General features: G+C 41.2%; 5 protein-coding genes and 3 long non-coding RNA genes across 14 annotated transcripts; 3 read left to right on the top strand and 5 right to left on the bottom strand.

The window, feature by feature from the left end:
- Positions 1–932: 932 nt before the first annotated feature.
- glud1b (glutamate dehydrogenase 1b) lies at positions 933–82,085 on the bottom strand. Of its 6 annotated transcripts, none has more exons than XM_049564108.1 (13): positions 81,534–82,083; positions 76,195–76,275; positions 74,272–74,327; positions 73,408–73,471; positions 70,469–70,563; positions 65,470–65,649; positions 61,359–61,496; positions 59,742–59,879; positions 59,529–59,609; positions 57,457–57,580; positions 13,100–13,191; positions 12,829–12,891; positions 11,545–11,964 (listed from the first exon to the last, which is right to left on the bottom strand). In XM_049564108.1, exons 1-13 carry the CDS (start codon positions 81,928–81,930, stop codon positions 11,845–11,847), a joined length of 1,629 nt encoding a protein of 542 aa, XP_049420065.1. In that variant the 5' UTR covers positions 81,931–82,083; the 3' UTR covers positions 11,545–11,844. The 6 variants fall into 6 exon arrangements, 4 of the variants coding, with proteins under 4 accessions (XP_049420065.1, XP_049420066.1, XP_049420064.1 ...); XM_049564109.1 differs by lacking the exon at positions 57,457–57,580 and adding an exon at positions 41,738–41,861; XM_049564107.1 differs by lacking the exons at positions 12,829–12,891; positions 13,100–13,191 and adding exons at positions 47,803–47,865; positions 48,074–48,165 and having other exon boundaries at positions 81,534–82,082.
- LOC125881176 (uncharacterized) lies at positions 2,381–6,658 on the top strand. Its single transcript, XR_007448210.1, has 3 exons — positions 2,381–2,458; positions 6,266–6,341; positions 6,443–6,658. It is a non-coding gene; the product is annotated as an uncharacterized LOC125881176 (long non-coding RNA).
- LOC125881173 (uncharacterized) lies at positions 15,437–57,561 on the top strand. The gene is made up of 4 exons (XR_007448207.1): positions 15,437–15,544; positions 18,372–18,447; positions 18,551–18,594; positions 57,422–57,561. It is a non-coding gene; the product is annotated as an uncharacterized LOC125881173 (long non-coding RNA).
- On the top strand, positions 35,046–41,744 carry LOC125881172 (uncharacterized). Its single transcript, XR_007448206.1, has 4 exons — positions 35,046–35,159; positions 38,295–38,371; positions 40,212–40,287; positions 40,391–41,744. It is a non-coding gene; the product is annotated as an uncharacterized LOC125881172 (long non-coding RNA).
- A 14,853-nt stretch (positions 82,086–96,938) lies between the features above and the next one.
- epas1a (endothelial PAS domain protein 1a) lies at positions 96,939–113,627 on the bottom strand. Its single transcript, XM_049564157.1, has 10 exons — positions 113,526–113,627; positions 110,991–113,310; positions 107,674–107,840; positions 105,926–106,176; positions 105,754–105,838; positions 105,570–105,670; positions 104,236–104,399; positions 100,175–100,281; positions 99,934–100,102; positions 96,939–97,031 (listed from the first exon to the last, which is right to left on the bottom strand). Exons 2-10 carry the CDS (start codon positions 111,014–111,016, stop codon positions 96,968–96,970), a joined length of 1,134 nt encoding a protein of 377 aa, XP_049420114.1. The 5' UTR covers positions 111,017–113,310; positions 113,526–113,627; the 3' UTR covers positions 96,939–96,967.
- Positions 113,549–141,180, bottom strand: prkcea (protein kinase C, epsilon a). The gene is made up of 14 exons (XM_049564095.1): positions 141,122–141,180; positions 130,277–130,442; positions 130,135–130,169; positions 128,377–128,465; positions 127,950–128,079; positions 125,172–125,314; positions 124,830–124,932; positions 123,974–124,188; positions 122,607–122,780; positions 122,354–122,508; positions 121,975–122,113; positions 119,778–119,966; positions 118,127–118,273; positions 113,549–114,874 (listed from the first exon to the last, which is right to left on the bottom strand). The coding sequence occupies exons 2-14, from the start codon at positions 130,330–130,332 to the stop codon at positions 114,725–114,727; spliced, it is 1,725 nt and encodes a 574-aa protein (XP_049420052.1). The 5' UTR covers positions 130,333–130,442; positions 141,122–141,180; the 3' UTR covers positions 113,549–114,724.
- A 38,573-nt stretch (positions 141,181–179,753) lies between these two features.
- six3b (SIX homeobox 3b) lies at positions 179,754–181,826 on the bottom strand. The gene is made up of 3 exons (XM_049564176.1): positions 181,748–181,826; positions 180,963–181,657; positions 179,754–180,402 (listed from the first exon to the last, which is right to left on the bottom strand). The coding sequence occupies exons 2-3, from the start codon at positions 181,655–181,657 to the stop codon at positions 180,264–180,266; spliced, it is 834 nt and encodes a 277-aa protein (XP_049420133.1). The 5' UTR covers positions 181,748–181,826; the 3' UTR covers positions 179,754–180,263.
- Positions 181,827–202,896: 21,070 nt separating this feature from the next.
- On the bottom strand, positions 202,897–235,309 carry ppm1bb (protein phosphatase, Mg2+/Mn2+ dependent, 1Bb). 2 transcript variants are annotated; one of them, XM_049564133.1, is made up of 6 exons: positions 234,925–235,309; positions 219,575–220,417; positions 214,709–214,826; positions 214,010–214,121; positions 211,668–211,725; positions 202,897–203,899 (listed from the first exon to the last, which is right to left on the bottom strand). In XM_049564133.1, exons 2-6 carry the CDS (start codon positions 220,403–220,405, stop codon positions 203,870–203,872), a joined length of 1,149 nt encoding a protein of 382 aa, XP_049420090.1. In that variant the 5' UTR covers positions 220,406–220,417; positions 234,925–235,309; the 3' UTR covers positions 202,897–203,869. The 2 variants fall into 2 exon arrangements, with proteins under 2 accessions (XP_049420090.1, XP_049420089.1); XM_049564132.1 differs by lacking the exon at positions 202,897–203,899 and adding an exon at positions 203,906–208,394.
- Positions 235,310–243,793: the final 8,484 nt, after the last annotated feature.

Here is a 243,793-nt window from a genome sequence, read left to right as displayed (position 1 = left end):
CTCGATGGCGTTGACATAGCGGCTGTCGAAGGTCCAGACCCAGGTTGTACTTGCTTGCTGTGCGCATGATTTGCTAGAAAAGGCAGAGGAGAACATATTATACAATCATGGCTGACAGCAATTCAAACATCTCTGATAGAAAGCCTTGAAGGACAGAGCTGCTTCAGTACCATTAGCAACCAACTAGACCAGAGCAGGAGTTGCTGACTTGTGCTTGCTGACGTTTAACACTGTAAGGAGGAATTTATACTTAGGCGTTGAATCGACGCCGTACCTACGGCGTAAGCTCTGTGTCGACATAGAGCCTACGCTGTAGCCTGACGTGCACCTCCCCAGAAATGTAACTACACGTCGCGGCGACGCAGACCTCCTGTCTGTTTCTGTAAGCTGAAACCATTTCCCTCAGTGGAAACAAAGCTTTTATTTACTTTAATTTCACAGATAAGAAACAATAAATTGTGAAGACAATAAAGCCTCCACAAAAATAACATTTTAAGTCTTGTGTGTGATTTATCCTGGCTTCATATGAGTAGAGGAAAAGTCCGCTAGCTGCTAGGCTAATTTACACAATGTAAAATGCCATAGGCTTGTGCTAATGACGTTAGCATGTTGTATTTGTTTGGAGAACGTGTTTAGTATAAGACAGTTGTTTTGTCAGTGAACCTTGTGAGTTGTAATGGAGCTGAATTTTGTAACATCACCTTTGTTAAATGTTGCTGTTGTCCCTGGCTTCATATGAGAAGAGGAAAAGATCACTAGCTGCTAGGCTAATTTATACAATGTAAAATGCCCTGCAGCCCAAACAGTCATAATGTACTACTTGCACACTCATTTTAAGTGGAAGGTGAATGTTTCATCTCAGTTTATTATACTGGATAATATGTTGACTGCTCACTAAAACAGACTGGACTGTGTTATGGTCTGTGCGATCACTTACCCGGGCAGATCTCTCCATGGTGTAGGCCAACCCAGAGTGAACAATGTCCTTCTCAGAGGCACCCTGCGAAGGAAGGTGAATGTTAATGACAGCTAATTTGATAACATAAACTGAGTAGGTGGGCGATGCTGAGAGCTTTTGTCAGTGTCAGACTTTAGAGTGCGAGCCAAGTACGTAGCAGTGCAGACTCGATATAAATAAACTCCCTATAAAAGTAGAAAAAAAAATCATTCATTCAGTTTTGACCAGCACTAATCTGATGTTACTCACAGCAACTCTGGCCTGGAAGTCAGCGGTGGGTACGATGGGAATGGGCCCTCCCTGCTTCCCAAACTTCCTCTCTAAACTCTCCTGCACAGACACTAGAAGGGAAAAGAGAAGAAAAGAGGAAATTAAAGAGACATCAAAGACATCTGTTGTTTCTGGACCATGACAATTACCAATAATGCACGATGTCTCTGTCTGTCTGTCTAGCCGTTTCTCAATATGCGTTCTTGTGCGGACTTGTGTTCGTGTGGACTTGTGACACGTCATCAGTCACAGCCCAAGTACTGTTCCAATTCAAAGTTCACATCTAGCCAAGTTCAGTCCAAATGCCCGGATGTGTTCTTGCCACCCCCCATTTCACCGGGGATGCGTCGGAGCAGACTTGTGTGGACTTCAGACAGCCAGGTATCCCAGCACGCATTTCGCAACAATCATCAGAAATGCCAAGTGAGGGAAAGACGCACAATTGTAAGTTGTAATTACCGATATGTTACTGTTTTGTCACAGATCATAGTGTTAACATGCATAGTTTAAACTTCAGACCCGTGGTCGATGTTTTAATATAGAGCCCAGTTGAATGTGACTGAAGTCCTGCTAGATAACAGCGGTGTCAGTGCTCATAGATAATAAATGTGTGTATGAGCGCTCAGCCTGCCCCCACAGAGAGCAGCCTCTCTCTGGTAGTCCTTTTAAATTTGTCGCTGATATCTCTGTTGTGGTTAAATATGAAATGTAATTTTTTGGGGGAATGTCCAATGGGCAATATTCAGTCTCAGTATATAAGATATATTATTATATTATTAAATGTTGTAACATTGTTTATTTAATTGTTGTTCTTTGTTTGTATTCTTTTGCTTATTTATGTGTTTTTACCATTCAATAATGTTTTTAAGAATTTATTGTAATTTATTTATTGTATTTAAAGATGAATTGTATTTATTGTAGTATTTATTCAACTTATTTCTTCATTTAGCTCGGTCTTTAGCCTGCAGCTCTTACGCTTTGATGAGAACACTAAACCGTGACAGTTCATGCAGCTCATCCAGTTTTACAACTTGACATATTTTGTTTTACAGGATATGACCTATTATGGTAGAAATGATGATGCTGTTTCATGATTGGCTGTATGTGACCAAGACAGTGTATAAATGAAAAGGAGGTCTTATCTCTTGGACAGACACATCACATCATCTGACACCAACTAACGCTGAATTTACAAAGGGACATCACCCAAGCTGAACTGCCACAGACTTGGTAAGAATAAGTCTGTTATCATCTGTAAATTATTGCTGACAGAATTGATCATGTAGATTTGTTTCCTATGTCTTAAAGTTAAATCAAAAACAAACAAATGTGTTTTATTCATTTTTTAATCACACCGAAGCAGGAGGCACATTTCACTGGAGGGGATGCCAGGTGCTGGAGACAGCGTGGGTTTCAGGAAGCCAATCACTGGCATGTATTCTGGGAGTGTCCAGTGATCAGGCCTCTCTGGACAGAATTTCACAAAGCACTAAAAAAGATACTTAACTCTGATCTTCCTTCGCAATTCTCTACATTATTTTTAGGATGTATGGATTTTAAGGCAAAGTGTTCTGACAAATATATGTTTGGTGTTTTGCTGTCAGCTTGCAAGAAAGCCCTCACAAGGCGCTGGTTGCTTCATGAACCCTGCACATTAGAGGAGTGGACAGATATTGTTAATGATATTTATATTATGGAAAAGATTACTTATTGTCTTCATCTTCAGAAGAATGTGTTCATTAAATTCTGGGCAAAGTGGGTGATATACGTACGGCCCTTACGACTTGATTTTGTGGAGGTATCATACAAAAGACCCTGTGATGTTTTGTCTCTTTCATCCCTCCTAATGTGTCATTTAAAAATGCACTAGCAGCCTTGTCAGTGATGTATAACAGCCACGTAGATTTCACCTTGCAACGTATTATCTGCTTGTGCATGCATGGTCATGAACATACATGGACATGGCAGCATGTTGTTGGGTTGTTTTTTTTTTACCTTAAAAAGGTTAATATGCACATGTGGCAAACAGAAGAAAATAGTGTACGTTTACATAATCATATCTATAGGCCTAAGCCCCACATACATCCATAGACCCTCAATATTTGTTTTACAGTGCTGTTTTAAGGTCAATGTCATCAATCTGTTTGATCATCTGCTTAAAAAATCCAGTAATATGTCCTGTTGTGCCAAAAAGAAAGATTTCATGGTGGGTTGGGGGGATTCTCCCCCGAGAAAATTTTGAAAATTCATGCTGTTAAATCCTATTTTTTCTCCTTTTTTCTCTGACTTGGTCAATCCATGTGAAATTTGGCACAGTGGTAGAGGGTCATGGGAGGATGCAAATGAAGCAATATTACATCAATTGGCCAAAGGGGGGCGCTATAGCAACCAATTGAAATTGCAAACTTTGAATGGGCATATCTCATACCCCTTGTGTCGTAGAGACATGAAACTTTGCACATAGATGCCTCTCCTCATGAGGAACACATTTGCCTCAAGGAACCATAACTTCCAGTTATATACAGTACAGGCCAAAAGTTTGGACACACCTTCTCATTCAATGCGTTTTCTTTATTTTCATGACTATTTACATTGTAGATTCTCACTGAAGGCATCAAAACTATGAATGAACACATGTGGAGTTATGTACTTAACAAAAAAAGGTGAAATAACTGAAAACATGTTTTATATTCTAGTTTCTTCAAAATAGCCACCCTTTGCTCTGATTACTGCTTTGCACACTCTTGGCATGAGCTTCAAGAGGTAGTCACCTGAAATGGTTTCCACTTCACAGGTGTGCCTTATCAGGGTTAATTAGTGGAATTTCTTGCTTTATCAATGGGCTTGGGACCATCAGTTGTGTTGTGCAGAAGTCAGGTTAATACACAGCCGACAGCCCTATTGGACAACTGTTAAAATTCATATTATGGCAAGAACCAATCAGCTAACTAAAGAAAAACGAGTGGCCATCATTACTTTAAGAAATGAAGGTCAGTCAGTCCGGAAAATTGCAAAAACTTTAAATGTGTTCCCAAGTGGAGTCGCAAAAACCATCAAGCGCTACAACGAAACTGGCACACATGAGGACCGACCAGGAAAGGAAGACCAAGAGTCACCTCTGCTTCTGAGGATAAGTTCATCAGTCACCAGCCTCAGAAATCGCAAGTTAACAGCAGCTCAGATCAGAGAGCAGATGAATGCCACACAGAGTTCTAGCAGCAGACCCATCTCTAGAACAACTGTTAAGAGGAGACTGCGCGAATCAGGCCTTCATGGTCAAATAGCTGCTAGGAAACCACTGCTAAGGAGAGGCAGATGACCTGGCCTCCACAGTCACCGGACCTGAACCCAATCGAGATGGTTTGGGGTGAGCTGGACCGCAGAGTGAAGGCAAAGGGGCCAACAAGTGCTAAACACCTCTGGGAACTCCTTCAAGACTGTTGGAAAACCATTTCAGGTGACTACCTCTTGAAGCTCATGGAGAGAATGCCAAGAGTGTGCAAAGCAGTAATCAGAGCAAAGGGTGGCTATTTTGAAGAAACTAGAATATAAAACATGTTTTCAGTTATTTCACCTTTTTTTGTTAAGTACATAACTCCACATGTGTTCATTCATAGTTTTGATGCCTTCAGTGAGAATCTACAATGTAAATAGTCATGAAAATAAAGAAAACGCATTGAATGAGAAGGTGTGTCCAAACTTTTGGCCTGTACTGTAGATTTTCCGCCATTTTGAATTTTTTGAAAAACACTTAAAATTGATCTCTTCCTAGGAAGTTTGAGCGATCTGCATGAAACTGGGTGAACATAACCTAGGGACCAATATCTAAAGTTCCCTCTTGGCAAAAGTTGGAAAACTTACTAAAACTGAGCTTCTATAAGGCAATGAATATTGCGGAGGGCGTGGCTCATCACATAAAGGTGTATAACATCTCAAGGGTTTCACCCATCACTACGCAACTTTGTAGGCATATGACCACACATAATCTGAGGGGACCCCTCCATTATTGACCCCATCAAACAAAATGGGGGCACTAGAGAGCTAATTTCTTATCTAGGCCTAACCGCCATATTGATTTTTACTAAACTTGGTAGATATGTAGAACAGGACGCCTCAAGGTGACTGGAGAAATTCAACTCTAATTGGCAACTGGGTGGCACTATAACAACAGAAAAATGCTTAAAAATGGTTAAAATGCGACCGATCACTGTGGCTCCCCCTGTGGACCAATGTTTGTTGTTTTTTTCTAATTTATGTATGACTAAGTCATGGTATGGTATGCTGTACTCAATGGGTATGGACTAGTTTATCTTATTTACACAAGGGCATGTCATTTCTGTCTCTACATGGTGGCACGTTTACAGTTCTCTGCTCTCTGTATCACGCACGGCGGAGTTCGGCCCCGGTGTGCACACATACACACACACACACACACACACAAACACGTGCGTGCAAACAAACACACACAGGTGAGCACACTAGTGGGCATAAATTTTTTTTTAAAAAGGACTCGGGGACGGTGGAGTGAGATTTCTTAAAGGGGCGTGAGAGAGTGACATTGATGGTGAAAGCGTGACAGTCACGCCAGATGCGTGAGAGTTGGCAACCCTGTCAATGAGTCATATAAATGTTGTGATTTATGAATGAGCGAAGAGAAATGCAGTTCAAAACCAGTCCAGCCGCTCACAGTGACCTTTGACCACCCAAAATACAATCAGTTCATTGTTGAGTTCAAGTGAATGTTTGTGCCAAATTTGTGATGTCGCATTCACGAGAACGAGACGGATGCAAAGTCCCAGTGACCCTGAGTCCAGTGCTGATATTGTGGTGAAGTGGCACCAGTAAATGACTGTGTGGGAAATCCCAATTTATAAAAGCTTATGTCAGCAACCACAGCTTGTACTGAAACAACTAGAAAACCTTCCTTCAGCTAAAGATTTTCACACAGGTAGATTTGTTATACTATGGCTAGGTTAGACTTCATAACGCCTGTATCTGATTGTAAATCCTGATGTGAGCTTTGCCTTGTGGCTTCAGGAAGCAGCTGTAGAGCCGGAGTATCTGCCGTCCCGCTGAGAAATCCAGAGCATCACAACGCCCAGAGAAATACAAGGTATAACACCACAGAAGAGTGGGCACTGAATGTGTTGTGCCGTTTATCAGTAGCATGTCAATTTGTAAGATATAATGGTTCTTTTTTTTGTTTTAAAACAGATGGCTGCTAAGCGTGTCGCTCGTCCTTTTGAATACCCCGAAGACGAAGAGGACAGGGCAGCATTCAGAGACAAAACACTGCGTGGCAATAAAGACATTCTGTATTATCATACAGGTGCTGATGGTCATACATGCAGCCTCATGTATTTCAGCACACGTGTCAGAGAATGGTTGGATACACTGAAGCAACAATACCCTAAACTTCAGGAAACTCAACAGGATGGTAAAATCATCCTTCAGTCCAAGGAAGGTATCATAACTTTAGATCCGAGTGTAAAGGTTCTGGTACATGACAAAGAACTGAGGGACAGGTTTGAGCACGATTTTCCACAAATGGCACAAGCGGTCAGGCCAGGTATAGTTAGTACTGGTAATGGAGCTCGCCTTTTAGATTGTGCTAAGGCACTAAGGGATGAAAAACTGCGTGAAAATGAAGACACTCTTTTTTATTACAAAAGGAATGGTGAAAAATACAACCTCATTTTCTATAGCAAACGTGTACTACAATGGCTGGATAAAATGAAGAGAATGTATACTGAACTTCAGGAAAAAACGCAGGACAATATGATCATACTCAAGAATGGGACCCAGCCAGGTACCATAACCTTACGTCCTAATGTAAAAGTTGTGGTAGAAGGCCAGCTAATGAAGAGGTTTGAGAGAGATTTTCAACAAATGAAAGAAACGGTCCAATCAGCTAACTTAGCAGCAGCAATGGGAAGGTTAACCTTAAACAATTAGGAATAACTTCCTGATGAGCCAGAGGGTGAGGGCACACTTGACACACCACCCAACCCACCAACTGAGGAGAAAGAATGCCTGATGAATAAGGAGAGAAACTAGAATTACCGCCTCGCTGTTGTTTGCCTCCACGCACCAGTCAAGTTTCTCTTACAGTGAAAACATGAATGCTTTACAACCACTGTCCCCACAAAGGCATAAAAACACAGAATAAAACACTATAAATAGCTGATTCTTAAAGCTTTATCCTACTACTTTATTTTAGGAATATGTAATTGGGTTGTCAAATCTATTATATACTGTTTTCTGATTTGTATTTAGTTTGTAAGGCAGGGTTTCCCCTGGGTTGTGTGTGAGTTTTATTTTGCAGTTTTTCAGTTTATAGCAATATAGATGCCTTGACATGGCGACTTAATAGCGTATGGGGAGATTCTTATGAACATTGGTGCTCATGCATACAGGGGAAATTTGTTTTGGTGTTTATATATTGTTTCAGAATGTGTCACAGAAATGTCACGATAATGTATCTTCTGATTGTGTTGTATGACCTCAGCACACTCTGGTCTGTCTGCAGGTTATAGAGGAAACAAAGAGCAGCCTTGTACTCACTGAGCAGGTGGTAGTTTGAGTCCCTCTCATATTTGAAGGTCAGTCTTCCATAGCTGACATGGTTGAGATTCTTCAGCCACTCGAAATAAGACACTGTCACACCGCCAGCATTCAGGTACATGTCCTGCAGGATGAAACATCACAAACTCATCAGACCTCTGGCTGTTTGATCTCTACCCTCTGTGTGTGTGTAAGATTATCTTTGATTAAAAATGTCCTCTGTATTGTTTTTAAGATCTGATTTGGGAAGAATTCTTTTCTTTTTTCTGTAAATGAAATGTTTTGGGGGGGAAAAAATATTTGTGTGATTGAAATGTGTTTGAAGAAACATGTAAAAGTCAGCAGAAGACCTCAATAAAAATCTATTGCGTACACAATGAAGGCTTGATCGTTGTTTACATGACTCTCGCGTCTTGTTTTCAGAATAATTTACTCTGCTTGTTGTTTCACATTCATGGTTTAGTGTGTATTTTTTGTTTTAACATTAAATATTCGTGACCAGATACGCAACAATCCAATTTAAAAGTTAGGGCAAACACACTCTCAGATATTATTTATTAGGAGTTTGGGGTGTGGTTTGATCAGAGTAGATTGACAGTGCTGGACGCAAAAGCCAGCAGCTCCGATAACTGTCATCAGATTTACGGTGAAATGTTGCTCATTCCTGCCTGGGGCTCAGATGTGTGTGGCATCACATTTCCACCCACATCAAAGCAGCGACACAAGCTGAGACAAAAAGAGAAATGTAATTCTTTCATGCAAAATGCCTATAAAAAGACTAGTGGACTAGTCTGAAAAAGGAAAACACTCAGGAAACAGTAAAAATTTAGCACAATTTATTAAGTATTTGAAGCATTGTCCCAAAAATACTGTGTGCATTAAGAGCCCTTTGAAGCCTTTAATCACAATCCTCAACAACCATGTTGGATTTTAAATGCTGCTGAAGTACGAGACACTTTGCGCCGTATGAATGTGAATATGAGGGCAACTCAAAAGTTAACCACTACAATAACATCTAAAATAAATAAGCTGCCACTGAAATGTGGGGCACATTGCACCTTGATAGCAAGTCACTTTAAAGTTAATAAAACATCTAAATTATAAATGAATTCCAGCTGAAATGAGAGGCATTTTGCTCCGTGCAGTATGAATGTAAACCCTGCATGTCATCCAAAATCATGAAAAACCGTCACAGTATAGCATGTCGTCCAAAATCAGGAAAAAAATGTCACGGTATAGCATGTCATCCAAAATCGTGAAAAAAACGTCACAGTATAGCATGTCGTCCAAAATCATGAAAAAAACGTCACGATATAGCATGTCGTCCAAAATCATGAAAAAAAACATCACAGTATATCATGTCGTCCAAAATCATGGAAAAACATCACGGTATAGCATGTCGTCCAAAATCATGAAAAAAACATCACGGTATAGCATGTCGTCCAAAATCATGAAAAAACATCACAGTATAGCACGTCATCCAAAATCGTGAAAAAAGGTCACAATATAGCATGTTGTCCAAAATCGTGAAAAAACGTCACAGTATAGCATGTCGTCCAAAATCGTGAAAAAAACGTCACAGTATAGCATGTCATCCAAAATCGTGAAAAAAATGTCAGTATAGCATGTCGTCCAAAATCGTGAAAAAAACGTCACAGTATAGCATGTCATCCAAAATCGTGAAAAAAATGTCAGTATAGCATGTCGTCCAAAAATATGAAGAAACGTCATAGTATAGCATGTCGTCCAAAATCATGAATAAACGTCATAGTATAGCATGTCATCCAAAATCATGAAAAAAACATCACAGTATAGCATGTCGTCCAAAATCATGAAAAACGTCACGGTATAGCATGTCGTCCAAAATCATGAAAAACGTCACGGTATAGCATGTCGCCCAAAATCATGAAAAAAATGTCACGGTATAGCATGTCGTCCAATATCATGAAAAAACATCACAGTATAGCATGTCGTCCAAAATCATGAAACAAACGTCACAGTATAGCATGTCGTCCAAAATCATGAAAAAAACGTCACGGTATAGCATGTCATCCAAAAACATAAAAAAAATGTCACGGTATAGCATGTCATCCAAAATCATGAAAAACCATCACAGTATAGCATGTCTTCCAAAATCATGAAAAAAATGTCACAGTATAGCATGTCGTCCAAAATCATGAAAAAAATGTCACGGTATAGCATGTCGTCCAAAATCATGAAAAAAATGTCACGATATAGCATGTCGTCCAAAATCATGAAAAAACGTCATAGTATAGCATGTCGTCCAAAATCATGAAAAAAAACGTCATAGTATAGCATGTGTTCAAAATCATGAAACAAACGTCATAGTATAGCATGTCGTCCAAAATCATGAAAAAACGTCACAGTATAGCATGTCGTCCAAAATCATGAAAAAACGTCATGGTATAGTGTGCCACTCAAAATGTCATTAAAATGTCAGAGTATATGTTACGTGCCTGTGTGTTTGTGCCCGTCCATTGTTTCAGCGTGCAGCTGATCCACATCCTTCCTCCTCAGCGAGGAGTATGAATGAATGAGGGAGGAGCAGTGCCAGTGGGCCAGAGGGCTGTGACAGTTGTGTGTTTGCAAGACGTGGGTAACAAGGAAAAGTTTGGCTTAGTGCGGTGATATTTGGTTAGCTGTGATTCATCTTTTCTTTTTTGTGTGTTTCCTTGCTACAGATGATCCGGTTCCCTTCTCGAGCTCGTTTTTCGTTGGTGGTCCTTTCTCACAGTTTTGTTTTAAACAAACTTCCTTTAAACCGGCTATTTGTTTTGCTTGCCTTTTTCTTTTTAAAGTTCCCTCTGTTTCATTATGTTACTCCCCCCCATGCCCTAGACCCGCCAGCGAGGACGTGGCAGTTTAGTATGCCACTCAAAATGTCATAAAAACAACATAGTATAGTAGACCACTCAAAATGTCATAGTATAGTAGCCCATTAAAAAAAATCAAGACAAAATCTCATAAAAATGTGATAGTATATTTATGCCATGAAAAATGTGATGATGTTTTTATTAAAACAGTCATAGTGTAGTATGCCAAGTCCCTCTGTAACACACACCTTTAATCTCTGGTAGTATGCTACGAAAATAAACTGATGTGACACAATTTGTTTTTTCTGAACATTTTATTGGTTTTCAAAAAATGAATAAAATAAAAATAAAAAGTCATTTCCTCCAAAATAATTTCAATGTTGAGGAACTGGACGATTAAAACTGAGGAAAACTCAACCAGGGGACGGGCGGTCACAGTGACACCTCACGCCCTCCCTGCTCCCCTTCCTTGGCCAGCGGAGGAGTCGGGGAGAAGCGGCTTTTAATATATGAGATAAAGCGACGGGAAAGCAGGAAAAAAGGAGGGGATGAGAGAGGGGAGAACATCTATTTTCAACAGTAAAAACACCAACTATGAAAACAGAAATCCTTGTCGGGAACTCTAAGCGTTGGCAACTTACTAACCTTCTCTTAATAAGTGAGGACAAACTCAAGAGTAATAAAATTACTGTTCTCTCTTTATTCAAGTGAAGTTAAATCTCAATCCCTTTTCATTAAAGTAAATTGAAGTGGCCATCTCCCTTTTAGACCAGACCTCTTTCTGAAATAAGGCATCTGTTGTGCTGTCAGCTGAAACTGTGGCAGCAGGAGGGTCATACGTGCATTCAGCTATCACAAAATGGGCGGCCCGAACATGGCTGCCAGACAACAATAGTATGAAGGTTCATCAGAGGGCTGAGGGACAGGGTCTCTCCTTCTCTCTGGATGTTACTGCCTACCTGCTTTTTCTCAAGGGGCAACATTTATACAGAGATGCAGATACAGTATAATGGCAGCACAAAGATTACAGGATAAATACCAGGCAAGCCAATGTCTCACTGTGTGAGTGTGTGTGTGTGTGAGTGTGTCAAGAGCCACAGAGCAGTGGTAAACAGTGATATGTTCTGAAGGCTGCTGAGAAGGTGGAAGAACGCAGGACAGGGTGATCAGTAGCAGAAGGGTGGAGGGGAGGAGGAAGTGCAGGTCGTGATTGGCCATTTATGTGAAGGTCAGCCCCGCTTCGTTGTAGACTTTGAAGACCTTCTCGATGGCGTTGACATAAGCGGCTGTCCGAAGGTCCAGACCCAGGTTGTACTTGCTTGCTGTGCGCATGATTTGCTAGAAAAGGCAGAGGAGAACATATTATACAATCATGGCTGACAGCAATTCAAACATCTCTGATAGAAAGCCTTGAAGGACAGAGCTGCTTCAGTACCATTAGCAACCAACTAGACCAGAGCAGGAGTTGCTGACTTGTGCTTGCTGACGTTTAACACTGTAAGGAGGAATTTATACTTAGGCGTTGAATCGACGCCGTACCTACGGCGTAAGCTCTGTGTCGACATAGAGCCTACGCTGTAGCCTGACGTGCACCTCCCCAGAAATGTAACTACACGTCGCAGTGACGCAGACCTCCTGTCTGTTTCTGTAAGCTGAAACCATTTCTCTCAGTGGAAACAAAGCTTTTATTTACTTTAATTTCACAGATAAGAAACAATAAATTGTGAAGACAATAAAGCCTCCACAAAAATAACATTTTAAGTCTTGTGTGTGATTTATCCTGGCTTCATATGAGTAGAGGAAAAGTCCGCTAGCTGCTAGGCTAATTTACACAATGTAAAATGCCATAGGCTTGTGCTAATGACGTTAGCATGTTGTATTTGTTTGGAGAACGTGTTTAGTATAAGACAGTTGTTTTGTCAGTGAACCTTGTGAGTTGTAATGGAGCTGAATTTTGTAACGTTACCTTTGTTAAATGTTGCTGTTGTCCCTGGCTTCATATGAGAAGAGGAAAAGATCACTAGCTGCTAGGCTAATTTATACAATGTAAAATGCCCTGCAGCCCAAACAGTCATAATGTACTACTTGCACACTCATTTTAAGTGGAAGGTGAATGTTTCATCTCAGTTTATTATACTGGATAATATGTTGACTGCTCACTAAAACAGACTGGACTGTGTTATGGTCTGTGCGATCACTTACCCGGGCAGATCTCTCCATGGTGTAGGCCAACCCAGAGTGAACAACGTCCTTCTCAGAGGCACCCTGCGAAGGAAGGTGAATGTTAATGACAGCTAATTTGATAACATAAACTGAGTAGGTGGCCGATGCTGAGAGCTTTTGTCAGTGTCAGACTTTAGAGTGCGAGCCAAGTACGTAACAATGCAGACTCGATATAAATAAACTCCCAGTAAAAGTAGAAAAAAAAAATCATTCATTCAGTTTTGACCAGCACTAATCTGATGTTACTCACAGCCACTCTGGCCTGGAAGTCAGCGGTGGGTACGATGGGAATGGGCCCTCCCTGCTTCCCAAACTTCCTCTCTAAACTCTCCTGCACAGACACTAGAAGGGAAAAGAGAAGAAAGAGGAAATTAAAGAGACGTCAAAGACATCTGTTGTTTCTGGACCATGACAATTACCAATAATGCACGATGTGTCTGTCTGTCTGTCTAGCCGTTTCTCAGTATGCGTTCTTGTGCGGACTTGTGTTCGTGTGGACTTGTGACACGTCATCAGTCACAGCCCAAGTACTGTTCCAATTCAAAGTTCACATCTAGCCAAGTTCAGTCCAAATGCCCGGATGTGTTCTCGCCACACCCATTTCACCGGGGATGCGTCGGAGCAGACTTGTGTAGACTTCAGACAGCCAGGTATCCCAGCATGCATTTCGCAACAATCATCGGAAATAGCAAGTGAGGGAAAGGCGCACAATTTTAAGTTGTAATTACCGATATGTTACTGTTGTTTTGTCACGGAATGTAGTGTTTTCATGCGTAGTTTAAACTTCAGACCCGTGGTCGATGTTTTAATATAGAGCCCGCCTGAATGTCAGGTCCCGCTAGATAACAGCGGTGTCAGCGCTCATGTGTTTATGAACACTGACACCGCTGTCATCTAGCGGTGTCAGTGCTCATAGATAATAAACGTGTGATATGAGCGCTCAGGCTGCCCCACAGAGAGCAGCCTCTCTCTGGTAGTCCTTTTGAAATTCGTTGCTGATATCTCTGTAGTGGTTGAATATGAAATGTAATTCGTTTGGGGAATGTCCAATGGGCAACATTCAGTCTCAGTATATAAGATATATTCTTATATTATGTAATGTTGTAACATTGTTAATTTAATTGTTGTTCTTTGTTTGTATTCTTTTGCTTATTTATGTATTTTTACCATTCAATAATGATTTTAAGAATTTATTGTAATTTATTTATTGTATTTAAAGATGAATTGTATTTATAAATATGTATAATATAATATAATATAATATAATATAATATAATATAATATAATAAAGTATATCCGATTCTGATTTATTGTAGTATTTATTCAACAGCTGTACTTTGGGTATTTCCATTTTGTGCTACTTTATACTTAGAGGGAAATACTGTACATTCTACTCAAGCTACATTTATTTGATAGCTATAGTTACTTTTCAGATAGTTTGTTTTATATGTTGTAAGTTTCATATTTACAAGTTGCTGTGTGTTGTTATACATTAGACTAGTACAACAGTGAAAGGTGTTAAAATTAGTTCTACCATGACAACATTTAAATGCTGCTCACATGTAGCCTACGTGTAAATTGATCAAACAATACTCAACACATATTCATGTTTGATGGTTACAACACTTAAAATTGGGTCACTATGCACAATGAGTACTTTTAGCTTTTCATTTTAAGCAGGCCTACATTTTGCTGACAATACCCAGATACTTTTACTCAAGTCAGATTTGCGGCACTTTTACTTGTGACTGAGTTTTTGTTCTTTGTTGTGATATTACTACTTTTTCAGGGTACTTTGTTCACAACTGGACAAACATCAAACAATAGAGACATGTAAGCATCGCACGTCTCATCCTCCGCCTCATTCTCTGCTGTCTTTCTGGGACCTGCCTCCTCAGCTGGGCAGCCTCCTCCTCAGCCTGCAGGTACAGCAGTCCTGCTGCAATAACTGCACCACGATGCCTTCTCCGATCCATGCCCATTATTAATTTATTTCACACTTACAATAACCACCAACTCTCCACAAACTTTCCCCCTGCACCTGACTTTTGATCACACATAATCAGAAGCCAGGTGTGGGAATTGGATATAGATTAAATATGATCAAAAGCCAGCTGCGGGGAAAAGGATTTAAACGACAATTTAAGAAAATATTTTGGCTATTTATGTGTTTTTGTGTGTCAGTTATATATGTTGAAACGTTAAAAACATATACATATTAATTTCTTACAATAACAATTAAGAAAAAGGAGGGGGTGTTTGCGCTCTTGCTACAAGTCCAAACAAAAACTCACATCAGGTGCGTAGGCCAAAAAAATGTCAAGAAGACGTCAGGAAAAGCTTGCACACCTATCACATAAATGGAATGTCCACGTCCACAAAACGGTCTTCAATTCGACGACTCATTTCTTCATTTGGCTTGGTGCTTAGCCTGCAGCTCTTACACTTTGATGAGAACACTAAACCGTGACAGTTCATGCAGCTCATCCAGTTTTACAACTTGACATATTTTGTTTTACAGGATATGACCTATTATGGTAGAAATGATGATGCTGTTTCATGATTGGCTGTATGTGACCAAGACAGTGTATAAATGAAAAGGAGGTCTTATCTCTTGGACAGACACTTCACATCATCTGACACCAACGCTGAATTTACAAAGGGACATCACCCAAGCTGAACTGCCACAGACTCGGTAAGAATAAGTCTGTTATCATCTGTAAATTATTGCTGACAGAATTGATCATGTACAGCAGAAGGCACATTTCACTGGAGGGGATGCCAAGTAGGGCTGTGTATTGATAAGGTTTTAGTGATTCCAATTCCTTATCAATTCTCTTATCAATTCTCACTACGGAAAAATAAGTACTATGTGACTACAGATATAGTAAAAAAGGTTTTATTAATATAAAAATAATTTACAAGCTGGGTTGGACAGGGCTGGGCTGGGCTGGACTAGGCATCAGGACAGGGGCAGGGCTGGACGTAACTGAGCAAGGCAGAACATGGCTGGGCTCTGAGTACACAATATCAATCGGAATTCAGTAAGAATTCAAGTGAGAATAATGCAATCACTGAGATCAATTAAAACAGTCATGATGTATCAAGTAAGAACTATCAGAACATCATGAATTATCAAGTGAGAACAAACAGTTCAGTGAAAGGAAATGAGAAAATTAACCATTCTTTTTCAGAAAAATGAGCTGGTCTGCTTTGTCAGCAAGGAGGCTGGATCTTTCTGGGCTTAATGTGTCTCCAGCTGTGGAGAAGACCCTCTCACTTGGGGTAGAGGACGCCTGGACACAGAGATAGGTCGCAGCCAGACCTGACAGCACTGCTGTCAGGTCTGGCTGCGACCTATCTCTGTGCATTGCCAGGTGCTGGAGACAGCGTGGGTTTCAGGAAGCCAATCACTGGCATGTATTCTGGGAGTGTCCAGTGATCAGGCCTCTCTGGACAGAAAAGACAAAAGCACTAAAAAAGATACTTAACTCTGATCTTCCTTAGCAATTTTCGACATTATTTTTAGGGTGTATGGATTTTAAGGCAAAGTGTTCTGACAAATATATATATTGGTGTTTTGCTATCAGCTTGCAAGAAAGCCCTCACAAGGCGCTGGTTGCTTCCTGAACCCTGCACATAGAGGAGTGGACAGATATTGTAAATTATATTTATGTTATGGAAAAGATTACTTATTGTCTTCATCTTCAGAAGAATGTGTTCATTCAATTCTGGGCAAAGTGGGTGAAATAGGTAAGACCCTTACGACCTGATTTTGTGGAGGTATCATACAAAAGACCCTGTGATGTTTAATCAAGCAAACCTTCTTGACTACCACTCTATTTTTTTTGTCTCTTTAATCCCTCCTTTAAAAACTAATGTGTCATTTAAAAATGCACTAGCAGCCTTGTCAGTGATGTATAACAGCCACGTAGATTTCACCTTGTGACGTATTATCTGCTTGTGCGTGCGTGGTCATGAACATACGTGGACACGGCAGCACTTTGGGGGGTTTTTTTACCTTAAAAAGGTTAATATGCACATGTGGCAAACAGAAGAAAATAGTGTACGTTTACATAATCATATCTATAGGCCTAAGCCCCACATACATCCATAGACCCTCAATATTTGTTTTACGGCACTGTTTTAAGGTCACTGTCATCAATATGTTTGATCATCTGCTTAAAAAATCCAGTAATATGTCCTGTTGTGACAAAAAGAAAGATTTCATGGTGGGTTGGGGGGATTCTCCCCCGAGGAAAATTTGAAAATTCATGCTGTTAAATCCTATTTTCATGCCGTCCCCCTAGGAAGTTTGAGCGATCTGCATGAAACTGGGTGAACATAATCTAGGGAGCAATATCTAAAGTTCCCTCTTGGCAAAAGTTGGAAAACTTACTCAAACTGAGCTTCTATAAGGCAATGAATATTGCGGAGGGCGTGGCTCATCACATAAAGGTGTATAACATCTCAAGGGTTTCACCCATCACCACGCAACTTTGTAGGCATATGACCACACATAATCTGAGGGGACCCCTCCATTATTGACCCCATCAAACAAAATGGGGGCGCTAGAGAGATAATTTCTTATCTAGGCCTAACTGCCATATCAATGTTTACTAAACTTGGTAGATATGTAGAACAGGACGCCTCAAGGTGACTGGAGAAATTTAACTCTAATTGGCAACTGGGTGGCGCTATAACAACAGAAAAATGCTTAAAAATGGCAAAAATGTGACCGATCGCTGTGGCTATGGTATGCTGTACTCAATGGGTATGGACTAGTTTATCTTATTTACACAAGGGCATGTCATTTCTGTCTCTACATGGTGACACGTTTACAGTTCTCTGCTCTCTGTATCACACACGGTGGAGTTTGGCCCCGGTGCGTGTGCGCGCGCACACACACACACACACACACACAGACACATGCACGCAAACAAACACACACAGGTGAGCACACTAGAGGGCATGAAACATTTTTTTAAAAAGGACTCGGCGATGGTGGAGTGAGATTTCTTAAAGGGGCGTGAGAGAGTGACATTGATGGTGAAAGCGTGACAGTCACGCCAGATGCGTGAGAGTTGGCAACCCTGTCAATGAGTCATATAAATGTTGTGATTTATGATTAAGCGAAGAGAAATGCAGTTCAAAACCAGTCCAGGTGCTCACAGTGACCTTTGACCACCCAAAATACAATCAGTTCATTGTTGAGTTCAAGTGAATGTTTGTGCCAAATTTGTGATGTCGCATTCACGAGAACGAGACGGATGCAAAGTCCCAGTGACCCTGAGTCCAGTGCTGATATTGTGGTGAAGTGGCACCAATAAATGACTGTGTGGGAAATCCCAATTTATAAAAGCGTATATCAGCAACCACAGCTTGTACTGAAACAACTGGAAAACCTTCCTTCAGCTAAAGATTTTCACCCAGGTAGATTTGTTATACTATGGCTAGGTTAGACTTCATAACGCCTGTATCTGATTGTAAATCCTGATGTGAGCTTTGCCTTGTGGCTTCAGGAAGCAGCTGTAGAGCCGGAGTATCTGCCGTCCCGCTGAGTAATCCAGAGCATCACAACGCCCAGAGAAATACAAGGTATAACACCACAGAAGAGTGGACACTGAATGTGTTGTGCCATTTATCAGTAGCATGTCAATTTGTAAGAAATAACGGTTCTTTTGTTTGTTTTTTTAAACAGATGGCTGCTGGCTGCATCTCTCATCGTTTTGAATACCCTTCAAGGTGTGTGGACGAAAATAAAAGGGCAGCATTCAGAGTGAAAACACTGCGTGTCAATAAAGACACTCTGTTTTATCATGAAGGTGCTGATGGTCAAACATGCAGCCTCATGTATTTCAGCACACGTTTAATAGAATGGCTGGATACACTGAGGCAACAATACCCTGAACTTCAGGAAACTCAACAGGATGGTAAAATCATCCTTCAGTCCAAGGAAGTTAAAGGTACCATAACTTTAGATCCGAGTGTAAAGGTTTTGGTATATGGCAAAGTACTGATGGAGAGGTTTGAGCAAGATTTTCAAAGAATGAAACGAATGGCCCGGCCAGGTAAAGATAGGACTGGTAAAATGAAAAAAAATAATGAACTGCGTGACAATGAAGACACTCTCTTTTATGACACAAAGGCTACTGGTGCCAAATGCAACCTCATTTTCTTTAGCAAACATGTACCAGAATGGCTGGATGAAATGGAGAGAAAGTATCCTGAACTTCAGAAAACAACACAGGATGATCTTATCAAACTCAGGTCCAGAAAGTCCAAAAAAGGTACTATATGTTTATATCCTAATGTAACAGTTGTGGTAAAAGGCCAGCTAATGGAGAGGTTTGAGAGAAATTTTCTACAAATGAGACAAATGGCCCAATCAGCTGACTTATCAGCAGCAATGGGAGGGTTAACCTTAAACAATGAGGAATAACATCCTGATGAGCCAGAGGGTGAGGGCACACTTGACACACCATCTAACCCAGCCAACTGAAGAGAAAGAATGCCTGATGAATAAGGAGAGAAACTAGAATTACCGCCTCGCTGTTGTTTGCCTCCGCGCACCAGTCAAGTTTCTCTTACAGTGAAAACATGAATGCTTTACAACCACTGCCCCCACAAAGGCATAAAAACACAGAATAAAACACTATAAATAGCTGATTCTTAAAGCTTTATCCTACTACTTTATTTTAGGAATATGTAATTGGGTTGTCAAATCTATTATATACTGTTTTCTGATTTGTATTTAGTTTGTAAGGCAGGGTTTCCCCTGGGTTGTGTGTGAGTTTTATTTTGCAGTTTTTCAGTTTATAGCAATATAGATGCCTTGACATGGCGACTTAATAGCATATGGGGAGATTCTTATAAACATTGGTGCTCATGCATACAGGGGAAATTTGTTTTGGTGTTTATATATTGTTTCAGAATGTGTCACAGAAATGTCACGATAATGTATCTTCTGATTGTGTTGTATGACCTCAGCACACTCTGGTCTGTCTGCAGGTTATAGAGGAAAAACAAAGAGCAGCCTTGTACTCACTGAGCAGGTGGTAGTTTGAGTCCTCTCATATTTGAAGGTCAGTCTTCCATAGCTGACATGGTTGAGATTCTTCAGCCACTCGAAATAAGACACTGTCACACCGCCAGCATTCAGGTACATGTCCTGCAGGATGAAACATCACAAACTCATCAGACCTCTGGCTGTTTGATCTCTACCCTCTCTGTGTGTGTAAGGTTATCTTTGATTAAAAATGTCCTCTGTATTGTTTTTAAGATCTGATTTGGGAAGAATTCTTTTCTTTTTTCTGTAAATGAAATGTTTTGGGGGAAAAAAAATATTTGTGTGATTGAAATGTGTTTGAAGAAACATGTAAAAGTCAGCAGAAGACCTCAATAAAAATCTATTGCGTACACAATGAAGGCTTGATCGTTGTTTACATGACTCTCGCATCTTGTTTTCAGAATAATTTACTCTGCTTGTTGTTTCACATTCATGGTTTAGTGAGTATTTTTTGTTTTAACATTAAATATTCATGACCAGATACGCAACAATCCAATTTAAAAGTTAAGGCAAACACACTCTCAGGGATTATTTATTAGGAGTTTGGGGTGTGGTTTGATCAGAGTAGACTGACAGTGCTGGACGCAAAAACCAGCAGCTCCGATAACTGTCATCAGATTTAGGGTGAAATGTTACTCATTCCTGCCTGGGGCTCAGATGTGTGTGGCATCACATTTCCACCCACATCAAAGCAGCGACACAAGCTGAGACAAAAAGAGAAATGGGAATTCTTTCATGCAAAACGCCTGTAACTGATGTGCAAAAATGCCACCAGCAACTAGGCATGATCCTGGCGACTAGTTTCCCTGTCCACTAAATGAAAATTTTAATGAAGACTAGTTGACTAGTCTGAAAAAGGAAAACACTCAGGAAACAGTAAAAAATTAGCACAATTTATTGTTAAGTATTTGAAGCATTGTCCCAAAAATACTGTGTGCATTAAGAGCCCTTTGAAGCCTTTAATCACAATCCTCAACAACCATGTTGGATTTTAAATGCTGCTGAAGTACGAGACACTTTACGCTGTGCGGTATGAATGTGAACATGACGGCAACTCAAAAGTTAACCACTACAATAACATCTAAAATAAATAAACTGCCTCTGAAATGTGGGGCACATTGAACCTTGATAGCAAGTCACTTTAAAGTTAATAAAACATCTAAATTATAATTAAATTCCAGCTGAAATGAGAGGCATTTTGCTCCGTGCAGTATGAATGTAAACCCTGCACATGTCATCCATAGCATGTCATCCAAAATCATGAAAAAACGTCATAGTATAGCATGTCGTCCAAAATCATGAAAAAACGTCACAGTATAGCATGTCGTCCAAAATCATGAAAAAAATGTCACAATATAGCATGTCGTCCAAAATCATGAAAAAAATGTCACGATATAGCATGTTGTCCAAAATCATGAAAAAACGTCACAGTATAGCATGTCGTCCAAAATCATGAAGAAACGTCATAGTATAGCATGTCGTCCAAAATCATGAAACAAACGTCACAGTATAGCATGTCGTCCAAAATCATGAAAAAACGTCATAGTATAGCATGTCGTCCAAAATCATGAAAAAACGTCACAGTATAGCATGTCATCCAAAATCATGAAAAAACGTCACAGTATAGCATGTGTTCAAAATCATGAAAAAACGTCACAGTATAGCATGTCGTCCAAAATCATGAAAAAACGTCACAGTATAGCATGTCGTCCAAAATCATGAAAAAACGTCACAGTATAGCATGTCGTCCCAAATCATGAAAAAAACGTCACAGTATAGCATGTCGTCCAAAATCATGAAAAAAAGGTCATAGTATAGTATGTGTTCAAAATCATGAAAAAACGTCACAGTATAGCATGTCGTCCAAAATCATGAAACAAACGTCACAGTATAGCATGTCGTCCAAAATCATGAAACAAACGTCATAGTATAGCATGTCGTCCAAAATCATGAAACAAACGTCACAGTATAGCATGTCGTCCAAAATCATGAAACAAACGTCACAGTATAGCATGTGTTCAAAATCATGAAAAAACGTCACAGTATAGCATGTCGTCCAAAATCATGAAAAAAACGTCATAGTATAGTATGTCGTCCAAAATCATGAAAAAAAACGTCACAGTATAGCATGTGTTCAAAATCATGAAAAAACGTCACAGTATAGCATGTCGTCCAAAATCATGAAAAAAACGTCATAGTATGATATGTCGTCCAAAATCATGAAAAAAAAGTCACAGTATAGCATGTCGTCCAAAATCATGAAACAAACGTCACAGTATAGCATGTGTTCAAAATCATGAAAAAACGTCACAGTATAGCATGTCGTCCAAAATCATGAAAAAAACGTCATAGTATGGTATGTCGTCCAAAATCATGAAAAAAAAGGTCACAGTATAGCATGTCGTCCAAAATCATGAAACAAACGTCACAGTATAGCATGTGTTCAAAATCATGAAAAAACGTCACAGTATAGCATGTCGTCCAAAATCATGAAAAAAATGTCACGATATAGCATGTTGTCCAAAATCATGAAAAAACGTCACAGTATAGCATGTCGTCCAAAATCATGAAAAAAGCCATAGTATAGCATGTCGTCCAAAATCATGAAAAAAAGTCATAGTATAGCATGTCGTCAAAATTAATTAAAAAACTTCATAGTATAGCATGTCGTCAAAAATCATTAAAAAACGTCACAGTATAGCATGTCATCCAAAATCATGAAAAAACGTCACAGTATAGCATGTGTTCAAAATCATGAAAAAACGTCACAGTATAGCATGTCGTCCAAAATCATGAAAAAACGTCACAGTATAGCATGTCGTCCAAAATCATGAAAAAAAACGTCACAGTATAGCATGTGTTCAAAATCATGAAAAAACGTCACAGTATAGCATGTCGTCCAAAATCATGAAAAAAACGTCATAGTATGATATGTCGTCCAAAATCATGAAAAAAAAGTCACAGTATAGCATGTCGTCCAAAATCATGAAAAAAAAGTCACAGTATAGCATGTCGTCCAAAATCATGAAAAAAAGGTCACAGTATAGCATGTCGTCCAAAATCATGAAAAAACGTCACAGTATAGAATGTCGTCAAAAATCATGAAAAAAAGTCACAGTATAGCATGTCGTCCAAAATCATGAAACAAACGTCACAGTATAGCATGTGTTCAAAATCATGAAAAAACGTCACAGTATAGCATGTCGTCCAAAATCATGAAAAAAATGTCACGATATAGCATGTTGTCCAAAATCATGAAAAAACGTCACAGTATAGCATGTCGTCCAAAATCATGAAAAAACGTCACAGTATAGCATGTCATCCAAAATCGTGAAAAAACCGTCACAGTATAGCATGTCGTCCAAAATCATGAAAAAACGTCATAGTATAGCATGTCATCCAAAATCATGAAAAAACGTCACAGTATAGCATGTCGTCCAAAATCATGAAAAAACGTCACAGTATAGCATGTCGTCCCAAATCATGAAAAAAACGTCACAGTATAGCATGTCGTCCAAAATCATGAAAAAAAGGTCATAGTATAGTATGTGTTCAAAATCATGAAAAAACGTCACAGTATAGCATGTGTTCAAAATCATGAAAAACGTCACAGTATAGCATGTCGCCCAAAATCATGAAAAACGTCACAGTATAGCATGTCGTCCCAAATCATGAAAAAAGCGTCACAGTATAGCATGTCGTCAAAATCATGAAAAAAGGTCATAGTATAGTATGTGTTCAAAATCATGAAAAACGTCACAGTATAGCATGTCAAAATCATGAAACAAACGTCACAGTATAGCATGTCGTCCAAAATCATGAAACAAACGTCATAGTATAGCATGTCGTCCAAAATCATGAAACAAACGTCACAGTATAGCATGTGTTCAAAATCATGAAAAAACGTCACAGTATAGCATGTCGTCCAAAATCATGAAAAAAATGTCATAGTATGGTATGTCGTCCAAAATCATGAAAAAAACGTCATAGTATAGCATGTGTTCAAAATCATGAAACAAACGTCACAGTATAGCATGTCGTCCAAAATCATGAAAAAACGTCACAGTATGATATGTCCAAAATAATGAAAAAACGTCACATTATAGCATGTATTCCAAAATCATGAAAAAAAACGTCACAGTATAGCATGTGTTCAAAATCATGAAAAAACGTCACAGTATAGCATGTCGTCCAAAATCATGAAAAAAACGTCATAGTATGGTATGTCGTCCAAAATCATGAAAAAAAAGGTCACAGTATAGCATGTCGTCCAAAATCATGAAACAAACGTCACAGTATAGCATGTGTTCAAAATCATGAAAAAACGTCACAGTATAGCATGTCGTCCACAATCATGAAACAAACGTCACAGTATAGCATGTTGTCCAAAATCATGAAACAAACGTCACAGTATAGCATGTTGTCCAAAATCATGAAAAAAACATCATAGTATGGTATGTCGTCCAAAATCATGAAAAAAAACGTCACAGTATAGCATGTTGTCCAAAATCATGAAACAAACGTCACAGTATAGCATGTTGTCCAAAATCATGAAAAAACGTCACAGCATAGTATGTCGTCCAAAATCATGAAAAAAAACGTCACAGTATAGCATGTCGTCCAAAATCATAAAACAAACGTCACAGTATAGCATGTGTTCAAAATCATGAAAAAACGTCATAGTATAGCATGTGTTCAAAATCATGAAAAAAACGTCATAGTATAGTATGTCGTCCAAAATCATGAAAAAAAACGTCACAGTATAGCATGTGTTCAAAATCATGAAAAAAAGGTCATAGTATAGCATGTCGTCCAAAATCATGAAAAAAACGTCATAGTATAGCATGTGTTCAAAATCATGAAAAAACATCACAGTATAGTATGTCGTCCAAAATCATGAAAAAAAACGTCACAGTATAGCATGTCGTCCAAAATCATGAAACAAACGTCATAGTATAGCATGTGTTCAAAATCATGAAAAAACGTCACAGTATAGCATGTCGTCCAAAATCATGAAAAAAACGTCATAGTATGGTATGTCGTCCAAAATCATGAAAAAAAACGTCATAGTATGGTATGTCGTCCAAAATCATGAAAAAAACGTCATAGTATGGTATGTCGTCCAAAATCATGAAAAAAACGTCATAGTATAGCATGTCGTCCAAAATCATGAAACAAACGTCAAAGTAAAGCATGTGTACAAAATCATGAAAAAAACGTCATAGTATAGCATGTGTTCAAAATCATGAAAAAAACGTCATAGTATAGTATGTCGTCCAAAATCATGAAAAAAAGGTCACAGTATAGCATGTGTTCAAAATCATGAAAAAAAGGTCATAGTATAGCATGTCGTCCAAAATCATGAAAAAAACGTCATAGTATAGCATGTGTTCAAAATCATGAAAAAACGTCACAGTATAGTATGTCGTCCAAAATCATGAAAAAAAACGTCACAGTATAGCATGTCGTCCAAAATCATGAAAAAAACGTCATAGTATAGCATGTCGTCCAAAATCATGAAACAAACGTCACAGTATAGCATGTCGTCCAAAATCATGAAAAAAACGTCATAGTATGGTATGTTGTCCAAAATCATGAAAAAACGTCACAGTATAGCATGTCGTCCAAAATCATGAAACAAACGTCACAGTATAGCATGTGTTCAAAATCATGAAAAAACGTCACAGTATAGCATGTCGTCCAAAATCATGAAACAAACGTCACAGTATAGCATGTTGTCCAAAATCATGAAAAAAACGTCATAGTATGGTATGTCGTCCAAAATCATGAAAAAAACGTCATAGTATGGTATGTCATCCAAAATCATGAAAAAAACGTCATAGTATAGCATGTCGTCCAAAATCATGAAAAAAAACGTCACAGTATAGCATGTCGTCCAAAATCATGAAAAAACGTCACAGTATAGTATGTCGTCCAAAATCATGAAAAAACGTCACAGTATAGCATGTCGTCCAAAATCATGAAAAAAAGGTCACAGTATAGCATGTGTTCAAAATCATGAAAAAACGTCATAGTATAGCATGTGTTCAAAATCATGAAAAAAACGTCATAGTATAGTATGTCGTCCAAAATCATGAAAAAAAAGTCACAGTATAGCATGTGTTCAAAATCATGAAAAAAACGTCATAGTATAGCATGTCGTCCAAAATCATGAAAAAAACGTCATAGTATAGCATGTGTTCAAAATCATGAAACAAACGTCACAGTATAGCATGTCGTCCAAAATCATGAAAAAACGTCACAGTATAGCATGTCGTCCAAAATCATGAAAAAAAGGTCACAGTATAGCATGTCGTCCAAAATCATGAAAAACGTCACAGTATAGCATGTCGTCCGAAATCATGAAAAACGTCACAGTATAGCATGTCGTCCGAAATCATGAAAAAACGTCACAGTATAGCATGTCGTCCGAAATCATGAAAAAACGTCACAGTATAGCATGTCGTCCGAAATCATGAAAAAATGTCATAGTATAGCATGTTGTCCGAAATCATGAAAAACGTCACAGTATAGCATGTCGTCCGAAATCATGAAAAAAAGTCACAGTATAGCATGTCGTCCGAAATCATGAAAAAACGTCACAGTATAGCATGTCGTCCGAAATCATGAAAAAACGTCACAGTATAGCATGTCAAAATCATGAAAAAAGGTCATAGTATAGTATGTGTTCAAAATCATGAAAAACGTCACAGTATAGCATGTCGCCCAAAATCATGAAACAAAAAGCGTCACAGTATAGCATGTCGTCCAAAATCATGAAACAAAGCGTCATAGTATATCATGTCGTACAAAATCATGAAACAAACGTCACAGTATAGCATGTTGTCCAAAATCATGAAAAAACGTCACAGTATAGCATGTCGTCCAAAATCATGAAAAAACGTCATAGTATAGCATGTCGTCCAAAATCATGAAAAAAAACGTCACAGTATAGCATGTGTTCAAAATCATGAAAAAACGTCACAGTATAGCATGTCGTCCAAAATCATGAAAAAAACGTCATAGTATGGTATGTCGTCCAAAATCATGAAAAAAAAGGTCACAGTATAGCATGTCGTCCAAAATCATGAAACAAACGTCACAGTATAGCATGTGTTCAAAATCATGAAAAAACGTCACAGTATAGCATGTCGTCCAAAATCATGAAAAAAACGTCATAGTATGGTATGTCGTCCAAAATCATGAAAAAAAAGGTCACAGTATAGCATGTCGTCCAAAATCATGAAACAAACGTCACAGTATAGTATGTGTTCAAAATCATGAAAAAAGGTCACAGTATAGCATGTCGTCCAAAATCATGAAACAAACGTCACAGTATAGCATGTCGTCCAAAATCATGAAACAAACGTCACAGTATAGCATGTCGTCCAAAATCATGAAAAAAACGTCATAGTATGGTATGTCGTCCAAAATCATGAAAAAACGTCATAGTATAGCATGTCGTCCAAAATCATGAAAAAAAGTCATAGTATAGCATGTCGTCCAAAATCATGAAAAAAACGTCATAGTATTGTATGTCGTCCAAAATCATGAAAAAAAACGTCACAGTATAGCATGTCGTCCAAAATCATGAAACAAACGTCACAGTATAGCATGTGTTCAAAATCATGAAAAAACGTCATAGTATAGCATGTGTTCAAAATCATGAAAAAAACGTCATAGTATAGTATGTCGTCCAAAATCATGAAAAAAAAGTCACAGTATAGCATGTGTTCAAAATCATGAAAAAACGTCATAGTATAGCATGTCGTCCAAAATCATGAAAAAAACGTCATAGTATAGCATGTGTTCAAAATCATGAAAAAACGTCACAGTATAGTATGTCGTCCAAAATCATGAAAAAAAACGTCACAGTATAGCATGTCGTCCAAAATCATGAAACAAACGTCATAGTATAGCATGTGTTCAAAATCATGAAAAAACGTCACAGTATAGCATGTCGTCCAAAATCATGAAAAAACGTCATAGTATAGTATGTCGTCCAAAATCATGAAAAAACGTCATAGTATAGCATGTCGTCCAAAATCATGAAAAAACGTCATAGTATAGTATGTCGTCCAAAATCATGAAAAAAACGTCATAGTATAGCATGTCGTCCAAAATCATGAAAAAAAACGTCACAGTATAGCATGTGTTCAAAATCATGAAAAAACGTCATAGTATAGCATGTGTTCAAAATCATGAAAAAAACGTCATAGTATAGTATGTCGTCCAAAATCATGAAAAAAAGGTCACAGTATAGCATGTGTTCAAAATCATGAAAAAAGGTCATAGTATAGCATGTCGTCCAAAATCATGAAAAAAACGTCATAGTATAGCATGTGTTCAAAATCATGAAAAAAACGTCACAGTATAGTATGTGCTCAAAATCATAAAAAAAAGTCACAGTATAGCATGTCGCCCAACATCATGAAAAAGCGTCATAGTATCGCATGTGTTCAAAATCATGAAAAAACGTCATAGTATGTTGTCCAAAATCATGTAAAAACGTCATAGTATGGTATGTCGTCAAAAATCATGAAAAAAAGGTCATAGTATAGCATGTCGTCCAAAACCATGAAAAAAAAGTCACAGTATAGCATGTCGTCCAAAATCATGAAAAATAAGTCACAGTATAGCATGTCGTCCAAAATCATGAAAAAAAAGTCACAGTATAGCATGTCGTCCAAAATCATGAAAAAAAGTCATAGTATAGCATGTCGTCCAAAATCATGAAAAAACGTCATAGTATAGTATGTCGTCCAAAATCATGAAAAAACGTCATAGTATAGCATGTCGTCCAAAATCATGGAAAAACGTCAGAATTTAGCATGTTGTCCAAAATCATGAAAAAACGTCATAGTATCGCATGTCGTCCAAAATCATGAAAAAAAACGTCACAGTATAGCATGTCGTCCAAAATCATGAAACAAACGTCACAGTATAGCATGTGTTCAAAATCATGAAACAAACGTCATAGTATAGCATGTGTTCAAAATCATGAAACAAACGTCACAGTATAGCATGTCGTCCAAAATCATGAAAAAAAGGTCACAGTATAGCATGTCGTCCAAAATCATGAAAAAACGTCATAGTATAGCATGTCGTCCAAAATCATGAAAAAAAGTCATAGTATAGCATGTCGTCCAAAATCATGAAAAAAACGTCATAGTATAGTATGTCGTCCAAAATCATGAAAAAAAACGTCACAGTATAGCATGTCGTCCAAAATCATGAAACAAACGTCACAGTATAGCATGTGTTCAAAATCATGAAAAAACGTCATAGTATAGCATGTCGTCCAAAATCATGAAAAAAACGTCATAGTATAGCATGTGTTCAAAATCATGAAAAAAACGTCATAGTATAGCATGTGTTCAAAATCATGAAAAAACGTCACAGTATAGTATGTCGTCCAAAATCATGAAAAAAAACGTCACAGTATAGCATGTCGTCCAAAATCATGAAACAAACGTCACAGTATAGCATGTGTTCAAAATCATGAAAAAACGTCATAGTATAGCATGTCGTCCAAAATCATGAAAAAAACGTCACAGTATAGCATGTCGTCCAAAATCATGAAAAAACGTCACAGTATAGCATGTCGTCCAAAATCATGAAAAAAACGTCATAGTATAGTGTGCCACTCAAAATGTCATTAAAATGTCACAGTATATGTTACGTGCCTGTGTGTTTGTGCCCATCCATTGTTTCAGCGTGCAGCTGATCCACATCCTTCCTCCTCAGCGAGGAGTATGAATGAATGAGGGAGGAGCAGTGCCAGTGGGCCAGAGGGCTGTGACAGTTGTGTGTTTGCAAGACGTGGGTAACAACATCCCAATCATGTTTTGAATCAACTGTCATGTTTTGAATTAATTGTAGCTGAAATTGCAGTAAAACAATTTTTAAAAATGATTAAATGACATGCTGCAGGCCAGTGATTCCCAACCTGGGTGTAGTTCACTGTGTACTTCTGCAGTCACCACAAAGTACAAGGAAAAATTGTGAGGAAGATCACAAATTGTGGCTGGCAGTATATTGATAGTCACAATAACCAAAAAACTAGCAACAGCAACGATAAGCGGACTGTACAGTTTACCACCAACCTGAGTCATTAACTGAACACCAGCTGCTCTAATTCAGAGTTCTTGAAAACTAGTTTGCTCAAACTCTAGTTAACAGAAAAGTCAAAATTAATAACTAACACATGCAACTGATCAAACATACAGAAGAAAGAGAGCAAGCCTAAAAACTCCAGGATAAATATGTCTTGTATGAAACAATACTATAACAATATTCAACAATATATAATCAATGTGGCACCCAGATAGCTCGTTCCTGTCACTCTCTAAGCTGTAATGTAATAAAGGCAATACCACCCCCCCAAATAAAACTTAAATAATATATGATCAATAGTAATAATAGCATCCAGTTTCAAATCATTTTCAATTAACACATTTTCTACATGACAGGTGGTGTCACTGAAGGGTATCTGAACTTGAAATGCACCTGTCAGGGTTGTGGGGGTACAACGGACTAATAATGTTGGCTTATGGATCTGTAGTGCTGGGCCTTGCTGAAAACCTGCTGATATGTTTTGCTACTGACAGGGCTTTGTCTGTTTTTTTAACTCCTCTATGTTTGCCGATGGTCACTGCTTTCTCTTTGGTGTGTTCCCTCAGTGCTGCCCGAATGGAGATTGCCTCACAGCGCTTCAGTGCTCCTGCCACAATGTCCTTTCTGAAGCTGTAGTCTTTGCAGACCTTCACTGGTACCACCACATACTGCTGACAAGCCTTGGAGAACTGGTGCTTCATTTGCTCCTCTCCCTGTTTGGTCTTTGCCGTCTCTCTGATCACGTTGTGGTTGTGGTCCAGCGCAGCTACACGAAGCCGAGCCTCAAAGCCCTCCCTCAGGAATTTCTTCCTCTTTGTGGCATACTTTGTGTAGAGGGAGTGGAGAGACTCAAGTGTGCCAGTGTGAATGCCCTCTGTTACTTTCTCCAGCTTTTTCCAACAGCAGTTTGTCCAACACAACTTTCTGCAGGTGTTTAAATGCAGCAGAGCTGGGAAGGAGCCATGGGCGTTTGTTTTCCTCTTCAGGGCTGTAGGGAGGGTGCTCACATTTCCGTATCATCTCACCAGATGCCCACCGGTGAGTGTTGGTGATGTGGTGCAGCACAGATATCCATTTCTCCTTAAGCTTGGTCACACTTCCATCACATGAGCCAGCACAGTACCATAGGTGGTTGGTGTTCATCCTGCTCCACTCAAGCAAGTCCTCATTGTGGCACTTCAGCAGACTCTTTTTTACACTTTTAACAATGTGCCACAGATCGTACTCATGCTTGATGTTGCCATACTCTTCTCGCATTACCCTTTGGACAGACGGGTGGCAATCAGTTGCTAGCACAGAGATGGAGACGTGTTCATCCAGCTTTGCAAGGCATCTCTCCAGACCTTCAACCTCTAGCCAGTAACTGTTCTTTACTTCAGTGACATTCACAGTCTCCTGAGCAACCAGCAGCCCTGACTTTGTGTCAGTGACGGAGTAGGTGCCATATGACGCATTGTGACCTGGGCTGTCATACCTTGAATCACCTGACACCACCAGTGGTTCATCGCCTACTGCACTCATTACAGCCTCATTGTGTGAACACCAGGTTTGATTCACTTCAGGGATGACATAGGCCTTTTGAATCTTGAACCACTGTCTCTTGGAGAGGCTCTCTAAGCCAATTGTTTCACAGACCTCAATGAATGGAGTGCATTCATTCCCTGTGACAAATACTGCTGCAGGTACTGACACATTGCACTCCATTACACCCCTCACCAGGGGCTGGGAACGCCAGGTATAGCTGTGGCCATCAATGCACTCAGTCTTCACCTTCATCCCAAATCCACTTTTGGAAACAGTTGGCAGCTCAACAAGACATTTTCCACAATTCTCCCAATGACACACAGTGAACAGTTTCAGTAGCTCTTGCACAGATACTATGCTCTTCCTGTCGTCTGAGAGATTGAACTCCTCATCTTCGACATCAGTCAAGCTCATTTTCCTTTCTTCTTCTTCACTCAAGCAAAATTCATCATCAGGCTCATCTAAGCTCATGTTCTCAGCACTGTCCTCATGGACCGACCCCTCACTGCTCATGCACTCAAATGATACCTCACTATGCTGTGGTGAAGAAGCCCTTGGCACTGGGATGCTATCCAACACACCAAAGTCATCCACTGATGCACAGTAGGAATAGTCGTTGATGAGTACCATGTTCTTTTCTATGTCATCAGTGACTGTACCTATGCTCACACGTGTTCTTCCACTGCCCTCACTTTCATCTTCCACCAAGTCAGTCTGGGTACTGACATTCACCATGATTCTGCTGCCTCGACTTTCTTCCAGTTCCTGACATGCTTCCTCACTTCTAGTCAACTCCAACAACTGCCTGCATACTTCCCTGACCTTTGAAAACAGACAGATCTATGTAGTTAGTCAAAGGATAATCTGTGTTAAGTGTGTAAACAAAAGCTTCTGTTCCATTAAGTATTTATTAGAGAATGTTTCTATGGTTAATTTCCTTAGAGAAAAAAAAATAAAGAATTATGTATGTATATGTTTTAGTTTTATTTAATAATTTATCTTTGATCTGTGTTGCATAACCATAAAAAATGTGATTTCCTCCTATTTGCCATTGCTACGAAAATAACTAATACATATTTTTAGACTTATTTTATCTTTATCATATAAACAAAGTCTAGCCATTACAATATCAAGCTCACAACAAAGTATAAGTATAAATCACAAACTGAGCACAAAGCAATAAAAACAAAGAAAGAATGAAATAAAATGGTCAAAATTGTCTAAATATACAACCCTGATCCATTCATCCATGATTTTTATATATTTTATTGCTTTGAAATATGTTGTTAAATCTACTTTATTACACGGCTCTATTAAATGCTGTATTCTGATTGGTCAGTCGCGGCATTCAGCGGTCTGATATTACACAGTTGCTATGTAGCCCAGCATTGCTAGGGACGCGGTCCTGCAACACTGCAGCTGTCAAACAACTTCCGAGGGAAAAAACAAACAGAAGTGACTGATTTTAACATTTCTTTTAACTTATTTGGAGAGTAGCTACAAGGATTTTGAGGAATGGGATGCCGCTGAAGAATAAGAATACGGACTTTCTCTGCCAAAAACAAAAGAACACGGATTTGAATACACAGTCAGCAGTCAAGTTTTATGCCTCGGTTCAGTCCACTAAGCCTGGGTGGGTATACAAAACTTTCACCAAAAGTTGTCAAATCCGGTCGGTTTTAATGCACTTCGTGGAGGCAGACAACATTATTTATTTAACTGATAATTAGCCGTGTAATAAGCGGGATAATGTATAATGAGCGGGTGAATACTGGGAAAACAACTCCCGACAGGGGAATAGAACCCTGACGCGCAGCGGAGGCTCATCACCGGCTCATTAAGCCCTTTTCACACAGAGCGCGCAAAGCGCAGACCTCCGCCAACGAATCCATTCATTGAGTATGTGCTACCGCGGCTCAAGAGCGCACCGCTCTGCCGCCGGGCTGAGCGGCGCGCGAGAGGGCGCATGCCGCGGCGTCTGCACCGTGCCAGCCTGTGCTCGAATTGAACGTTTTTTAATTTCACCGCAACGCGCTATGACGACACCTCGGCGCGTCCAATACAGAGAAGAGCCTGAAGTAAACCCGGAAGAGGTCACCATGGAGCTGTAGCTCCTGAACGAGCCTGTACTCCCCCAAATCCTGTCTTGCGCGCCTTGCTCTCCGCTTGCTCTGCGCCCTACCCCGCGGTGGGCGCCGCGAAAAATGGTGGTTTGCTGAATAACTGTGTCATCCTTCCACACGTCCTGGCCACAGTCTATGGTCCTGGCGGACGCTACAATATTATAGGCTACATTTACAGTAACACTACCTCTCACTCTTCTGCCTGGCTCGCACGTTTTTGTGCCCTTTCCCTCCAGCAGAGAACAGACTCCGTAGTGTCCATATGTAGTGGTCTGTCCGTTTCCCCTACACTGTATATCAGCTAAAATCAAACACTGATGGCACGGAATCTGGCTTTAGCCGATATGTGGGCCGACGAACAAATCTTCCGGACTCATCGAAGCATCCCTCCTGCACATAATCTGATGGCAGAAAGTGGTCACTGCAAACTCTTAGTCCAGGTCCGACAGGTGGACTGTCGCGTTTCAAAGCAGACAGCCAGCGGCGCATCACTTGTGGTCTCCTCACAGGAAGGACGTGAAAATGGACCAGTTTACCACCTTCTTTAAGTTGATAAAACTCATTCGAACACCCAGGAGCAATACAAAATGATCCTCCTCGGGTTCTCCTTTCGCCGTCTCCTTTGCTTTCTCTACCAACATCCATTTTGCCAACCACTTCACTAACTCCTACCGGCGAACAGAGAACGACAGAGCCGAACCATTCGCGCTAACTAGCTTGTTTTAAGATGGCTGCGCCCTACCGGTGAAAAAGTGAAATACATCTAGTTTTTATAGCAAATCTGGGTGAATATCAAGTTTGATTGCTGTGTCATATCTTGCCTAAGGTAAAAATCTAACGAACCACAGTCATATTGTTCAGTGCTGACAGCTAATTTGATAACATATATAAGCTGAGTAGGTGGGTGATGCTGAGAGCTTTTGTCAGTGTCAGACTGTAGAGGGTACGATGGGAATGGGCCCTCCCTGCTTCCCAAACTTCCTCTCTAAACTCTCCTGCACAGACACTAGAAGGGAAAAGAAAAGAAAAGAGGAAATTAAAGAGACATCAAAGACATCTGTTGTTTCTGGACCATGACAAATACCAGTGTTTGTGTGTGTTTGTGTGTGTGTGTGTGTGTGTGTGTGTGTGTGTGTGTGTGTGTGTGTGTGTTTCATTCCGTCACATATCTCTCAAACCGTTCACTGGACTGATCTAATATTTACTATAATTCCTCAGGGCATGTGGGTGTGCCTTTTCTGAGTTTTAAGTCATTTGAACAAGAAATGCGAAACACACAAATAAAAGAAGTAAAAAATGCAAGTCATTGGCCACTGCCTGCAGTGGAGTAAGGAAGGAAAGACAACAGCTGGAAGTTATCATTGACAGTATGAACACACACCCACACACACAGAGTCACACAGTCAGACCAGGCATTGCAGGAAAGCCACGTCAGGTCAGCACATGAATCCACGGAAAAGGACTGATAAATTAATGTGGTAAGTTGTTTAATTTGATTATGTACATGTTTAAGTTAATATATTAAGGAATATTTGATTCAAATGTAGATAATAAGTTAAGGTTAAAAACTTTACAAGTCATCTATTTACAAGATAGGGCTAATTCATTGCTTTGCATACAGCACAATGATTGCCAGTAAAAAGTTTAGCCTGCAGCTCTTACGCTTTGATGAGAACACTAAACCGTGACAGCTCATTAGCTCATCCAGTTTTACAACTTGACATCTCTTGTTTTATATGACCTGTATTAGGGCTGGGCGATATCTCGAGATAGGCCTATCTGGAGAACTCAGACTGGCACACAGAATCACTCAGTCATTTCAAAGTGATCCATATTTTGTGTGTGTGTCACCACACACTGCGCTACAATAATATGAACTAGTCTGATGAACTGCGCTGCTCTGAAACAGATGACCGCGCCCATTGTACATTATACTGCCAGGTAATCCTCTGAAATAAATTCACCTCAAAACAAAAGAGCGATGCTTTGACCTGCAGGATATTCTAATATCTTTACTGTGGCCGTTCTCACCGCGATTCCCCCGAAAAAAATACACCGATTGAAACCAAAAGAGCAATTATCAAGTCGTTATCATGTGAACAGTGGGGGGAGGGGAGGTGGACACTAAGCACTCACAACTTTTATGTTTTATCTAAATCACGTTATGTCTGGAATGATGTCAGTTCATTAAAAAAGTGATCAGACCCATGTATCAGTTTGTTTTCAGTCTCCAGTTGTTTTAATTATGATTAATTATGATAGATTAATTTATTAAAATGCTTTACAGGCGATCTGTAGTTTATCTACATGGTTTAACCTCCATTTTACATGAATTCTCCTGTAAATCAGCATCATATCAGTTTGTCCTGTCCCCTCAACTACACAGGCTGAATAAACTGTGTTTGACTGTAAGGTTAATTTTTTATTTTTTTTTTTCAAACACAAGACAACAGCTTTCATTAAGGCTCAGTCAGATATAGTCTGAGGCCTGTGAAGACACCGTTACAATAGTCCAGCCTGCTGAAAATGAAAGCATGAACAAGTTTTTCTGTATCTTGTTTGGACAGAAATTCTTTTATTCTTCCTATGTTTTTAAGGTGGTAGTAGGCTGATTTAGTAATTGTCTTAATGTGCCTATTGAAATTTAGGTCTGAGTCCAGAACTACACCAAGATTTCTGGCTTGATTTGTAGGTTTTAGTGTCATGGCGTCAAGGTGAGCACTGACTATTGATCTTTGTTCTCTGGGGCCAAAACAACTATCTTAGTTTTTTCTGTGTTTAGTTGTAGAAAATTCTGGCACATCCACATATTGATTTCGTCAGTGCACTTATTTAGCAGATGTAGGGGACTGTAGTCATCTGGTGACACTGTTATGTAAAGTTGTGTGTCATCTGCATAAGTATGGTAGGAGATGTTATGATATTCCATAATCTGAGCAAGAGGGAGCATATAGATGTTGAACAGAAGAGGCCCAAGAATGGACCCTTGAGGAACTCCACGTAATTTTTGTTCGCACAGATTCATAATTGCCAAGTGACACAAAGAAATCCCTGTCTTATAAATAAGATTTAAACCAATTTAGCACAGTGCCAGAAAGTCCCACAAACTTTTCTAGCCTGTCGAGCAGTATTTTATGGTCAACTGTGTCAAATGCAGCACTGAGGTCCAGTAATACCAGAACCGAAATTTTTAATGCATCAATGCTCAGATGAATGCCATTTAAAACTTTTACAAGTGCAGTCTCAGTGCTGTGATGTGCTCAAAATCCAGACTGAAAGGCATCAAAGGAATTGTTTTGCTCCAAGAAGGTGTTAAGTTGCTGAAAAACAACCTTTTCAATGATCTTTCCTAAAAATGGTAGGTTTGATATGGGCCTGTAGTTATTTATTACTGAGGCATCCAGATTAGGCTTTTTTAAGAGAGGTTCAATGACTGCGGTCTTCAGGGCCGTTGGAAAAAGGCCTGACTGAAGTTGAGTATCTGTAGTATATCTGATGCTATGCGGTTAAAAACATCTTTAAAAAAGCTTGTAGGCAGAGTGTCAAGGCAGCAGGTAGTGGACCTAAGGTTTCTAACTATGTCTGTCAAAGTAGCATAATTTAATGGGTGAAAAAGTGTCAAATTAACTGGAGTAGTCTTATGAGGCACAGGTGAAATAGCCACTGTGTTGGAGTTACAGACTGTCTGTCTTACCTTTAAAATCATGTCTGTGAAAAAAGAAGCAAAGTCATTGCATGCCTTGGTGGATAGCAGTTCAGGAGGGACTGACGCTGATGGGTTTGTCAGTCTGTCAACAACAGTAAATAAAGTCTGTGCATTGTTGTTATTTTTGTTGATAATCTCAAAGAAAAAGCACTGCCGCGCCCTTTTGAGCTCCAAGTTATAGATGTGCAGACTTTCCTTATAGATGTCATAATGAACCTGGAGTTTGGTTTTTCGCCACCTGCGTTCTGCTTTTCTACATTTTCTTTTTTGAGCTTTTACCCGTGTGGCGTTCCTCCATGGTGGTTTTTTTCTTACCAGAGACAACTTTGACCTTCATGGGGGCAATATTGTCCATAATATTCATAGCAATACGAGGAGAGTGTAAGAATACGTGCTGCGACTCAGACCACAAAGCTGTTTACTGTTACTGTTAAAAGTGTAACACAGTGTATGTTTGAATTAATTACTGTGTGTATTTTTGTCATGCAGGAAAGGGATTTGTTTTATTTTATTGAAGGAGCATTTTTATTTCATATATGCAGACAGTTTTTTTGTTCAATTTTGATATCGTGCAGAGTGACCTCTGTTAATAAAGGTGCCTGTGTAACATTTGGCACGTGGCTTAAACTTGTAACTGACTGTTTTTTTTTAAGGGGTTGCCTCTGAAAAAAATGAAACTAACAGGGGCGCTATGCTATGATGCTTTGGGGAAATTCCAATTACGTCACAGAAAAAATATCGATATATATCGAGTATCGCCATTCAGCTAAAAAATATCGAGATATGACTTTTAGTCCATATCGCCCAGCCCTTACCTGTATGGTAGAAATGATGATACTGTTTCATGATTGGCTGTATGTGACCAAGACAGTGTATAAATGAAAAGGAGGTCTTATCTCTTGGACAGACACATCACATCATCTGACACCAACTAACGCTGAATTTACAAAGGGACATCACCCAAGCTGAACTGCCACAGACTCGGTAAGAATAAGTCTGTTATCATCTGTAAATTATTGCTGACAGAATTGATCATGTAGATTTGTTTCCTATGTCTTAAAGTTAAATCAAAAACAAACAAATGTGTTTTATTCATTTTTTTAATCACACCGAAGCAGAAGGCACATTTCACTGGAGGGGATGCCAGGTGCTGGAGACAGCGTGGGTTTCAGGAAGCCAATCACTGGCATGTATTCTGGGAGTGTCCAGTGATCAGGCCTCTCTGGACAGAAAAGACAAAAGCACTAAAAAAGATACTTAACTCTGATCTTCCTTTTCAATTCTCTACATTATTTTTTAGGGTGTATGGATTTTAAGGCAAAGTGTTCTGACAAATATATGTTTGGTGTTTTGCTATCAGCTTGCAAGAAAGCCCTCACAAGGCGCTGGTTGCTTCATGAACCCTGCACATTAGAGGAGTGGACAGATATTGTAAATGATATTTATGTTATGGAAAAGATTACCTTTTTCACTTCATCTTCAGAAGAATGTGTTCATTCAATTCTGGGCAAAGTGGGTGAAATAGGTAAGACCCTTACGACTTGATTTTGTGGAGGTATCATACAAAAGACCTTGTGATGTTTAGTCAAGCAAACCTCATTGACTGCTATTCTATTTTTTTTTTTTTTGTCTCTTTAATCCCTCCTTTAAAAACTAATGTGTCATTTAAAAATACACTAGCAGCCTTGTCAGGTCAATGTCATCAATCTGTTTGATCATCTGCTCAAAAAAATCCAGCAATATGTCCTGTTGTGACTAGGGGTGAGTTCGTGTACAAAAATCTCGTTTTATTATTATTATTATTATTATTATTATCATTATTATTATGCGTAAGAGTGCACACAATTCCGTGTCTTCTCACCGCAGATGCTGTGATTTGATGATCCGGTACTCACTGTAGCCCACTCTTACCAGACCCAATAATAATAATAAGTTACTGTGGACCTATATGCCATGCTTTTTAATACAATTACCAGAGGAGTTTGCTGAAAAACAGGTAGCCTAATGTCAGACTGAATTATTCACGTGCATCCCCGGTGAAAATTGCTGACATGCATGGGAAATACGGCTTCTACAGGCTCTCCATAGCTTACTGTCAGGACCAGAATTCAGGATGGCGGACCGTCAGAATGGCAATATTTCGGAGTGGTGGCCTGTAACCAGGCTACTGACCTGTTGCCAAACCCAGTCTCACACCATTTCTTGTCATATTCACTGTCTATCCCAGTTAGTCAACAATTAGTATCAGCCCCCTCTCCCCTAAAAAAACAAACAAAAAAAATGTTTTTCGTGTACTAATTTTTAATAACCGTTTATGATTTCAAACACATGTACACTCACCCCTGGTTGTGACAAAAGAAAGATTTCACAGGGAGTTTGGGGGGTTCTCCCCCGAGAAAATTTTGCTGCTAAATCCTATTTTCATGCAATCTGATACAGAAATAGATAACAGATAATAAACAAGTGCATTACATTAGCCTACCTCATCATGTTCTTGTGTAGTAGGACGCCTATTAGAACTACTCTCTTCTTCTTGCTTCGTTTTTTTCTTAAAGACTCATCTAACAAAAAGTTTTTTTCATCATAAGTGTGTTTTAGTTATTCAGGCAGGGCACATGGTTTCATATCGTCTGCAATTTGCTTACCTTGGTACAATTCTCACCAGCAATGTATCGACGACAGGCGACTTCCACGCTATTTACTTCAGTGTTTTTTTTGGGGGGGGTTTCACCCAGGTAGATTTGTTATACTATGGCTAGGTTAGACTTCATAACGCCTGTATCTGATTGTAAATCCTGATGTGAGCTTTGCCTTGTGGCTTCAGGAAGCAGCTGTAGAGCCGGAGTATCTGCCGTCCCGCTGAGAAATCCAGAGCATCACAACACCCAGAGAAATACAAGGTATAACACCACAGAAGAGTGGACACTGAATGTGTTGTGCCATTTATCAGTAGCATGTCAATTTGTAAGATATAATGGTTCTTTTTTTTTTGTTTTAAAACAGATGGCTGCTGGTCGTATCGCTCGTGCTTTTGAATACCCTGTGGGCGAAGAGAACAGGGCAGCATTCAGAGAGAAAACACTACGTGTCAATAAAGACATTCTGTATTATCATACAGGTGCTGATGGTCCAACATGTAGCCTCATGTATTTCAGCACACGTTTCAGAGAATGGTTGGATACACTGAGGCAACAATACCCTGAACTTCAGGAAACTCAACAGAATGGTAAAATCATCCTTCAGTCCAAGGAAGGTGGAGGTACCATAACTTTGTATCCGAGTGTAGAGGTTCTGGTACATGGCAAAGAACTGAGGGACAGGTTTGAGCATGATTTTCCACAAATGGTACAAGCAGTCAGGCCAGGTATAGGTCGTACTGGTGATGGAGCTCGCCCTTTTACATACCCTGAAGAACTGACAAAAGACAGTCAGAAGGAGAGGTACAGAAAGGGAATGCTGCATGACAATGAAGACACTCTCTTTTATGACAAAAGGAATGGTAAAAAATACAACCTCGTTTTCTTTAGCAAACGTGTACTAAAATGGCTGGAATTAATGAAGGAAAAGTATCCTACACTTCAGGAAAAAACACAAGATAATCTTATCAAACTCAAGGATGAGACCAAGCGAGGTACCATAAGCTTATATCCTGATGTAATAGCTGTGGTAGAAGGCCAGCTAATGGAGAGGTTTGAGAGAGATTTTCCACAACCAACTGACTTAGCAGCAGCAATGGGAGGGTTAACCTTAAACAATAAGAAAAAACATCCTGATGAGCCAGAGGGTGAGGGCACACTTGACACACCATCTAACCCAGCCAACTGAGGAGAAAGAATGCCTGATGAATAAGGAGAGAAACTAGAATTACTGCCACGCTGTTGTTTGCCTCCGCGCACCAGTCAAGTTTCTCTTACAGTGAAAACACGAATGCTCAAAGGCATAAAAACACAGAATAGAAAACTGTAAATAGCTGATTCTTAAAGCTTTATCCTACTACTTTATTTTAGGAATATGTAATTGGGTTGTCAAATCTATTATATACTGTTTTCTGATTTGTATTTAGTTTGTAAGGCAGGGTTTCCCCGGGTTGTGTGTGAGTTTTATTTTGCAGTTTTTCAGTTTATAGCAATATAGATGCCTTGACATGGCGACTTAATAGCGTATGGGAAGATTCTTATAAACATTGGTGCTCATGCATACAGGGGAAATTTGTTTTGGTGTTTATGTATTGTTTCAGAATGTGTCACAGAAATGTCACGATAATGTATCTTCTGATTGTGTTGTATGACCTCAGCACACTCTGGTCTGTCTGCAGGTTATAGAGGAAACAAAGAGCAGCCTTGTACTCACTGAGCAGGTGGTAGTTTGAGTCCCTCTCATATTTGAAGGTCAGTCTTCCATAGCTGACATGGTTGAGATTCTTCAGCCACTCGAAATAAGACACTGTCACACCGCCAGCATTCAGGTACATGTCCTGCAGGATGAAACATCACAAACTCATCAGACCTCTGGCTGTTTGATCTCTACCCTCTGTGTGTGTGTAAGATTATCTTTGATTAAAAATGTCCTCTGTATTGTTTTTAAGATCTGATTTGGGAAGAATTCTTTTCTTTTTTCTGTAAATGAAATGTTTTGGGGGGGAAAAAATATTTGTGTGATTGAAATGTGTTTGAAGAAACATGTAAAAGTCAGCAGAAGACCTCAATAAAAATCTATTATGCATTACACAATGAAGGCTTGATCGTTGTTTACATGACTCTCGCGTCTTGTTTTCAGAATAATTTACTCTGCTTGTTGTTTCACATTCATGGTTTAGTGAGTATTTTTTGTTTTAACATTAAATATTCGTGACCAGATACGCAACAATCCAATTTAAAAGTTAGGGCAAACACACTCTCAGATATTATTTATTAGGAGTTTGGGGTGTGGTTTGATCAGAGTAGATTGACAGTGCTGGACGCACAAGCCTGCAGCTCCGATAACTGTCATCAGATTTACGGTGAAATGTTGCTCATTCCTGCCTGGGGCTCAGATGTGTGTGGCATCACATTTCCACCCACATCAAAGCAGCGACACAAGCTGAGACAAAAAGAGAAATGTAATTCTTTCATGCAAAATGCCTATAAAAAGACTAGTGGACTAGTCTGAAAAAGGAAAACACTCAGGAAACAGTAAAAATTTAGCACAATTTATTAAGTATTTGAAGCATTGTCCCAAAAATACTGTGTGCATTAAGAGCCCTTTGAAGCCTTTAATCACAATCCTCAACAACCATGTTGGATTTTAAATGCTGCTGAAGCACGAGACACTTTGCGCCGTATGAATGTGAATATGAGGGCAACTCAAAAGTTAACCACTACAATAACATCTAAAATAAATAAGCTGCCACTGAAATGTGGGCATTGCACCTTGATAGCAAGTCACTTTAAAGTTAATAAAACATCTAAATTATAAATGAATTCCAGCTGAAATGAGAGGCATTTTGCTCCGTGCAGTATGAATGTAAACCCTGCATGTCATCCAAAATCATGAAAAACTGTCACAGTATAGCATGTCGTCCAAAATCAGGAAAAAAATGTCACGGTATAGCATGTCATCCAAAAATCGTGAAAAAAACGTCACAGTATAGCATGTCGTCCAAAATCATGAAAAAAAACATCACAGTATAGCATGTCGTCCAAAATCATGAAAAAAACGTCAGTATATCATGTCGTCCAAAATCATGGAAAAACATCACGGTATAGCATGTCGTCCAAAATCATGAAAAAAACATCACGGTATAGCATGTCGTCCAAAATCGTGAAAAAAACATCACGGTATAGCATGTCGTCCAAAATCGTAAAAAAAAATGTCACGGTATAGCATGTCGTCCAAAATCATGAAAAAAACATCACAGTATAGCACGTCATCCAAAATCGTGAAAAAACGTCACAATATAGCATGTTGTCCAAAATTGTGAAAAAACGTCACAGTATAGCATGTCGTCCAAAATCGTGAAAAAAACGTCACAGTATAGCATGTCATCCAAAATCGTGAAAAAAATGTCAGTATAGCATGTCGTCCAAAATCGTGAAAAAAACGTCACAGTATAGCATGTCATCCAAAATCGTGAAAAAAATGTCAGTATAGCATGTCGTCCAAAAATATGAAGAAACGTCATAGTATAGCATGTCGTCCAAAATCATGAATAAACGTCATAGTATAGCATGTCATCCAAAATCATGAAAAAAACGTCACAGTATAGCATGTCGTCCAAAATCATGAAAAACGTCACGGTATAGCATGTCGCCCAAAATCATGAAAAAAATGTCACGGTATAGCATGTCGTCCAAAATCATGAATAAACATCATAGTATAGTATGTCGTCCAAAATCATGAAAAACGTCACGGTATAGCATGTCGTCCAAAATCATGAAAAACGTCACGGTATAGCATGTCGCCCAAAAACATAAAAAAAATGTCACGGTATAGCATGTCATCCAAAAACATAAAAAAAATGTCACGGTATAGCATGTCATCCAAAATCATGAAAAAAACGTTGCGGTATAGCATGTCATCCAAAATCATGAAAAACCGTCACAGTATAGCATGTCTTCCAAAATCATTAAAAAAATGTCACGGTATAGCATGTCGTCCAAAATCGTGAAAAAAACGTCACAGTATAGCATGTCGTCCAAAATCATGAAAAAAATGTCACGGTATAGCATGTCGTCCAAAATCATGAAAAAAATGTCACGATATAGCATGTCGTCCAAAATCATGAAAAAACGTCATAGTATAGCATGTCGTCCAAAATCATGAAAAACCGTCACAGTATAGCATGTCATCCAAAATCGTGAAAAAACCGTCACAGTATAGCATGTCGTCCAAAATCATGAAAAAACCGTCACAGTATAGCATGTCATCCAAAATCATGAAAAAACGGTCATAGTATAGCATGTCATCCAAAATCATGAAAAAAATGTCACAGTATAGCATGTCATCCAAAATCATGAAAAACCGGCACAGTATAGCATGTGTTCAAAATCATGAAAAAAAAACGTCACAGTATAGCATGTTGTCCAAAATCATGAAAAAAAAGTCATAGTATAGCATGTCGTCCAAAATCATGAAAAAAAAGGTCACAGTATAGCATGTCGTCCAAAATCATGAAACAAACGTCACAGTATAGTATGTCGTCCAAAATCATGAAAAAACGTCATAGTATAGCATGTGTTCAAAATCATGAAACAAACGTCATAGTATAGCATGTCGTCCAAAATCATGAAAAAAAGGTCACAGTATAGCATGTCGTCCAAAATCATGAAAAAACGTCACAGTATAGCATGTCGTCCAAAATCATGAAAAAACGTCATGGTATAGTGTGCCACTCAAAATGTCATTAAAATGTCAGAGTATATGTTACGTGCCTGTGTGTTTGTGCCCGTCCATTGTTTCAGCGTGCAGCTGATCCACATCCTTCCTCCTCAGCGAGGAGTATGAATGAATGAGGGAGGAGCAGTGCCAGTGGGCCAGAGGGCTGTGACAGTTGTGTGTTTGCAAGACGTGGGTAACAAGGAAAAGTTTGGCTTAGTGCGGTGATATTTGGTTAGCTGTGATTCATCTTTTCTTTTTTGTGTGTTTCCTTGCTACAGATGATCCGGTTCCCTTCTCGAGCTCGTTTTTCGTTGGTGGTCCTTTCTCCCAGTTTTGTTTTAAACAAACTTCCTTTAAACCGGCTATTTGTTTTGCTTGCCTTTTTCTTTTTTAAAGTTCCCTCTGTTTCATTATGTTACTCCCCCCCATGCCCTAGACCCGCCAGCGAGGACGTGGCAGTTTAGTATGCCACTCAAAATGTCATAAAAACAACATAGTATAGTAGACCACTCAAAATGTCATAGTATAGTAGCCCATTAAAAAATCAAGACAAAATCTCATAAAAATGTGATAGTATATTTATGCCATGAAAATGTGATGATGTTTTTATTAAAACAGTCATAGTGTAGTATGCCAAGTCCTCTGTAACACACACCTTTAATCTCTGGTAGTATGCTACGAAAATAAACTGATGTGACACAATTTGTTTTTTTGAACATTTTATTGGTTTTCAAAAATGAATAAAATAAAAATAAAAAGTCATTTCCTCCAAAATAATTTCAATGTTGAGGAACTGGACGATTAAAACTGAGGAAAACTCAACCAGGGGACGGGCGGTCACAGTGACACCTCACGCCCTCCCTGCTCCCCTTCCTTGGCCAGCGGAGGAGTCGGGGAGAAGCGGCTTTAATATATGAGATAAAGCGACGGGAAAGCAGGAAAAAAGGAGGGGATGAGAGAGGGGTGAACATCTATTTTCAACAGTAAAAACACCAACTATGAAAACAGAAATCCTTGTCGGGAACTCTAAGCGTTGGCAACTTACTAACCTTCTCTTAATAAGTGAGGACAAACTCAAGAGTAATAAAATTACTGTTCTCTCTTTATTCACATGAAGTTAAATCTCAATCCCTTTTCATTAAAGTAAATTGAAGTGGCCATCTCCCTTTTAGAGCAGACCTCTTTCTGAAATAAGGCATCTGTTGTGCTGTCAGCTGAAACTGTGGCAGCAGGAGGGTCATACGTGCATTCAGCTATCACAAAATGGGCGGCCCGAACATGGCTGCCAGACAACAATAGTATGAAGGTTCATCAGAGGGCTGAGGGAGGGACAGGGTCTCTCCTTCTCTCTGGATGTTACTGCCTACCTGCTTTTTCTCAAGGGGCAACATTTATACAGAGATGCAGATACAGTATAATGGCAGCACAAAGATTACAGGATAAATACCAGGCAAGCCAATGTCTCACTGTGTGAGTGTGTGTGTGTGTGTGTCAAGAGCCACAGAGCAGCGGTAAACAGTGATATGTTCTGAAGGCTGCTGAGAAGGTGGAAGAACGCAGGACAGGGTGATCAGTAGCAGAAGGGTGGAGGGGAGGAGGAAGTGCAGGTCGTGATTGGCCATTTATGTGAAGGTCAGCCCCGCTTCGTTGTAGACTTTGAAGACCTTCTCGATGGCGTTGACATAAGCGGCTGTCCGAAGGTCCAGACCCAGGTTGTACTTGCTTGCTGTGCGCATGATTTGCTAGAAAAGGCAGAGGAGAACATATTATACAATCATGGCTGACAGCAATTCAAACATCTCTGATAGAAAGCCTTGAAGGACAGAGCTGCTTCAGTACCATTAGCAACCAACTAGACCAGAGCAGGAGTTGCTGACTTGTGCTTGCTGACGTTTAACACTGTAAGGAGGAATTTATACTTAGGCGTTGAATCGACGCCGTACCTACGGCGTAGGCTCTGTGTCGACGCAGAGCCTACGCTGTAGCCTGACGTCCACCTCCCCAGAAATGTAACTACACGTCGCAGTGACGCAGACCAAACAATAAATTGTTAAGACAATAAAGCCTCCACAAAAATAGCATTTTAAGTCTTGTGTGTGATTTATCCTGGCTTCATATGAGTAGAGGAAATCTCCATTTGTCACTAGGATAATTTATACAATGTAAAATGCCATAGGCTTGTGCTAATAACGTTAGCATGTTGTATTTGTTTGGAAAACGTGTTTAGTATAAGACAGTTGTTTTGTCGTTGAACCTTGTGAGTTGTAATGGAGCTGAATTTTGTAACGTTACCTTTTTTAAATGTTGCTGTTGTCCCTGGTTTCATATGAGAAGAGGAAAAGATCACTAGCTGCTAGGCTAATTCATACTATGTAAAATGCCATAGGCTTGTGCTAATGACGTTAGCATGTTGTATTTGTGGGGAAAATGTGTCCAGATAAAGACAAGTGTTTGTCTGTGAATGCTGCGAGTTATAGTGAAGCTGATTTGTGTACTTGTGTTTAAAACTGTCTCTATTAAGCCATGTTTAATGTGTGTTTAATGTGTGTTTAATGTGTGTTTTGAATCAACCAAACTTTACAGCACTTCACAGAAACCTCCATTGCCGACGAGTGTTTTGGAGGTGTAACTGCAGAGTGACACAGACACACCACCGCACAAGTGCTCACAACAGCGTAGACTACAGCGTAGGGTCTGCCACACAAGTGTAAATCCTGCTTCATTGTTCTTTTTATGTTCTAGAAGCCACCTTTACAACTACAATTTCAAACAGGACAAATTATGACTTAGGGGAAACTGAGAAAGGGTTTCTGTAATGTTCACCAATCTCTAAATTTCGACAGACCTTTTCAATGCTACATAGTGGTGTATTTGTCCCAAACAGTTCGGTATGCGACATACGTTCGGTACGCCCTGCAGCCCAAACAGTCATAATGTACTACTTGCACATGCATTTTAAGTGCAAGGTGAATGTTTCATCTCAGTTTATTATACTGGATAATATGTTGACTGCTCACTAAAACAGACTGGACTGTGTTATGGTCTGTGCGATCACTTACCCGGGCAGATCTCTCCATGGTGTAGGCCAACCCAGAGTGAACAATGTCCTTCTCAGAGGCACCCTGCGAAGGAAGGTGAATGTTAATGACAGCTAATTTGATAACATAAACTGAGTAGGTGGGTGATGCTGAGAGCTTTTGTCAATGTCAGACTTTAGAGTGCGAGCCAAGTACGTAACAATGCAGACTTGATATAAATAAACTCCCAGTAAAAGTAGAAAAAAAAAATCATTCATTCAGTTTTGACCAGCACTAATCTGATGTTACTCACAGCCACTCTGGCCTGGAAGTCAGCGGTGGGTACGATGGGAATGGGCCCTCCCTGCTTCCCAAACTTCCTCTCTAAACTCTCCTGCACAGACACTAGAAGGGAAAAGAGAAGAAAAGAGGAAATTAAAGAGACATCAAAGACATCTGTTGTTTCTGGACCATGACAATTACCAATAATGCACAATGTCAGTGTGTGTGTGTGTGTGTGTGTGTCATTCCGTCACATATCTCTCAAACCGTTCACTGGACTGACCTAATATTTACTATAATTCCTCAGGGCATGTGGGTGTGCCTTTTCTGAGTTTTAAATCATTTGAATAAGAAATGCGAAACACACAAATAAAAGAAGCAAAAAATGCAAGTCATTGGCCACGCCCCCCTGACAGCTGACAGGTTTTCGGGTGCTGGGATTTCAAAGAAGGTTAAACTATGCCGAATCCGTCCACCAAAATATAGTTATGACGGGCACTGCACTAGTACCAATGACACACCGTGTGTGATGTCTACAAGACATAAGTTTATTTTGTAATAACAGTTACTACTTTGCAATGTTTAGTTTAGTTTAGTTTCATTCATTTCAAACCAAAGAAAATAATACAACACATACAACATAACAAATCCACAGGACACCACTGATAACAATGTAACAACCACAAAAAACAACACAGTTTGAAAAGGGGATGGAAGAGGCAAAGCTCATCTAGTCCAACCCCCAGACAGCACAAATACAGAGTCAATACAATGAAAACACACACTTAGTCACTCTCTGAATCTCCTCTTCCCCACAATCATCTCATCAGTTTACGTCATTTTCCTCCTCCTCCTCCCTGTTATACATTTCAAACACTCCTTTTCTAAACTTCCTTTTAAACTGATTAACATTTTTACTGAGTTTAACCTCTTCATCTAAACTATTCCATAGAACTCCATTGTTGTTTTAATATGAGTTGAATATATTATAGGTATGCATCTATATATGTATACCCACGTGCATAAGCATACATGTGTATACATACACACAAACCCATACATGACTGAATTGATTAACCAAAATCATGTAGTTTATAATCATAAGTGCAATAACAAAGAATATACAAAAGCACTTTCTTTTTCTCCTCTTTTTTAATTAACTGAAATTATATATAAATTATATCATTTTCCCTTTTCCATTACATTATTCCATCATAACTCTCGCATTAAGAATCTCTACTCATGTCAAATAACTGTAAATCAAACATCCCTGGTCGAGCTTTTCTGCGACAGTCTTGACTTTGCGACAGTCTTGACTAGGGATAGACTGATATGGATTTTTTAGGGCTGATGCCGATACCAATTTTTTTTCCATCACCCTTAGCCGATGACCGATTATGGACTGCCGATTTTCTTGAGCCGATATTTGGGGCCGATACTGCTTTTGCTCCCTCAATTTACATTAAAAAAAAATGACACAATGATAACAAATATTACAGGTCTCAAGTTTAAAATAAGAAACTTAAATAAGAAATTTATTGAACAGTAAATAATACTAAAACAAGATGGAAAGTTGAGGTAGAACAGGTAGAATATTATTATTATTATTATTATTATTATTATACATTCAAATAAAAAAAAAGTTCAGTGCTCTTAAATCTTCCAGTAATGTCTTTATAAAATAAACAAATATTTAAGCTGAAGCATAAATAAAACAACAACTACTGTACACAGTAGGATTCAACAGCTTTGTTCAACTCAACCACATAATTTCAAATGAAAAAAAGTGCCAGGGAAAAATAAATCCGCGAACCCACACGCGTATCAGCCGATGCCGATACAAGTAAAAAAACTCAAATATCGGCCCGATATATCGGCCGGCCGATGTATCGGTCTATCCTTAGTCTTGACGGAGAGCAACAACGTTTCGATTTGTGGCAAACAATCACAGGTCCTAGACCCATTCATGACTCCGTGCAGTAGTTTAACCAAAATAAAGTTCTCTAAAGTCATTATTAGTTCACTAAGAAAAAAAAGAAATGAGAAAAAGCCAAACAAAAAGTCATCCTTCAAGCCAAAAAAATTGCGAGGCTGACAACTTTACGAGATGGACTACTCACGACTTTATCCCAGGGAAGAGGAGGATGTGGACGGGAGGAGAGGTGTCTGAAGAAGGACTCTGCTTCTTCAGGAGAGCTGAAGCTGTTTTCCCTCCACCATCACTCTCAGCTTGGCAGGATACAACAGAGAGTACTTCATGTTGGCGGCATGAAGAAACTTTCTGACAACGTCAAACTGTCGACGTTTCTTCACCAAACTAGCACTGAATATATATATGGACACGAGCACCCATACAGATGAGCTCCCCTTTCTCCCTGGCCAGGCGTAAAATCTTCACTTTGTCCTGGAAGTGAAGAAACTTAAGCAGGATGGGTCGTGGAGAAGCCGAGCTGGTGTTGGAGGTGAAGGTGGGAGAGTGATGAGCTCTTTCAATGACCGGCACCATAGGAAAGTTGTCCTTACCGAGAAGTTGCGGGATCAGCTGGTTCATAAAGGCGATCACATCTCTACCTTCCTTATGTTCTGGAACATTGATGAAACGGAGGTTAGAGGACCGACTTCTGTTCTCAGCTTCCTCAGCTTTATCCTTCAGGTAGGCATTCTCTTTTTCCAAAGCTTGCACACGTTTTGACAGGTCGCCAATGTTGTCTTCATTGGCACTCACATTGCTGTTGGATCTCTGATATATTATCACTCATTGTAGATAATGATTCCTGAATATTGTTTAGGCCAGCTTGAACGGTCTCTATTTTTTCATCAAAATGAGCCGTCATATCAACTTTGATTTGTTGAATGGCTTGCCAGATTGATCGAAGATTGACCTCAGCCATGACGCTGAGCAAACAGTTTTCTGCATGAGGAAAATTACTCCACAGGAAGGATCATCGGCGGGTAGAAGAAGAAAAATCAAAACATAGTCGATATACTTATATCTGTTATATCTGTCAGTGTGGATGGGACAATCAGAGCAGTTTATTAGCCCAAACTGGAAAAGCAGTCTGAAGTCTGCAACAGACGCTCACACAGACATGGCCATCTTGCCTCACCTATGTCACCAATGCCTTTATTTTGAAATGTATTATTTGTTAATTCAAAAACAGTAGTCCATACCCAGTGAGTACAGCATACCATACCATGACTTAGTCATACCAAAAATTAGAAAAACCCAAACATTTGGCCACAGGGGGAGCCACAGCGATCAGTCACATTTTAGCCATTTTTAAGCATTTTTATGTATGTTTATATAACCCGAAGTTATGGGTTCTTGAGGCAAATTTGTTCCTCATGAGGAGAGGCATCTCTGTGCAAAGTTTCATGTCTCTACGACATACGGGGCATGAGATGTGCCCATTCAAAGTTTGCGATTTCAAATCGGTCAATTTGCATCACAACACACACACACACACACACACACACACACACACACACACACACACAGAGTTTTCATCATTATATAGTAAAATGTGACATCCTGTCAGTCAGACCACGCAATGCAGGGAACCCACGTCAGGTCAGCACACAATATCTGGAGAACTCAGACTGGCACACAGAATCACTCAGTCATTTCAAAGTGATCCATATTTTCTATGTGTGTCAACACACACTGCGCTACAATAATATCAACTGGTCTGATGAGCTGCGCTGCTCTGAAACAGATGACCACGCCCATTGTACATTATACCGCCAGGTGATCCTCTGAAATAAGTTCACCTCAAAACAAAAGAGTGATGCTTTGACCTGCAGGATATTCTAATATCTTTACTGTAGTCGTTCTCACCGCGACTCCCCCGAAAAAAATACACCGATTGAAACCAGCAGAATGAGAGCAATTATCAAGTCGTTATCATGTGAACAGTGGGGGGAGGGGAGGTGGACACTAAGCGCTCACAACTTTTATGTTTGATCTAAATCACGTTATTTCAAAACATCTCATTATTCAGCAGTGGACACATTAGAAAGTGTAAATTATGAGGTTTCTGTCAATATTTTTTTACGCTTGTATGATAAGAACTGATGGAGACATTAATCCAAATAAGTGCAGTGTTTCCCATACATTCATTTATCTGTGGCGGTGCACCACGAATAAATTATCTCTGCCACATATAGATTTTTCTGCTTTTGGCGCTACCTGTTCGACCTCGCTCATAAACACATTATAATGGGTCTCACTGTCTGTGAATGTAGCTTGTCGTTACAATTCCGGTGCAATAGGTGGCGGTATGCATCGTAAAGACGCACTTATCGCACCTCGTCCACCAGAAGAAGAAGAAGCAGACATAGTAGCAGAACGGATCCAAAGACCTCTCGGTACAAATATGTGGGCAAACAAGTCCAAAAGTGGTCCGAACAACTCTAACTCATCATGTTATATTAGCTGTTTTATTAGCCTGTGTCTGTATTAACATAGGTGGAAGCTCAACATGTGCAGAGACATTAACTCACGCTGTTAGTAGTGTTAACTGCAGCGCGAGTCCCGTAGCAGCTCGCCACCCTGTTAATCAATTACAGCGGCTCCACTGGCAACGGGAGCGGCACGACAACCCCCGTCTGCCGCGCGACAACTCTCTATTTTACGCGGCTCTTCTATTTTTGTCGCTCTACGCTCCCCTACGCGACTCTCCAGCAGATAAAAACTATATGAAATAGTGTGCTAAACGAGCACAATGTGTTTTTAAATGAATAAACCATTATCAGAGGTGATATGTGATGATTTTTTCCATGCATTTACCGATGTTTATCCGTGACATTGTGTAAATGTCCGTGGCGGACATTTGAAAGCGAGTAGATGACAAACAGTACAGTAAACTTGTAGATAACTCAAATATATGTAATAATTTAGGTGGAAAATGCTTTAACATTTCATGCAGCCTACATGCAGCCTCTCGGCTTGGCAAACAGTAAACAACCCCGCTGGCGTCTCTACGTGTCGCTTCCGTACGCAGTCAGTGGAACCCAAATGAATACGCCGCGACGCTACGCTGACGTGACGTAGGTTTGCAGCCGGTGGAGCCCGGCCGTGTGGTTCTGCTCGTTAGTAATTAACTCTGACGTTGGATGTTCACTTCTTCACACAGATGAGTATTGAAAAATATTTTTAATACCCCCCCCCCCCCACCAGGACCACACCACCACGAATAGTTTCCTGTCCTGTGGGAAACACTGAAGTGTCATATTAATCTAAATCCTGATGAGCTCCACTGGCGCAGGTTTCATTGAAGAGGCCCCGCCTTCACTTCTGGCAAATCGTGTAGTGTGCAAAGCAAAATAGGCTCGTTTGAGATGAACTGCGCCTCGCCTGGAAAGTAGACAACTTTGGCCAAGAGGGAACTTTAGATATTGGTCCCTAGATTATGTTCACCGTGTTTCATGCAGATCGGTCAAACTTCCCAGGAAGAGATCGATTTTAAGTGTTTTTCAAAAAATTCAAAATGGCGGAAAATCTATATAACCGAAAGTTATGGGTTCTTGAGGCTAATGTGTTCCTCATGAGGAGAGGCATCTCTGTGCAAAGCTTCTCTACGACATACGGGGCATGAGATATGCTCTTTCAAAGTTTGCAATTTCAATCGGTCAATTTGCATCACAACACACACACACATACACACACACACACACACACACAGAGTTTTCGTCATTATATAGTAAGATGTGTGTCTTGAGGCAAATGTGTTCCTCATGAGGAGAGGTTCAAAGTTTGCAATTTCAATCGGTCAATTTGCATCAACACACACACACACACACACACACGCACACACACACACACACACACGCACACACACACAGAGTTTTCATCATTATATAGTGAAATGTGACATCCTGTCAGTCAGACCAGGCAATGCAGGAGAGCCACGTCAGGTCAGCACATGAATCCACGGAAAAGGACTGATAAATTAACGTTGTAAGTTGTTTAATTTGATTATGTACATGTTTAAGTTAATATATTAAGGAATATTTGATTCAAATATAGATAATAAGTTAAGGTTAAAAACTTATTTATTAGTTTTACAACTTGACATCTCTTGTTTTATATGACCTGTATTAGGGCTGGGCGATATCTGGAGATTTTAATATATATTGATATATTTCTAAACACGATATAACACGGGACAATGCCACTTCTGTCGATAGAGTTCATTTTGCGTTAAAATGACAATACATGGGCCGCAAGTTCACACCTATTTCTCCTCTCCCTCTCCCTGGGTGTTTCTCAAAGTCAGAGGCAAGCATTCAGTGAACACACATTGGAACAGACTAACATGATCGTCATTAACCCTCAGCAGACTGAGGAGCTTTCAGTTACTGTGATCATTTTGGCACTCTGTAATGTTGTTGGACAATTTTAAACAAATGTATCAGTGTGGTCAGAATCAGAGACTTTTAGGGAGAATATATTTCTGGATCATATTTAAGAGTAAGTGGAGTAATGAAGTACAGACAACAGCTGGAAGTTATCATTGACAGTATGAACACAGACTCACACACAGAATCACTCAGTCATTTCAAAGTGATCCATATTTTCTGTGTGTGTCACCACACACTGCGCTACAATAATATCAACTGGTCTGATGAGCTCTGAAACAGATGACCGCGCCCATTGTACATTATACCACCAGGTGATCGCTGGTGATCAAATCTGCGCAGCCCTGGCTCATCTCAAACGAACCCAACGGCTCGATAATTTGGAGATGGTTTGTTTTAAAGTGTCTGATGACCAGCAGCAAAATGTTTTCTGTAAAGAATGTCGAAAACCAGTTGCAACTAAAGGTTCAAGCACAACAAATCTCTTCCACCACTTACAACAGCGCCATAAAGTGCAATACGAGGAGTGTGTCAAAATACGTGCTGCGACTCAGACCACAAAGCTGTTTAGTGTTAAAATTGTAACACAGTGTATGTTTGAATTAATTACTGTGTGTATTTTTGTCATGCAGGAAAGGGATTTGTTTTATTTTATTGAAGGAGCATTTTTATTTCATATATGCAGACAGTTTTTTTTGTTCAATTTTGATATTGTGCAGAGTGACCTCTGTTAATAAAGGTGCCTGTGTGACATTTGGCACGTGGCTTAAACTTGTAACTGACTGGTTTTTTTTAAGGGTTTGCCTCTGAAAAAACTGAAACTAACAGGGACGCCATGCTATAATGCTTTGGGTAAATTCCAATTACGTCACAGAAAAAAGGGTGAGGGCACACTTGACTTTACTCTTCCTGTCTCCTAAGTGGGCGTGGTTCCCCCCCCCCGTGTTGAACAGAGGCTCTGTGGATGCGGATCGAGAAGCAGGTGGAATGAAAATACATTCTTCCTATTATTGCAGCCTATTGTTGCACAAAGCTTGGACATTTTTTATTTATTACTAGCAGTAAATAACTGTTTGTAAGCTAACTGTGATTTTACCGCCTGTTTATCAAGATCACGAGATCTCGCAAGAACTTGTTTTCTGAGACGGACAGGGCTCAAACAAAGTTAACTTTCTCTTGATCTGTGCGGATGAAAAATGCAGCTTTAGTGTCAGAATATTGGGAAGATGTGTGGCTTGTGGCAAATGAACCCAATATTTACTTTAGTGACTATAGGGCGAAAGAATTGACCATAAATTGTGATCACGTTCATTTTCCTCACTGACGACAATACATTCAGAGCTGCCACAAGTCTCCTACGGGGGCGTGGCGCTGACGTCACTGAATCAGGAAGTGAGCTGAGTTGGGTATCTCGCTTCATCCAATATCTCTGGTTAGACTTCATAACGCCTGTATCTGATTGTAAATCCTGATGTGAGCTTTGCCTTGTGGCTTCAGGAAGCAGCTGTAGAGCCGGAGTATCTGCCGTCCCGCTGAGAAATCCAGAGCACAACGCCCAGAGAAATACAAGGTATAACACCACAGAAGAGTGGGCACTGAATGTGTTGTGCCATTTATCAGTAGCATGTCAATTTGTAAGATATAATGGTTCTTTTTTTGTTTTAAAACAGATGGCTGCTGGTCGTATCGCTCGTGCTTTTGAATACGCCGGGAATGAAAGGGGCAGGGCAGCATTCATAGACAAAACACTGCGTAGCAAAAAAGACACTCTCTTTTATGATACAGGTGCTGATGGTCAAACATGCAGCCTCAAGTATTTCAGCAGATGTTTTATAGAATGGTTGGATACACTGAAGCAACAATACCCTAAACTTCAGGAAACTCAACAGGATGGTAAAATCATCCTTCAGTCCAAGGAAGGTATCATAACTTTAGATCCGAGTGTAAAGGCTGTGGTACAAGGCCGACAACTAATGGGGAGGTTTGAGAGAGATTTTCCACAAATGAAGCAAACGGTCAGGCCAGGCTCTGACAATGCTAACAATAGAGCCCGTCCTTTTGCGTACCCTATAGCACATACAAATGAGAAAAAACGTCACAAGTTCAGAGACAGGAGACTGCAACAAAATCACGACACTCTGTTTTCTTGTGGTACTGTCAAAGATGGGGTTACTACAAGATGGAACCTCATGTTCTTTAGCATGCTTGTAAAAGAATGGCTAGGTGCAATGTGGCAAAATTATCCTGAACTTAGGCCAGACACACCGGACAATATGATCACACTCAAGTCCAATGTAGGTACCATAACCTTATATCCTAATGTAAAAGTTGTGGTAGAAGGCCAGCTAATGGAGAGGTTTGAGAGAGATTTTCCACAAATGAGACAAATGGCCCAATCAACTGACTTTTCAGCAGCAATGGGAAGATTAACCTTAAACAATTAGGAAGAACATCCTGATGAGCCAGAGGGTGAGGGCACACTTGACACACCACCCAACCCAGCCAACTGAGGAGAAAGAATGCCTGATGAATAAGGAGAGAAACTAGAATTACCGCCTCGCTGTTGTTTGCCTCCACGCACCAGTCAAGTTTCTCTTACAGTGAAAACATGAATGCTTTACAACCACTGTCCCCACAAAGGCATAAAAACACAGAATAAAACACTATAAATAGCTGATTCTTAAAGCTTTATCCTACTACTTTATTTTAGGAATATGTAATTGGGTTGTCAAATCTATTATATATTGTTTTCTGATTTGTATTTAGTTTGTAAGGCAGGGTTTCCCCTGGGTTGTGTGTGAGTTTTATTTTGCAGTTTTTCAGTTTATAGCAATATAGATGCCTTGACATGGCAACTTAAAAGCGTATGGGGAGATTCTTATAAACATTGGTGCTCATGCATACAGGGGAAATTTGTTTTGGTGTTTATGTATTGTTTCAGAATGTGTCACAGAAATGTCACGATAATGTATCTTCTGATTGTGTTGTATGACCTCAGCACACTCTGGTCTGTCTGCAGGTTATAGAGGAAACAAAGAGCAGCCTTGTACTCACTGAGCAGGTGGTAGTTTGAGTCCCTCTCATATTTGAAGGTCAGTCTTCCATAGCTGACATGGTTGAGATTCTTCAGCCACTCGAAATAAGACACTGTCACACCGCCAGCATTCAGGTACATGTCCTGCAGGATGAAACATCACAAACTCATCAGACCTCTGGCTGTTTGATCTCTACCCTCTGTGTGTGTGTAAGATTATCTTTGATTAAAAATGTCCTCTGTATTGTTTTTAAGATCTGATTTGCGAAGAATTCTTTTCTTTTTTCTGTAAATGAAATGTTTTGGGGGGGAAAAAATATTTGTGTGATTGAAATGTGTTTGAAGAAACATGTAAAAGTCAGCAGAAGACCTCAATAAAAATCTATTGCGTACACAATGAAAGCTTGATCGTTGTTTACATGACTCTCGCGTCTTGTTTTCAGAATAATTTACTCTGCTTGTTGTTTCACATTCATGGTTTAGTGAGTATTTTTTGTTTTAACATTAAATATTCGTGACCAGATACGCAACAATCCAGTTTAAAAGTTAAGGCAAACACACTCTCAGAGATTATTTATTAGGAGTTTGGGGTGTGGTTTGATCAGAGTAGATTGACAGTGCTGGACGCAAAAGCCTGCAGCTCCGATAACTGTCATCAGATTTACGGTGAAATGTTGCTCATTCCTGCCTGGGGCTCAGATGTGTGTGGCATCACATTTCCACCCACATCAAAGCAGCAACACAAGCTGAGACAAAAAGAGAAATGTAATTCTTTCATGCAAAACGCCTGTAACTGATGTACAAAAATGCCACCAGCAACTAGGCATGATCCTGGCGACTAAACGAAAATTTTAGTTGACTAGTCTAAAAAAGGAAAACACTCAGGAAACAGTCCAAATTTAGCACAGTTTATTGTTAAGTATTCTTCACACAATCACATAATCTTCAACAACCATGTCGGATTTTAAATGCTGCTGAAGTACGAGACACTTTGCGCCGTGCGTAATGAAAGTGAAGCTCAGAGACTAGCAGAGGCTAACTGGCTGTGCTTCCCTCCAGTCATGTTGCGGCTAATGCTCCGACAGCCGCTCTCAGCTAGCCCCGGCTCTCCGCTTGGATCCAACGGAGAGCTGGGGCTAGCTGGGAGCAGCTAGCGCAGCATGACCAGAGGGAAGCACAGCCAGTTAGCCTCCGCTAGCTGCTCCCAGCTAGCTCCGGTTTCACTACAGGCAGATTCACTCGCTACAGGGGCGAGGAAATAAAACCTGAACAGCCAATCAGAGTGATCTCTCTCACCGACAAGCTCCGCCGCCAATTCAACATGCTCAATCGGCTGAAAAGCTGCCAACGCCAAAGTGCCAACGGTGCGGGACACACCGCAAAAACTAGGCCGACAGACACTCACCGATGGCCCGATGGTAAACCATAAACCAAACGGTTTTTAGTCAGTCTTTATCTCGTCTTTAGCAAGTTTATCGTTATGGATTACATCGATGCCAAACTGACAAGAATACTGCCGACACATGGAGCCTTTTAGCCTGTGTTTCTACAGTTTTGAGTTTTGTGGACACGTGAGGAATTGTTAATATGTCATATTTCTTAAAGGGAGTTTAGTGTAATATTTTTCACCAGGAGCAGGATGGGAAATAGTCTCAAAGTGAATCTAGTTGTAGTCTCACAAATAGTGGCCCTGGGGAGAGCAAATGAGAGCTACTGGAGAAAACACAAGTTGCTATCCTCTTCCTGTTTTGGTTGCACAATTATTGACGCACTTCCTTTGTGCTGTAAATTGAGAGTGATAACACGGCTTATAAGGAACCAATCTAAACACCGCTGGTGTCATTATTCGATAGCCATCACACTGTTTGATATGATATACAAAACAAAAAAAAGTCTATTATGTAACTCGTCTTGTAAAAATGTCCTAGACGACTCGGTGGCCCCCAGACCTGTGATTCATTTTGACTTCTCAAGAAATTTAAAGCTTCAAATCAGCTTCATATGTGAATGTAAAAAGTGTTTCCAGTGTCTCCGTGTAAAATGTTGTAGTTGGCTTTTCTGTGTGTGTGTCTGTGTGTGTGTTTGTGCTTACAGGAATAACCATGACATTGTTCTCCAGGAAGATCTTGTCAGCGTCTGGGGTGGTGGGACCGTTGGCACCTTCGGCAATGATCTAAAAGAGACAAAAAACAAATGCACACTTCACATGACTGCAGCCGAGTTGCCCTGTTCTTACTTGTTCTTATGTAGAGTCAGCTGACACCTGGAGGCAAAGCACCCTGGGTAAATCAAAGTGAGCGTTTACCTTGGCCTTGATCCTGGGGGCGTTGGCACGTGTGAGCTGCTTTTCTCCGGCAGCAGGAATCAGGATGTGGCAGTCAGCTTCCAGAATGCTTCCTTCGTAGGGTTTGGCTCCGGGGAAGCCCACAATGGTGCCGTGTTCCTGCAGGTAAAGTGCAGAGAAACACACGAGAGAAATATTTGAATGTTGTCTCCTTGTTCCTCCTCTTCTTGGGCCGTTTTGTACTTTTTTATTACACCAGAGGTTAGCTTCTTTCCTTAAGGGACCCCTATTCTATCATTAAGTAGACAGACGACCCCTGACTAAGTAACATATTTTACAGATTTATCATATTATATCCAATGCATAACAATAACAGTACAGATCAAGTGATAAACTTTACAATTCACCCACATAGTGAACGCAATAACTGCAGGAAGTTTGTGTAAAATGAGCAATTTGGATCAGATTTGAGCAGATTATTTCCTATGAATATCATAACAGAGACCAGTTTTCCTGATATTTTGGGGACTTTTTAAATACAATTCCCCCTATGTATTTTTTGAACAATCATACATACTTAGTAGGCTTGTCCCCCCCCCCCAAAATCAGTATTTTCTTCCCCCCCGATGCTTGGCAATTGTTCTATGAGCTCTTCGGTTGTTTTAACTCTTGTCCTGTGATTTTATTTTAATTTTATACCTTGAATAATAATCTTAACTTAAAAAAAAACAATTTCATTTAGTCTTCTTGACAGAAATGGATGAAATGCTGAGATACAGGTCTAGTGTACAGTTTTTTAAATGTTTTCTTACACCCCTTGAAATCCAGAAGGCCTCCTGTCCGATGGTGAAACTTTGGCGACCTCTAATGGGGATTGGGACCCCCGGTTGGGAACCACAGGTACAGAGGTCCATGTATGTGGATACCACCTGACATGTTCCACCCACTCAAACACTGTGCAGACCAAGTACCCCTCCTCATGGCAGCAGGATAATGCACCATGCCACACTACAGAAACAGTTTAGAAATGTCCTGTGGAGCATGACAAAGAGCTCAAGGTGTCGACCTGGCTTCTAAATTTCCCAGGTCCCAATCTGCTCAAGGATTCTTGTGATGTGCCGGTACCCCAGATGTACCCCTACTCCAAAATGGGGCCTCCTTGGATCAGACTTGCTCTCTCTTTGCAGTGTGGCATGTTGCATTGTCCTGCTGGGGGGGGCACTGCCATTGGGTAGTACTGTTGCCATGAGGGGGGTACTTGGTCTGCAACAGCGTTTGAGTGGGTGGAACATGTCAGGTGGTATCCACATGAATGCCAGAAAGGCTTCCCAGCAGAACAATGCATCGGAACAAAATAATCAAAGTTACTCACTTCACCTGTCAGTGGTTTGAATGTTTTGGCTGATCGGTGTATATTGGAATGTTTCGGTGGAGTTAAAATGTAGACGAAAAAAATATTTCCAGGAGCATATCAGTGTTCTGACACTGATAAGGTTAGGTAAGAATGAATCAGTAAGATGAATAAGAAAAACTTGTGCATTTTGGGAGGAGAAACAGAGTGGAAAAAGATAACAGCTTTGAGTAATAAAAACAGTATAAAGAGACAGGATTGAGGGGGGAGGGTAGATGTGCAAGTACCAGCTTGTAGTCCTCCAGCTGTTTGGGGTCGATGCCCTCTGGGTTGTAGATGGATCCATCAATCTCTCCGACGCCCACACACTTGGCCCCGAACCTGTGCAGGTACCTCATAGAGTGGAGACCCACATTACCAAAGCCCTGTGAAAGGTCACAGCAGGTTAATCATCTCCACAGTCCAACATCACTATGATAATCACATTTTGATCATTATCAACATTATTGTTACACCTTGATTTACTGTTATCATAAAGTATGATTCAGAACACTTTGGCGCCACCATGTGGGCAGTTTAGGGTATGACACCACTATCTACTGAACTTGAAATCAGACCTCAGACAGGTGCCATGTGTTTAAGATATTCTGTGCGAGTGTGGGTGAGAAATGGAAAGAGGACAAATAGATGAAAACAAGTACAGATGGATAGAAGGGATGCTGTCTGGAGCTAATCATTCTGTTGCCTGGTTACGATCTAAAATGTATGTAAAATGCAAGAAAAAAATCAAGATACTTCACTGCTGATACCAAGCTACTGTTAATACATTATTGCTGTTAAGAGGTCCAGTCACTCATTTGCAACCTCACCCACAATGATCTTAAACTACCAGAGATTAAAGTATAGCAATCTCTAATTTAGCACTATATACTCTCCAGTATCATCATACCATACACTCCTAGCTCGCATGTAACCGAACTCCTACATGATACGAAGAGCTGACTTCTGAGCTGATTTTTTTTAAACCCTGTTTTGATCTTGATACCACACTAGAAATCTGCTCTCTCCTCTCTCACAGCTAAATCTCTAAGAAAATCTAATCTCAGCTCGACATAATCCTCAACTACACACACACACACAAAGGGATTAGCTTTTTGAACATTCACGTCATGATTCAGTGGCTGTAACCACTTTGTCACCTCCTCAATGACGCCCTAATCATTCCTCAGTCAAATCCCCCCCTTTGCAGACGTCATCCCCTTTCCACATCTCTAATTGTTTTCTTTGCTGTTGCTGAAAAAAAAACCCAAAACATCTGCTTCCTTCCAAATCTCGATGAAGCCACGGAAAGTATTCAAGTATATAATTAAATGTGTGATATGGACACAAGTAAGAGCAGAGGCCAGACATATAAGTTTCCACTGTGAAAAGTTGTGGATGGTACCAATGGAACCGTTCTGTACTGTCCCCATTTTTGGTCCCCCCTCTGTTGGGGTACCTAGCACACAGATCTGGTACTAAAAGGTGGAGCTGTGAACACTGCAGTCTGTTGATTGGTCAATAGAGGACGGTCACTCTGCTCAGGGCTGAGTTGTGTCTGGTTTTGAGGCTCATGTAAACACTGTTCATACTGTGGAGAGTTTTATTAGTAAACTGTAACTATAAAATGAAAGGATGTTTTGCTGCCTCGCCCACATTTAAGAGTACTGTTTGTGGCGGAAACACTAGGGTCTAGGTACCATGTCTGAGGGGTTACTGCTGGTTCCAAAGGTACCATACTGAAAGTGTTTGGTGGAAACGAGGCTTATGTGCCTGGATGCTACACAGACATTCTTGACAAGTGAAACAGGCCTGTCATCAAGAGCATAAGATTACACTGTTGTTATAATACAGTAAGGTTAAGGTAATTATAGAAAGCATTCCAGGAAAGCAGTGGAGGTCCGTGCCCAGGGGTTTCCTACCCATGTGTCAGTGCTGGTGTGAGAGTGTGTGACACGTGAGGAGCTGCTATGTGACACATGGAAGTGAAACCACTAAGGAGAATACTGATCTATGGCTTTTTCGTCACCACAGATGCACTTCTCTTACAGACATACAGCTAAAATCGGAGGTGTCTTTATAGACAGAGTGGTCTTTGCATGAATTTGAATTTGTCAGCATTTTTTGGGTCTTTCACATCTGCACTTTCAGCCTCTCCTGTCCTTGCAGCCAGGAAATTATTATAACCGAGTATAGCAGCACTTTCTACTGTGGAAAATCCACAATTAAAGCTTACACCAAAGTCTTCACAACCGGACATTATCAAGCAGCAATGTATGGCTTGAAACTAAGGAGAAATTAACAATATCAGCAACACAGATTACATGTTTCCCCGGTATTAACATAGGCTACGTAATGTTAACACTTGCAGTTTCGTAACATAGAAAGAAATCCACCACGAGCCGTCGTCAGCTTGTCCCAAAAGTAGAAAAAAACTGTGAGGATGTGTATTCAGAATAGTTTGAACCCTGAGGTTTTTGCTAACAGGAATTACTTTTGCACACTTTTACCTCAATATTTAAAACTTTGCCCACATTTAATATGAACAACTGACTCTGTGACAAAAACTAAAGAAAAGCATAATAGAAATAAAATAAAAAACCTTGAGCTCAATAACCCAACATACCTGACTCACAAAGCTCGACACGCAGCAATTAGAGCAGCTGAGGAGTTTCTACCAAAAGACTATTAATCGGTGCCACTCTCTCACTGAATCATCATTTCTTATAAACAAAGAAACAGTTCACTGCTGTCTGTTCGGTATGAGGAGATCAGGGCCGGACTACAACAGATGGCATGGCTCTGATTGAGGCTCTTAAACCCCTCACCATGAATACAAATGAAAACTTAAATCCTGCGAGTATCTATGAGCAAACGTCTGCAGTACATTTAGGGTTTCATCTTCCCTCTTTCGTCGGGGCAGTGTTGGGCAGTAACGCCTTACAGTAATACTTTTTCCAGTAACGAGTAGTGTAACTAATTACGAATGAAATTTCAGAATACTTTAACAGTTACTCCAAAACCAAACAACTCGTTACGTTACTTTTGTCATCACATCACCACTGACTTGAAATACAACATCACATCAACAGACTCATTCTAGTAATCGTGAAGCTGCACACGCACGTCATAACGCAGCAAGCTGGTTGGAAACACTGACCTCAGCAGCTGGAAATATTCCCATTACTTTGATTTTGCCAGAGGGAAGATGACAGGAACACTGCTGCTGCAGGTAGTCAGACTAAAACTCTTTCCACTGCAAAAAATGCATCTCCAAACCTCCGCTCTGAAGCAACTCGGCTACTACGACCGATAGCACAACAACATGAAGCTCCAGGAAATAGACCCCACCAAAGGTGTACTGTCTGAGGCCATGGAGGTCGTCTGTAGTGCTAAACAACCAAAACTGGATTTTAATTGTGGACAGCTGCAGCTACAAAGAAGTGATGAAGCTTGTGTGTGGATATGTGGTGGATGAAATGCTGCTCCACGAGTGTCTCTCCGTCTTTCGGGCAGAGGTTTAGAAAAATACCGGTCAAAGGCAACAGAGAGCCCCCAGGTACATAGAAGCTATCGAGCATTGGCTACACTTACCAGCAATTACGGAGGGAAGGTATTACTGTTGGCAAGGAGTAAACAGCAAAGTAATATTAGTAGTTTTAAAAAAGAAGAAAACTCAATTCTTATATGCATCATGATTCTCTCTTGAAAGAATGTGTCTCCATGCAGAAAAGTCAATAATCATAAATTTGAAACCCTATTCTCAACATTATGTTCGCTTGTAACAGTTCTGTAAGACCGGGCTGCACTTTCCTTACAGCTGAACCAACTGTATGATTAAACTTGACAGACGTTAGAATGTGCATCGCGTTTCCATTTTAAGTTAGGCTACTTCTTGAGTTTTAGTCTAGTCTTTATTATCAGCAGCTTTTTATAATATCACGTGATTCAGAACATGCTGAAGTCTGTGTTAATATCTACGAGGACGCTGCAACGGACACACTTTTGTTCCTTTTCTTCTTGGTTCTTTGCAAAAATAAATATTATCTTAGAAATATCAAGATAATATCTTGGCAAATGTAACATTCCAGCAGACACATCTCCTGCATTTGTTACTGCTATCGAATCAATAAAAGATAATGGATGTATAACCCTCTGTTTTTTAATTATTGATTTTTACAGATATGCTATGTACCAAAAGAAGTAAGAAATAAATCGTGTAGAAATCAAAGATTTTGATTCATCAATAATCGTTTTATAGTCTAATTGTAGCCCTCTGAATTGGAATCAAATTGTGCCTAGAGATTCCCACCCTTACGTCTATTATGTGTCCACTACAATCTGACCATGTGTGTGTACCTGGACAATGAAGGTCTTGTCCTGGAAGCCGGGCGTCAGGCCCAGCATGCTCATGTAGGACGCCTCATTGATGAAGTTCTCGATGCCATGGAAAACTCCGCGACCAGTGGCTGAGATACGTCCGTGGATTCCTCCCTGGCTGATGGGCTTCCCTGTCACACATGCATGGGCGTTGATGTCCTGCACACACACACACACACACACACACATCAGATCAGATCAGGCAACACACCTCACAGACAGGAGAAGATTATGTTCACTGTGTTTTGGTAAAGATGCCCACAGGAGATTTCTGAAGCCTCACTTCTGGTTTGCCAGTCTAGCAATGCAATAAGAGAGCAAGCAGCAACCACCATAGCTGAGTGTGACTGGCTGAGAAAACAAACACTGGGCAGAACATACTATTCTTAAAGCCTTAAAGGGATAGTTTTGATTTTTTGAAGTGGTTATATGGGGTGTTTATCCATAGTACACAACAGATGTCTGTCAGCACGCTCCCAGTTTGGAGATGCAGGTTGGAGTCTGACATGTAAGCTACGCAATGTACAGCTGATGGCGAAGGTCAGCGATGAAACATATTTTAGCCAGCTAAAAGAAATCACTCAGTTTAAGTGAATGCTGTAGAGTATTTTCACTGCTTCCTCTTTCCATCAGGGAGGCCCATTTCAACAAGGAAGCTTTAATGGCCTCAGTTCTCCATTTGTGCTTTTGCCTAAGCCACCAGACTCCATGAACAAAAACAGTCATTTTAGCTCGCTGAACACTGGTCTACCGCTGCTTCGATCACTTAAATAGTTTCATTTCCCACTGTAAGTGAACCGCACCAGGGTTCACTTGCAAGTGAACCAAGACCCCCAGTTTTCAAGCGGACCAGGGTTCGCTCGTTTGGTCCGCACCAGAGTTCAAATAAGCGTTCACACCACTCCAAATGAACCGAACTATCCATGGAAGTGGACCAGGGTTCATTTAAAGCGGACCAAATAGCGCCAGTGGGAATACGTCCTAAGGCAGGCAAAGTAACTAGTAGAGGCGGAGGTAGACCAGCAACTCCTGCGTTCACCAATATTAATTCACTGGTTTTCCTCAACGGTGACTGGCTTTGAAGAGAGCGACAGCTTCAATATCCCTCTAGGAAATCACTGTCTGATATTAAGGTAAAGCAGTAAATTAAATATAATTTTCACTTAAACTGATACTGATCTTTTTTTTTCTTTTTTTTTTTTTTTACTTTTTTAGGTGGCTAATATATGTTTGTTGCTGACCCCTCCACAGCAGTAGTTTTGTTTAGCTTCCATGTCGGACTCCAGCCCAATTTGGAGTCCCCAGTTTCGTGCCAACTGACATCGACTGTGTGTAAAATATAAGTGCCCAACACACCCCCCCTTCAAAAAGAATCTGAACTATCCCTTTAACGTTTCCAATGAGCCTCAAAATTGCAACCACAATGCCCACTGGAAGCTGTAAAAACCAGCACTTACATCAACAGTTACTGCAGGAAAAAAAAGAAGATATATATCAATACAAAATCTGCAACTTTTTTCGAGGTAATTCAGTACAGTCCGAGATTTCTGGGAGCCACTGTCTGTGGCCATTAGTGGTCTGCATCTTTCCTTTCTGCATCAGCTTAGCTTTCGGCCGTGGTGTTAACTGCTTGACATAGACACTGTTAGAGGCTGTGCACTGCCACAGTACAAAGAAGTGCTGCAGCTGACTTAACGCGAGTACTCACTACCCATAATCCCCTGCCCTAAGATACCCAGAGCAGGAATGTGTCACCCACTCCAAAGCCCTGAAAGGGGTATCTGGAACAGAGAGCACATGACTAAGTAAGGTGAGAGGAGAGTGGAAAAGGAAATAGAGGATCATGGGAAAAAGAGATGAGACGTAATAACACATGAAATTGTTACTTACTGTTTTCACTAGAATAATTAAGGTGTATCCACCACAATGGATTACAATGTTTGCAGTCATTAACATTTTAATCACAGAGGTATACAGAGAGCTTAGTGTCCATCAATCCTACATGGATCACAGCGGGCCTGTCACGATGACTACTTTTGTTGGATGAAATATTGTTGCAGAAATAGTTGCGATGAATGATACTGTCATATGAGACCAGTTTATGCCACGGATAAAATGATAATATATTAGCATAATAATGCAGGTACACCTATTCAAAGAGCAATGCCCTTTTCATTCTTAAGAAAATTCAGACATTGCAATGTGAGAAAAATATTTAACATATTTTAAAAAGTAATAAACAACTGTGAACATACACATATATATATAGAATTATAGTACCTTTATAGGAGTAGTGCAGAATGACTCAGTTTGAGATGTTTGGCTGACAAAACCAAAACCAAGTGATGCCTCTTGCAACTAATAGAGAAGCTTAGCGCAGCTCCATGAACACTGCAATTACCTCCATAATAGACACTTGTGCTGCAGACAGCTTCCAGAGATGGACAGCCTGAGAGCTGGGGGGTTTGATGGTGGATTTACAGAGTAGAGGATGAAGTAGTCGGAGGATAAAGCTACAAACAGTGAACGTTCTTGGCTTGTTGCCGGGGATTTGTGTGTTAACAACTATCAGGACTGTGCGTCCACCACTCCAAAAGTGCAGCTGCAGGCTATCAGTACGCTACACTAACTGGGTTTCCATCCAAATGTATCGCAAATTTAAACGAATGTTGCGCAAAAGAAAATGCGAATTTATGTATGTTTCCATTCATTATTGTTTTGCGAGTATTGAGAGAAAACAGGTCAAGCAGTAGGTGGTGCTTCTCGTGAAAAATAAAAATAGAAATGCAAAAGAACACCCGTAGAAGAAGAGGGTGCTGTGAGATGACGTCATTGAGAGCGTCTCATGTCCACAACTGATGTAAACAATTACCGGCACATCCATGACTACGACGAGATGTAGAGATTCCTTAGGAACTTCTTGGCTATTGTGAGAGTTCTCGTCACACTCATATCAGCATTGTCAGCCTAGCCTACATAATGCCGTGATGTCTGTGTTGATATACCAGGCAGCGCACATGATGCAGCGGTATTCAACATGTCCAGTCTATTCAGGTAAGTTGTGAAATACACTCACCTGACACTGGAGTAATTACCTCTCTCTAAGTTCACACAGATGTGTGTGTGAAGTAGAAGTAGTAGCCGGTAGCCTACGTCATCATTTATTCGCTAAATCTGTTTCCATTGCCAAAAGTCGCATTTCCTATTATCGATACGCTGACTTTTCCACCCCCTCCAAGTGTAAAAACCTTTTTGCGATATTTTGGTCTTTTTCGAATTTCTGGCGTTTCCATTCAAGTTTTTTTTTCGCAATTGTTGAAAATGCAAATAAAAATAGGTGGATGGAAACCCGACTACTGTGTCACCTTTGAAGTTTTATTTTATTTTTCTTATGACTCGTGCAAGTAGGCGAGGGTAAGAAATTGGAGAAAAAAACAAAAACAAAAAAAAAACCAGGAGAAACCGCTGCTATTTATTCTGACGTCCTTATGTAGACAAACATGGATGTAAACACGAGGACAATATTGAGGTCAGTAAAAAGACAGAGGTCATGTCCATGTATCGTACGACAAGTGGATAACGTGATTATCGTGACAGGCCAGATACCTCACACCAGATTCTACTCTAGTCTACTGACACCCGCTTTCTTGGTTGCCTGAATAGTTAAAGGGATAGTGCAACCAAAAATGAAAATTCAGCCATTATCTACTCACCCATTTCACCCAGTCCTCACATCCCTTGCGGAGATCCAAGGGGAGAGTGGGTAGCAGCACAACTCCACCTAATGCAGGCTGGGCACCCCAGATTCAAACGTGCAAAAAACACATAACTGAAACCACAAAATATCTCCATACTGCTCATCCGTAGTGATCCAAGTGTCCTGAAGCCAGTGTACTGAGAGGCAGTTAGAGCTACAGGCTACAATGAGGCTAAAAACAGTTCAAATGACGTTTTTCCAAACAACTTTTTATGTCTGGGATTCAGGACACTTGGATCACTATGGACGAGCAGTATGGAGATATTTTGTGGTTTCAATTACGTGTTTTTTGGATGTTTGAATCTGAGGCGCCCAGCCTGCATTAGGTAGAGTTGTGCTGCTACCCCCTCTCCCCTTGGATCTCTGCAAGGGATGTGAGGACTCTAAAACTTCACCTGAGCCTCCCTCGGCATATTGGTGAGAAGATAATGGCTGAATTTTCATTTTTGGGTGCACTATCCTTTTAACAAGCCTCATCTTAGATTATATGTAATATCATGAGCAAACACACTAAGAATCTTCTATTTAATGTGCAATTTGTCAATAAAATATCAGAGTCAACACAGGAAAAACCACAAAAATATGGATACGGTTACACAAAAACACCTTGTCACTAATATCACTACACAGTAACTTACAGTATTCGCCAAATAACTTTATGTCCATCGACTAATCCTTAGAGCTCTTATAATGTCTCAGCTCTAGTCCTGTGTAGAATCAGTCAGGTTCTCTTAACACGGCAGCTGGCTTTTCCCAACTCCTGAATCCATCATTACATTTTTCCTTGACTTCAAGACAGTTAAAATCAAGGTGAAGTATTTTAAAAACTACAATTCCTGATGATTCAGATCAAACCTAAAGCATATATGAACACATGCTTAAACTCACAGGAGGGTAAATATTTTCCATCTTTAGTCAAACACGCCCTGTTTGACAGGTTTTGATATGAGAATGATTAACTGATAACATAAACACATACACACACACACACACACACACACACACACACACACACACACACACACACAGAGGCCTCAGTTTGTGAAGCTGTTTTCAAGAGGGGAGGAATGTCTCAGTGGTCGACTGTGAAGGGAGAGGCAGGAAACCACTTCTCATGCTTTTCATGTGACTCATTCCTCGCTTTTAATATGGCCTATTTTAAAATTCTTACCAATAAGCTGCCAAATCATACAGACTGGTTGTGTATGCCTGAGAACTCACAGTGTGTGCAATGGTGTTGGCGTATGTGTCAGCGATCCACGACATTTCCCTCTCTCCCGTGCTCATGTCCGGGGCCGGGACATCAATGCCGGGTCCTGGGTGAAGGAAGACAGGCAGTAGAGGGAGAGTTAATCAAGCATGCAATTCACAGTGCAGAAATACACACGAGGACGCACTTCACACACTGGAAAGTTAACACTCTCACAAAACATGCTTCGGTCCTCTTGATAACGAGGTCCTAAAAGTTTGAATGAATGCTATATCGCTTGCATATTTGGGCTATAGAAGAAATGTGAGAGCCAGGCTTTGTGTCCTTGTGTCAGTGACAAAACAGACAACAGACATAACAGAAGTGTGCGCACAGAGAGGTGGGCAATGGGAGAGACAGAGAAAAGGTTGACCTTCGCAAGAGGGGCAGTCTGACACGGGCAGAACAGGGCTGTTTAAATATTCACTACTGAAGGCGCTTCAATAAAACCTCACCAAAATAAATGCAAGCATCTAACAGACAGCGTCATATCTGTCTTTGCCATGTTTGAACTGGATACATTATAAACACTGACATGCATCGAGGTAGGGGTGAAAAACAAACTGGCTGTATAGGGGCTGTTAACCTGCTGAACCACTGCATATGTTAAGATGTGGCCCTGCTCTAAAGTTAACACTAGAACTAGAACAGCCCTCCTCCTTGATCAATGTATCGATTCAGCGATCAATGATCCAATATAATCAGTGCAAAGTGGAAACAGTCCGTACGTTTACACGCCTCTAATCAGTCAAGTCAGTCTTCTCGTCTTGTCTGAGTATACATGCAGAAGAGAAAATCGAATTTCTGACTAAGTACATCTGGCTCCGCCTCCATAGGCGGCACTGTGTCCTTTTTAATATAGTGCGTATTGAACTAGTTCCAGTTGACCCGAAGAGGAAGCTATCGACGAATGAAGATGGCATAGATGGATGTTGCTATGGCTCTGTATGTTTCGTACATGCTTTACGACTTACGCCTCTCGGTCGCCATGGTGTTTGTTCGTTTTTCCGGGAGTTACTGCGCTGCTGAACTGCTGCTACATCATCTCCTTCTTCTTTCGGGTGAAAAACTGCGAAAGAAAAAGTGGTGCATGCGCAAAACGCCGAGTCCGAGTCCAGTCAGACTAAGTGGATACATGCAGCCATAGTTCGATTTTCAATCGAATTATCCAGGTGTGTTAGTCGAGTGTGCTAGTCCAATTTCAGTCGTACTAAGCGGTTTACATGCATTTAAAAGTCCAGTTTCAGTCAGACTAAGCCAATAATTCGATTTTCTCAAGCTGCATGTAAACGTCCGCACTGATCCATATCATAATCTATAGGATACGCCTACATTTTGAAATTCTCCTTGAACAGCGGGAGGTAGATAACAGCAAGTAGCTGAGAAAAAAGACGATGAGGATAACGTTACTTACTCTGGAATAAATCAGCAGTGTGGAAATATTTCAGATTTTGGAGAAAATACAGGTCAACAGAGAAAGCACATGCCAAATGTAAACAGTGTCATTTTGAGATAAAGCAATCAGAAGTTTGCCTTCACAGCTTTGAGCCAGATGACCCTGAAGTTTTAGGAAGAAAATAATCATTTTGGTTAAGTGAAAAGATTTATTTCAAAGAAGGCTGAGTTATCCCATGTGCTGTTTTAATGTGTGTCAGTGGAATCAATTTAAAGTTAACTTTACTGCACAATTATTTACAATTATCTACGTGTTGTTTATATCCTTTATCACCAAATGAAAAATAGAAAGGTTTGGCAGCTTCTTCTGTAACACACTGTGTTAACTGGGCACATAATATCATCTCGTGTCCATCACAGGCCCCTGAATTGAATCGAATCGAAATTCTATTGTGGCAGACTTCATGACATCGGCCGATATCGTATCACGATCCAAAGATATTTAGATATTTAGACCCCAACCAACCAGCCAACCAACAGATGATCATGACAACCAGGAAGCAAATGTGTCTCCTTTCATTTTGCTTCGTATTGCAAATTCTCAGCCCTAATGACTAAATACATATTTCAAGGTTTGTTGCTGAGTTTATTTTTTAATGTAGGTAAAGAATGAAGTCAGATGCGGAAAGACAGGGATATCATGTACTGATGTTGATGTCATTCTCTTCTGCAAATTCTTATTTTATACTTTTGCGCTATGTCTGGTGAAACTCTTGTGGTTTTATTTCTCATATCAATGGTACCTTTGGCAACAGGAACAATCCCTTTTTGTTCTGGTTACATGTTCAACACACAGTTACTTGAGACCAAAATGTAGCTTAGACTGGTTGTTAGTCGTTACAGACATGGACAGTGCAACAGGTACCAGAGCTCCGCAAAGACATTTTAGAAAATGCTGGGTTAACATTAGTTAAATATTTCTTAAAAAAATAAATCAGTATTTGCTAAACTGAAGGCAAATTACTTTCAAAACGAACCAGCGCTGGCGGTTAGCCACCAAGAATAGCCACTGGTACTAACCACAGACAGTCTATGGGACTAACTAGCTTACTGCTACTTCTGCTATCTCACATAATCATTTCTACGGTAGCGCCCTCAGGAATAAGGTGGATACTGATTTTAAATTGAACTTTTAGCTCAATCTCCTGCTTCTCTTTCACCATTGTTAACCGTCTCCCTTTTCAGTTGACACAGGCACACCCTGAGCGACCCCAACCTGAATAAACAGCTCTAGATGACAGGAAATGTTTACTCCTCTGGGTGTACACGTTCACCTCTCACCACCACATTTCTAACTGAGTCAAGTAACGACAAGAACACTGTCACACACCAAATGCCAGGCAGTGCGACAAATGAGTACTTCCAAGTTACAAGTAACTTTTGAAATGTCTAAGTTACGTCTTATTACAGTTATTCATTTAAAAAATACTGTTTAAAGTCGCACACAAAAACTCACCAATAAAACCCTTTTTGGCCAGTTCAATAGTGAATCTCCTGGTAATCTTCTCCAGCTCATTATCCTGCAACAGACAGACACAGTGAAGAGTTTAAAAAGATATGTTGTTGCTTGGTTACAGTATAATGAGTCATTCAAGGAAGGTATTAAACAAAGACCGGCTACAAAAAAGAAAGAAAGACACAGTGTATTTCTAACAGCAATCCAAACAGTGTCTTGTCCATATAAAGCAACAGTTTCCATTAGATGGATGCTTTCGGCGTTTTGACAAAACTGTGAGGTTTTCATATAGAGGTGTGCTTCCAGTTAACTCTGAGGCAACAGCCGGTGACCTTCATGCCTGTTCTTTCACAGTATCCATCAACAGACAGACTAAAATCCATATCCATAATCCAATAAAATGCAAGGCAGGTCAGGAAGGCACCGTTAGTTAATTGAAGAAAATGTAATGCACACATCTGGTCATGTGCTTACACTGCAGTACCTGCAGCCTTTAAACTAAAATTCAAATCTACAGAAAGACACAAATACACATTTAATTATCTGCTTCAATGGCTGAATGTCTCTCTCTTTTCCCATCTCTATTGCTCTCTTTAATCATTCTGTTTTCTCGTTAATCAAAAAGTACAAAATGAAAGGATAAGACCCGGCAGCTCGGCCTTTTGCATTCCAGTGTGATTGAATCATCATCTGTGTTTGTTCGGATGTGGGAAAGAGAAGGAGAAACACAGGAAAAATGATATTGCTCCAATGACTACAAGCTTATCCTGGGCTTTGTTGCCTTCCTATGCGTATTACAGCACAGTTAAGCATGTCCGTGTATCTCTGCGAGTGGGGGAGAAGGATTGACATTAGAAGTCTTACAGAGTAATTCTTGGTGTTGATCTTGACTCCAGCTTTGGCTCCACCAAATGGCACATCTGGAGGAGAATAATGCAGCTTAAAAAACATTCACACTCATGACATTAACATGCGCATGTAGATTCACATTTCTTAATGTGTATCAGTAGAAAAAAAAGCTAAACAAAAGCTGGATAACTATTTTCTGGCACTCGCAAATGTAGTCGAAAGCAGTGCAATGACAGCTTTCAAGGTGGATAAATGACAAGAACTAGGTGAGACAGACAGTATTGCCTAAAGTACCTAAAACTGCAGTTCCTTGAATGGCCACTTGAGGCTGCCTCCAAGAGAGAGTCAATCCCCATAGACCCCCATGTAGCAATGCCCTACTTCACAGCAGAAATAAACATGTTTACAGCCTGGTACAAAAAGTATTTTGGTCTCTATAGCTAATTTTAACATTCATGACAACTGTACAAAGGGTGAATTTTTTTATATGACTCACTCATTTACATTTAATAAAGGCTAAAAGTAACACTACAGTCTGTAAGTCAGCTCCACCCTCTCTTCCAAACATAGTCACTCCCGGCTCCAATAAACAGAGATCGCTAAAAGGTCATGTTTAAGGCCCTGATCACACAGAGAGCATTTTTGTAATCGTTTTAATGAGAATGAAGCGTTTTGCTCACGTTTTTTGTGTTGCGATGCGCCTCGCGTTTCTGCGCTCTATGCACTGCCATTTTTAACGGAACTCTCTGAACTCCTGGAGTTGAAAAAACTTCAACTCAGAGCGGAAAAACGCCTGATGTCTTCTTTTTTTCCCTCATCTTTTTTCCCCATTGGCCAATCAGATGATTTGGTCACGACAACAAGTTTACAGCTGGTAAACAATGGAGGAGAAACTGATAGACAGCAGGTTGTCAAACTGCCCCTGAGTCATCCTAAAATATGCCTGGAAACAGCCATCATGGAGGAGAAGCTCCTGGACCAACTGGTGGTACTCCCCAAGATCCACCCTCTTTTTTAGGGTCTCATGTACCCACACAGATCTCTGTTTCCCTGTGCCCAACAAACTATTTACTGACAGCCTCTCACCCTCAACCAGAGCTACAGCAAGTACCCTCTGCCTCAACATTTTAGGAGCTAGATACTGATTACTGTGGGGGGAAAAAACGGTAGATTGATTAAATGGGAAGGTTAGTGTAAGAAGGTGATGGTGTGGTTGCCTGGTAACAATAAAAAGGTGCAGAAAGGGTTTTTTTTTGTTTTTTTTACTAGTGGCATTCAATTTTTAAAAAAACGAAGTGCGGTGCGCCTTGCATTTTGCAACCTTCAAAACGCTTTCTGTGTGATCAGGGCCTAAGGTTTCAAAACAGGATTCCACCGGCCAAAGGGTGATGTCACAGTAGCTACGTCCATTACTTCATACAAGCAGTTTGAAAACTTAGAGGAGACTTTTGAAACAATGACACAGGCACCCTGGTTCACTTCCCAACAAGGTGCTGTGGACACAGCTAGTTCAAAATCTCTTTTGTGATTTCATCCTTCTTGTGTACATAATGTGACTCCTTTCCCATTGCCATGGCTTCCTTTGGCGATAGATAATGCTCCTAGAACCGCTCTACCCCAATCTGTTTTCTGCCACCTTGACCGCCATGCTTGTGTTACATTCAGTGACAGTTCCACCTTGTCATCAGTTAAGCTAAGAAATCTCCGGTCTTACGTTTTGCTATCTCTGTATTATTTTTCTGCAACTAAGCAACCAGTTGCATGGTCATGTGATGTTTTCAGGTGTGTTAATATGGACAGAGATGAATTCTGAAATGGTGCTAAAATGCTTGTGTGTACCAAGAACATTTTAAACATATTGGTGGGGATGTGGCCTTAATATGATGTAGAGATCAGGGAAAACGCACAAGGGGTTTTGTGGAAGACTTTAATACTTACCAACAACGGCGCACTTGTAGGTCATCAGAGAGGCCAGGGCTTTGACCTCATCCACAGACACATCTGTACTGTAACGGATACCTGAAGGAAACACACACACATACAGGGAGCAGTTCACAACATGGTCAACATACACAGAAAAACTGGAAACAAGCAAAATGGACCAAAAGTTGTTTAAACTGTTTTTTTGCTACGACGTCTATCAAAATGAATGTGTACTAAAATTTCATTTAATGCTAGTTTATAAGTTCAAGTGCCTTGTATATTGATTAAGTGTTCAGACTGCAACATGGGGAAATCATTAGCCTACGCTGACACCATCTCCACTACATGTGCAGCTCAACAACAGAAAAAGGGAAATGATTACCCGAGACAGAGCACCGGAATCAGACTGGACTGAACCAGTTATTACAGTAGGTGCTTCTCAAAGTCAAGGAAGGACCCTTAAACGGTTGCATTTCAAGGATGCTACATCATCGAGTCACACCTAAGGAGTGTTCCAATGTCTAGGATCCTTCGAAGGACCAAGTCTTGTGTTGAAAGAATTTTCAAGGATGCCTTTGTGTACCCACAATGCTCTTGAAGCACCCACAATCCTATACCTATGATGCAATGGTCCTGTCCCCTGATTTGGGAACAAAGAAAATATGCTTTTAAACTTTCAGTTATTTTACCACAGCAGACCAACCAAATCGGTTTCTGACTGTTGAGGTATGAAATGGGCAATCAAGTTTAATCTTCACACATATAAGATCTACTGGGCTTAACTGAAAAAATTGTTCTGACTTTTGTAAGTGTATTTATGTATCCGCTATTACATCTGGAACCTGCCGTCTACAACGGGCTTGAGACGCGCCCTCGTTGGAGGACTTGGCTCAGATTCCGGAGTTACTGTCTTATTTCTTATCTTGAAGTCTCCTTAAGGAATCTAATGATGGCTGATTTGGCCATGCGACCTCATGCCTTTGCTGACGTCGACCCCTCCAACCCTGGACCTTCCGCAGAACAAATTTTTCAGTTAAGCCCAGTAGATCTTATATGAGTGAAGATTAAACAACTTGACTGCCCATTTCCTACCTCAACAATCAGAAACTGATTTGGTTGGTCTGCTGTGGTAAAACAACTGAAAGTTTAAAAGCATATTTTCCTTGTTCCCAAATCAGGGGACAGGACCATTGCATCATGGGTATAGGATTGTGGGTGCTTTAAAAGCATTGTGGGTACACAAAGCCATCCTTGAAAATTCTTTCAACAAAAGACTTGGTCCTTAGAAAAACTGAAGGATCCTAGACATCGGAACACTCCTTAGGTGTGACTCGATGACGTAGCATCCTTGAAATACAACTGTTGCAACCACTACACGGTAAATATCCCCTTTGTACTTGCTGAATTTGTTGTCACACCATAAATGCCAGTTCAGATCCAGCAATTAAAGATACTTTGTGAGGTCGGCTAACTGAAGCCATCATTGTATAGATTTAGTTTGTTAGCTGGCTAGTTGTTGCCACCTTCAAAAATAACATTCATGTTTGAAATGGAAATATCAAGTGGCATTTTCATCTGTTAAGTTGGCCATATCGCGTTCATTTCTTCCACTGTTTTTGAAATCGTAACGTTAAATCTGAAGGCAAGACACTTTCAGTGATGCACACCCACACATTTCCTAGACTGTTCCATTATGATGTGTGTCCACCAAAGCGTTCTCTCCTGCGGCCAGCATATTTATTAAATTCTTTTAAAATAGGGGCCACATATTTACGTTATGCTAAAAACGCCAGCTGCATGTTTGACGCTTAATTCTGGTGGCAAAGTTTAAATATGTTTAACTCCCAGCTTGGTATTTTCAGAAGAGCACCCACGGAGAAAAGAAAAAAAACTTTGGCTGACACAGCCTTATGTGTTTTCCAGTTGCTAGGGAAGAGTCTTGCCCAGTCCCTGTAAGAACCCAAATGGGAAAAATCCATCCTCCCATGGAAGCACGAAGCATTTGAGAGGCACCAAGTATGTTCTCCACAACCACATGAGCAGGTCAGAGATCACTGATTGTGCCTGGGAGTCATGGTAGCAGCGGGTGGAAACCACGAGAACCAATCCCAGCCCTTCTTTCTGACCCCCACCCCCCGAGATATAGTCATTCCTTCCTGTTGACTGGGGTTTACTACAGTTGCTACGGTAACATGTGTGAGTCATCCTGTGTGCAGCATTACATGAAAAGCATTAACCCAGACTGCCCAAGTACCACTACTCCATCTTATTGGCATGGGGTGTGTGTATGTGTGTGTGTGAGAGAGAGAGATTGTCACGCAGTACCAAATATAGCTCATCCAGAGTTAGCTTACACAGAGAGACCCAAGGGCAAACAGCACAAAGAGGAGACGACCGACTGCTTTTAGGGGCAAAGGCGCTGTGTGTGTCATATTAAAAGTGCTCAGCTGGAAGCAAAATCACAGGAAATGAAAGCCCACCCACTATGATGTCATCTTCAAGTGCCACTTTTGTGCCCGTCAGAGGAAAATGTCAAACCTCCTACAACAAAGCTTCATGTTTACGAGTGCTGCGGTGGTTCACTCCTTTCATCTTTACTTCCGTTCATAAGAAGATCAGCTGAGGTCCCTCAGGCCAACACAAGACAATCTGGAGCTCACTGATCAAATCAAAAGGGGAAAAAAAAGCCTGGCTACCCGCCCATCCCCTGTCCAACCATTGATTTATCCACCCAACCAAGAGCTCCATACAGCAACCAGATCAAAAACATATCTGTAAACACATTCCTCTCAAAGCGAGGACACATTTTTTAGAAACAAACTAAGCCCACGCTGAAATGTAGAGTTCCTGCAGCAGTCAGTACAGTTTAATTTCAACAGTAACACCCGCAGGCCCGACATGGCCGAGTCTTCTGCTTCAAAGCCTCTAGGGTCTAAAGCAAGCTGCCAAATATCTAGAAATTAAAATTTCTGGTGTGTTTGGTTTAAGTTACTGGTTCAAGCAGTGCATTTGTGCCTTGTGATATTTTTCCTTCCTTCCTTTATTATGTCTTCTTACTGATTAACTTGTTTTGTCTTGAAGGCACACATGATCGTTTATTTGACTTAGAAAAGTGTGGCATTTTAATTAGGCACACATTTGCTAATGCTATTAGAAGCTGAACTGATAGTGACATTTCATTTCTTTTTTTCCATAGGTGCAAAAAGCTGTACTTATGGTTTCCATTTTACAAAAGTGACATGAAATATCCCACACATTTGTTCCGCTTCTGCACAGAAAGGAGAAGGATGTTTACAATTTAGCAGACTAAACAAAACTCAAGTGACTTGTACTGTTTAAAACTAGGACAACTTTCCACAGACTGTCTTCAAAGGGTGCGCAAACAACCATGCGCACACACCACATGATATTCCCGAGTTAAGACGCTCATGCAGTAGTCAGAGAGCAGTGTGGTCAAAGCCCAGCAGCTGTCGCTCTGTGTGGCTCCGAGAAAGGGGGTGCATGAGCAACACATGCACACACAAAAACAGCCTTTGCACTTTGCAGTTTGATCTGACCACGGTCAAGGGTCTATGCATTATATCAATGATTAAACCCACTGAAAAATAACTGCTCTTGCTCCTGTCCTGCCCCTATTATCATGGAGTCTGACAAAAAGGACCAATCAGACTTGTTTAATGGGCCACTACAATAAATAGAGTGGCAATTTTGCCCACTTGTTTTGCACAATTAAATAGAAAAATGAATGAGATGACACTTGCTGTGATTTTTGACTATTGGTTAACTGTGCCTTGGATCTAGATCAGGCAGCATGAGTGGGGAAGATATTTAGTAATACTGCATAGGACTGTATTGATTTTACACATATGGCCTCTCTAAATGATCTCTCATTGGTTGGGCAGCCTGGAGATTCATAAAACGGTGCACTGATCCATTACTATAAAGTGGTTTGAGTGAGTTATCTGTGTTAGATGTTTTGCCTGTGTGCCATAAATGAGGCACTCAGACAGTTTACTAATCCATTTTTTGAAAAAAATAATTTCAGTGCCCACACGTCTTCAGTGGACACATGCCTCCCCAGAATAGGTCTGCATTTCCGACTTCAAGCAGGTACAATGGAAGGGTGTCACAGTGTTAATGGAAAGCTAGTGTCCGTACCACACCATTCAAACATGCCCTTTGCCTGGATCGCATGTCTCTTTCAGCTGAGAATGACGCCTTTCCATAGCACCCTCCCCCACCTGTCACACCACTGACAAATAGGAGTGTGTAGAAACACTACCACCCCCTCCCCGGCTCTTACACCTCCTGGTTTCCTATGTATCATATGCACATGGATGAAGTTTGTCTTTCTGGCAGAAATATTTTCATTTGAACCAAAACCACATTTTTCCTTTACCTTTACCAAGAAACTCCTTTCTGACAGAAAACCTTGAGGGAAAATGTCTCCCAAGAGAACAACATATCCCTCTTTTCACCATTACCCAGAGTGCACTGCAGCAGTAGCCCATAATGCCTCTGTTTGGAACCTTGAACTTTGAACTAAAGAGCATATGTCACTGTCATATCATATACCATACGCCACCTAATGTTGCACATAAAGCTTTTTTCAACAGGGAATTTCAGTGTGTCCCAACTGCAGGAGGGCCACCCTGTGTATATTTGCTGTTTACTTTGTCCATGTGTATGAACCACCTGACAGTGCTGGAGCAAAGGTCTTTATCATCAACCATGTGTTTCTTGCAGCACATGTGGAGATGGCCAAAGCCTGACATGCTCAGTGACACACCTGATGCCCTCAAGGCAGCCTTCTCCATCACATCACACATCTGTCACACCAATCAAAATAACAGTACGCCGCACCAGTGATGACAAGTAACTATCTAATGCACCCAGCCAGCTTTGAACCAGATTAAACCACTGGACATTGGGAAAGCAGCATGTGGTGCATGGAAAACAAGAGTAACAAAGTGTGGGGACTGCTTCATTTTGACGGCTAGCTTGCTGCTAGCCTGCAAGCTAAGAAAGTACAGTAGCATTATACCTTGAGGTGGGCAGGAAGGTCACTGTAAACTGCATAAAAAGTCTCACACGAGCTGTGCGCAGCTGTTGACTACAGGAAATAAACCGAAGACATAACGCTGAGCTGCCATTACCGACCAAAACACGGATGTGGTTAAGTGCATGGTTGGCTACAGTGAGGCTGTGTGTAACTTAACGGTTAACAATAACGTTAGCAGCTGTTGACATCAGCTGCCTGATGTGTTGTGCTTATAACTAGCTAACTGATGCTAAGTAGCTGGCTAAGCTAGCTGCCATAGGGGCCACTCAGGGCGGTTTGGCTCAATTCTTACCCCCTTTGCAGGGTGTCCGGTGCTGGCTGTGCTGGGCGCGGTACCCCTCCACCACCTCCCACTCTCCGTTATCCCTCTTGATGGGGAAAGACACGCTCAGGACGTGATTACATGGCTTGATGATGCGCAGGATGCCCCGCACACGGTTCCTCTTCTGCTCGGGGGTCTCCCTGGTCCTCAGATCCTCCACCAGCTTGTCCTCCACGATGCTGACGCCGCGGTCGAAGAAGCCCTCGACCATCTTGAAGAAGTTGGGGTCGTCGGGCTGGTCCGCCGCGTCGGCATAGCGACGGACCCTCATCAGGGACGAGGTAGCCGGGAGAGCGGAGTCAACGCACCCCGAGGCCAGGGCACTACCCGCAGAGCGGCTCAGCAGCTCCCCGAAATACCGATACATGACTGAAACTAGCTAACCGTGTGGACGAACAAACAAAAAGGCAACTAAACAACAAGGACAATGGGGGGGTGACGACAGGAGAGGGGGTAGAATGAGCGACACAGCAGCTCCTCACCGTGTCCCGTCCTCTGGCCGAGTGGGAAATGGCATTCCGTGTCCGTTTGCTTTAAAAGGCAGCACGAGCCAAGGAGGGCAGCGGGGACCAACAGGGGCGCGCGCCCGTGCAAAGCAACTGACAGCGCGCGTTCCCGAGTTTGCGCCAATGAGAGACAGTGATAACAAAATAATAATAATAATAATGAATAAGTCAAATGATATAAACCAACCCTTTCACCATGAATTAGGCATACGTCATTAAAAAGGGAGCAGATGGTTCAAAGGGATTAGTTGTGGCGAGCCTTAAATTTTGTGAAGAAAAAGTTTGTGAAGAGAAGTGGGGAAAGTACTGGCCCAAATAATATTACAATATGATAAATATGTATATATTAGACTATAATAGAGTGTCAACAGACAGGAACGATTTACTAAAGAGGATATCCTTCTAATAATTCCATAGGATTTCATAATTTTCTAGCACACCAGTTCAATATGGTTTTTCCATGTAAGGCCTTCATCAACAGTAACTCCTAAAAATTTAGCATATGAGACCTGTTTAATTTCTATGTCATTGATAAATAATTTAGAGTCTTGTTATGCCTGAAAATCATATAATTTGATTTCTTGACATTTAAGGAAAGCCTATTCATCTGAAACCATCTTGAGGTTTGTGCAAGTATAGAATTAGCATCTTTTATCAGGGAACCAAAGTCAGAATGCAAAAACACTATGTTTGTATCATCAGCAAAAATAATAGGCAGAGCGGTATGAAACTGCAAAGCAAAATCATTTATAAAAATAAGAAAAAGAGGGGCGTTGGTAGCGTAGTGGATAGTGCCGGCGCCCCATGTACAGAGGCATTGCGTCGCTGCAGTGGCAGCGGGCTCGAAACCAGCTCGTGGCCCTTTGCTGCATGTCAGTCCCCACTCTCTCTCTGTCTCCCCATTTCACTCTCTGTCCTGTCAATAAAGGCAAAAAGCCCATAAAAATAATCTTAAAAAAATAAGAAAAAGAAGCAGCCCAAGGATAGACCCTTGTGGTACTCCATAAGATAGCTCAGTTCTACTGGAGTTCATACCCTCAATACAAACATATTGCTGCCTATTGCTGAGATAATCTTTCAGCCAATGAATCACAACATCCTGGAAGCCATAATGAATAAGTTTGGATGATAGGATACTGTGATCCACTGTATCAAAGGCTTTGGATGAATCTAGAAAAATGCAAATTGCAAACTTAGTATAATTTAATGCTTCATGTATTTTATCAATAAGTTGGAGGGGGCGCCATATAGGTTGAATGATTTTTTCAAAATCCATATTGGTGCTTATACAGTATGTTGTTATCATTGAGATGCTTTATCACTCTTGGAGAAGCAGGGTAGAATTAATATAGGACGGTAATTATTGAAAACACAAGGATCTCCTTCTTTGAGAAGTGGCACGACCTTGGCTACTTTCAAGTCATTCGGGACTACGACAGTTTTCAAAGACACGGCAAGTACATGCATTAATGGCATGATGGTTGAAAATGCTACTTCCTTGAGAAGCTTGGCCCTTTTATTCGTAGTAAAAACCCTAGTTAAGTCCCTAACTGTTATCGGCCTGCCTTTCAACAAAGCCAGGCTAGCTGTTTCTCCTTGAGGCATACTAAATGCGTTTGTGACAGTTATATTGTACAGATTTTTATTGTATTTTTCCATATATTAATGTAGTTTTTCTATTCTACATTCATGGTTATTGACTATTGCAGTGCTTTGCTTTCATTTTTATTTCCTCTCTGTTGCATGCACCAAACATCAGGGTGAATTCCTTGTACTTAAAAATCTACCTTGCAATAACCTTTATTCTGATTCTGATAAAACATTAACATTACGATCTAGACAGGTGGCTAAATTTCCCTACAACACTACAACAGCACAACCAACCCCCTTTTAATAAACAATACATTTTGGTTTCATATAGGGTAATGTAACAGGAGGACATGAAGGTGGCATTACCTTCTCAACAATATTTAAACCAAATACATAAAATATACATATATGTTTAGGTGAACGACAAGCACTTTAAATCAAATAAATGTTACATTAAATATATCAATACTTCATTAAGCAGGAACGTAAGCTGGTGGGTATGTAAGTGCATCAGCTTGGTCATTCATTACCTTTTGTACAGTGACCACAGTGTCACAGTTTTGTACTTTGTGGTTTGATCAAAGGATCCCTGCGAGGCCTGCTGTCATCAGCAGTTCCCGGATCTGTCCAGTGAGTGCAATAGATGTGGGAAATAAGGCCCTATTGTGTTTGCACCAGTCATTAACCACCCTCACAGGCAGCAGCAATTAATGAGGGGGTAGATCTGGTGATGTAGTTTGTGACTAACAGCACTAATAGTTGAAAGTTTCCACTGAGAATATTCATCTTGGCCTCAGTAAGAAAATGATTTACAGCCACGCTGATGTTTCTGTGAGGCAGCACAAACTGAATACTAACATTAGCATGCTGACATGTCTGCAGTGACAATGCTAACACGCTCAGCAGGTGTAATGTTTACCGCAATACATTAGATACTCTTGGTAAATGGACCTGCATTTATATAGCACCTTTCTAGTCATCAGCAGTTTACACTATGAGTCACATTCACACACACACACACACACTGGTGGCTGAGGCTACATACAGGGCGCCACCTGCTACTCAGTTCACACTCACACAGCGATGGACGCATCATCAGGAGCAATTTAGGGTTCAGTATCTTGCTCAAGGATACTTTGACGTACAGGCTGGAGGAGCCGGAGATCGAACCGCTGGTCTTGTGATTGGTGGACGACCTGCTCTACCTCTGAGCCACAGCGGGACACAAGCATTCAGACGCCTGACCATTACCCAAACAGGGACTGTAATGGCATTGTATTCAAATACATATACTTTGATACAGAGTTAGTCCCCCTTTTGCAGCTATAACAGCTTCCGCTCTTCTTGGAAAGCTTTCTACAAGACTTTGGAGTGTTTCTGTGGGAATTAGTGCCCATTCATTCTGTAGAGCATTTCTGAGCTCAGGCACTGATGTTGGACGAAACGGCGTGGCTTGCAATCTCCATTCCAGTTCATCCCAAAGGTGCTTGATGGGATTTAGGTCAATGCGGGTCAGTCAAGTTCTTCCACACCGAAGTCCTTGCTTTGCGCACTGGGGCACAGTCATGTTGGTACAGAAAAGGGCCTTCCCCAAACTGTTGCCACAAAGTTGGAAGCATGGCATTGTCCAAAATGTCTTGGTGTGCTGAAGCATTAAGACCATCCCTCACTGGAGACAAGGAGCTCATAGCCCAAACCCTGAAGAAACAACCCCATACCATTATCTCCCCTCCGCCAAACTTCACAGTTGTAGTCAGGCAGGTGACGTTCTCCCAGCTTCCGCCAAATCTCGCTCATCTGACTGCCAAACAGAGAGGCGTGATTCGTCACTCCACTGAACGTGTTTCCACTGCTCCACAGTCCAGTGTTGGTGTGCTTTACACCACTCAGCCAGCAATGGCACCACCATCCACGGGTTGCTCGAGATGAGCACAGGGGCAAGGTATCATAGGTCCCACCTATGGATCAGCCAATCAGCAGAGCTTTTTAGCCACAATAGCAGCAAGGCTCCGAGTGGGTTTGCCAGTCCACCGCTTTGATCCAGACTGAAATAGCTCAACAATTGGTTGGATTTGTATAAAACTATGTAGACACTTTTGGTCCAGAAACAACCCTTCTGACTTTGTCGATACCCTGCCTTTAATGTGTAGCGTTACCATGAGGTTGAAATATCTGCAAAACTTTCTCACTGACCTCAACTGTAATTTGTGTTTATTAGCAAATAAGCACTCTAAAGCCTCGTTTCCACTGAGCAGTACGATTCAGTTCAGTCGGGTTAACGTTTATACTTTCGTACAACGTACAAGTTAACGTTCCACTTTAAAAGTCACCGGCAGTCGGCCCAGTGAATTATTTTCTCAGACTCCAGCTGCTGTGAGAGGCAGCAAAACATCCTTTCATTTTATAGTTACAGTTTACTAATAAAACTCTCCACAGTATGAACAGTGGTTACATGAGCCTCAAAACCAGCCACAACTCAGCCCTGAGCAGAGTGACCGTCCTCTATTGACCAATCAACAGACTGCAGTGTTCACAGCTCCACCTTTTAGTACCAGATCTGTGTGCTAGGTACCCCAACAGAGGGGGGACCAAAAATGGGGACGGTACAGAACGGTTCCATTGGTACCATCCACAACTTTTCACAATGGAAACAGAAAAAAAAAGCGTACTGAACTGTATCGTACTGCTCAGTGGAAACGGGACTTAACAGTATATGTGCCATAGCTGACACACCATTCAAGTATTTGTTGAGGATTTTTCACTCAAATCTCATTCAGTGAAGTTTAATGCTTTGCTAGTGGCTTTTAGCGACTTTTGAAGCTTGTGCTAGCTACTTTCGTATGAGAAGATTTCCTCTTTTAATATGGCTTTGTTGTGCATCCTCATTCTCGGAACCCATCGGCTGTATTCAGCGTCTGACTTCCAGCAGATGGCGATACAGCCTCTGGGGGCAGACCCCCAATTTTTTGGCATTCCGGTTTGATTTGGGCGGAGGAGGTGAATTTCCGTTTCCAACTTCCATTTATATATAAGTAAATATGCTGAACCATTGCGATAGATTCAGAGTTTGCAGTGAGGCCAATTATGTTCCGCCTCGGTAGTTCACTACACGGAGCGTTTAACCTGGCAACAACTGCAGCCGGCTCAAACGTGATTGGTCAATATCACGCACAACACTGAACTTGAACCATTGACAACTTTTTGTGCTTGTTATATTTTTATGGCATCTGCTCCTATTGTCTGAGAATAGCTAAGATAGCGTGGCTCTTATGCAACACTGCATTTATTGCACGTTCATATAATTTCACATATACATGTAGCCTAATGTATGCGTGCGAATATTATCTACCACTTTACGTAGGACAGGGAGAGAATCTTAGTGCTGAGCTCGTCTGAATGAAGGCCCTGACCTGGGCTTACAACTGTGGACTCTGCACGGGAGATAAGATTAGATCATGCCCCCGGGTGCAGGTACAAATACACGCTCGTATGCTCAGACAGCGGCACAAACACATGATTACACAATATGAATTATGTCTCAATTAGGTTTTTTTTAATATGTGTAAAATATATAAGTAAGTACACAGAGGTTTGGTGTGGTTGAGCTGTAAATCTGTATGTTCTGAACATCCAGCGTCGTCACTGGGATGTCAGCTGAATAAAGTAATCAATAGTAATGGTGCACCGCAACTGGCACAAAGTCAAGGCAAGGTTTCACTATTGCTCATGCAATAATGGTAGTCCTTATCTGTCCATTGTTCTATCTGTGCACTGAGGAGCCATAGAGCTATATTATCTCTTAAAAGCTGATATCCTGATATGAGACTGCACAGTTTTTACTTTCTACGATATAATATCTAAATATTGATATGCCCGTTGCCAAAAAATCTGTGTGAGGTTCTTAAACTGGATCTCAAGCAGGCACACACAAGGTCCAGCTGAAGAAGTTTGAGCGGTGAACTCTGCACCAGAGGTCACTTCCATTCAACTCTGTCTTTTTCCGCTTTTATTCCACAATAAAACCGTGACCAATAAAAGACAATTAATAATCAAACGTGATCGTACTTTTGGTTGTACGCACACAATCTCTCCTAATCAAATCTTTCGCCCTATCGCCCGCCTCTCTGTGTGTTTTCCTCTCTGCACCGACACACACTGATTTATCATGGCGGTGTTTCAATGGGTGAGCACTGTCAAGTTATTGGCTGACAGCCTGACAACACCCACCCGACCATAGAGTTGTGACTGGGGGAGGAGAGGAGGGTACAAGGAGAGGGAATGGGGGTTGGTGTAAACAAGGGTTCAGTCGGGTCACATGGTGCCCTTTGGAGGAGCAGAGGCCGTCTTCCTCTGTGTGTTTTGTGCCTGAGTGTGCTCCTTTCTTTGAAAATTAAACCCTCAACCCCACACCATGACGTCCTCTAACTCTTATCTCTGCTTTGTCGTGCCTCAGACTCGGTCATACTGGAGCAATCAGGTTTCTGAGACAACAGACAAGGACACGGATTCCCTCAACAACTGCAGGGGTCACCTTGAAAGCCGGCATGATGATCACAACCAAAGAGATCATGTCTGTTCAGCAAACTGATCCAACTTGTTGACAAAGATTTCCTGGAGAAACTTTGTCCTTGAACACAGAGGACAAAATGCGGTGTCATAAGTGTTTGTTTTTTTTCATTTTCTTTGGCAAAGTAAAGACTCCAAATCAGCTGTGACTTCATGGAAGTAAATTTAGATGTTTGACGGGGTTGGATGAAAAGATCTTTGATAGCTGACTTGTCTTTTTCAATTTTTTACTTTAAGCATGGAGAGACAGTGGGGAGTTAACCATTAAGCAAAGAATTGACTCACAACACAGACTTATTTATTGGAGGGACTTGTAACTAGATAAATTAAGGAAATAACAGCAGATTAAAAAGGTCAAAGAGATAAGGAATGAAGTAACATAGAATAAAAAACTAAATAATTAAATTAAAAACAATGGAATAAATATTCAGTATTTTTACTGGTTCTTACCTTGTCTGTTTGCTTTGGAGACAAAGAGACCACTATGGGTGATTTGGCTCTCAGTAAAAACCTCCTCAACATCTAAATCTTACGTTATCAGAGAAAAAGGTGAGCACACATTAGCAGACATGGGCCTGCCTGTCTCCAACGTGCCAAACTGCGAATGAGAGACACTGATTTGTAACATGAAACTGCTTTATTCTGCTGTTTTTCCGGGTTTAATGTCTTGGTCTGTTTGTTCTGGAGACAAGGAGACCTCTGCAGATATTTTAGCTCCTGGTAAAAACCTCCTGAACAATGAACACTGAAGGAACCCTAACCTGGAGAAGTTTCAGCTGGTTGCAATATGCAGTTCTCACCAATAGATGCCCCTAGTCTGTCTGTCTGTCTGTCTGAGTATCTATCTATCTGTCTATCTATCTGTCTATCTGTCCGTCTGTCTGAGTATCTATCTATCTATCTATCTATCTATCTATCTATCTATCTATCTATCTATCTGTCTGTCTGTCTGTCTGTCTGTCTGTCTGTCTGTCTGTGTATCTATCTGTCTGTCTGTCTGTCTGTGTATCTATCTGTCTGTCTGTCTGTCTGTGTATCTATCTGTCTGTCTGTCTGTCTGTCTGTCTATCTATCTATCTATCTATCTATCTATCTATCTATCTGTCTGTCTGTCTGTCTGTCTGTCTGTCTGTGTATCTATCTGTCTGTCTGTCTGTCTGTCTATCTATCTATCTATCTATCTATCTATCTATCTATCTATCTATCTATCTATCTATCTATCTATCTATCTATCTGTCTATCTATCTATCTGTCTGTCTGTGTATCTATCTGTCTGTCTGTCTGCCTGTCTGTCTGTCTATCTATCTATCTATCTATCTGTCTATCTATCTGTCTGTCTGTCTGTTTGTCTGTCTGTGTATCTATCTGTCTGTCTCTGTCTGTCTGTCTGTCTGTCTATCTATCTATCTATCTATCTATCTATCTATCTATCTATCTATCTATCTATCTATCTGTCTGTCTGTCTGTCTGTCTGTCTGTCTGTCTGTCTGTCTATCTATCTATCTGTCTGTCTGTCTGAGTATCTATCTATCTATCTGTCTGTCTGAGTATGTATCTATCTATCTATCTATCTATCTATCTATCTATCTATCTGTCTGTCTGTCTGAGTATCTATCTATCTATCTATCTATCTGTCTGTCTGTCTGTCTATCTATCTATCTATCTATCTATCTATCTATCTATCTATCTGTCTGTCTATCTATCTATCTATCTATCTATCTATCTATCTATCTATCTATCTGTCTGTCTGTCTGAGTATCTATCTATCTATCTATCTATCTATCTATTTATCTATCTATCTATCTGTCTGCCTGTCTGTTTGAACATTTCACTTACTTTCATTTCAGTCAGGAGAGACCTGTTTTGAATGAAAAATGTGGAAAGTCTTTGGTGATGAGACCCCATGGAGACGGTATGATTTAAGGAGGGTGATGAATCCATATAGGGTCTAGACGCTGGTGGTGGTAGAGGTGGTGAAGATGAGATGAGATGAGAGGCAGATGGAGAAGTGCTGATGATCTAGAGGAATGAGCCTTTGTTGAGCTCGTCCTGGACTCTGGGACGGGGTGGAGGAAGGCGCAACAATTCTGCCTAAAAAGGCTCTGAACTGGTAAAAACATTGAATTAAACAGTTTCAAGTTAAAAAACATTGTATTTTTACGATGCTGCTTGTCGCGGAGGGGCTTCTAACTATGGTGGTCAAAGCGAAAACACAAATGGCCCTATCTGGAGCCAGTGTTTGGTTTGTCCATCCTGGGCTACTGTAGAAACATGTCGAGGCAACATAGCGGACACCAATGACAAGGACCTGCTCCCTATGTAGACAGAAACAGCTCATTCTGGGTTGACAGAAACACAACAATTCTTATTTTCAGGGGATAATACACTAAAGAAAGCATACTTATTATATTATAACAAATTCTGATCATTTTTGCTTTTACGTTAAATGTGCTCTCTGAAATATCTGTGAAATAAAGCATGTGTTTGGGTATTTCCTTGGGAATATACAGAAAAATCCTGAGCAGAGGATTTTCAGCCCATACAGTGGCTGCCTGTTGGACATAGAGTATATGACACTGTTCTTTGTAACAATATGGCCGCCTTGCAGGAGATTCTCACAGTTTTGTTTCACTGACAACAGTTCAACACTAGATGGAGCAACAGTCTTTGCCTACATGCTGCAGTGTGACTGCATCAGTGTGAGGGGGAGAATACAAATATCTACAGCTGTCGAGCAAAACATCATCAAAACATACAGCAGTGCCGTTGATTGGATGATCCATGAAAACTGTGACTGTAAGAATCTGCACATTTCTGAACGAAGACAAATTAAAGGGTCAGTTCACCAAAATTACAAAAATAATATTTTCTCACTAAGTTCTTGTGCCATACAGATAGACAAGAATGGAAACACAGCAATTCTTATTTTCAGGTGATTATCCAATAAAAAAGTATACTCATATACCATATACCATTTCTGCTAACATCGCACTAAATCCCTCGCTCTGGACCTTAAAATAACACAGTTTAGGTCCGCAAAGATGCACTTGTTCAGGAACTGCAGAGGAGGATGGGGTAATTTAAAGCAAGCCATCCGGTCCCTGTGTGACCAAAGTCGGCATAAAGTCAAACACATTCTCGGTGGGTGTTGGCCTCTGCCAAGGTTGTCCCTCGTCACTGATCCTGTTTGTGATTTTCATTGACAGGATCTAAAGGCACAGCCAGCGGAGGAAGGGGTCCAGTTTGGGAACCTCAGAATCGCATCTTTGCTTTTCGCAGATGATGTGTTTCTGTTGGCTTCATCATACCGTGACCTCCAGCATGCTCTGGGGCGGTTTGGAGCCGAGTGTGAAGCGGTCGGGATGAGAGTCCAAATCTGAGGCCATGGTTCTCTGTTGGAAAGCGGTGGATTGCCCCTTCTGGTTGGTGGAGAGTTACTGCCCCAAGTGAAGGAGTTCAAGTATCTCGGGGTCTTGTTCATGTGTGAGGGTAGAATGGAGCATGAGATGGATCAGTGGTTTGATGAGGCTTCTGCAGCGACGCAGGCGCTGCACTGGTCCGTCAAGGTGAAGCTTTCGATTTACTGGTCCATCTACGTCCCAACCCTCACCTATGGTCATGAGTTCTGGGTGGTGACCAAAAGAATGAGATCACGGATATAGCTCGGACATTTGGAGAGAGCTCGGAGTAGAGCCGCTGCTCCTTCACATCCAAAGGGGTCAGTTGAGGTGGTTTGGGCATCTGATCAGGATGCCTCCTGGCACATTCCAGGCACATAACACTGGTAGGAGGCCTTGGGGCGGACCCAGGACACGACGGAGGGATTATTTATCTCATCTGGCCTGGGAACGCCTTGGGGTCCCCCAGAAGGAGCTGGAAAGTGTTGCTGGGGAGAGGGACGTCTGGGGTGCTTTGCTCAGCCTGCTGCCCCTGTGACCCAGCCCTGGATAAGCCGCTGAAACTGGATGGATAGACTCAGTATCTACTCACCCCTGTGTTGATGTGAGGGTGGGTGAAGATCTCCAGTTCACAAATCACTCCTGGAGTTTCCGCTGAAAACAGCGCTGCAGTCAAATCCAGTACAAATGAAGTGAATTGTGACCAGTTTAAAAATGTAAAAAAAAAAAACACAAAAAAAACCCACAAAATGTCTCCACACTGCTCGTGTGGTGTAATCCAAATGAAAATTTGACCATGTTTTTAGCCTAAAAGTCAGCTGTAGCCTCTCAGACCTTAGCTGCATGCATGTTCGTGAGCACACGCCTGAGGCACGTGTGAGAAGCGTTTTACTGTTGTTGATTGACAAGGTTCTAACTTAGATTTTTTTATATACTATACTATAGTTACAACTTTAACAAAGCATCTTCATTTATAATGCCATATTTTGGATGTAATATCCTTATTTGCAAAGTAACTTGTCACTGTAGCTATCAGTAAGTAAATGTAGTGCAGTAAGTTGTACAATATATTTCTCTCTGTGATGAGGTAGAAGTGAAACGTAGGATGAAACGGAATTACTCAAGCAAAGTACCTCAAGCTTAAGTAAATGTATGTTGTTACACTCACCAGCCACTTTATTAGGTACACCTGTTGAACTGCTCATCAACACATTTAACTAATCAGCCAATCACGTGGCAGCATCTCAACACATTTAGGCATGTAGACATGGTCAAGACGACCTGCTGGAGTTCAAATGGAGCATCAGAATGAGGAAGAAAGGTGATTTAAGTGACTTTGAACGTGGCATGGTTGTTGATGCCAGATGGGCTGGTCTGAGTATTTACTGGGATTTTCACACACAACCATCTCTAGGGTTTACAGAGGATGGTCCCAAGAAGAGAAAATATCCAGTGACCTTGTTGATGCCAGAGGTCAGAGGAGAATGGCCAGACTGGTTCAAGATGATAGAAAGGCAACAGTAACTCAAATAACCACTGGTTACAACCAAGGTCTGCAGAAGACCATCTCTGAACCAACAACACGTCCAACCTTGAAGCAGATGGGCTACAGCAGCAGAAGACCACACCAGGTGCCACTCCTGTCAGCTAACAACAGGAAACTGAGGCTACAGTTCACACAGGCTCACCAAAACTGGACAATAGAAGATTGGAAAAACGTTGCCTGGTCTGATGAGTCTGGATTTCTGCTGCCACATTCAGATGGTAGGGTCAGAATTTGGTGTAAACAACACGAAAGCATAGATCCATCCTGCCTTGTATCAACGGTTCAGGCTGCTGCTGGTGTAATGGTGAGGGGGAGATTTTCTCGGCACACTTTGGGCCCCTTAGTACCAACTGAGCATGGTTTAAACACCACAGCCTACCTGAGTGTTGTTGCTGACCGTGTCCATCCCTTTATGACCACAGTGTACCCATCTTCTGATGGCTACTTCCAGCAGGATAACGCACCATGTCACAAAGCTCAAATCATCTCAAACTGGTTTCTTGAACATGACAATGAGTTCACTGTACTCCAATGACCTCCACAGTCACCAGATCTCAGTCCAATAGAGCACCTTTGGGATGTGGTGGAACGGGAGATTCACATCATGGATGTGCAGCCGACAAATCTGCAGCAACTGTGTGATGTCATCATGTCAATATGGACCAAAATCTCTGAGGAATGTTTCAGCACCTCGATGAATCTATGCCGCCATGAATTAAGACAGTTCTTAAGGCAAAAGGGGTCCAACCTGGTACTAGCAAGGTGTACCTAATAAAGTGGACACTGAGTATATTTTGTAAAGCAGATTCTAACTACACACTAAAATAAAATATAGTTATAGCTGCTGTGCAGCGATGGGTTGGTTCCGGGCATTTTTAGGCAATTCTGAGCAACAAGCAGAAGAATTGGAAGACATTTAGGAATTTAGCAACACAATCTACCTTTTGCATCAGCTGAGGCTTGAACTCACAACCTCTGAGACTAAGAACCAATTTCTATCTCACTGAGTTAATTAGTCAGTGACAATTCATGTGTAGCTTCACAAACTGACTAAGCCAAATGTCCAGGTTTAGCAGCTGTCCATGCATTGAAAAGCAGATTTCAAACCACTGTAAAAAATTCAGTTATTGAAACAAAAATCTGAAAATACACATATTGCATCTAGACAGCATGGAGATGTTGGTAATTTGTTTTAACAATGATTGATTTGCTCCATAAGTGAGAAACTGATGTTTAACTAGTTGAGCTATGTGCAAAGTGAGAAGCCTCAGATGGTTTCACACTGAAGTATTGACACTGGATCTTTGTGCATAGTTTGGTTTATTTTCAAGCATGAGAAGGCAGAATTTCTAGCAGAATAAAGACTTGAAGATGCTGCACAGTGATCAGTCACACTCAGGCAATTTTAAGCAATAAGCTCGAGCACAAGAAGATGATTACATTACAATGTGGATTCTGCACCAGTTGAGGCTTGAATCCGCAACCTCGTTTACAGTCAAACATTTTGATGCACTGTAGGCTCAATTTTTGATAAATCAAAAATCTGAGAAATGTAGTTTTTGTAGGACAGTCTGAAGATGCTCTGTAGCAAGTTTGGTGTCAATTGGAGGAGACGGGTTTAAGAAGTTTTACCGTTTTTGAAAAAAACAGAGTGATGAACTTCATCATTTTTAATAGGTTTGAATGTACAAAAGTTTCTTCAGTATTGGGGCTACAGTTTCATGAAAGTTGTGAAGTTGTAGCATGTATGGTTGATTTGTTATGAATTTTCAAGGTTTTGAACTTTAGACGCTTGCTGTAGCGCCACCATCAGGACTATTGGCTTGAGTTTACAGCTGAGGATATCTGGCATGAGACTGGACCTTTGTGCAAAGTTTGGTGAGTTTTCACCCATGGGAATTATGATTTCCTCTGAAGAAGAAAGAAGAAAGAAGAAGAGGAAGAAGAAGAAGAAGATTTTGCTTTTTCATCACATTTAGCCTGGTAAGATTTTAACTTAGACGTCGAGACATATCTCCACATCAGTGATTACCAGGCCACTGATATAGTACAGGAGGATGTGAGAAGTGTGTTGCAGTGCACACAGCCAAAAATACGAAGAAAAAAACAACACGTAGGGACTTAATATTATGTGCAGTTATTTTCTAACTTTCTCTTATTGATTAATGTCATCATGCCTTTTCTTTGATTTTTTTGTTTCAATTTTCATCTCATTTTGGTTTCACACCAGTAAAGCCAGTTGATCTGAAACCTGTCTATTGTTTGCATGTGTGTGTGAATTTAGAAGCCGAGAGGTAAAAAGTTGAAAACGTTCCCACGAGAACTTTCCTATCGAGTGTCTCTGTTCAGGAAGCTGTGGCTTTGACTCGGTCTGCTCACATCTCCTCATCAGCACAATGCAGATCTCTCTATATATACTGTGTGTGTGTGTGTGTGTGTGTGTGTGTGTGTCGTGCACATCATGTTTGACAGTCAGATGTCACCCCACGTGTCAGGTGGCCCAGAAGGAAACCCCACAGGAAGTACGGTCAGGCCCAGAGAGGTCAGGAAAAAGTCAAACCGCCTGCTTTCATCGACAAATTTCGGCTCTCACTACGCCCCGTCAACTGTCTGTCAACCACAGTCTACACCTAATGCTTTCAGTTTCCTTTAAAGGAAGACAGAAGTTGTGCTAACTGCAACAACTACGCAAAACAGTGTGACAAAACTGTGAAGTAAAACTCAGTTATCTGCCTGAATGATCAGTGTATCTGAAGACCTGCTTAAAATGTGCTGTATCTTCCCAAGGTTAAACAGCAGTTCAGACAGTTCAAGTATTTGAAGCTATATCCAAATAATATACATTAGAAATATCAGTGGTTAACAAAAACATACAGCAAGCCATTTTGCATTAGAAATATTCATATTTAATAAAAATCAGATCAATGAAAACAGAGTTCACAGACAGAGGTAGAGAGCATTGTTGTTTGCTGGAGGATGGTGGTCTTAGTCCCTGATCACACAGAAAATGTTTAAGCAGCTGGAGGCGCCGCTTTGTAATTGTTTTCAATGAGAATGAAGCTTTTTGCTCGCTGTTTTTGTGCTGTGACGCACCTCGCGTTTCTGCGCTGTACATGCCTGCCGTTTTTGCCGGAGCATTCTGAACTTCTCGAGGTGAAAAAACTTCAACTCAGAGTGGAAATGTCATCTCTTTTTGCATTATCTTTTTTCCCATTGTCCAATGAGATGATTTCAGACGCGGGCCTTCTGTGGTGGTCACGATAACAAGTTTACAGTTGGTAAACAATGGAGGAGAAACTGGTGGTAGCGGTTGCTGGATACCCAGAGCTATACGGCCCGACAATAGACAGCAGGTTGTCAAACTGCCCTGAGTCATCCTAAAATATGCCTGGAAACAGCCATCATGGAGGAGAAGCTCCTGGACCAACTGGTGGTACTCCCCATGATCCACCCTCTTTTTTAGGGTCTCATGTACCCACACAGATCTCTGTTTCCCTGTGACCAACAAACTATTTACTGACAGCCTCTCACCCTCAACCAGAGCTACAGCAAGTTCCCTCTGCCTCAACATGTCAGGAGCTAGATACTAATTACTGTGGGGAAAACAGTAGATTGATTACACAGGAAGGTTAGCTTAAGGACACGATGGGGTGGTTGCCTGGCAACAATAAAAAGACACAGCAGGCTTTTTTAAAACATTTTTTTTTTACTTGCGGCATTCAGTGTTTAAAAAAAAAGGATGTGCAATCCACTTTCTGTGTGATCGGGGCCTTACTGACTCTTCTTCAGACTCAAGTTTCAGTTCACACATCCGTGGACATGCTGGTCCAGAGAGAGCTTCAGGGACGGCTCCTCCACTCCACTGTAAGACACACATGAATACAGCATTGAAGCACTTTGAAGCCCTTTACCCGGACTTTAAAGGGTTTCGGGAGAATAATAACGCACACATCATGTGGGTGCATGGCTATCAAAAAACAGTGAAGGAAAACAAGAAAGGCCTGCGCGCTTACCTCATGTCACAAATGTTTAATCAAGTCACGTTCTGGTCCTGCTTTGATCTATGTCAGGTCGAAAGTGTCAAAAATTTTGACCTGACAATCATGTGAGTGGTTTTTAAACTTTAAACTTAATTCAAAGGACGAAACTGGCTGTTTTTTATACATTGGTCCTTAAACACTTTTAACAAAACAAACTGAAACATTCATCAAATTAATCAAATAGTTGCTCAAAACAAAACTAATTGCCAACTATTTTGAAAATCATTTTATCTTTTGAGTCACTTTAAAGTGGACCCATACAACCTTTTCACCCCACAAGCATTTCAAGGTTGATTTATTGTTGGTGCTGCTGACATGAAGACAACCTTCCTGTTTGCCTCACAGCTGAGCAACTACCACAGTTTCCACTGTTACTTTGGTTCTTCCACCATCTGCCATTTCCACTACTGGGAATACTATCTACAAAGAGCTGATATTGATCCTCTTTAGTAGCTGGGGAAAGCTACCTGTAGCTACTGGGGAAAACAAAAGCGCTATCCTCTTCCTGTTTTGGTTGTGCAGTGGTTGCTGCACTTCCTTTGAACCATAAAGTCAGCCTCATTTTCCGTGAAGATCATACCATGCCCCAAGGAAGTGTGCCAAGCTTTGAAGCCAACTTTTGTAGTGGCCAAACATGGAATTAAAACTTCCAGGTCTGTCATGTGATGACACTGGGCCCAACGGACATTTCCTATGGTGAAAGAGATGTCTGTAAATCAATGGATAGATTTTATTTTGAGCATTACCGCCCTTATGAAATGACTCGTTTCACTATTGGATTGCATCCATTTGGTTCAATCTAGGGTTGGGTCGGTTCTCATTAATACCACTTCAGTTCGGTACTCTGTCTTGGACCAGGTTTTTTTTTTTTTTTTTGAGACCGACCGGACCGCATACGTCATTTTGCGGCGGAATGTACGCAAAGCGGACCCCGCGGAAGTCTGTGAAAGTCTGCCTGGACTAAAGCCTGATTTATGGTCCTGCGGCGTACCTACGTCGTTGCCATGATGCCGTCGTGAACCCTTCGAACTTCTCCGTCACTCAATTTCGTCGCGGTGCAATTCACTGCCAGAGCGGTAGGAGGCTGCGTTCCTTTCCTGAATGGTTATCGTCGTCTCTAGTTGATTCTTTGTTTAGTTTCCGGCTTTTACAGTCACAGAGAAATAAACACGGAGCACGGACAGACGGCTCAGTCCGTATCCGTATTGAACGTTGAGCATAAATGGGCCTTAATACTGCAACATCTACATCGCAGCAGAAGATGTTTAAAGATGGCGGTGATGGCACAATCTGGAAATACAGAACCGGAAATGCGTTGCTACCAAGCAAACCAATCACAGCCCTCTGGTCTGCGCTGGGTCTGCGTCACCTTGACGTGTAGTTACATTTTTGGGGAGGTGCATGTCGTAGTGACGTCGCTGATTTAACGCAGGACCATAAATCAGGCTTAAAGGCGGACGTCCACAAGCCCTGTGCGCGCAAAGCTCAGATTTTACGACCGTGCGGACTCCACTCCGCGCACCAGTGTCACACAAAAGACTGCTCGGCATGTATTTTTCACATCGCGGGGATTTTTCATGAACATTTTTACAGGAAACTACAACGCGGAAGTGCGCTCGACTATGGAAGCCCAAATGACTGCGGACGTTCCTCGCAGAGTCCGCTCCGCTTCTAGTACGCCTGAGTCTGTGAGCACCTGTGTCTGCCTCTTCGCCAAGCGCACAGCGAGCAGGAGAGAGAGGGGGGTGGGGGTGGGTCAGGGACTGAGCTAGGGGGTGCGAGTGCGCATGCGCCGAGGCCTCTACTGTAGCCTGGAGTTTGTTTAATAGTGACGGGGAGTCGATAATGGCGGACAATTTAGTCTTGAAGAAATCAAAGAATGCGCCAATATGGCAACACTTTGGCTTTGAACCAGACAAAGGAGGCAACCCTTGTTTGCACTGACTGAGTACGCTAAACCTGCAAATTTATTTGTAAGGAATAAAACAAACAAAGTGTTACTGTCACTGGACCTTTTTTTTTTCTCATACCGACCCAACCCTAGTTCAATCACATTTCGAAAGTCTACAAAAGCCATATGATTAAATTATTTTGTCACCATTTAAGTTCGCAGAGGGCTAAACCAGAAGTTAACCCCTCATCTTGCGAAAGTCTGTAGTGCGCTTGCTCTATGGGCCAACAATGCAGAAGATCTGGGTAATTTTATACCTGGGAAGTCAAACTTTTTGGGCTTTACCCTCCATCCTAACTTTAATAGGAATAAACAGGGCCCCGTCTCTAGCGCTGTATCCAGTTCTCTTTATACATCCTTGGATTGTACAGGGGTAGACAGATTGCAGAGTGAAAGCGAGGCTTATGAGGAACCAATCTAAACTCCAATGGTGTCATGACTCTATAGCCATTAGATTGTGCCATCATAATGATAAGTTAAAGCAAAAAAAAGTTTCTATTTCCACTTGAACAAGCCCAAATCCCAAGAGAACTTGTCAACCTCATGGTGGCACTGGAGGAAAAAGTCATGAGATCATCAAAATCAGTAAGAATAACTTCCTGTGAATATGAACGTCTGCACAAGCATCCAACAGCTGTTTAGATTTTTCCGTCTGGACCAAAGTCGAGGAGCCACCAACCAACAGTGCCGACCCTAGCGCCATGCCGCTAATGTGTCTAAAAATAAAGGCAACAAATGTTCATTAAGATGGATTAAAATTGACACGCACACACCTGAGGACATAGGTAACACAGAGGATGCAGAGCGGCTGGTGGGCGCCAGGCCTGGACTTGGAGGGTCGGACGCTGGGGATGACCGCACTGTGACTCTCCACCCAGACGTAACCTCCACCTCTCACCAGCATCCTGTACTGACCGCTGACTGACTGACTCTTCAAACACACTGCAGAGAGAGGCGAGATTGAATTAGAAACTTACAGGTGTGTAATGTGTGTGTTTGTGCATCAGTACTTACAGTTGAGATGATTTTTAGCCAAACAGTTTGTGTCCAGTGTGTGACAGAGATCATAGATGGAATGACCCAGCAGGTCCTCAGGACTGTACCCTAGAAGGAAAGTCACTCTGCAAAAACACACAAAGAAGTGACGGTATATACATTTAACTTACAAAAATACTGCCTGTCTTTAAGCTCAATGAATGTTACTACACGTCCTACAAATTTAGTTTCACTTATTCAACAGCAGCCACAAACAAGTTCAAGGTTCACTGATATTATGCAGTCGTGGGTCTAAAATTTCAAAAAGGGGAAGGTAAAAAGGGAATGAAGAAGCAGTTAAAGTTCTGAATTTTTTTTCTTCCATTTTTGTCATGCTAAATTAACCCCTTAAAATCCTGTTTTCTGTTTTTGTTTCCCATTAAAGGCATACTTCAACCCCCAAATGATCATTTGTGCATCAATAGCTCAGCCCGAGTTATGTTGAATTTGGGAAGAAAACTTTGCTTTTCTCATGTGCCTCCACAGTGAGCGAAGACAAAAAGCCAAATATTCTTGATAAATTTAAGTCATAGGGGTTCATGTTTAACAGTGGCAACACTATATCAAACACAACCTCCTTTTACATTAAATTATCGAGAAATTTCTCTGTTTTTTTGGATTCTTGGTTTACCGTGGAGGCATGCCAGAAAAGTTCTCTTCCCAAATTCAACGTGGACACAGGGTGAGTAATTGAGATACACATGATCACTTGTGGGGTGAAGAAGCTTGAAGGAAGTTCAAATTGTCTTCTGTCACGGGTGGGTTTTAATGTTTGGCTGCGCAGCATAAATTTGTTAATGAAACAGTGATGAACTCATTTGAGACAGAAGATGCCTTAGTGTGGTAAATATACAGTGTTGTATAATGTGACGTGGCCCCTCTCCTTTTCAAAACCCGATACCAATCTCTTTTTTGTACTTAAAATGTATAAATTAGGGCTGTCAATCGATTCAAATATTTAATCGTGATTTATCGCAAATAAATCCCAGGGTTTTTTATCTGTTGTAAATGTACCTTAAAGGGATATTTCTCAAGTTTTTAATACTCTTGAAGTGGAAAAATACACCGATCAGCCAAAACATTCAAACCACCGACAGGTGAAGTGAATAACTTTGATTATTTTGTTCCAGTGCATTGTTCTCCTGGGAAACCTTTGATTCTGGCATTCATGTGGATACCACCTGACATGTTCCACCCACTCAAACACCGTTGCAGACCAAGTACCCCCCCTCATGGCAACAGTACTCCCCAATGGCAGTGGCCCCCCAGCAGGATAAGGCACCATGCCACACTGCAAACATCTCTCAGGAGTGGCCCAAGGAATGTGACAAAGACCTCAAAGTGTCAACCTGGCCTCCAAATTCCCCAGATCCTAATCTGAATGAGCTTCTGTGTCACGTGCCATAAACCCACCTCACAACCCACTGGACTAAATGGATCTGCTGCCAACACACTGGTGCCAGACACCACAGGACACTCCCAGAGATCTTGTGTCCATGCCTCGACAGGTCAGTGCCAAGTCCGACCCAAGGAGGCCCCATCTTGGAGTAGGGGTACATCTGGGGTACTGGCACATCACAAGAATCCTTGAGCAGATTGGGACCTGGGAAATTTAGAAGTCAGGTCGACACCTTGAGCTCTTTGTCACGCTCCACAGGACATTTCTAAACTGTTTTTGCAGTGTGGCATGGTGCATTATCCTGCTGCCATGAGTGGGGGTACTTGGTCTGCAAGTACCAGAGGAATTTGCGTTAACTTGTTATTAATGCATTAACTTTGACAGCCCTAGTATAAATTAATAGACGTAGCTACTGTGATGTCACTAACTAGTTTGTGGACTCCCGTTTAGAGTTTGGCATTTTAGCATCTTGGGTTTTTTTGGACCCAAAAGTGAGCATATTTGGATGAGGTGATTGAGCTGTGGAGGGGTGGGAGGCGGATCCGACTCATAGACCTGCAAACTGCCTGCCACTCAAGTGTCCTCGCCCTTAAATATGTGTAACTTAAAGCCTTGATAAAATGTGAACAGGTGAGATATAAAAAGTCACTCTTCGTACAGTTGTCATGAATGTTAAATCAGCTTTGTACCAAGCTGTAAATCAGCCTAAAGTGGCCGTTCAAGGAACTCAAGTTTTTGGCACTTATGCACTGGCTTCATTTCTCAGCCTCGGAGGTTGCCGAAACCAAAGTTACGGCCTTGGAACCAGAAGAACATTATCAATGCAGCACAGATGAGTAATAAAGAAAGATGGGCATTAACTTCAATACTTTTTCCTTTTTCATAAGAATTTCATAATGTCCAACACTGCAAAATCAAATCACAACTCTTCCTTGTTATATACCATGAGAGTTAAATTCATACAATATGCACTTGACTCTGACTGCTCTTCAGATGCTGATTTTTAGGCTAAAACACATTCTTACACCACTGTATAGAAGTACAGAGCAAAGAATGCATCCCCACCCACCCCCATCACCCTGTGTGACTTGTATGTTAACATGCACAGTTAAATCGAGCTGCGGTTATAGCTCAACTGGGACATTTAACTGGACTTCTGTCCAATCGATCTATTAACCGAAGTATGTCCGACTCTGCTACGATAGGTAGTGATGTGCCCCTTTTCAGCTTATTAGTATTGGATCTTTTTCCAGTTGACCTATGACGTCACAGACCAAACAACCAAGCTAGCTACAGTTAGCTAGCGGACCCTTCGTCTGTCCAAAAATACACGGCTCTGGATGTAGATTTCGCCACATTGTTACTGGCCTCTTCTTCTGTTACGCATTTAATACTATTCGACTTCCAGGTCATGTCTCCCGGGGCAGAAATTGCAGGAGTAACTCAACTCCCAATTGCTTTATCTGGATGTTAGTCCAGCTTTGAGAAACTGGATTTATTACGATTTCAGTCAGACTAACATGTTTACATGTATTTTAAAAGTCCAGTTTTAGCTGGACTAACACAATAAATAAATTTTCTCTAATGTCATGTAAACGTACTGACTGTGAAGTCACTCCACTTCCTGGCATCATCACCATCTGGTACACTGCTGCCACAGCTGAGATCAAGGACAGACTGCAGTGTATCACTCGCTCTGCTAGGAAGGTGATTGGCCGCAATCTGCCGTCCCACCTGGAAGATTGTGGCTGACCCCTCCCACCCTGGACACAATCTCTTTGAACCACTCCCCTCTGGTAGGAGGCTGCAGTCCATCAGGACCAAAACCTCATGCCACAAGAACAGTTTCCTCCCAAGTGCAGCTGGCCTCATCAACAAGGCCCGGGACCCCCACTGACACTGGTTCCTATCCAGACACACTCCTGATATTATGGGTTACATTAACGCACATCCTTCAATCATCACTATCACCCCTTTTCACATATTCTTGTACCTGTATTACACTGTGAACGTTTACGACCCCTGAACAATGAAAAACTAATTTAATATGAAACCTTCAATCACAAACCAATACACAAGAACGAATAAAGCACATATCCTCCTGAGACCCGAACTTTTGTTTGGTATGCATTTTTAATTTCTCCTAGCTATCTGGGATCAGTAGGACCTGATAAGTATAAAAAACTAAACACTGTTAATGATAATAAAGTCCCAATGCCCTCAAACGAGACGATAATAAAGTCCTAATGCCTTCAAATAAGTACTTCCTAATTAACAGTGTCTTAGCTTGTTAATGATGCTAAAATTGGTCAAATCTGTTGCCATATCAAACTACAAACATTATTGATCATAACTAAAAAAGTTCCAACCATAAAATGTGATCAGGTTTTGGACCTTGTCCACTTTTGTGTCGGGATCAGCTGCAGACTGACTTGGCAGAGATGGCTGCCATCTTGTTTTTACATGGATTAGTGTATTGTGCTCTTCCTATCACTAGATGGCACAAAGAAGAGTCCACGAATGAGGACAACAGGTCTGAGTTAAGTAGACACAGAGGAGTAGAGGACACAGGGTCTCAGGAGGATGTAAAAAATGACTGGTGACTGCACAAAGGCGTGTGGACATATATATTTTAAATCACCTCTGGTCACAGTACGTGAACCTCATGTCCATGCTGTGCTGACTGGTGAAGGTGTGTGTGCTGAGGAGTGTGTGTGAGAGGGGCAGAGACTGGCAAGTCAGCAGCAGGCAGGAAACTGAAGACGGGGTGACGCACGCCTTCGCTTGGCCCTGGCAGTGCAGGACCTAAAACCAAAAAGAGAGAGTGATTAAAACTAAGCCTAATAAATGTCTGAAAATGTGCAGGAGAGGTTAAAAGCCAACAAATGTTAGATATCAATAGTCATGCTTCAAAAAAGGAAAAAAGATAAAAACAAAGACTGCATAAATCATCAAAGTTTCAAGACTGAAGCGGGATTTATACATGTGTTGCAGACTCTACACCGTAGCCTACGCAGTTGTGAGCATTTATAGCTGTGCGGTGGTGTGTCTGTGTCACTCTGCAGTTACACCTCCAAAACACTAGTCGGCGGCAGAAGTAATTAGTTGGTTGATTCTAAACACACATTAAACACACATTAAACATGGCTTAATAGCAACAATGTCAAACACAAGTACACAAATCAGCTCCACTATAACTCGCAGCATTCACAGACAAACACTTGTCTTTATCTGGACACATTTTCCCCACAAATACAACATGCTAACGTTATTAGCACAAGCCTATGGCGTTTTACATTGTATAAATTAGCCTAGCAGCTAGCAATCTTTTCCTCTACTCATATGAAGCCAGGGACAACAGCAACATATAACAAAGGTAACGTTACAAAATTCGGCTCCATCACAACTCACAAGGTTCACTGACAAAACAACTGTCTTATACTAAACACGTTTTCCAAACAAATATAACATGCTAACGTTATTAGCACAAGCCTATGGCATTTTACATTGTATAAATTAGCCTAATGACAAGTGGAGATTTCCTCTGCTCATATGAAGCCAGGATAAATCACACACAAGACTTTAAATGCTATTTTTGTGGAGGCTTTATTGTCTTCACAATTTATTGTTTCTTATCTGTGAAATTAAAGTAAATAAAAGCTTTGTTTCCACTGAGGGAAATGGTTTCAGCTTACAGAAATAGACAGGAGGTCTGCGTCACCGCGATATGTAGTTACATTTCTGGGGAGGTGCACGTCAGGCTACGGTGTAGGCTCTACGCAGAAGTATAAATTCCGCCTAAGCAGTGATACAAATTTGATAGAAATGTACAGTTTACAGAGTTTATGTTTACAAAGAAATCCATGAAGAGTTTTAAACCTCTGCTAATCAAGAGTCCTCTTTAGATGTTTAATTAAAAATGATCAGAAACTGTTTGCTGCTTCACGGTGTAGCGTGGTATTGTTTCTCACCAACCTTCCACGTAGCTGACTTGAGGTTAGCGCTTCTTCCTCTGTGTGTCAGAGCGCTTTTTATCCTCATGACAAAGTCCCTCTTTGCACCGCACCAAACTTCCTCTAAAAAACAAGCAATTTAAGAAGCTACACGAATAAACCTGCTCAAATGTGTGCGATCTCTCTGAACAATCCGACACACACACCTGCGGTTAGACGTAGATTATGTCTTATTTCTTCATGGTCACAAGGATGAGAAAACTCGAAAATGTTGTGTCCCATCAGCTCAGTCTGTGGAAGAATTTAAAGAACATACTCATCTTCAAATCCTGCATCCTAAATGTACATCATTCATGTAGAAAACGTGTGTGTGTGTACCTGTGTTAAGCCCATGTACTTGCTGACGTTATCAGACAGGTAGATCATGTCTCCCTCAGTGGACACGACCATCAGAAACCCTTCCAGGATCCTCAGGTACATGCTGGTCTCCTCCGAGGCCTCAAGATCCTTCGTTTCTTTCTCCTCCTCTTCGTCACATCCTCTGTCATGCTCTCGGCGTTCCTCTCCACCTTCCACCACTTGTCCACATTTTACCGCATGACTGGCCTCAGCTTTTATTCCGGTCTTACCTGGAGCAGCGCAACACAGGAAGTCATTTTATTGATTGTGTTACTGTCTGATTTCTTTCACAAAATTGCTGTGGAAAATAGTTCCTTTTATGGGAAACTATTCTCTTCTACATTCTCAGTGGGTTCAGTCTAAGTGTTTGTGGGAACTATGAACAAAGAATGTGGTGTTTCGTGAATGTTGTTGCTTTCAAACTGTGTGCGTGTCGCAGGTGTTAGTACTCATGTTAAAGGACTTCCTCTCTGTCTGACACCCATCTCAAACCCACCAGTATTGTGACCACAGTGTACCAGATCAAACTGATGTTTTATTTTCTGAAGCAGAAGTTACCGTTCTGCATAAGAGCACATTTCAGTCACACTTATGAATACTTTGAAACATAGAATTCACCTTGCAACTGTCTGTGTATACGTAGGATCAAAGGTTCAATGGAAATATACAGTACTTTGGACACAGCGCCATGAATTCCTTTATTTATTCAGCTTACGGCAAGTTAGATTTGATCATTTAAAGACTCATCAGTGGCAGCGGGTTAGGACCAATTTTGCCTGAATGAAGCTCTAGAAAAACTTCAGTCAGGTAGACTATACTTGTGCATGCTTAGGTCTGTAATTTATTTCTTAGACCATTTGCCATTCACTCGTCACACGCATGCTCACTCATAATTTCTTGCTGTCGTTGGCTGTCAACTGTGACATCAGCTGTTCCGTAAGCTGATGAGTTACGCACCTTCTCTTTTAGCCTATCGTCTCGCTGCTTCTTGTTTTAAATTAGGTTCAGTCGGGAAAACTGAGGCAGAAAGAGCACACCTCCCTGCCCTTCCACATGCAAATGAGGAAAGCCTGAGGCAGAGAGAGCACACCTCCCTGCCCTTCCATGTGCATTGAGGAAAGCCTGAGGCAGAGAGAGCACACCTCCCTGCCCTTCCACATGCAAATGAGGAAAGCCTGAGGCAGAGAGAGCACACCTCCCTGCCCTTCCATGTGCATTGAGGAAAGCCTGAGGCAGAGAGAGCACACCTCTCTGCCCTTCCATGTGCATTGTGCAAGAAAAAGTTGTGACATTACAAGAATAAAGTCATAATTTTTAGAAAAAAGTCATTACGAGAATAAAATCCTAATTTAAAGAATAAAGGTGTAATTTTGAGAGAAAAAATTGCGAAAATAAAGTCGCAATTCCATAAGAGTAAAGTCACACTTCTTCAAGAAAAGAGTTGTAATATTACAAAAAGTTGTAATTTTATGCAAAAAAGGTCATAATATTTATCTTTAACTTACTCTGCAACTTTTTTCCTAGTAAATTTACGAGTTCAATCGTTCAATCACATAATATTATGGCTTTTTCTCAAACAATTGCAGCTTTATTCTGGTAATATTACAACTTTTTTTTCTTTAAATTATATGACTTTATGGTAAAAAAAATTACAACTTCATTCTCGTAATATTACAACTTTTTTTCTTGAAATTGTATGACATTGTGGCTTTGATGACCGCTGGTACCTTTGAGCAGTGCGTGCATGCGTATGTAGCTGAGGGTGAGGCGAATGACCGAGGGCTTGTCCAAGTGAGCTCGCACAGACGGCTGGAGCGGCAGGAGGCCCGACAAATCACCAAACACCTCAGACTCCACCCGTCGTCTCCTTCTGGCTGCCTCGCGGCTGATCGCCCTGGAGAGGAAAAAAAAAGAAACAGTTAGGATGACTCAAGCCATCTTAATAACATTTACAAGGATTTTACTGAGTTGCTATGAACTCACGCTGCGCTACCACAGACCTCATACTATATGACACTATATTAATATGGATGGGATGCACACACAAATCATGATTACACTCACAGACGTATGAGAGTATGGTATGTCCACCTTTTGCAGCTGTTACAGCAGCACAGCTTTCTGGCGTAGTGTCAATATATTTCTTGAGAACTTCAACACTAATGTTATCCCATGCCTTCTGCAAATCAAGCTAAAGGCTTTCCTTTGAATGTACAAAAGATCTGTCCACTGTATTTTCCAACTTGCCCCAAATTTGCTGGATGGGGTTGAGGTCCATACTTTGAGGGGGCCGGTCCATCATTTTCAATGTTCCAGCAGATTCCCTCTGTCACAGGTAGTTCTGGCAATAGTTAGAAGAATGTTTAGGGTCATTGTCCTCTTGGAAAGTAAATCCAGGCCCAGTAAGATGATTCCCAGATGGTACTCCGTGCCTCACCAGAATGCTGTGGTATAGTGGTATACTTTCTTATCCATGATGCCATCAATTTTCACTAAGTCACCTGTTTCTGAGGCTGAAATGGCACCCCAGACCATAATACTACCCCCTTGTTTAACCGCTGGCAAGAGACACTCATTTTTATCTCTCTCCCCGTCCCTCCGTCGAACATACACTCTTCGCTTGTTGCCAAACTGCTCAAACTTGGACTCATTGGTCCACAACACTTTATATATATTGGAGTTATGCTATGTAACGTGTGAAATAGAGTATGGTGAATGTGCTAGAATAGGTAGTATTCGCACTGTCACTACCTGGAGCTGGCATAAACGGAGCCTGGGTTTATTAAAGGTGGCAGTGTTGTTTGGGCTGAGAAAGCCTATCAGTTTATCTTCTCTATCTCCTTTAACTTTAGCTTATATTGGAGTTATACTATGTAGCGTGTGAAATAGAGTATAGTGAATGTGCTAGGAAAGGTAGCGTCAGCACTGTCTCTACCTGGAGCTCGCACGTACAGAGCCTGGGTTTGGTTGAAGGTGGCAGTGCTGTTTGGGCTGAGAAAGCCATGTGCAAGTAAGGTAAGGGAGGTTGTTGGGTTGGTGCAGGGAGCAACATGTGCTTCAAGACTACTTCTAGAGGCTTTGAATTTATATCAATTGGTGGTGTGGCCTCAGTGACAAACCCCTGATGTTACCAATCACTTAATGAGCAGGATAGGCCTTGTACATTCCAAACGAACCATACAGCTGTGTCCTAAGACTCTTGCATCACCATCAGTTTCACCACGATCACACCTGGCAATGATTACACAAGTAATTTGGCTTCTTCTGTGAAGGAACGTGATTGTGTGACATTGGCAGTGAAATAGGCCTAGCTTGTTTTTTGTGAGGAAAATGACCCAAATCTCCTTATGATGGCTCTATTCTATGGTTTATGGAGCATAATGATGACTTTGTAGATATTTCATTCGTTTTATGGGTATTTTATTGGCCAATTCAACAAAAGCAACTGAAACCTCTTAAATATGCCAAGTGTTCTAGCAATTTTGGCCACCACAATATATGTGTATATATATATATATCTTTTAAAAATGGTTTCAGTTCTAATAAAACCCTCCTGTTTCACTTAAAGGGTTGAGAAAGTTAATGCACTGTGAAAATCTCCCGTTGTTGCAATCCTACTTTGTTACAGTTTCTTAGATTAATGTAATTATTTTTATCCAGATATTTAATCAAAATGAGAGAGGCGCTCGACAACATTTACTCAAAGTCTCGCTGAGGTACTCAAACCTTTGCTTCACTACATCTCAGACAGAAACACTGCACCTTTTCCTGTACAGTTTGCTTACTACTAGCTGTAGCTTTGCAGAGTCAGATTACACCTTGTGAATGACTGATAAAACATCGCTGTTTCACCAAAACGTCAGCTTTGCAGGAACTCTGAAACACTCAGGTTTGAGCCTGATGACACGGAGACTTTTTGACATTATCTCATGAGACCGCGGAGAATTTCTCAACACTTAAGGAAGCGTGCAGTAATTTCCATTGAGATGACACTGGTGAGTTACGAAATCTCCAGTTAGAGGGTATTTTCATGCGCTCATGTGCACGCTTACTTTTGATAAAGATACACATTCACTGCTTCTGTACTTTTAGTTAAGTTTTTTGATTGAAGGAGTTTTTTTTTTAGATATATATTTTTCCACTTTAACTTTTCTGTATGGTAAACTGATGAGGACGGTGGTGCATTGTGGTCAGATACGCATCAACACACTCGTTCTGTACTTGAGGTGAAAGGTTCTTTTTATTTTTATTTATTTATTTTTTTAAAGATATTTTTTAGGGCATTTTTTGCCTTTAATTGATAGGATGGTGAAGTGTGAAAGAGGGAGAGACATGCAGCAAAGGGCCATAGGCTGGAGTCGAACCCGGGCCGCTGCGGCAACAGCCTTGTACATGGGGCACCTGCTCTACCACTAAGCCACTGACGCCCCATGAAAGGTTCTTCTTAAAGGATTTACGTGTATGAAAAAAATTTCATTAATAAAATATTTTGATCTACTTTTAAAAAAAAAGTAACTTCCGAACTTTGACAGAAAACATCCTCGTCCCATACAGGAATTTACAAATTCAAACAATTAAAAAATGTTTTAAAAGCCTTCAAAATCTAAAACGAACAGTGCATACTGATAAAACTGGCGTCAAAATGTACTACTATAACTATGTCTCTACATCAAAACTAAATAAGAAATATGGTTTAAAAGTAAGTGTGTTGATGACATTAAGAGAACTCTCAGCAACTTTGAAAAATAAAATGGCTACTCACCACGACTGCTGTGAAATTAATAAACATATATCTTTTTGTCAACTCTGATGTTTAATAGTCAAGATCTTTAAAATATATTTTCCCAGCCTATTTTAAGAAAAACAAAAAACAAAAAACAAAAAAGGATTTTGTCCCAATTCTGCAGATGAAGTGCCAAACAGTCACAGAAACAATTCAGTTAAAGCCCAAAAACATACAACAGCCTGAATATATTTTCAAAGACAAATCAGACACACTGTGAAGATGGTTATCAAAACGTCTGAAAGCAACATGCAGCTCTACCTTCTCTTCTCCTTGTCAGCTGTCATCGCGTCCAACAGGCGTCTCTATCTGGCGTCATGGTGAACGTTGGCTCAGAACAAAAGAGATGGAGGCAGCAGGAATTCACAGCGCAGCAGGGAGCCTCCCCGCTACAATTTGCACCATCACAGGTAGTCCAATTAATCAGAGAGGCAATTAGCAGTGCCAAATGTCACAAGGCAAGTGGTTCCCCCCCTGCAGCACAGATGACTCCAGCAGTGAGTGTGTCCTCTCCCTTCTGCATGTGCATCACCTACAGGGCCTCTGAAACTGAGCACTCTGATAGGTCAGCTGGCCAGGAAAAGCATCACCTCCCCTCCCCTCCCCTCTCTTCTCACAAACTCTGAAGCATCCCACAGAACAGATCTGCTTCTGAACAGCAGCAGGCGAGAATCAATGAAAAAAAGAAAAGAAAAAGAGAAAGAGCGAGGAGGGAAAGAGGACGCAGAGGAGTCTGGGAGTGATGTAGACAGCTCAGTGTTTTATTGGAATCAGACCAGACAGGACTAGCCCGGCTGTTGCACTACATTTTGGCACAGAGTAAGATAGTGTGACCAGGAACAGCCCTACCCCTGGGTGCACAAAGCTTCACTACACACCGACTCTACTGCACACAGAGCAACCAGCTCGCCTTCAGCATCACTGTACAGTACACGCGACAACAGTCCTTCTCTGTGTGTGCATGTGTGTGTCTGTAAGACAGAAGAAGAGAGAGGAAGAGGGAGGAGGCAAAGGAGAGAGTCTGTGTGTGGGTAGGTTTTTTGTTTGTGTGTGTGTGTGTGTGTGTGTGTGTGTGTGTGTGTGTGTGTGTGTTTGAAATGAGAGGTAATTCAGCTGCTGGTTTTCCACATTTCTCTTCGCCCCGGCTGTAACAGACCTATGATAGTATAGTTATAGTATTTTACACAAAGGTTTCCTCCAGATACACTTTACAATAATAATAATAATAATAATAATAATAATAGCTATGATAAAAAACAGAGCAATAAGAAAGAAAAGCCATTCTTGAAAAAAAAAGCAAAAGTCAGAAAAGCAAGTGGTTTTGGCTGAGTGAAACGGCTGCTGGAGGCAGGAAAGGGGAATCGGTGCTTCGGAGGAGAGGGGAAGGAAGAGGAGGGAGGGCTGAAAACACTGATGGTAACTATAGAAACAGAAATGCTGAGGACGAAGTCACACACCAACAGGGAGAAAGAAAAATCATGCATTCACACATATGAAAATGTTCATTCACATAAAAAACAAACAAAAAAACCCCAACGCCCACAGGCCAGCACATTCACGCCGGCAGGACTGACAGACTCTGAAATTAGCAGACAGATGAAAGAAGTGGAAATCGGGCTTTACGCTGCTACACAGGCCGCCTGTAACACTCTGCTCCACATAATTAGTTCCATAGCCTGTAACTTGTAAGCTCAACATTCATTTTATATACACGAGACAGGAGGAGGATGAGTACGACGGAGAATTAGTGCCACGTTGAAGAAAAAAAAAAGTCATAATTTAATCAAAATAACGTCATGCTATTTCAAGGAAAAAAGTAGTGATATTACGAAACTAAAGTCATCACTTTGAGAAAAAAAGTCATAATATTACGAGAATAAAGTTGTAATTTTGAGTAATAAGTCATTATGAGAATAAAGTCCCACGATTTTGAAAAAAATAAATAATTTTAGAATAAAGCTGCAATTTCATGAAAAAAAAAAGGATTGCAGAAAGTTGGAGTTAGAATAAGTAAGAATAAAGTCACACTACTTCAAGAAAAAAAGTCGTAATATTACGAAAATTAAGCCCCCCCCAACAGGTCATAATAACAAAATAACAATTACAGCTTTATTTTCGTAAAATGACTTTTTTTTTTCCTCCGTGAAATTTTTGGACTTAATTTTTGCAAAATTACGGCTAAAATTCTCGTAATATTAAAACTTTTTTTCCTTGAAATTGTACAATTTTGTCAATAATTACGAATTTATTCTTGTAATATTACAACTTTTTTTCTTAAAATTGTGCGACTTTGTTAATAGATTACAACTTTATTCTTGCAATATTACAACCTTTTTTCTTTAAATTATACGACTTTATTGTCAATAAATTACGACTATTCTCATAATATTACAACTTTTCTTAAAATTGTACGACTTTGTCAATAGATTGCAACTTTATTCTTGCAATATTACAACTTTTTTCTTAAAATTGTATGACTTTATTGTCAATAAATTACGACTATTCTCATAATATTACAACTTTTCTTAAAATTGTACGACTTTGTCAATAGATTACAACTTTATTCTTGCAATATTACAACCTTTTTTCTTTAAATTATACGACTTTATTGTCAATAAATTACGACTATTCTCATAATATTACAACTTTTCTTAAAATTGTACGACTTTGTCAATAGATTACAACTTTATTCTTGCAATATTACAACCTTTTTTCTTTAAATTATACAATAAATTACAACTTTTTAATGTTTATTGTTGTCAATAGATTGCAACTTTATTCTTGCAATATTACAACTTTTTTCTTAAAATTGTATGACTTTATTGTCAATAAATTACAACTTTATTCTCGCAATATTACAACTTTTTTTTCCATGAAATTTTTGGACTTTATGTTCACAAAATTACGGCTATAATTCTTGTAATATTACAACTTTTTTTCTTGAAATTGTATGACTTCATTTCCAATAAATTACAACTTTATTCTCGTAATATTACCAGTTTTTTGTTTTTGTTTTTAAATAGTGTGACGTCGTTCTCATTATATTACAACTTATTCGCATAATCCGACTTTTTCCCCTCAAAATTACAACTTATTCTCGTGATATCATGATTTTATTCTCGAAATAAAAAATCTTTTTTTTTTTCTCCATTGTGGCTCTAATACTGCGTTGTAGATGAGCGCGAGACTTCATTCATACCACAACAACAACAAAGAAAAAAAATGAGGAAAAAAAACACACACACAAAAATAATACATAAACAAAACAAATAAAATATATAGATAGTCAGGGTATTGCACAAAGGGTATTTGGCCCTAACTGGTCCAGAATAAGGACAGTAATAACACAGGTAGGGTGCTTGTCCATGCGCCACGACTCTCCTTTACTAGCAGACAATACCAACACAATACAGCCACTCAACACAGGCTATATACAGGCCTCTGCACCCAGCACCCACTGTACAGTCCTGGTGCTGGGGAGAGAAGCAGTGTAAGTGTGTGTGTGTGTGTGTGTGTGTGTGTGTGTGTGTGTGTGTTTGGTTGTCTGAGCATGTGCAGTGAGAGTGTTTGTGTTGAAGCAAAACTCGGGATTGTAGTGTGTGTTTGTGGGTCTGTCTGCATTAAAAGTGTGCAACGTGTGTGTGTATGTGTGTGTGTGTGTGTGTGTGTGTGTGTATGTGTGTATGAGAGCATGTGCAGGTGTTTATATTCATATTCATAGTCATATTCATATTTATATTCATAATTAACCCAGGCAACAAGAACAACACAATGCAAGTAAAGAATATTCCAAAAAGTAACAACAACCAATAGCTTCAAAGTAAAGGAGTGATTGTGTGTGCATGTGTGTGTGTGTCTTGTAAAGGGATTGATGGTTCTACACATGTATGAGTGTCAGCAATGTGTGCGTACGTGCGTGCCAGGTTTAGTGTTGTTGGATCAGTGTGTGTGTGTGTGTGTGTGTGTGTATGTGTGTGTGTGTCTGTCTGTAAGTGTTAGGTCTGCGTCTCCTCGGGGGCGCAGTAGGAGAAGTCTTTGAACTCCTCCTGGTTGATCTGTCGGATGATGGCCTCGTCCGTGGGCGTCAACACGGGATCCTCCTTGGTGAAGTCTTGGTCAAAGTTATTCACATCTCGCTTGGTTTTCTGCAGAGACACATGGACACACACACACAGAAGGGAAGACATCAGAAGCAGAAATTTAAAGCTTTAAAAGTGACATGAGAGCGACACCTTCTGACCACTCAGACTTACTGCTTTCTCTGTGATGATAACACACATACACACAGTGGATACACAGTGCATACTGTCTCCTACATGTGTGGCAGCTCATCCTGCAACAGTGGTTCCCAACAGGAAGACGGGCGACCACTTCAGGGGCTTACAAGACAAATCTCTGGAGTCATAAGATGACTGACAGGGTGGGGGAGTATTGTTACTACATCAAAGTATAGAGCATCTTCAGCCTATGTACTGTGCTGTATTTCCCAGTGAAATGAAATTGTAGAGCAGTATAAAAATCCTTTGCGTGTGATTGGACCGCTAAAATGTGGGCAAGCTTAGAGTTTCAAGCTAAATGGAGCTACAGCCAAGCGACTGCTAGCTCCACACACCACTCCCTCACTGATCGGGGCCATGTGTACAAAAATGTTTTTTCCCGAGGCCAGCAAATATCTAAAATTCTCTCCAATGGGAGCACTGCGTATTTACACTATGCTACAAACGCCAGCAGTGTGACGAGGCATTGAGCGTCTGTTCTGTGCTGAGCGCTGCTTGTTTTCTGTTTTTTCCCTGAGTGCTGAAAAATTTTCAATTTTGGGTAAAATGCTGCGCTCGCCACTGTTGCTTTTTTATCCAGCTGTCCATTCACAGTGGAGGGACAAATACCACAACACCCAATCATTACAACTTTCTTGCGCACGTGCTAAACAGCAACATCCATCCATTTTCATCTGCTTATCCTGGGCCGAGTACTCCATACACCCCTCTCCCGATCAACGCTTTCCAGCTCCTCCTGGGGGACCCCAAGGTGTTCCCAGGCCAGATGAGATATGCAATCCCTCCAGTGTGTTCTGGGTCTGCCCCGGGGCCTCCTACCAGTGGGACGTATCCAGCGCACCTCTAACAGGTGGCGCCCAGGAGGCATACTGATCAGATGCCTGAACCACCTTAACTGACCCCCTTCGATGTGAAGGAGCAGCAGCTCTACTCCGAGCTCCCTCCTGATGTCCAAGCTCTTTACCCTATCTCTGAGGCTGAGCCCAGACACCCCACGGAGGAAACTCATTTCAGCCGCTTGCATCTTGTATCTGTCTTATTCTTTCGGTCACTACCCAGAGCTCATGACCATAGGTGAGGGTTGGGATGTAGATGGACTGGTAAATCGAAAGCTTCGCCTTCTGGCTCAGCTCCTTCTTCACCACAATGGTCCAGCGCAGTGCCTGCATCACTGCAGCAACAGCAACAATGAAGGAGAAATTTGTTCATATACTGTACATATATATATCAATACGTGGCCCCTCATGAGCCCACAAGGACCAGGGGGTCTGTCGTCTCCCCCTTTGGAGGTACTAGCAGGTATCTACCATGCGAACATTTTTACTTCCACAGATATTCTGTATCACAGCAGATATGACCAGCGTGTCCCAGCTGAAAAAAACACATGGCGCCTCCAAAGCGTTTTTAAGTGCTCCTAGCTGGACGTGTCCTGAGGAGCGCCTGGCGTTCTCAGGTGGACACAGCCCAGGACGCCCTCATCCACGAGGGTCTGCTTTGGTTCCTTGAGGTAAAGCCCCGTTTCCACTGAGCAGTTTGTTTGTTTGTTTGTTTCTCAGAAGGATTATGGAAAAATTACTGACCTGATTTTCATTAATAGCATGAGCCAAGGAAGAACACAATAAACTCTGGAGCAGATCTGAATCACTGATCAAGTACAAAAATCAGTTTTTCCTCATGACACTGGCGGAGGTCTGCACTCTTTGAGTGTCCTTCTGGTTGCTTTTGCATTTTATAATGAAATACTGAATCATTCTTAGGCCCTGATCACACAGAGAGTGTTTTAGCAGCTAGAAGCGGCTTTTTGTAATTGCTTTTAATGAGAATGAAGCTTGTTGTTTGCGGTTTTTGCGTTGCGACGTGCCTTGCCGGAGTGCTCTGAACTCAAGTTGAGAAAACTTCAGAGTGGAAAAGTGCTCCATGTCATCTGTTTTTTTGTCATCTTTCTTCCCATTGTCCAATTGGATGATTTGAGACGCGGGCCTTCTGTGGTGGTCACGACAACACGTTTACAGTTGGTAAACAATGGAGGAGAAACTGGTGGTAGCAGTTGCTGGATACCCAGAGCTATACGGCTCGACAATAGACAGCAGGTTGTCAAACTGCCCCTGAGTCATCCTAAAATATGCCTGGAAACAGCCATCATGGAGGAGAAGCTCCTGGACCAACTGGTGGTACTCCCCAAGATCCACCCTCTTTTTTAGGGTCTCATGTACCCACACAGATCTCTGTTTCCCTGTGCACAGCTAACTATTTACTGACAGCCTCTCACCCTCAACCAGAGCTACAGCAAGTACCCTCTGCCTCAACATTTTAGGGACTAGATACTGAAAAAAGAAAACTGTAGATTGATTAAACGGGAAAGTTAGTGTGAGGAGGTGAGGCCGTGGTTGCCTGGCAACAATAGGCGCAGCAAGCATTTTTTTACTAGTGGCATTCAATAAAAAAAAAAAAGAAAAAAAAAGAAAAGGCAGTGCGGAGCGTCTTCCTGTGTGATCGGGGCCTAATCCCTTAGACTGCACTGAGTGACATTTTTTAATACTAGGGCCACTACAAGACCTGATAATATTCCTAAACAATACTTTCTTTTGGGAAATGTAAACGTTTAAAAACATATATTTAACACACACACACACACACACACACACACACACACAAAAAATGTCTCGGATGCATCAGAGTTGAACTCACACATGAACTTTACTTAAATCCAGCCTAAAATGGCATAATTATGGTTCAAATGGTGTAACTAACTGCTACAGGAACAGTGGCTTATTATCATTTTCCTTCTTCTTTTTCCCCCATCACTATAAATGGCCTGTGAGCTGTTTTGGCCACAAGAGGACCTCGTTTTACTGTAAACTGCAAAGCAAAGTGTTCTGCAGCAGGACAAAAAAGCTTGTGGATGTGAGCAGAATGAAATTAAAACCTTCTCCATCTTTTTTACTGTAATCTGTTTTAGTATAAGTCAGTAAAAAACAAAATACATAGCCTCGGATGCATGAATTTGTAAGTACATGGAAAACGACAGAGGGTCACATTTAACAGGTTTGTCAGATTCACAGTTGTGTAAGGATGAAAAAACAGTGTGTGTGTGTGTTTGTGTGTGTGTGTGTTTCTTACAATCCTTGGTTTAAAGGGTGGTTTGACTTTCCTCTGCTCCAGCAGGACCCAGTCGATCTCTCTGAAGAAGGCGTGGGTCTTGATGGCCTCCTCGCAGCCCTGGCTCACCACGCAGCCCAGACGCTTGGCCGGGTTCTTGGTCATGAACTACATACACAAACACACACAATACACACGTCTGGTTTCCAATCACACTGTCAGCAGTCCAGCCCCCTTTAAGACGCTCCGCTGCGGGTTCATCCATAAAATGATGAGGACAGAAGCAGAACGAGGGGTTGAGCAAAAAGCATTTCAGTGCTAATAATAGAGCAGAGGCATTAATGGCTCTGTGATACAAACAGAGCGACGTAGTGGCAGAGTGATGAAACGGGTCAGCAGAGTGCTGGTGTTATTTACTGTGTCTGAAAGCTGTCTCTTTGGTTCTGTTGTCTGTTCAGTACTGTAAGAGCTCTTTGTGATCTACTGTGTCACTTCCATGGCGGCAATGTTACTACTTTAACCTCTTTGACTGACTTTTTTTGTTCCTCTGAGTATCGGTGCAAAGAGAAAAGGAACACCTCTGCGTTAAGTGCACTGCGAATGAGCTTCATTTGTTTGTGTGCAGCTTCGAAGACAGAAACATGAATGATAGGGAGACAGCAATGACAACAGGAGTATGGGACGAACACCTGAAAATCTCAAGTTAAACCTTTCCGCATAAAGTGAAATCTTTTGAAGGAAAAGTTTTGAAAGTCACAGACATCCATTTCGTAACGCAGCTGTGATTCGAAGGTGAAAAGACGTGTAGACATCTTGGTTAAAAGGCTACGTCTGGCTAAAAGCTGAGCGTCCTGTAACTGTTGTGACTACGGCATTCAAATGACTGTATTTCAGCGAGCTCTTCTCTTTGATTTCAAGAACCTCTTTTATCTGTTGCAACCAAAAAAGATTTTTTACATGTTTCCCGGCTCTGTTTCCTCATGAAGATGGTGTTAATGTTACTTTCTATTATTAAATATTTTCAAATAAAATCACGCCATCAGATCATTTGTGTGCACAAAAAGAAAAAAAAATATATTTTTCACAACTTTAGAAAAAGGTTAAAAAATCTTTTTAATCAAGCAACAGGGATGATATGTTTTTTTATCCAGCTCTTTCGAAGAGTCTTTCGTGATTGTGGAAATTCCTTTAGAAAGCGGTAAATGTTCATCAGATATTTATTTTTCATAAAACTGGATGCTTAGCTCTCTAAACCTGGAGCTTCATGTGACAAAGATGTCCAAAAAAAAAGCAATCTTTCAACCATTTCAGCCCGTTTTTTTTTTGCTTCCTTTGACTGCAAAATTACCACATATATGATTTTTAGAAAGGTTTTGTCGGAAGACATTTTTACAAAAAATATTATGTGTATGTTGATATGGTGAAGAAAAGGCTTACAAACTACATGGATAGGAAACAAAAGGCCAAGAAGCCCTCATTCATACAGTGCATTATCTGAGATGAAATCTACTTAATTTAATTATTTAAAATTAAACTATTCCTCATTTTGCCATGGACGCCTTCGAGTGCCTGCTGCAGAGGAGGAAATGTACCCATAAAGAGAAACTCTGATGAATAACCAAATAAAGACAGCACTGAAAGAGGAGTGTCATTGTGAAGAGGCGACGCATACCGCTCTGAGGATAGAAACAGCTTCTTTGCTGAGCCACACGGGGTAGAGGACGTCATCATGGAGAATCGACTCGAACAAATCGTCTTCGTTGTCGGCTTCGAACGGAGGCTGTCCAGCCATCATCTCATACATCAGCACCCCGAGGGCCCACCAGTCCACGGAGGCTCCGTACTCCAGCTCCTGCAGGATCTGAATGCGACAACGTGACACGACTCAACATGGAGGACAGGAAAATACAGCAACACAGTTCCGCTGGTGTACCTGACTGGAAAGCACTATAGACTCTGCAGAAATGCGTCGACACATGCTCACACCATAACAGCAAAGAACTCTTATCTGTAATGTCTGTGCACAAGAAATCAAACAATTAATTTAACTGAAAAACGTCTAATGTTTATCACCATTTGGATCCTTAAAACGACAAGCAAGGTAAGTTTATTTAGATAGCGCATTTCTGCAACAGGCCCGTTCAGAGCACCTCACATAAAAGATTTAAAGTATAGAAACCAAGTGCGGAAGAAACACATTATAGGAGGACATTTACAAACAGTTATTTAAGAGCAATTCATTCTGTTAAGGTGCAAAAAAACAAAAACAAAAACCATCAGAAGAATCGGCAGAAAAACTGAAATTATTACTTATATTTCCATGAACCTCATCAGATGTTTTATATATTAAAAATGAGGAAGAGATATTAGTGAAAAATATGCAAAAGTATCAAATGCAAAAGACAAAGTAGAATTATTTTCGCTATGACTTAAGGAAAAGAAAAGACAGAAAGAGGGAAAGATGAAATGCAGGAAAGGAAATAATGGAATAGGAACAAAAGAGGGGAAAAAAGAAAAGGAAAAGTCCGCTGAAATTTTTCCCTAAAACGTTTTAGATTTAGGTATAAAACGCATTCTACTGGTTTTCTGATTTTTTAACTGACATCCACCTGTACCTGGTCTGCACTGGTGTTTAGGTGGCTGGATGTCAGGTGGCATCTACATGAATGCCAGAGCCAAAGGCTTCCTGCCAGAATATTGCATTGTAACAAGATGATCAACGTTATTCACTTCACCTGTCAGTGGTATACATATATATGTATATACTTTTTGGGCCCGATCAAAGCTCTATGTGTGGTTTAACTTATTTTTATTGGACTGAATCTGCAAACCTCTTATAATACCAGATGGATGGATATCAGTACCGACAAGGCCCCAGACAGGATTTCTCCTCTGATCATTGGGAGCAATACGGTTCAGTTCAGTACGCTTTTTTTCTGTTTCCACTGTGAAAAGTTGTGGATGGTACCAAAGGGACCGTTCTGTACTGTCCCCATTTTTGGTCCCCCCTCTGTTGGGGTACCTAGCACACAGATCTGGTGCTAAAAGGTGGAGCTGTGAACACTGCAGTCTGTTGATTGGTCAGTAGAGGACGGTCACTCTGCTCAGGGCTGAGTTGTGGCTGGTTTTGAGGCTCATGTAACCACTGTTCATACTGTGGAGAGTTTTATTAGTAAACTGTAACTATAAAATGAAAGGATGTTTTGCTGCCTCTCACAGCAGCTGGAGTCTGAGAAAAAATAACTTCATTCACTGGGCCGACTGCTGGTGACTTTTAAGGTGGAACGTTAACTTGTAATGTTACTCAATGCATGAGGTGACGACATGAATCCATCAACAAACCTTAAATTTCACTGTGACACCTTTGACCATCACTTTAGTTTTTTTATGATATACTCTCTTAGTAATAAGTGGATCTTCAAGTGTTTATATTAATTTCGACCAGGTTATGTAAACTGCATATATTCTAATCCTCACTCAGAGAAAAACTAAGCGTAGTTCCTGTGGGCTCCAGCAACACTAAACCCCTGAGCTTGCCTGAGAAGGACTAAATGCACAAACCCACTATTTTTAAATATCCCACTCTCACTGCAGCCTGTTTTATTTTGTTCTGAAAATGTCGGCGTGCAGCCTCGTTCTGTGGACGATAAACGAGGTGCAGACTTCCATCTGTGTCACCGGTAATGAGGAAATACAGTGAGTGCTGGACAGAGCAGTGAGTGACAACAACCCCGCCCACATTTAAGAGCACTGTTTGCAGTGGAAACACTAGGGTCTAGGTACCATGTCTGAAGGGTTACTGTTGGTTCCAAAGGTACCATACTGAAAGTGTTTGGTGGAAACAGGGCTTATACCACGGTTGAGCTCACCTCAGGGGCGATGTAGTCTGGCGTGCCACAGAAGGTGGTGGTGGTCACTCCGTTCATGATGCCCTCTTTGCACATGCCGAAGTCCGCCAGCTTACAGTGTCCCTCTGCGTCCAACAGGATGTTATCCAGCTTCAGATCCCTGAGAGAGAAAGACAGACAGAGTGAGACTCAGCACCATCTGGTTTCCACCACAGTGGGCAAGTGAGCATGTGATGTAAAAGAAAAAGAAGTGAGAATCATCATGTAATGCATGTTGTTACGCACCTTCTGGTTTGTTCCTGGTAAGACCATTTGTGAAATTCCCTGATAGTCAAATTATCTCAGTTTTTCTAACAAGGTGTCCTTGGCTGAAAGAACATAAAAATAAGGAGGCGTTTACCTGTAGATGACCCCGTTGCGGTGCAGGAACATGAGGGCTGAGGTGACTTCGGCGGCGTAAAAACGAGAGCGAGGCTCGTCAAACTTCCTGGATCGCTGAATCTGGAACATCAGGTCTCCTCCGTTCACATATTCCATTACAAAAAACAAACGGTCCTGCAGAGACAGGGAGAGAGAAAGAGGGAGGGGTATGAGACAGAAAACAGAGATGAACTTTTACATCAGCATGCGTGGGTGCTGTCTTGTGGTCTTACTCGTGTCTGGAAGCAGCAGTAAAGCTGGGTGAGGTAGGGGTGTCGGCGGGCAAGGGCCAGGATGCGCTTCTCGGTCATGGTGCAGTCCACGTCGTCATCCTGCAGGATCACGTCCTTCTTCAAAACTTTGACGGCGTAAACTTCCTCCGTCCCCTTCAGCTCTGCCAGCATCACCTGGATGAGAGATAAAATATAGGAAGGAGAATTTAGTATGAAAACAGCATTTAAAAATTATTGTAAAAACAAGACAGCAGAGAGAAACAATAATTTGGTTCTTCAGTTATTTGGATAAAACAAGACATCTGAACATGCTCTTGGGGAAACTTGAGTTGACATGATTAGTGCATTAGCTGACGAGCTGACGACATGAATCAATCAACACACCTTAAATTTCACTGTGACAACTCTGACCATCACTTTAGTTTTTATATGACACACACTTTTACTAATGAGTGGATCTTCAAGTGTTTATGTATATATTAATTTGGCCGGGTTATGTAAACTGCATATATTCTAATCCTCACTCCTGTGGGCTCTGGCAACACTAAACCCCTGAGCTTGCCTGAGAAACAAATTAACCCAGCAGCTAGCGAACTTCTCCTCTACTCATATGAAGCCAGGGACAACAGCAACATTTAACAAAGGTAACGTTACAAAATTCGGCTCCATTACAACTCACAAGGTTCACTGACAAAACAACTGTCTTATACTGAACACGTTTTCCAAACAAATACAACATGCTAACGTTATTAGCACAAGCCTATGGCATTTTACATTGTATAAATTAGCCTAGCAGCGAGCAGAGATTTCCTCTGCTCATATGAAGCCAGGATAAATCACACACAAGACTTAAAATGGTCTGCGTCGCCGCGATGTGTAGTTACATTTCTGGGGAGGTGCACGTCATGCTACTGCGTAGGCTCTACGTTGTACGGTGTTGATTTGACGCACACATATAAATTCCGCTTAAGACGCTTTGAGGCTCACTGCAGCTGAGGGGATCAGCTGACGATATAAAAACATTGATTAGTGCAGCTTTAATGTTATCCATAACTGTGAGGCAGTGTTTTGTTTTAGTTAGAATAGAATAAGACTAGGAAAAAGTCTGGTTACTGTTTGGTATGGCACGTAGTGAAATGTAATGTGTGAAAACAGCTGCCTCCAAAAAACATAACCGACATGTGAATTGTTCTATTCTGGTCCCTGATATTCCCTGATGTCTCCTGATAATTTGGCAGCTATGAATAATGGAAACCATGATGAACAGGGTGCTAAAAGAACAACAGAAAAACCTGTTTCAATTATGAACATAATGAGCTGTAAACAAACAAACATCCCCCTCAAACGCCTCCTCTGTGTCGCCGCACCTTGCCGAAGCTGCCTTTGCCGAGAACCTTGATAAAGTTGAAGTCCTTGAGGCTCCTCCTCTGGATCTGTCCGTTCTCCCTGCCTGCCGAGGAGGAGGAGGACGAGGAGGAAGAGGAGGTGGTGGAGGAGGAGGAAGAGGAGGAGGAGGAGGAGTGCTGGGGTCCCTGCTGGTCGAGTGACAGCGCGTCCTGCAGGCGTTCTAACTGTGCCAAGTCTGTGGGTGCCAACGGAAAAGCAGATCAGACATCAGCGAAAACAGGCTGACTGTCTTTTTTGCTGTCAGTTCATTATGCAAAAAAATATATGTATATATATATAAATATATATATATTTTTAGAAATGTTGTTCATTATTTGTTACTGATTACTTTTCAATAAACTTGATGATGATGAAAAATGATGATCACATCCTCTGTTGAAACCTGGGATGACTCAGTTACAGCGTCTCTGACCAGGGTGATTAAATAGCAGTCGTATTCATCAACGTTTGGCTCCACAAATCAAAAATGGGAATCCTTCCACAAAGAGAAAGTTAACTTTTATATCTCGGCTTGCAAAGTGTGAGAGGACGATGACTAACTGTGACAACCAAATGGTGGTGGGCGGTGGGGGATAATTCTTGGATAATGCAAGTCTTATATATACACAAGGACAATAACACATTCAACCACTTATTTCTTAAAAGAAGCGACAATATTATTACTGAAATGGAAATGCTACCTCTTACTGGTAAAATTAACACATTAAAACAGCATGCTGCTAAGAACGCATCTCACAGAGCTTTGAAATGTCTGCCTGTTTGTGTCAAATCCATGATGGTGTGTGTGTGTGTGTGTGTGTGTGTGTTCAGTGTTACCCTGCTGGGAGGGGGAGGTGGGGACAGCTGGCTGGCTGAAGCTGTTCTCCTCAGTCTGGGAGAGCTCAGGAGGAGACTGGGGAGGGTCCTGCCCTGGAGTCAACTGCAGAGGGAGAGAGACAACATGACCGTTGCTTTGGGCTACACTCTTAAAATCGTGTACTTGAATCATGGGTCAGGGAGTGGAAGCGGTTTCTCAGTTGAAGCGTGCATCAGTGTCCACAGAAAACTCAAAACAGTTTTAAAAATCACATTATCTCAAAATTAATGAAAAGAAGACCCTATTGTTGAAATAAACCCTTTCTAATGGAAACATCTTTATTTGAGAGAAAGGCTTGTTACCTTCCTCCTGCGCTGTGCGGTGTTGGAGATCTTGTCAGGTGTGACTCCCAGGTCAGACAGGACCTTAGCGATCCCTCGGGCGTCCACACCGCAGTTAGGAGCTACATTGGTCTCACACCGCCTGTGCACATTCATCTTACACACTGCACAGCAACAGAAACACACGAGAACGGTTCAGGTTAAAGAACAGGTGACAAGAACTGGCTACCCTTTTGCTAAGTCCCGCCCCCAGATGCAGACTGACCAATCACAACGTAGCATCCAACCAGGGTTTGACAACAACACGCGGCCAAGTGTGACAAGCCCCTAAGGACTGGTCCTTTTCAGCCCTCTAAGAGGACTCAGAGCGGTGACTCAGCATCTTTTGCCCAACTGTGAAAACTCGGGAGATGGTCTGAGTTTGGTTCGCTTCAATTGTGCAGTGCAGTTCGCTTAACCTGTGCCTTGAGAACACAAAGCACTCCAGGTTCGCTTTGCTCTTTGCCGTTGTATTCAGACCTCTAGATCACACACTGTTGACCTGAGACGCTTGGAAAAAACAGACGAAGCCACATTGGCCTGTAACGCTTGCAAAGATGCAGGACGGGGAGTAGTTTGGTCCAAGGAAGATACTGCATGTCTCCAGATGTGGAATGTAGAATACATCAAGCGCCTTCAATTTTAAGTTAATCTCAAAGCGAGGGGCTTCACAACCACACGGCAGTGCCGAGTCAAAGTAAAAACAAAACTATGTTAATATATATTATATATAGTGTGAACAGAAAGAGGACCGAGAACCCATCAGAGCTGAAACTGACCAGAAAATGAACAGAAAAGAGTCTCAGTTCTTTCCCACCGCAGGAACTTTAATCATGTACCCAGGATTTTGAAAAACCTCTGTGCGTTTCCACCGAAATTACCCGGGGAAAAAAACTTTCCCTCAACCCCAACCTTTCCCTAAAAAAAGTACCTAGTAGGGGGGTAGGACTTTTCAGATCCCCCAGAATTCTTGAGGGGCGGGGCTGTTTGCTGAAGAACGCTGATTGGTGGAACACACACTTGCAGCGATCCGCACCTCCTTGCCAGTGTGGCTGCAAACTTTATTTCATTTCTACAAGCTTCACTTCGTTCATGTTTTGATCATTTGGAAAATGGAGCAAAAGAAGAGAAGCTACGAGAAGTGGACGGATGATGAGGTTCAGGCTCTTTTGAGCGTATTTGCCCAGGAAGAAATTCAGCGGGACTTTAAGTTGGCGACTCGAATTGATTTAAATACGTTTTCCGTGCAGTGGAAACGCAAACCACACCAGGAATTCTTTTACCCAGGTTAATAAATTCCTGGAAATAAAAGTTCTTGGAAATGTCGGTGGAACAAGAGCTACTGTCGGTTCATTTGAAAGAGGACTCAGTTCTCTTTCTGGTCAACTTCAGCTCTGATGTGGCTTCAGTCCTCTTTCTGTTCACACTATAACCTGAATACGATATATATGCAGTGGGTTACAAAGCCCCTCGCTTTCAGATGAACTTAAAATTGGAGGAAAACCTTAGAGTTGATGTATTCTACATTCCACATCTGGAGACGTGCAGTATCTTCCGTGGACCAAACTACTCCTCGTCTTTCGTCCTTGCAAGCGTTACAGGCTGACGTGGTTTTGTCTGTTTTTTCAGGCGTCTCAGGTCAACAGCATGTGATCTAGAGGGCTAAATACAATGGCAAAGAGGTACAAGGTACAGCTTAAGCAAACCGCAGTCGGTCTGAGTTCTCTTGGAGATGCTGAGTCACCGCTCTGAGTCCGTTTAGAGGGCTGAAAAGGACCAAGTGTGAAAACACCCTTAGATAAAGCGGGATATACTGCATATACTGTCATTCTCAGTTGGATTTTATTCGTAAAAAAGCTCTGTGCAGTAACCTGAAGCACTTTTTTATTTAGAGTTAAGTGAGAGAAGGTCTTGTAATCTGGTGAAGCTTTTGAGAAAATGTAAGTTATTGAATAATGTTTTATAATGAATATATAATTGAATTTTCCGTGAAAGAAAAGTTGCAAAAATGTCTGTGCATGCCGTCAGTTACAGTGCAAAAATCGGAATAGGTCAATATCAGATTCGGCAGGTCAGACTTTAAAAAAATCGGAATGGGCCAAGAAAACCTCAATCATTCATTAAAATAAATTAATTCCAACAACAGCTTTTTCACGAGTGAAATCTTTAAAAAAAATAAATAAAAAAATCAACATTACACTTTGGATCCATTCCCCGAAAGATATCAAAGTACAGGATTTATATTGTAGACTTTTTATAGACCTGCAACTCCTGATTATTTTTAGTATCAATTAATCCGTCCATTTTTTTCAATCAATTACCAGGGTGACGCTCGAAACTATTGAATTATCAGAGAAAAGACACCGATCCAAACATCTGAAAATGGAATTAATTTTCCTAACGATTAACTGACTAATTGTTTCAGCTCTACAAACTATTTTATTTTAATAACAGAAAATGTTTATACACCTAGTGACAGATATTCTCCAGGTACAGGTGTCAGATAGTGTGCACTATTTTATTAAAAAACAGCAGAATTATTTTTCAAATGTTAGAAAATCCTTTGAATTTAATTCCCAGATCTGCTGCAGAAAGTATTAGCTTGTATTTATTGAAACACTTGTCTTTTGTTGATCACAGCCTTTGAATTCAAGTACATGCACATTTAGGATCCAAGGAGGCTGCAAAAACACGAGCACCCCTATATGTGTCCAGTGTGCGCTGCTGATGCTGTAAACTCCCCACTGCACGTGAACTCACCTTTGCACTGCAGGCCCTGCCTCATGAGGCCCCACAGCAGGGAGCCACAGTGGTCACAGAAGGTGGGGACCTTGTAGTTGTGGATACTGAACTTATGGGGCATGTTAACACTGAACCGCTGTGAGCCCACCTACGGAGGGAGACACACACACACACACACACACACACACACACACACACGGTGTTACAAAGAGGTCACTGCTGCATTATCGGCGGAATAATGCATGTGGCTCAAGTGTTAGTACACAGTGTACACACGTTACCTTTGGTGAAACAGATTTATTCACAATAGGTCTGAATGGTGAGTGTCTGTATTCTGTTCTTCCTTCATGTTTTTTTTTAATTTTTTTTAACAGATAATAAACATTAAAAAAGGACATATTTGTCTGAGCTTAACATCCTCCATGTGTCCTGTCTGCATGTGTACCTCCTCAGGTGTGTCCTCCTGCTTCTTCATCCCGGCACACTTGGTGATGATGAGCTCATGGCAGCGCTTGTGGACGACACACGTACACACTGGAAGCAGAGCATCAACATCGGGCCTTCACAAATGTCGTTAACTTCAGACAAGACAGGTTTACATGATGATCAGTTTGGCCCGCATTATTTGTCTACCGATATGTGATGTTATCACTGTGTGATGTACTGTACTGGGAAGAATGAAAGCAGTCCTGGTGCACCTAGTGATGCATCGATTTGATACACTGATTTAATATCCGTGCCAATGCTGACCTTATTAAAGGGGTCGGGGAGCGGCCGAGTGGGACTGACCCACATTAAAAGTCGATATAAAAATGTGACAGCACAATCTAAACTTTCTAAAACAACATAATAAAAATCTACAAAAGCCTGTAAAGAGTGTCGTGTAGCTGCCACAGCCTCTCCTACATACACACACTAGATACTGCAATTTGGGACTGTACCAAACAGTTCATGCTTCATTCATAAAGTTGACATTTGAATTCTAAATCAACTCCAGAGCGCTGTAAAGTCCTGAAGGCAAGATTTATCAAAAACGACAGGTGTCATAATTTTTTTAAATTCTTTTATCTCAAGAAATATTCTGTGTCAATCCATGTGTGTTGCCGCTTAGCTGCACTCGCAAGACAAAACATTAATATCGAACAATCCCGTAAAACCTGCATTACTGTAAATTCAAATATTTTAAAATGATTTTTTTCTACATAACCTGCTGAGTGAGCTATCAAATGATTGATGAAGTGTGTAGGCCTATCGTCCGTGGGGCAGATGTAAAGCTCTGGGTAGCCCTGCACTAACATGATCAACTTTTTCGTATTTATCAGACTGAATATTTACAGAAGAAGGGAAAGATATCTGTCGGCCGTGATTGGTTGTTCCTCGTCACATGACATGCGGTGCATGCTGCTGCGTTCCAGAAGTTAAACTCTGTTTATCCAACGCACGTCTACATTGTAACAGTGAATTTGAGGCTGCAAGAAACGCAGCATGTGTATGGCCCCTCAATCTAGAGCTGCTCCCTGATAGTCGACCAAACGTTAGTCAACCAGAAATGTCATTAGTCGGCAAGATTTCATTGGTCACTTAGTCTCAGAAAAACAAACAAACAAACAAAAAAAAACAATCCTGTCAAACTCTGTTAGGAGCTGCGCCTTGTCCAAATAAATCAAGACCTATGGATGGGGCATCAAGAGAACATTTCTCCACCTGTATGTGATGCACTTTCACTAGATTTTATCAAAAGACTGCTCGTATTTCCGCCCTTACGTGCAAAATACTTGGTGCACTTGTGGCAACGAGCATCGTCAGCATTGACTCTAGTGAAGTGTAACCAGACTTTTGAGTGTAAACTTCTATCAGCCGCTGTCACTACTACGGTCTTGAATATTTTAGCCCTGGATCCTGTTTAATACTGGATTTCTGTGTCCATCCCTACAAATGAGTTTAGTAAACACTTTGACCTCCGCTGAATTTTTAGGATGTTTGTGTTCACTGAAGAAAAACTTGCATTTTACTACTATTAAGTATCATAGTGGATGTGGTTGGTGTGATGTAGGTCATCTGTGGCTCTGGGTGAAGGTGGCTTGAGGCCAAATCACAGCCGTCATTCAGTAACACGTTATCTCTCTTGTGTTCTCGAGCTTGAATAATAAATGACGTGCAGCGTTACTTGAGAAATTGGAATCTGCCAGAGAAAGGTACTCACCCTGACACTGGTATCCCTGCTTCCCCAGCACGCCCCTATCAGATCACACACACACACAGGAGTCAGCATTTCAGCCAGATTACTTTAATGAAACACAACAGCAGCTCAGACCGATATCTGTTTGTGTGTTTGTGTTTCCTACCAGATAAAATCCCTGCAATGTGAGCAGTAGGTTGGTTGTCTCAGGTAGGTGGCCATGAACTTGTGTCCATTGACTTGATGAACGCGTCTTCGGACGGCGCCCTGTCGCCGGCGAGGACCGATCCTCTCTCGAAACACCCGCTCCTCGTTCTCATTGGTCCCCGTGGCTGTCGAGTGAACAGAAGACAAGTTTATGAACAAAGAAATACATCTGCAAAGAGACATTTCTGAGCTTTTTGAGCCCCTGGGTGAGTTTTAGATTAGGGATGTGTGTTACTGGTCGACTAGTTGATTAACTTTGCTTCCCTCGCTAGTTGGCAGTAGAAATCCTAATCAGTTAAATCTATTTTTTTAAAACAATAATTGAAGAAAATGCTGTTGAAATAATCAGGCACCTTTCTTAAAGGTTGTTTTTCCTAAAAAAAAATATTGTCATAACAGGGTTTTTCCTGTATGGAGAATTATGAGGCGGCTGTCTCCGTCAAATTTCGTCCCGCCTCTACAAAGCTCTGACAGGAGTAATCATGGAAAACACTATTTTCCAACAAGCGTTGCACTTAGTAGAATTCTGTCATGTGAAACAGCGATTGCAGCACAATGTTGATGTTGTAACGCTGTTGTCATGATCACAGTGCATCGGGAACAGCGCTGCCAAAGCTGCCAAAGAAGAAGAAAATAGCGCTCTGGTTTGGAGTGCAGCAAAGTAAGGCCAACAGGGTTTCCACCACAACAAAAAAGATCCCTAAAGAAAAGAAAACTCCTTCTCACTGCCGTTCCGACGAAAGTTTTATGTCGCCATTTGGAGATTATAAATGCCGCTGCAAACTGCATTTGGACTCAACATTTGTGAACGCTGCTCCAAGCATGTTGTGTGTCTGAACACCATCTTATACAAAAAATACAACGCTGACACCTGTGAAATGTAAGGAAATAAAGTAGTCTTTTTTTAAATCACCTTTTTACTGACTAAACAAGATATTACTTCATGACAATACATGAGAACATGACCGTCACATTCAATTTAAAATAGGAAAGTTAAATAAGCAAAATAAACGATGTAAAAAATTAAAGGCTTTTTTATGAAAGTGTCTTGGAAATTACTTAAAATACAATTATTTTTAAAATCTGCTTTAATGTTTTAAAAACAGGAGGGGATCTACTTTTGTATTAATAATATTCAAATATTATTTTGTTTACATATGGCACAAAAACAACAGAAAACTGCAGGAATTCACATTACAGACGCAGCTGATTATCCATGTAACAATTTAGCACCAGTTTACAGACAGTTGTTATTTTTTCAATCATATAATTGATGGAAATCCTAAAATACATTGCTTGTCCTTTATCTTCCGTAACCACTTATCCTATTGGGGATCGCGGGGGGGGGCTGGAGCCTATCCCAGCTGACACTGGGCGAGAGGCAGGGTACACCCTGGACAGGTCGTCCGACTATCGCAGGGCTGACACATAGAGACAGACAACCATTCACACTCACATTCACACCTACGGACAATTTAGAGACACCAATTAACCTGCATGTCTTTGGACTGTGGGAGGAAGCTGGAGTACCTGGAGAAAACCCACGCTGACATGGGGAGAACATGCAAACTCCACACAGAAGGGCTTCCTTCGCGGATTAAGCCAGGAACCCTCTTGCTGTGAGGCGACAGTGCTAACCACTGCACCACTGTGCCGCCCTAAAATATGATATAGTTGTTGAAAATTGTGATTAATGATTTCAAACAGCTCTTACAACAGACGCAACATTTTTTCTCAGGCAATGTAAAATCTTTCTGGTTGACTGTGCTCAATTTTGACTGTTTTCTTACTTTTATACGAGTCGACCAGTCCAAGTCTAATCTTCCGTTTAAATGTCAGGGAAATTAGTTGTCAGGAACATCCCTATTTTAGACTCACACACATAACAGTGATATTTTCTCAACACCCATTGATTTTACTTCCTGAGACGCTTTGTACAAATAAGGATGATTTGCATCACATTGCTTGAGATGTTTAATCATTCAACGGCCTCTCATCTTCCTCCCCTCCCTCCCTCTTCCTCACAAACACCCCACACCTACCAGAGGCCTATGCATACGTACGTGTCCTTGCTATTTATACTTTCATGTGTGGGCACTAAAACGAAGGACAGCATATTAAAATACTCCTCCTCAGCGAGCACCATCCAACCAGCCGTTCCCTTCCTCTCCGCATCTCCCCGGAAAGATAAATGCTTTCCGAGGGTAACCTTAAGACAAGAGAACCACCTCCACTCTCACTCCCACACACACTCCTTCTCTCCGAGCTCCTGTCCTAGTTTGCCTTTCTTTAACGCTCCCTCCATCTCTCTCTCCTGGGTGCGTTATAGATGTGGTTACTGCTGAGTTCGATTACAGACAGGCTGTCTAGGGACTCTGAGAGTGTGTGTGAGTGTGAGTAGGAGTGTGTGAGTGGAAGTGTGTGTTTTTCTGTGTGCGATGGTGGTGTTGGTGAGAGAGGGGAGACGGCTTAACAGGCCATTAGTGGGATCACTTTGTTTTACATAATACATCATCCATCTGTCCTGGACGCACACATACACACACACAGGCATGCTGACAAGGAGGGGCGATGAGGCATAACAACAGTTAAGAGTGATCGTCGTGGAGACAGACGTACTCTGGTTCAGCTGAGTGACCGACTGGGAGACGGCCGGACAGAAGATGGTAATTGGACACAAACATGTAGAAGACCAGCAGACAGTGGAGACAGAGGAGATGAAGAGCCGAACTGCAGATGGTGACATAAACAAATATGACATAAAAACGAATGACAATTCAACCGTGGCAGTAATCCATCTGCTTGTCAAATAACAATGTGTAAAAAAATCTACTGAGCCTGAAAAAGACCTGTGATGCTCATTTTTGCATTTTGGGTTTCTAGTAGAAGATGTTTCCATTTTTTAATGGTCAAAAACACCACATTTTTTTCATACTGTCTGAGCCTGGTCTGCTATGACTGGTCAGTGTTTCTGGGTCTTCCGTATCTCAGCATCTCTGCATTGTCATTTCAGCTGAGGAATGAGTGTAAATGAATATAGTGGCACATTTTATTGTTAAAAAAAAAAAAAAATCACCAATAAAAGCTAAATCTTTACAATCTATCATGTTCCAGTGTTAATATGATCCAAAATCTGCGAGAAATTAACATCGTACCCACACACAGGCATGCTGACAAGGAGGGGCGATTAGGAATGACTGTAACAGAGAATAGCGGCACTTTCTACTATGAAAATAAATCACCAATAAAAGCCTCTCAACCAAAATGTTCATAACTAGACATGTTCTAGCAGGAATCTGATCCGAAATCAGGGAGAAATTAACAAAAATGGCAACCAAGATTACATGTTCCCTGACGTTAGCTAGTAGCTTGCGTGTTCCTTCACCTGGGGAATGAGTGTAACACATTATAGCGGCACTTTATACTGTGACAAAAACCACCAATAAAAATCTTTTCAACCATAAATGTTCCAATAAGAATCTGATCTGAAATCAGGGAGAAATTAACAACACTGGCAACCAAGATTAAATGTTCCCTGACGTTAGCATGTAGCTGTAGTGTTCTTGCAGGTTAGGAATGATGGAACAGAGAATAGCACCACTTTCTACTATGAAAATAAATCACCAATAAAAGCCTCTTAACAAAAATCTTTTCAACCATAAATGTTCCAATAAGAATCTGATCTGAAATCAAGGAGAAATTAACAACAACGGCAACCAAAATGAAATGTTCCCTGACGTTAGCTAGTAGCTTGCATGTTCCTTCACCTGGGGAATGACTGTAACAGAGAATAGCGGCACTTCATACTGTGACAAAAATCACCAATAAGTCTCTTAACAAAAATCTTTTCAACCATAAATGTTCCAATAAGAATCTGATCTGAAATCAGGGAGAAATTAACAACACTGGCAACCAAGATTAAATGTTCCCTGATGTTAGCATGTAGCTGTAGTGTTCTTGCAGGTTAGGAATGACTGTAACAGAGAATAGCACCACTTTCTACTATGAAAATAAATCACCAATAAAAGCCTCTTAACAAAAATCTTTTCAACCATAAATGTTCCAATAAGAATCTGATCTGAAATCAAGGAGAAATTAACAACAACGGCAACCAAAATGAAATGTTACCTGATGTTAGCATGTAGCTACTTCTAACAGTGTACTTACAGCTGTGGAACGACGGTAATGGATGATAGCTGCACGCTTTACCGTAAAAAATCACCAATAAAAGCTTCTAAACCATAATTTTCATAACCACACATGTTCTAGCAGAATCCGAAATCAGGGAGAAATTAACAAAAATGGCAACCAAGATTAAATGTTCCCTGACGTTAGCTAGTAGCTTGCATGTTCCTTCACCTGGGGAATGACTGTAACAGAGAATAGTGGCACTTTATACTGTGACAAAAATCACCAATAAGTCTCTTAACAAAAATCTTTTCAACCGTAAATGTTCCAATCAGAATCTGATCTGAAATCAGGGAGAAATTAACAACACTGGCAACCAGGATTAAATGTTCCCTGATGTTAGCATGTACCTGTAGTGTTCTTGCAGCTTGGGAACGATGGCAATGGAGGATAGATGCAGATTCCACCATAAAAAAATCACCAATAAAAGCTTCTCAACCAAAATCTTCACACCTAGACATTCAACAGGAATCTGATCTGAAATCAGGGAGAAATTAACACTAATGGCAACCAAGATTAAATGTTCCCTGACGTTAGCATGTAGTTACGTGTAGCAGTAAGGCATGTTATGATACCAGGGGTCTCATTTATAAAAACTGTGTAGGCACAAAACGAGACCTGAAAGAGGTGTACGCCACTTCCCATGCAAAAGTTGTGATCTATGAAAACAGACTTGATGGGAGAAACTCTGACCCATGCTAAGGAACATTTTGGAGATGGGAAATTGGCGACGCAGACGTGAGGTGGAAACCTGGTTGTAGCAACTGTCGAATATTTTTGGACACACGCCATATTTGGCTTTATGTACATTTTAAGTATGGAATCTACGCATTGTTTTAGAAATGAGACCCCAAAAGTTTAGTAGTTGATACCAATGCCAATGAAATTCCATGATTCGCAATGCCACAATCTGATACCACAGAAAAAAAGCCAAAAACAAAACAATAAATGCCACGTACTTAAACACACATATTTTTTATCAAAAATATTCAAATTGAAATCAATTTGCATTTTATTATTAATCCCAGATGATCCATCTTGAATGCAAAGCACTCATCTATGTAGGCTAATTAGATTTTGTTGGCAAGTAAACATATATGAACACACAGCCTACAGTCACATATTTCCTCTCCACTGTTTTGTTCACAGGGGTTACTTTTACACACGTTTACTTTATTACTTGAAACTTCAGCCACATTTATTATCTGAATATCTGACGTTGCAACATTATGACGGAAAATAAGAAAAAGCACAATAAGTCTCTTTTAAATGAATGAATAAAACAATGAAACGCTGAATTTTCTGAAGACAAACAACTGAGTTAGCTGTACTAAAAGAAAAAGAAGTGGTTCCTGAACTCATCAAGATTATGGTTGTGTTAGAGAGAGCGGCTTCAGAAATGACATCCGTCTATCAGGCAGTCATCCCAAAAATTACAGAATTAGATTGACAGAAATGTGAAATAAAAAAGATGATATTTATAAATCTGAAGCAGAGGGAGCCTTTATCCTGCCGGAGAAAAGGAGGGTGAGATGCACTTGTCATTCAATCTTCAGGCTTGAGAAATAGCAACTAAACACTGGTGGTCCTTTTGCTGATGATTCTGGTGCAATTTCCAGTCTTTTCAAGACCTTTTAATGACTGGCTTATGGATATTTTTATTCTTATTTATTTTGTGTATTTTTCGCTATTATGTCTGTAAAGAATGTTATCTTATTTTTGAAAAGTGTGATATAAATAAATAACACACATTATCATTTTATGACAATTTGAAGGAATCTAAGGCTGCTTTCAGACCTAGAGTTGTGTTGCTTTGGTCCGAATCAGGGGCTAATTTTGTTGCACCGTTGTATAATTGCCTAGAGTTTGTTCGTGTTCTCACGGCAGCATTTACAAGCGGATCAGATCAAATGCCTTGTGTGAGAAAGCTGCTCTTGACTGGTCAGAATTTCCATGTGGGAAAAATCCAGGAAGTAAACAAAACATTGAAAAAGAGTACACTTGCAAGATAAACGTGACACTTTCTAATGTCTCAATGGAGGGACAACTACGCAGGTTGATTTTAGCGCTGCTCATCGTGGACTATATTGCTGTCATTGTTCATTTTAGTCAAACCATACAGTTTGAAAACGAGGCGCAGCTCCAACTAGAAAACAATGTTTTGATGCATTGGATGTGCTGAATGTGCATATTAAGGCAGTACAGGAGGAGGTGCACATTAATAATCCTCCAGGACTGTAACATGCTCATGTTTAACCCAAACAATGTGTCATGTGACTGCAGTTGGTTCACATCCAGGTCGCAACACGTTCTCACCACAAACGAACCGCACCAGAGTTCGTTAGTGACCGGACTGAGACCACCTCTTCAAGAGGGTCTTGGTCCAGTTGTTTTGGTGCACACCTGAGTGTGATTGCTGTGTTCACACCTGCCCAAACAAACCGCACTTGAGGGGGATTTATACTTGTGCGACAGACTCTCCGCCGTAGCCTACACACATGGCCTACGCAGTTGTGAGCATTTATACTTGTGCGGAGGTGTGTCTGTGTCGCTAAGTTACACCTCCAAAACACTAGTCAACGGTGGAGGTTTCTGTGAAGTGCTGTAAAGATTAGTTGATTCAATACACACATTAAACACACATTAAACATGGCTTAATAGAGACAATTTCAAACACAAGTACACAAATCAGCTTCACTATAACTCGCAGCATTCACAGACAAACACTTCACGTCTTTATTTGGACACATTTTCCCCACAAATACAACATGCTAATGTTATTAGCACAAGCCTATGGCATTTTACATTGTATAAATTAGCCTAGCAGCTAGCCGACTTTTCCTCTTCTCATATGAAGCCAGGGACAACAGCAACATTTAACAAAGGTAACATTTCAAAATTCGGCTCCATCACAACTCACAAGGTTCACTGACAAAACAACTGTCTTATACTAAACACGTTTTCCAAACAAATACAACATGCTAACGTTATTAGCACAAGCCTATGGCATTTTACATTGTATAAATTAGCCTAGTGACGAGCAGAGATTTCCTCTGCTCATATGAAGCCAGGATAAATCACACACAAGACTTAAAATGCTATTTTTGTGGAGGCTTTATTGTCTTCACAATTTATCGTTTCTTATCTGTGAAATTAAAGTAAATAAAAGCTTTGTTTCCATTGAGGGAAATGGTTTCAGCTTACAGAAATAGACAGGAGGTCTGCATCGCTGCGCCGCATAGTTACATTTCTGGGAGGTGAACATGAGGCTACAGCATAGCCTCTGTGTCAATGTAGAGCCTATGGCGAAGGTACAACGTCGATTCAATGCAGAAGTATGAATTCCGCCCTAGTGGGCAAATGAACTTGAGTTCGACTGAACCGAACCAAACAGGGTAGGTGTGAATCTATGTGATTTCTAAAGATACAGTACTTATAGGTTATTAAATTACGTAAGTAAAGATACCGCATTGAAAAACAAAAAGCTTTTTCTTAAGAAATATAATAAAATGAAGTGTTCAGTCACAGAGGTTACTTTTTAAGCTTTGAGGAACGTGGAGAAAATATTTAAAGGGAACAGACACGGATAAAGAAACAGAGGGAGAGACTGCAGATGGTCAGATTAGGTCAGATTATTGTTTTTATTTGCTTCCTGAGACCAACAGATGTATGAGGAGAGGAGAGGAGGAAAAGAGGAGAGAGGGAACAACTCCTTCCAGCCTCTGAAGCCGCACAGAACAGATTGCAGCAGGGGAGAAAAAAAAAAAAAGAAGAAAAAGAAATCTGCTAAAAATACCACGTCTTCCTCTGGTTCTCACCCTCCATCTCTCCATCCCTCCTATCAGCACACACACACACACACACACACACACACACACCATTTGTTTTTATCAGCATACATTAACATGAGCACTCATGCCAGCTGAACTCTGGGGAGGAAGTTCAGGAGTGGGTGGGGAGTGGGTCGTGAGGTCACCACAGAGTGTCCAATCATCGATGAGGAGGGCAAGACACTGACGCCTGAGTCTACATATGTGTGTGTGTAATCCGTGGCTCAATCTCACCTACTATTTTAAGAATCTACTCCCTCTCTCTTCATATGCTCTCTCTATCAGTCTTTACACAAGAGTAACTAAACTGCTGTGATGTACTGTTGCAATCCCCCCCCCCCCCACACACACACACACACACAGTATATACATATACATGCACACTTTCACTGGAAGGCAGAGAGCAGTTTCTATTTATATCCAGGTGTGAAGATACACAGGTGCAGGTGAAAACTTCTCTTATGGGGCAGCATGTGAGTGAGTCAGTGGATGTGTGTGGAAAAGGCTAGTTGAGAGGGATATTCTGGATGATTCCGTGTTTAATGGAAACAAACAAATACAAGAGAAACCAGAGGAGGAGAAGAGCGAGGAAAACGCTCTATGAATTCTGTTAAGTGACTTTCTAGGAAAACAGGAAGTAATCTTTCCATCGCACACTATGGCCTCAGGCTTCACTGCAGTGAGCTGGCAGTGATAGCAGGGGATATGTGTACGGAACGTTATGTTAAACCTGCAATAACTGGAGTTTTCTCCACTTGGGGGCAGCACACAGAAACAGCTGTGAACACAACACTGACATATCATCAGATATTGATCTGGTGAAGATGTTGGCAAACAGTAGCCTATTTACACATCCTGCAGTTACAGAGCAACATTACCATTCATTAAGGGCCATGTTTGTGTCCAGTAATCAATCTCTTTTAGCTCTGTTTTTGGTCTCTACCAACTACAGAGCATTGGCGGATTATGAGCCAATGGGCCCCTGGCTATTGCTATTTGCTTTGTTTGTTGTTGCTCTACAACTCTTTGTGTCTTTTTTAGGTTGTTTTGAGTCTCTTTGCTGTTGCTTTATTTGTTTTGTAGTTATTTTGTATCTATTTGTGATCATTTTGTGTCTATTTGTGGTCACATTGGGTCTCCTTGAGGCCACTTTGTGTCATTTTTTGATCATTTTCTGTCTGTTCTATGTTGCTTTGTTTATTTTGTAGTCATTTTGGGCCTCCTTGAGGCCGTTTTGTGTCTCTTTGTTGTTGCTTTATTTGTTTTGTAGTTATTTAGGGTCTATTTATGGTCATTTGGTGTCTCCTTGAGGTCACTTTGTGGGGGTTTTTAGGTTGTTTTGTGTCTCTTCGTTATTGCTTTGTTTATTTTGTAGTTATTTTGTGTCTATTTGTGGTTGTTTTGTGTCTATTTGTGGTCATTTTGTGTCTCCTTGAGGTCACTTTGTGTCATTTTTTGGTCATTTAGTGTCTTTGTTTGTTTTGTAGTCATTTTGGGTCTATTTGAGGTCACTTTGTGGGGGTTTTTAGGTTGTTTTGTGTCTCTTCGTTATTGTTAGTTTATTTTGTAGTTATTTTGTGTCTTTTTGTGGTCTTCTTGTGTCTATTTGTGGTCATTTTGGGTCTCCTTGAGGTCACTTGGTGTCTTTTTTTAGGTCATTTGGTGTCTCTTTGTTTATTTTGTAGTCATTTTGTGTGTTTTTGTGGTCTTTTGTGTCTATTTGAGGTCTTTTTGTGTCTATATGTGGTCATTTTGGGTCTCCTTGAGGTCACTTTGTGTCTTTTTGTGGTCTTTTTGTGTCTCTTTGTTTATTTTGTAGTCATTTTGGGTCTTGTTGAGGTCACTTTGGGTCTTTCTTTTGGGTTGTTCTGTATCTCTTCGCTGTTGCTTTATTTTGTAGTTTGGTACTTTTTTCTATCTTTCTGTGGTCATTTTGGGTCTATTTGTGGTCATTTTGGGTCTCCTTGAGGTCATATTAAGTACTTGTTCAGTACATGTTAACTCAAGTGACATTTTGCTGCTGAAGGCCAGGGAGGCCCCAGGTTAGACCTGTTCAGTAATCCCTTTATGCTCCTATCTGTCTGTTTAGCTGCTAAATGCTCCACTATGTTAACCAGCTAGTATCAAACTTTGTCCGTCTGCTGTTTGGTGCTGAGCAGAGTGAGTATTTAGAGCTTTCTTTTTCTTCTTTTTTTAAAAAAATAGCTGCCTGCTGCAGCCAGAACAAGGCTAAGAGAGTGGTAGGAATAAACCAAAACATCCATCTATCCATTTTCATCCGCTTATCTGGGGCTCGGTCTTAGGGGCAGCGGGCCACGCAAAGCACCCCACAGCAACACTTTCTAGCTCCTCCTAAGGGACCCCAAGGCATTCCCAGGCCAGGTGAGATATGTAATCCCTCCAGCGTGTTCTGGGTCTGCCCCGGGGCCTCGTACAAGTGGGATGTGCCTGAAACACCTCTAACAGGAAGCATCCTGATCAGGTGCCCAAAACCACCTCAACTGACCCATTTTGATGCAAAGGAGCAGCAGCTCTACTCCGAGCTCCCTCCGAATGTCTGAGCTCCTTACCCCTATCTCTAAGGCTGAACCCAGACACCCCACGGAGGAAACTCATTTCGGCCACTTGTATCTGCAATCTCATTCTTTCCGTCACTACCCAGAGCTCCATATCAACTTTAATTCATAACTGTACTTTCCACCAGCACATGCCACCGTCTCTACAAGTGTTTTGATGTGTGATTCCTTTGTTTTCACTAGTAAAATAGTGTGTTGTTGTGGTTTTACCTTCAGTGGAGGATCCGGACAGATCGATGACCACGTACACCTTCCCCTCTGGCTCTAGGTCAATCTGCAACAGACAAAGAGAGAGAGAGAAACAGAAAGTGAACCAGTGAGGAAATAACACAGCTAAACAGTGAGTGCAGCAGGGGGGCTTTCCTCCAGCACAAACAAACAGATCAGTGCACATGGAAGAGGTCATTATCTCCACTACCAATACTCCTCCCCACTAGGGGTGGGTAACATGGCCCCAAAATAATATCATGATGTTTCAGGGTATTTTTGAGATAACAATACTTTTGATGATATGACAAATTATTTGAAAAAAAAAAATGTATTATTAATTCAAGAAAATATAATGGCAACAAAATAAGTGATATTCAGTAAAAACAAACGTGATCTCTCATTTCTTTAGTTTGTAAACAACAGCAGTAACTCAGAGTGAGATTCAGATTCTGTATACAATATTAATACTTCAACAAAATAAAATCTACCACAAATTACACATTTAAACAGCTCCCAAATACAAAAAATGTCCCCTGGGATCTATATATATAAATCAACAGGTGATTTCCTTCTTTTAGTAAAATCCTAAATGATTGTTTTTTTCCCCTCCTGGACCTTTATGCTCTGCCATTTCTCCTCTAATCATCACGCTGTAACCTGTGACAGGCTGTTATGATACCACAACTATCACACATTCACATATATGGAGTTTTAAAGGTTTATGACACAATCACTTGACAACACCGACTCCTGTGTGCGCACGGTGAGAGAGGAGAGGGAGAGACGCTGTGCTGCTGCCAGAGGAGCCGCTGATTGAGTTCCCTCTGAGCGGTAAGTCACTAAAAGAGTCTGAGAAGTCCGAGGCTGTTCATAAAACATTCAGAACGCCACAGTTTATTCCACACTACTGAAGCTGCTCCTCTTTTTGGAACCACCGCGGTGTCGCTAATTATTTCGCTTTCAGCCATGCTTGTTGTTGCCGTAAGAACCGTATGATGTCAACATGTCAACCAGCTGAAATATTGCATATTTTTCATTATGTTATTATACCAGTATTATCGTGAATGAGATGATATGGCACACCCCTACTCCCCACTAGTCACATCATTATCAGTATCACCATCTTTATCACTATTCTAATTTCTATCTTCATCATCATCGCTGCAGACCCCATTTACTCCTTTTATTGACATGGTATCTCTTTCCGATTTGTTATCTGGACAAAGATTTGCAGTTATTTATAAGCATTCTCATTGTCTCGAATCTGCCCTTGTGATCTGATCTCAATGTGTAAATTAGCAAAGTGGAGCTTTTAGATGGAGAATTAAGGTACAAGTTAGGGGACTGTTCAACTTGCTGGGCTCATCTTTTTCTAGCTGCATTTACACCCATGAGTGGATTGTGAGACAATGGGCCCCTAGCCACAGATATGCCAAGGATGCTAAGGCCCCCCATCTCTCCTACACAGGAGCAAGACGCACAGACCCTGTGGTGATTTCGTGTCTCTTTGCGGTTGTTAAGCATTTTTTGTTGTTTTATGATTTGAGTGACATTGCGCAGGTGAGGCCCTTGACACATTAGGCCCCTGGGAATGTGACCAGTAGGTCCGTTCAGTAATCCATTAATTTCCACAATAAATCAGGCACTGCGGCAAACAGACCCAGGGTTGTGCGGCGGTGTGGGAGTGTCACTTCAATGGCCTATTCGTGGGGAGTGGAGGGTGGAGAGAAGAGAGTATTTGTCTTCAGAGTTTGATTATGTTGGCTTAAAAGTTTATTATTACTGTAGTATCTCTACTGTTAATCTTTACTGTTAAATAATGAAAGAACTTTTACAACTTCTAGATGCCAAGTTACAAATGTGGAATATGACTGAGTCAATAAACTCATAGTAGGGCTGCAACTAACAATTATTTTCACTGTCGACTAATCTGTGGATTATTTCTTCGATTAGTTGACTAATCATTTTACCAAAAAATGTGTTACACCCCAAAATGATGTCATCTAATGTCTTGTTTCATACTCAGGCCAAAGGGTTTTAGTTCACCGTCATGGGAGAGTGTGTAAAGCTGCCAATATTTGAGCGTTAGAAGCTGCAATAAGAGTATTTTGGGGTACTTTTATGGTACTTTTATATGAAGATTCACTCAAACTGATTAGTGGACTAATAAAATAGTCATCGATTATTTTAATAGTCGATTAGTCATCGATTAGTCGACTAGTCCTTGCAGCCCTAAATCATAGCGCCACAGTTTGCATGAACAATATTCATCCACCTGTTTGGTGTGTTACAATAATTTAACAGGTGAGTTGACGCGTCCATTTGTCCTGAGTCCATGACCACCCAGTGTGTGCAGGAGAGGATTATTTTTATGCAGAAACTAATAAGGTAAAACATTAACTTTCTGCATATTATCCTACTGGAAATAATGTTATTATTAACTCTTAACGACTATGTACAATATATCGGTATATTTTCAAGTAAGATATAAATTTAGACAACATCATTTCATCGATCGTCAAGCTGTGTTACATGACACATACCAGTGTTCATCTCTCCACTTTCACACTCTCCTCACAGCTCCGCCCCACTCACTCACTCACTCACTCACTCACTCACAAGTTCTCCATCAACACTCAGAGAGACACAGAGCTGCTCCTCTGTTTAATCTGCCTGTTAATTAGTCTACAGTGCGACATTGGTCTATATGTTGCACGTGCTACGCTAAATCAGTCTGTGAGATGAAATGATCGCACTGCACTGTTAGTGTGTGTTTGTGAGGTGGATCATAGCGGGTTGCCGTTCTTCTTGGTAGTTGTAGTCTATTATGTGACAGCAACACAGATGTTTCATATACAAGACATATATAACACGGACAAAGTGTCTGGCTCTCTCCCTCCCTCAGCCTCTGTTGATGCTCTGTGAATAAATGAGATTTAAATCATTTTCCAGCACTAGATTAATTTGAAAGGCCACAGAAAGCTTTTTAACTCCCCCCACAAAGACTTTTAATTCTTCCAAACCACAATGGATTTAGGCCGACTTTACATTTTTATTGTCATGTTATAGTTTTGTGTCCTGTGCTGCAAACCTTTAAACTTCTATAGCTCCAGTGCTGTGTGCAGAAACATTAACGTACGTGTATTTTATTTTGATCACAGTCTGTTTTTATAAAAGTGCTTGTGACGTCTCAAATGTGGCTTTGACTTGCAACCGAAAACATGTCGCCCATTTCATAGAAAATACCAAGATGTATATCATGTATCGCCAGTCAGCCTGTAAATAACTAGCCCTACTATTTACCACAGCAGCAATAAAAAAGACTGAAGGCTTAAAATTTACTGAATACATTAAGAAATATTGTTCTGGCATGCGAGGCACGAGTCAAATCAGCTTTCTTAACAAAATGTTCTTGTGCTGTGAAGAGTTTGCAGCCAACACATTTGCAGCATTGCATGTTGGACAAAGTAATGCTTGTGGAGTCTCATCCAAACTTCTTATTTTTAGATCACCAGTGAGCCCAGTCCTTTCTCTCTCTGTCAACAGACTGTAAAATGGTAAGAATTGATTTCTTGTGTTCCTCACGGGGATGTGAAGAGTTGCCAAAACGCAGACTAGTTGCTGGAGGGTAACTGAAGGGGAAGCACCAGTGTTATAATCCATTAATCCTCTATAGACACGGCATAAATTACAACAATTACAGTTACAACAGAAATGAATGGAAGCTGATGAAATCACCATATTTCTTACTTTCTCTTATCAATTATTAAGGTTTTGAATTAAAAGAAATTGAAGAGCAAACATCTTGAATTATGAGTCAAAATGAGTTCTGTGTGTTTGAGCAGGTGCAATCAAAATGGAGGCTCATTTATTCAGAACAGACAGAAACTGTCCTGCTCAAACATGGCTAGATAAGCAAACATACAATCGGCATAAGACTTATTCAACAAATAATGACACCCCCCCCCCCCTTCAAAAGACAAGTAGATTAGAGAGAGTGCAACAGAGAGCGCTAGAGAGACGGACGACACAGGAAGAGAGAGTGCAGGAGAGAGTGAGAAAGAGAGGTTTAAATCCTTCGCTAAGCTCTGGGACAGTAGCAGATCCTCTTATGCAACAGTCAGATTCGCACACAGGCAGCAACACACACACACACACACACATATATGTCCATGCATTGCTGAACATGAGAAACAAAGCTTGCACAGGAACTAATATGAGACATGCTGCATTAAGGATAGAGAGAAAAAAATCAATTCTTAGAGCTAATGATTTTATCTTGAAAGATTATATCTCGATGCAGAGGTCATGATCGCCTGAAACAAATTTTTTAACACTGGGCTGCACGTTCCTCACAGCTAAACCAACTGGATGGTGAGACGTAAAAAGCATAAACATGTGCATCCAGCCAAAAAGGGGTCAACAGACAGAGGTGTATAAACAATACTGTTACTAGATAAAACACAATGTAGTCTACTCCATTTACACATAAGGGACATTATGCTGTGAGGGTCCAAAGGACAGAGGGATGTTGTATGCTGTAAAGCCCTGTGAGGCAAATTGTGATTTGTGATATTGGGCTTTATAAATAAAATTGATTGACTGATTGACATTAGCCGTTAGGGGCATCCCTAATCATAACAAATACTTCATGTTTTGAAAGTAGCAGGTGGTCACACAGCGAGAAAAAAAAATCATTATAGAAATCACAAAGTTTGATGCACTGATAATTGTTTCACAATAATCACTCTGCAGCAGAACATATGTCAGGTCATGAAGAACATCAGTCATGTGCCCGGAAATCACACAAATTTACAGACATGTTTTGTTGGTGTTTGATTCAATATTTGTTTTGCTGTAAATCCCTTAGACACATCAATGACTAATCAAAACACGGCACAGCAACAGTAAATAAAAAATTGTGGGAGGTAGAAACAGTGCACAGGTCTACTGTTTTGTTTTTTTGCCTTATAAAATACATTTCATGTTCCCTCAAATATGTAATATATATTTTTTATATAATTAACAAATACTTTTGCATTATACTCCCTTAAAATAAATATGTCCTGATGACCTAAAAATTACATTAAGAAGTGAAATATATCTAATTCTACCTGCTGTATTTTCCTTAGTAAAGTACTGTAAAAGCTCTGTGTTACAGTACATGGTAACATGATTATAACATGAGCTTTGCATCATTTTATGGTTTGATTAATGTCAAGTAGAGCTCAAATAATCTGTCTATTTTAATTATTCTGACAATGCAAAAATCTTCTCTGTTGTTTTTGAATTCAGATGCATCTCCCTGTGCTCTGGGCAGTGGCGTACGGTAATTACGACGGGCACCAGTGCACGCTACATACTAGTTATAAGGCACACACACACACATCAGCAACTGTTTATAAAAAATCCAAAGCAATTCAGATTTTATGCCCTAACAAGTTTCGTATGGTATCGTCTGGTCTGATCAAATAGAGACTTGACATTAGACGACATTAACATATACGTTACCCAACATCGTCAATGGTTACCTGTATCTGACAAAAACTATGGAGAAAAAAAGTGATTTTCAATTCAAAAATAATTCTACTTTAATAGGTGTTTAACTAGTTTGTTCATGGTTTTCATTTGTTATAGATTGCTACTGACTATTTAACCAAAATACACCGGACAGGACTGGACAGGACTGGACGGGAAAGGAAAGGAAAGGAAAGGAAAGGAAAGGAAATGAGAGGAAAGGAAAGCAAAGGACAGGACAAGACAGGAAAGGAAAGGAAAGGAAAGGAAAGGAAAGGAAAGGAAAGGAAATGAGAGGAAATGAGAGGAAAGGAAAGCAAAGGACAGGACAAGACAGGAAAGGAAAGGAAAGGAAAGGAAAGGAAAGGAAAGGAAATGAGAGGAAAGGAAAGCAAAGGACAGGACAAGACAGGAAAGGAAAGGAAAGGAAAGGAAATGAGAGGAAAGGAAAGCAAAGGACAGGACAAGACAGGAAAGGAAAGGAAAGGAAAGGAAAGGAAAGGAAAGGAAAAGGACAAGACAAGACATGACAAGACAGGACAGGTAAGGAAAGGAAAGGAAAGGAAAGGACAAGACAAGACAGGAAAGGAGAAGAAAAGAAACGAAACAAAAGGAGACAGGAGGAGAGGAGAGTAAAATAGAAAAGGAAAAGGAAGGAAAGGAAAGGACAGGACAAGAAACAAAGGGAAAGATCGGAGAGGAGAGGAGAGGAGAGGAGGAACTAAAAGGAAAGGAGAAGAGAGGAAAGGACAGGACAGAAAAAGGAAGAAAATTAAGAGAAAAGCAAAGCAAAGAAAGGAGAGAAGAACTGCACTGCCTGCACTGTCTATATTAAATGATGGCCTTTTTTTTAAAATTACATTTCAAAAACAAAAAATGAATTTTGAGATTAATCGTTAGTGACTATAATCATCAGATGATACTGTTGAGGAACCTATCTGGAGCTAAACATGATAATGTACACAGAGCCTGGAGCACATACAAGCATACGTGTAGCATTATCCCTTTGTTGCATGTATAACACACAACAACTGCATGGGATTTGTGACCTATAAACGCCGCCGGATTCTTGATGTCTACCCTTGAAAATGATGTGCTAATCCCCAAATGTAACCTCTTGCATAACAGCGCATCTCGGCAGGGATTTCAGCAGAAAGATTTGGAACAGAGTGGAGCAAATGGACAGCACCACCATTGATTTAGTGCTCGCGATCCTGAGGTGGCATGCTGGCCAACAAACAGCACTGTTCTCTCATCACCACTTACGAGGTGCCTTCAAGCGCGTATTTTCCTATCCAAAGCAACAAGAACTTCTACTACACAGATATGAATTTCTGGAGATGAGTTAGAGCCTGCCAGTGTTCAATACCATGCCAAAAAAATATTAAATAAACTGAATGTTTCTTCTGAATTTTATTCTTGGCAGGATGAAAAATCATCTAACAGTGAAACAAGCCACTAAATGACACAGTAATGTACATTATTTTTGATACTGAATGCAGACGTAACAATGATTTGTTTACTTTACCACTACAGAAGCTGTTAACTGCAACTGAATGTTACGCAAATTGGTTCAAATTTGGGTCAAAATGAGATTAAAAATCATCTAAAATGTTTCCCATAACCAGTGTAGCACTGATGGATTACAGTACACTAAAACATTTATTAAGGCTGGTGTAAGCACAGAAATTAAGATTAATTAAAACTGTGTTCAATGAAATCCACTGCTGTTAGCTATGTAGACAGTGTAACCATGTATCCTAGCAACAGGCGTTTCCATGGCTGCAGTGCTGCTTTTTTTTTTTAATACTGTAGCTTGTAACAGAATTATTCAGAATGAATGTACATGGTAAGTAAATGTTCAATAAATCAGATGAGATGTGCAGCAAGCTGGTCCTTATTCGTTTTTGTTGTCATTTAAGGTTATTTTTTATTGAGGTTTTTCTACTTTAATAACGTCATCACAAAAAACAAATGCATAAACACAACCAGCAAACACATCTCTGCACTGTTCATAACACCTTATATCATCAGGTGACCTATTCTGGAAACGAACAAATTAACAAATGTTGTTCTTTTATTTTGTATTACCCTAATTGTTCGATTTGCTGTACCTCAGTGCAACCTACAGGTAGGGCTGGGCGATATTACGACTATGTACGATATATTTTCAAGCTCCGCCCCACTCACTCACTCACAAGTTCTCCAGCAACACTTTTTAGAGCCGTAGGCTGACATGCACCTCCCCAGACCCGTAACTAGACATTGCAGCGACGCAGACCTCCTGTCTATTTCTGTAAGCTGAAACCATTTCCCTCAGTGGAAACAAAGCTTTTATTTATATTACTTTAATTTCACAGTGAAGACAATAAAGCCTCCACAAAAACAGCATTTTAAGTCGTGTGTGATTTATCGTGGCTTCATATGAGCAGAGGAAATCTCTGCTCGTCGCTAGGCTAATTTATACAATGTAAAATGCCATAGGCTTGTGCTAATATTGTTAGCATGTTATATTTGTTTGGAAAATGTGTTTGGTGTAAGACAGTTGTTTTGTCAGTGAACCTTGTGAGTTGTAACGAAGCCAAATTTTGTAACGTTACCTTTGTTAAATGTTGCTGTTGTCCCTGGCTTCATATGAATAGAGGAAAAGTTTGCTGGCCGCTAGGCTAATATGTAAAATGCCATAGGCTTGTGCTAATGACGTTAGCATGTTGTATTTGTGGAGAAAATGTGTCCAGATAAAGACAAGTGTTTGTCTGTGAATGCTGCGAGTTATAGTGAAGCTGATTTGTGTACTTCTGTTTGACATTGTCTCTATTAAGTAATTTTTAATGTGTGTTTAATGTGTGTTTTTAAATCAACTACACACTGTTTTGTAGGTGTAACTGTTGTAAAGCTGCATATTTTCAGACAGGGGAATAAAATCCCTGTCTTTGCATTTCATTTTGATCTCAGTCTGTTTTTATAAAACTGCTTGTGACATCACAAATGTGGCCTTGACTTGCAGCTGAAAACATGCAGCCCATTTTGAGAAAAAAACAGATATATATTGTGTATCGCCAGTCAGCCTGTGAATAGTGAAATATTAATTTTTGTCCATATCGCCCAGCCCTATCTACAGGGCAAATAGTTGCAAAGTTTGCTTATCTGCTTCAGTGATGGTATTTTATCTTTATTTTATTTTTATAGTGCTTTGTATTTTCCTAAAATTGCCTCCTGTTATTTGCTTGAATCGTGCATTGTAATAAATCCGGGATCAACCATGTAGAGCCCTTTGTAACTTTGTTTTGAAAAGCGCTTTATAAATAAAGTTTATTATTATTATTATTATCATTATCATTATATAAAAATGACTTCTGTGGAGAAAAAAAGGAATATAACTTTGGTTAAATAAATTACATCGTTAACATTACACTTGTGCTTTTCCCGCCCTGACAAGTCAGCATATCTGCCGTGAGAAAGCTGCACTGGAATCGACGTACAGTCTCCCTTTCAGTGATTTTAAGCTCACCTGTCTCTGTTTGAACTGTCACACACCATGTCATTACATAAACCCCACCCTTCAGCGGGTAATTCAGGACAAAACAAACACTAATACACATGTATTATTAAATCAACAACCCTGGGGCATTTTAATGTAGTCAAGTCGACTGGGAATTGTACTGAACCTAACCACAGGTGTGTCACTTAGTTTAACCGTACATTATTTCAAAAGTCAATACAGGTAATACAGTGAGAGTTTGATGTATGATTCATACCGATTCCTTAAAGCTGCACTAAACAGTATTTTTCAGGGAAGCATCAATTTATTGGCTGCATGTCGGAATCAGCCGATATTTGCCTTGTCGAGTTACTTTACGATGCATTCAAGCTCTATTCTGTAAAAATGAGAATTGGGTAAGTAGTGCTGGGCGGCTTAGCGGTTCATTCAGTATACCAGTATTGATTTTCCATGTGATATGAATTTTTCATACACCATCATATCGCCGCATAGTTGGGACCATGGACTAGGGCTGGGCGATATGGACAAAAACTTGTATCTCAGTATTTACAGGCTGACTGGTGATAAACGATATATATCTCAGTATTTTGTACGAAATGAGCTACATGTTTTCAGTTGCAAGTCAAAGCCACATTTGAGACGTCACAAGCAGTTTTACAAAAACAGACTGATCAAAATAAAATGCAAAGACAGGGATTTTTTTCCTCCTGAAAATATGACAACTCACATTAAACACACATTAAACTCACATTAAACATGGTTTCATAGCAACAATTTCAAACACAAGTACACACATCGGCTTCACAGACAAAGCACTTGTCTTTTGCTGGACACATTTTCCCCAAAAATAAAACATGCTAACGTTATTAGCACAAGCTTATGACATTTTACATTGTATAAATTAGCTTAGCGGCTAGTGGACTTTTCCTCTGCTCATATGAAGCCAGGGACAACAGCAACATTTAACAAAGGTAACATTACAAAATTCGGCTCCATTACAACTCACAAGGTTCACTGACAAAACAACTGTCTTATACTAAACACATTTTCCAAACAAATACAACATGCTAACGTTATTAGCACAAGCCTATGGCATTTTACATTGTATAAATTAGCCTGCTGACGAGTGGAGATTTCCTCTGCTCATATGAAGCCAGGATAAATCACACACAAGACTTAAAATGCTATTTTTGTGGAGGCTTTATTGTCTTCACAATTTATTGTTTCTTATCTGTGAAATTAAAGTAAATAAAAGCTTTGTTTCCACTGAGGGAAATGGTTTCAGCTTACAAAAATAGACAGGAGGTCTGCGTTGCTGCAATGTGTAGTTACATTTCTGGGGAGGTGCACGTCAGGCTACGGCTCTAAAAAGTGTTGCTGGAGAACTTATGAGTTTATATCTTACTTGCAAATATATCAATATACTGCACATAGTCATTATAGTAGTCTTCTGTTATAGATATAGATAAGTGGCTTAAACCATAAACTGATCCACAAAATTGTTGATTTTTTTCTATCAAGAGAGAAGTGGATTAGTCAGCTGATAGTGTCAGCAATATCAGAATGATATATACAATGATAGAGGATTTCATTCACATCACCAGCCCTGTTAAATGAACTGTAACGTGACTTGGATTTAACCTGCTGTGTACAGACACACACGTGCACTCAGTTTCCCCGCCCCAACAACAAAAGATGGGAGGAGAGAGAGCTGGAGAATCTAGTTCGCCTCATTAATCTTGTTAGTCCAATTAGGACACTGATACAGCCAGGGAGACGGATAACTTCACAAACCCTCACTCACTCACACACACACACACACACACATACACACACACACACACACACACAAGAAGCTGAGCGTGTGTGTCTGGGGATTTCAAAATGGACTTCAGAGGGAGGTTAGCGTTAAACACACATACAAGCTTAACTCTCTTGCGTTCGTCCCATCGCCATACAAAAACACACAGACAGTATGAAAACACACACACACACCATATGCAGCAGCACAGAGAAGCACTCAACCAAGCAGACAGGGCACTCAAAGCTTGCATTATATCAATACTGTGGAGCTAACCCCCTCCCACTCTCCGTCCATCTAGCTCGCTATCTCTGTCCAACCAGACAGCTCTCTCTGTCTCTCTCAGGAGCGTTTAGTCTCAGTGACAGCCTCCCACATCCATCTGTCAAATAACAAATTTCGGCTTCAAGAGAGCTCGACCGCGTTCACACAATAACATGTGTGTTTGCGTGTGTGTGCCCTTCTTTCTATCACTCAGCAACTCAAGCGTGTCCGCCTGCACACACACGCTCACACTCAGGAGGCCCATGCTGAGTGAGACAGCATGAGAGTCATGCATCTTTAATGTAACATCACAGACGGCTAATAATGTAAGAGGAGCTGAGCTGCATGGTGGTGGTGTTGAAGGGGGAGATTCAACAAAGCCCGCACCCCCGCCACAAGTGACGGGTCCCACAGTCCAGTAGCATCAACTAGACGGGGTGAGAATTTGATTTAGGAGAATGGACATCCCCGATCAAATCATCCTGTCTGTTCAGTCGTCTTAGAGCTCACACACAGTCAACACGAGTGTGTGATACCCAGATGGACTGGCAGACAGCCTGTTGAGCAGCCGCTGTAGATCAGACAGTCAGCGCTGTTGGAACACTCTAAATGAAAATACGATTCATGAAGACTCGAGCTGCAGAAGGAAGCCTTGTTTCTAATCATACTGTGATTTAAATTGCAATCATTTTCATAACTTAAACTCAACTCTTGGCCTGTGTTGGTAAGGACCGGGTATCGTTAACATTTGAACCGATGCTGATAACCCTTCTGGTGCCTGTGATTTGGTCATGCTGCCCAATGGTACCTGTTTTTAGTGCTTTATTTTCTCTGTAGTAACAAAAATTACTTTTGTAACAAGCTACTGCTCTTTTCTACTTAAACATAGAGCTAATCGTCTGTCTGTCTGTGTGTATCTGTGTGTCTGCTCTTCAAGCCGTGACACCAGGTGGGGCTGGGCAATATGGACAAAAGTTCTTATTAATAATTACCTGCTTCACATGGCCGATAATTTGACATGGTACAAAATAAGTGTATAACCTGTTTATGTACACCTGACAGTAAGAAAGGTTAAGATGTAGTGAGAAAGTATGGATGATGGATAACCCTCCAATACAGATGAACATAATAAATACCAGGATGTGAAAGTAAAATGACTTTAAATCAGTATTGAATCTATAGTTAACAGTAAGAGAGAGGGAGATGATGAAGCCCATTGTTACAGTGTAATTCTCTGGTGTGTCAGGAAAGCCTAGTTCACATTACACGATTTTCACCCTGATTTTGCGTCGTGGCGACTATCGTAACCTTTTGAGTATTCATACCTGGCGACGTGTGTTTCTGTCAGCAGGAGTCTCGCCAGCTGCGTTACGACCTGTGTGTGCACACCACAAGATTTCTCCACTGAGCCCTCGCCGACAGAGCCCCAGATAACGCAGTGACGTCACCAAACTACGATTTTTTTTAACTTGGAGACGTGTTGAATTAGATCTGCCTCCAGGGCCTGGGTCCAAACACAACGTGCTCCCCGTGATCCTGTGGACGCCGCCATTGTTGTTGTTGCTTGCCAGCTGGCTTGGGAGAGAAACAAGCAACTAGGGCTATGGAAACAAGCCCAAAAGAAGCGACTATCATGCGTTTAAATAACTTATTAGACAGATATATAGAGAGAAAGCTGACGTTTAGAGAGCAAGCCCAAATAAGCAACTCCACTTTAGAAACAAGCCCAAAGTCGTGGCTAATAAGCGGACCTGGCAACCCTGCAGCTTGTCCTCCTCACATTTCTTCCGTCCTCCTGCGTGCTGACATTGCACGTATCCTGCTTCTCATTGGCTGATGCTCTTTGTCAGTCATGTCAGCCTTCTCTAGTTTCCTAGCATGCCAGATATCCAGTCCCAGTCACAGACGAGGGGGCGACTTGCTCGTAGGCTCGTTCACACTCGAGGACTCGTCATGGCAAACTATCTACTGTCTCACCTCCGACCCGAGGTGGCTCTCAAGATCTGCTGCGACGTCAAAATCGCGGTGAAAATCGTGTGATGTGAACTAGGTTTAAAGTGTATAAACTACACTGTAGAGTGGAGTCTCTACTAACAGAGACAAACACTGACAGCTGACTCGTGAGAGCATCGGCAGGTCAGCGTTACATCTGCTGTATGAAATTTTTATATCGTCATGCTGCATTTTTATAAACACACCCAGGGGCCGTCTCAACTACCATGTAGATTACCATTACCATATCAGCTACCATTTTAAAAGCTTAGTGTTGGATGTTAGCCACTGCTGCTAATTAGCTCCAGCTAACACTCTGGAGACGGTCCTCCGGCGTAGTGTCTAATCTGCGTCAGGCGGTCAGAGATCATGTCTTCCCCTGGAACTGTGAAAGACGTCCACACTGCGACATGTTTTGCCCTCTAGACACCGTACTGCAGTTCTTATTGTTCTTCTTCTCTGTGTTTATTGGCGGCTCACAGACTAAGTTTAAAGGTATGTGTACCGCCATCCACTGTGTTGGGTGTGTAGCCTAGATGCTGCTGTTGTTCAGTCAATGAAAGCAGTCTGGCCTCGTTTTATCAGCGCTATTTATCGGCTATAATTTTAATTATTGGAAAAATGCATAATTAAAAAAATGTCCCATTATCAACTGATAATTTATCAGCCTGATATATATCGTGCATCCCTAGTAGATATATATACCTAAGATAGTTTTCTTTTTTTAACCTACTATGATTAATGTTGCTGTGACCTGCACACCAACAAAGAGGCTAACGGTCCACCAAAAGTTCCCTAATCAACACATTACATCTCATTTGTTTAATTCATACAAATAACAAAGACTAAAAATGTAAATAACCTCCATTTTACTGAGGTTATGTGTTGGACTATGTCTTGTCTCTGAGCAGTTGCCAGCCAACCAGCTGAGACTCCCTGAGAGGCCCTCAAAATCAATGGTCACCAATACTTACTTGATATCGTACAGCTTTGTTAAGATAATGTAATTAATCTAAGTTATAAATACAATCGTGGCTCATGTGATTTCATAAATGCCCTACACAAAAGCACAAATACAACTTTTATTCAACCCTGCTGTGTCCATGTCTGAAATGTAAGACATCTAATTTCGTTCAAAATGTATCCTCCTTTGTGGATTTGCAAAAATACACACACTCTGGGGTCACAGAAAAAACGAGGGGGCTAACGGCGTGCATTTCACCTGCTGTCACAGAGCTCTCACATAACCTCCCATTTCTTCCCTTTCACTGACAACATGCATTAAACACCCTCTAGCACACACACACACACACACACACACACCAAAGGTTGACCTGATTTGGCATCAGTGGGCAGAGCAGCATGCTTATCTTTGTGTGTGTATTGTCACAGTCTTAAATCCAGTCTGTCCTACTTAACCAGCAGGTCACTGAGGGATGGAGCCTATGATGTCATGCAGCTCGCCATTGGTGAGGGAATGGGCTAATGACAATATGGCTGTGACCTCAACGATCAGAGTCATGTCTTGGCAGAGGATGGAGATGCTGTGCTCGGCCCTTACACTGAAGTACAATGGTATTATGAAGGTAATGGGGGATATTTTCAACTTTACATTCCATGGCAATAAATACAGTCAAGGCCCAGTCACATGAAAATGTCCTACAGCAGAGCTCATCCACCCATTTTGCAGTCAGTGCTACAAACTGGATGACGTAGTTGGTGAACTACTGTAGCTGTTGAGTTAACAGCAAACACTGAGTGACAACAACTACGCCCACATTTAAGAACAATGTTTGCAGTGGAAATGCAAGGGTCTAGGTACCATGTCTGAAGGGTTACTTACCCTAGTGTTTCCACTGCAAACAGTACTCTTAAATGTGGGCAGGGTTGTTGTCACTCACTGCTCCGTCCAGCACTCACTGTATTTCCTCATTACTGGTGACAGATGGAAGTCTGCACCTCGATTATCATCCACAGGGTTTAGTGCTGCCGAAGCCCACAGGAACAACGTTCCACAATGCTTTTTTTTTGTTGTTGTTCTCAGAGTGAGTATGAGAATATATGCAGTTCACATAACGCGACCAAAATTAATATATATATAAACACTTGAAAATCCATTCATTACTAAAAGTGTATGTCATATAAAAACTAAAGTGATGGTCAAAGTTGTCAGTGAAATTTAAGGTGTGCTGATGGATTCATGTCGTCACCTCATGCATTGAGTAACATTACAAGTTAACGTTCCACCTTAAAAGTCACCTCAAAACCAGCCACAACTCAGCCCTGAGCAGAGTGATCGTCCTCTATTGACCAATCAACAGACTGCAGTGTTCACAGCTCCACCTTTTAGCACCAGATCTGTGTGCTAGGTACCCCAACAGAGGGTGGACCAAAAATGGGGACGGTACAGAACGGTTCCATTGGTACCATCCACAACTTTTCACAGTGGAAACAGAAAAAAAGCACACCTAACTGAACTGTACCGTACTGCTCGGTGGAAACGGGGCTTTTGGTTCCAAAGGTACCATACCAAAATTGTTTGGTGGAAACAGTGACCATAACACTGTTCTTGGTATTGCACTGCAAAAATTAACAATTCATAATCTATCATGCGCACCATAATAACGAACAGCCAAATGGGAAACAGTATGCACACCACCTTCCCAGCTATGAGTCAGAGTCTGAAATTTCTGACAGCTACAATATCTAGAATAGGGTTGCAAAAGTATATCAGTTTCAAGGTATACTGTGATATTATACTGATGGTTATCGTACTGTGTACATTTGCTTACCTACAATATTGAAAAAAAATCTCACCTTTATTGTTAATTTCTAAACTGAGAATATTTACACATACTTCCATTAAAAATGGTTTCAAGTTTCAAATACAGTGATAAACCATATGTTTAACCAAAAATAACCCTTCTATTTTAATTCCTTTAAAAGGTCATTCTGACTGATAGTAATACTAATTCGTGACACTGTGAAACCGTACCGCTAAAATTCATATTGTTGCCACCCTAACCTTCAACTAGCATCAGTTAAAAAGTGGAAGAAATGCTGCAAAGCCCTCAATATCAATACAATATTTTAACCATTGTTTAAAAAAGGGATGGTGACTGGCCTCTTATTTTAGTCCTCCAATTAATCCTGGCTTGTGTAAGTACGAGCATGTCAGTGAGTGAGTGAGTGAGTGAGTGAGTGAGTGAGTGCATGTACATGCCACACAGTGAGGACTAGGGGAGGGCAATATGGCCCTAAAATAATATCACAATATTTCAGAATATTTTCGCAATAACAATAATTTTGACGATATTACAAATTAGTAAAATATAAATATTTTATTCACCTTCAAATATTCAGTAAAAACAAAATGATCTCTCATTTCTTTAGTTTGTGAACAACATCAGTAACTCAGATTCTGTATACAATATTAATAGCTCAACAAAATAAAATCTACCACAAATTACACATCTAAACAGCTCCCAAATACAAAAATGTCCCCTGGGATCTATACATATAAACCAACAGGTGATTTCCTTCTTTTAGTAAAATCTTAAATGATTGGAGTTGTTTTTTTTTCCACCTGGACCTTTATGCTCTGCCATTTCTCCTCTAATCATCACGCTGTAACCTGTGACAGGCTGCTATGATACCACAACTATCGCACATTCACATATATGGAGTTTTTGGTCGAGCCACAAGCGTCAAGTAGGTTTACATTACCAAAGGTTTATGACAAAATCACTTGATGACACCGACTCCTGTGTGCGTACGGTGAGAGAGGAGAGGGAGAGACCATGTGCTGCTGCCAGAGGAGCCGCTGAATGAGTTTCAAATATTGCAAATATTATGATATGAATAAGTCATTTGATATTAAAAAAATACCGTTATTGTCGTGAATGAGTTGATATGGCACAGCCCTAGTGAGGACCAAAAAATGTATTTTAACAACAGAGTGAGGACATTTTGGTCGGTCCTCACTTTTTCAAAGGCCTGTTTGAGGGTTAAGACTTGGTTTTAGGGTTCAGGTTAGAATAAGGTTTAGGATAGGGTTAGGGTCTAGGAAATGCATCATGTCAATGAGGGTCCTCACAAAGATAGAAATACAAGGATGTGTGTGTGTGTGTGTGTGTGTGTGTGTGTGTGTGTTGATGCCAAGTGTCGAACAGCGGCTGGCTGACATCTGACGTGGTCCGTGTCCCTGTGAGGAAATGTAACACTGTGTGGTCATCATGTCTCCTAGACGCCTCCAGCTTGATATATTTACATGTACACACAGCTTGTTTCTACACCTCGTCTTCTGCTCCCTCTCCTTCATCACCACCCTCCTCCTCTTCTCCACAGCCTTCTCCTCATTTTCCTCTCACCTCCTCCAGTCTCCCTCCCTTTCTCTTCATTTCTATCTCCTCTGCTTTCTTCCTATATCGTCTGTCTGTCTGTCTGTCTGTCTCCAGGACATGCAAATTTAAAAAATAATTTAAGTTCTTCTTCTTATAGCCTTTTGAAGCTAACTAAAACTGTTTAAAAGACTAATTTAAAAACAGTGGATCAAACCAACCTATTTCCAAATTAAAATCGCCAAAGGCCCTGACACACCAGCCAACTGTCCGCTGTTGGGCAATGTCAGGTCGTAGGTGGGCGTCTATTGCCTGAGGTTTGGCGGTGTGGCCCTTGTCAGCCCTTGTTGTTGACACTGGCGACCCCTAATCCTGTCAGAGAGTGAAATCACTATAGCCCTGTTTCAGTATGGTGCCTTTGGAACCAACAGTAACCCTTCAGACATGGTACCCAGACCCTAGTGTTTCCACTGCAAACAGTACTCTTAAATGTGAGCTGAGCCTCTCAGGCAAGCTCAGGGGTTTGGTGTTGCTGGAGCCCACAGGAACGACACTCCACAACGCTTTTTTTCCCTCCGAGTGAGGATGGGAAATTATATATAAACATATATATAAACGCTTAAAGATCATCTCATTACTACAAGTGTGTCATATAAGGAAAGTGATGGTCAAAGTTGTCACAGTGAAATTTAAGGTGTGCTGATGGATTCACGTCGTCACCTCATGCATTGAGTAACATTACAAGTTAACGTTCCACCTTAAAAGTTGCCAGCAGACGACCCAGTTGCAAGGGAGGCAGCAAAACATCCTTTCATTTTATAGTTACAGTTTACTGATAAAACTCTCCACAGTATGAACAGTGGTTACATGAGCCTCAAAACCAGCCACAACTCAGCCCTGAGCAGAGTGACCGTCCTCTACTGACCAATCAACAGACTGCAGTGTTCCTTTTAGTACCAGATCTGTGTGCTAGGTACCCCAACAGAGGGGGGACCAAAAATGGGGACGGCACAGAACGGTTCCATTGGTACCATCCACAACTAAAAAAAATAAAAATAAAAAAAAAGTACCCAACTGAACTGTGCCATACTGCTCGGTGGAAACAGAGCTTATGATTGGCAGTTCAGCTCAGTGCACGAGAGGAGAAATGGCAGTGAGGAACGCAAACAAACAGCTAAAGTCACAAGGGAATGAGATCAAAGGAAACCTCTTTTATTAGGTTCGATTTTTTTTTTAACCATGGAGCAGTTTAGCTGCCTTAAGACTTTCCATGCAGGTGTGTGGAAGGGCAGAGAGGTGTGCTCTCTCCACCTCGGGCTTTCCACATAGGGGTGTGGAAGAGGCTTTCTGTGTAGGCCCGAGAGGCCCCAGAACAGAGCCATACCGCCAAATATAATACTGCAAACAGAAATAAAGTTTTCTTTAAGTGTTCCTGACTGAATTAGCAAAATCATAAACAAAAATAATTTTGGTCTACACGATGAAAATGCTTAAAGACAGACTACAGTTATATCTCCTTGTTTGTTTTTTTCATAGGTTTGGTCATAATATTCCATTTCACTCACTGGCTACATTGTGGGCACATGGCATTCTTACATACAGCTTTACAATAACATCTGTGACAACAGCAGCCAAATGTAACCCTTTAATCTAAACAGCTTATTTAGAAGTGAGAAGTAAAATCAACAACACTGCGGTCATCCTTTGAATTTCTCTGCCACTGCTACCATACCATAGTTACCACAGGAATGCACAGACACAGTTCTGTTTACAGTGGTATGTGGCTCACCTCTATATAAAGGCGATGCAGGGCAATTTTATTTATATAACACATTTCATTACAAGTAAACTCAATGTGCTTCAAATGCAGGTAACGTACAGAAAACACTTCAGTATGAGGCAACAGGATCTGCATTAATATGAGAGCTCTACAGAATAGGGCTGGGCGATATAACGACTATGTACCATATATATTGATATATTTTCAAGCCAGATATAAATTTAGCGATATATATCGATACAGTGTCAAGTTGCTTTACACGACGCATACCAGTGTGCATCTTTCCTCTCTCACACTCACTCACTCACAAGTTCTTCAGCAACACTTTTTAGAGCCGTAGCCTGACGTGCACCTCCCCAGAAATGTAACTACACGTCGCGGCGACGCAGACCTCCTGTCTATTTCTTTAAGCTGAAACCATTTCCCTCAGTGGAAACAAAGCTTTTATTTACTTTAATTTCACAGATAAGAAACAATAAATTGTGAAGACAATAAAGCCTCCACAAAAATAGCATTTTAAGTCTTGTGTGTGATTTATCCTGGCTTCATATGAGCAGAGGAAATCTCCGCTCATCGCTAGGCTAATTTATACAATGTAAAATGCCATAGGCTTGTGCTAATGACATTAGCATGTTGTATTTGTTTGGAAAATGTGTTTAGCATAAGACAGTTGTTTTGTCAGTGAACCTTGTGAGTTGTAATGGAGCTGAATTTTGTAACGTTACCTTTGTTAAATGTTGCTGTTGTCCCTGTCTTTATATAAGAAGAGGAAAAGTTCGCTAGCTGCTTGGCTAATTTATACAATGTAAAATGCCATAGGCTTGTGCTAACAATGTTAGCATGTTGTATTTGTGGGGAAAATGTGTCCAGATAAAGACAAGTGTTTGTCTGTGAATGCTGCGAGTTATAGTGAAGCTGATTTGTGTACTTGTGTTTGACATTGTCTCTATTAGGCCATGTTTAATGTGTGTTTAATGTGTGTTTTGGGTGTTTTGAATCAACTGAACAACACTTCACAGAAACCTCAGTGCCAAGTCGGCCAACTAGTGTTTTGGAGGTGTAACTATTGCGCAGCTGTATATTTTTAGGTGAATAAAATCCCTGTCTTTGCACTTTATTTTGATCAGAGTCTGTTTTTATAAAACTGCTTATGACATCTCAAATGTGGCTTTAACTTGCAACGGAACATGTAGTCCATTTCGTATAAAACACCGAGACATATATCGTGTATCGCCAGTGAGCCTGTAAATACTGAGATACAAGTTTTTGTCCATATTGCCCAGCCCTAGCTCTAAACTGCTCCAATAAAGGGTATGCTGTGTCAATACTGATCTAAGAAGAAGCTCAACACTGCCATGGGTGATTATAGTGGACCCTTAAGGTGGCACCTTTTAACTTGTGGCGTTACACGTTGTGACTTGGGTCTTGAGACTGTTAACTTTTTTACCTCCAAATTAAGTCATTAAAACCTGTTTTCCCGGTCAACATTGTTGTAATGTTGTGTCTAGCTGACAATCACAATCCCCACAATTATGCTGGTGCGTAAAATGGAATTTCTCCTAAAGAACGGACATGTAGCACAAAGAAGGCTTTCAGGTTTCTCTACCTTTGAGGGCCTTGAATTTAAATTATTCTGACTTCTTAAAAAGCCACCACAGCACTGCTCTACTTTGTTTTTCTCTCGTCTTAGCCCCCCTCCACCCCTCCAACTCTCACCTACCCATCTCCTTCTCTGGTGTTTCTGTGGGTGAGAGGCTGTCACCAAGGGGACGGGCTGTCGTTGTCACCATGGGGATGGGCTCCGCAGAGCATCTCAATTACTGAGTGGGACAATTAATAAGCATCAAAGCCTGGTTAATATTTCACCGGCGGCCACAGTGCAGCAGCCTGGCCCACAGCACTCAGGTCCACGGGAGATGGATCATGGAGAGGTGGTGGAAGACAAAAGAGAACAGGAAGCAGAGAGGACGGGAATAACAGTGCTGAGACGAGAGGGATGATGAGATGAGTGAGGCGGCAGAAGGGCGGAGGAAGTGAGAAAGACAGAGCTGAGGTACACAGGCCTCAGTGTTTATCTTGACGGCAGGAAGTGGGTGCCATTTAATACAAGCTGATGGCATCATATTAAAGAATTTTATTCTTATTCCAACATATATTTTTATAAATTTATATTTTAGTTTATATCACTGATACCGACACCGATATCAGCACTACTGGCTCTGAGGCTGCACTGAGCTAAATGCTAATATGCTGATGTTTACCATTTTCACCATCTTAGCTTAACAAGTTAGCATGCTAACATTTGGTAATTAGCACTAGGGCTAGGGCAACACAATGGTTTGAGTTGAAGGTGTGAGAAAGAATAGTATCAGTAACATTGTTAACACTGTGCTACATTACAGAGAAATACAAAACCGTACTAATGAACCTTCATTAATATAGGCCTATATTTTATCTACAAGTGCACGTCACACACTGAGCGAGCCGCCTGTTAATGACACTGTGGGCTATTGGGCATGTAGCTACTTCCATGTTTCAGATGATACGTCATGTTTGTAGTCGACCAATGAAGATGAGTTTACATATCACCTTGGGTTCGTCCTTCACCTTCTCAGAATGATCCCACACTTTGGATTTCCTGCCCGACATGTTATTAACTAGCCTGTGGAATAACCGCAGGTACCAGCTCTGGAAATTAACCTGACTCCTGTCTGACTGCTGAGCGTGGACACTTCCTGTGTCTGTCCTTTCAAATTAAATTCCCACATGGTCCAGTCATATAGGTTTTGATTTATTTTCACAAGGTGCAGCTCCTAATAGAGTTTCACGTTTGTTTTGGGGGGGTTTTCTGCACCTAAACGTCCAATGAAATCTTGCCAACTAATGACCTTTCTGGTCGACTAACATTTGGTCGAAACCGGTTTAAACTCGTCAGTGCACGCTTGTGCAATTCCTTGTCTCCCCAGTTGCTCATCTTTACAGTGTCTGTCAGGTTTGCGTCTCCCTCTTGCTACTAGCTGCTAATTCCTGCTATCAGCTGTTTCCTGTTTATCCACCGCCAGTGGCTCGCACGTGCAGCGTCATCAACAGCTCCTCCCACAAGTCATCAACAGTCCTCCCGTGGTGGAAGGGTGCCTCGTTCTTTCTAAACCAAAAAGGTTCCACCAATATGTCTACCCCTACACAGCAGAAAATTGGGCACCTCGGATCAACTCGCCAGTTCGGCTCTGTATGTCAACACTCCCAGCTTGCCGGCAAAACGGCCCAACATTCGCAAAATCTGGCAGTGTTAAAGGGGATTGAACTTCATATACGTCACTGGAGACCAAGGAGGAAATATTAAAGCAGGAGCATCAGGAGGCGACAGATGAAAGAGGAGCGTAAGGTTCACAGACAAGGAAGATGACAGGTAAAAGAAGGCAGGAGGGAGGTGGTCAGGGAGGAAAACGAGAGGGTAAACACTGTCGGAGAGGGGAGGATGAGGGAGACGCGGAGGGCAGAAGTGGTGAGTAATAGAGTAACGAAGGGAGGAGGACGGAGCAAAGTGGGAGGGACTGTGTTGCTCTGAGGCAGATGTATTGACGAGCCGGCAGCCTGATCAATGGGATGCGGTCAATCATCAGAGTGATCCATATGCTCTGACCTTACTCTGGACGGCGAGGGACGAAGTGTGTGTGTGTGGCTATTTATATGCCAATGTATACTGATACAATGAAGGATTACATAACTGTATATCAATTAAACTCCTTCCAACAAATCATACTGTCTGGTAACAACAAATCATATACATTAACAAAGCTTAAAGCACTGCAGGATGGAGATAAGCTTCCTAAAACTTCAAATATGAGACTAGAATTTCACCACAATGAACATTTTGTTGCCTCTCTTTTTACATTACATCATGGTCACATGTTAATCCAGCTGAGAGCTGAGTCTGTATTAAAACCTCTGGCACTAAAAGTTTTCAACACAGCTACAAACACACACATTTAAAACAAGTTTTAAGTCTCTGACAGCTGATTTTCATTGTGCTGTAGCATAAACTCAAAACAAAGGCTGCCTTTAAGGTAGAAAATTGTCGCGATAACCCTCAATGTGCTTTGGAAAATGGGCGACTGCAATGTTAAGTGGTTAAATGTATATTGTAGGTAGGGAGCTAAAAGCAAAACGACACATACAGGGATTTAAACTGCATCCTCGGCTCCTGGAATGCCTTCATCAGCCCGTCGTCTAACATACAGCGAGACGAGATAAAACAAAGCGTAGAAGTGGAACAAGATCACATGTTAAAACTGGAGACAAAACTTGCAGACCCCAAACAAACAGCTCTTTATCCCCTTTACATACAGAACTACATGAGGCAGTCCGACGCAAATGAGATAACTGACGAGAAACTGTAACAAATTAAAGGAACTTCAGTCTTTCAACGCTAAGCATAAGTGTGTGTGTGTGTGTGTGTGTGTGTATCTCTAAGACGTCGAACCAGGTTGTGGTGAAGTCTCAAAGCATCTACTTGTTTGTGTGTTTGCTTTTAAGATTGTTTTCTACGGGGGGGCAAGGGCACCTCATGTTTCTTTCAGCTCAAAGAGGCAGGAGGAATGTGAGGAATTGAGGAAGGACGACTTCAGGCTGGACCTGAGATGCCCAAATCAGATCTAATGCAAGTCCAAACAGCTCTCGTGTAACAGATAGAGGACGGAAAGCTGCAGATTAAATGTATCACAACACCGAAAAACTCTGCCGTAGCGCTACAGAAGTAAAAACTGAACTACGTGACTTTATGTGACACCCTAATACCAAACTAGACCCACCTGGACAACAAAGCTGCAACAATGAATCGATGAGTTGTCAACTACTAAATGAATCGTCACCAATTTTGATATCTGATTAACTGGTTTGAGTAATCTTTGAAAGAAAAAAAAAGTCAAAATTCTCTGATTCCACTTAAATGAATAATAATAATCCACTTAAAGAAGATGGCGGTGACGATGATGGCTGTAGGGACTTCCTCTAAATGCAGCTTACACTTCTGTTACTCAAAGATTCAGCAGTGAAGTGACAATAAAGAGAACATCTTGAATTAAAGGTAAGGAGAGAAGTTTTACGACTGGACAGCACAAACAGCTGAAAAATGGGGTGGCTTGGAAAGGTCAGTGGTTCGATCTCGCGCTCTTCCATTCTGATACTGACACCTAAACTGCTCCTGATGGCTGTGTCATTGGTGTGTAGGTGCGTGTGAATGTTAGGTGAGTTGGTGGCACCTTGTACGGTAGCCTCAGCTACGAGTCAACTAGTCAGTTTAAGTTTACTACCTTGCTAGGCAGCACCAGAAATTCAAGTCCAGTCCCTCCAGGATTTCACAGGCTGTATTTGGGATTGTTGCGACCTGAAGTGCCTGATTCATGGCATCTTTTTAAAAACTGCCATGTTTAAAGACGTTTTTTTTGCAATGAAATTGCGGGGGTAAGTGATATTTGTGATGGCGGGAGGCTTACAGATGATTGGCAACAATGAGCTATTGCTGCCGTTTGAAGGAGCGCTGAAGGCTCTCCTCCTGCTCTCTCTGCCCTACTCATTATATCTTGCCACTTGGGCAGAGGCCCGCAGCAGCGGTTAACATCCGGCACTGAGCTGTTAATCTCACACCAACAGCAAAAAGGCTCGGCTGTCGTTAAACCTAAATAAAAGTTGGGTAACCTTAGCTGTGGGATGCTGACAGTTAGCCCTGTCACTGTGTGTTTAACTCCAGGGGAACGCAGAGCTTTGGTGCCGCAACAGCAGTCTCTTGACAAACAGACAGAGAGAGGAAGATATGGAAGGGCACAGCGAGTCAATATGCTGCACGCAGCTCTACAATAAATAGTCAAGTTTACAGTAAAGTTGCGGTGATTGGACGAAATTACAAGGTTGCGCAGAATTCACAGAGACTAGCTGAATTTGTGTTGTTAAAAACGCAACATCTGAAAATCCCGGAGGAAGTGCAAATCAGTTTAACTTAATAAAAATATAGTGATTTTGTGCAACTGCCTTCGCCCAATGAAATTGTTTTCAATAAATGTTATGCGTAAACATTCATTTAATGAGTTGTTCATGTTCTGTAGGAAAATGAGCAATGTTCATAATACACGGTTCAAAGTAACACCTATTTCAGCAGCATTTAAGATACGTTGGGTTATTGAAAACTGTGCTCAGAGATTTCAAATGGCTCTTCCACAATATTTTTTCAGGCAGTGTTTAACCATATTGATTAGATCGTGTTTAATTTTGACTGTTTTCTGAGTATTTTCCAATGTACTGATCGGGGGTGTACTGTACGGGGTGTATTGATCCATCAATCTGGATTGATACATTCATTCATTCATCTTCTAACCGCTTCATCCTCTTGAGGGTCGCGGGGGGGCTGGAGCCTATCCCAGCTGACATCGGGCGAGAAGCAGGGTACACCCTGGACAGGTCGCCAGACTATCACAGGGCTGACACATAGAGACAAACAACCATTCACGCTCACATTCACACCTACGGACAATTTAGAGTTATCAATTAACCTAGTCCCCAATCTGCATGTCTTTGGACTGTGGGAGGAAGCCGGAGTGCCCGGAGAGAACCCACGCTGACACGGGGAGAACATGCAAACTCCACCCGGGATCGAACCGGCAACCCTCTTGCTGTGAGGCGAGAGTGCTAACCACCACCCCACCGTGCCGCCCGGATTGATACATCTATTCAATGCAAAATGCAAAATGAAAACATCAATCGTCATCTTTAGGATACACATTTATTTTTAAAGAGAAAGACGAAGAGGATAACATTATTTACTCGGGAATAAATTGGCAGAGTGGAAATATTTTGGATTTCGAAGACTATACAGGTCAACAGACAGAGCACATGCCGTATGGTAACAATGCTGTAACAAGATAAAACACGACATAACCTTACCTGCCTGGCTGGGCATCTCACTCCGCTAACTTCTCACTACCACTAATATCAGATACTGTATCATTGTCCGAAGAACTGATATAATGTCTTATTGTGATGAAACTGGTGATTTCCACCCCTATTTGAGACTAGTCAACTAGTCAAAGTTTAACCTTCTGTTTGAACAACGCCTACATAGATCTGATCTGCAAGACTGTTATCGCTTCTGAAACAGACATCGTTAGGTGGGTTGGGTGGCAGCCAGAAGTGACAATAAATACAGATTTTTCTTTCATTAATGTCATCATAAAATCCACAGTTTCTGATATGAGCTGTGTTCATTCAGAATATTATTGTCCAATTTATCCCAGTGAATTTAGATTCAGATTCAGAAAACTTTGTCTGTCGTAACAGAAAATCTTCTTTGACGTGGCTCCACATAAGACAATACACTGATTAAAAACAATCGCACAACACAGATTCTGAAAGCACACACAGTGTGTATAGATCTTAAAAACAAGTATAAAATTAAAACTGTTAATGCAGTGACATAGCTGTGATATAGATTTTAAATTTGGGAAAAGGACAACAATGGTATCGGATCAGTACTCAGTATCAGTAGATAGTAGGGCTGAAAATCACTTGCGTCACTATACAATGTTTTCATGATACCTGAGTCACGATACAATATTATCACGATATCTAAGTCACGGTACAATATTATCACGATACCGGAGTCATGGCACAATATTATAATCATACTTGAGTCAAGATCCTGCAATACCTGAGCCACGATACAATGTTAAAATGATACTTGAGTCACGATACAATATTATGATGATACTTGAGTCACTGTAGAATATTTTCACGATACTTGAGTCACGATATAATATTAAAATGATACTTGAGTCACTATACGATATTATCACGATACATAATCATCCTAATACCTGAGTCATGATGCAATATTATCCCAATTCTTTAGTCACGATACAAAATTATCACGATACTTGAGTCAAGATACAATATTATGAAGATACTTACGTCACGATACAATATTATCCCCATACTTGAGTCACGATACGATATTATCCCCATACTTGAGTCAAAATACATTATAATGATACTTGAGTTACGATACATTATTATCGCGATACTTGAGTCAAGATTTAATATTATTACGATACTTGAGTCACGATACGATATTATCCCCATACTTGAGTCAAAATACATTATAATGATACTTGAGTTACGATACATTATTATCGCGATACTTGAGTCAAGATTTAATATTATTACGATACTTGAGTCACGATACGATATTATCACGATACTTGAGTTACTATACAATATTATCACGATAATTCAGTCACTATGCGATATTACTGCAATTATTTGCAAAATGCTGAGTATTGTGATAACATATATTGTAATATATTACAATTTACCACCTTTTTCAACTGTGAATTATGTCCCCGAAGGAAAACTTTGTCAACACGTTTTATCTAAAATGAGTTCATCTCACTTAAATAATTTCTATTGCAGCAAAATGTATCTTGTGGACTTAAAAAAGAAACTGATGTTACTATTTTAGTAGACCACCAAAAGTTTAATTTGCATTTGTATCTGTATCATTACAATATTGTCATGCAAAATACTACATGACTATGTGGCCATGAGCCTGAGTTGAAGGATAAGCATCTGCACCGGAAGAGAAAAACCCCAAATCTGTGCACTCCAACTCACGAGCAAGACATTACTGGCCATGCAGTACTTGTGCTGGGAAGCTCTCTGGGAAAAGATATTCATAAATGTAAATTTTGTGAAGGAGCAAATGAGCAAAATTGTCTCTTTCCTGAATGTTTGGCTGAGAATGTATATTGTGGCAAAAACATACTATGTGCCCACTCCACTGTACACTGTGCATTTGTGCCCTTTAAGTAATCACAAGCGCCACATGAAACATGCAACAGGCCACTGAACACAGGCATGGCTGCAGGCTGGTGGGATGTGTGTGTGTGTGTGTGTGTGTGTGTGTGTTTAGGCTAGTCTGCCTGTTCCTGCTCCTGTACACAGTGTGTTTCCTTCCAATGAGCGGGGTCACTGCACAGTCCTGCTACATCCCATAATGCCGCTGGCTCCTTGGACTCTCACTCTAGTACAGCCATATCTGAACACTATGTTATCCACACACACACACAGACACACACACAGACAACACACACACACACGCTTACAGTACAGCTGATCTGTAAAATGCAGCAACAACGCAGACTCACACCCTTCAGAGGTCGCCTGCTGAACACTCTCCCACCCGAGCGGCTGCCTTGTTTGTTTACGGTCGGTCCCGTGCGCCACACAAGATTCCCGTTTCGGCGGAAACAGGCCGATATGTGAAACGGCAGCGAGGGGGAATGCGGGTTAACGAGCCCCGGTTGGGTTCACGCGAAGCCCCGGAGCCTCCCCACGGTCCTTGTGTGTCCCTCCCGGGTCAGGGTGGGAGAGAGCGCGAGCAGCCGCGCCTAGCCATCCGGGATTGGTGCTCCGTTTCCAGCCCCTCGCTCGCTCTTCTCTGGGATAATCTCCTTGCTTCGACCTCACGGTACCGCGATATTTGCGCGTACTCTCGGAAAGCAGTGCCCCCTCAATGCAGTCTTTCTCGGGCTCACGAGCACCCCAGATACATCACGGTGCTCCGCTCCCGTTAGGGCTTTTTTTTCCTCCTTTCGGTCCTTGCGCGCGCCCCCTCCGTTTCCCGTCCCCTCTCTTTCTCTCTCCTGAATCTGTGAGTGAGCGCGAGCTGCAGGAAATGCGCAAAACGCGTCACCCGCGCTGCCGGGCTGTTGCGCCGGATGAGAGGAAAAAGAGACGGAGAGACTGTACGTGTGTGCGCGTGCAGAATGGAAGAGGTGTTTTTTTGAGCGCGTGAGACGAAGAGGGGGATGGAATTCACCCGCAGGCATAGTGTGTGTGTGTGTGTGTGTGTGTGTGTGTGTGTGTGTGTGTGTGTGTGTGTGTGTGTGTGTGTGTGTGTGTGTGTGACGGCCAGACAGCCAATAGAGCCAGTCAATCAGTCAGTCCTTATGCATGGTCACAGACAGCCTGAACACGCGCACACATACAGAAGAAGAGACAGAAAACAGTGTTATTTTTATTTATTTATTTATTTGTTTGTTTGTTCAACCAGGAAGTCCCATTGGGATTTAAAATCTCTTTTACAAGAGCCCTGGCCGAGGTAGCAGCCAATCAGAGCACATTTAAAATGCAACAAATACAACAAAAATCCAAAATGAAACAACAACTATTAAAACAAAGTGGCCTCTCAAGAAAAACAAGCACACGTCTCATTGTTAATGACGCCCTTAAATTCAGCGATGGATATTTAGCCACCGTTTCCACCACTCTGCTCAGGGCTGAGTTGTGGCTGGTTTTGAGGCTCATGTAACCACTGTTCATACTGTGGAGAGTTTTACTAGTAAACTGTAACTATGAAATGAAAGGATGTTTTGCCGCCTCTCACAGCAGCTGGAGTCGGAGAAAAAATAACTTAATTCACTGGGTCGACTGCCGGTGACTTTTAAGGTGGAACGTTAACTTGTAATGTTACTCAATGCATGAGGTGACGACGTGAATCCATCAACACACCTTAAATTTCACTGTGACAACTTTGACCATCACTTTAGTTTTTATATGACATACACTTTTAGTAATGAGTGGATCTTCAAGTGTTTATATGTATTAATTTTGACCGGGTTATGTGAACTGCATATATTCTAATCCTCACTCTGAGAAAAAAAAAGTGTTGCAGAGCATCGTTCCTGTGGGCTCCAGCAACACTAAACCCCTGAGCTTGCCTGAGAAGAACTAAATGCACAAACCTGCTATTTTTAAATATCCCACGGAGAGAGACTCTCACTGCAGCCTGTTTTATTTTGTTCTGAAAATGTCAGCGTGCAGCCTCGTTCTGTCGACGATAAACAAGGTGCAGACTTGTTGTCTGTGTCTATTCTGGCTCCCAATAACACAACAAGACAACATTTTAAGCCACCCGTGTAGCCTACAGCCCTGTGGGGGAGAGGCAGGTTTTGCGTCCAGCTTTTAAAATGACATCATTGTGACGTCGGCACTAAAAGGGTCTATGCACCTCTGCCGCACTTGACTCTTGGTGTTTCTCAAAGTCATGGATCCTTACTTGGTAGGACGAGTCCTTCTCAGGAGTCTCTTTGTAAGTGCTCTGTGTCTTTGTAGCCATTATGTGTCTCTTTGCAGTTGTTTTGTGTCTCTTTGTAGTTGTTCTTTGTCTCTTTATGGCCATTCTGTTTATCTGTGTGATCATTTTGTGTCTCTTTGTGGAGTCTCTTTGTAGTTGTTTCATGTCTGTGGTTGTTTTACCCCTTTGTATAGCAGTTTTGCGTCTCTTTGAGGTAAGGTAGTTTTTAGTCTCTTTGTGGTTGCTTTGTGTTTCTTTGCTGTCATTTTGTGCCTCTTTGCAGTTGTTTTGCATCTCTGTGTAGTTGTTCTTTGTCTCTTTATGGTCATTCTGTTTATCTATGTGATCATTTTGTGTCATTGTTTTGTGTCTCTTTGTGGTCATTTTGTGCCTCTCCAGCTGTTTTGTATCTCTTTGAGTCCATTTAGAGTCTCTTTGTAGTTGTTTTGTGTCTCTTTATGGTCTTTTTTCCAGTCATTTGATAATTTTGTGTAATTGTTTAGTTTTGCTTTGTGGTAATCTGGAGTCTCTTTAATGTTGTTTGTGTCTCTTTGTAGTTGCTTTGTGTCTTTGTAGTCATTATGTGTCTCTTTGTGGTCATTTTGTTTATTTTTGTGATACTTTTGTGTCTCTGTGCAGCTGTTTAATGTCTGTTAGTGCTCATTTTGAGTCTCTTTGTAGTTGTTTTGTGACTGTGGTTGTTTTACCCCTTTGTATAGCAGTTTTGCGTCTCCTTGAGGTAAGGTAGTTTTTAGTCTCTTTGTGGTTGCTTTGTGTTTCTTTGCTGTCATTTTGTGCCTCTTTGCAGTTGTTTTGCATCTCTGTGTAGTTGTTCTTTGTCTCTTTATGGTCATTCTGTTTATCTATGTGATCATTTTGTGTCATTGTTTTGTGTCTCTTTGTGGTCATTTTGTGCCTCTCCAGCTGTTTTGTATCTCTTTGAGTCCATTTAGAGTCTCTTTGTAGTTGTTTTGTGTCTCTTTATGGTCTTTTTTCCAGTCATTTGATAATTTTGTGTAATTGTTTAGTTTTGCTTTGTGGTAATCTGGAGTCTCTTTAATGTTGTTTGTGTCTCTTTGTAGTTGCTTTGTGTCTTTGTAGTCATTATGTGTCTCTTTGTGGTCATTTTGTTTATTTTTGTGATACTTTTGTGTCTCTGTGTAGCTGTTTAATGTCTGTTAGTGCTCATTTTGAGTCTCTTTGTAGTTGTTTTGTGACTGTGGTTGTTTTGCGTCTCTTTGTAGTTATTCTTTGTCTCTTTATAAGATAAGATACACCTTTATTGATCCCACAATTGAGAAATTCCAAAATTATGGTCACTCTGTTTATCTCTGTGATCATTTTGTGTCAGTGTCTTGTGTCTCTTTGTAGTTGTTTCATGTCTGTGGTTGTTTTGCCCCTTGGTATAGCAGTTTTGCATCTCTTTGTAGTTGTTCCTTGTCTCTCTGAGGTAATTTTGTGCCTCTTTGCAGCTGTTTTGCATCTCTTTGTAGTTGTTATTTGTCTCTTTATGGTCATTCTGTTTTATCCTTGTAATAATTTGATAATTTTGTGTTATTGTTTCGTGTCGCTTTGTGGTAATCTGACATTGCTTTGTGTCTTTGTAGTCATTATGTGTTGCTTTGTGGTCATTTTATTTATTTTTTTATAATTTTGTGTCTCTGTGGAGTCTCTTTATAGTTGTTTCGTGTCTGTGCTGGTTTTAACCTTTAGTAGAGCTGTTTTGCGTGTCTTTGTAGCTGTTGTCTCTTTTAGGTAATTCTGAGTCTGTGGTTGTTTTGCATCTCTTTGTATTTATTCTTTGTCTCTTTATGGTTATTCTGTTTATGATACATTTGTGTAATTGTTTTGTGTCTCTTTGTAGCCATTTGGAGTCTCTTTGTAGCCATTTTGTGTTTCTCTGCGGCTGTTTTGTATCATTTTGTATGTGTTTTATGTTTCTATACAGATTATATCACTAACAATTACTGTACTGTTTTATTTAATTGCATCAAATTTGTTTAACCTGCACATGTCTGTGTATGCATGTATATTTTAATTTTTGTATCTACTCTTTATTTTTGGGAGGCTCCAGGAGTGGTGGTTGTTGTGCTACAGGCTACAGGCTTTAATTTGTGAAGTGTTTTATACCCTGTTCTTTTATTAACATGCTGTACAAATAACTATCATCATTATTATTATTATTATTATTATTATTATTATTATTATTACTACAGTATGGTCATTGTCTTTGTTCAGTATCACATGACAGTTGCAAAATATACACGACAGGAGACACATCCACAGCAGACATCCCCTGCTTGTTTTGTTATTTTGTCGGTTGATTGGTCACAGTCACAATGAGTGACAGCGGGTTGCCGTAGCAACTGTCACTCTCCATCACGGGCTGTCCTCACCCACACACGAACACACAAGTACATGGAGGTTTGTTATCGTGATGACAAAACTTGTGAGCGAGCACAAAACAACTCTGAGCCACAGTTACAGGGAAGCTGAGTAAAAACACCCACGACACTCGTGATTATTGATTATTGGTTATTGATCATTCTCTGACATCATCACAAACCCATATCGCACTTGTAAACATGCCCACGTGCCCCCTCACTGCCCAAACTGCACAGAGGAAATATGATTCAGGGCCTACCTGTGCAGCATCACTGGCCGAGCTGCGCCACCTGCTGGCTCGCGGCACCTATCGCTGGAACGATGACGCTTCTAGGACCTGACGTCAGCTACTGCTGTGTTCAAGTGTTCCTCGTAGATTTAAGTTTCAACTGTGCTCCAGTGCATTTCTGCCTGTGCTGCGGGACAAACATTGATGTTTTCTAGTTTTTCTCATTTTAAACAAACACGTGTGACAGCTTAAAGGAAAAATGCAACAAAATACAACAGAAAATACAAACTGTATTCGTTTTATGTGTCCTGAGTTACAGATAAAGTTGGTATAAAATATAAGTGGTAGGAAGAAGTACTCCTTCACTTAATTTATTTTCATGCAGGCAGCAATGGTGGGGTTGTAATACACTTTTAAAGGATGATTTCAAGTGATTTCCGTTGGTCACAGTTACATCAAAATGGTTGACACTGGTTGGTGATATGTTAATAGGCAATAATAAAAACAAAAATAATAATATGGGTTGTTGCCTATGATTTAAGGTCTATTTGTGTTTTTGAAATTAAGATTTATTTTACTGAAAGGTGCTCAGTTAACGGTGCAATAGGCTATTATGCAATAATAATAATAATAATAATAATAATAATAGCCTAATAGATACAATATACATGAACTTTTACATTCCTGCATGAGAAAACAAATTTAAGAGAAAGGAAAAGTAAAAATACACATAGGCTATGTACAGATATGCAGAATTATAGCTACTTGTAGAAAAGAGGTTACTTTTAAACATAGGACTTAAATATATATACATAAGTAAAACAGCGATGACTTGCAATCATTGTCGACATCTGTTTTACACTTTAAATGAATCCTTTTATGCATTAATTATTATAACCTCAGTTATGATTTTTTTTTTCTCATTCTTTTTATTCCTCTTAAAGCATGAAAAAAATGTAGTTAATTTTTTTAAACATGCATTTTTCAAGTAGTTTTTCACATGTCCATGGACAGCATGCACTTAAGTTTTAAACTGAAGAAACGTAAACCAATTTAAAGATTGACAGCTTATCAGGTGAAACTATAAAAATATATATTTTTTAATGCAGTTAGACTCATGTGTTGATATATTTTACATATTCTTATACTGTTTAATACCATGCAAAAGCGTTGAACCTTGCTCCTGACTGTCATATTTTCAATGAATATTTTCTGCAATATGGATATATATATATATATATATATATATATATATATATATTTTTTTTTTTTTTTTTTTTTTTTTTTCTGTTACAAAAATTGTACATCACCTTCTGATAGAATAAACCAACTAATTTACAGCCAAAAACCACAAGAACAACAAAGCTGCAGTAACAGTAGCCTGCTCACTGTAGCTGAACTACAGCCAGTGATGCCTGATGTCCAGTTTACAATTAATTTCCTCACAACATTAAATCAATACTCACTCCTTAGATGTTACTTGATGTTACCAGATTTTATTTACCTGCCACAGTCTCCTATTATACTGTAGAAGGATTGGCAAGACATTCTTGAGCTGCACAACATTTCTTGCTTTCCGGCGGCCATCTTGGTTTTGAAAGATTTGTGTTCAACTGACAACACCTGGCCAGTGGGTGGCAGTGTATGGCATAATGCACTAGGGTCCAACACTGTAGTGACTTTATGCGGGATTTCTAGGCTACTTATGCAGTGTTATGTCTGTGTCACTCGACAGTTACACCTTCAGAACACTAGTGGGGTACCTGTGAAGTGCTGTGAAGTTTAATCAGTTAAAAACACACATTACACACACATTAAACATGGCTTAATAGAGACAATGTCAAACACAAGTACACAAATCAGCTTCACTATAACTCACAGCATTCACAGACAAACACTTGTCTTTATCTGGACACATTTTCCAAACAAATACAACATGCTAACATTATTAGCACAAGCCTATGGCATTTTACATTGTATAAATTAGCCTAGCAGCTAGCAGACTTTTCCTCTTCTCACATGAAGCCAGGGACAACAGTAACATTAACAAAGGTAACGTTACAAAATTCGATTCTCGACAGAGATTTCCTCTGCTCATATGAAGCCAGGATAAATCACACACAAGACTTAAAATATTATTTTTGGGGAGGCTTTATTGTCTTCACAATTTATTGTTTCTTATCTGTGAAATTAAAGTAAATAAAAGCTTTGTTTCCACTGAGGGAAATGGTTTCAGCTAACAGAAATAGTCAGGAGGTCTGCGTCGCTGTGACGTGTAGTTACATTTCTGGGGAGGTGCACGTCAGGCTATGATAATAAATGCGAATTAAAATCAATATGCAAGCAATAAAAAGACAAGACAGGTCAGATAAAATCAGGATTGGCTTTCAGATAGAAGTATGTTTATAGGAGGGACTTAAACGAAGCCAGTGACTCAGACAGCCTTACACCCTCTGGCAGGTCATTCCAGAGCCTCAGGGCCTCGATGGCAAAAGCTCTGTCCACTTTGGTCTTCAGTCTGGACTCTGGGACAAGCAGAAGACGTCTGTCCAAGAATCTCAGATTATGCAGAGGTTCATAAGGGACCAACATGTCTGAAATGTAATCTGGAGCCAGGCCATGAGGAGCTATCATGAGAGCAATAATATCTGAATCATGCGATCACAATGTTAAAACAAACACGCACACACACAAACTTACATTTTAGATGATTCATGTATGAATCACTGAACTGGCTGCAGCTTTAATCTAGAGAGCAATTTCATTGGATTCATTTTCAAACGTGTTCATTTCAATAGTCCTTCGTATTTGAAAGTTTTTGACTCCATGTAATTCCTCATATACACTTCGACGTATGCAGTATCTGTAAAAAAAAAAAAAAAAAAATTCTAAATAATTGTGTAATTTGTATTTAAAATCTTTGTCATATAAATGCAGTGGAGTAAAAAGTATTAAGTAGCATGACACTAAAACAGGCCTGAAGTACAACAACCTTGATTAAAGCTTGATTAAATGTCCTCAGCAGCCGGTGTCTTTACTTTGACCACTGGATGGCGCCGCTCTGCCTCCACACTGTGTCCAGTTTGTTCACAGCCCTCCAGAAAAATCAGATGAATGAAAAATGAGACCTTTTTGTATGTCTCCCTATGAGAAGGAAGCTGCCGTATATTGGAGGTGTATCCTTGATACACAGTTTACAACCATAATTTTTTTTGCACAAATAAAAATAAATAAATATCTAGGAGGCTACTATGCAGACATCTTGGGAGAGTCTGGTTTTCAAGATCTGCACTCAATGTACTCAAGTAAGGGACTGTTCTTTACTTGTCAGAGTGAAGACCTTTGCACACTGAGTTCTTTTCTTTCAGGTCCATTTTTTTAATCCGTCATCTTAAAAAGAAATCGTTACACACAGAAACCTTGCAAGCTGATATTGATGCGTTTTATTATTCTATTCGTTATGAAAATTCACAAAACGTGACAAAATGAAAAGACACATTTCGTCCTTTGCCTGTCTCCACTGGAGTCACCAGTCTGGCCGTCACCACTCCCTCCATGTTTCATTTGGCACCATGGCTGTATGAAGGGGTGGAGCTGTCTTCCTTCTCAGTCCTCCGAGCCCCGGTCTCACTCCGAAGTTGTCGAAATCCGAGATTAGAGAGAGAGAGAAAGAGAGTCCTTAGAAAGAGAGTCCAGACTGTATGTAAACGTTAAACTTCCTGTGAAAACAGAAGTGTATTTTGAAAGAAGACAATGCATGTAACAGGCAGAACTTGACACGGTGTCCCAGAACGTCAACAACCAACACACCCAGGGTCCCTTGCATGTCGTATGTGGCCGTGGAAATGTCCATGACCAAACGTCAATATGTGACGAGGTCAGAGTGAGAATGTGTTGGTCCTCCACATTCTGTGTGCAGTCCACACCCTCCTCCTCATAATCATCATCCTGAATATCTGAGCTGTCTGAGTTACGAAATGATTCTGCGCGCTCACCCCGTTCCTCTGGCTGTGTCTCGCTGCCACATGCTCTTCACTGATTCTTGGTCAGACGTCTCTAAAGGCTCTGGCGGACGCAAAAGACGCAGAAAATTGAACCTGTTCCGAAAATTCTAATGATGAACCAAAGTTTTGGACACAGTGTGCGAACGTGACTGACACAGCGTGAGGTTGTGTGACAAAACAGACTCAGTGTGCAAAGGCCTTTAGGGTGTGGCTGGCGTGTAACTTTTTTTGACCCTCCCTGAAGTTACAAATATTTTTCCTTGAGATTTTTAGAACTTCCCTTTTCATGTTTGAAAGTTAAAAGTTGAAGTCGAAATCCTGGAGTTAAAAAAATCTGTTTTTTCACTCTGATCGTGCATGTTGTTCAGTCAGTGTAAACGGTTGACCTTTGCCCAAAATTCAAGTGATTTTTGAGAAATATCATAATACTGAGATCAGATTCGGTTATGGGTTTTTTTTTTTCTGACGGAAGCCTTTGTTGCACATGATGTGTCCTACAGCCGCCAGAAATTTCAAATCCAACATTCATTTATCTTTTTTGAAATTAAACCTTTTTTTTGTTTCTGGCTGTGATAAATTAAAATAAAAAATTTGCAGTAAAAAAAAACAAAAAAAACAATATACGACCCCCCTCCCCCTCCCCTAAGCTAAAATAAAAAAACACAAGTCCCTCCCCAGTGCTTTAAAAACACAACTGACATACCACCCCGTTTTTGCACCAACCCTCCCCCCTCACAAGTAATGAACAGTCCCTAAAAGCAAAATACCTTCAACATACCAAAAGTAAACGTACTGGTCCATTTCAGAATTATGTTTATAACAATAGATTATAATTATTGAGGCACTAATGTAATAATGAGCCCTGCAATAGTCCGGTCACCTGTCCAGGGTGTACCCCGCCCCTCACCCAATGTCCACGACCCCTAACAGGATAAGAGGTTATAATGATATAGGGCTATGAATGATATAATGAATAATGTGTACATTACTTTTATGTTGCTGGGCAGTTTGTGAATTTACCTCCAGGGATCAATAAAGTCTTAACCTAAAATGATACATTATATTTGTTGATTGTATTTTATGTCATTAATCTGAATTTAAAAATGAACTAGAGGTAAATAAGTGCAGCGCAGTAAAAAGTACAGTAATAAAAGTACAATATTTGCCTCTAAAGTCCCTTAAAATTCTACTTATACTGTGTTTTCCTTTAACACGTATAGATGGATAATATAACGGATGCACAAACATCATTTATCAAAACTCTTTTACACTCAAACACATTTATAAACTGTTTCAGACCAACTTGTGTTTTAATAATGCCTCTTTTATATGACACACTATAAGCATTTATTCATGTGTGTCATCATAAAGTTCATCATTCAGGATGATTACAGCCATTTTATACTGCGTTAACAATAATGAATTAACTGTTTCTACCCTATATCTGCCTAGAAATACTGTCCTTATGAATATTAGCATCATTAAAGAAAAGTGGGCACAGTAACAGTCATATATTAAATAATTTTATTTATATAAAATACCAAAACATTTGTTCAGCATCAAACTGAACACAAAGTACAGCACACACAGACTGCACAGTGAACGTTAAATAAAGTAGAAGTGAAGGTAAAGGAACAAAACAAAACAAGGGAGGTTTTAGGCTTCAGTGCATATTGATTGTCTACAGCAGCGGACATCAGGGTCTTCAAAAGAATCAACTGGTTTCACTGAAAAAGAAAAATAATGATACATAATTAGAGAAAATGAAAGTGATTAGCTCACTGGCAGGTTTCAGTGCGTAAAGGTCCTCCCACGTGGGGGTCCCTGCAGGGTTAAAGTCCAACAGGGGGCCACGCTTGATGTCTGTTTAATTAGACTGATGGTGCGAGCTGGGTCCACACATGTGCAACGTCACCGTCCAGACAGTGATGTCGTTTTTGTTTTGTTTTTTTAAAAAGGAAACCAACAAGAAAGACACAAATCAATGATATACTCAAGAAGCAAAATAAAAATCTTCATGTAACCTGGAACATCATCTGCTTGGTGGGCTGAGGAAACATTTAGGATGAAGCTGTTTTATGCCCTGAACATTTATTGCAACCCTGACCAGCCTTTTATTCTTCCTCCCTCGCACACACCATCCTCCTCTCTCCGGTAATCCACTGAGGCCCCCTGAAGGTCCATGTCATATTTTTGTAAAGTCTCAAACATCCAAGTCAGAGTCACTGTCCGTTACTGAGAGGAGAGTTTCTCCATCTGCGCGCTCCCCGCTTTCGTCTGGACTGCACTCTCCTCCGCTTAGTGACCGCGCACCGTCTGGACACATCCGGTGGTGCTGCAACCTGGAAATAAACAGAAAAGCAAGTTAAAAGTGGGGAAGTCATCTTAAATATAGACCCAAGTGTGTGCAAGTTCTTGTGTAAAAAAAGAGCAAAAATAAAACTGAACCCAAAATGAAGGGTTAAAATGGATCAAAATCTTACACACAAACTGTTATATAAAAGCATCTCAAGTCCACGCGTGGTAAGCAATTTATACCCTCACCCATCAGTGTGGGGGTTGACCCAAACACTGACCCTGAAGCAAATTATAGAGAGACAGAGAAGCGAGAAAGATCGACCAGGTCAGACTGACAGAAGGAAGACAAAAAGCTACAAGCTGAATGGCCGTGCGCTTTTACGCATGAATAGCCCTTTTTACGCACAACTTAGGGCTGCCCGCGGAGACTGAAAGTGGGTGATCGATAGGGAGACTGATTCATGCTGGACACATGAAGTTACTTTAATTTTTTAAAGTATTTCGATACCAATAAAACAAACAGTTATGCATGTCCGCCCTGCTCACTGTAGGCCACCAGCTGTGACACTCAATAGACAACTTATTTTGAGCAGAAGTCACTGACCTGTTTTTTGCTGCTGCCGCCCGGTCTCTCTGTCTCCGGTTTTTGAACCAGTTCCCAACCTGAGTCGGTGTGAGTCCGGTTGCGTGCGCCAGCTCCCGCTTCTTCCCGGGATTCGGGTACGGGTCCTGCAGGTACCACTCTCTTAGCAGCCCCCGTGTGCGCTCTTTGAAGCAATGCGTCTTCTGCTCACCGTCCCAGATTGTCCTCGGTAACGGGAACTTCTTCCTCACGCGGTACTTATCAACAGGTCCGAGCGGTCGCCCCCGGAGCTTCTCCGCCTCCCGGTAGTGCGCCTCCAGCCACATTGCCTGCAGTTTACCGTGCGAGGCGCGCGTAAAGCGGTGCGTCTCCAGGATGTGATAAAGCTCGCGGAAACTCCCAGTGTGGTAAGCCACCACGGCGCGAGCCCGCTGCACGGACTCGTGCTCAGAGATGGAGTCGCGGCCGTTTGCGGTCACCGGGAGTGACCAGAGGAACCGGGCCAGCCGCTCGATGTCTCCGGTCTCCTCCAGAGTCTCGCAGACGCTGGCGATCTGCGCCGCGGAGAAACACAACCCCGGGAGAGCCAGGGGAGGACAGGCAGAGGGAGGGTCCTCCGGGGAGCGGGAGCGGGCCAGAATAGGGGGTCCATCCGTGAAGTGTGGCAGCAGGATCCGGGAGGCTGAGAAAAAGTCGAGCGGCGATCTGAACACCATCTGGATGACAGAGTGAAACCAGAGAGGAAACCACACGTGTCTCGGAGACAGTCTGACAGAAATCTGCTGAAGTCTGACTCTTTAGCTCACCTGGGAGTCAGGGAGGGACCCTGAATCTGACTCCTCATTGGACACCCTGGAGCTGATGCGGGGTTGTCATGGCAGCAGCTGTCAATCAAACAGAGAGGATTTATCTCCCTGCTTTTAAGCACAAGCTGGACACATGAAGTCTCTATGAATGACTCTCTATTGTGAACCTCGAAAAAAAACTCAAGAGCCACTTACTGGCTTTATACAGAGCTGTGAAATTGAATAAAATAAGTGAAAGGGATAAAAACATACCACGGAATAAACTCAGACTATTAGAGGATGAAGAAAAACGGCATCAAAAACAAAAACTGTAAAGACTGATTTGACAGTTACACATTTTATTTCAGATTGTGTGTTGGAAATAAGAAAATAAATAAACCGTGAAACATTCTGGAATTTTTATATTGATGAAATTAATTTTTAAATCAATATACAATTTCCAACACATCTTAATATATGTTTTATTATCATTACACTTATTTTTAAAATTTGTATTTATTGTTTATTCTATTTTATTTTTGTATTTTTTCTAACTGACTGCTTTTATGTGCCTCATTTCCGTCCTGAAATGTTTCTGTGCGGGTTCAACCCTTTGAAATACTGAAAAAGCTCTGTATAAAGAAAATTTTTGTTTATTTGTTATGGGCCTTCACTGTTGCCAATTCTTAAAATCAAAATCTAAATATGACTCCTGTCTTATAATTAATAAATGAATAATAATAAACAATATCACAAGAAATTTTGACGTGTGCCTGCTGCCGCTGCTGAGTAGTAAGTTTATGTATACATTTACTCTATGTAATGCCTACTACAAGTGCTGCATACTACATGTATTACATGTACTGAGCACTATGTGTGTAAAATATTGTATTTATTTACAATATGTTACAATATCTATTTAATATTCATAATCCCAAAAGTATCAACAGTAGTGTTAGTAGTAAAGGCTGAAGTTGTATGTGATGGAGGGGGGAGGGGCAGCCAGCAGCTCAGAGGAGGCAGCATGGCAGGCAACATATGGATACCACCAAAGAGAGGAGATTCTCCCGAACGTGTAGATGTCTCTTTTATGTTTGTGGTGTCAAAAATGTGATCATAGTCGCAGGTTAGAAAACTCAGCTCTTTTCAAGAAATTTCTCCTCAGTTTACAGAAGAGTCAATGAGAAAAATCAGCTCTTCCTTCGCTTGAAGGCTCACTGCGCCAAATGTGCAAGTTAATGTGAGTTCATTGTCACATTTCTGCCACCAGCACAAATTTTCCTAAGTTTTGATATATAAATTGAGTATGTAGAGTGAAAATTGTGGCATTGAGAGCAATTTTTTTTTGGACATGTTGTAGAGGATCTTCCAGCTCCTCTTCACTCTAGCGGTGATGTCATCACTCTAGCTCTCTCCCATAGACACCCATTATAAACCCTGAAACATCTGAAAAACATCATCAAATGTAAACTGCAATTTCTTAAAAACCGTAATAGATACAAAAATGCTGATTTGCTCCAATAAAGTCTAGAGTCTCATGAGCAGTTTAAACTTTGAATAATTTTTCAAAGTGAAAGTATGGTAATTTGGTGTGGCCTCAAAGAGGAGGGATTTTTTGCTGTTTTCACGTTGTTTTCTCAACGATCTCCCGTTCATTTTAATGAAAATTTTTATGATGTTTCGTAAAAAAAACACTTGGCAAATCTCTGAGAAATGTCACAGCACACCATTCCCAATCATTCTGCACGTTTTGATGTATGTTTTGTGACTGTGTTGGCAATGCTGTGGGATAAGAAGTTTGCAAAAATATCGATGCGGAAGAAGAATAAGAAGAAGTATGAGAAATAGTAATAGGTTGTGCCTCCTGTTGCTCAACAGGCACCCCCAATAAGAAGACCATAAGCCCTCTTAAGCAGAGGAAAAACTGTGATGATGATGATGATGATGTGTCATATTCTTCAAACAGTGAAACAGGAGAAAAGACATCCTGAAACAAAACTGACTTCGCTGTCTGCTATCAACTAACTCTCACAACCTCTCTGGTCCTGCCGATAAGCAGCTTGCATCATTAATAGCAGTAATGTGGACGGTGTGATCACCCGGACCTGAAAGCGTATGTTTCTCTAAGTGGTGTCCCTCCACTCTAATCACTTTCTAATCACTTTTCCATTCTCTAATATCCGTAAGTTCAGAGATAAGCTGCGGCTCCGGCTCCATTCTCTTACCTTGGATTAGCATCGGGACTACACAGCCTGCTAACATTAGTCTAATAGAGCTGCATATTCAATCAGCATTAACACATTTTGGTTGCCCTGCGCCATATGCTTTTGAGTGTGGCACCCCTCATGCAGGGATGTGTGTGTGCAGATCAGATAGAGTGTTTGACATGACTATTTGTTTACTCGATGGTGGGAAAAGTGGGTCCCCTTAAACCACTGAAAACCACATTGACCTCATATACCACATAAGCCTGTACGTGTGTGTGAAATATTAATAGGTTTTTTTTGGCCGAGAAAAGAAAAACACACTTTTACGCCTATATTGTACAGCATCTCATTCTTTTTTGTCACACACACATTTACATGCCAAATGTGAGCTGTGTTGGGCGTGAAAAAGGGGGTCACCCAGCTTGAAAGGGTTAATGCCAATTACCCTAACAGACAGATGTCCCGGCATGGTGGTGTGAGGAGTCGTGTGCCAGTTTTTCACCCTAGATGAGGCACAGTCGTGGTAATCTCTCCTTCCTTCACCAAATCAAATAAGCTTCATAATAATAATAACAGTAACAGACTGAATCACTGTGGCATCGCGCTAACATCAACAATCACTTCCGGGCAGACAACTGGTATTTGATTTAAATTGCAGAAATATGTAAAATCAGAAAACTCATTTTTTAGCAGTAACTGTAATGTTTAAAGATATACAGTTAAACACAATTAAATCAAAATTAGTTACACAATTGATAATTACACTCAAATAAATATTGTTTTATCTGGGTCTTTTTTAGGTGGCTAAAAACTAGCCATTAAAGGCTGAGTTTGTACAGCTCTGTTTGACTCGGTTGTGCAGTTTCCAAAAGGGGACTCTATGACAGATTTGAAAATGAAAAAAAATCTAAGGACGTGTAGTTAATAAGAGCCCGCTTCTCATACCTTGAGGCTAGCATCTCAAGACAACGTTAGCTGCCACTATTATAACACAGCTGAATCTCCAACTTAAGTTTTGATGGTTGAGTTGCATTGTGGGTAATTTAGATGCATGGTTTGAGGAGGAAGAATACATCGAATAGAATATGAAATTTCTTCCTTTTTTAAAAATTGTTCATTGGGGTCTGATGATGTTCTTGTAAGAACAATCAGAAGCAAACAAACAACTACAACACACTCTGATCCCAACTCGTCAAAGATCATCGTCATTGGACTAACCTGTCTAAATATGACGTGCTAGGTACCGTCCTGCGTCTGAATTTGAACATTCGGGGACTGTGTTTCAATTTACACTCCTTACATGCATTGTGTCTTTTTGTAAAAATAAAAACATAGGTATCAGCCCTGCGATAGTCTGGTGACCTGTCCAGGGTGTACTCTGCTTCTCGCCCAATGTCAGCTGGGATAGGCTCCAGCCCCCCCGCGACCCTCAAGAGGATGAAGCGGTTAGAAGACGAATGAATGAATGAAAAACATAGGTATTACACCTTATTTTTAGGTTTATTTCCTGATGTTTAGGCAACAAAAGTCAATGGTTTGGTTTAAAATACACACAAAAAACAAACCGCGTGATCCTGGGTCAAAGTCCAGAGTTTGTTGGACCCATCCCCCACCCTTCCTCCCCACCCTACAGTTTCTTCCTCACTCTTTAAATTATGGTAGTTGCTGGCGCTGATGTTGCTCGGTGCGTATCATAACCCTGCAAACGGTGCCTTTCTGTGTCTGATGCCGACATCCACTGACAAAGGTGCTGTATTTGATGAGTGCGGTTGTTTCCTGCTGCCTCTAAAACTGTGTGTATCATACCGTCGCAAACGGTGTCTCTATGCATCGGTGTCTGACACTGACATCACTGATGAACAGGTGGTATTTGACGAATTAGGAGTGACACTCGTTACACTCGTAACAGTACAGTCTGACAGGCATATTCACAAACAAAGTTGATTAATGGTGATCAACAAGCAGGAACATCGCAGCCAAGAAAGCTGTTTCAGTGTCAGTTTCTCTTCTTCCTCCATTCACATAAAGTGGCTCATTCTGCTGTGCTTGAGATGCTTGAGTCCACCGAGCAGCGTGTTTCTATGTCTGTTTTAACAGCAGAAACAATAGACAAACACACACACAAGTCTCCAAGTGACAGTCACGGCCAGAGCTCCTCCAAGTTGAAAAGACATTCCTATAATTGAAGCAAGAAGGAGGCACCAAACATACTTGAGGAAACATACTCGAGGTGTGTGTGTGTGTGTTGTGGTGATGAGGTGGCGAGTGTGTCGCAACGGTGACAATTAAGTTAATTCAGCTACATCTTCTTTCAGCCACAGGACAATTAGCGGGGAAGAGGAAGGAAAGTAGAGGTGGATAACACTTCGAGGGTGGCTGGAGGAATACAGCGCGGATTCGAAGTGAATTGCCTCCCGCATCTCCTTATCCCCTGTAAACAAAAGCCCTGCTCCTAATTAACCTCTCCACTGACCTCCACAACTTAACACTGACCTCTTAAGCCCTGAAACTTTAACCCCCTCACCCCGTCTCATGGAAGAGGCCATACAGCCCCCCTTAGTCCCTGCAAAGCCTCCTCCTCGTTAAGCCACTAATCACTTCCTGAGTCTTTGTTGTGCTTTTGTGCTCTTACAGGGATCCAGGACAGTTAGGTGCACAATGGTAACCCAAAAAAAAAACAGGAAGGAGGGGGGGTAAATTGTGGCGGGTGCTGAGAAGGACGAAAACTAAGATGTGGAGAGTGAGCAGACAGCGCTTTTTATACAATTAAGTATTGGATAATCCATTAAGCATTCATCTGGTTGTCAGGAAAGTAATCAACAATTATGATAATCAATTTATCATTTAAAAGAATAATTCAGTATTTTAGCAAATACACTAATTGACGTTCATGCTGAGAGTTAGATGAGCAGATTGATACCATTCTAGCCACAACCAGGAAACACCTAGCTCTGAACAAAAGAGAACAAAATCCACTACAAGCAGCTCTAAAGCTCACTTATTAACATGTTGTGTCTCGCTTGTTTAATCTGTACAAAAAACTAAAACTCCCTTTCACACATCTACAGCTGCATCCTGAAATTATCTAGACGTTAACCGGAGGAGCTGTATGTGAGGACGCAAATGTCCACATCAGGTGGACTGGACATTACACAGACTTTTCCCTACCAGCTGCCTTGTACAAAGTCCACGTAATGTCTGATTGAGCCCGTGTGTGAACACAGCAGGTTATTTCCCAGACTTCACAGTGAGCAAGTGGGAGTGTTGATGATGTTTCTGTCATTTGAAAAGAATGTGTCTGTTTTCATATCTAAAGGGAGTATTGAGTGTGAAGTTGTGTTTTTGCAAGGCGTTTTGTGTGCAGGCTAAGGCAGAATTTATACTTCCGCGTTGAATCAACGCCGCATCTACAGCATGGCTCTGCGTTGATGTAGAGCCTACACCGTAGCTTGACGTGCACCTCCCCAGTAATGTAACTACACTTCGCGGGGATGCAGACCTCCTGTCTATTTCTTTAAGCTGAAACCATTTCCCTCAGCAAAAACAAAGCTTTTATTTATTTTAATTTCACAGACAAGAAACAATAAATTGTGAAGACAATAAAGCCTCCACAAAAATAGCATTTGAAGTCTTGTGTGTGATTTATCCTGGCTTCATATGAGCAGAGGAAATCTCCGCTCGCTGCTAGGCTAATTTATACAATGTAAAATGCCATAGGCTTGTGCTAATGACGTTAGCATGTTATATTTGTTTGGAAAATGTGTTTAGTATAAGACAGTTGTTTTGTCAGTGAACCTTGTGAGTTGTAATGGAGCCAAATTATGTGCCGTTACCTTTGTTAAATGTTGCTGTTGTCCCTGGCTTCATATGAGTAGAGGAAAAGTCTGCTAGCTGCTAGGCTAATTTATACAATGTAAAATGCCATAGGCTTGTGCTAATAACGTTAGCATGTTGTATTTGTGGGGAAAATGTGTCCAGATAAAGACAAGTGTTTGTCTGTGAATGCTGCGAGTTATAGTGAAGCTGATTTGTGTACTTGTGTTTGAAACTGTCTCTATTAAGCCATGTTTAATGTGTGTTTAATGTGTGTTTTGAATCAACTAAACTTTACAGCACTTCACAGAAACCTCCGCCACTGACTAGTGTTTTGGAGGTGTAACTGCAGAGTGACACAGACACACCACCGCACAAGTATAAATGCTCACAACGGCGTAGGCGATGTGCATAGGCTACGGCTAAGGCTCTGCTGCACGAGTATAAATCCTGCTTAACTGTTTTCCCATGCTTTTATGCTAGGCTAAGCTAACCGTCTGCTGGCTTTAGCTTCATTCTTAGCACACAGACATGAGAGTAGTATCGATCATCTCATCTAACTGTTGGCTAGAAAATGAATAAGCATATTTCCCAAAGTGTTGAACTGTTATTTCAAGTTATTTAAAAAAGGAAAATGCTGGTTCCAGCCTAAAAAAACATGAAGACTATCTGCATTATTATCTGTAAATTAAATATCTTTTGGGTTTGGAGAGTGGGTCATACAAATTAAACAAGTTTGAGAAATCACACATTTATTGATGATTTAAAAACAGTAAGTCGTTAGTCTTCCTCATCACCACACAAATGGTGGTCCAAAGGAAGGAAAGCTGGCTGCACATGTGGACAGATGGATGTGGCTTTGCGTTACACTGTGTGCCTGTGTGTGTGTGTGTGTGTGTGTGTGTGTGGTCAGTCACCTTTTGACCACAGCTCGACCTTTGTCACAGAAAGCTGAGGCGAACAGGTATTCAAGTAACTGTCAACTAATCCTGTCCCCCTGATTGGTTTGTAATCCAATACCTGCAAGTTAATCATGCTACTTCTACTGGCGAGGCGTTAGTCCAGCTGTGTGCGTGCTGAAACAGCTGGATAGAAGACCTTTTGTTTTTCAGAGACATACATGAATACACATGTAAACACCTAGCAAACACAAACAGACACTCATCAGCACATGACAGATGGGTGACGAGTACACACATTAAAGCACAAACACCTTACTGATAGGAGAACAAACAAAATAATCAGATAATTGACTAATAATTCCTCTTATGCGCTGCACTGTTTTCTAGAGTATAGATTAGGACAGCTGGGCCAGATGTGAAAGCAGCGATTACATCATTATCCTGTGTTTTGTTGGTGTCATCTCACCACTCGGCACGATTCTAATTAATAGCCTGAATGACACAAACACAGCAGCTGCCTGACAAACAAACCCCTGCGGCCAAAAATACAAACAGCTGGAGCCTCATCAACAGTCTGGCTGATGGGTCGGCCATGCCAGAGACACACAGTCATGCAGATGTGAAGACACACACACATAAAATGCACACATAGCTAATACATTAACAGCCCTCAATCAAACATATTCAAGCAAACTGAGCAGGTTAAAGGGACAGTTCACCCCAAAATAAAAAAATACATCTTTCATGTTAAATGTAGTGCTATTTATCAGTCTAGAGTGTTTTTGTGTACGTTGTTGAGTGTTAGTCTCAACAGCAATGTCTCTTTCCAGAAATCATAACCCGGTTATTTACAGTTTTTCTCCATTGCTTTGGCTCATTTCTTGAAACAGAAATTACGTTCTCAAAACAACACGGACAAACCTCCAAACCTCTGGGCATGTGTTCACAACAGATTTGAATTTCTCATTCCTTTCAGCAAATTGCAAATGTCTCTGTACATCTCTGCAAGTGATTAAGTACTTTTGCCTACAGTTTGCACAAGTACCAAGTGAATATATCCTGTGATCTAAGCTGACTTCTCACTTCTCAGTCAAATGGTTGTTCTCTCCAAAACATGTCAGCATCATTTCAATGTGTTAATCATCACATGCAAAATGGTCCATTCAATTGTCAAAATATGTCAGGGACATAATACCATGAGTAACATCCCATTATATAACATGAATCTCTTGGAACATTTGCTAAATTGATAACTGTGATTGACTGTCAGGTGAAACTAGAACTTGAGTGATGAAGGGGGCAGGTCACAGTGATCTCCCAGGTGCTATGCATGAGTATCAGTGCTGTCAACCATATATATAGAGCTTGATCAGAATCAGTACAATTTTCAAACATGGAGGCAAGAGGAAGAGGAAGAGGAAGAGGTAGAGGTAGAGGTGTAAGGGTGCGTGGTGGTGGAATAGGGGGAAGAGGCCGAGGAGCACAAAGACACCAACCTGTGTCGGATGAAATTCGGGCTACTCTGGTCGACCATGTGGTCAACCATGGCCTCACAATGGCAGAGGCAGGTCGCAGAGTGCAACCTAATGTGCCCCGCTCCACAGTGTCATCGATCATCCAAACCTTTCGCAGGGAAAGCAGGTATGTACTACTCTAAGTCAACGATGGAATTCTAGGTTGTATCTGACAGAACATTGTGAATACTGTAATGTAAGAAATGTATTTGTTTACTGTACTCATTTATATATTACTGTATTTTTGTACTGAGCAGGACAGTAACATAACATTGCAAATGGTAATACAATTGTCCATTGAATTCTATGTCTAGGATTGAAAGACAACTCATATTGGTGGCAGAGGACGACTCTCAGTCAACAACAGGAGCAAGAAATCTGCAATATAGTGACGACAAATAATGCCATCACACTGAGACAGATCCGCACCACAATCTTACAGGACGACAACATATTCCAAAACATCAATGCAATCAGCATCTCCACAATAGCAAGGGTTTTGAACAAGCATCAGATGACCATGAAGCAACTCTACAGGGTACCATTTGAGAGGAACTCTGATAGAGTGAAAGAGCTGTACCAGTATGTACATGTAAGTCATCAATAATTGTTCAAATTTACATAAAAACTCTGAAAATTCCTACCAGAGCAACGGTACATGCTACAGTTTTGAAACTTCACCAAAAAATAGCCCAGATACTGCTGAACCTTTTGTCCATTTAGACTCATTCCAAATTATGAAGTCAATCACTCTGTTTTTTTCAAAAACTGTAAAACTTATAAAACCTATCTCCTCCCACAATTTTGCCTCAATTGACTCCAAACTTGGTAGAGAGCATCATCAGACTGTCCTACACAAACGATCCACACAGATTTTTGATATTTGAAAAATTGAGCCTACAGTGCATGAAAACGTTTGACTGTAAATTGTACTGTAAACATATGCCATCCAGTTCTTGCTAAATACATTTTCAATCTTCTTGAAAGAATTTGACAAAAATTTCGAGTCATGGTTGATGAAGTGTGCCAAATTTCAGAATTTTATCTCAAAACTGATTTTTTTACAGCATTTTGAATTTTGCTCGTGAACAATTGGAGTCAATGCAAAAATGGCATTTTTAAACATCAAATTTTCTCTGATGAAGCAAAACACTTATCGTTAGAAACAAATCACCAATATTTCCATGCTGTCAAGATGTAATATATGTATTTATATATGTTTAGATAACAGAATTTCTGACATTTTGACAATTTTGAGATCTGCTTCAGCAACTGCTGCCTGGCCTGTGGCTCAGTGAGTTAGGAGCTGGTTCTTGGTGCTGAAGATTGTGAGTTCGAGCCTCAGCTAAGGCAGAATGGACTTTCTAATGTTACAGTAAAATCCTATGTTCATGCATCATCTTGCTATGTGGATTAGAGACTAGTAAAGTTGAAATAATTATGATCCCGACAGTTTCATGGACAAATACTTTTATCAACACTTTTCCCTGTTTCCTCTTTATCAACACTTTTCCCTATCCCTTGTCTAAAATTGCCCGGCCCGACCATTGCTGTGCAGCAGCTATAATTTTATCTGATTTCTGAGTCCAAGTACTCGCTTTATGTGACTACAACGTTTTTGCTTTGAAAACTACAAGTGGAAGCTGTAGCTACTGTATGATACAATTATCACAATAATCCTTCTTTTGAAGAATATGATATTACATATAAGAAAAGGGGAATGAGCTGAATTTGAGCCTACCAGATGTAACCAGGTGTAATGCCCATGATGAGATGGTGTGCTGGCTACTTGGCCACAAGGATATGCCTTTGGCAGACTGGTCAGAGTATCTGTCTATTTTGTGGGAAACTTAAGTTTGATTCCTGTTATGGCTCCCTTGTTTCACTGCACAAGCAGATCTGACATTGTGTCCTTACAGTAGCATTTCAGTCAGTGTGTTGATCGATGATGTACTCTACATTTATTTTATTTTTCCAGTATTTCCCCCTTTCTCTCAAGTACTTTCTGTCATACCTCTGTAGGCCTATATCCCTACACCTACCCCAGTTTCGAACCACTGCAGTAAAGCACAGGGCAGTATATTGAACTTGTGGAGGAGAATACAGAACATTCCTATGTAATTTTCTGTTGCATTGTATTACAGTCTACTGTATAACTGATTTGATGTTTTGTTTACTGTATTGTAGAGAATAATGGCATTGGAAGGAACGAGACTCCTCACATCCTCGTCTTTGTGGATGAGGCTGGCTTCAACCTGGCCAAAGGAAGAAGACGTGGCCGAATATTGTCGGCCACCGGGCCACAGTCGATGTCCCAGGCCAGCGTGGGGCAACATAACAATGTGTGCTGCCATTTCAGAGAATGGCGTTGCCGCCACATCCCAAGTCTCGGCCCATATAACACCGCAAAACTCCTCGTCTTCTTGGATCACCTGTATTCAAATCTGGTCCCAGAAAATGAGAGGTGCAGTAGGGCCTAATTTGCCAATGTTTGTCATTGTGTGGGACAATGTTAGCTTCCACCGTGGCCAGCTTATCAGAGACTGGTTCACTGCTCACCAGAGAATGATGAATGTCTTCCTACCACCATACTCGCCCTTCCTTAATCCTATCGAGGAATTTTTCTCAGCCTGGAGGTGGAAGGTATATGAGCAGCGGGCTCAGAACCAGAGGTCCCTGCTCCAAGCCATGGATGCCGCTTGTGGTGATGTCACACCAGATCAGTGTCGGGATGGTTGCAACACGCACGTAGATTCTTCCCCGGTGCATCGCACGGGAGAGTATTCGTTGTGATGTAGACGAAAATCTGTGGCCAGACAGACAGCAGCGGGAGGACGGCCAGGAGAATGAGGATGAGGAGGCGGACAATGAGTTTGAGTAACACTCCAGCATTACAGTACTATAGTTTCTGTTGGCAACATATAATTTTCCTTTGTTTTGTGTTTGATGAATTTATTTGCAGTATATTGTACTGTATGATTTTTTTTCACTAAGATGTATACCAGTTACTTTATGTGTGTGAATAAAAATACAATACAGTGACAATTTCCATGGCAGTGTGAGTGCAGTGTGTGATGTCAGACCTTGTAGGCTACTGTTGAAATCATCCTTCTTTTTCAGTTTGATACACAATTGTATTCTGTTATGTAGACAAAAAACATCATGAACCATGCAGTGACAATGAAGGACTAGACCAAGTTTGAAATGCAGAGATGAGGGATATTTCCATGGACCGCTTCAATAATGACAAAACATCTAAGCATTTTGACCAGCAGTACTTACACAATGCCAAAAGGACTCAGCATTTTGGCGGCACTGACTACTTGCATGAGAAAATAATGTACTTTTGGCACATGAGTAAACTGTTTTGGGAGAGATATGACCTTTTGCTGGTAAGCCATGGTGTTTTGCTGAACTGTCCATGCTATTTTGACAAATGCACCTAGAGTTTCGAGAATGTATTTTCTGCTTCAAGAAATGAGCCAAAGCAATTGAGAAAAAACTTTGCATTTTGGTGGCACTGACTACTTAAATGGCAAAAGGATTTACTTTTGGCGCATGAGTTAACTGTTTTGGGAGAGATATGACCTTTTGCAGGTTATCTATGGTGTTTTGCTGAACCATAAGACTATTTTGCAAAATGCACCTAGAGCTTTGAGAATGTAATTTCGGTTTCAAGAAATGAGCCAAAGCAATGGAGAAAAACTGTAATATAATACACAGACCTTGTTGTGAGCAGTTTCATGTGGGAGCTATTTTCTTTCCACCGAACTACACAGAAGGAAGTGTGTGTCTGCTCATGGACGAAAGCCTCATGCTTGTGACAGTGCAAGATGTAAACATTAAAGGCGTCCTCACACCAAAACAATATAAATTGATAAATAGCACTACAGATATAGGAAAAAGAAATACTTTTGATTTTGGAGAATGAGTCAAATTAAAGTTCTTCATTTCCTTCATGCAGAGGTATTGTTGCAGTACAGCTGCAGCGATTAGATGATTAATTGATTCATTGATTCAAAGAAAAATTAAATGCCAACTATTTTGATAATTGGGGCAGCTGTAGGTTTGATCAGCTGTTCGATCCCCGGCTCCTCCAGTCTGCATGTCGAAGTATCCTTGAGCAAGACGCTGAACCCCAAATTGACCTATGGCTAAGCCCTGCCTTCAAACGCGATATAGTGCGTATAGCCATTCCCATACACTCGGACATTCTCTGCCTGGACGTTCACTGAAATGCATTACAGAAAGTCAGTTTTGTTCGGTTTTATGAGCTTTTTCGGAGATTTGAAGTTTAAAAATGGTCAAACGGTGTGCATGGGGTACATGCAACTCCGTCACAAGGTATCCTGAGAGGCTGGGCGACGAGGTGTATTTTTTACCCTTTAAACCACATCTCAACCGAGAAAAGTGTCTCCTTTGGATAAAGTTGTGCGGTAATGTTAGACCACAACATCAACTCAGTGTGAATAAGATTAACAATGATGTCTACATCTGTTCTAAGGTAAGTCAACATTGTGTTTGAGGCAACATATTGTCACTTTGCTGGAAAGAAATATAAAGTTATCTTTAACATCTCTAGCTAACGTTAGCTAAAGTTAGCCTAACGTTAGCTCCTAGCTGCGTTGTCCATCATGTCACCTTGTTTGCTGGGAGTTCATTAGCCTATTTTGTTCTAGTTTTGTACTTTGGTGATGGTACATCATTGTTAGCTGTTGTCCAAAGGGCTCTACTTAAGCTAACGTTAACTTCTGGAGCTTAGCTTCATTAATTTATGTGTAATCACAGAGGTAACAAAGGTTGACAAACGTTATGCTGAATGACTCATTGTAAATACTGTAGCACCAAACTAATGGAGAGACACTCTTGGTAAAGATGGTAAAAAGGCCGTTATCCTTTTCTCATATTCTGAGCCAAAAACCTTAACTTCAGTGGCACTTTAACTTGTTGTCTTTGATGGTGACGGCAACCAGATGCGGTTCACAAACGTACACTGTGACCTGTAAATTTTGGCTTGTAATTTAAGCTTTTCATCGACCTTCTCAACAATAAAATGATGAATATATCCCTCCAATGCGTAGTTTAGGCCCTTTTGGTTACTTCTCAATGACATCTGATCGTTATGTCTCAAAAATCATCAATTGCCTCCTGCGAAATGCCGTGTACTGTGACACCTGCCATAGCGCCGGTCACTGAATGTTGATAGTTTGTCCAGTGAGTGGAGGGGGCGTGGCTTTGCCATAGGTCAATTGCTCCCAGTGATGTTTCAATCGTTGTGTGAGTGAGTTAAAAACTGAGTAGCAGGTGGCACCTTGTATGGCAGCCTCGGCCACCAGTGTGTGAATGTGTGTGTGAATGGGTGAATGTGACTTGTAGTGTAAAAAGTGTGTTTGGATGGCTAGAAAGGTGCTATACAAGAGCAGGCCCATTTACCATAATCTGTTAATTGTTTAAGTCATTTTTCAGGCAAAAATGTCAAACATTTGCTTGTCCCAGCTTCTTAAATGTCAGAATTTGCTGCTGATCCAAAACCTGTTCAGTCACCTTAAATTATTTCACATGTACTGCAGCTCATAGTAGCAGAAGAGTTTATATTTAAACCCTCAGTTCAGTCAGGAACACTGCAGTGTTCACAGGTCCACCTTTTAGTACCAGATCTGTGTGCTAGGTACCCCAACAGAGGGGGGACCGATAATGGGGACAGTACAGAACAGTTCCATTGGTACCATCCACAACTTTTCACAGTGGAAACGGGAAAAAAAACGTATTGAACTGAACTGTACTGCTCGGTGGAAACAGGGTTTAAGTGATGGAGGAGCTTCAATAAGGGGAAGCCTGCAGAGACAGATACAAAAAAAATGGGGCAAGGATGTCAGAGTAAAAAGCAAAGAGAGGATGATGTGAAGTGAAGTTGGGATCATGATGAGTGAAAAGAGAATGAAGGCAAAGAGAGGAGGGGTTGGCTCAGATGGAGGGAGAGGGGGGAGGAGGCCGTCCTGTCTGGTGTGGTTGGGGGTAATCTGGTCTAATCTGCTGCATGTTAACCTATCTGAGCAGCAAGAGCCAGATTATCCCTCTAACAATGGCCACACGCTCATCTGCTAAATTACTCCACTCAAAATCATATGCTGAGAGACACACACACACACACACACACGGCTTTCAGGGGACTATCAGTATATTGTATTTCATTATATTTCACTGTGTATGGATATTGCACACCTTTGAGCTCTTATATGGAGCATTCAAATCAAACTCAGAGGCAAGGTGTCTTGTTTGTAACATGATGCCCGTGCAGAATCACCCGGTCAACATTTCTCTCACCCAAGGTTACAGCCATGAGCGGAAAATCCTTTGCCGTAAAAAGATATAGAGTGGGCGGGAGGAGAGGAAGAACTCGAGTGAAAGCACCAGAGCAGGTGAAAAAAACAATAAGGAGAAAGATAAATACCGCTAGCATTTTCCTCCCCGCTAACAAAGCTGTTGGTTTTTGTATTGGCACATGTTCTTCAGCATGTCGGGGTCAAATAGGTCAGCTGACCTTGAGGTGTAGGGAGCACAAACAACCACCGGCACTGAACACACCGCCCTTTCAGAACAGGAGGGAAAAAACACAACACTTAAACAGCCGCAATACATACAAATTCATTATAGAAATACTGTAACACAAGGCGGGTTCAGTGTGTTACCATGTATGTGCCCTGTAAATGGAGTTTCTGAAGCAGCTGCAGCTTCTCCAGCAGCTCCAGGTTACAGGTTGAGGGCTGAAAAGCTTTTCACAGAAGCTGCTATCCATTCAAGTAAGAGGAGAAAGAGGGAAAGAAGAAAGAGGGAAGTCAGTACGTGATGTGTTTATGTAATTCAGCAAAACTGGAGACTCTGTGAAGCTGCGCTCAGCCACAGTAATGCTAACATCAGCATGCTAACATGCAGAACTGCTGCCTTCTGATGGGGTCGTGTTCACAAGAAGAGTCCATATGAAAAATGTTCTTAAAGCTCCGAGTTCACAAGTTGTGATGTGTTTGCTGACGTTTTCAGAACTGGCGGAGGATAATGGAAGTTCTTTTTTTTTTGGTGGATGGGAGGTTGATATAATGGAATTTTAGCTGTATAGGTTTTATCGTTTCCCATAGATTGATTTTTTAAATCTTATTTCCTTAAAGAATAGCCAGCAGCATATTCTCTCAGTCCCTCTTTGCCCCGCTGTCTCTGTTTGCCAGTCCAAAAATTAGACAAAAAATAGCTAGCCAGCTGGCACTCCCTTCGCCTCGCGCCACTGTGGACTGCTTCGCTGGGAGGAAAGTGGGCAGCAGCTCGAGGAAGCGGACCTTTGATTGGCAACTATAGCTGCTCAAATTTGTCGCAAACCTCCAGCACCAGGTGTCACTGCGGGCTGGTAGGTCAGGCAGGTCTAACCTGTGTAACAGCAGCAACAGAAAGTTTGCTGGGGTTTGTGCTGACTAGATTTGAGTTGCTGTGGCCGCTGACTGGGGGTCAGTCTTTGGAGCTGCTGCCTGCTCTCGAGGACACACTGTGATGGGGCTCTAGCTAACGTTAGCTACATAAATATGAACTTGAAGCCGCAGCCACGAGCTTTTGTCTCCAGCACATTCTCACTCCGACTTCGTCACATATTGACGTTTGGTCATGGACTTTCCACGTCCACATATGACGTGCAAGGTACCCTGGGTGTGTTGGTTGTTGACGTTCTGGGACACTGTGTGAAGTTCTGCCTGTTACATGCATTGTCTTCTTTCAAAATACACTTGTTTTCACAAGAAATTTAACGTTTACATACAGTCTCTTTCAAAATAAACGCGCTACATCAGTGTAACACAGAGTGACATCCTTTTTCCTTCAACAACAAACACATGAACAGGTTTTGGCTTTAGAATCTTACGGGATGTGAACACCACCCACTCGGGTGAAAGTCAGTGTTTGTTGGATTCATCCCCATCCTTTCCATCCACCCCAGTTAGACTTTCGCCGCCTTAACTTTTGTCCCAACTGGCCGGGTATCATGCCGATGTTAAAGGATGCATTTTTTGTTGGTTTCTGACGCTGCAAGTCACTGCCCAAGTGCCGGATTTTGACGACTTCGGAGTGAGACAGGGCTCTTGGCTCTGGTTAGCAGAAGGCTAAATTATTAGCAACATTTTCTCTCCATCGCCAAAACACTTTGCTAATACTGACACGTTTTATTGTGTTTACTGTCCGACTCTCTTTTGATAAGTCTGTCTTGTTTCTTTGGGTTTCTTTGCAGTGTAGACAGTTGTTGCCATTGTTTGAATAACAACGTTCTCTGCAGGATTCTCCACTGTTAAATCAGGCTTTCATCAAAGGGACATTCACGAACAGGTGCATTCGTACAGCCAATAGGAACGCCCTCTCTGAAATTACCTGTGATTGGCCAGTGTCTCCCGTCACAGGCTAGATTTTCTATATCCTGAAAACAGAGCCAAGAGGAGGTGCAGTCTAGTGTTCTCTCAATTCACTTGAATTACAATATGCTTTAAGTTTATTATGGGATTTTTGCCCAATGATGCCAAAATAAAACTTCATACCCCAGCTTTAACATGCCAATATTTAATGCAATAGAATATTCATTCATTTTCTGTAACTGCTCATCCTGTAAGAGGCGCGGGGCTGCTGGAGCTTATCCCCACTGACACCCTGGACAGGTCACCAGACTATCACAGGGCTGACACATTGAGACAGACAACCATTCACACTCACATTTACGATGCATTATTACAAACATAAACATATTTCTCATCTTGCACAAGGACATATCCTCTAAATTTCATGGCAATCTATCTGACAGTTGCTGAGATATTTCAGTCTGGAATAAGAGCTCAACCGACCAGTAGACCAAAAAGTTAAAAAGAAATGTGACGGCTCGTCAAACAGTAGGTCTGTGTTTCTTTGACTTGTCTTGTTTTGTTTCATTTCACGCATTCATACACAAACAAATTAAAGTGAACGAGATTAAAGATGAGCCGAGGAGGGGAGCGCAAACACATTTTAACAGGTCAGTGTCTATTATTTTATTATATCAGGCTTAAAGTGGATACAGCGGGTGAATCAGTGAGAGGGTGCACCCTGTACCCCACCATCATCAAATTAAATTCACCCCTTTTACTCCCCTAAACAAACACACACACACACACACACACCCCACCACTATAGTATATTTGGATCATTCATTCACACTCTAACACACATGCTCTGCAATCCCATAATCCCACTCCAGATTGAGAACACCTTTAAGATACGATGTGATTATGATTAGGGATTATGATCAAATTATGACAGAGTGACAGATTAGACTGTGTGTGTGTGTGTGTGTGTGTGTGTGTGTGTGGCACATACACTCGTATATTAAAATGTCCTTCTTTATTTATACTAGCAGAGTGACAGATTTTTTTTGATAAAAAAGGAAAAGACAAATACATATATGAACATGTATGGACAGAGATATAATTTTGTTGTCTTCTAATCGTAGGAATTGCAGAACTGGATTAATACCTAAATCTATAACATACCTCTGTAGCAAAAGGCAAAAACCTCACAAAAAATCTCCTCGTTTTAGCGATATTCATAAATTCATCAAATTATGGTCCAGACTGAAATATTTCAAAAACTACTGGATGGATTACCATGGAATTTTGTACAGATATTCGTGAACATGAATATCTGTACACCCCCGTTTTTTAAACTAGCGCAAACGTAGTGGTATAGGGGGCCCTTAAATCACACATCATATCTTGATAAACATATTATTCAAGTTGCAAGTCTTTACTGATGTACACTCTATAATTGGTTAAGAAGAAAATGATGTAACAACGGTCAGTGGAAACCAAAATCATCAACTCACTGAGGGCTGGATTCAAAATCACACCAAAAATCAAAGTATATAATTGTAATCACAGGCTGATCCAAATGTGTGAATTTTATTACAGCAACTCAGTAGTGCGTGCTGCCCCTGTGTGCCTGTATGCACTCCTGACATGCTCCCGATGAATGGTGTCCTGGGGGATCTCCTCCCAGACCTGGATCAGGGCATCAGTGAGGTCTATGCATGGATTCATCCCTACATCATGTCCCATAGGTGCTCAGTTGGATTAAGGTCAAGGGAACGAGAGGGCCAGTCAATGGCATCAGTGCCTTCATCATCCAGAAACTGCTGAAACACTCTGGACACATGAGACCGGCATTGACCTGCACCAAGAGGAACCCAGGGCCCGCTGCACCAGGAGGAACCCAGGGCCCGCTGCACCAGGAGGAACCCAGGATCCGCTGCACCAGGAGGAACCCAGGGCTCGCTGCACCAGGAGGAACCCAGGGCCCACTGCACCAGGAGGAACCCAGGGCCCACTGCACCAGGAGGAACCCAGGGTCCACTGCACCAGGAGGAACCCATGGCCCACTGCACCAGGAGGAACCCAGGGTCCACTGCACCAACGAAAGGTCTGACAATCACGCCAAGGATTTCATCCCGGTACCTAACAGCAGTCACGGTACCGCTGGCTGTGACATGGAGGTCTGTGCAGTCCTCCAAGGATACGCCTCCCCAGACCATCACTGACCCACCGCCAAACCGGTCACGCTGGATTATGTTACAGGCAGCATAACGTTCACCACGGCGTCTCCAGACTCTTTCACACCTGTCACATGTGCTTGGTGTAAAGCTGCTCTCATCTGTGAAGAGAACGGGGCGCCAGTGGCAGACCTGCCAATTCTGGTGTTCTCTGGTGAATGCCAATCGAGCTGCACGGTGCTGGGCTGTGAGCACAGGTCCCACTAGAGGACGTCAGGCCCTCATGCCACCCTCATGGAGACTGTTTCTGACGGTGTGGTCAGAAACATGCACACCAGTAGCCTGCTGGAGGTCATTCTGTAGGGCTCTGGCTGTGCTCCTCCTGTTCCTCCTCACACAAAGGAGCAGGTACCGGTCCTGCTGCTGGGTTGATGTTCTTCTACGGCCCTGTCCAGCTCTCCTCATGTAACAGCTGGTGTCCTGGTATCTCCTTCATGCTCTTAAGACTGTGCTGGGAGACACTGCAAAACCTTCTTGCGACCACACATATGGATGTGCCATCCGAATTAGTCAGGAAGGATAAGGAGAGAGCAACTGTCTGTGGACACCACATGTAAAACCATTACCTTTTTCGGGGTTGTCTTGATTTTGTCTCTCCATTGCACCTGTTGTCACTTTCATTTGCACCAAAGCAGAATTCTGAACATTCTGGAGTCAATAGGTTTTTGATTCAGGCAAGAAAAGAGTCTGTTGCAGTATCCCAGATGTGAAGAGATCCATCCTGTCGGTCTTCAGTTTCCCTTTTTGAATGACAGACACAGACTAGGGATGCGCGCGATTAGTCGCCAAAATGATTAAACATCCGCCCCCTCGCTAGTCGGCACCAGCAATATAAGTCGGTTAAACCAATTAGTGTTTTATTCAGGTACAAGGCTGCTTAACTGTCACGTAACCGCCCGCCACTAGTGGGAGCTACAGAGCCATCAGACACCAGAAAAAACTGGACTATAATCACTTGGCTGGAGCAATGTGCAACCACATTCAACTCAGATAATGTGCAGGTTTACATTCATACAGCACGGTGCAAAATGCCTCTCATTTAGACTGAAATTTAATTATAATTTAGATGTTTTATTAACTTTAAAGTGGATTACTATCCTTTCTGTTGGATGATCTGCAATGTTCAATGTGCCCCACATTTCAGAGGCGGTTTACTTATTTCAGATGTTATTTTAGTGGTTAACTTTTGAGTTGTTGTCATGTTCACATTCATACCGCACAGCGCCAAGTCTCTCGTACTTCAGTGGCATTTAAAATCCGACATGGTTGTTGAAGATTGTGATTAAAGGCTTCAAAGGGCTCTTAATGCACACAATTCCTTTTATTAGACTAGTCGACTAGTCTTTTGTTTAGTCGACAAGGAAATGAGTTGACAGGAACATCTCTAATACAGACTACCGCCACCTGCTGGTGAGGCAAGTTATTTCCCCTCATGCGCACACAATATAGCTACTTGGCCGTTAGCTGTAATCTTTGTGGTGCGTTTAAGTTACATTTTTTGGCCCAGACACAGGCAGCATGAGGCACTGCAAGAGTCGGCTTCTAGTTCTTGAATGTCTGTTTGATGCGTCTGCACCTTAATACGTCTTTGTTTCACAATGGTAGTCCACAAACCAATGGGTGACGTCAACAGTCTATGGTCTGACCGGTCTCGCTTCGTGATACCGGCGTCTGAAAGTAGAAAAGGAAAAGGCCACACGGACGAACACAAACACCCAGAGATGACACGGCCTCTCATGAAAATACGCAGCCACCACCGGATCCTTGGCAGGTATTTTATTTCATATATAGACGCTTTCTGTAATCAAATGTGAGTGCAATCAAACAACAGCAATACAAACATTACCAATGCAGTCTGAGAACCAGGAACAGGGTTAAAACAGGGAGTTCACTCACTCTACATAGCGAGCAGCTAGTAACCTCATGGACAACATTTAAAAAAAAAAAAAAAAAAAAAAAAAAAAACTTTCCTCTGTCAGGACAGTCCGCCGTCATGTGTACTTCCAACCATGATGGTGGGGAGGGAGGTGGGGAAGCCCGTTTGACCCACCACCCTCCTGCCCTAAGTCCAACCAGTGATACACCAGCCCCGCCCGCCCCCCCCCAAAACCCCCCACCCGACCCACCACCCCGCCTCCATGAGTCCAACTTGCACTCGGCTCTTCAGTGAACTAGATAACCTCCCATTTTTCCCCATCATGATTATCATCGTCATTATCCTAATAGTATCAACAACAACAAAAAAAAAAAAAAAATTAAAAAAAATCCAAATCATTTCCACTTCTCACACGGCAGGAGCCAATCAGCCTTCGGGTTCAGTCAGTCTCAACCAATGGCTGTCCATCCGGGTCGACTAGAAAACCACGTAGCTGTACATGTAGAACCAAAGTCCTCATGCAGTGCCCTGCGAAGGTGGCACATCACATACGTGCACAGGTGGAAGTGAGGGTGGGTGGGGGGGTGTTTATGTTTTGTTTTGTTTTTTTGTTTTTTTAAATGATGTGTCTGTGTGTGTTAGAGAGAGTGTGTGTGTCTTTTTTTAAGAGGGGAGAAGCAAAGGTGTTAGGCAAATATCAGACTCAGGAGCACAAAAAAAAAAAAAAAAAGTCCAGGAGAAGAAGAATTACATACAAAGTCTTTATGCACCGTCTGTCTTCTCTTGGCCCTCCTCAAAACACTCTCACACACAAACTCTCTCTCGCACACACAAACATACGCGCACGCTATAGGTCCTTAGGTCATCGTGAAGTCAGGTGTTCGATGTCAACATTCAAGAAAAGAAAAATAAAACACCTCAATGGTAAAAATCATCTCTACCATCACAATGTTTCAGTTCATAAAATCTTGACATTTCTGAAAAGTGATTTTTTGTTTTCCTCCAGGTTTAAAGCAGTATGCGTGTGTAGTTGTTGTCGTCGTCGTCTTTGTCCCACTGCTGCACACACACACACACACACACATGCACAACCAACATACGCACACTCACGCACTCCAACACACACCACATGTCCTCTTTTTAGTGGAGAAAGACATGGCGCAATGGAGAGACACTCCTCCTCGGGGCGGATGCACCGATCACCGGGAGGAGACAGGGGTCGTTACCACGGCTACCAGGGGTCTTCCAGCTCACCGGCGCTCTGGGTGAGTAAAAAGGAGAAAGAGATGGAGAGAGGTGTGTTAGGGTTTTTTTTTCTGCGTCTTCTGGAGCACACAGTTTTAAGATACAGCTCCTGATGCCTTAAATAATGTTGAACCTCACTGCCCTCGTTTATCTACTCAGACTGATGGATAATGGTGAAAGACAGTGACATTATTCCCCTGCCCAGCCTGTATGTTAACACAACCAGAACCCAGACCTCTGATGACTCACCTTGCGGAGAATCACGAGGCCAACTGTCAGACTGAAAAACAGGGGAGAAATGGAGAGAATGGAGTCCCTATAGTCTACGCAGCTCCCCCTCCGCTCGTCGCCGCCAGCTCATGCAACGCAGCGGCAGGCGTTTAGTTTTGCTGCTATTGTTTTAAAGGAGACGACAGATTAAAACGTCTTTGAGCTGCTGAGATGAAATTACGAGTCGAGGCTGGAGCTAAAAGCTGACAGGGGAGGGCAAGGAAGGTGAGGGTATATTTTCTGCTCGAGCTGGAAACTTCACAGCCTACACAGAAACATATACAACACATTAAATATGGTAGAAACACTGAAAAATTCCACTACAAGTTTCAGGGAATGGTCCTGTGTCAAATGCTACCACTTTACCTCAGGCTGTGACAGCGATTCTCATGATTTTTGGTGACATGCAAGCCAATTTAAAAAGGGAAAATATGACTTTTCCTGCTTTTTTTGTTCCCCTAACCTACACATTTGCAAGGTATGACACATTTGACAGGACCAGAAGACAAGAAACACATCTGTACAGTCAGATTACATCCAGAAATACTCACAAACTTGACACAAATCATGGCATTATACCTCAAATCATTTTTATTTGTTCATTTGTCATTTTAACTGTGTGGGTGGGACTGATTTGGCCCACGTAACCGCATACAAATGCAACTCATACATACACAAACACACATACAGACATACATACGCGGAGTGTTTAGCATAACCTCCCCTCCGATAGTTAAGTGCCTTAGATATTGAAAAGATAAGTGCAGTGCATGCATTACCAGGGTCACTGGGTACTGGGCTTTATATAGACTTACAATAACCCTCTACCTGCTTTCAAAGAAGAATGAACGCTGTAGGTTCAGTCTGTTCGAATCAAACTTTGACAATGAGGCGAGAGTTCCAGATTGTGTTCGGAACAGACGATGTCATAACCTGTGAGGAATTAAATATACTGCGTGTGGGATTTTATCAAGCTGAAACACATCCTGCCGCAGTCACTACCAGCGGCTGTCAGCAAGAGCACTGGAGATCTGCTTTACTCTGATGCTCACACAGTCATCTCGTATAAAAGACACTGATTCCAGGTGTAATCGATGGCACAGGTGCTAAACGTGAGAATGACTACAGTGGACATTTTCAGCCGCGCTAGCAGTATGACAGTAGGGATGTAATGTAAGCCGCACATTGAATCTGTTAGCCTGAGGGTGTCGCCGAAAGAAAGGCCACATTGTTACCTAAAGCTGGACAGTTCGTCGCGTCTACTGACTTCATTTTCCCCATCTTAAATTTCTCGGATTCAGCTCTACAGTTAGACTCTGTTCAACTCTAATCTGTCTAAGATTTACTTTGTCAGAACAGCTTCACTTGAAGGGATAGTTTAGGTGTTTTGACGTGAGGTTGTACAAGATACTGATCCATGGCAGTCCATGTCGCCTCCAGTTTGGAGAAGCAGGCAGGAGTACCGACACTTAAGTAAAGCAATACTGCTGTGAATGCAGGCAGCAGAAAAACGCAATTTAGCCACCTAAAAAAGTCAATATCAGTTCAAGTGTTGCAACGTTGAAATTATTTTCACAGCTTCACTTTGCGGTCAGACAGCAATTTCCGACGGGGGAACTGAAGCCGTTATATGGCTCTCTTCAAGGCCAGACTGCATTAACAACAACAGTAGTTTTACCTCACAGGACAGGCGAGTTGCTGGTCTAACGCTGCCTTGAACGGACAGCATGTCTGTCTTATTGTGTGACATTAATGTTTTATAAGTTCACATTCACAAAAGTCACACAATGACGCATAAACTAACCGACTGAGGCAGTGGTAGACCAGCAGCTCTTTGGCTTTAAAGAGAACATGAATGGACACAACGGCTTCAGCACCCCCTGACAGCAGGGTAAAGTGTTCAAAAATATTCTTAATATATCGCACACCTAAATTGATTTTGATTTTTTTAGGTGGCTTAGGTGGGTTTTGCTAACGTCCCCATCTACAGCAGTACACTGTTTCGCTTCTGTGGCAGTACTCCCATCTGCTTCTCCAAACTGGAGGCATGCCGACAGACATCTACTGTATGCAATACAATGACTATGGATAAGTACCTTATAAATCTAAAAAATCCAAACTATCCCTTTAAGTGCAGCTGTGCTCAGAGACGAATGCTAACAATAGCATGTTACTAGTGATGCCATTAGTATTCAGCTAAAAACAGCTAGCGCTATAATGCTAACACGTCTTCGATCGCATTTAAAATCCAAAAGTTGTTAACCTGCACAAAGGCATTCAACCATTTAGTCTTCACCCTTTTGAGTCTTTTATTTTGTAGAAGCGAAAAACACAGTTTGACTACTGATAAAGCGTAAGTCTCACATTTGCGCTGATTGCCCAGGCAACAATGAGCCCACGCTACACTTGAAAATAAATTTCAACAAACGCGACAAACGAGTGAGATTCATGCTGCATCTGAAATGTCTTCAACCTCTTTTTTTCAGTTTAACAAGAGAAAAGAGTTTATGAATGAAGACTTATTGGTTGTTTTGGCAATTATAAATCAGTCTGACCTCCCAAACCAGCATTAATGAGGAGACCGCAGCTTCTTCCCTGAGCTGTTCTATGGAGCGATCTCTATGGAACTATTAGCTATGATTCGCTCACAGCAGTTTGCAGCTAACCCTGACAAGCCGAACCACGTCACACAATTTGAACAAGATGCTGTATGTCTAAGAAAAAATGACACACTGTACAAACAGCAAACAAAACGACATTTCGTCTAGCACTGGTCTGATTTCTCTGCAATAATTTAGTTATGAACTTTACAGCCTTACACGGTTGCTAGAGTGGCTACAGACTTGTTTTAATTTAAACAAACGTTACTTTTATGGCCCCTTTAGTCACCTCGAACTAGTATAGTTGAGTGTTACTGACATATAAATTCACCTGAATAACAACAACCTGAAACACATTTTAACCTCTTTGTGGGTGACTGTGAGGCAGTGTATTAAAATGCAGTGATATGGAATTTGGGATATGTGGTGACGGTATGATTTAAATGAAATGCCACTCAAACTACAAGTGTACACCCACCTATGAAAGAGTCGCTGTGGAGTTAGACTGCCCAGTTTTTCAGTACCCAGACTGCTAAACTTGCCGATAAGTGGGCTAACAATCAAGTACCACCCGCTACCAGAAAACATTTCAGTAGTGATGATTGGCCTCTTTCTCCATCACTCAAACTCATGCAGACATACAAACACGCATACATACATATACGCAAAAGAGTGTGTTCTGAGTCTGTAGATGGGGCAGGCCTGCAGACAGTGCAGTGTGTTGAACACAGCTGCAGCTCAGAGGGTCTCCGCTCCTTTTCTCTGTCAGTTCGTCCACTGTAAGCAGGTGTGTGTGGGAGGGGGTTGAGGCTGAAAGGGAAGGGGGGGTAGGGGGGGTCAAGTGGGAAATCAGCCAGAAGCCAATACTGGTAAATGTAGGCCATGAAGAGCAACGTTCATTTTTGCCTCGCCAGCCACTTTTGCATGTAATAATGATTTGTTACTGATTCTCTTCTATTGTAAACATCAGTCTGTGTGGTCAGGTTGTAAAAGTGGCTGGCAAGTTTAGGAATCCAAGCGGAGGTGGTCAGAGGACAGGGGAAACAAAAGGAAGGGTCCTCATTAGGAGGAAGGTATATATGTGGCTCGGAGACAGAACTTGAATAGACAGAGGGGCCGTTTTTATTTCCATTGCATTATTAAAATATTCATGAATGGCAACAGTGGCTGTAGCTGCAGACTGTGATGAAGCAGGAAGTGGCCGGTGTGTCCATTCAAGTTCTGTGATGAAGGAAAGAGGAGGAGAGGTCATAGCACGTCTGACTAGAGCTCTGGGGTCGGTTGGGTGGGCGGGTGGGTTGGTATGCGGGCGGGTGCTCAGTCAGAGTAGGGATCAGGGACGGGCACATCTGGGCTGGCCTCCAGCTCTGCAGTGGCAGGTGAGGGCGGGGGCGAGGGGGGAGTGGGAGGGGAGGCAGTCTGCTGCTGGCCGTCATCGTCGTCGTCGTCGGAGGTCCTCCTGCCCTCCCCTGCTCCCTCCGCAGCGCTCTCCCCCCGCAGGTGGTAGGCGGCCAGGGACTCCTCCAGCACCGTGCGGTACTGCCCCCGGTGGTGCAGGCGGAACTGCCGCAGTGCCTCCAGCAGATGAGCCGCCGTGCTGCCACCTCCCTCCTCACTCTCCTCCTCTCCCCCCGCACAGGCCTGAGGTGACACGCCAGGGGTCAGACTCTGCAGGCACACTCCATGGTCAAACACACACACACACACGCACACTTACATACACTAACAAGCAGCGGCATAATACTCACATCAAATATCTACCACACACTAGCGTGACGATGTCAGAGACATTGCTGCACCAGTCGGACAAGCCCATGCAAACGCTACCTCTGACCCTGTGACCAAAAACCCTTTGTGATATTCGCTGTATGGTGTAACAGAGAGGGAGGGGGGAGGTTGGTCAGCACCCACACAGCCCAGAGAAAAGAGCCTGCAAGTCAAGACTCCACTGAAATTAATATGACAAATAACCTCACGTGCCCTCATACATAAACACACCTTCACCATCACATCAGACCCTCCCTGGCTGTTGGAAACCTGACACTGATCTCTTCTTTAGAATAAGAAATGCATTTCTAAAGTTCCGTTAGCCTTGACAGCTATTTCTTTAAGGTGATGGATGTGATATTATCTCCTAGACAATGTATGATTTTTTAGAGATTTTGGCCCAATCCAATTTCTTATTTTTACCCCTCCTTATTCGAGTGCCACCTTGCCCCTCGGAGTAGAGTTACAAGGGGTAGTAACTGAGGTCTTCCCCTTTAAAATGGGACAACCCTTCAAGACCCTGATACGTCACCTGTAGTCACTGATGCTGGCATTTACATAAACAGTATATGCCGTCTTCTGCTGTGGTGATTTCTCTTGCCTGGGCTACAGGCAACCTTTTGCCGTCGTCACAGCTTGAGTTTCACGCAAACAATCAATCAAACACATCAGCAAATAAGAAAGAATGCTGCTTCATTACCAGGCCAGAATCGGTGCTCTGTAGGCCGATGTTAGCAACCCAAGATCCTATCCTACCAGTCGTCTGCACTGAGCAGCAGTAACAAGTGTAGCAACGTCACTGCCAGAACATGTGAGCGGAGCGGAGTGGGGAGCGGACGGATTTTGTGTTGTTTTTTTTTTTTTAAAGGTTGAGCGGAGCCTTATCTCTCACTCCAATTTCGCTCCGGTCGCTCATGCCCCACCCAGAATGCATCTTGCACACCCACGCTATTTTCTTTCAAAACTATGGAGTTTACTGTGTACTTCAGAAAAGAAACTGAGAAGAGAAGCAGTGGTACCTTGGAGAATGGTCCCTAACTGTGGGGAGAGGCGAGAGGGCTTCCCCGGAGGCCGGCCGCTTAACCCGGTCCGTCTCCTCTACACTTTGACTCCACCCTGCCGACAGCGGTACCGTGTAGAACAGTCCCTAATTGCAGGGAGAGGGCTTCCCCGGAGAATCTACCAAGCTCATGTTTTATTTTTGAATAGAAGATTACAGGTTAGGTTAGTACAACGCAGTTTTTTTGAGTGGAGTGGTGAGCGAGTGGAGAGGGATAAAATTTATGATGGAGTGGAGCGGAGCGAAGAATGCACAGAACCAAGCGGAGCGGACGAGTGGCGAAAACTGAGAGGTCTGCGAGCGAGGAGCGGAAATTTTCACCCGCTCCGCTCCGATGCTCTGGTCACTGCTGGACCTAAGTTCAATTTTGGTTGTCATATGCCATTGAAGGGAGGAAATGCAAAATAGAAATGTGTCAAAATCTGGGACTGTCATGCACAAATCAGCAATAACAATGTAACATTGGCTAGCTAGCTAGTTAGCCACCGAGATATCGGCATATTAACAATTTCTTTTGTCGTGCTTGTTCTAAAGAAAAGAACCATACTTCACTGAAACAACATCAAGCTATGATAAGATAATGGTTATTGCAATTTTACAATCTTCATCAATGAAGAAAACAGATTTGTGGAGGTTTTTTGTTGCTTGTGCAGCCGATTTCTCGTAACACTTGGTTTGGAGTCTGCCTCAGAATATCCTCTGTGTGGAGGGCCATGTGGCCCTAAAGCGGGATTTATACTTGTGCGGCAGAGCCTACGCCGTGGCCTATATACATGGCCAACGCCGTTGTGAGCATTTATACTTGTGTGGTGGTGTGTCTGTGTCACTCTGCAGTTACACCTCCAAAACACTAGTCGGCGGCGGAGGTTTCTGTTAAGTGCTGTAAAGTTTAATTGATTCAAAACACACATTAAACACAAAGTTGCTGGACACATTTTCCCCACAAATACAACATGCTAATCTTTTTAGCACGAGCCTATGGCATTTTACATTGTACAAATTAGCCTGGCAGCTAGCGGACTTTTCCTCTACTCATATAAACAGCAACAACAGGGACATTTAACAAAGGTAACATTACAAATTTCGGCTCCATTACAATTCACAAGGTTCACTGACAAAACAACTGAGGGAAATGGTTTCAGCTTACAGAAACAGACAGGAGGTCTGCGTCGCTGCGACTTGTAGTTACATTTCTGGGGAGGTGCACGTCAGACTACAGCGTAGGGTACGGTGTAGGGTCAACATCGATGCAGAGCCTACTGTAGGTGTGTCGTTGATTTGATGTAGAAGTATAAATCCCGCTTAACACTTCGCCCTACCCTTCTGTCACAATGAGAATCAAAGCACCCTTACCTTAGACGTGAACATGCAAAACAGAGGGGTTTGGGCTAAGTGGCAGGGACAAGCAGTGCACTGGGGTTTTGCCTTTGAGCCCCGATTCTGAAGTTCGAGTTAGATATTTGACAATAAAAGTCGTTCACAAAGGTAACTTTGCCTTGCTATTTGGACACATTTTACTTACTCTGTACGCTTCAGGTATCCACTCTCTATCAGCATTGTGAACAATGTATTTAACCTATCAATTAAAGCCCCCTGCACTCAAAAAGTCGTTCTTATTGTTATCTCACTCTGCAGAATGATTTAAGTGTAGCATTTTACAATAGAAGACTGTTTTTGTTTTAATCTGTTGAAGGAGGAAAGTTTCTCTGTGCTCACACTGAATCTGTGTTGAAGATGGGTCTGTGACGTACGCAAGTGTGATCTCTTCATGTATAGTATCCACTATTTCAACGATAAATACAAATTTAATCTGACTTCACCTCTTCAATGTTTTTCAACGTACAGTCCAATGAGTTTCACTGAGCTTGCAAAGGTTATGCTGCTGAGTCTATCCTCCACCCTCTTTCACACTTAAATCAAGTTCATTCTCACACACACACACACACACACACACACACACACACACACACACACACACACACACACAAAAGAGTGTCCTTGTTTGGGCTGGTGTGTGTTTACAAGGTCATATTGAGGTGGGGGTGAAAGGTGGGAGGGGTGAGGGGTTTAGAGAGTGATCGACTCACCCCTTCCTCTTCTCTGTGAGGGTTCAGCTTGTTGTACACCGCCTCGATCACACTCCGTCTGCAAACACAAACAACACACAGCTCGCTGCTTAGACAGGAGAATGATTCCCCATATAACACAAACAGTCTCTGTTGATTCTCTGCAAATGTGTATTGATTAAAATTTTAATGGAACTAAGAAAGCAACTCAGTCGATACTTGAATATCCGCTACTGGCGCATAAAGAGACTACAGAATCTCTTTATGAATCTGAACTCGTAAGTGTTTTGAGGACTGTTATCTGCACGTTTGGGAGTTTTTAAGTGCACGTGTGTTGCCCGTGTCGGAGTGGACGCAACTGCCTGTGTGCGACCAAGCTTGGCTCAGTGTGACAGAGGCTGCAACTGACGATTACTGACATTATCAATTAATCTGCTGATTATTTTCTTGTGTAATAAATTATAAAACATCAGTAAACTGTTTAAAATACATATCAAATTTCCCTAAGCTTAAGGTGACTGACATCTTCAAATTGCCTTTTTAGTCTGACAAACAGACCTAAATCCAAAGATATACTCTGTGTCGAAAACACACCACACAGCGGCAAAGTGCAGTCTGTATCGAGCTGCCGTGCATCGGCTATGGAAAGCTGCGGCGGCCCCTCCAAACTGCGGCCATTTGATTCTACAGTCTTGCCTCTGTGACATGCTGACCTATGTTACAAAGAATATTTTTCCCACCTCAAAACACATGAACACGCCTCCAAAGCACAGAAAAATGTCATTACTGCAGAAACATTGAAACCACTGCCAGGTGAAGTGAATAGCATTGATCATTTCAACACAATGCAATGTTCTGCTGGGAAACCTTTGGTCCTGGCATTCGTGTGGACGCCCCTTTACGCCCTTTACGAGATCTCAAGACATCGACCTGGCATTCAAATTCCCCAGATCCCAATCTGATCGAGCATCTGCAAGAAAAACCAGTACCTCAGAGGTCCTTTGTCCAGGCCTCGACGGGTCAGAGCCAAGTCCGATCTAAAGTGGAGCCTCTGACCTGTCGAGGCATGGAGCCTGGACCTCTGGGGGTGTCCTGTGTTGTCTGGCACCAAGGCGTTGTTGACGGATCCTTTGAGTCCTGTGAGTTGTGGGGTAAGGTACTGGTATGCCCAATGGATTTTGGAGGCCGGGTTGACACCTTAAACATAGTCATGTCTGCCCCGCCATTCCTGAGCAGTTTTTGTGGTGTGGCATGGTGCAACTGCCATCAGGGAGTGCAATTGCCAATAGGGTGTACTTTATCGGTAATGTCGTTTGGATGGGTGTAGTGCGTCAAGTGACATCCACATGAATGGAAGGACCAAAGGTTTCCCAGCACAACACTGTATTGTAACAAAATGATCAATGTTATTCACTTCAACTGTCAGTGGTTTTAATGTTTTGGCTGATCTCTCATATCACTTTTTCAAGTCATTTCGAACTAGGTTGAAAAATTTTTTGACTTGTGTGCACAATAGTAGAGCATGACTCGGGGCGCATTTTCCTGACCGCACCCGAGTTCGAGACAATTATAACCGAGCCCGGCCTGACTCCCGACAGACTTTCTGATTTTTAAGTCCGAACAACAGAGGTCACCAAGCTTTTTCTGTGGCTGCTCCTAACCTTTGGAGTAGTTTACCCACGCAGATAATAACTGCTCAGACCGCTGAATCTTTCAACACTTTACTAAAGACGTACCTTTTTTCCTTTGGCTTTTAATGTGAGCTGATCTTTGACATCTCGACTCCACATATTGTTTTTGTTTGTTTGCCCTGTGTTTCTGTGTTTTGTTAGTTTCTTTTATGCTTGTGAAGCACGTTGGTCAACTCTGGTTGTTTTTAAATGTGCTATATAAATAAATTTGACCTTGACCTTGACCTTCAACCCGACCTGAGCCCGACGCAGTTTGTTACCTGACATAGTTACTGTTATGAACAGTGTGTAAATGACCATCAAAAGGCTGCTGTTATGCACAGTCAAACACACCGCTTGCACAGAAACGCAGCACGGCACAGCACACACACTCAATTGGAGCGGAGCAGGCGTAAAATAACAAACGTAAGTAACAAGTCCAGCACTTGAATAGGCCATAGTACAACACAGCAGCATGTCAAGCGGGCCGAACCCAAGCAAAATTCTTGATTTGTTGTCGGGTTGTTGGGTATCCACACTCCGCACATTAGGATACAGTATCTCGGTGGTAAGTTATGAATTTTACAAGTTTCCAAGCCATAACAAAATCATGTTTTGTGTCATCCAATAATATTAAATGATATGTTCTGTGTGTAAAATGCAGCTGCATGTTGTTCCAGGCTGTGTATTTACTTGCTGGCCAGGCCTCCGCCAGGTGGAAGGTTGGGGATGTTCTCTGTGGCAATGCTCCTCAGGACCGACACCAGGTCAGGGACTCCCCCCTCCCCGCAGTTCCCCAGTAACTCTACACACAAACACAAAGAGGACAAGGGGTTTGTGAGAGATCATGTTACAATACAATATATGTATTGTAATCCACTACCTCTTTCTACAGAGGCTGAGAAATCACACATAGTAGTGGAAAAATCACTGCGAGTGTGTGAGTGAGAGAGTGTGTGTGTGTGTGTGTGTGTGTCAGACTGATTTCAAATATTTGTATTACCTAAAGAATGTTTTTTTTGCCCTGGTTATGTAAACTGAAACTGAGCACAGTATGTGGCCTCTTGTTTCACTTAACCTTTTTAAAAAACATTTTTGAAGAAGGCACTGAAAGACTGCTGGACCTAAAGAACAGTGTGGGCATTTAACTACCACTGAGCACATATATGTTTAAAATGACAATACACCAAACACAGCATATCAGACAGTAATAGTTTAAACAGCAGGAAAACAGTCAGATATACACTGAAACTAATACAGAAACTATCAAGACCACAGCATTTTTAAATCTCCTTGACTCTAAGTTTAGATTAACTCTACCTTAACTGATTATTATAACAAATGCATTGTCTATTATGTTTGTATGTGTGTGCGTGTGTTGCATGTGCTGACCCTCAACACGGGTCTCCAGGTACTTATCCAATTCCTCTTCTTTCTTCACAGCCTCCTCTGAGATCTTGGGAGCTCCGGGTAAACACACCAGCACCACACTCATATTGTCCCTGCTCCCCTGCAGGACGAGGACAGGCACAGACAGAACAAATTAAATCTGTGTAGGACATCAGGGATATTCTATCGCTCTTTTTAGAATGTGACCCCGGCTGTATCACAACCCTAAAAATCAGCGTAATGTTCCTACTTATTGTTTAAAAAGAATTTTAAGGCTTTCCCTATCAATGTGAATCAAAAGCATATAGCCAGCAGTGTTTTTATTTTAACAAACAACCAAAGCTTTCCAGTGCAGAGTATCCAGAACAGTGTATGTAAGAAGTGAGAGTAGCTGGCAGTAACATAGGTTGATATCTATTGGACTCTGACCCATACAGGTATTCATATTTAAGTTTAAAAAGACCAAATAAATCCGATAATGAAATGCCAGCTGAAGCCAAAATAAACTTTCATCACAACACCTCTAGCAGCGCTACGGAGCAGTTTTTCAATGAGTGGGTCACTGTTTTGTTTGAGCACATGGTTGATGCAATTCACAGTCCTGCCAATTCGGGGTATGTTACCCATGGCAACAACAAGCACAGCTGAAAGCAAAATTATTAGCAACTCGCAGTGGTTCCAGAAAGAGCAGCCGCCTCAGTAATGTGGAATAAACTGTGGCGTCCTGAATGTTTTATGAACAGCCCCGAACTTTTCAGACTCTTTTAGTGGGTTATCGCTCAGAGGGAACTCATTCAGCAGCTCCTCTGGCAGCAGCACAGCGTCTCTCCCTCTCCTCTCTCACCGTGCGCACACAGGAGTCGGTGTTGTCAAGTGATTTTGTCATAAACCTTTGGTAATGTAAACCTATGTGACGCGCGCTGCTCGATCAAAAACTCCATATATGTGAATGTGTGATAGTTGTGGTATCGTAACAGCCTGTCACAGGTTACAGCGTGATGATTAGAGGAGAAACGGCAGAGCATAAAGGTCCAGGTGGAAAAAACAATCATTTAGGATTTTACTAAAAGAAGGAAATCACCTGTTGGTTTATATATATAGATCCCAGGGGACATTTTTTTGTATTTGGGAGCTGTTTAAATGTGTAATTTGTGGTAGATTTTATTTTGTTGAGCTGTTAATATTGCATACAGAATCTGAATCTCACTCTGAGTTACTGCTGTTGTTCACAAGCTAAAGAAATGAGATCATTTTAGTTTTTACTGAATATTTGAAGGCAAACTGTAAAACTATATCACTTATTTTGTTGCAATTCTGTTCTCTTAAATTCAAAATAACTTCTTTTTTTTTTTTTTTTTTTTACTAGCTTGTCATACCATCAAGAATATCGTTATCGCAAGTATACCCTCAAATATCGTGATACTACTTTAAAAAACCAGCGTGGTTTGGCAGTTCTTTGATCTAGAAAATGAAAACAAGGTAGCATGTTCGGCGCAAAGTGTTTCATACTGCAGCGTTTTTAAAATCCGACATGGTTGTTGAGGATTGTGATTAAAGGCTTCAAAGGGCTCTTAATGCACACAATATTTTTTGGGACAATATTTCAAATACTTAACAGTAACCTGTGCTAAATTTTGACTGTTTTCTGAGCGCTTTCCTTTTCTTAGACTAGTCGACTAGTCTTAATTAAAATTTTTGTTTAGTCCACAGGGAAATTAGTCGCCCGGAACATCCCTGGTCTACAAATGGCAGTCATAGCCCAGATATGCAGTAATGTGTCAGCAAAGACAGAAGCAAGTAAACATGGATGTAAACAATGCAGGTCCCAAAATGTAAAAAATAAAAAAAATCTTTACAAAAGGAAATGTATTCAACATGTTTGTTAAACCTCAAGGACACACAGAATGAGAAACACTGAATGTTAATATAACGTCTGTTCACAAGAAAACTCCAAAAGGCATCTTTAAGAAAGTGTGTCTTTCTTGATCTTTTACGGAAAACGCTGCTTTTTCTTAAACTGTTTCTACAATAATAATAGACGGATAGTTTGTGACCTGGAGACAGCAGCAGACAAGCTAACAGCATGTTCTCAAAATTTTCTTCAATACAGAAAAATGATGGAAAAACAACCTCGTAATAAACAGTTTGACATGTCACCGATAAAAACTTGTACCTTTTGGACACAGAGTTACTGGAGGATAATTCCAACCACTTAAATTAATGATTAACTTGACGATTACTTTGATTTTGGTCTATGAAACATTTTGAAAATGGTGACCAGTGTCCATCATATTTTCCCAGAGCACAAGGGGACATCTTCACATTTTATTTTGTCAGATCGGTCGTCCAAAATCTTTAATTTAGGATCAAATGGGACAAAGAAAAGCAGAAAAGGCTTACAGGAAAACTAGCATTGGCAAATATTTGGCATTTCTGCTTAAAGAAAAAGGTGATAAATTCTCTGACAAAGACTCTGATGAAGACTCTCCAGTCGAAACGTGTTGGATATCCATGTATTAATAAAGGATTTTTAACAGTCAGAGTACGTTGGATGCATTTTAAGAGATTAATTCTCTGTTAATTGACAAATCACTCCAGCTCTAAGATCTTTATTCATAAACAACTCAAGCACACTGGACAGCATATTAACTGGCATTTATAGGACACATAGACAGTTAGCCTATAAACAAGACACAGATCTGGCCTTAAACCAGTGGGTAGTCACCTTGTCATTACCTTGTAAAAGTCAACGTGGTCAAAGTAACTTTCTGTAAATGTACAGTGTCACATACATCACAAAAGGCAGTGGCAGCAGAGGTGATTTATGACAGCGTGTGGCTGTTACTTGAGATAACCCATCTAGGAAGGTAAAAATAACTAGGCTGCTGTGCACTTGCTGGTTCTTAGAGTACTCAGACAAAATAGATGATACACAGGAGGCAAAAAGTCCAAGATGTGGATCGAGCGGTGGACAAGTTCAGCTGAGGAAAAAAGTGATTCTTGCTTTTTCTTGGATCGATAGTTGAGAAGCAATGGGCAGGGACAGAAGTGAGAGCAATGATGCATTATTCATCACCTGATTTATACGATCTCTCACTGTGAGATGAGTTAAGTTTTACTGAACAACCACATCATTTTGTAAACTTCTGATGTGGTTTTTTATGATAGACTTATTTTATAATTTTCATTATTATTTACATTATCAGTCGAGAGATGTTTTTACATTTTTCCATTGAAGGGAGCAGTGTCTGCGCACTTCCCTAAAATCTGAGACTCAAACATACACCCAGCAAGCTAGATTAGGTACGTCACTAACACAAGCGCTGTCTAATACAGGAAACACATATTGACCAAACAAACTTCGACACAACACCAGCAAAAAAACCTGAAACCTCCAGTGCAGATCAGCAGATCAGGTCAGTACTGAGAGCAGAGTTGTTGAACTACAATATCTCTTTGACTCTGTTTAGATAACAACAAATAAAAAAAGCTATTACAACCTCTCAAATAATTGGTAAAATAATATTTAATCAAAACAAAAAAGGTGTATTATACCTAGGTTATCATCTCCCTCATACTATTTCATGTATGCATCAATTTTTTGTCTTTTCTTTTACGTTTGATTTTGCTGTTTGACATGCGATACTTAGATCATTTTTCAATGTTATATAATGAAATATGTATACGAACATTGTACTGTTATATTTGAAAAATGATTAATTAAAAAAAACATAGTGAAAGTTTTGACAGCAAACATGGTAGAGAATGCAGTTTTACCCTGAAGCTTCCTGCCACTATCTACCTAAACCCCATCGTAGCAGATATAATTGCATGTTTCACAACTATTAACAACCATAACTGTGTCAGCCACTGCAAGGCAGCCCACAAGCTAACAAGCTAACACACAACATAAAAAAATGTATGATGCTAACTGCACTTTCCACCATTTTGACACGTCTGCTAGTCGCTGATTTTGGTGCACAACAGACTGCTCATCCGAGTCTGGGTCAAATATGTACGGCTGTTTCTTCAAACACTAATGCTTGCCATCGTGTTGCATGATATCAACCTCGCTCAAGCAGCACTGGAGAAAGTGAAACCTACTGCAAGCAGCAGGAGACATGTATAGCTGCAGATACAATTTGATGGTAGGGTACACAACATGCCCCTACAAACCGTGCCCACCACTAATACAAGACAAACCCACTGACGCACATCTGAACCCTGCAACAACGCAACACGGTCGTGAAATATGAAGCCAAATGTCGCAATAATCCACTTTATGATTCGTAATACATGAAGACGCGATTCACTTTTTAGTAATGAGTTGTAGCCTTACGCTAACCCTTACCCTACCCTTGACAGCCTCTCTTTTAACCTAATACTTCATAGCTAGCTAATCGCTAGCTTAGCATTTTTCGTTGGGGTTTCCATTTTTGGGCCAAAGGGGCGATCCTGGCCTGACATGTAGGTATAATGGGCGAGTCATGTAGCTAGAGGGTGGGTCACAAAGCTGCTCCAGCTGCAGTTATACCTCGTCGAGTCGTCAATGAGGGATAAAGGGCAGATCTGCTTCTAGCACCTTTTGAGGCTGTTTTAACTATTATGTAGGGAAACCATGTTGAATAAAATAGTAGTAGTATTAAAACATGTCTGCAGGAGCAATTTAACAATTTATTTGTTTTAATATCAATAAAAACCAGCAGAATCCCCGTCATAATAATCTGTCGAACTCTCTAGTCCTACTTGTAACGCAGCTCTGTCACATGTACCACACTGGATTTTAACAATTTAACGTTCAAGTTAAAGCAGGTAACCATGTTTACACTTTCCCCTCTTATGTACCTCACGTGAGAAATGAAAGCTTACCTTATGCAGACAGGTGTCCACCACTGAGTTACAGACCTTCTCCAGGTCATCACACACCAGGAGTCGTGAGCGGACAAACTCACACAGCTCCTCGTTGGACATGACATCCCAGATTCCATCACATGCCAGCACCACAAACTCGTCTCCTTCGGCCGCCCGCTCCAACACACACACCTCAGGCTCAGGACTCACCAGCTGCTCCGTGGGGCCCTTACCATCCACACATTTATAGTCGTAGTCCCCCAGGGCCCGGGACACAGCCAGGGAGCCGTTTACCCTCTGGATCATGACTGAGCCGCCAGCGTTCTGGATGCGCTCCTTTTCGCGGGGGTTGCAGGGCTTGTGGTCCTGGGTGGAGAAGCCCACCTTGGTGTCTCGACTCAGCACGGCGCGCGAGTCGCCGCAGTTAATGAAGTAGAGGTGGGTCGGGCTGACCAACACGCACACTGCTGTTGATCCACTGCGGTCCAGGCCCTGCCGCAGGTCAGAGAAGCTACGCATGTACTCGTCAATGTTCAGGAAGCCCGAGCGGATGCCGTCCTTCACGCCCTCCACGGAGCCAGATCCAGAACTGAAGTCGGCCCCTCCTGACAAGATGTGTTCCAGCAAGTGGCCGGAGCAGTAGTTGGCCACCCGGGAGCCTGCGTGACCATCATAGACAGCAAAGAAGGACCAGTCGGTGAGTCCATGGGGGAGGCCCACCACAGCTGTGTGGGCGTCCTCCATCTCCACCCGCCAGCCCTGCATGGAGCTCAGGCCATAGCGCAGCCCATTGCCCTCACCGTGGGCACTATGCTTCTCCGTCTTCGGCTTGTCCAGGAATGCACCCATTGCTGCCTATAGCTGGAGATTAATCAGGGAGAGAGAAGAGAGAAACACAATTTCGGTTACACCGTCACCAGAGAGGACAAAGACGATCCCTCACCAAGTCAGCCACTTTTATAGGAATGCACCATTGTACCATATGACATACAGAATGAGAAATAAAGCTAGACCAATAAATCAGTCAATATTATATTAGAGATCGGTGTATGTTAGCCAGAACACTATCAGGAAAATCTGTGATGTGTGATAACCTTCTTTAATATTGTGATGAAGAGGTGACTTAAGATACATTAAATACTGAGGAGTGCATATTAGCCATACAGTTCCTATGTCTTTCTGCTTTAATAGGTATATAGGTTATAGCAGTCACTTAGACCCCAAACAGTGAACAGCCTATATCCAAAGAAATTAAATAAATTATTTCAAACTTCAGACAAAATGTTTGAATACTGGACTTTTTTTAATTGTTTTTTTTTTTTTTGTTAATTTATTTATTCATGTTTTTTTTGTCTGTGTGTTTCCCTGTGTATCATTATGTGTCCCCTCTCTAAATTCTGAGGATTTTGCCGGTCCATAAATGCAACACGAATTTTGGTTTTTTTTCCCTCAGCAGTTTGAGTCGTGAGGTGGATAATTCATTAGTTGATCCAACCAGAGCTGATCAGATCAGATTGATAGATGATAGGAGCAGCTGCTTCAGAGGCGAGTGAAAGCAAACTTTAAGAGCAAACGCAATAAACTGCGCCTGACAATCTGATGCTCCGTCTGTGCCCAGAGTCCACTCTGCGCTCCAAAAATGTGGTGCTATAAATAACCAAACAGTATATGTATATATATATTCATCAGTGCTCTAAATGAATGGTACACCTTGAAAAATATAAACTCAATACGTCGACATTTTTTCAGCCTCAAAATTCTGTATCAGTAGGGCTGTCACTTGAAATGAATTTGAAATTAATGTCACTTGGATGAATTCAAATTTGTACAAAGACCACAACCAGCCTTGACTTTGTTAGTTACTTTACCAAAAATACTTCAATACAGCGTTTTTCAGGGGCTTTGGTGTCATTATTGTCCACTCAGGACAGCTTTGCTCACCAGTGTCCTCCACCAAACAACAACATTACTGGCTTAATCTTGTTTACTGACAGGTCAACTGGACTGGTCTCTGCTGGACAACAAGGCAAACTAGCTCAAAGGTCTAATGGCTTATAAACGGTTGGCTGCGTCTCTAGACTGCAGATAAACAGTCTGTTTGCTTATAGACTTCAAATTTCAAATTCCAGCAGGTCATAACAAGTTGATCAACTTTCACATAAAAAGTAAGAACCCTTATCGTAGCTGTAGTTAAAGTGATTGTATAAATAAGAACTCTGAGAAGAAAGGAAGAAAGCATTACAATAACACTTTAGTTAACTTGCCTTTGTTTGTGTTCATGAACTATATAAACTGAATTAATACGCAACGTAGACAAAATCCATAATTTTGTTGACTATTTCTAACATATCTTATACAAATTTTTGTTGCCCATCATAATTTAGTGCCCCGGGTTATTTTTGCATTTAACGTTTTAGGCCCTGATCACACAGAAAGCATTTTAGCAGCCAGAAGCGGCTTTTTGTAATTTATTTTAATGAGAATTAAGCTTTTTCCTCACGGTTTTAGTATTGCGACATGCCTCGTGCTTCTGCACTCTAAGTGCCTGGCATTTTTGCCGCAGCGCACTGAGGTCCTTGAGTTGAGAAAACTACAACTCAGAGCTGAAAAACTCTTTCTTCTCATTGTCCAATCAGATAATTGAGAGGCGGGCCTTCTGTGGTGGTCATGACAACAAGTTTACAGTTGGTAAACAATGGAGGAGAAACTGGTGGTAGTGGTTGCTGGATACCCAGAGCTATACGGCCCGACAATAGACAGCAGGTTGTCAAACTGCCCCTGAGTCATCCTAAAATATGCCTGGAAACAGCCATCATGGAGGAGAAGCTCCTGGACCAACTGGTGGTACTCCCCATGATCCACCCTCTTTTTTAGGGTCTCATGTACCCACACAGATCTCTGTTTCCCTGTGCCCAACAAACTATTTACTGACAGCCTCTGACCCTCAACCAGAGCTACAGCAAGTACCCTCTGCCTCAACATTTTAGAAACTAGCTACTAATTACTGTCAAATAACTAAAACAAATAAACGGTAGATTGATCACACGGGAAGGTTAGAATAAGGAGGTGAGTCAGTGGTTACCTAGCAACAACAAAAAGGCGCAGGAAGCGGTTTTTTTCTCGCTAGTGGCATTCAATTGGAATAAAAAAAAGGCAGTGCGGTGCGCCTCACGTTTTGCAACCTACAAAATGCTTTCTGTGAGATCGGGGCCTAAAGCATTACAAATGTGAGTGAAGCAAAAACTGACCTCTGTGTCAGATCACATAATCCTTTATAGTTTATAATAATATCCTTGACACAATAAATCCCTCTGTAAATGAGCAGTTCTTGGTGTCAGTAGTTCAGTAGGCTGCTTCACACTGTGATTACAGAGTGCTTTTAATTACTCAATGGATGGTGAGAGCCAGAGATCCTGACAACAAGACAAAGATAGCAGAGGAGGAACCACAGAGCTGAGGATTACACTGCAGCATTAAAGCTTCTTTGAGCACACAGAGCCTCTTTCACTCTGAACACAAGGTAACTAATACTATTAGCTAACTTGTTGGCAGAATACAGAGTGTGACATTAGTGAATCAGCAGGGTGTGAAATTCTCACCTGCGAGGAGCTGAATGGGAATTAATTTGTCTTGTCCTGGTAGCTGAGCCAGGTTGAACTCTTTACTGGACAACACTGCGTTTTTCTGTTGCAAGTGATACGCTAACACAGCTAATGGAGATGCTTGGTTAAAAGTGATCCCCCCTTCAGGACGCCTTTGAGATGAAAGGACACAGTAAACTCACCATCGTAGCGCCAGGAGACGAGCCTGTTTTTGCCCTGATAATGCTACACTGTGAGTGACAAAATCCATGTTGAAATTGGCACAAGGAGAGCGCTGGCAGAGTTACATTAAGATGCATTCAAGCTCTATTAGTTAAAAATAAGTATTGAGCGAAGGTAAATTATGACATCATCATGATATATTAAAATGTAAAACTGTAAAATTTAGTATTTGGTGAGAGACTTGAAGAATTACAGTTGTTTAAAAGGAGAAATTCGTTGTTTTCACAGCAATATAAAATAGATATTTTAGAAGGAATTACATAAGCGTAAAAACGCTTCTGAAGCCATTTTTGAGTATGTTTTTTTATGAGAAAGAAGGTTTCCTTAAAGGTTGTTTCATAGATTTGTATGGTTGAATTTGTGCTTGCTCAAAGAGTTTTTAAAAATTAGGATATCTTTGTTTCCCTGGCACCAAAGGGGGAATAATTAACAACAAAAACAAAATCAACAACAAAAAAAAATCATCAGTATCAGCCCAAAACTTCACAATTCCTTAAGAATGTATTATTGTCGATGTAATATTTTGGTCGAATCAGATTTGAAAATAACACAGGTCACACTTCAAATGAGAACAAGAGTCTTTTCCAAGACCTCTAATGTGGAAATGTTTGTTTAAAAAAAAAAAAAAAAAAAAAAAAGTGTACAATAGGTGATCTGAATGAAAGTGTGACCAGTATCAGCCCCAACAAGCCTGACTGCTGCTGTAGTATTCAGAAGGAAATTTAACATAGGAATATTCTAATCAGCGACATGAAAAGGTAATAAAAATTGCAAGAGTGATGTCTTTGTTTTTTAGAATATTTTATCTTATCATTACATCAGACATTTTTGTTCGTATTGACTAAAAACTGTACCTGAAGACACTCGCAGCACCTCATGCTTAACCGCCTTCCGCCATATCTTTGGCAGTTTTGACCTGCACTATATTTTCCCATCATCCTAATCAATTCTGACCTAAATGTCAGCAACTGCTGCAGTATGGAGCTACTTACAGTATGTATTGTTCGGCTGGTGTAGCACTCATGAGATCTTGAAATCAATAAAAAGCGATAAAAATCGAAAGCGCCCTGAGCACGTCTTTTTTTCAACATATTGATTTCTCGCTCTGCATTTACCTCCCACATGAGCGCACACACGGCATGACAGGCATGTGCCCAAAAAAGGCTGGTACATGCGAGGAGTGACTACAGCTGGTTTCAGAGGAACGTGTATGTCTGTGTGTGTGTGTGCTCTGCGCATGTGTGCAGTGTCATAGTCTATGTGCGAGAAAAAGACGCTCTATAAATACGCCAGGCCGGTTTAGATTTCATGTCCAGGGTGGGGCAGTGGGCCACGCCATTCACATTTCTATTGCTTTTCTGCTACATGATTGTATCAACAGGATTCCCTCTACCCAGCTCTCACCAGCAGCCACTGCCACTTACAAGTAGCCTATATGTTCATGTATGGTAAGAAAGTGTGTTCACATATGTGTGTGAGAGAAAGAGAAATCTGTTATGTTCACCAGCAGTGATTCTCTCTAAAAATAAAACAAACACACTGCCATTGCCTAGCAACCACCCACCCTGCAGGGCAAACATCCAGGCTAAGCTTCATTCAGCGACATCCCCCTCTCTATGTCTCTCTCTCACTTGCTCTAAAACACACACACTCTCTCTCTCACACACACACACACACACACACACACACGCATACACACACACACTGCCGCCTGGTAGAGAGAGGAAAGGGGAGTTGCATCATCCATCCATTAAAGCAGTCGCAGCAGCCAGACCCTGAAAGGAGACATGCAGACTGCAAGAGCACATGCGGATACTATGAGATTTCTCTGGCTGACAATGCTACAATAGCAGCAAAAAAAAAAAAAAAAAACCCGAACAAAAAAAAAAAACAAAACAAAACAACACACACGCACACACGCAGAAAACCCGAGAAAATATCTCCATTGAGACATCAGACTGAAACCAGGAACTCTCAACCACTTAACCCCCTCAAAACTGCTGTCACCCATGCTGTAACCGCAGGTCGAAACCAACACCCCCTCATGCTAAGACGCACATGTCTGCCAAAAACCACTGGCTACGAAGAGGGAAGTGGAAGGTCGGGGATTACATAATGCTGCAGAGAGCCTGAGTGCTGCTCTGAGAGCAGGCACACTCGCACAAAACAGTTAATGCTATCCTGGAAGCGAGGTTAACATACAGCTTCCAGCACTGTCCTTGTGTACACATCAATACGTATGTAGTTGTACATTTGGACTCATCGTGTAGGATCATGCCTGACTCTCCAGATGATGTCATAACTGGGGATACGACAGCTTCGGATGTTGATCTGTTAATTTAGATTTGATTAAAGTCTGAGGGGAACAAATGCTTTTATTTAACTGTGGAGATTCATTTAAGAAATTTTAAGTCTTTCAGATGACACATACATCTCAAATTTTGTCAAGCATTAAATATTGTCTCAGAGGTGCTTTGGTGAATAACTGTTTCTTTGTGTGGCACAACAACTGAGTCAGTAAGAGCACTGAAGCTGGTAACAATACCAAGCCGAGAGGCAAAGACATCCCATACAAAGTTACACATTTGTTTATGATGCAGTATCAGCAAACACAGGTTAATAATGACATCCTGCACAGCTATGATTGGCTAGTTTTCAGAGTTAGCTGCATTAGCTTGGGTGTTAGCTAGCCCATCTATTTTTTTTCTCATATCATCGTGACAATGCTTTATTTACTCGTTGCTTGGTTCTTTAATTTTTTTAGTTTCTTTGTACCTTGGGACATAACAGTAGGGTTTTAAGAAAATAACTGCGAATAATAATTTGCTAATTTAACTGCTTACAAACTAAGCTTTGGTTCATTTTGCTTTTGAAAGCCCGACACTAATATTAACTAGTAACTAACCAGTTAATTTTTAAGAAAAAAATGCAAGTTATATGAAATACAAGAGGCCTTTTCTTTTAGTCTGGCTCTCCATTGACTCATCGAGCTTTACTGCCCAATTTCAAAGCATCATCACTGTAGAGGTGGTGAAATTTTAATGTTTTGTGATGCAAATGTCTCACTTCCATTGCTAAAAGACAAGGGACGTGCTCATTTGGAGGTTACTGCTGGTAAAGCCACCCCGGCATTACTGCGGAGAAATGGAAGCCCACTCCAATCTCTTCCCACGTAGCCCAAGTAAATAAGCGGCTTCATTTTGAGCTGTAAAACCCCTCCAGCACTGTAACTATGTTAGCACCACTAGCCGTTCTGACACTGCTAACAGTGCTAACAGAGCATTAGGCCCATTTCCACTGAAGAAGTTCCTGGTACTATTTGGGGGGCAGGAACTACTACAGGAACATCCTCTCGCTCGGCCCTCTCAACCGCCGTGTCTCCACTGAGAGAGCGGAGTAGGAGGAAGGTTCCTGTAAAGTTACCGGAATCTGTATGTGACGTAATCGTTGTGCGACCATTTTGAACGGGGCGACGTAGGGGCATAGAGACGCCGTTAGCCGTTAGCAGTGTCTGTAATAATTGGTCATGGTCTGTAAAAAACATATTTTTTCCAGCGGATGTCTTAGTTACAAGATGATTGAGCTAACATGCTTAGTTGCATTCATGGTTACACACACAGTTAACGGGGGTTTGCAGCTTAAAATTGAGCTACTTACTCATCAGGGCTACCTGGGGGAAGACCTGGGGCTAGGCACAATATTTTCACAGCAACACTGTTGTGTCGGGATGGCATTACTCACGGTAATCGGATATATTAGCAGTGCCGCTAGCTAGCTCCCACCAGACGCAGTTGTTGCGCAGTGCGGTAAACTCAAAAGTGGCAAGATTAACCTCCAGTCAGACATGTGGCCAGGCAATCTAGGCAGCTTGCTAGCTTCTGTTACATGGATACTGCAGTAATACACCATCTTTGTAATTTCAGTATTGACTGCCATTCTCCGTAAACCTGCTTATCTTATGCCAACTAGCTGCAAGCTAGCATAGTCCCAGTGACAACTAACAAGACAAAACAAGGTTGTAAGAAGACAAGACGCCATTTCTACATATACACCTGCATTTATCTCTGTAATGTATGTAATATATTTCACTTTACACTCTTTTATTAAGACATATGTCCAGCAAATCATGTTGAGAATTCATCAAGTACTCTAAAATAAGCTAGAGACGTGCCCCATTAAACTTTCAGACAAGATTTAGTCCAGTTTTAACAGACAGCTAGACATTTTTTCTGGGCTATGATGTTATCAGCTGCTCAGCAACAAACGGCAAATGATAAATGCCACATACCTCTACTCCCTGGAATAATCTTACTTTCCTTATTCTTAATTTATTGTTTCAGTCACATTCTGAGAGGCTTGCTGAAAGGACCAGCAAAGCACCGCGAAGGGCCGAACATGTGGTCACACAGGGCCAATAGTGAGCCGCCTGCCCACTGATCTAGCTTTCTACTACTTAACATTTCCTGGCCAAAAGTCCACTTTTACAGTATTGCATGCTTTCTTTCTTTTTTATAAACTTCCCCACTTCTTCTGATTGTAAGGCAAGAAATCATGGAGTTTGGTTTATGACAAATCATAAGCTGGCAAATAACTTGTGAGAGCTTAGTTAGCTACTCCACATGGCACTTTCACATCCAGACTGCGGAGGACAGAAGCAGCACGCTAATGTTATTTTTTCCCAAAACCTGTATCAGACTAGTCCTTTGAGACTGAGTAGCCCACGCATTTACTCAGACTACCTGAGTCAAGACCAGGCTGGCAAAAGAGAATTTAAGTTCTTGGGATCAACGGTCTTTTACACCAAATCCCTACATGGGAATAATTTAAAATCAAAAGCAGCACACAGGATATGAATGATCGAGCGAGGGCTGCCGAGGGTCACATTTCACAGCAGCATTTGGAGAAGCCTCCAGAATGGGACAGCCTCGTCGAATTTAAATGATGTATTCAGTCTTGAAATACGAACTTTGGAGCGGGCGACACTGAATTGAGACACAGCTTATGTTGTGTAATTGGTCCTGTGTGACAGTAATGACTTATAAAGCCACACCTTCCTGCTGTGTCTATTCAAACACCTGAAATCCACTAGTGTTACATATTTAACACTGTCTTTTTATCTTAACTGCTGAAACCAATTTAACCTATACTCTGACCTTGCCTCCCTTTTTACGTGTCTTTTATTACCCACCGAGCAAACGTAGACAGATTCAACATGCAGCATTTCAACTCTATGATGACCCTCGATTTCTTCATCTCCCCTTTGAGCACTAATCCGCTACAGACTGGTGCTTCCAAGGTAAAACATACAAGTCCTAGATCATACAAGTCAAATGGGGCAAATCACCCCCACCACTTGCCAACATTAATTTTTTCAATACGTTTTTTACTTCATGACCATGAAATATTAGAAAACGCTGTAAAACATAAAGCTTGTGTTATAAAGTGACACTTGAGAGGCGCAATTGTGTTTTAAAGGCAGGTTGACATTTATGAATCTCTGCGATCCTTAAAGCATCAAAGTGCACAATGTGGAGACCAAGAACCAACACTTCTAACCAAAACCTTTTGTCCACCAAAATTAGCGCATTTATGCCAATTTTTAAACCCAAAAATCACACTAAAACACTCAAATTACTCCCTTCCCATTGCCAGCTGATGAGTATGCTGGTTTTTATTTCTGATGTGTCACTTTCAACATCACACAGGCGCCAGAAAACAGGGTTAGGAAACAGTAGAAAGCAGCATGGAGGCCAGTGAAAATGTTCCTGTGGTTACTTCTTTTTTTAGGGGGTAACATGCTATGTCTTTTAACGCCTGGAAAACGCAAGGTCGGACGCTGGGTGCTACTTTTGTGCCTTTTTTGAGCCAGCTTTCAAGAGCGCAGCAGCAGGTTGTGTCTGAGGTTGCTAAGCAATCTTAACAAGCACCATATTATAAGCCCTATTTAGACAACAACGGTTTCTATAAAAACAGAAAAGTCTGTCCTTTGCGTTTTAAAAAACTTACGCGTTTATATGACGACGTTATTGAAACGATCCCCCTTCACACAGAGCCACAACATCTACTGGAAACGCTGTAGAATGGACGCCAGGCCAATGGGTGGCAGTGTAAATTTGCAAAGGAACACCACGGCATGATGCCACGCACCTGCGCTGAAGCGCCTTCCTCTACAACGTGGTGATTACAAACCAAAACAAAGAAGACACAATGGCGAAAGCACACACAGATAACTTTGTCTGGACGGACGACGAGGTGGAGTTGTTACAGTAGATCTACACTTTGCTGGAGAAGCGTTCACTATGATCTGATATTCTATTGATTCTTTGGACAACAACACAATATTGTCTGATATTTCAAAGTCCACCTTTATACAATTTTTCTTCTACTTAATTCAGGGGCCTACAATTGATTTGAGACGATACCGGTAAATATCCTCACTGTCCTTATCTTGGCTCTTGCCATTGGTTGCCTGGTGCTAGGCTGCTAGTACTCTTAAATGTTTGGGAAGGAGGTAGGCTTGGACAGAAATGGTTACACAGACATGAATTTTCAAAATGAAGGTGTGTCTTAAAGATGACGATAATATCACTGAATCGATATTGATGCAGATCGATGTATTGTTACACTCCTAATAATTACCCGCAACTACTGCAGAGTCATTTATGCCAGGTACGAACTCCGATTGTAACATCCACCTTTAAAGACACATATCAGATGTTAGTGCGATTTTTGTTTAGTGAGAAAGGAGTTTACCTGAGAATCTACAGTGTTTGACAGGGAAAAGCAATTAGGGCTGCAACTAAATTATTTTTTTGATTAATCATTTATTCATTATTTCTATGCAATGGTGTAAAAGGCCAATCACAAGGTCTGAAATTCCAAGTTGATGTCTTCAAATGTTCTGTCTGACCAAATTTCAAAACCCAAAGACTTTCCAATTTTTTAATATAATAATATACATCACAGAAATTGATAGTCAAAGTTGTTGCACAATTATGTTCTGTTGGTTGGCTAACTAGTTTCCTTACAAAGCAGAAAAATACAACCGCACACCTATCCAAGCTTCTCTCTTTCACTGAACTAAAACTGACATAAGCTTAACTGCCTTCCTTACTCATCGTGAAACACACGTCATTCAAACTCGACAGAAACTGAATAAAACTCACCAAAACCATCTCAGTTGGTCTTGTCCATCATCTAGTTAGTTAGTCCACTAATCCAACAATCACCAGCTCTGGTTTGGTTGAAATAAACCCTTAATTCACTAGTTAGGTGTGAAAATATGCTGATCTGCACGCTGATTATCCTTGCAGTCTCTGCCTGACATCTGTCCACCGAGCAGCAGCTCTCACTCAGTAACGTTACATCACCTTTCATCAAACACGCAGTTAAAGGCAACTAAAGAAACAGAGAATTAACAGATGCAGTTATATTTAAAAATAGCGGATCATTGCAATAATCATTCTACTTCTATGATCAGGACACAGTATTAAAGAAGAAATACAGCTGAGCTACAGTCCTGGCAGCAGCCTCCTAAAATCTTCTTTAAACCAAGATCACCTTCCTCCACATGTGACTTACAAACCAAAACAAATATTATCTAGGTACTGAGATACTATCAAGCAACCCAGCCAAGCCTGTTAATCATCACAATGTGTAAATAATGTCACATAACTTGATTAAAGAGCATGTATCTTTCTTAGTGGGTCACGAGTGATGATTGTGAGGGATTACTTTTGTATGAGATATTTTTTTAGGGAAAATCCTGCATTGTATAGCTTTCAATTCAGTGCACTAACATTGAAATTAAATATAGCCCTGTTGCTCCAATGCAAAAGTTTATATCCCAAGAATATTTCATCAATAAAATCTGTACAAAAAAGCGTATCTGCACGGCTCAACGGTAAATGTGACCACCCTAACCCTAACTCACCAACAGGCAAATGAGAAAGCTGCAGTTGAACTGATTTACTCCGCTGAAAACTGTCAAACAGGCTTGTTCTTTCCCATCATGGAGAACCAGTGCAGGCTCCTATAGTCATTTAGTTTTCTTTAAAGCACCTTGTGACACCTAAAGTTCCATCATGACAGCCTTAAAGATCAGTCAAACTCTAAAATAACCTTGCTGACTGTCTCAATCTCCCACTGACACTGTGTTTCATCTGCTCCTCAGTCTTTACACTGTGACTGCTGACTCAGATAAGATTATCAGCTATTGAACTCCTCCCGTATCTGGCTGGCAGGTCACAAGCCCAACACCAAGTGATGTCATATACTGGTCACCTGTGCACCTTATCGCAATCTGATATACTGGAGAAGGTGAGCAGGATGGCCGTCAGGCTGCATTTCAGCTTTGCACAATACAAAATGCATGATGAAATGTGAATATATCTTAAGCCTTAGTGTACAGGACAGAGCTCTGCAAGGTTAAATGGCTTCATCATCTGAGATTACGTAAAAGGTAGTAAAAAGAGATCAAAAAGATTATCTGCTCACACACACGTCTTCACATGGGAAGTCAAGAGTTTCACTTTCAACATAAAATCTTGACAAACATTTTCTTTGCAATGGAATCAGGTGACTTTAGACGCTGAGAGAGCGCTCTTTGCATTGCTGGTGGTGTGCCTGTTCATTGGTCAAGTAAATCAGAGTTGAATTTGTCATCTTGAAAGCACAGGGGAAGCCCTTGTTTGAAGTGAGTCAAATTGGGAATGCATGAAAACTTCCAGAAATTTGTATTGCAATATCTAAAAATGTTTTAAAAAGAATTACTAGAGATGATAATACATTTACTGATCTGGGTTGATGCAAAGATTGACTTACGTAGCTGATCACATCACAGTGTAAAATATCCCTAACAAGTAGTAGCAGGTTAGTTAGTAGCAGGAGTCGGCATCTCACCTCTGACTGCTCTCAAAACAAGACAACGATGTAAGCCTAAATTTGATGGCCACTTTTATTAATATACAGCCTAATTATCAGGACTCACAGAACAGTCTCTGAGTTATGGTCAATCACATTTGTTCATATAGGCCTGTACTGTTGTACATCTAAAGCAAAGCTACCAACCAAGCCCACGTTAATGTCCAGGGCAAACTCCTGCTGCCCTGTGCCCATGGACCTACCCCTCCCTTATAAAGCCAGGAATATATGCCATAATAGAAAACATTACGAAGACGTAAACACATACAGCAGCTGACTTTGCATACCATCAGCTGATTGATGGCGCAGTAGAGTCAAGAGCTATATATGTTTATGTCAACTGAGGCATGAATCACAAACTTGGAACTGCACAACCCTGTGAACTTGACTAGTTAACAAGCAAAACAATAAACAACTAGTTCAACATAGTTCATTTCATTGTTATTTTGACCATTTTTCAGCTAGACAATACCTTCTGAACGTTACAAAAACATAAAGCTATTTATTGTTAAGCATATATGTTTATATTATTAGCGATACTGACTCACAACTAGACTTGCACCGATTTATCGGCAGTGATCGGAACCGGGGCGGTTTTCATGTGATCGGCCATGACCTGCGACCAGCCAGTCAGTCTAAAATGTGCCGATTTAAAACGCTGGTCAACTTCCCGGCACGCCGCATGATTGACATCGTGTAACATCAGCAGCGCACACACACGCACATGAGCAACTCACAGCTTGGGCGATGTGAGGAAATGAAACATGGGCAGCTTCTCACCTTAAACATTCACGCACACACATAAAAAGAGAGAAGGAGAAAATTGTTAATTGTCCGTGTTAAACTGAACTGCAGAGCTCTCACTGCTGCGCTGTGCTGCTTAAAACTGACGAGGCGCATATCTGTGTTCCGAAAATGCGATGGCGAAGATTCCTGAAGACCTGTGTGAATTTTCCACAGGAGATATTTTTACTTTTTTGTCTTTTAAAGAAATTACCCACAAATGCTATACACCAAGAATTATTATTTTATTCATCAATGTTTTTATTTATGTAAGCTATGCCTTTTTTACTTATTTATTTTAATACTGTACCTGACGTTATATTTGGGCAAAAAGGAAAATGTTTCTTAACCTGTGTCACTGTTTTTGTTTGTTTGTTTGAGATGATTATTGAAAAGCTGCTTGTATGTTGGTTAAAATGTTCTAATAAAGCAAAGATAGAAAATATTGCAATATCTTGTGTGCTGTAAAGTGGTTTAAAAAAATGAAATCAGAATCGGCCACCCAAACACTCTGCAAATCAGAAATTGGTATTGGCCCAAAAAATTGTAATCGGTGCAAGTCTACTCACAACACACCTTTTCAAACTGCCATATTCGGTCTGATTTAATGATGATGCACATGTTGAGACTTGCAATGATGATGATGACTTCATACCTTATTTCATAATTCTGACTTTTGACTAGTTATTTCATTAACCTATTACTGTATATTAGTGAACTGTCTGACTTTATGATCTATGGATTCATTGCTGCTTGCTCTTTTGAACTGTACCTTGTAAGGCGTCCTTGAGTGCTTTGACAGGTGCCTATAAATAATATGGATTACTAGTATTATTATTATTATTAGCATACCTTCAAGGTAAGTGTTGGGAAGTGAAGAATATGTGAAGTGTTGGGAGGAGCAGTGCTGTTGTTGCAGCAAAACATGACTGGTTATAAACACCTTGGCAGCTTGTGGCTAACATTAATGCTATCTGCTTAGATTACATTTCATGTGTACTGACTGATTTCACGGGCTTCAACAGAGATACCAGACATAAAAACAGGGGCTTGCGGTTGTGATTGCCCTCTAAGGTCACTACACACACAACAGGGCATACAGTAGCTATCCACCTGGCACTGCATGCATTTGTGTTTGATACACACTGAGGGTTGATTCTGGACATTAATGTCGCTTCATAGCAACTTATTAGATTAATAGGACCAATAGCGGTTTGTGGCTGTGTGCTAGTTTAAATATGATATTGTACCGTTTGAAATACCATTACACTGCCAAGCTAACATAACACAGCTAACCATTGACACCCATATGACAAAGTCCGCTAAGCTGTCATTAGCCAGTTATAGCTAGTGTAGCCTGTACCATGCTAGATTAGCTCGCCTGGGACCAGACTAAGCACTGGAGGCTAACGTGTTCTTTGACTGTTCACATTAATATCACCTTAAATTTGCTTCATTCAGAATCGGTGTGCTAACGTTGGCGGTGGCCAAGTTACTTTGAAACTTCAGTTGATGGGTCAGGTTTTTATTTTGACAATGGTCCGTATGAACGCTGCCGTTATTGCACAACACACTTCATGTTGCATGAACCGACTGGCTGTTTTTGGAAATGCGTTTCTGTGTTAAATACCAATCCACTGACCACATGCTGAACTCCATTCCCCTTTAACACTGCTCCCTCCACGCAAAGGCCTGGCTTGCTAGTGTGTTGATATGAGCTAACGTTAGCTGGCTTGCTAATGTTAACTTAACAGTTAGCTGTCGTTGGTGCCAACGCAATTCCCCAGCTTGTCAAACTCAAGCTAATGACGTTAGCGCACATACTAGCATGCTACTTACGTTTTCCTGCTGTTGCGAATGTAGATCCAATCTTGATTATCTGCTGGATTCTGCTCTTGTGTGAAGATATGTCGGTAACCTAGCTATCTACGGAGCTAACGTTAGCTAGCTAGCTATGTTATGTTTCCTTATTTGACAAAAATAATCGAGATTGGCCTCAGATGAGCGGCGATAATTCCTTTCTCGGTGGTTCCCTGCTTGGACAGCGTTGATTTTTACGCATGTTTGACGCCAGTTCTGTCTCTCACATAAAATGAAGACTATTCCGATCGTTCCAAAACAAATATGGACACTGAGAATTAGTTATATTATACAACACTGACAAATCTAGCACTTTCTTCAATTGAAAGGCCAGAGCTATCCTTCGACTTTGGGTGCTGAACAAGAGGAGGTGTTATTTTTGGCATATGTTCTGTGATTGGTTCGAACGTCAAGGCGAAACGCCGGCTAATTGGCTGCTTCGTCTGTCAATTAGCTCTGCCCCTGTCCAAAGCGACGTTCTGATTGGTCTATTACCGAAGTTCTATGATGCACTGGAGCTGCGGAATACACTCGTAACTGATTTTGGCGTACGCCGAAGCTAGCCTGGATAGGCGGGGTCAGTGTTGAAATACAACCATTCAGCGCCGCGACGGGAGCGGATTCACCACAGCCCGGCGGGCAAGGCTCACAACATGAATAAAATCAAAGGTGGCACAGCTGAGATTGAAATGCGCTGTTGTTCCCGTCCGCCATATGTTTGGAAATTACCGCACACGGGTGCTCTCGAGTCAAAAACAAGCGCAACATGATTCAACTACAGCAGGGATGCTTCAAATAGGAGTCTTGTCTTTATATATTGTGTGTTATATTGTTGAAGGTCTTGAAAGAAAAGTTCAAAATGCCAATGTCTTGCTGTGGATTTTTTCAGTAATAAAATGTATTAGGTTTCATCCATTCTGAATTTATTTATTCATTTTTCTTTGATTTTTAATCAACAATAATTTAAATTGTTGCTGATATCCGTTGGTATGTTTCAGCTTGCATCAGACAAGTTTGCTGTTGCACTGTAATGTTTATGAAACTTTTCATTGTTTGCATTTTAAAAACTGTACTTCTCCCTGTTGGTACCGCGTTGTATAATGTGCTTTGGTAACACTGTTTCAATATGATAATGCCAGTGAAGCCTCTTTGAACTGAATTGAAATTCAACTGCACAAAATTATGATAATTATAATAACACCTTTTTCCATCTTACGGCTTTTTAAATCAAATGAAAATGTCTTTCTCCTGCAGTTGAATTGTTTGTCCAGTTTTTCTTCATAGTTCCAGTCTCTAACAGAAGGAAGAATTATTTCATTTCACTTTAATTCACTAGAAATTGTGCCATTTTAAGAAAGTACACATAACTAGTAGGTTTCAGTATAAAAAACTAAACATTGTCAGTGATAATTAAGTAATAATTAGGTGTCTTAGCTTGTTACCGTTGCTAATATTGGTCCAGTGTGTTGCCATATCAAACTACAAACATTATAATCCGTAAATAAACAAGTGTCATCCATAAAATGTGATCAGGCTTGTCCACTTGGACAGCAGCAGGGGATGGCTGGGATAGCTGCCATCTTGTTTTTACTGTGATAACTGTATTGTGCTCTTACTGCCACTAGATGGCATAAAAGTGTCCACGAATAAGGACAATAGGTGATTTCTCTGATAACTTAGGCCATGTTTACGCGATAATGTCTTGTTACGATGGACTGTACATAAATACAAATGGCCCTATCTAGAGTCAGTGTTTGGTTTGTCCATTCTGCGCTACTGTAGAAACATGGCAGCGCAACATGACGATCTCCGTAGACAAGGACCCGCTCTGTATAAACAGCTCTTTCCAAGGTAACACAAAAACGTCATCATTCTTATTTTCAGGTGATTATACACTGAAGAAAACATACGTATAATATTACAGTTCCATTTCTGCTAACATTTCCCCCTAAATTTTTCACACTGGACCTTTAACATGCTTTGGCAACATCGTAACGCTGTAAACTGCGGCCTTGTTTAAATAAATACCTCATACATGTTATTGATTGTATCACCTCCTCAATTTAATTCATGATACTCTGTGTTTTTAATCAAACCATAAAACTCTGTGTTTGTTAATTTTGTGAGCTAACACCTGTTCCTAAAAATATTCATCTCTGAAAGCAGAATAATGCCAAGCTAATAGTTTTGACCTTCTTGCACCTGCTCTCCGCATGAAAGACCTGAAAAAGTCACAGCCAAAATCACGCGCCTCGACTGCACTGCACAAAAATGTCCTCTTCATTTTAGTCAGCTTACATCGTCTGGGACAAACTGCAACATTTCAATGCTGACCTTGTTGTGTTATCGTACGACACGTGTCACTACAGAATCTGGTTAGGTGGAAAAGAGGAGCTCAATCCAGCTATTACGCACATCTGCAATAATTCAAACTGACACTGAACCTGAAACTGGATCATCAATGGGCACAATGAGGAGCTGCCCTCTGGGGGAAGTGTGAACAGGTTCGGCAAAGAAAAACTGCACGTTAAGAAGAAAATGGGAGGAATGGAGGGGCAGCTCATTTTTGCCCTGCAGCCACCCAGCAGGTTAATCTAGCCCTGACTGTACCTGAACACACAGTTCAGTTTGAGTCACATGTTTTCTCTTCCTCAATAATAATAATCATAATAATATTGTTATTGTACAGCCATGGGTGGATTATGAGACAATGGGCCCCTGGGCCCCAAGAATGCAGAAGGCCCCACCACCTCTCGAACAGAGGAGCAAGACAGTAGGCCTCTTTTTGTTGCTTGCGTCACTTTGTAGTTGCTACGCATCTTCCTGCTGTTTTGTGTCTCTTAGTGGTTGTTTTAAGTCTCTTTTAAGTTGCTTTGCATCTCTTTGCAGCCATTTTGAGTTTCATTGTAGTTGTTTTGTGTCTCTTTGTAGTTGTTTATGTCTCTTTGTAGTCATTATGTGTCTCTTTGTAGTTATGTCTCTTTGTAGTCATTATGTGTCTCTTTGTAGTCATTATATGTCTCTTTGTAGTCATATAGAGTCTCTGTAGTTGTTTTGTGTCTCTTTGTAGCCATTATATTTCTCTTTGTGGTTGTTTTGTGTCTCTTTGTCGTTATCTTGAGTCTCTTTGTAGTTGTTTATGTCTCTTTGTTGTCATTATGTGTCTCTTCGCAGTTATGTCTCTTTGCAGTCATTATATGTCTCTTTGTAGTTATGTCTCTTTGTAGTCATTATGTGTCTCTTTGTAGTGATTATGTGTCTCTTTGTAGTGATTATATGTCTCTTTGTAGTCATATAGAGTCTCTGTAGTTGTTTTGTGTCTCTTTGTAGCATTATATTTCTCTTTGTAGTTGTTTTGTGTCTTTTTGCAGTTGTTTATGTTTCTTCATAGTTAATCTGAGTGTCTTTGTAGTTGTTTATGTGTCTTTGTAGTCATCTTGAGTCTCTTTGTAGTTGTTTTGTGTCCCTTTGCAGTCATTTTGAGTTTCCCTGTTGTGGTTTTGTGTTTCTTTGTAGTTGTTTTATGACTCTTTGTAGTCAGTTTGAGTCTCTGTAGTTGGTTTGTGTCTCGTTGTGGTCGTTTTAAGTGTCTCTGAAGTTGCTTTGCATTTCTTTGTAGTCATTTTGAGTTTCATTGTAGTTATTTTGTGTGTCTTTGTAGTTGTTTTGTGTCTATCTGTAGTCATTATGTGTGCCATTGTAGTTAATTTGAGTTTGCTCTTCGTTGTTTTATGTCTTTTGTAGGCAATTTGAGTCTTTTTGTAGTTGTTTATGTCTCAATTTGTATCTTTTTACAGTTGTTTTTGCCTCTTAGTGGTCGTTTCAAGTATTTTTAAAGTTGCTTTGCATCTCTTTGCAGTAATTTTGAGTCTCGTTTTAATTGTTTATGTGTCTTTGTAGTCATTTTGAGTCTAATTGTAGTTGTTTTGTGTTTCTTTGCAATTATTTTAAGTCTCTTTGTAGTTGAGTCTCTTTGTAACCATTTTGAATTTCTTTGTAGTTGTTTTGTGTCTCTTTTAGTCATTATGTGTCTCTTTGTAGTTTTATGTCTCGTTGTAGTCATATTGAGTTTCTATGTATTTTTTTTGTGTCATTTTGTATCTTGTTACAGTTGTTTTTGTCTCTTAGTGGCCATTTTGAGCCTCTTTGAAGTCCCTTTGCATCTCTTTATAGTGGTTTACATCGCTTTGCTGCCATTTTATTCTCCTTTTTAGTTGTTTTTTCCCCCTTTTGTAGTCTTTGTAAGTCTCTTCGTCTCTTTGCATGTGTTTGGCATCTCTTTTCAGTTGTTTTTTGTCTCTTTGTGGTCATTTTGAGTCTCCTCCAGGTCGGTGCCTCTTTATTCAGATGACATTTTGCTGTTGGATGCCAGGAAGGGCCCTGACACTTTGGGCCCTGGGGCCTTTCTTTGCCTTGTAGGCATGTTCAGCAATCCATCCATGTGTACAGCCGAGTGCAACACCATGAATGCCTTTGTACAATTCATATTGTTGAGACTACAGCCACGCGCAAAAGACACCGAGTTCTCTGAGAGATATCAGGCAGTGTGATGCAGCGGGAGGAGGCTATGACCTGCACACAAGGCCTTTCAGTACAGGCATAAACACTTTGATCAATAGATAGTCAGGCAGGTGCTTTTCGAGTCGAATGAACCCTTTTATCTGCACTGTTGGGCTTATTTAAAAACTAGCAAAAAGATTACACACATTGGTAGATTTCTGAGAGGCTGGGACCAATTCTTGCACTTCCAGAGGATAAATAAAGATGATATTTTATTCATTCAAATAACAAAGATGTGCAAAAATAAAATGTAGGCTGGAGTGAATAAAACTGGGAAAGGGAGATTAAAGCATGAACATGAGTATAAGTGTGTATAATAAAGATGTTTAGTTAGATAGTGTATCAGTGGATCAGAGTTATGATGTGTGCGTGAGTGTGTATGTGTGTGAGGGGAAAGCAGGGCTTATCCGTTGTCATTTTGTGCTTCTCCCTCAGGATTAGACTTGTGTCTTATTAATGAAAAACTCATCAGATATCAGAGCAGTTCCCCAAGGAACCAAGCAGGGTTATGAGACACAGGTCAGATTAAGACTCCGTTTAAATACTGCGGGTGTGTGTGTGTGAGTGTGTGTGAGCATGTTACAGACAGACAGAGAGTGTGAGTGAGCAACAGAGTGGTATTTAATTTTCCAAGATGGGGGATTATCACCAGCAGAATTTGATCATTCTGCTCTGATAAGGATGTTCAATCACAGCTTATCCCAAATATTAAACTCTCAGTCTTTTGTCCCCTTTCCCCTCAATCCCTCACACACACACACACACACACACATACAGACGCTTGCGCCACTCCAACTGCCGTGGTTCTCATTGAATAAAGTGGCCCGCTGAGCCTACTGTCAGGGTGGTGTGTGTGATTGTTCAGCCACCTGGTCACCTCAGGGGATAGATGGGTGAGGAAGGGGAGGAGGAGGAGGAGGAGTTGTGGGACGGGCTGGTGGGGTGATGCTAGGCTTTAGCGTCTTATGTGGGCAGCTGAGGAGAATAAATTAAAAAACTGTTTCGTCTAATCCGGAACACCAAGAACAAGTGGCACACACTCCAAAATCTGATCCCTTGTGTTTACATGGATCTGGATGAGCTTACACACACACACACACACACACACACACACACACACACCACAACATTCCCTCAAATGATATGCACACATGCATACACACACACACACACACACATATTCCCTGCTGCTAAATACTCTGTGATTGTGTCCCGCGCCTGCCGGATGGGGAGGCAGGGGGGTGACGGGAGGTACGAGGCCCTGATCTGCACTCTCATTTTCAGCCTGGAGAATCTGCACCCGGGACATCTGGGTCACATCATTACTGCAATCTTCTGCTTGTTCATTCCCAGCTTTACAGGGCTTAGAGTGTCAGATCTGCTCACAAACACATTCACACAAAGCACACACACACACACACAAAAACACAGACATAGCATGTAACATGTGAAATGAATCATGGCTAAAAAAAAAAGATTGATGGTTTGGGTCTTCAGAAACACAGATGTGAAGATGCACATGGTGTTTAAGGGACTCGACGTGGTGTTTAAGGTGGACTAACACCTGTCAAAATGTTTCTCCAAATGCACTTCCACAGTAATGAAGACATGTTCGGAGCAGCAGAGGCTCAGGGCTCTGTCTGATGCAGTCGCACCGCCCTCTAGTGACAAAAAGCTGGTTCCACAACGGAGTGGTAGTTCCTCTATTGACCGACAGGTGGTGCTGCTGAGCAACACGCCTTTAAGGATGGAGGGAGACTGATAACAGCTGACAGGAGCACCTTCTTCTTCATTAAAAATAGGTTGTATGAAATTAAAAATTAAATGTATTGGAGCGGGGGTTTTCATATTGTCCAATATTTTAAAAATAATCAAGAAAGTTTGTCTGTCTTGTGTTGTTAGGTCACAAGTGTTTGATGATATAACTGACTCATTTTTTTTTACTTTGTTCTTCAAGTAATATCTTCTTCTCCTTCCCCTTCTTCTTCCCCTTCTTCTCCTCCTTCTCCCCCCTTTTTCTTCTCTTCCATCTCCTTCTTCTTCTCCCCATCTCCTCCTCCTTCTTCTTCTCCTCCATCTCCTCCTTCTTCTTCTCCTCCTCCTCATCTCCTCCTCCATCTCTTTCTTCTTCTCCTCCTCCTCCATCTCCTTCTTCTTCCCCTTCTTCTTCTTCTCCTCCTTCTCCTCCCTCTTCTTCTTTTCCTCCTCCATCTTCTGCTCCATCTCCTTCTTCTATTTCTCCTCCATCTCCTTCTTCTCCTCCTCCTCCTTCTACTTCCTCTACTAGTACTTCTTCTCCTCCAACTCCTTCTTCTTCCTCTACTTCTTCATCTCCTCCTTCTCCTTCTTCTTCTTTTCCCTCTTCTTCTTTTTCTCCTCCTTACCCTTCTCTTTCTTTTCCTTCTTTTTCTCCTCCTTACCCTTCTCCTTCTCCTTCTTCTCCTCAGACCATATGTTACAGTATTACGTGTGTAAAGGCCAGGAGTTGACAACCTGTGGCTCTTTAGCCCCTCTCCAGTGGCTCTCTGTGGCTTTGCCAAAAAATAAATAATAAAAAGATTAAAAAAAAATAAATAAAAATAAATCACATGAAAATTAATGACATTATTATTATTGTTATTATTATTATTATTATTATTATATTTCATTTTTTATTATTGCTGTGGGCCTAAAGAAAGTCTTAGATTCTCCAATGTGTAGCCCGTGCCAAACTTCTAAACTTAGCCCAACCTGAACAGCGATGGCTTGTCTTGAGCCTCCTTGGCTAGGCTAGCAATGGATCAAATCCATAAAAGTAAAAGTCTCAGAGGAAAATACAGAATTTAATAGTGCATGGACAGATTTGTTCCCTTTCACCGCCAATAATTATCCCCAGAGTAAACAGGAACTTGAGCTGACGAAGATATTCAGGTTAGCAGCTCATACTTCGAGCTCAGGGCCCGCACGCAAGCTGCGTCTCAATTCAGGGGCTGCAGCCTTTAAAGGACGTGGCCTTCGCGGTCGCCATCAGCCACGCCCTTTGAAGACCGCATTAGCCAAACTGAACGGTAGCTGAAATGGGATGGTCTGGTCTGCAGAGGACTTCCTGGTTGCATCACCAGTTGTTCTTGGCCCGACCTGTTGGTATTCCTGTTACCTAGCAACCAGCTGCGCTTGACGAAAGATGGAGTAAGCTAGTGAGTTAGTTAGCCCTAAATCATGGACGCAGAGATCGTTATTATATATATTTCATGCTGATGGAACGTTTTCAGGTAAACTTAATAAATTAAGATTGATAAAGCTGTGTGCTTTTAGCTAATAGTAATGCTAACAACAGTTAACCGTTAGCTAGTTAACAACTGTTAGTGAACTTAATATATGATTGTCGCCAGCCCGCTATGCATCATGGGAAAGGCTGGGCCTCGAAGGATTCATCCGTTGCATCCTCTAGATTCTGGGAAAGAAGGCTACATTTCTTGGCTGCATTTGAAGAGTCCTTCGAAATGGGACGGCCTTGGTCGCGCTGATGTGACGCAATTGGTCTTCAAATGCAGCCTTTGAAGATCAGCAGCCCCTGAATTGAGATGCAGCTACGGTCTCTGGGTTCAGGAGCCAGGGAACGGACCGGGCAGAACCCGGAAGTGGGACTGAGAACAAGGATGTGAGTCCAGTTCAGTCTGCTAGCAGGCTGAGGTAACAAAGAGGGGCTTACGGATGGCGTGGCAGAGAAGGCGAAGGGTCCGGAACTAGAGGAGCAGTCCAGTGAAGCAGCAGTAAAGTAGAAGCCAGGCGATGGATCGAGGAGCCGACAGGTAGGTGAAAGGAGAGCACACACACAAGGCAGTGTGTGGCGTCTCACAGATAGTCTCTGAGCTGAAGCAGGCAACTGGCAAGCAGGTGGGAACGCTCACGCCGAAATGTCGTCAAAGGAAAACACCGCACAGCCACGGGCAGGCAGAAACCAGAAACGCTGTGGCAGAACTCGTGGTCAGGGACAGAAGGCTGGTGAGTTTACCGGGAAACAGACAATGCAGGCAGGGGAAGGAGTGCTGGGAAGTTTTGCATGTGGGCGAAGAACAAACTGGCAAAGAGTGTGTGTGCTGGACAGGGTTGAATACCAGGCTGACGAGCTGCAGCTGTGGAGGCAGGTGAGAGGAGTGAGGTCATCAGGTGGGAGTGGCTCTGGCAGGTAGAGTGACAGAATGCAGGCTGTGACAGGAGAGGCCTCTGTGGATAATTCTGCTCCTGGTAAAAACCTCCTGAACAATGAACATTGAAGAGATTCGAACCAAGAGAAGTTTGAGCTGGT

The sequence above is a fragment of the Epinephelus fuscoguttatus genome, linkage group LG20 (assembly GCF_011397635.1).
Source record: "Epinephelus fuscoguttatus linkage group LG20, E.fuscoguttatus.final_Chr_v1".
NCBI classification, from domain to species: domain Eukaryota; kingdom Metazoa; phylum Chordata; class Actinopteri; order Perciformes; family Serranidae; genus Epinephelus; species Epinephelus fuscoguttatus.
Note: the sequence above shows the minus strand (reverse complement) of the source record. Positions and strands in the feature narration are given on the sequence as shown.

What these genes read in the sequence shown, in the direction of transcription:
- glud1b (XM_049564108.1), bottom strand. Translation starts at nt 81,930, where the DNA reads ATGTATCGGTATTTCGGGGAGCTGCTGAGCCGCTCTGCGGGTAGTGCC. An exon ending in ACAAGACCTTCATTGTCCAG is followed by an intron (nt 61,497 to 65,469) that starts GTACACACACAT and finishes GACCTTTCACAG; the next exon opens with GGCTTTGGTAATGTGGGTCT. An exon ending in CCCCCAGGATCAAGGCCAAG is followed by an intron (nt 59,610 to 59,741) that starts GTAAACGCTCAC and finishes TGTCTCTTTTAG; the next exon opens with ATCATTGCCGAAGGTGCCAA.
- epas1a (XM_049564157.1), bottom strand. Translation starts at nt 111,016, where the DNA reads ATGACAGCTGACAAGGAGAAGAGAAG. An exon ending in GCTGACAAGGAGAAGAGAAG is followed by an intron (nt 107,841 to 110,990) that starts GTAGAGCTGCAT and finishes TTTCCTCTCCAG; the next exon opens with GGCGATCAGCCGCGAGGCAG. An exon ending in TGTGTTACCTATGTCCTCAG is followed by an intron (nt 97,032 to 99,933) that starts GTGTGTGCGTGT and finishes TGTGTCTTACAG; the next exon opens with TGGAGTGGAGGAGCCGTCCC.
- prkcea (XM_049564095.1), bottom strand. Translation starts at nt 130,332, where the DNA reads ATGGCCACCTACCTGAGACAACCAACCTACTGCTCACATTGCAGGGAT. An exon ending in GCAAAGGCAGCTTCGGCAAG is followed by an intron (nt 122,781 to 123,973) that starts GTGCGGCGACAC and finishes TCTCTCATCCAG; the next exon opens with GTGATGCTGGCAGAGCTGAA. An exon ending in CAGACTACATCGCCCCTGAG is followed by an intron (nt 119,967 to 121,974) that starts GTGAGCTCAACC and finishes TGTCGCATTCAG; the next exon opens with ATCCTGCAGGAGCTGGAGTA.
- six3b (XM_049564176.1), bottom strand. Translation starts at nt 181,657, where the DNA reads ATGGTGTTCAGATCGCCGCTCGACTTTTTCTCAGCCTCCCGGATCCTG. An exon ending in GCGGCAGCAGCAAAAAACAG is followed by an intron (nt 180,403 to 180,962) that starts GTCAGTGACTTC and finishes GTTTATTTCCAG; the next exon opens with GTTGCAGCACCACCGGATGT.
- ppm1bb (XM_049564132.1), bottom strand. Translation starts at nt 220,405, where the DNA reads ATGGGTGCATTCCTGGACAAGCCGAAGACGGAGAAGCATAGTGCCCAC. An exon ending in GGCGGAGGCCTGGCCAGCAA is followed by an intron (nt 211,726 to 214,009) that starts GTAAATACACAG and finishes TTGTGTTTGCAG; the next exon opens with ACGGAGTGTGATCGAGGCGG. An exon ending in CTCACAGAGAAGAGGAAGGG is followed by an intron (nt 208,395 to 211,667) that starts GTGAGTCGATCA and finishes GTGTCACCTCAG; the next exon opens with GCCTGTGCGGGGGGAGAGGA.